Here is a 260,350-nt window from a genome sequence, read left to right on the forward strand (position 1 = left end):
ACTCATATCACTAGCACACAGTAAATATTCATTAAAAGTAAATGGGGCATGGCTAGGTGCAATTGTTCACACCTGTAATCCCAGCACTTTGAGAGACCGAGGTGGACAGATCACTTGGGGTCAGGAGTTTGAGACGAGCCTTGCAGACATGGTGAAACTCCATGTCTACCAAAAAATACAAAAATTAGCCATTTATGGTGGCATGCACCTGTTCTGTTGTCCCAGCTACTTGGGAGGCTGAAGGGAGATCACTTGAACTTGGGAGGTGGAGGTTGCAGTGAGCTGAGATTAAGCCAGTGCACTCCATCCTGGGTGACAGAGTGAGACCCTGTCTCTAAAAATAAAAAAAAGAAAAAGTAAATGAGGCAGAGTCTATTTTCCAAAGATGGTTAAAAACCTACCCTACCAATTTTTCTTACAATGTGTCTTTGACATAGCTCCAATTGAGAATAGGGGTGTCTGCTCTTGAAACCACCTTTGCAAAATTGTTAGTGAGAAAATTATGACAGTGAAAGAGATCTGATCTAGCCCACCCTCTTCTTGCCTTTAGCTTTCAAGTGGCCTTAATTATTCCTGGGCTTAGGCCAAGCTAACTTTGGAAGATAGCTTAAATAATGAGAGTCCTTCCTCAAAACTCAACAGCCTTTGTAAAGCTAATCAGGCTGGGAAAGGAGAGGAATCAGAATTTTGCTAAGGTATAGACACAAGTGACTGCCAGCTGTTCCTGCAAATAACATCAGTATTATAGATTGGACTTTTGAGACATCTTTTCAGAATTTTTTGCATATCTGACACCCACAGCTCTACCTGGACCCAACAATCCCATTCCTGTGGCCCCACCCAGAAGCAATTAAATTCGAGGGCACCTTTGACTCCTTATGATTTTATCTCCACCTCAATCAATCAGCAGTAATCCTAGCCACCCCCAGCCCTTCCCCCAAATGGCCTTTGAAAAACCCCTTACCTATGAGCTTTGGATGAAAATGATTTGAGTACTAACTCCATTTCCCACGTGGAGTGGCCTGCCTTGGTCTATTAAATTCTTTCTTTACTGCAATGCCATGGTCTTTCTTTGTGCAGCAGGCAGGAAGAACCCCTCAGGTAGTCACGTTCTCTTCCCGTGAATTCAGGCAAAATTGTGATAGCAAAAATGAAGCTATATGATTTTATTATTAAAAAGTGAGATAGCTTCCATCTGGTTATCTCCCTAACTTACTACCCTGGTCCACTATTTCAGCAGTCTGAGTGCAGAAAGGCTTCCATGGTGCAAGGAAGGACAGGCCACGTGGAAAGTCCATGATCAGTTGTTCTAGACATCAGTTCAGCTGAGATCCCAGAAGAGAGTCATGATCAACCACCAGACACATTAGTGAATAAAGCTTCAGATGATAACAGTTCCCAGCATTCAGATCTTCACAACTGAGGCCTCAATGATCATGGACTCACAGAGACTGTTAACATAATAAAAATGGCTGCTGGTTTTTAAAATTTATTTTATTTTATTTTTAAAGATCTCACTATGTTGAGGGGTCTCACTATGTTGCCCAGGCTGGTCTTGAACTCCTGGGCTCAAGCAATCCTCCCACCTTGGCCTCCTAAACTGCTGGGATTACAGATGTGAGCCACCATGTCAGGCAAATGGCTGTTGCTTTTATGCAGTAATACATAACTGGAACAATTTGCTACTAATAAGGTTTTAGTAAAAATACCTTTTTGTATACTAGAATTACATAGTACAATAAAATGCAAATACTAGAAAAGGAACACAAAACTGTACATTCACACCTACACCCACTTTAACACATAGATATGGCAGAAAGCAAAAAGCATAAAGCAAAAACACCAAAAAAGTGACTGAAATGCCAGAAAAACACTAGAAAAGCATCCAAGAGTACACGTCAAAATCAGTGCTTCTTTGAAAAAAGGCCAATAACTTTATGGACTACTTGCTACTTATTTCCCAGAAGAAACATCTTGGACACAAAAATTTTTAGAAATTAGGATTAAATTAGAAAATTACATAGGAAAGATTAAACTTCAGAATTATGAAACAAACTAGCGAATAAATATGATTTATTAGTAAATTAGGCTATAATTCATTATTTAAAAATCTTTAACCTAAAAATGTATCTTAATCTAATTAAATGTTCATGAATGTGTTTTGCAAGAAAAAATAGTATATAAAAAGTGGACTTCAAGTTTCTGTCTCATGTAAGAAGAGAGAGAAAAAAAAAGACAGACTGAGAAAAACTCAGCTTAGTCCGGACACGATAGCTCATATCTGTAATCTCAACACTCTGAGAGGCTGAGGCAGTGATCTCTTGAGGCCAAGAGTTCCAGACCAGCCTAGGCAACATAGTGAGACCCTGTCTCAAAAAAAAAAAAAAAAAAAAAAAGAAAGAAAAGGAAATTAGCCAGGCATGGTGGCATGCAACTGTAATCCTAGCTATTCAGTAGGCTGAGGTGGAAGGATCACTTGAGCCCAGGGGTTAGAGGTTATATATATACTATGGTGGCCCTGTGAGAGGCACTGGAACTAGAGTAACTCCACCTTGAATAGGGGTTGGGTAAAATAAGGCTGAGACCTACTGGACTGCATTCCCAGAATGAGATAGGAGGTTGGCAAAAGATCTCTTTATAGATCATAAAGGCCTCATTGATAAAACAGGATGCTGTAAAGAAGCTGGCCAAAAACCACCAAATCCAAGATAGCAACTAAAGTGACCTCTGGTTGTCCTCACTGCTCATTATATACTAATTATTATAATGCATTAGCATGTTAAGAGATGCTCCCACCAGCACCATGACAGTTTACAAATGCCATGGCAATATGACGAAGTTACCTTATATGGTCTAAAAGGGAAGGGAATCCTCAGTTCTGGGAATTGCCCACCCCCTTCCCAGAAAACTCATGAATAATCTACCCCTTGTTTAGCATATAATTAAAAATTAACTATACATTTACTCAGCTGAGTGGCCCTGCTACTGCTCTGTCTATGGAATAACCATCCATTCTTTATTCCTTTACTTTCCTAATAAACTTGCTTTCGCTTTACTCTATGGACCCATCCCAAATTCCTTCTTGTGGTGAGGTCCAAGAACCTCCTCTTGGGGTCTGAATTGGGACCTCTTTCCAATAACAGTACCATTGCATTCCAGCCTGGGTGACACAGCAAAATCCCACGTCTAAACAAATGAACAAACAAAGAGAACAAAACAAAAAGATCTCATCGCAGTAACTAAGGCCCACTATTAAACTGAGAGTTAATCATAAGATTATGTTTTCCTTTTCCACACCTTACCACCACCATAATAGTGCTTCAGTATAATAACAGGGGGTTACAATTTAGAGCTACAAGACATAAACTCTATTTAGATTTCCTAGAGAAACTTTAATTTGAACTACAAAAAAAAAACAAAACCTAAAACAACATCATATTTTAAAAAAGACATTTCCACTGGTGTTCAGAAAAAACATAGTAAATAAAAGAAAAAATTGTTTTTAAAAAGATATGTCCCCCTAAGATCGGGAAGAAGGCAATGATGTCCCCTTTCCCCAATCCAATTCAACATCATACTGGAAGTTCCAGCTAATGCAATACAACAAGAAAAGGAAATAAAAGGTATACAAATTGGAAAAGAAGAAACAAAACTATCTTTGTTCATAGATGACATGACTTCTCTATGAAGAAAATCTCCCAAAATAAGAATTTTAAAAAACTTCTGGAACTAAGAAACAATTACAGTAAGTGAGAGCTTAATTTTACGCATCAACTTGACTGAGCCACAGAGTGTCAAGACATTTGGCCAAAAATTATTCTGAGTGTTTTTGTGAGGCTGTTTTTGGATGAGATTAACATTTAAATCAGTAAACCGAGTAAAGCAGATTCCCCTCCCCAATGTGGGAGGGCCTCATTCAATCAGTTGAAGACTTGAATAAAACAAAATGACTAACCTCCAAGTAAGAGAGAATTCTTTCACCTTGATGGCCTCTGAACTGGAACATCAGCTTTTTTCTTGCCTTCAGACTCAAACTAAACCATTGACTCTTCTTGGGACTCACCCCTGCCACCCTTTGGACTGGAACACCACTATCAGATCTCCTAGGTCTCTAGTTTGGCAGTTCACCCTGCAGATAATGGGACTTGCCCGCCTCCACAATTGTGCGAATCAATTCCTTACAATAAATCTCTCTCTCTCTCTCTCTCTCTCTATATATATATATATACATACACACACACACACACACACACGCACACACCCCTTGTTGGTTCTATTTCTCTGGAAGGCCCTAACAAGGTTGAAAGATACAAGCTTAATATACAAAAGTCAACCGATTTCCTATATCAACAACAGCATGAATAACTGAAATTTGAAACTAAAAACACACTACCATTTATATTTGCACCAAAAAAAAAACCTTAGGTATGAATTTAACAAAAATTAGAGAGTATGTATGCATAAAACAACAAAACTCTAATTTAAGAAATTAAAGGAGATAAAAATAAGTGGAGAGCTATTCCACGTTGATGGATTAGAAGATTTAAGATAGTTAAGATGTACATTCTTCTCAAATTCATCTATAGATTCAGTTCAACCTTAATATAAACTGTGGACTTTAGTTAATATATCAGTAATAGTTCATTATCAAATATGCCACACTAATGTAAGGTGTTAATAATAAAGGAAACTGTATGTGGGGTGGGAGGAGAGATATATGAGAACTTTCTGTGCTATTTGCTCAATTGTTACGAAAATCTAAAACTTATAAAATATAAAATCTATTTTTTAAAAAAGGCTGTTCTATGGCTTCCAGAAAAAATGAAGTAGACATACTTTTCCCTATTCCCTCCACTAAGTACAGCTAAGAATTCTGCACAGTATATGTAAAACATGAAAAGACTCTGAGAAGTGGAAAGAAGACAGAAGAACCAGGAACCTTGGGATCTGAGGAATGACAGGACAGTGAGTTCCACAGATTTTCTGTTTTGCCTCATTTATCCTAAACTTGGCACTATAGAAGCAGGTTTCAAATTTCTAGGTACTAGACAGAGCAACAGGCTCACCTTTTTAAAAAAGTTCCAAAACAGCCTGCTCTTTCTAGCCATAGGATCAGGAAAGTGGCAGAACTGCTCAACTCCAGTCAAACAGCATAGAGAAAAAATACAGCTCTATCCCCATTCCCATCAGACAATGTGAAGTCTAGACTTCCACCTTAACCAGGTGTAACAAAACACTCCTCTTACCCTCCAGAGTGACGTTGGGGAAGGTTGAACTGGGATTCATGATTCATGATTTTCAGCCTAGCAGAAAGAGTGCCCTCCTCTTCCTTCATTGTCAAGGGTGTGAGGGGCGAGGGTGGAGATCAGGTGGAGAAACTTAACTTCCATCCATTACCAGGAAGTAGTGAGACACCTCTCCCCCTTTATGCTGTGGTGACTTTAGTGAAGGCCAAATGGACAGAAAGGACTTTTATCATCCCACAACGATGGTGGAAGCCACATGGAGAATACTAACAAGGCACCCCTGTGCCTCCGGGTAGTTAGTAGTGGAGGCCTAATTGGGAGCCTGAATTATCAAACGCATCTAGCAATAATAAGGCAGCCCTCTTACACCTAAAGTGTAAATGGAGGCTCAGTAGGGAGCCTGGGTATCCACTCCCATCTTGTAGCACGAAGAAAGCAACCTCTTTCCCTGACTGCACAATGTCAGGTATGTAAGAAGAGGTGTCAGAGGACTGCCAAACAGATTGAAATAAAATCCAAATGTAATAACAAAATATCCAAAATGTTCAGGATTCACATGAAAATCACTCCTCATACCAAGAAACAGAAAAGTCTAAAATTGAATAAGAAAAGATAATCAACAGACACAAATGTCTGGATGATAAAGATTACAGAATCTAACAAATATTTTAAAGTAATCATCATAAAAATGTTCCAAGGAATAATTAAAATTGCATTGAAACAAAAAACAGAAAGTTTCAGCAAGTGAAAAATACAATGTCCCACCAAAAGATGCCAATGTCAGGATGATACAGACTATAGAATGTAACAAATATTTTAAAGTAACCATCATAAAAATGTTATGAGGAACAATTACAAAATGAGTTGAAACAAAAATTAGAAAGTTTCAGCAATTGAAAAATACAATGTCCTAATCAATTAATGAACTCAAAAGTAGAATGGAAGAAACAGAGGAAGAAAATAGCGAACCTGAATACAGAATAACAGACATTACTCAATATGCTGGGTGCAGTGGCTCACGCCTATAATCCCAGCACTTTGGGAGGCCGAGGCAGGCAGATCACAACGTCAAGAGATCGAGACCATCCTGCCAACAAGGTGAAACCCCGTCTCTACTAAAAATACAAAAATGGGCTGGGTGTGGTGGCGCGTGCCTGTAGTCCCAGCTATTCCCAGCTACTCGGGAGGCTGAGGCAGAGAATCGGCTGAACCTGGGAGGTAGAGGTTGAAGTGAGCCGAGATCCTGTGGAGGCGGAGGCTGAGGTGAGCCGAGATCCTGCCACTGCGCTCCAGCCTGGCGACAGAGCAAGACTCCATCTCAAAAAAAAAAAAAAATTAGTATGAACAACAGAAGGAAAAAAGACAAAAAAAATACAGAGCCTCAGTAATCTGTGGGAATTTAACAACAAAAAAAATCTAACATTTGTGTCATCAGATCCTAGAGGGAGAAAAGAAAGAGGGTGGCCTTGAAAAGTATTTGATGAAAGAATGGCTAATATATTCCCAAACTTAGCAAGATACATAAACCTACAAACTCAAGAAGCTGAACAAACACCAAACAGGATAAACCCAAAAAGTTCACATCAAGACAATTACAAAAAAAAAAACTTCTGAAAACCAAAGATAAATCTTGAGAGGCACAAGAGAGAAATGTCTCAAGTCCAGGGGAAAATTTCAAATGGCAGGGGAAAATTTCAAATGGCAGTGCATTTCTCATCAGGAAAGATGGAGGCCAGAACCAAGTTTCCCAGCATTTTTAAATAACTGATAGAAAACAACGTTAACTTAGAATTCTATGTCTAGTGCAATATCTTTCAAAAATGAAGTGAAATAAAGACATTCTCAGATGAAAAAAAAAAAAACAAAACAATTCGTCACCAGCAGACCTATCAATAAAAGAATGGCTAATAAAATTCTGAAATAAAAAAGAAAAAAGAAATCTTGAAATATCAGGAACAAAAAAGAACTACAAAGAGAGTAAGTATATGGGTAAATACAATAGATTTTCTTTTTCCATTTGCCTTTTATAAACTATGTTTTAGAGTAAAAATTCTAACACTGGTATGGTTCTCAATTGATATAGAAGAAATATTTAAAAATCAGTTACATATAAAGGCAGGCAAAGGGATGTAGATGATGCTAAGATTTCTATACGCAAATATGTAAAGTGGTAACTCATGTATGTGTGTATAATAAATACTTTATTCTGGGTATTAAAATACTATATAAGCAGATAAACTAAAAATGCTATAGATGAATTAATTCTACAAAATGTTAAGCAAGCCACTAGAAGGGAGAAAAAAAGACAGAAACAAAAAACAGGGAAGAAACTGAAAAAGTAAAATAGCAGACAATAGCCCTTCCATATGAATAAATGCATTAGAAGTAAGCAGTCTAAATGTCCCAATTAAATGACAAAGATTTGGCGAGGTGTATTAAAATAAAACAAAAACAACCAACTGGGCACAGTGTCTCATGCTTATAATTTCTGGACTTTGGAAGGTTGAGGTAAGCAGATCACTTGAGGCCAGGAGTTTGAAACAAGCCTGGGTAACAAAGCAAGACCTTCTCTCTATTATAATTAAAAACAATTTATTTTAAAAAACCACCATGATCCAACAATATACTGTCTATAAGAAATTACCTTCAAATATACCAATGTGGGTAAATTGAAAGACAAAGAATAGGAAAAGATATCATTCATACATTAATTAAAAGAAAGAAAGGGTTGTTATATTAGTATGAGATAAAGCAGACTTCAAAGAAAATTACCAGCAACAAAGATGGACATTATATAATGTAAACATTACATGATAGAAACTTAAAAAAAATTATCTCAATCCTGCTCCTTCTGCAAGAAACTCTTGATACACTAGTAATAGTCGGAAACTTCCTCACTTTGATAAAGAACATAATAAAAAAGGAGCCAAGAACACAGAGCAATCCCAAGTGTGTATGTACCAAACAAATGAACTTTAAAATATGCGAAGCAAGCAATGATAGAACTGAAAAGAGAAACAGACAAATTCACAATTGCTGGAGACTTCACGTTCCTCAATCTCAATTGATAGAACTAGGAAAAAAATCACCAAGTATATACACGAACTCAACACCACCATTAACAAACAGGATCTACTTGACATTTTTAGCAAATTCCACACAATAAAAGCAGAATACACATTTTCTTCAAGTGCCAACAAAACATAAAAAAAATAGGCAATATCTTGGGTCATAAAACAAACCTCAGCACATTTAAAATCATTACCAGCATAAACTGTATTCTCTGAATACAGTAGGCTCAAACTAGAAAACAGTAATAAAACATAACAGAATTTTTTTTTTTTTAAATCTTAGAAACTAAACAATGCACTACTATAGAATCCTTGGTTGAAGAAATCTCAAGGGAATTAAAAGATATACACATTGAGCTGAATGAAAATTTGAGGCCGGGCGCGGTGGCTCAGGCTTGTAATCCCAGCACTCTGGGAGGCGGAGGCGGGCGGATCACGAGGTCAGAAGATCGAGACCACGGTGAAACCCCGTCTCTACTTAAAAAAAATAAAAAAAAAAACGTAGCCAGGCGCGGTGGCGGGCGCCTGTAGCCCCAGCTACTCAGAGAGGCTGAGGAAGGAGAATGGCGTGAACCCGGGAGGCGGAGCTTTCAGTGAGCCGAGATCGCGCCACTGCACTCCAGCCTGGGCAACAGTGTGAGACTCCGTCTCAAAAAAAAACAAAAAAACAAAAAAAACCTTGAGACACATATAAAGCAGTGCTGAGAGGGAAATTTATAGTACGAAATGCATACATTAAAAAAGAGTAAGAGTCTCAAGTTGATAGTCTAAGCTTAGAAGTTAGTCTTAACCTAGAAAAAGATCAAAATAAACTCAAAAATAGCAGAAAATGGAAAAAATAAGAGCAGAAATCAATGAAATTGAAAACAAGACAGGAGAAAAATCACTGAACAATAATAAGCTGGGTCTTTAAAAAGATCAATAATATTGACAAATCTCTAGCAAAACTGGCAAAGATGAGAGAAGGCACCAATTACCAATACCAAGAACAAAACAGAGAATATCACTATAGACTCTGTAGAAAACGAAAAGAAAAAGAAAAAAAAAAAGAAAAAGAAAATATTACAAACATATCTATACACATAAGAAAAAGCACATGATCATATCCACAGATGCAAAAAGGCATTTAACAAGATTCAACACTCACTTGTTACTTAAAAAATTAGTCCCCAACTTGACAAAGAACATCAAAAAAAAAAAAAAAAAAAAACCTATGGCTAACATCAAACTTAATGGTGAAGACTAGATGTTTTCCCCCTATAATTAGGAAAAAGGGTAAGGATGTCTATTTTCACTACTGTTGTTCAACATAAAACTGGAAGTTCCAATAGTGAAAACCATTCAGATAGGATAGAAAGAAAATTGGCTCTATTTGCAGATGACATGGTGGTCTAAGTAGAAAATCTTTAAAAACAAATCTTTGAAAAACAAAAGCTTCCTAGAACTTGTAGTGACTCTAGCAAGTTTTCAGGATGCAAAAATTGACATATAAAACTCAGTTGAGAGCCTGATGAGGTGGCATACATATGTAGTTCTAGCTACTCAGGACACCAGAAGTTCAAGGCTATTGGGCACTATAATCATACCTGTGAATAGCCACTGTACTCTAGCCTGGGCAATATAGCAAGACCCCATCTCAAAAAATTGTATTTATATAACTCTAGCAAATAACCTGTGTAAGCTAAAAATTGTATTAAAAATACAATATCAAAGAAATCAAACAAAAGAGGCTATATAATCCAATGCTATGACATTCTAAAAAAGGCAAAACCTTGGAGATAAAAAAGATCAGAGGTGAGGGAGATGGGAAGTATAAATAAGAGGAACATAGAGAATTTTAAGGCAGTGAAACTTTTCTCTACGACACTATAATAATGGATACATGTCATTATATATTTATCAAAACCCACAGAATACCCAAAACCAACTGAAAACCCTAATGTAAACTATAAACTGTGGGTAATAATGATGTGTCAATGTAGGTTCATCAACTGTAACAGATGTGCCACTGTGATTCAGGGTGTTGACAGTAGGAAAGGTGCATGTGCAGGGGCAAGCAGTGTACAGGAGCTCTCAGTACTCTCTGCTCCATTTTGCTGTGAACATAAAACCGCTCTAATAAATAAAGCCTATTTTTAAAATATGCAAGACACTGTGTGTTCCACAAAGCCTAAGATATTTATTTACCTTCTAGCCCTTTACAGGAAAATGTTGCCCACCTTGACCTTGTTATAAAGTTTCTGATTTCCTTTAATAAAGCTGTTTCCAGACTACTACTTTTATTCCTTCTCTGAAGCTTCAATTTACAATCTCAGAACTTCCTGAAGCTATTTTAATTTAATCTAGTGAATATCATGAAAGTTACATGTAAAAATCAGTAGAATACATTCTGATATCAGAGAGATAAGATACTTTTTAATGTAAAATCTTAAAAGACTAGGAAGGGCAAAAATGCTGAAGAAATAAATCACAGAACACATACTATAGAAAAATTACCATTTACGATTCCTTAAAAAATATATCTAAATCTAACAAAACATGTACATGACTTTTATACTGAAAACACACAATACTAATGAAAGAAATCAAAGATCTAAATAGATGGAGAAACATATCCTATCAAGTTAATGGATTAGAAAACTTCAAGAGGGCCGGGCGCGGTGGCTCAAGCCTGTAATCCCAGCACTTTGGGAGGCCGAGGCGGGTGGATCACGAGGTCAGGAGATCGAGACTATCCTGGCTAACACGGTGAAACACGTCTCTACTAAAAATACAAAAAAAATTAGCGGGGCGTGGTAGCAGGCGCCTGTAGTCCCAGCTACTTGGGAGGCTGAGGCGGGAGAATGGCGTGAACCAAGGGGGCGGAGCTTGCAGTGAGCCGAGATCGCGCCACTGCACTCCAGCCTGGGAGACACAGCGAGACTCCGTCTCAAAAAAAAAAAAAAAAAAAAAAAAAAAAAAAAAAGAAAACTTCAAGAGAGCAAAAATGTTAATTTTTCCCCAAAATGATATATAAGTTTAACAAAACTCATCAAAATCACAGAAGGATTCTTTGTGCATAATGATAAAAATTATTCAAATTTACATGAAAAGGCAAAGGAATCAGAATACCTAAAATAATTCTGAGAAAAAACAAAATGGGAGGACCACTATACCCAATTTCAAGTCATACATAATCAAGACAGTGTTGTATTGACAGAGAGGTAGACATGTGGATCAACAGAGAATCTGAGCACAGACTGCCTGGAATCTAGCCAGCTGCTGCTAATGAAACACTGCAGCTGTGATACCCACCTTGCCAAGTGCATAGGAGCTGGGTGGGTTTACTGTCCCCTGCTACTCCCCACTCCTTATGTGAACTCTTATGTGCAACAGAGGCAGCTGTACTCCTACCTGCAACATCACCGCGGTGGCCAGAGAAGTGTCCGCTGACTGCTACTGGGACCACTGCTTGCCCTACACACAGAAAGTCAGAGTGCAGACTTACCTGACCCAGCCTCCACTTGGCTTTGCCCCACTACCTGCCCTGGTAGCTTAATACAAACAATAGAAACTTTTGGGAGCATTATGGCACTGCCCATTGCCTGAGACACCAGGGTACCTTCCCTGGGTAACATAAAGCAAGCACAAACATCACCAGTACCACTGCGGCTGGCACTCTTTGGCAAGCACCACCTCCGAGCTGGAGGCCAACACACACAGTCCATTACAGCATCTCTAGGTAGAATAACACAGTGCCAAGGAAGGAAAAAATGTGTGTGTGACTTCAGCTATCACCATTGCCTGTACCACCCTGGCTAACTAAGAGGTCCTGAGTCTGTCCATGTGACCAGTTCATAACTACCGCAACTGGCATCTGAGAAAGCAAACACACTAAGGTTATTTAAAACCAAGGAGTCTCAGAATCTATGTCACTCCCCTGCCACCTCCACCACAGCTGGCCCTGGTAGCCACTACTGGAAATTCTGAGGACAGCTCACATCACTGGATTCCTTGCAGACATTCCCCTGCACCAGCCTAGAGTGTGGCAGCCCCACTGGGTGGCTAACCCCAGCAGAGCATTAACAGTAGTCTGGCTCTCAGGGACTCCCACTACTGCAGGAAGGGGGACTATACCATATCAAGGGAGCATCTCGTATGACAAAAGAACCCAGACGGCAGGCCTTGAGTTCCAGAACCTTTGTTTGTGGAAAGTTTCTTTCAGCAGAGGAACAGGTGCAGTGCTGGGCTTAGCGTGGAAAGTCTGTAACTCTACTTTGTCAGGCAGCTCTCATGCTCATGAAGGGTCTTAAAGAAAGAGCAGGCTAGCTAGCCGGGCATGCTGGCTCACGCCTGTAATCCCAGCACTTTGGAAGGCTGAGTCGGGCGGATCATGAGGTCAGGAGTTCGAGACCAGCCTGGCTAACATGGTGAAACCCTGTCTCTACTAAAAATATAAAAATTAGCCGGGCATGGTGGTGGGCACCTGTAATCTCAGCTATTTGAGAGGCTGAGGGAGGAGAATTGCTTGAACCCAGGAGGCAGAGAATGCAGTGAGCCAAGATCACACCACGGCACTCTAGCCTGGGCAACAGAGCAAGGTTCCATCTTAAAAAAAAAAAAAGAGACTTATTTTCCCCCTTAATCTACCACTGCAGACAGAGCTAGGGCTTCTCCCACGGGAGCTTCACGTGGGTACACCTATAGACAGCCTTTCTGGAACACGTCAGGTTTATCCTGCATCCCCACAGGAAGAGTGCCCTCCAGTTTCAGGCTTGTATGTGGGGTAGAGTCATACTCCCTCTCTACCTGGAACACTAACGTTCCTGCAGATGAAAAGAGGTACCTGTCTGATCTGAACAGCCGGAACACTGGGTCAGGAATATCACTAGGTGGATCGCATTCCTGATGGCCTGGCAGTGAAACTGAGAAGTCAGAGGGCAGAATATCTATTTAATTCTTTTCCTTGGGATAGATATGGGGAAGCGGGGAGGGGAGCAAGGGTTGAAAAACTGACTATTGGGTGCTCACTATCTGTGCTCACTACTTGGATGTGCTCGCTACTTAACTGTGCTCACTACCTGGATGTAATGTACTCAAGTAACAAACCTGCACATGTACCCCCTGGATCTAAAATAAAATTTAATTAAAATAATGTATTTTGCAGCAACGTGAATACAGCTGGAGGCCATTATTCCAAGTGAGGTAACTCAGGAATGGAAAACCAAATACCCTATGTTCTCAGTCATGAGCTAAGTGAGAGGGAGCTAAGCTATGAATATGCAAAGGCATACAGAGTGGTATAATGGACTTTGGAGACTCAGAAGGGGGAGGATGAAAAGGGAGAGATAAAAAACTACATATTGGGTACAATGTACACAACTTGAGTGACAGGTACACTAAAATCTCAGACTTCACCACTATGTAATTCATCCATGTAACCAAAAACCATTTGTACCCAAAAGCCACTGAAATAAAATTTAAAAAAAATTTAAGCCACATATCAAGGATAGCAGAACCATCCTATTTCGGCTTTTGACTATACACCTCTGAACTGTTTCAATGGAGTAATAAACTTCTACCATATTAAAAAAAAATAGATACAGAACTCAGAATAGATCCACACAAATATGCTCAACTGATTTTTGACAAAGGTGCAAAAGCAATTCAATGGAAGAAAGATAGCCCTTTCAACAACTGCTGCGGGTACAATCAGACATCCACAGCCAAAAAATGAATTTTGACCTAACCCTCTCACCTTATGAGAAAACATTTAATTCAAAATGGATTACAAAACTGAAATATAAAATGCAAAACTATAAACTTATAGAAGGAAATAGGAAAAAAATATTTTGGATCTAGAGATTGATGAGTTTGCAAGATGCAATATGACCCATAAAAGAATAAAAATCAATGTTAGACTTCATCAAAATTAAAAGCTTTGCTCTTCAAAAGGCCTTGTTATAAAGATGAGACAAGCCACAGAAGAAAATATTTGCAAACCATATGTCCAACAAATGACTTATATCGAAAATATATTTTTAAACTTCCAAAATTCAACATTTAAAAATCCACATAAAAAATGATCAAAAGACATGATAAGGCATTTCACTGAAGAGGATATATGGATAGCAAATAAACACATGAAAAGATGCTTAACATCACCAGTCATTAGAGAAATGCAAATTAAGTTCAAGAGACAATATCCTTACTCACTTATTAGAACAGCTAAAAAAATTAACAATACCAAATGTTTGGTGAGGGGGCAAAGAAACTAGATACAGCAGTCCACCTTGGGGATTAGGTTCCCAAGACCCCCAGTGGATGCCTGAAACTACAGACAGTACTGAACCTTATATATATCTATAGATAGATACCTTTAGATTTTTTGTATGCATGTTTTAATTTATAAATTAGACAAAGTATGAGTTAACAATGAAACAGAAAAATTATAATGTGTTGTAGTAAAAGTTTCGTAAATATGGTCTTTCTCTCAAAATACTTTCTTGTACTGCACTTACCCGTCTTTTTGTGATGACGTGATAAAAGGCCTATGCTGACGGGATGAAGTGAGGTGAATGACACAGGCATTGGGACGTAGCGTTAGGCTACTACTGTCAGGAGGATCAACTGCTTCAGGTGATCCTGGATCATAGAACCATGGTGGTATCAATGGTTAAAAGTCAACAGCAGAAAATAATAATGACTAATAGGCAGGTAGTCTATAGTATACATATGTTGGACAAAAGGAGGATTCAGGTCCCAGGTGGGAGGGCATGGAATTTCATTATGCTATTCGGAACAGCACACAATTTGAAACTTAGAGATTATTTCTGGAATTTTCCATTTAACATTTTTGGACCACTGTTAACTGTGGGTTAATTGCATTCAAGGAAAGTGAAACCATAGATAAGGGGTTTATGAGACCACAGTATCTCATAAATTGATTATAGGAATCTGAAATGGTATAGCCAATCTGGAAAACAGTTAAGCAGTTTCCTAAAAAATCAAAGGTATGCTTCCCATATGGGCATTACTACAAAGAAACAAAAACTTAAATTTACAGAAAAACCTGTAGGAAGTGTTCACTTCATCTTTATTTGTGGTACAGTTATCCATACTAGAGAATATCACTTAGCAATAAAAAGAAATGAGCTATTGATAGGTACAACTGCTTGGATGATCTTAAGGGCTTCATGCTGAGTGAGAAAAACCAAAGGTCATACACTATATTATTCCATTGCTACAACAATATGTAAGTGACAATATTACAGAAATGAAGAACAAATTAGTGATGAAACAGTTCTATGTTGATTGCAGTAGTTACACAAATTCACACATAATGAAACAGAACTATACACATGCATTGTATCCTTGCCAATTTCTTTTTCAGAATTGTAGTTACATAGATGTAAGCAACCACTGGAAGAAATTAAAGACACATGCATCCATGTGGTAAGTAAATGGACAACAAACTGTGGAATCCTACCCAACAATAAAAATTAGAAAAATCATTAAAAAAAAACCTCTCTCGTGGGTGATGCCCACGATGGATTAATGGGGGTCGAATTTGTCCTCCTCCAACAAACTTTAAAATAGAAAAAGATAAAAGGTAATTCTATGCAGACATTGGACAGAAATTCTTTCTTTTCTTTTTTTTGAATCAGTGTCTTGCTCAGCTGCCCAGCCTGGAGTGCAGATGCGTGATTTTGGCTCACTGCAACCATCTCCCAGGTTTAAGCAATTCTCCCATCTCAGCTTCCGAGTAGCTCGGATTACAGGCACCTGCCATCATGCCCGGCTAACGTTTGTATTTTAGTAGACATAGGGTTTCATTGTGTTGGCCAGGCTGGTCTTGAACTCCTGACCTCAGGTGATCCACCCGCCTCGGTCTCCCAAAGTGCTAGGATTACAGGTGTGAGCCACCACACCCCACCAGGACTGTGATTCTTTCAAGACAAGAGATTAACTCCATAGTCACCCAATTTTATGCCTGGGGGCACTCTGCAAAACTGGACACAGAGAGTTGAGTTCAAAAAGAACAGTGGTCTTAATGAGCAGAGAAAGATCACAATTTAGGACTGTTGAGAAGACTGAATTGTGATGCAGGGTACAGAAGTAGAAACTGAAAAAGAGCTCCAGAAATCTGCATGAGGTGCCCAAGAACAACAGAACTTTCTGCAACTTATATCTGTGGGTTAATTGCATAATAATTATATCTGTGACATCTAATGTGGTAGTCACCACTACCATGTGCTACTAAGCACTTGAAATGTGGCAAATGAGTAAGAAACAACATTTTAAATTTAAATAGCTACAACTTGTGACTACTGTATCAACCATTATAGCCCTAGAAGTTGGCTGAACAGTAGGCTGCAAATGTGCAGAGCAAAATTCTGAGACATGACAGAAGTCTATGAGCTGAACAGAGTACAGAGGTGGCAAAATTCAGATGTGGCTCTGACCAAGCAGACTGGAGAGCTTTTGCTGAACCATATGGGCTTTCAGTTTAGACACAGAAAGGATATACTTAAGCTGGGCACAGTGGCTCACAGCTGTAATCCCAACACTTTGGGAGGCCGAGGTGGGTGGATCACCCAGAGGTCAGGAATTTGAGACCAGCCTGGCTAACATGGTGAAAATTCGTCTCTACTAAAAATCCAAAAATTAGCCGGGCATGGTGGCGAGCACCTGTAATCCCAGTTACTCAGGAGACTGATGCAGGAGGATTGCTTGAACCCAGGAGGCGGAGGCTGCAGTGAGCCGAGATCATGCCATTGCACTCCAGCCTGGGCAACAAGAGTGAAACTCTGCCTCCAGAAAAAAAATAAAGAAAGAAGGAAAAAAACAAGACAAGAAAGAAAAAAAAAAATTGCTAAAGCTTTGGAAAAGAACTGTTGGAATCTGTGGCCTTCTTGAGTGAGGTCTCACCCACCCCTAGGTTGATCAGTAAAAACTAGTTTTGTCTGGCTGTAGTTAACTGAAAACTAGCAACTTTGCTGTAAGAGGAGTCTTGATTTACAGCAGAGGTATAAACCTACAACTCTGTAAGTCAAAAGTAAAAAAATCACTTAGGAATGGACAAGGAATATTTTTAGTTATTACCAAAGGTTACAGTCCTAGTCCTTGAAGAGCAACAGATCAGCCAGAAATTTAACAAGGTCCTGGAAACAGAAGGGTAGAGAAGAGTAACATGAGCTCTCCAAACATCTTTGGCAAACTGAAATGATGCATGCACAGAGGAGACTCAAGAGAGCATGGCAAATGTAAAAACCAAGGGGGGATTTGGGAACTGCCTGCTACACTGAATGCAGCCCCCATCCCACACAGAACAACCAACAGTGGATGGAAGGCTTATAGACTCAAGTGTTTGATCTTAACCTTTGTCCAAATGATTGGCTGACTGCTAAGCTATGCAGACACAGGAACTACCCCTAGCAAGCAAGAATAAATATTGAAATAAAGAATTTAAAAACAGAGCACAGACAGCCAGAACTTCACATCATATATAAGATAGATTCCACAGTTTGAGTCCAGTCAAAATGCTAAATTTAAAATACAAATCCCTTAGATATAAGACAAAATTGAGTTGCTACAATATGCTACCTAAAATGTCCAGCTGTCAACCAAAAATTATTAGACATGTAAAAACATAGGAAAGTGAAATATACTAAAGGAAAAAAAGCATTCAGTGAAAACTAAATCTGTATGAGCCCAGATACTTGATTAGTCAAGCCTTCAATAAGACTTCATAACAAATATATTCAAAGAAATAAAGGTAAAAAAAAAAAAAAAAAAGATTCAATAAAAATCACAATAGAAAATTATAAAGTATAAAAAAAAGCCATCACACTTCATTCTTCCTAAGTCCTACACCAGAGTTGCTTTGAATGTGTGTATTTAATATGTAAGACCTGAAAAGGGAGTTGACCTAAAAATAATTTACTGTGAAACATCAATTTCTTCAGAGTTAATGATAATTATATGCTAACCATACCAAAAACCACACCAAAAACCAAAAAAAACTTTTTTTTATGATTTTTCTAATTTTCTAATTAACCAGAGTTAATGATAATTACATGCTAACCATACCAAAAATATTGAATAAAATTTTTAGCTTAGATTTATTTATTGAGGGAAAGTTGAGGCCACATACAGAAAGCAATGGCAAAAGACACTGCCTCCAACGAAAATATGAACCAAAAAGCATGATGGAAAAACATTTACATGTAATATACTAAAGAGATGTCATGCGAACACAGACACAGAAGGTGAGAATACCATGTGATAATGCAAGTAGACTGAAATGCTACCTACCAGTGCAAGTCAAGGAATGCCAGAAATTGCCAGTAAACCACCAGAAGTTAGGAATAAGGAAGGATTCTCCCTTACAGGTTTTCGAACACATCACAGCCCTGACAACAGCTTGATTTCAGGCTTCTAGCCTCTAGAACTGAGATAATAAATTTCTGTTGCTTTAAGTCACTCATTTTGTGGTATTTTGTTATAGCAGTTTTAGGAAATTAACACAAATATGCCATTTACCACAGTTTTCTCCCATTGGATTATTTAATAATTAATGATTTAAAATTCATATTTGGAAAAGGTGTTTTTTAATGAATAGATATATTAATCGGTCTCTTTTGACACAGAAATGTTCTATATTTCATTTTTGTATTCTTGTCAAATTATAAAAATAATATCATAAATATGGGCATCGCTACAAGCTATTATGTATAGTCACTGAAAAATCGGAAAAAACATGGGAGTTAGAAATGTTTATCAAATACAAGTCTACACAAAAATGAATAAAATTTTTATTTTAAAACATCACAAGTAATTACAAAGACAAATGTCCCAACTATACAAACTGTTTTTCACATATACATATATACACACATATTTAAGCTTGGTTGATCTTTCATCTTTTTATCTGAGTAAAAAGAAGAACACTTTCCTCATTCAGGAGATTTTTGATGTTATAATAGTTACCTAAAAGTGATAAGAAAAAAAAAATTATTTCCATAGGAATCATTCCTTTTGATTAAGTATATAGCCATCACCTGACAGTTACAGTAAGACACAAAATAAAAACAATTCACCTAACCTAAGTAACTTACTTAATTCCATGAACTACAACATCAAGAGCTAACCATGATACGTGACCCAGATGAGGCTTCAGAGAACAGAAATACAAATTTCATATCGTTATGGTAATAAATGCAGGGATGAGTCAGTCAAGAGGGTAAGAAAAGAAAATCTCTTTCTGCAACCAATCTTTATTAGGTCTACAGAACTTCTGTGGATTCCTCTAAACCAGACATACTCATATATATATGAGTATAAAAGGTACAATGTTAAGTAGAATGAAATCTCAAAATTTTAAAAAGGCAAATGCTACTCTTAAATGAGGTAATAAATAACAGGAAAAGTGAAATACAGATGGACCACAATTATCACATGTGACAGGCTTATTAGAATTGAGTACTATCACTGTGACTTTCTATATACTAGAAATTGAGAAAGTATTCACAACAGTGCTGACATACTAAGGACTATGCAAGTATGACTATTATTATTGTCTCCTAACAGAATGTAAGCTCTATAAGAGCAGGGATTTTTGCCTGTTTTGTTCATTTATATATCCCAAATCTTCCAGCAATACATGGACATAGTAGACACTTTGTTTTGCTTTTGTTTTTGAGACAGAGTCTTGCTCTGTCACCCAGGCTGGAGTGCAGTAGTACAATCATAGCTCACTGCAACCTTGAACTCCTGGGCTCGTGCAATCCTCCTGTCCCAGGCTCCCAAGAGCTAGGACTGTAGGTGTGCATCACCATGCCTGGTTAACTTTTGCATTTTTTGTAGAGACAGGGTCTCCCTACGTTGCCCAGGCTGGTCCCGAACTCCTCACCTCAAGCCCTCCTCAGCCTCTCAAAATGTTGGGATTACAGGTGTGAGCCACTGCACCTGGCCCATAGCAGTCTCTTAATCACACTTGTTGAATGAGTGAATGAATGACAAGTGGATTAAAATGGCTATTTACAATAACTTTTGCTGTTCAATAGCTGATGAAGCATACCATTCCATTCTTTAAACAGTTTAAAATAATGTTCTAAAAACATAATTTCTTAGAGATAACATGGGGCAATTTTCGTTCTACTCTGGAATACAACATATCTGCTGACTAAAAATATATACATATTTATGTATATATACATATGTATATATATAAATATATACATACATATTATTTTGAGACCAAGTCTCGCTCTGTTCCCCAGGCTGGAGTGCAGTGGTGCAACTTCTGCTCACTGCAAGTTCCACCTCCCAGGTTCATGCCATTCTCCTGCCTCAGCCTCCAGAGTAGCTGGGACTACAGCTACCCACACCACGCCTGGCTAATTTTTTTGTATTTTTAGTAGAGATGGGTTTCACCATGTTAGCCAGGATGGTCTCAATCTCCTGACCTTGTGATCCACCCACCTTGGCTTCTCAAAGTGCTGGGATTATAGGCTTGAGCCACCGTGCCCGGCCAATATTTTTATAGTCAGTAGTAAACAACTCTTGTTCTCATGTATCAAAACATTAATTGGTTGGGCACAGTGGCTCACACCTGTAATCATGGCACTTTGGGAGGCCGAGGTGGGCAGATCACTTGAGGTCAGGAGTTCTAGACCAGCCTGGCCAACGCAGCAAACTCTCGTCTCTACTAAAAATACAAAAAGTAGCCAGACGTGGTAGTTCGTGCCTGTTGTCCCAGCTACTTGGGAGTCTGAAGCACAAGAATCGCATGAAACAAGGAGGTGGAGACTGCACTGAGCTGAGATCATGCCACTGCACTCCAGCCTGGGTGACAGAGCGAGACTCTGTCTCAAAAACAAAAAAACCACCACAAAATGCTAATACACTTACCTGATAATCAAATGAAAGGAAAATATGTACCAAACTATTTCCACATCCATCAGTCATATCACACTTCATTTTGACCACTGTGGCTTCCATTTCCATGGTGCCCAAAAACAACCATATACATGTTGTCTAAGTGAAATAAATTGTCTTTAATTATACTTACCTGAAGGAACATAGAACGAATCCCCAGTACTTATTATATAAGGTGTTTCGTGTAAAGTACACAAAAGGTCACCAAAGTTAACATAAAAAACCTGTAAAAATAAAAATAAAAATCTCATTCAAAATTGAATCATGACAATACTCCAAAGGAACCTTAAAATGTAGTGGGAAGAAAAACAATTCCCTACAAATGTGCCTGCTTTAATCTCCAGAACTTGTAAATACATTAAATTTCATGGCAAAAGAGACCTTGAGATGGGGAGATTATCTTTGATAATGTAGGTAGGCCCAATCTAATCACATTAAGCCCTTAAAAATAGAGTACTTTCTCCTGCTGGAAGCAGAGGAGAAATGAAGCAGAAGGAACAGTCACAGAAATCTGAAGCATGAAAAGGACTTGCACTGTTGCTGGTACTAAAGATGTGGGGCCATACACCAAGAAACATGAGTTATTTCTAGAAACTAAGAATGACACCCTGGTGAACAGCCAATGAGGAAATGGGAACCTCAGTCCTACAACCACTTGAAACTGAATTCTGCCAACAATCTGAATAAGATTGGAAACAGACTGGAAGTAGATTCGTCCCTACAGCCTCCAGAAAGAAATACAAACCTGTCAACATCTTGATTCCAGTCTTGTAATACTCTAAACAGAATACCTGGTCAAGCTCATGGTTCTCTCTACATAACGGTGCAATAGATAATAGAAGAGTATTGTTTTAAGCCATTAAATTTGTGAAACAGTCATGCACTGCCTAACAACGTTTCAGTCAACAACAAACTGTAAACATGATAGTGGTCCTATAAGGTTACCACGGCACTAAAAAATTGTATTGCCTAGTGACCTCACAGCCATCATGTCCTAGTGAAAAGCATTACTCATATGTTTGTGGTGATGCTGATGTAAATAAACTGCACTGCCAGTCACATTAAAGGATAGTACACACAGGAAAAAGTGGAGGACAGAAGGTAGGACTAACTTGCAGCTCCCACTCAGATGGACAGAACAGCATGTGGAAACTTCACATCATGAACTTCTTTGCTCCAAGAACTATCACAGGAACATACCAAGAAAACTGAAAGAATTCACAGACTCTTTGAAAGAAATGGCTTGCCGCTGCAAACTCCATGAGACAGCTGAAAAACTATGAGTGCCCAAAGTGTGAAAGGGGGGAAAGTCTGCCTCCAAACACATCCTTACTGGGGAACCTGAAAATCCAGGTCATGAGAGAAGGATTTAACCTTACCTAGAGCTGAAAGGAATTGAGAGACCCAAGGGAAATATAATAGTAGAAGCAAAGGTGGGAAGAGCCCTGTAAGTACTCCTGGTTTCCAAGGAAACCATTTCTGACTTTCTCTCACAGGGTTCCTTGGGGAGGGCTGCCAGTGGAACTGGGGAAGGACCACAGGAAGAAGGAAATTTCTAGTTGAACTTTAAATAATTTTGACCACGCATGAATTTTCCTGGGCAGAATTGGGGGAAGGGCGAATAGGAAGTTCAAATACAAGCCAGGGTAGGGGGCAAGGGGCAGGGCCTGAAGGCCCAGCTTCCTTTCTCAGCAGGGAGGCTTGTAGCCTGGCACAAAATGTCAGTCCTGCTCACTGGTTGCCTGGATACAAACTTGGTTTGGTGGGGCACAGTGGCAGTGAAACTGGCCTCGCCTAGCTGCATGGGAGCTGGGTGAGGCCAGTCTGTCGGCTTCCCCCACTTCCTTGGTGACCAGTATGATGCAGTGGAGACAGCCATAATCCCCTTGGGAACATAAGTCCAGTGGCCTGGGAACCATACTCTCATCCCCTACAGTGGTCACAAGAAGCTCAGCCCAAGGAGAGTCTGAGCTCGGACACACCTAATCAATCCTACCTCCACCTGATGGTCTTTCTCTAACTGCCCTGTAGCCTAAGACAGGAGCTCTAAGGCCCCACACATCACCTGAGAAACCTGAATACTTATCCAGGCAACCTTGTATCAGCAGATGCTCTCTTGAAAGTACCACCTCCTGGCTGGTGGCCAGCCACCTGCTAGCACAACCAATATTAAAGAAAACCAGCACATTAAACAAAACTACAACCAAAGACCCTCACAGAGTCTGCTTCACTCCCCTGCTACCTCCACCAGAGGAGGTGCTGAGATCCATGGTTGAGAGACCTGAAGACAGATCATATCACAAGACTCTTTGCAGGCACTTCCCAGTACCAGCCTGGAGCCCCATAGCTCTGTTGGGTGGCTAGACACAGAAAAGCAATAGCAATCACTTCAGGCTGCCTCTCTGGAAATATAATCCCTAGGGGAAGGAGGAGAACACCACATCAAGGGATCACTCCATTAGACAAATGAATCTGAATTGCAGCGCTTGACCTCCAGATGTTTCCTCTGACATAGTCTACCCAAATGAGAAGAAACCAGGAAAACAATTCTGGTACTATGACAAAGCAAGGTTCTTTAACAACCCCAAAAGATCATACTAGCTCCCCAGCAATGGATCCAAACAAATAAATCTCTGATTGCCAGAAAAATAATGCAGAAGGTTGATTATTACATTACTCAAGGAGGCACCAGAGAAAGGTGAAAACCAACTTAAAGAATTTTTTTAAAAAATACAAGACTTGGATGACAAAATCTCCAGAGAAATAGATAGCATAAATAAAAAACAATCACAACTTCTGGAAAAGAAAGGCACACTTAGAGAAATGCAAAATACATTAGAAAGTTTTAACAACAGAATCAAACAAGTAGAAGAACTTCTGAGCTCAAAAACAAGGCTTTTGAATTAACCCAATCAAAGACAAAGAAAAAATAAATTTTAAAAAAATGAACAAAGCCTTGAAGAAGTTTGGGATTTTGCTAAACGACCAAACATAAGAATAATTGGTGTTCCTGAGGAAGAAGAGAAATCTAAAAGTTTGGAAAAATTGAGGAAATAATCAAGGATAACTTCCCTGGCCTTGCTAGCAATCTAGACATCCAAATACAAGAAGTTCAAAGAGCACCTGGAAAATTCATTGCAAAAAGATCATCACCTGGCCACACAGTCATTAGGTTATCTAAAGTCAAGACAAAGCAAAGAATCTTAAGAGCTGTGAGGCAAAAGCATCAGGTAACCTATTTTAAAAAAACAACCTATCAGATTAACAGCAGATTTCTCAGCAGAAACCCTACAAATCAGATGGGACTGAGGTCCTATTTTTATCTTCCTTAAATAAAACAATTATCAGCCAAGAATTTTAGTATCCAGCAAAACTAAGCTTCATAAATGAAGGAAAGATAAAGTCTTTTTCAGACAAACAAATGGTGACAGAAATCCCCACTAACAAGCCAGCACTACAACTGCTAAAAGAAGTTCTAAATCTTGAAACAAAAACTCAAAATACACCAAAATAGAACCTCCTTAAAGGATAAATCTCCCAGGGTCTGTAAAACACACACACACACACACACAAAATTCAGGCAACTAGTACAATGAATAGAACAGTACCTCACATCTCAATACTAACATTGAATATAAATGGCTTAAATGCTCCACTTAAAAGACACAGAATGGCAGAATGGATAAGCATGCACCAACCAAGTACCTGCTGTCCTCAAAGACTCACTTAACACATAAGGATTCACATAAGCTTAAGGTAAAGAAGTAGTAAAAGATATTCCATGCAAATGGATACCAAAAGACAGCAGGAGTAGCTATTCTTATATCAGACAAAACAGACTTTAAGGCAACAACAGTTAAAAAGACAAAAAAGGCCATTATATAAGAAATGGACTAGTCCAACAGGAAAATATCACAATCCTAAATATATATGCACCTAACACCAGAGCTCCGAAATTTATAAGACAATTTCTACTAGGCCTAAGAAATGAGACAGACGGCAACACACTTACAGTGAGGGTCTTCAATACCCCCACGGACAGCAGTAAACAGGTCATCAAGACAGAAAGTCAACATAGAAACAACGGACTTAAAGTATACACTGGAACAAATGGACTTAATAGATATTTACAGAACATTCTACCCAACAACTGCAGAATATACATTCTATTCATCAGCACATGGAACATTCTCCAAGATAGACTGCATGAGAGAGACCACAAATCAAGTCTCAATAGATTTAAGAAAACCAAAATTATATCAAGTACTCTCTCAGACCACAGTCGAATAAAATTGGAAGTCAGTTTCCAAAATGAACGCTCAAAACCAAGCAAATAGATGGAAATAAAATAATCTGCTCCTGAACAACTGTTGGATCAACAATGAAATAAAGATGAAAATTGAAAAATTATTTGAACTGAACAATAACAGTGACACAACCTATCAAAACTTCTAAGATACAGCAAAAACAGTGCTAACGGGAAAGTTCATAGCATTAAATGCCTACATCAAAAAGTCTGAAAGAACACAAATACACAATCTAAAGTCACACCTCAAGGAACTAGAACTAGAGAAAGAAGAATAAACAAAACCTAAACCCAGCAGATGAAAAGAAATAACAAAGATCAAGCCATTTGGTAGAACTAAATGAAAATATAATCAAAATTGATAGACCATTAGTGAGGTTAACAAAGAAGACAGAAGATCCAAATAAACTCAATTAGAAACAAAATAGGAGATATTACAACTGATACCACAGAAAGACAAAAGATCATTTAAGGCTCGTATGAATACCTTTATGTATACAAACCAGACCTAGATGAGACAGATAAATTCCTGGAAATATACAACCCTTCTAGATTAAACCAGGAAGAAAAAGAAACTCTGAAAATACCAATAACAAGCAATGAGATTGAAATGGTAATAAAAGAATTGTCAACAACAACAAAAAGTCCAGGCCGGGTACAGTGGCTGACGCCTGTAATCCCAACACTTTGGGAGGCAGAGGCAGGTGGATTGCCTGAGGTCAGGAGTTCAAAACCAGCCTGGCCAACATGGCAAAACCCCGTCTCTACTAAAAACACGAAATTAGCCGGGTGTGGTGGTGCATACCTGTAATCCCAGCTACTTGGGAGGCTGAGGCAGGATAATCATTTGAATCTGGGAGGTGGAGGTTACAGTGAGCTGAAATCGCACCATTGCACTCTAGCCTGGGCAACAAGAGCAAAACCCCGTCTCAAAAAAAGAAAAAGAAAAAAATTCCAGGACCAGATGGATTCACAGCTGAATTCTATCAGACATTCAATTTATCTATCAGAAGAGAGAGATAAATTCCTGGAAATATACAACCCTCTTAGATTAAACCAGGAAGAAATAGAAACTCTAAATAGACCAATAATAAGCAGCAAGAGTGAAAGGGTAATAAAAGAATTGTCAACAACAAAAAAAGTCCAGGACCAGATGGATTCACAGCTGAATTCTATCAGACATTCAAAGAAGAATTGTTACCAATCCAATGAAATGATTCCAAAAGACATAGAGAAGTCAATATGCAAGTCAATAGATGTGATACACCACATAAAAAGAATTAAAACCAAAAATCACATGATCAGCTCAATAGGGGCAGAAAAAGCATTTGCCAACATCCGGCACCACTTTATGACTAAAACCCTCAGCAAAATCGGCATAGAAGGAACATAACTCAAGGTAATAAAAGCCGTTTATGATAAACCTACAGCCAGCATCATACTGAACAAGGAAAAGTTGAAAGTATTTCTCCTGAGAACAGAAACAAGACAAGGTTGCCCACTTTCACCACTTGTATTCAACATAGTACTAGAAGTCCTGGCCAGAGCAATCGGACAAAAGAAGGAAATAAAGGGTATCCAAATTAGAAAAGAGGTAGTCAAACTGTTGCTGTTTGCCAATTATATGATCATATACCTAGAAAACCCTAGACTCATCCAAAAAGCTCCTAGATCTGGCAAATGAATTCAGTAAACTTTCAAGATACAAAATCAATGTACACAAATCAATAGCTCTGCTATACACCAGCAGCAACCAAGCTGAGAAACAAATCAAGAACTCAACTCCTTTTACAATAGCTGCAAATAATAATAATAATAATAATAATAATTTGGAATACACCTAACCAAAGAGGTGAGAAATCATAGACAACATAAACAAATGAAAACACATCCTATGCTCAAGGATGGGTAGAACCAATATTGTGAAAATGACATACTGCCAAAAGCAATCTTCAAATTTTCAAATTCAATGCAATTCCCATCAAAATACCATCATCATTCTTCACAGAACTAGAAAAAGCAATCCTAAAATTCATATGGAACCAAAAAAGAGCCTGCATAGCCAAAGGGAAGACTAAGCAAAAAGAACAAATCTGGAGGCATCACATTACCTGGCTTCAAACGATACTATATAGTTACCAAAACAGCACAGTACTGAAATGAAAATAGGCACATAGACCATGGAAGTGAATAGAGAGCCCAGAAGTAAAGCCAAATACTTACAGCTAACTGATCTTCAACAAAGCAAACAAAAACATTAAGTAGGGAAGGGACACCCTATTCAACAAATGGTGCTGGGATAATCAGTAAGGCACAGGTAGAAAAATGAAACTGAATCCTCATCTGCCACCTTATACCAAAATCAACTCAAGATGGATCAAAGACTTGAATCTAAGACCTGAAGCCATAAAAATTCTTGAAGATAACATCAGAAAAACCCTTCTAGGCATTGGCTTAGGCAAAGACTTCATGACCAAAAATCCAAAAGCAAACACAACAAAAACAAAATAGATGGGACCTAATTAAACTAAAAAGCTTCTGCAAAGCCAAAGAAATAATCGGTAAACTGGCAACGGCAGAGTAAACAGACAACCCACAGAGTGAAAGAAAATATTCACAAACTGTCCATCCAACAATGGAATAATATCCAGAATCTACATGGAACTCAAACAAATCAGCAAGAAAAAAACAAACAATCTCATCAAAAGGTGGGCTAAGGACATGAATAGACAATTCTCAAAAGAAGATACAGAAATGGCCAAGAAGCATACAAAAACATGCTCAACAATAACTAATGATCAGGAAAATGCAAATCGAAACCACAATGAGATACCACCTCATTCCTGCAAGAATGGCCATAATCAAAATATAGCAGATGTTGGCCTGGATGCAGTGAAAAGGGAACAATTTTACACTGCTGGTGGGAATGTAAACTAGTACAACCGCTATGGAAAACCTTAGTAGAGCTAAAAGTAGATCTACCATTTGATCCAGCAATCCCACTACTGGGTACCTACTCAGAAGAAAAGTGACTCACTATATGAAAAAGACACTTGCACACGTACGTTTACAGCAGCATAATTTGCGACTGCAAAAATATGGAACCAACCCAAATGCCCATTAATCAATGAGCAGATAATGTGGTATACATGTACCATGGAATGCTACTCAACCATAAAAAGGAATGAAATAATGGATAGCATTTGTAGCAATCTGCATGGAGTTGGAGACCATCATTCCAATAAAGTAACCCAGAAATGGAAAACCAAACATCGCATGTACTCACTTGTAAGTGGGAGCTAAGCTATGAGGATTCAAAAGCATAAGAATGATACAATGGACTCTGAGGACTCAGGGGGAAGGGTGGGAGGAGGAGAGGGATACAAGACTACACGGTGGATAGAGTGTACACTGTTCAGGTGATAGGTGCACCAAAATCTCAGAAATCACCACTAAATAAATTATCCCCTGTAACATGGTTTAGCTTTGTCTCCCCACCCAAATTTCACCTTGAACTATAGTTGCCATAATCCCCACATGTCATGGGAAGGACCCAGTGGGAGGCAGTTGAATCATGGGGGCGGTTACCCTCATGCTGTTCTCATAAGAGTGAGTTCTCACAAGATCTGATGCTTTTCCCCCTTGTGTGCCAATTCTCCTTGCTGCCACCATGTGAAGAAGGACATGTTTGCTTCCCCTTCTGCCATAATTTTAAGTTTCCTGAGGCACCCCCAGCCCCACAGAACTGTGAGTCAATTAAACATCTTTCCTTTAAAAACTACCCAGTCTTGGGCAGTTCTTTATAGCAGTGTGAGAAAGGACTAATACATCCTATAATCCCAGCTACTTGAGAGGCTGAGGCATGAGAATTGCTTGAACCCAAGAGGCAGAGGCTGCAGTGGGCCGATATTGTGCCACTCCAGCCTGGGTGACAGAGGGAGACTATCTCAAGGAAAGAAAAAAAAAAAAAAAGAAATTATCTATGTAACCAAACACTACTTGTTCCCCAAACCCTATTGAAATAAAAAAGTATAACACAATTTTGTGCAGTACAAAACAGTTGGTAACGATAATAAACAACTATGCCACTGGTTTATGTATTTACTATACTTTTATCCACTTAGAGTGTACTCCAACTACTTATATAAAAAGAAGTTAAGTGTGAAACAGTCTCAGGCAGGTCCCTCAGGAGGTATTCCAGAAGAAAGCAATGTTATTATAGGAGATGACAGCTCCATGTGTGTTATTGTTCCCAAAGACTTTACAGTGGGACAAGATGTGGTAGTGGAAGATACTGATAATGATCCTAATCTCGTGTAGCACAAGGGTGATTTGTTGTTTGTGTCTTAGTTTTTAACAAAAAAGTTTTAAAAGTTAAAAAAAATAGAAAAAAACTTATAGAATAAGGAAATAAAATATTTTTGTACAGCTGAACAGTATGGTTAAGTTTTAAATATTACAAAAGAGTCCAAAAGTTAACAACAATAAAAAAAAAAAGGATATAAAGTAAAAATGTTAGATGAGGTTTATTACTGAAGAAAGAAAAATTTTGTTTATGAATTTAGTGTGGCCTAAGTCTACAGTATTTATAAAGTCTACGGGAGTGTAGAGTAATGTCCCAGGCCTTCACATTTACTCAGCACTCACTCACTGACTCATCCAGGGCCACTTCCAGTCCTGCAAGCTCCATTTATGGTAAGTGACCTATAAGTGTACCATTTATCTTTTATGCCATATTTTTATTATACTTTTTCTACATTTAAATACACAAATACAACTGTCTACAGTATTCAGCACAGAAACACGCTGTACAGGTATGAAGTACGGAAGCAACAGGGTATCCTATATAGCCTAGGCTCATAGTAGGCTATATTATCTTATGATGTTCATAAGACAAAATAGCTTAATGACCCATTTCTCAGTGACCCATAGTGGTAATCTGTTAGAGCAGCAACTGAAAACTAATACAGCAGGTGCCCCCAAAACCCGGGACAGGGACCGCTACTGGCAGTGGCCTGTTAGGAATGGGTTCACACAGCAGGAAGTAAGCAGCAGGCCAGTGAGCGTTACTGCCTGAGCTCCGACTCCTGTTGGATCAGCAGCAGCATTAAATTCTCTCAGGAACATGAGCCCTATTGTGAGCTGTGCATGTGAGAAATCTAGGTTGTGTGCTCCTTATGAATATCTAATGCCAACTCCCACTGCCACCATCAATTTCTGTGGAAGAAAAATCGTCTTTCTGAACCAGTCCTTGGTGCCAAAAAGGTTGGGGACCCTTGTAATGCAGGAAGAGATTTCTTTTGCTTTCCCTTATTATTTACTGGCTTATGAAAATTCCAGAGCCACTGTAAAGATTATCACCTACAGGCTGGGCACGGTGGCTCACGCCTGTAATCCCAGCACTTCGGGAGGCTGAGGTGGGTGGATCACGATGTCAGGAGATCAAGACCACTCTGGCTAACACGGTGAAACCTCATCTCTACAAAAAATACAAAAAATTAGCCGGGTGTGGTTGCGGGCGCCTGTAGTCCCAGCTACTCGGGAGACTGAGGCAGGAGAATGGCACGAACCCGGGAGGCGGAGCTTGCAGTGAGTTGAGATTGCGCCACTGCACTCCAGCCTGGGTGACAGAGCAAGACTCCGTCTCAAAAAGATTATCACCTACACTAAAAAAATACCTAGGCTATATGTATGCCTCTGTAAAGGTCACATGTTTAGGACAACAAACTACTCAATCTGAAGAATCAAAGAAAACAAAAAGCTAAATCCCTATTCCCCTCAAAATCATATGTTAAACAAGCATCAAGATTAAGAAAGTAAAAGAGAATAAATCTCTCAATCATGCTGGCTTCCATATTCAAACGTGGCAAATTTCATACTTTATACAGAGGTAGCATCCTGGCAGTGACCTAGTTTTTTGAGCAACTAAAATAAACAGTAAAAGGCCTTCAAACTTTGAGATTCAGCCATTGTTAGAAATTAGTGTGTCCCCTGAAAATTCATATTCTGGAATCTTAACCCCCAATGTGATGGGATCAGGAGGTGGTGAATTTGGGACGTAATTACGTCCTGAGTGCAGAGCCTTCAGGAATGGGACCAGTGCTCTTAAAAGAGACACAGATCAAAGTCTATGATATTCTGATTATAGCAGCCCAATCTGACTAAGACATCCATCAAGAATGTTTTGCCTCAGATAATTATTCGCCTCCTTATTTTTTTATTACTACTTTGTACAATGATCATAATATACCAACCAGAATAACAATAACAGCTAGCACTTATATAGCACTTACTCTGTACCAAGTAGTATTATGAGCACTTTATTCTTATTTATTTAATGTATATGCCCACTAATGAGACAGTTACTACTTTGGTAGCTTTTCATAGATGAAGAAACTGAGGCACAGAGAGGTTAAGTAATTTTCCAAGGTCACAATGTAAATGGCAGAGCTGGGGTTTGAACTCAGGCATTTAGATTACAGAATTCATTCCCCAACCACTGTGATATACTACCTCCCTAAATGGGGAAAAAAGCCCCCTGAAATGTTCCAAAGGTATTTTTATAACTTAGTAAGACATAAAAAAAAGTTCTTATTACATCCAAAAATAATTTCCCTCAATCAAAAAGACAAAAGTAATACTAAAAAGTCAAGTATATATTTCTAGTGTTTTTTCTCATCTATTCAATTTGGTTCTCTAAGCACACCTCTCCTCATTTCTGTACACATTTAATTAAGAAAGCTTTTGAAACATACAAAAATAGAATGATGAACTCTCATGAATACTTAATACCAACCACCTGCCCAAGCCAGAGTCTACTATCCTCACTCCATCTTATTTTGAAATAAATGCCAAGTAACATAATTCATCTGCAAATATTTCAGCATGTACTGAAAGATCAAGCCCTTCTAAAAAACATAACCACAATACTGTTATCACACCTAAAAAATGAATATTTAATACCAAAGACCTAGTTAATAGTCAAATTTCCAATCATCAGTGAAAATATATCTTCAAGGGTTTCTTTGAATCAGGATCCAGGTTAGCACCACACACAGTGATTGGTTGATCTGTTTCTTAAATTTCTCAATCAATATTAGTGGTTCTCAATCAAGGTGATTTTGCCTCTAAGGGACAATGGACAATTTCTGAAGATGTATTTGATTCTGTCACAACTAGAGCGGTGCTACTGGAATCTAATAAGTAGAGGCCAGGTAAGCTTCTAAATATCCTACAACAAACAGGAGAGCCCCCACTACAACAAAGAAGTATCTAATCAAAAATGTTACTAGTGCCATGGTTGAGAAACCCTGATTCCCTAGGTTCTACCTTGTTCTTTTTTTTTATTTCTTACATTTAATTTATTGAAAACATTAAGCAGTTTGTCATAAAAATCTTCATACAGGTGGATTTTGCTGACTATATCCCCAGGTATCATTTGAAAGGTTTCACCACCCTTTATTTCTTGTAACCTGGAAGTTAAATCTAGAGACTTGACCAGATTCAGGTTTTGTATTTGCTTTTGGGTTTTTTTTTTTCTTTTTTAAGGCATGGGGTTGGCAAGATTACTTCTTGGATAGTGTTGTATTTTTCTATCAGGAGGCACATAATGCCTGGTTGTACTCTTTTTAGATATCTGTCAGCCACTTAGCTGGGCCTTGATGCCTAGATCCCAATAGCTTATCAGGGATTGCAAAATCATAATATTTTAACTCAAACATTCCTTCTTCACTCATTAGCTGGAATATTATTCTAGTAAGAACAAACATCTCATCTATTATTTGATTATCTAATAGCAGAGTTTATATAGAAAAGGCAGAATCAGTTGTTAAAGTGAGTTGGCTTCCTAGAATCCTCCAACAGTAACAAATTTTTGTTGCTGTTGCAGTAGTAGTAGTCTTACAGATTCATGGATTGATATAATTGATACATATCAATCTACTGAAGCTATTCTTGTTAACACTCAAGTTTCATATCCTTAGTCAGCCAGTGGTAGCATCTTCAAGTTGGAAGCTGAAACATGACCCAATCTTAATGGTTTCTGATTAGTAGTTTGCTATCAACTCCAAGCTCAGTTTCAGGCCTAGAATCAGGCATTCCTCCAAGGAACTGGTTCTTTTAAGTAGGTTGCTGTCACTTTTTTGTTTTTTTAGCTCTAGAACATTCATTGTCTAATTTTAAGAATATTTTCATTGGGTTTTTTTCTCTCGCCTGAAATTCTTATTATTTGAATTTAGGCATGTTTTTCTCTCTTCTCTACATTATTTAACTTTAATATTTTCTACTTTTTAATTTCCTTCTTGTCTCCTGGGAAATTCTACAACCAGCTCTCATAATTAATTTGTAAATTCTTCTGTAGTTTGATTTTAATAAACCTACTACTCTTTTAAATATTCTCTAGTAGTGTTTGAAAGAGAGTTAATGGCCTGTGCTGGTTCTCCATCTTGTTCTCTTCATTATTTTTTTCAAAAGCATATATTTGTAAGTGTGCTTCATGTTTTAAAATGTAAAAATATTAGTTTTATTTAAAAAAACTTCAACTTTAATTTTCATTGTAAAAAGTTAAAGGTAATATATAGAAGAAATAAAATCAACTAAAATAACTACATAATCACACAGTAAAACATGTATTCTCTTCAAGATTTTATTTACATTTTTAAAATTCTAGTTAGACAAATAGATAGTATATACAAAGAACTTTTATCTTGTATATTTGCTTAAATGTTTATCCCAAGGGTCTTCATATACAGCTATTCTTCAAAATAAAATGTCAAACTAATTTTCATGTGCTTAGTGCAGTGCCTGCAACACCTAAGTTCTGTATAACTGTTTATTATATCATAGAATGCTTTATCATTACTAAGTCAAAATTAAAATGCAACCATTTTCTTCCTGTAGCACACTGTAGTGGTTTCTAATTCTGCAATTACCATCAATGATTCCATAAATAACTACGTATGTTCAGCACCCCTCACTCTGAACTTTCAAATTACTTCCCTAGGAAAAATTTCTAGAAATGAGATTCACAGGTCACAGGGTATGAATATTTTTCTAACAATTTCCATTAACTCAGTAACTATAAAGTGTCATTTGGATTTAAATGTGTATTCCTTTGAATATTAGCCAGATTACACACTTTTAAACATCTACTACTCAAATTTCCTTTTGTATAATAAAGGCATTACAGTTTAATAGGTAACTGCTATTAGTTCAGTGATGATATTTCATATTTATCTTCATTATTAGTTATTTTGTTATTATACAGGGACCATTCTATGCTTTTAAAATGTGTTATTTTCACTCATAATAATAACTGGAGGCCTATAACATTTTCAGTTTGAATTAATGAATATTGTTAAATTATTTTAAATCATGATTCTAGCTATACTGATGTAGTAACAATCTTTGACTTTCATATGTATCTTTTCCTTGCCTTGCCTAAATTTGCCCTTCTTTGTTAATATAAATTCAAGGGTGTTCACAATTTTTCCCTCCTTTCTGAATTTACTTTACGTCTGTCAGTAAAGAGAATCATTCTGAATGTGATACTTTAGTAGCACAATTTCAGACTCCTGAAATGTCAGATACTGAAAAATGTTCCTTAGTTATATTTTTTTAACTGCTGGTATAATGTTAAATATTCTTAAAATTTGGTGCTTTTCAAATTTTATATTCTACAATTTTTGAACTCAGAATACAAATATTTTATATATATATAAAATATTCCTGCTATACACACACACACACACACACACACATATAAAACAGACCAATGCTGCAGAGGTGTATGTCTCTAAATGGGGATGGGAGTGGAAGGAGATAAAGAGAAAGAAGAAGACAGAGCCTGAGTGACCTTGAATCTCATTACAACTTCAGCCAGTAATATTGTTACATATAATAGTATATTATTTAGTACTTATTGAAGCAACTAGCTCTTAGTCCTGAGTCTATTGCTAAATAGTTAAGTAGTTTTTTTATAATCTCACTCATTTTTACTTACTTTTTTCTCAGGTTACTGTTTTATTGATATATAATAATTTTACATAATTTTGTGGTACATGTCACATTTTAATATCTGTATGCAATGTGTAACGATCAAATCAGGGTAATTGGGATATAAGTGATTTTTAAAGAAGTCTTTAAACCTATTTCTCCATTGCATTATCATAGAAATGTGGAATTAGATTTAATCTCTATAATCCCCCCCAGCACTAAAATTCTAATGATTTGTTTGCAAACCTATATTTAAGATGTTTTTAAGTAAAGAACATTGCTTACATTTCTGAATCTCAAAAGAATACAGTGCTATGCAGGGAACAGATACTGTGAAATAACTGTTGGTTAGTTGACTCTAAACAGATTTAACAAATAAAAATCTTTCTCTGTGTGGTGTAGTAATAGAATTTCATTTCTGAGGAAACAGCATTTTAATGTCTCATCAAATCCAATAAATCAGAGTTCTACCAATAGTGAAACATAAATATATAAAAAAAAGTACTCACCAATATATCTTGGCCAACATGCTGCTTTCCCTTTTCCTCTTGTGGTCCTAATATCAATTTCCCAGTAGAAAAAAAGGGTGTGTCCAATGTCTTATATACCTTCAACTCACCATGTTTAACAAAAAATTGATATGTATCTTGTGGCCTTACAAGATCTAGGAGCAAAACAGTAATACAAATATAAAACAACAGCAATGATATTGGTTAATAACATATAAACATACATGTAATAAAGAGTTATTTCTGGATATAAGTCTGCCTTAGAGAGACAGAGCCGTTTCAGATCATTAACTCTAGAGATAGAATGCCAGAGGTCAAATCCTGTCTCTGTCTTAAAAGCTGCATGACGTTAGGCAAGTTAACTTAAGCTCTCTCTCACTGTGCCTCAATTTCCTTTTTGGTAAAATGAAATAATAATAAGTTCATCTATTCGATGTTAATGAGCTGCTGTGAATATCAATGAGTTAATGTGTGTAAATTATTTAAAATATTTTCTGGCAAAAAGTAAGCATTGTTAGTACCAGCTGAAGAATACGAATGGCAGCATTATAGGAACTGAGACAGAAAATAAAATTAGCTGAAATACAAAAAAGAATTCTTTATTTTTAAAGTTTGACATAAACCACAATGTATCATCACCATGCCAATAGATTTTTTTTCCTGCTTGACTAATAATTTTTATTAGGTAAACTTTGTGAGAAAGCAGAGCTCTAATGGTCGCTCATAAATTACTACCTCACTTACAAAAATTTCCATCACTTAACAAACCTTTCCAGATATATAATTAATAAACTATTCTGTTATCAACGTCTGATTCTGTTTCCCAGGATATTTGGGAATGTTAGTGATCCTACAGACTACATGATATAGAAACAAATATATATAGAGAGAGAGTAGATTCAAGAAACAAATAAGAAATGAACTTTTGACAACACTCACAATAACCTGATAGAGTACAGCAATGCTTTCAGTTAAGACACTAAACAAAACTCCATATCTCTAAGCTCTGTTGCCAAATAAATAATCTACATAGAGATACCTTTGCTAAGATGTTAAGATATTAAATGAAATCTATTTTCATAGTCAAAATTTTAAGTAGGAGTACCATTATTACCACTTTTCTTTTTTTTTGAAATAATTTTATTTTTTTTTGAGATAGGGTCTGGCTCTGCACGCCCAGGCTGAAGTGCAGTGGCATGATCTCGGGCTCACTGCAATCTCCGCCTCCCAGATTCTAGCAATTCTCCTGTCTCAGCCTCCCAAGTAGCTGGGACTACAAGCACCCACCACCATGCCCGGCTTCCATTACCGCCTTTCTGATTTGACCTACTTCTCCTCTGATGTAGGAAAACAGCCCTTAGTATTCAATGGTACAGTCATAACAGTTGTTAAAATATTTAAATATTTTTATATATATATATATATATATATATATAGAGTCTGGTTGTTAAACAGTTGAGTAATACATAAACTCCTATCCCACTATAACCCATCCCTTGGGCATCTTACATGACCTGCTAGAGACTAAATATTTAATACCTATTCAATACAGCAGGAGGCTTCCATGACTTTGCAGCACCAGCTTTAAGGTTAAACCTGGCATTTGTACAACTGATTGATGCCCTTGTTAGTCATCCTCACAAAGGATTCATATTCCAGGTAACATTACTGCCACCTGTAGGCCCAAAAGTTTGTCTGTGCCCTACCCATGATCCCTGCCTGGCCTCATGGTAAGAGTATCCTTGAGTCTGCCAACTATCTACCTATAATTCCCCATAAACAGCCTCTGTTCCCATGTGTCCTCCTGGTCAAAGAAGGCCTAGACGCTGTTGGGGGTGGACAACATTCCTGATTGTAGCACTTGTGCCCCAGAGAACAAGTCCAGGGTGTTACGTGTACCCTGGAGTTGTCTGACATCAATATTCCCCTACAGTTGTCTTCATATAGGCTGCTTATTGGAATTAGACTCTCTTCTGGACTTTAGCACTGATAGAATTGGGGAGAGAAAGGGAAAGTAGAGAGGCCAACCATCAAGCAAGCAATGTTTTCTTACCAGTTGTTTAATTAAGTATTTTCAATATCATCCCTGATCTTACCCATGAGAATAATCTCTCTTGTTTCTGGGTCCTTTACCCTCGTTGGCTGCAAAGGATCTCCAAGAGGTATACCTAGATTTACCATTAAGCTAGTCTCTGCAAAAGAAATACCATTGAAATATGAACTACTTACTTAAAATTATTCTCAATCCTAAAAAAGTTCAGTACAAAATATAGCTATAGAGAAGTTATAAAAGAAAAATGTTAAAAGCATAAAAGTATCTTCCTATTTATAAATCACTCTGATAAACAAAAATTCAAACTTAAAAACCCATAATGATTTAATATAAAAGCAAATACCCTAAACTTCCTATTTTCTGTAAGCCTTAACATGTAAACTCTTGCATCGTCAATGAATTAAGTGATGTTCTGCATAATCTCTAAGTGAGATAGAGGTATATAATATACTTTAGAAATGTCTTTTTTAACCATAGTTTGGGCATAGGAATGGTAGGTTTCATTTGACTGGGCAATTTACTCATGAAGAAATTTACAATATGCTATTAATAATTTGTAAGAATAAAATTAGCTTACTTTCCATTTGGAAGAAAGTAGACATTAAAAAATGAATTTTACCTATGGTATTATTTCTGAAGTTTTTGGAAGTAAATTTCATATTTTGCAAACAGCTTCTTCTCAAAGTACTCCTATTTAAAATAAAATCTAAAAGTTACTTTCAGAAATAAGTTCATACTTCTTTCATCATTATCAAGACAGATCCTTTTCTTATTAGACTTTTTGTCGACTTTTCCAATATTTTCTTTTGCCTTCCTTTTAGACGACATTGTGTCTGGAGACAGTATCCCACCAATCACGAATCCTCCTAAAATTTAACAAAAAAAGTAAAATGTACATGGGAAAGAGAAAATCTTGCAACAAAACTCCTTAAATTTAATACGGCATATTTCCTTTCAAAGCACCAAAGAATATAGATGTCTGCAGCTAATAGTTAAAATAACACAAATACCAACCAATTTCATTATATCTCTACCACCTTAAATCAGAGGCTGATAAAACAGGATTAGATGATGGAACATGATTAGATGGTCCTATTGCTCGCCTGAAATCAACAGTCATCAGCAGAGGCTTTAAAAAAAAAAAAGCAGGAGGGCTAGCAATGAACTATTTATAGAAATCCACCTGAGTTTAGTCCTTTGACTTAGATATATCCGCCAAAGAAACAAATATGGCCAGGCACAATGGCTCATACCTGCAATCTCAGCACTTTGAGATGCCAAAGCGGGAGGATTGCTTGAGCCCATGAGATTGAGACCAGCCTGGACAACATAGCAAGGCCTCATCTCTACAAAAATAAGAAAGAAAATAACTCTAAGATGAACACTATACTCTCTTGCCCACCCTACACTACTCTGTAGAAAACTATGAGAAAATGGAAAATGGTTAATAGGAAAAATAATGAAAACTACTTTACCTTTACCACTTACAATTTTTTCATGTTCTAATCTAATGTTTTATATTATGCAACTGGAAATCTTGTCAGATAATACAGGAATAACATTCAGCTACCAAAGAGAGAGTATCAGCATCTCTACATTAATCAGACAAAAATGAATTTAAATCCTATTATCAAAATTTGGGGGGTGATGATTAAGTAAGGTAACGTATATAAACATGTAGTGTAGCATTTGGCACATAGTAAACAAATTTCTTATTGACAGACATTATAACATAAATAAGTTTTACCTGATGGCCTTCCTTGATAATCTATTCGCTCTCCTCGCCAGTACTCCAAAGGTTTCAAACGTGTTCTCTTGGTCCTGCGAACATTTGGTGTGTTGGAGGGCAATACTATAAAAAGATGTCAGACAAAAGTGTATACATGTTTTTTAGTTGATGGTACTTAGCAGTGGAAAGACTATCTTTCAGAACATGAATGCTTTATTTTTAAAAATATGAATGTTTTTCTAGACAAAAGACTAGAAAAAACATATATTTATGCTAATAATTAAAGAAATGCCAATGGAAACACAGGCTATCAAATTGGCAAATAGTTAAAAATTTAATAATACTCAGTGCTGACAATGTTAAATGTCCACTCATCTTATCTGAACAATGCAAAGTTCTGTATACTAAATTGAGTTTGTTGGCTATATCTTCAAATTCCCATGTTCTTACCTACTTTTGTTTGCTAAAGCTATCCTGAAGCTAATGAGAAGTTGCCTACTGCTCTTAGGCATAATGCTCAATGTTCCCCTCTGTATATACTGAAGCCCTGCTCAGGAACATTTTTATTTCCCCCCTACTCCTGATTCATCATTTCACTTCAAGACAAGCATTAAGTATTGAGAGGTATAGCAGTCTCTCATCACATAGGCCCACAAAATACTGACAAGATCTAAGTTCTTGAGTAAGGCAATGAGAGAAAGCTTCACTTCTTCTGGTAATCTCTCAGTATGAATGCAAGAGCACTCACAGCCTCAAATAAAGGGAGAAACATGGAAAGCCACTCAACATCACAGAAAGGTGGGATACAAACAAGATATCATGTATCTTGACTGGCAAATATCTCTTTGGGAACCATGGATTGTTAATCTTTACATGGGCCTCTCCATGGGTTCCACAGTTCTCAGCTTTGTCTACTTACTACCTTAGCTACTGCTTTGTTCAGGAGTTAAGTGGATTAAAGTGGAAGGAGATGCTGTCAAGGAAGCCATCTACCTGGTAGTTATAGTTTCTTTTTTTTTTTTGGTAGTTATAGTTTCTTTGATAAAATTATCCACCCTAGCTTCATAGATAAGGGAGGATCATGCCCCCTACTATGGGGCAAAAAGTGAGAGAGCAATAGGATTTATAAATAGACAATAGACTAATTCAGTGGCTTGTGGTGACTTACTACGAAATTCATAAAAACTAAGTGCATAATTTTAATTTATCTGCCAATTAATCCAAGTAATCGTATTTTTCCTGCTTAAGAAAAGTAACTTATATTTAGAAACAGAAACTTAACGAAAGTATTTTTCTCAATGAAAATATTAAAAAAGAAAAATATTCTTACCTAGTTTGTGATGGATTCTGTTCTTTGGTATCACTTTAGATCGTTTTGAGTCATCTACAAAATGCAAGATAGTATCACAAGAAATGACTGCTAATTCTATGTTAAATTAAAATGTGTTTCTGGTCAATTTCAGTATGAGGATTTTAAATAAAGTTTGACCTGATAATATATTTTATTACTCCTTCTGCTCAACTATAAAAACTAAGGAAAAGAACTATTTCTCTAGATTTTGCTAGAATGAATATCATCGCAAGCTTGTCCAATCCGCCTTATTTTGTTGTTGTTGTTCTGTTTTGTTTTGTTTTAGGCCTTTAGCAGCCTGAAACCATGCTTTTTAGTTTCTGTCTCTGGAGACAAGTGGAAAAGAGGGATGAGGAAGGGGTTTTACTGGATCAACCAGAAACAGAAACTTAAAAACTCATGACTATATTCGCTCCCTTGGACAACCTTGGTTTTTATTCTAAAGAGTGTAACAGTTTAAAAAACAAACAAAAAAAACCACACAGATTTTCTATTGCTCATGGAAATAAGCCACTGGTGGATAAAATATAGGGCCTGATAATGCATAATTAATATGTTATTTATGAACTACCTGTAACTTCTCCTTAAAGTTCTAAAATAGTGTAAGTGTACTGAATTTAGCAGTGTGCCAATGAGCTTAGGGGTTCTCAACTTTGGTAACTAGCACCTAAAGATGGTGTCATCCCTTCTTTCCCTTTCTATGCACAAATGTTCTGTATCAAGAAGTAGAATATTGTTCCCTTCTCTTTCAATCTCTGCTGGAGTTAGTGACTTGCTTAACTAATAGTATGCAACAGAAATGATGTTCTGGGGCTTAAAAGGCTAAGTCCTAATACAATCTACAGGTTCCATCTAGAAGTCCACTAGAACAAGCAGAGGTCTCATCTCTGTTGGAAATTCTCCTGTGACACTGGGCCTCGGAGGCAGCGTCAGAGTCATATAAGGAATCACAGAAACAAGTAAATATACTGAGGATAATGGGAGTCAGGTTTGTCACTATTTGAGAAGAGGTTTATAAAAATGGAAAAGGGGAAGTCTATGTTGGACTGGAAGAGCGGGTAGAAATGTGGACTTATAATAAATACAGGCGGCCAGGCGTAGTGGCTCACGCCTGTAATCCCAGCACTTTGGGAGGCCGAGGTGGGTGGATCAGGAGGTCAGTTCGAGACCAGCCTTACCAAAATGGTGAAACCCCATCTCTACTAAAAATACAAAAATTAGCCGGGCGTGGTGGTACACGCCTGTAACCTCAGCTACTCAGGAGGCTGAGGCAGGAGAACAGCTTGAACCCGAGAGGCGGAGGTAGCAGTGAGCCGAGATCGCACCACTGCACTCCAGTCTGGGCGACAGAGGGAGACTCCATCTTAAAATAAATAAATACATACACACATACATACATACATACAAATACAGGCATACCTCAGAGATATTGCCAGTTCAGTTCCAGACTACTGCAATAAAACAGATGCTGCAATAAAGCAAGTCAAACAGCTTTTTAGTTTTTTGAGACAAAGTCAAGTAGCCAGAACCACAAATGCACACCACCATGCTCAGCTAATTTTTGTATTTTTTTAGAAACAGGTTTTTGGCATGTTGGCCAGGCTGGTCGCCAACTCCTGGGCTCAAGTGATCTGCCTGCCTCACCTCTCAAAGTCTTGGGATTACAGGCGTGAGCCACCATGCCCAGCCAAAAGTTATGTCTATACTATACTATAGTCTATTAAATGTGCAAGAGCATTATATCCAAAAAAATCAGTGTACACACACCTTAATTTAAAAATATTTTATTGCTAAAAATGTTAAAGATCAGCAAGGCATAGTAGCTCATGCCTGTAATCCCAAGACTTTGGGAGGCCCAGGAGGGTGGATCACTTGAGGCCAGGAGTTTGAGACAAGCCTGGCCAACATGGCGAAAACCCGTCTCTACTAAAAATAAAAAAAAATTAGCTGGGTGTGGTGGTGCACACCTTGCAATCCCAGCTACTCTTTGTGGCTATGGCACAAGAATCGCTTGAACCCAGGAGGAAAAAGGTTTCAGTGAGTTGAGATCATGCCACTGCACCCCAGCCTGGGAATTAGAGCAAGCCTCTGTCTCATTCTCAAAAAATAAAAATAAAAAATAAAAATAAAAATGCTTATCATCTGAGCTTTCAGTGAGTTTTAATCTTTTTGTTGGTAGGGTATTTTGCCTCATTGCTGATGACTGCTGACTGATCAGGCTGGGATGCTTGTGGCAGTTTCTTAAAATAAGTCAATAATGAAGTTTCTCTGGAGAATATAAAACGCTGTTTTATAGCATTTTACCCACAGCAGAACTTCTTTCAAAACTGCAATCAATCCTCTCAAACTCTGCTGCTGCTTTATCAACTAAGTTCATGGTATATCCTAAATCCTTTTTGTCATTTCAAGGGTTCACAGCATATTCACCAGGAGTAGATTCCACCTCAAGAAATCAGTTTCTTTGTTCTTCCATAAGAAGCAACTCCTCATCTGTTCAAATTTTGTCATGAAATTGCAGCAATTCAGTTTCATCTCCAGACTCCACTTCTAATTCTAGTTCCCTTGCTATTTCTACCACATCTAGTTACTTCCTCCACTGAAGTCTTGAATCCTTCAAATTCACCCATAAGGGTTAGAATCAACTTCTTCCAAGCTCCTGTTAATATTGATATTTTGACCTTCTCCCACGAAACACAAATATTTTTAAGGGCATCTAGAATGGTGAATCCTTACCAGAAGGTTTATTTATTTTGTCCAGATCCAACAGAGGAATCACTACTCATGACGGCTACTGCCTTACAAAATCTATTTCTTAAATAAGACTTAAAAGTCCAAATTATTCCTTGATCCATGCATGGGCTGCAGAACGAATGCTCTCTTAGTAGGCATGAAAGCAACATTAATCTCCTCATCCTAGTCCATTAGAGCTGCTGGGTGGCCTGGTGCATTGCCATGGATGTGCTGTCACTCAGGCTTTGTTGTTCTACTAATAGAGCAAAGTAGATTTAGCATAATTCCTAAGGATTCTAGGATTTCTGAAATGGTAAATGAGCACTAGTTTCAACTTAAAGTCACCAGCTGTATTAGCCCTTACCAAGAGAGTCACAGTCTGACCTTGGAAGCTCTGAAGTCATGCACTGACTTCTCATTAGCTATGAACATCCTAGATGACATCTTCTTTCAATAGAAGGCTGTTTTGTCTACAGGGAAAATCTGTTGTTTAGTAAAGACACCTTCAATTATCTCAGCTACATTTTCTAGATAACTTGCTACAACTTCTACATCAGACCTTGTTGCTTCACCTTGCTCTTTTATGTTATGGAAACAGCTTCTTTCCTTAAACCTCATGAACCAGCCTCTGCTAGCTTCAAACTTTTCTTCTGCTGCTTCCTTAACTCTCTCAGCCTCCACAGAATTAAAGAGAGTTAGAGCCTTGCTCTGGATTAGGCTTTGGCTTAAAGGAATGCTGTGGCTTGTTTAATTCTCTGTCCCGACCACTGAAACTTTCTCTGTATCAGCAGTAAGGCAGTTTCTCTTTCTTATCATTCATGTGTTCATTGTAGTAGCACTTTTCTTTTCCTTCAAGAACTTTTCCTTTGCATTCACAAATTGGCTGTTTGGTGCCAGAGGCCTAGCTTCTGGACTAGCTCGGTTTCTGACATGCCTTCCTCACTAAGCTTAATCATTTCTAGCTTTTGATTTAAAGTGAAAAACGTGTGACTCTTTCTTTTACTTGAACACTTAGAAGCCATTGTAGGGTTATTAATGGCCTAATTTCAATATTGTGTCTCAGGAAATAGGGAAGCCTGAAGACAGGGAGAAAGATAGGGAACTGGCCAGTCAGCAGAGCAGTAAGAACACATGAATTTTCACTTTCTTATGTAGGTGTGGTTTGCAGTGCCCCAAAACAATTACAATAGTAATGTCAAAGATCACCTGTTCACAAATCACCATAAAAGACATAGTAATGAAAAAGTTTGATATACTGTGAAAATTACCAAAATGTGACACACAGACACAAGGTGAGCAGACGCTATTGAAAAAAAAAAAAAAATGGTGCCAATAAGGCTTACTCAACAAAGGGTTGCCACAACTTTCAATTTGTGAAAAATGTAGTATCTCCAAAATGCAATGACACAAAACACAATAAAACAAGGTATGCCTGTATAAATATAAATATAGAAATAGATACAGATGCCTGTATTATATATGGTATGTACCTATGTGTACGTGTGTATGTATATTTCCTATCTCTGTACACTGAGAAAGACCAGAAGCAATGGTATCCCAAACAAGGATCACATCGAGTGTCCAAATCTTGGTTTCTAAATGCCATCCTCCACTAAAAAGAACTAAGTTTCCTGGAGCAGTAACTGATCCCTGAGCTGGGGCAGGAAAAAGACTGGAACATCTTATGCCAAAAAACAAAAACAGTATTCAGAGAATTATGACAAAAGCACACAGAGACCAGCTGAAAGAAAATCCAATGACCAAATCTATCACAATTTGAGTACCATAATAAATGATCAAGATTTTACAACCCCATGGGATAAAATATAAACCCAGTAGTCCATACTGATACAAATAAAATGAATCATGAATAAAATAATTGGCATGGGGGAGAAAAACTGGCAACTAATTAATGGGAAAGGAATTAAAGAAACAGAAAATAGAAAATAATGTGGTACCACCATTAATGGCTGATAATTCAAGTGGGAGTCTTGAATGTATGTTAAGGTTGGTGAATGGAGGTTCAACAAAAAACAGGCTATTAAAATAGTACTGGAATATCACTCCACAATAATATTTATCAATTGTAAGAGAAAAGCAGTGTCTTTACAGTAGAGAAACCTGGCAGACAATAACATGAACAGGTGATCAGGATTAACATCATGTCGGCAGGGCATGGTGGCTCACACCTGTAAACCCAGCACTTTGGGAGACTGAGTTGGGCAGATCACCTGAGGTCCGGAGTTCGAGACCAGCCTGGCCAACAAGGTGAAAGCCTGTCTCTACTAAAAATACAAACACTAGCCAGGCATGGTGGCATGTGGCTGTAATCCCAGCTACTCAGGAGGCTGAGGCATGAGAATTGCTTGAACCTGGGAGGTGGAGGTTACAGTGAACTGAAATCACACAACTTCACTCCAGCCTGGGTGACAGAGCAAGACTCCGTCTCAAACAAACAAACAAAAAACAAAAGCATAATGCAGTTAGATGGGTGAACGTTGTGTGCCTCCTGTGTGATGCACAAATTACAACCCCTAACTCCTAACCCTATAGCATCATTTCTGTAGTATTACTGTCAATACAAATGGCACACATTTGATCATGAGTTAAGTTAGGAAAAAAAACTAAGAAACTGTTCCATGTTGAAGGAAACTAAGGGACATGACAGCTAAATGCAGTCGATGATCCAGGACTGGATCTTGAACCAGGAGGAAGAAGAAACACTGAGATCCAGGACTGGATCCGGAGCTGCAAGGGAAAAGGAACTGCTAGTGAAATCTGAATGGAGTCTGTGAATGAATCTGTGTTGTATTAATGCTGATTTCCTTATTTGGATGGTTCGAGGGTAGTTATATCCTTCTCTTGCTGAAATACATTATGGGGTATTTAAGGGAAATAATATATCATGTCTACAATTCCCTCTCAAATAGTTCAGAAAAAAAGATGAATGATAATAAACATGTGTATTTATTAGAGGAGGCAGGGAGACAGATGGAAAAATGTTGTAAAATGAGGACAATTGTGAAATCTCGATGAAGGGGATATGGGATTTCTGTATAAGACTGAAATCATTTCAAATAAATTATTTTTTAAGTGACTAACGCAAGGGACAACTCCTAAATTTCAAAGATTAAAGGATCCTAGTAAGTATGGAGATGGAAGAAAACAGATTATCTACAAAGGAAAGAAGAAATAAGGCTGCCTTCAAATTTCTATTCATAAGCATTAACTCTCATGAAGCAAATAGCAATAGTTTAAAGAAAAAAAGATCATGACTCAAGATTATGTTCTCTATTTAGCTGGTGGTTCATCATGTTTAAAAAGAAAAAAAATCCTGAGTCCTTGCTAGAATATGTGAGAATGTCTACCAACTTTACAAAGAAGTATAAATATATCTGTTGACAATAAGTGTATACATATTAAATATTTTATTAAAGGAAAAAGTATTGACACAGCAAGTCAAAAACAACAATTCAATCATGTGTTGTTTCTTAGCCACTTTTTAAATTCTCTAATAAGTTAAATAAAAAGATAAGAAACAAAGAAATAACAACCAACCAAAAGAAAGCGGAAGTCACAATAGTAATATTAGACAAAACAAACTACAAAGTAAAAAGCATTTAACACAACGAAGCAGATAAATTTGACCAAAGCAGGTACACTCCATATGAAGGCTTATGTGATCAGCAACAGCACTGAAATGTACATAACAAAGACTACAGAAAATACAAGGAGAAAGTCAGTTGTAGTGGGAACACTTTACTTCAATTCTAGTAGTCCTTAATAGATCTCAAATCAAAAGAATACAAAGGTTCAGAATAATATCAAGCTTAGTATGTCCAAATCTAACACATGTTCTTTTCCCCCAAATCTGCTTCTTCCCCAATAGTCCCCAGATCAGGTAGTAGTATTGCCATTCTTCCAGGTGCTCAGGCCAAAAACCTTCAAGTTCTCTCTAACACCTCTCTTTCTCTTATACACCACATCTCGTCCATCAGAAAATCCTGTTGACTTTACCTTCAAAAATACCTAAAAATCCTCTTCCACCTTCTACTGCTACCACACTGGTCTAAGCCAACATCTCTCACTAAGATTATTTCAACATCTCTCTAGCTAGTCTCCTTGCTTCAAACCTTCCTGTCCCTTCAACTCCAATGGTCAACTCCTAACACAGTACCTGCAGTGATTCTGTTAATACAGGTCAAGTCATGTCTCTCTTCTGCTCAAAACCCTCTAATGGCTTCCCATCTCTCTTAGTAAAATTTTGCGTTTAACATCCTATGTGATCTTTCACTCTGTTGCCTCTGTGACATCATTTTTCCTACTATTCGTTCGCACTCTTCCTCTGCTCTAACCCCCTGGCCTTCTTGGTGTTCCTCAATCAAGATGGACTCTTTACCACATTGGAACCTTTGCCTTTCATCTTTCCCCTACCTGGTACACTATTTACCCAGACAGCTGCATGGTTTGCTGTCTCATCTCTTTACATCTTTGCTCAAATGATCACTTCCTTAGTGAAGACTTTTCTGCCCACCTACCTAAAAATGTAAACTTAATTTCCCACCCTAAAAACCCTGCTCTATTTCTCTACTCTCAACACCCAACAAATCATAAACTTTATCTTTTTATATTGTCTGCCACCCTGCTCTTCCAGAAATTAAGCTGCAGGAGGGCAGAAAATTTTGTCAGTTTTGTTCACTGACATATCCCTACCCTTAAAATAATATATAGTAAATATTCCATAATTTTTCATATTTAAGAATTCCATAAATATTTAAAGTATATTCAAAAAAATATATCCACTTACGCTACCAATGAAATAACTGGACATATATCTTTGAATCTCCATCTGTATACAAATTATTCTTTTTTCAAGCACCAATGGAAAAATTATAAAAACTAAGCATCCACTAGAACACACAGAAAAACACTTAATGAATTCAAACAATAAATAATATGGGCCAAGTTTTCCAGAACAATAAAATGAAACTAGAAAATAATAAAAGAACAAAATAAAACACAACTTCTTAGAATAACAGCAAAAATTGGCTATTTAACATACACCTGATATTAAACTAAGCAAAGAACACGTATTCATCTTTGTATCAGCTTATGGTATTGGAGCTGATATCATTTTACAGATAAGGAAACTGAAGTTTAAGAACACTGAAATTTCTTACTCAAGATAATATAGTGATGCTTCCTGATCAGTGGTGAATGGGGAAAAAAAAAGAAAAAGATAACGTAGCAATTAAGTAGTAGAGCTACAACCAATCCCAGATCCATGACCTTGGAGACCAAGCTCTTAACTAACATATTCTTAAATAATTCCTGGGTCAAAGAAAAATCGCTACAATTCAGAGTACACTACAATAACATTACACAGAAAAACCTATAAAATTAAGCCAAAACTATACTGAGGGAAATTCAATGCTGCTTCTTTATCAAAGAAAAAGCAGAAAAACACAGAAAGCATTCAAGTTAAAAGAGAAAATACGATAAATCTAATGATGGGAGAAAAATTAAAAAGTTAAAAGAATAGTGATTATTAGAAAAAAAGTATAACAGATTACAATCAAGCATGCATTTTTAGGAGCATGAAAAAATTATAAAATTCTCTATCAAGAGGCATTTTTAAACTTCAGCATGAAATTTTTCAAGTACTGAAGGCTGGGCATGGTGGCTCATGCCTGTAATCCCAGAACTTTGGGAGGCTGAGGCAGGTAAATCACAAGGTCAGGAGTTCAAGACTAGCCTGGCCAAGATGGTGAAACCCCATCTCTACCAAAAATACAAAAAAATTAGCCAGGCACGGTGGCATGTGCCTGTAATCCCAGCTACTCGGGAGGCTAAGGCAGGAGAATTGCTTGAACCCAGGAGGTAGAGGATGTAGTGAGCTGAGATTGCACCACTGCACTCCAGCCTGGGCGACAGAGCAATACTCTCTCTCAAACAAAACAAAACAAAAACAAAAACAAAAACAAAGAAAACTTTCAAGCATTAAAAATAGAGAAAATAGTATAATGGACCCAATATATCCATCACCCAGCTTCAGTAATCATCAACAGATGACTAATCTGCTTCATGTATACGCTTATCAGTTTAACAATTTTAAATACTGGAGTAGACACCTTAAGTGCCAATATTTCATTATGTTCTACTTAAAAAACTGTCACTCATTTTCTTTGTCTCTCACTTAGGTACAGCGTCTTATTAATCTCTAACTAAGGGTCTTAAAAGGTAGGTACTCAATATACATTCGCCAACAGTGACAATGGAAACAAAACATAGCACTCCTTATTCCATATTCATAATGCCATAAAAATCAAGACAGAAAAAAAACCCAAAAAACAATAGTTTACCTGAACTTCCATGAACTTCCTCCTCATCCACATCGTTATTATTCTTTCCAGACGTTAAATAATTATTATTGAGCCTGGAAGGTCCACTTAAGAAAAAAAGTAAACCACAAAATTAATGCTTTTATAATGCATATATCTAATGTATTTGCCTTAACGATCATTTTTCTCCTAAAACTGCCATAAGTCTTTCTTATAAAACCAATAGTGATGTTATAAGTCACCAAGAATATATAGTCATCCCTCAGTATTTGTGGGGGACTGGTTCCAGCGTCCACCGTGGAAACCAAAATCTAAGGATGCTCAAGTCCCTTATATACAATGGTGCAGTATTTGCATATTACTTTCACATATCCTACTGTATATTTCAAATCATATCTAGGTTACTTATAATACCTAATACAATGTAAATGCTATGTAAATAGTTGTTATACTGTATTTTTATTTGCATTATTTTTAATGTCATATTGTCACTTTTTATTGTTTTATATTTTATTTTCTGAATATTTTCAATCCATGAGGGTTGAATCAGTGGATGCAGAACCCATAGTTATGGAAGGCTGACTGTACTTGCAGCATTAAACAAAGACTACAATTTCATCCCATAACTGATGGCTGAGCATCATAAGTACTAAATTTATGACTTATAGATCAGAGTTATGGACTTAGTAAATTCAAATGATAACATACTGTGGTGAAAATCAAATTATTAAAAAAAATCATATCTTAATTAAACAAAAAAACAAACAAAAAATAACTACAGCCAAAAACCAATGGAATTTAAAATATGGTCCAGAAATTGTCACAGACGATTCAGCCTCTCCCAGTCCTAGGTCTCTTTCTACCTATTATGAACCCAGGATAAGCCTAGTCATAACCTCACAAATAGTAAAGAAATCTTAGCCATCCCTTAAAAGTCTGAGAATTTGCTAAAATTTACCTTTTATTAATTTTTTAAAAGGTTATATGACATCAGATATAATTAAGAGTAGGTAATTCAATTTGATCACTAAATGTGTCATTTTAGCATTGTATGTCCAAATTCTTTAATACACCACCTTTCAAGAGGTGGAGCCTAATTCCACCTCTCCCTGAATGTAGTGTGGCCTTAATCAGTTGTTTCTAATGAACAGAATAAAGTAGAAGTGACAGTGTACAAGTCATTAAAAGACACTGTGATATCCATCATAGTCACATCTTCTCTTGGAGCATGTGCTTTGTGGGAAGCCAGTTGCCATACTCAGGAGCTGAGAGGGCCACACGGTAAGAAACTAAGATCTACTGAAAACAGCCAGAACAGAACTGGGGCCTCCAGCCAACAGCGATGTGAGACATTTTATAGGTGGATTCTCCAGTTCCAGACAAGACTTTAAAGCGCTAAAACCAGAAAGATATCTTGACTGCTACCTCCTGAGAACATCCGAGCCAGAACTAGCTAGTTAAGCCTCCCAGATAGCTGACCCATAGAAACTATGAAACAGTAAGTGTTTTTAAGCCTTTAACAAAATTAAAATAAAGTTTTTGGGTAATCTGTTATACAGCAATGGGTAACTAATATATGTAACTATTATCCTTACAATACATGCATACCTTTCCTCTAAAACTAAAGTCTTACGCTCTCCAGAATCCAAGCTTGATTCTGTTGGTGTGTTATATGTATATCCACTGGTCTGAGGCTTTAGGGGAACACGCTGTGCAGTCATAACATTATCTTCCTTTTTTGAGCTTCTTGTAGATCTATAAAAACGATAAATGTATGAGTGTTTATAGTTCTTCAAAATAAAATTTTCTTCCAGAAACAATATACGGGTGGGTACAAAGACAATACAATATTGGCTATAATGAATATCAGATCACCCTGTTCAGGCTCTGACATCTGCAACTAGCTAAGGAAGGAAATTGGTTTCTAGGACCTACCAAGAGTCCTAATTTGAAAAATTCTGATGAGAGGAATGGAGAAGACACCTGCCCAGGAAGGTGGTGAAAGGCACATGAGGAGATCCTATGTATAAGTGGCTTATGATATATATTACAGTTAATCTATGATGTTTTACTGGAGAATCCATAAACAACTAAAACTGTCTTCTTTGATATCCCTAGTCAGCCTACTGAGGGGCAATAGGGTCCTCACAGGGACTCAGCTCATCTCTTTGGTAGTTAGTTTATTCCAAATATATGCAAACAAGATACACTATTCCTAGTGACTGTATATTTCTTCAGGTTCTAGTATCCTCCTGGGTCCTACCATTCGAGTCAAAAGAAATAAAAGTGATTACAAGAGAATACTATGAACAACTGTATGCCAACAAATTAGATAACCTAGATGAAATGGACAAACTCCTAGAAACACACAAATTATCAAAATTGATTCAAGAGGAAATAATCTCAAAATACCATGAATCAGTAATCAAAAACAAACTACCCATATAGAAAAGCTCAGGCACAGGTGGCTTCACTGCTGAATTTTACCAAACATCCAAAGAAGAATTAAGACAAATTATTTACAAACTGTTTCAAAAAATAGAGAGATAATACTTCCCAATTCATTGTATAAAGCCAGTATTACCATGATACTAAAACTAAACAAAGACAACAGAAGGAAAGCAAGCTACAGATTGGAATCACTCAACAAAATACTAGCAAATTCCAGCAACATAATAAAAAAAAGAGAGACAAAAGCAGAGAATGGCCCGAAAAAGTGAAACAGAAGGTGTATGGGATTTCTGTATGCACTATAATGACATACACTAATATATTTTAGGACACACTGCCATTTATTTCAGTATATCCTCAGCGCCTTACTGCTTCTAACACAAAGTATGTATTACCTCAGTAGGTTTTTGGAACTAATAAGAATTCATTAAAAGCATCTAGCAAATATTTGGCACATAGTATGAACTCAAAAAAATGTTAACTATTATCATCCTAAGAAGAAAAGTATTAAGCTATATTCCTAACTATTGAAATCACATTAATCTCACTTAAAAGGAAACAATTTGAACTATACACTTAAAAAAGATAAAGATAGTAAATTTTATGTTATGTGTTTTTTGTTTGTTTGTTTTGTGAATCTCTACTTTGGGAGCCCAAGGCAGGAGATTCACTTCACACCAGGAGTTCGAGACAAACCTAGGCAACAAAGCAAGACCTCATTTCTATAACAAATTAAAAAATTAGCCAGGTGTGGTGGTCTACACCTGTAGTCCTAGCTACAAAGGAAGCTAAGGCTAGAGGATTACCTGACCCAGGAGTTTGAGATTACAGTGGGCTGTGATCATGCCACTGTACTCCAGCCTAGGCAACAGAGGAAGACTCTGTCTCTTTAAAAAAAAAAAAAAAAGTTTAACTCTTCGACGACAATATCTTATTAAATTTAACAGTCATAATCCCAGGTGCTATGTACTACTCCCTATTTTAATATCAGGAAACAAGTGCAGAGTACTACTTTGCCTGTGTGTCACCCAGCTAATGGTAGAGACTGGATTTAATACTGGGTATGTCAGAGTGTAGAGCTCTTCATGCTAATTACTGCCTGTCTATAAATGATTAAATAGCACAAATTATTAAATGCTGAACAACAAAAGTAACTATATTATACACATAACAGATATTACCTAGAACAATCAAGATTTTTCTTCTTAGCCAAGTCTTCCTCATCACTTTCCAATGGCTCACTCAGCAAACAACTGGAAATTTCATCATGACCAACGGTACCTCCAGAACCTTTAGCATTTAAAAACTTCTGTACTCTTTGGTTGCCTTTAGTTGCTATCTTCTGCCTTTTAAGTGGAATCGTTTTTTCTCCAATATTCTTAGATGACTGATTTGTTTTCTTAGCAGATTTTTGTCTACTGTTGCGATGCACTGGTAATTCATTTCTTATTGAAGAATTGCTATAAACAGGACCTGAAGGATTCAATGATAACCTAAAGTTAGTATGTTTGTCCAGATGATTTGTCTCACTGAAATACCAACAGTATTTATATTTGCATATAAACATATACACATACACACACACACACATCTCACAGGCTAATTTCCAAATTAAATTCTTTAAACAATGTAGCTCTTCAGTTTACAGATACATGAAACAGGTCCTTCAAATCTGTCACAGGCTTCAAGAAACACTCTCTGGCTCTGCCCACCGCCCTTTTGGCCATCCTTAATATTGGATATTCCCCAAGGTGACAGCTTCAGCTTTTCACTCCATATACCTTCTTCATTACCCAAGTGGGAACAGAGGTAGTAGGCTTGACATTGACATGTTTTTTCTATTAATAATTTTAATTGGCTGAGGTCAATTCTATCATTATAAGCATTTTATATTTAATTATGTTTATTTAAGCTTCCTAGTTACTCCTACCTTCAGTCTTCCTTGCAAGAAAAAAAAAAAAAAAGTTGTCTAGTCTAGTATTAAATAAGTTGGCCTAAAAAAACTGTTGAAAATTTCCGTAATTAGCATAGGGAAAATACTAAGTAAACAGAAAACTCTGCTACTGAGCAGAGTGGCAGAGGTGTTTTCAAATTCATGCTGGATAATTTGAAAGGCCCAGTCCAATGTTAAACTATGTCACTCACAATCCTTGAAATTCTTGTATAAGGCCTGTCCTGAGAAAAACCTTAAGGGAGACGTAATTTCCCTATTCATTAGATGGTATGCTCTCACTAAGCTTTTTATGAACCATAAGAATAGCTCTATACCATACTCAAATGTGTTCAAATTGGTCAACACCTGTTACAGGAGTTATGTAACCAGGCATAGTCATTAGTGGCAGACAAAAGAAAGGAACCACAGCAAGAAACTTTTAGAAGGGTCAAGACTAGGAGAGTAGAACAAGAGGGTCAAAAACTGATTCCATCTGGGAATAATATTTAGTTGGATCAAGAAAAACAACATAGAAACCATTAAGAAACTGTTGAGACTAAACCCCCAAACATATGAGAATCATCAACTTGTAGCCCTCCAAGTTACCAGATTTGTGCTGAAAACATTTAAAAATTAATAATGAAGAATAAATTTGGTTTACTTGTTGTAATATTTCTATAAGTGTGGTCAAAAGGGATGTGAGAATGTGGACATAAGTTAGAGCTGACAGTAATAAATAGCTGTGGTATTAGTTGGTTTTCTAGGAGAAAAGCCATGAGAAGAATTAACAAATTTAAACCAAAGGGTTTCAGGACATTGAATCAGATGAAAGATGAACATTAGCTTATTTTTGAGACTCACCTATTTAGGCTGTATGATGACTGGAAGGACTTGAAGGACTTATCTACCCAGAGCTTTAATTACTATCTATATGCTGATACCTATAATATCCACCTACCGCTCTCCTCTAAAACTGCCTCTCTTGCTTTATTTCCTATCTTAATGAAAAATACAACTACCTATTCTATCCAGATATCTAAATCAGAAACTTGAATTATGCAAGACTACTACTCCTATCCACAATCATGCCCTAAATCCTATCAATTCTACTTTATTAATGCCTTTCAAATCTTTCAAGCTCTCCCTCCTGTCATCAGCAGAAGCCCTCATCATTTCATATCTGGATTATATCAGTCTCTTTACTAATCTCCCCCATTCTAGTCTTGTTATTTTTCAATCCATTCTTTACACTGCTGCAAGAATCACCTTTGGAAAACAAAAACTGGATCATTACAACCCTGCTTAATTATTTTAGTTATTATGTATAGCTTCAGGATAAAGTCCAAATACTTTCAACATCAATTCATATCTACATCTAGATTTGCTTATTTCATAAACTGCATCTCCCAAAACCCCCCTCCAAACAAACAAACCAAAAAAAGCCATCAGTACTGAACTACCTATAGTTTCTCTAAAGCACTGGTTGTCAAAAGGCAGTCTCTAGACCAGCAAGATCAGCATTATCTGGGAATTTGAAATGCAAATTATCATGACTCACCTCAGACCCAGGGAATCAAAGATTTTTCAGAGCAGGGCCCAGTAACCCGTATCTTAATAAGCCCCCAGACAATTCTAAAGCACGCTAAATTTAAAAAAGAAAAGATCAAGCTCTCTGCTCCAGATCTCTGCACAAGCTACTTCTACTTAAAATATTCCATAACTTCCTCCTTACTCCACTCAATCACTTAGCTAACTCCTAATTCATCCTTCAGGAAGCTTTCCCTAATTTCCAAGTCTTAGGTAGCTTGCTATCAACATACGACTGTTTACTTACCTCTACCCCGCTCCTCCAGCAGACTAATTCCTTGACCCCAAGTAATTGACTGGTATTTTATCTATGTATATTCCCAATGCCTAATGACAGAGGCAGGACTATGGTGAAACAAGAGTAGCCTCAGCTGGAAAATTCAAGAAGGTGCTCATTTTTAGGTCTGTGCAAGTACAGAACCCGAACTAATACAATCCTGTGACTGAGTGCCTTAAATTTTTCACCCTAGTGTCTCACTGTCTTACCCTAGTCCTGGTCCTACTTTACCTCATTCCTGTCCCATGGCAAGTACTCCATATACATACATTTCTTCGTATATATGAAAGGGCAACAGTGTCACATGTACTACACGCAGGCTGGGGGCAAGTCAAGTTGTTCTTCTTAACTTCAGACTTCAATTTCTTCTCCCATCAGATGACAGTTTAGACTATATGATATATAAGGATTCCTCCACTTTTTCAACTCCCAGTTTGATCAAAAATCCAACATCTATTTCAGGACTGTTAAATAAGTGTTTTTTGATAGTTTCAGAGATCTAGCACATTTATCCAAGTTCTGTAAGAACTTATTTACCCATCTATTTATGTGCTCATCTGACACAGTTGTGATGCACTGGTAATTTCTTTAGCATTTCAGGCATCCTGGGGCAGAAAAGTGAGCTCCTCAAAGCAGTAACAGTATTATTTAACACTTCAGTACTAACATATGCCAAACCTACTATGCTAATAGCATTTAAACCTTATAAAAACTCAATGAGGTAATCATGTTACAGAATGAGAAACTAAACAAAGTAATCTACTCAAAGTGGAAGAGTGATACTTTGAACTCAGATCTGACTCCAAAATCCAAAGGCTGTAACAAAATAAATACTTGCTGCTATCAATCAAGAAACTCAATGATTTAATAATTCATAGCAGGGAGTGGATGGATAGCATTAGGAGATATACCTAATGTAAATGACGAGTTAATGGGTGCAGCGCACCAACATGGCACATGTATACATATGTAACAAACCTGCACATTATGCACATGTACCCTAGAACTTAAAGTATAATAAAAAAAATTAAAAAATAATAATTCATAGCAATAAGGCCTCACAGATACAATGCCATAGTTGTACTAATCTTTCACTTATTAATCTAAATGCCCAACAGTCAATAGTATTTGTGTATGAGAATGCCACCTTATGATCCACCAATCTTTTCAGGATCATTTCCTTTAAAAAAGTGACAATTCTTCCAAAACAATAAATGTTTCATATTGTAAAGAAAAAAGTTAGCAAAGCAGCTCTGAGTATACTACCTTTAAAAGGGCCTGCTTTCAAAGTGAGCCCTGTAAACTTAAATTTCAGGAGTGTTCCTGTCATTTCCTATTTGGCAAATGTGGTGTTGTGGGCTTAAACCGCTTATACAAAAAATATGGTTTAGGCAAATACTGCCTTCCTTCAGGGAGTCTGGAATTGTAGTACTTGCTAGGTAGAGAGTACCTATATGACCACCCCCCATAAAGATCTTGGGCACTAAGTCTCTAGTGAGCTTCCCTGATAGACATTTTGCCTATTTGTCACAACTCATTGCTAGAGGAATTAAGCAACTCCTGTGGGAATCCACTGGGAAAGGACTCTTCAAGCTTCTGCTGATTTCCTCCAGACTTGGCCCATGTACTTTTTTTCCACTGAATTTGCACGGTATCCTTTCACTGTAATGAATCACAGCCACGAATACAAATATATGCCCAATTATCCTAGCAAATTACCAAATCTGAGGGTTGTCTTGGGAACCACCAACACAAGTAATTTACTTTTTTATGTGTAATGAACTATAATCTTGTAGATTATAAACTCCTTGGTGGCAGAACCTCATATGATCAATCTTTGTATCCCTCACAGCCAAGACATTAAAATAGCTGGATTATTTATATTGCCTTTCCCAACTAGAACATAAGCTCCATGAGAGCAGGGATTTTTGGTTTGGGGTTTTGTTTTCCCATAGCTATTATCCCTCTACCTAAAATACTGTATGTATTAAAGCTTTAAGGAATATCTTTACAACGGATTTAATATTCCTTTTGATGACCCAATTTAACTTGGTCCTCATGATATTCTCTCTATAGAAATATAAAATCAAACATAATGTCCCTTACAGAATGATTTTATCTATGAACAAACATAATTTAAATAAAAATACTTACTCTCCTCTGATTTTACCACCCACCAATCAGATGGACGTCTGGAAATTCTTCGACTTCTCGTGACAGCTGAAATCACTTCTTCAGGCACAAGTTTGTTCTTGGACTCATTGGAAAAGTGCTTCTTTTTAGCTTCTCCCTTATCTTTTCTAGCGCTACTTTTCTTGCTTCCTAAAATAAAGAAAACCATAAAACCAATTCACAATCTACTAAAAAAGTTTTCAGAAAACCACAAGATTATTTAAAAAAAAAAAAAACCCTCAATTATAGGAACTTCTTAAATTTATCCTGTGGCCTTCTTTTCATGTCTATTTTTTAAAGTCACGTGTTCTCTTTCTGTCAATTATACGTGCTGCTGAAGTAAGCACTAACTTCCTATTAAAAACTGAAAAAAACATACAGTTCCTTCCTACAACTTCCCAAGTAAAATTAGGCAATTACTGCTTTCCTGTTTAGAAATGACTTTTTTCAACCTAAGAAGAGGAGATTTAAAGTGTGATTAAATTATAAACTCTGAAATAGAGGCATTATTTTGCATCATCCAGGCTGACACAATCTAAGTATGTGTCCTTTAAAAGCTGTGGTCAGAGAGATGAAATGATGGAAGAAGAGGCAAGATAAATTCAAAACATGAGAAGGCTGGTATTGCTAGTTTTGTAGATGGTGGAGGAGGACCATGAGTCAAGGAATATAGGTAGTTTCCAGAGGCTAGAAAAGGCAAAGAAACAGATTTTCTCCCAAAATCACTAGAAAGAAAGAAAACCCCACCAATACCTTGATTTTATCCCAGTGGGACATCTGACCCACAGAACTGTAAGATAATCAATGTTTGTTGTTTTAAGCCAATAAGTGTATAGTAACTTGTCATATGACAGCAATAGAAAATTAATACAACTGGCATGGTAATTTTTTTTTTTTTGAGACGGAGTCTCGCTCTGTCGCCCAGGCTGAAATGCAGTGGCCGGATCTCAGCTTACTGCAAGCTCCGCCTCCCGGGTTCATGCCATTCTCCTGCCTCAGCCTCCCGAGTAGCTGGGACTACAGGCATCCGCTACCTCGCCCGGCTAGTTTTTTGTTTTTTTTTAGTAGAGACGGGGTTTCACCGGGTTAGCCAGGATGGTCTCGATCTCCTGACCTCGTGGATCCACCCGTCTCGGCCTCCCAAAGTGCTGGGATTACAAGCTTGAGCCACCGCGCCCGGCCTGGCATGGTAATTAATGACAGCATTATATTCACTAACCAATCTAGATACAGAATATATGTAAAAATTAGTGTGTAGAATATAGCAGATACTCAGTAAATATTTAATATTGACAATTATAGAGAGCATCCTTCAAGTGTACTTCCTTCATATGTCTTTTCCTAAGAAATTATGGATAAATCAAAATTTTGTACCCTCCCTTTTAATCCTATGCATGTATGTATATTATCTATTGTTCTACGGAACCCACCAGAATGATCTTGTTAACAGTAGAAATAATGGGTTAGTAATTTTTGTGATTACAGTGCCTAATGCAGTGTATGGCATTCAACAACTGTTAGATAAATGAGTGAATGATGGAAGAGAATGGATTTTTATCTCTATAAAAAACAGTCCCACGGTACCCTAGGATTTTTTTTAACATTTTTATTTTCTAAAGAATTTATCATTTGTCTTATTCATGTTCTGATACTAACTTGTTTACTAGCCTTTCCTTTTCATTTTGCCCTCTATGTATACTGCCATCTCACAAGGTAAACAAAAACTATGTAAGTTAGAATTAAATTATATATAAAATAAAAAGATTCTAGAAAAAAACTTATAGGCTTTTCGGGCTCTTTGTTCATTTAGGTTTACTTTGCCTACTTGCCAAAGTTAAGTTGGGATATTAAAAAACATAAAATGCGTAGAATAATGATCACAGTTATATTTAATATAAACACTTACCCACAGGTGACATCTGTTTTTTGGAAACACAATCATTTCCTATCTCTTCACGCTCTTCTATATTTCTGTCTGAATTTCTTTGAAATTTGTCTTGGGTAGTATGTGACATACGTATGTTTTCATCTTTAGACTGTCCCACATCAAGCTGTTCTTCAGCTGGTTTAGCCTTAAATTTTCTTCTCTGTTTTTGTTTTATAGTCCTTTTGCTTCCAGATGATTTTTCTGCATCCTTGGAACACATTTCATATTTTGCAGATTTACAATCATTTTCCGTTTCACCTGTCAAAGCATAACTTGTATCCAGTACTGTTTTATCAGAGGACTGAGATGGTTCTACTGGGTGAGGTTCATGAGAATGTTTGCCATTTGCCAAAGTCTTAGGTAATATATTATGATGCTTTTCTCTTGACTTTCTATTTTGAAGCAGTGCAGTGCTCTCAGCCGGAGATATTGGGCGTTGTTTCAGAGGCCCTGCCTTTCTTGGTATTGTAATCCAAGATCTACTGGCAAAACTTTGATCTGACTCATCAATTATAAATTCATCCTCTATCACCTTCTTATCATCGGGAGGACACGAATGAGGTGGAGCAGTTGCTGCATGCCTAACAACGGGACTGAAACAGGGTGATACTTTTAACAGTTCAAAAAAATAAAGCTTTTAGATTTGTTTAGTAAAGAAAATCATCTAAGAAATAAAATCTAAATATCTTTTAAACAGTTTATGCATCTCCTCAATTTACACTTAATCGTACAAATATTTCCCTCCTTTTACATTTCTATGCCTGTTCACCCTTATTTATAATAGTAATGACATCATAAAAATTTAGAACTAGAAATCTAGACATCAACTAATTTGATCCCACCCACCCACCCATTATATATACTAAAACTGAAGCCCAAAGAGATATAATTATAACCCAGATACATTGACTCACAGTCCAAAATGAATGCCACTATTATATATAATCTTATATTAAATTACATATTTGTATATATATCTTTTGGGGTCTGAATTTCTTCACATTCAAATGAGCCAACAAGATTATTTCTGACAACACTCCAAGTCTAATATTTGACTTGGACTACTACTAAATTATAAGAGATTGGGGAGGCCAGGTATGGTGGCTCACGTCTGTAATACCAGCACTTTGGGAGGCCAAGGCGGGTGGATCACCTGAGGTCAGGAGTTCAACACCAGCGTGGCCAACATGGTGAAACCCCATCTCTACTAAAAACACAAAAATTAGCCAGGCATGATGGCGGGTCCCTGTAATCCCAGCTACTTGGGAGGCTGAGGCGGAAGAATCGCTTGAACCCAGGAGGCAGATGTTGCAGTGAGCCGAGATCGTGCCACTGCACTCCAGCCTGGGTGACTGAGCAAAACTCCATCTCAGACAAAAAAAAAGGGAGAGAGATTGGGGAAAATTTCTTCCTATCTTTTTTTACATTCCACAGTTCTTCACATATGGCAACACCAAATACACAGATGGTTGAATGAATGTAAAAATTACTAATATTACTATAGGACTATAAATTGTAGACCCACAGAACTATAAAATAATAAATGTTGTTTTAAGCCGCTAAGTGTGTAGTGACTTGTTATATGACAGCATATGTGTAAAAATGCATTTCGTTTGGATATTTCATATGTATTTCCATATTATAATCATGGTATAGAAATAAATGGAGTGCATCTAGAGAGGTAGCATAAGCACAAAAGAAATCTAGTGCCACAGAAACAGGAAAAAATAAAAGGCAAGTCTTATCACAAAGCATACAATGCTATAGAATGTCATAAATAATGTAGTCAATGTTTCCCAACTCTAGACCTTTCTCCATAGTCCTAGCCCAAACTACGTATTTTACTAAAAGGCAGAAAGCCTATATGATGAATATTATTGTTGTTTCCCACGCCAAATGTTGTAAAAGGATAAAGAGTAAGACAGACAATTTCAGCTAGTATCTTACGGCTTATAATCGAACATCAACATTAATTCTTAAATTTTCATAAAAGCATGTACATGTTAAGTACATACAAAGAGAGTCATGCATTTAATGAGGTGTTGAATAAATTAAGACTAGTGCATTGAAATTACAGAGTACCTCCTCCAATTAGTCGGAAAAATTTCCCAGAGAAGGAAGGAATTATTCCAAGGATGGTAATCTGATAGACTAATTTTACATTTCCCTGATTGTTTTAATAGCTTTGAGCACACCACATATTGCAGTGAGATACACAAAATAAAAAACAAGGTAAACATCCAAACTCCAAAGCTGGCATACGCACTCGTTTCCACTTTTTCACTTGGATAAGGCTCAGTTAGCTGTGTTTAGCCATAACAGAAACAAAGACAGAATGCAAAAATTAGATTATGTTTTTCTCTTTTAATTAGAACACACAAAAGGAATCAGAAATGAAAACGCCTTTATTCCTCTAATCGTAAACTCCTGACAAATCTTATAATGTAAAATAGTAAATACTCTAAGAAATATACTCTCTAACAGTAGCATTTCACAAATTTATATAATTAGAAAACTCTATAAAAACTAATAAAGAACAAAGTCAATACAAATACTATAATGAATGTATGTTTAACAGAGATGATATCCTTAGGAAACAACCTTGACACTATGAAAGTTTAGAATAGGGAAAGATGGCTTCTAATTTGCTAGAAAAACCATGAAAGGCTTTGTAGCATTTAGGCTGGCTGTTGAACGATTTATAAGATTTGGTCACAAGGAAATGCAAGAAAGACAATCAAAAGGAAGAGCATAAGTGGAAGTAATGAGGCTAGAAAGCACTGGGAATAATGAATAGTTATATTTGACAACAATTAAACATAAAATTAACTTTACTCACTAGAACATCAAAAAGAACATTAAAAATAATCTCTCAGACGTAATATAATTAGCCCACAAGTATAACACCTTTGTTTCAGACGGTGGTGACAATATCCATATGAGGTTTAAAATATATACATAAAAATTATTAATCAACTACAGGAAGCAGAAGCAGAGACTGAACAAAAAGGGAATTTCATTCATTCATTTTAACATGTTTTTATAAAAACTTCCTTTTTATTTTTGAGACAGAGTCTCACTCTGTCACCCAGGCTAGAGTGCAGTGGCGCAGTCTCAACTCACTGCAACCTCCACCTCGCAGGTTCAAGTGACTCTCTTACTTCAGCCTCCCGAACAGCTGGGATTATAGGCATGTGCCACCAAGCCCGACTAATTTTTGTATTTTTAGTAGAGATAGGGTTTCACCATGTTGGTCAGGCTGGTCCTGAACCCCTGATCTCAAGTGATGTGCCCGCCTCGGCCTATCAAAGTGTTAGGATCACAGGCGTGAGCCACCGCATACAGCAATAAAAACTTCCTAGTATGTTCACTAGCACTCTGATACCTATGATAGTGACATAAGGGCAGCCTAACATAACAATGTCTAAATACAGCATTGCTAGTCAGGTGTGGTGGCTCACGCCTGTAATCCCAGCACTTTGGGAGGCCGAGGTGGGTGGATCACCTGAGGTCAGGAGTTTGAGACCAGCCTTATCAACATGGGGGATATTCCATCTCTACTAAAAATACAAAAATTAGACAGGTGTGGTGGCAGGTGCCTGTGATCCCAGCTACTCGGGAGGCTGAGCAAGAGAATCACTTGAACCCGGGAGGCGGAAGTTGCAATGAGCCGAGATTGTGTCAATGCACTTCAGCCTGGATGACAGAGAAAGACCTTGTCTCAAAACAAATACATACATACATACATAAATACTGCATTGACTTCATTCTTTGATATTACACAGACAAACTAGAAGGCAATGAAAACTGAATGAACCTGTTTTCTTTCAAGTCTAATTTAGTATCTATTAAAAAATGGCTTTGGGAGTGACTCACTGACTGGTAAAAAACAATCTCTCCTTACAAGTCAGACAAAAATTTCAACTAAAATATTTGTTAATTAAATTACTTATTTCTAAGTTAAATAGCATTAGGAATCCTCATATATGGTTCATAGAATTAAAAAAAAATGCCTCAAAGGCAAGTTTCCTAATAACTCACCTGGATTTACTTTTTCGTTTTACTGTTTCTAAAAACAATGTTGAAAAACTTTTTTTAGCTTTTCGTTGAATTTCATATTCTGAATCTCGTGTTATATTCTGAGATGATCCTGATGGTTTTCTTTCTTGTCCTTCTGATGTTTTATACTCTTCATCTGATACTTTATTATCTATTTCTATTTTTTTTAACATAACTTTATCTTCAAAGTTTAACCTAAAAGGTTAAAAGGAGGGTAAGTTGAATGCTCCCATAACGTTTCTTGAGTTACGAGTCTTCCTGAACTCCTTTACAGAGACAATACAGACCAATTTAAAATTCTGTACTAGGCATTTATTTAACACATAAATGCTGATTTGTGCATTCCAAATACACAAGATAAACTGCTCAGGAAGATTAACTTTTGTATTTATCAACAGAAAAACAGGAAAGAGAAAATAATGGTTAAAGTATACATCAATGAAATGTATAGCTAGGCAATGGTTCTCAGGGCAATCTTAGAGCACTGTGACAGACCAAACTTTGAATATCAAAGTCTTAGAATATACTTAACTCCTTGGCTCCAGTAATCACACAATACTCTACATAGAAATTACACTCATTACAGAGATCTCCAAATGCAAAAGACCTTGAATAATCTACTTTGCTTCCTAAAGGCCAAAGGTAAGGCCAAGAAAGAGAAACCAGCTGTCCACAAAGCATAGCATCCTCAATAATACTTATGCACTGCTACCCTAGAAGTGACCTGATACATATTTACACTTGCAATTACAAAAAATATTGAGAAAATACAAATTGTTTCTCTTAGGAAGCTATCAAATACTATCAGAGAAAAAACACATTTTTCCAGACTATAGAAAAGTTAACCTCCAAACTTCTCTGAAGTACACTTTAAGGCCTTCCTTAATTATTATAAACTGAATATATGCTAAATGTATACTTTCTCATAACGTGTTAATATTCCTCCTTCCTTACTGTAAAATAATATAACAAGATTGAATTATCATTTTTTAATACAAAAAGTAAAATTTTAAAAGTGCAATTAACATTATTTAAATAAAATGTTACCTTTTTTTGGTTTTAAGTGAAACCTCTGTACTTGAAGGCAGCGTATTTACTGAATTTTCAAAAGTGTAAGTCTCTCTCTTTTGGGCACTAGATGGAATAACATTTTGCGATACAGATGTTTTTGCATCCAAAAGAACAGAAGGTGAGCCAACAGATAAGTAAAATTCTTCACCAGCATCACTGTGATAATCATTTATGTTTCTACTTGACATCTTTTTCGAGTCAGATGTATTTTTGGAACTAACATCAGTTGCCAGAATTTTCTGACGAACTTCATGGGCCTGAACTAGAAGAAAATTACATAAAGATACTTGTCAATTAAAAGAATAATAAGAGAATCAAGCAGGCTTTTTAAAATTCTGCAATAATTTAATCAGAAATAGTTTTCAGAAAACTCAAAGTCATTAAGATTAGAATCAAAGGTCTATGATTTAAAAAAGTACTTAAGATTTTTCTATCTTTGGGCTAACGGTGACCTAGGGCAGTAAGATGATCACATATTTACACATACACACATGGAATATAGATATAACAGATATATAGAGATATGACATAACCATGTGTGTATATATGCATAAACAGTATATATGTATATGAATATTTATGTATAATGAGAAAATATAAGAGAATATATACATATTCTCTTAAACCTCACCCTTCAGAATGAGATGGCATTTCCCTGCTTCTCCCTGTAAATACAACTAAATTCCCTGGAAATTATCCATCAATCAACAACAGGACTCTGAAAGCTGGAAGAAAAAAAGGTAGACTAGCTAGGAAACTCAAGACCAGGAAAAGATAAGCCTTGGGTTTTCTGTCTATCTCCCATATACCCCTGGACTGGTTACTGGAGAAGCCTATAACCTGGAACCACCAATAGGTGAAAGACAGGGTGGAGGCTGGGTGGAATTGCATTCTCTGAACAAGGTAAACCCAATGAAGACGTAATGAGGAAACTCAAGCCCCATTCAGCATTGTGGGCCATGGAGCACTCCTTACTACCTGCATTGGCAGAGCAACAAAGCCCTGGGCTGTGCTATGGGACTGTAGCAGCAAAGGAGCTCATACCAAGCCAGTCCTGCTTCCATAATCATAGATGGCAGGCGGTATGACCCACATGATGCTGTAGAGTAGTGAAACTTCTGATCTTCACAGCCCAAGACAACATTTTGATCCACTGATAGTATTGACACCCAGGCCATCCTAGTCCCTACTTTACAACCAGGGCACCAGCAGACAGTCTAATCTGAGGCAAGAACAGCGTAAGAGAGGGCAGCATCCCCCTGTCCTCCACCCAATGATATAAGGAAACCAGGCCCAGCAGCTTCTAACCAGAACCCCACACAGGTGAACAAGGACATCAAAAGGTATCTTCCAACCACCCCAGACAGCACCAACAGGAACTGAGCTAGAATCCTAACAGCATCAGAAAATGAAATAGAACAAAACACCACTGCTATTACTCTGAACACTTAACTATCACTGAAAATAAAACTCATCAAACTAAGAAAGAGGGGCTGGGCGCAGTGGTCCATGCTTGTAATCCCAGCACTTTGGGAGGCCAAAGCAAGTGGATCACTTGAGGCCAGGGGTTCAAGACCAGCCTGGCCAACATGGCGAAACACCATTTCTACTAAAAATAGAAAAATCAGCCAGGCGTAGTGGCACATGCCTGTAATCCCAGCTACTCGGGAGGCTAAGGCATGAGAATCACTTGAACCCAGGAGGCGGTGGTTGCAGTGAGCTAAGATCATACCACTGCACTCCAGCCTGAGTGACAGAGCAAGACTCTGTCTCAATAAATAAATAAATATACAAATAAATAACGCAAGAACCTACACATTAAACCAAAACAGGGCAACTATGTGCTGTAACAAAAGATTTAAGTAGTCTAAGAATCCCCTAACATAAGTAACCAAATCTCAGGAATACAATCAAAACAACTCATCATACCAAAACCAAAACAAACCAAAAAAAAAAAAAAAAAAGAAATAATGATCAATAGACATAAATAAATGAGATGAATCAGATTTTAAAATTATTTAACAAGAAATTTTAAAGCAAACATCATAAAATGCTTTAATAATTACAAATCCTCTTGTAACAAATGAAAAAGAAACTCTCAAAGTAGCATTTAAAAAAAAAAAAAGACAGTTTTTTGGGTATTAGCCATTATCAGTAAGTAGTGGTTTTTAAATGTTATTTTTAATTTTCCTAATAACAGTGATGTAAAACAAATCAAAACCACAATGAGATACTACATCACACCCATTAGGATGGCTATTATTTATAAAAACAAAAGATAACGACTGTTGAATTAGAAAAAATGGAACCTTTGTGCATGCACTGCTGGTGTGCATGTAGAATGACAGTCACTATGAGAAGTGTACACTGAATCCTTAAACTTAAAATTGAAAGCAGGAACTCAAACAGACACTTTCACACCAATATTCATAGCAGCATTACTCACAATAGCCAAAAACTGAAAACAACCCAAGTGCCCATCAACAGATTAATAGATAAAAAGCGGTATACACATACAATGAAATATTACCCAGTCTTAGAATGAAATTCTGACACATGCTACAAAATGGATGAACCTTGAAGACATATGCTAAGTGAAATAAGCCAATCACAGACAAATTTTCTGTCTGAAATTCATAGACAGATAAAGTAGAATGGTGGTTGCCAGGGCTGATGGAAAAAGAGATACTGTTTAATGGGTACAGTGTTTCAGTTTTGAAAAATGAAAGAAGTTCTATGGATTCATGGAGGTGATAGCCTCACAACAATGTGAAAGTACTTAATGCTACTGAACTGTATACTCAGAAATAAAGTGGAAAATTTTATGTTTATATTATATAATATTTGAAAATACATTTCTTTAAAAAAGAGCAAAGGAAGTGATGTGTATATATAAACAAACTATTTAAAACAAAAAGTCTTGTAAAGTTAAAAAATATTAAAATACACGATAACAGAAATAAGTAACAGTAGTATTTAAGTTGGGAATTCATTGTTTCAGTTACTATTTCTGCATAATACAACTTCTTAACTTGGTTGCATAAAACAACCATTTGTTATGTTCATGGATTCAGTAAGTCAGGAATTCAGCAGAGCACAGAAGGGATGGCTTCTTCCATGAAGTCTGAGCCCTGGAATCATCTGACAGCTTGTTTACACATATTTGACACCTGGTCTGGGCTGCAGGGTGGGAGTCTTTCTCTCCATAATGGCTAGTTTGGGCTTCTTCATAGCATATTGTCTGGGTTCCAAGGGCAACTGGAGAGAATGAGAAAGAGAGGAAGAGAGACAGATCCAGCATGCCAGGCAGAGCCACATAACCTTTTATGACCTAATCATGGAAATCACACGTATTATATATGCCACATTTGATGTATGATATGTAGAACCAACTTCACTGAAGTGGATGGGGGGAAAAGGTGATGACCTAAGAAAGATCAGAAGTGAATCGAAGGCTAAGTGTGGTGGCTCATGCCTGTAATCCCAGCACTTTGGGAGGCCGAGGTGGGTGGATCACTTGGGGTCAGGTTCAAGAAGAGCCTGGCCAACATGGTGAAACCCCATCTCTACTAAATATACAAAAAGTATCTGGGCACAGTGGTGCGTGCCTGTGATCCCAGCTACTTGGGAGGCTGAGACAGGAGAATCACTTAAACTCAGGAGGCGGAGGTTTCAGTGCAACCAAGATTGTGCCATTGCACTCCAGCCTGGGTGATAATGGCAAAATTCCATCTCAAAAAAAAAAGGAATGAATCTGCTAGGCATGGTGGCTCACACTTATAATCCCAGCCCTTTGGAATGCTGAGGCAGGCGGATAACTTGAGGTCAGGACTTTAGGACCAGCATGGCTAACATGATGAAACCCCATCTCTACTAAAAATACAAAAAATTAGATGAGCGTGGCGGCTGCTGCCAGTAATCCCAGCTACTCAGGAGACTGAGGCAGAAGAATCGCTTGAACCCTGGAGTCAGAAGTTGCAGTGAGCTGAAATCATGCCACTGCATTTCAACCAGGGTGGCAGAGGGAGACTCTCTCTCAAAACAAACAAACAAACAAAAATGAATGGAGTCTGTAAGACTGAAGGCAAAAGAAACTGTACATAAGCACTATTTTCTAGTTGATAAAACTGTTTTCCACAGGATATGAGTCAACAATTCTGACACTCTTTTACATGTATACAGAAATGTAAAAGATAAGTAAATGGATGTTGAACGGTGAATGCCCAGTTTCTCATTCATGTAATGGGAGTTTACAGATAAGCAAGAGGAGGAGGCTAGAATAATCCACATGGTAATGGATTAGAGTCAGAGACATCAATATGAACTTATGATTAGTTCAACATAGATACAGATAGTTACATTTAAAGATATTTATAGATATGTGCTGATACACAAGTTAGCATACACACACATACATTTACCCAGCTTTATCAGTTGAGAGGGTCTAGAAGCAACAACTCTACAGGAGTGACAGCACACCTAGCACTCAGATCTTGGTTTCTAATACCATTACCCAGTAAAAGAAATCATGATTTCATGAAGAAACGGTTGATTCTGGGATGGGGCAGGAGAGCATCTTGTGGCTCCAAAAGGTATGAAAGTGCTCAGAAACAACAACAAAAATGGGCTACGTCAAAGGGACACTGGAACCAAAGTAAGAGCTTCTATTAGCCAAATCTGGAACAATTTGAATAACAAAATAAACAGTAATGAATTATAAAGCAGAAAATAAAATTTCTCCATCAAGAAAAGAGCAAAATAAACCCAATCAAGCAGAAGGACAGGAAAAAATAAAGAGCAGAAATCAATAAAACTGAAAATAGAAAAATACAGAAAATTATTGGGGGAAAAAAACCTACAAAATGATAACAAAAGTGACAACCATAAGAAGACACCAACCACCAATATGTGGAATAAAATAGGCGATGATATCACAATAGATTTTGCAGCCATCAAAAATAGGGTAATGCTTCACTTTGAAAACTGGCACAGACAAGGATGCCCTCTCTCACCACTCCTATTCAACACAGTACTGGAAGTTCTGGTCAGGACAATCAGGCAAGAGAAAGAAAGAAAGGTTATTCAAACAGGAAGAGAGGAAGTCAAACTGTCTCTGTTTGCAGATGACGTGACTGTATACTTAGAAAACCCCATTGTTTCAGTCCCAAAATTCCTTAAGCTGGTAAGAAACTTCAGCAGTTGGGAGGGTCTCAGGATACAAAATCAATGCGCAAAAATCACAAGCAGCAGCACACCAACACGGCACAAGTATAATATGTAACACACCTGCACGTTGTGCACATGTACCCTAGAACTTAAAGTATAATTAAACAAACAAGCAAACAAACAAACAAAAAAAACACAAGCATTCCTATACACCAATAATAGACAAGCGGAGAGCCAAATCATGAGTGAACTCCCATTCACAATTGCTACGGAGAAAATAAAATACCCAGGAATACAACTTACAAGGGACGTGAGGGACCTCTTCAAGGAGAACTACAAACCACTGCTCAAGGAAATGAGAGGACACAAAGAGAAAAAAATTCCATGCTCATGGATACAAAGAATCAATATAGTGAAAATGGCCATACTGCTCAAAGTAATTTATAAATTCAATATTACTGCCATCATGCTACTACTGACTTTCTTCACAGAACTAGAAAACACTACTTTAAATTTCATATAGAACCAAAGAGCCCATATAGCCAAGACAATCATAAGCAAAAAGAACAAAGTGGAAGGCATTATGCTACCTGGCTTCAAACTATACTACAAGGCTACAGTAACCAAAATAGCTTGGTACTGGTACTAAAACAGATATACAGACCAATGGAACAAAAGAGAGGCCTCAGAAATAACACCACACGGCCGGACGCGGTGGCCCACACCTATAACCCCAGCACTTTGGGAGGACAAGACGGGCAGATCACGAGGTCAGGAGATCCAGACCATGGGGAAACCCCATCTCTACTAAAAAATACAAAAAATTAGCTGAACTCGTTGGCGGGCGCCTGTAGTCCCAGCAACTGGGGAGGCCGAGGCAGGAGAATGGCGTGAACCCGGGAGGCGGAGCTTGCAGTGAGCCGAGATCGCAACACTGCACTCCAGACTGGGCGACAGAGCGAGACTCCGTCTCAAAAAATAATAATAATAATAATGACATCACATATCTACAACCATTTGATCTTCGACAAATCGGACAAAAACAAGCAATGGGGAAAGAATTCCCTATTTAACAAATGGTGCTGGGAAAACTGGCTAGCCATATTCAGAAAACTGAAACTGGACCCCTTTCTTACACCTTATACAAAAATTAACTCAAGATGGATTAAAGACTTACATGCAAGGCCTAACATCATAAAAACCCTAGAAGAAAACGTAGGCAATACCATTCAGGACATAGGCACAGGCAAAGACTTCATTACTAAAACACCAAAAGCAATTGCAACAAAAGCCAAAATTGACAAACGGGATCTAATCACACTAAAGAGCTTCTGCTCAGCAAGACTGAACAGGCATCCTACAGAATGGGAGAATATTTTTGCAACCTCTCCATCTGACAAAGGTCTAATATCCAGAATCTACAATAAACTTAAACAAATTTACGAGAAAAACAAAAACAAACAATCCTGTCAAAAACTGGGCAAAGGATATGAACAGACACTTCTCAGAAGAAGATGTTTACGTGGTCAACAAACATAATAAAAAAAAGATCATCATCACTGGTCATTAGAGAAATGCAAATCAAAACCACAATGTGATACCATCTCACACCAGTTTGAATAGTGATCATTAAAAAGAGAAGAAACAGATGCTGGCAAGGATGTGGAGAAATAGGAACACTTTTACACTGTTGGTGGGAGTGTAAATTAGTTCAACCATTGTGGAAGACAGTGTGGCAATTCCTCAAGGATCTAGAACCAGAAATACCATTTGACCCAGCAATCCCATCACTGGGTATATACCCAAAGGATTATAAATCATTCTACTATAAAGAGACATGCACATGTATGTTTACTGCAGCACTATTTACAATAGCAAAGACTTGGAACCAACCCAAATGCCCATCAATGATAGACTGGATAAAGGAAATGTGACACATACACACCATGGAATACTAAGCAGCCATAAAAAAGAATGTTCATGTCCTTTGCAAGGATATGGATGAAGCTGGAAACCATCATCCTCAGCAAACTAACACAGAAACAGAAAACCAAACACCGCATGTTCTCACTCATAAGCAGGAGTAGAACAATGAGAACATACGGACACAGGGAGGGGAACATCACACACCGGGGCCTGTCGGGGGAGGGGGAAAAGGGAAGGGAAGCATTAGGACAAATACCTAGGCTTAAAACCTAGATGACGGGTTGATAGGTGCAGCAAACCACCATGGCACATGTATACCTATGTAACAAACCTGCATGTTTAGCACATGTATCCCAGAACTTAAATTAAAAAAATACGTATAAAAAAAAACTCAAAAAAAAAAAAAAAAGGATAATGCTATGAACAACTTCATGCTTACAAACTTGACAGATGATTAGAAAAAATGGACCGATACCTCAGAAAACACAAACTACCAAAATTCGGTCACAACAAAAATGATAATCTAAATAGTCTTATAACTATTCAAGAATGAATTTTGTTATTTAAAGTTCTTGAAAAAAAAAATCTCCTGGACCAGAGAATTTCACCGGAGACTGTTACACCAAACAGTTAAAGAATTAACACCAATTTTACACAGTCCCTTCCAGAAATTAGAAAAGGGAATAATTTCCAACTCATTTAATAAGGCAAATATTACCTTGATACCAAAACCATACAAACACAGCATTAAAAAAATATAAACCAATCTCTCCTTACTTAAATACAAAAATCCTTGAAATTTTAGCAAGTCACATTCAACAATGTATAAAAAATAGTAATAATGCACAATAACTGACATTTATAGATAACTACATTCAACAACAGAAAACATTTTCTTTAAATGCCCATGAATCATTCATAAAGACAGGCAATATCTTGGGTCACAAAACAAATCTTCATAAATGTAAAAGAACTGAAATTACACAGTGCATACTTTTCATAAAGGAATCAAGATCAGAAATTAATATGTAAAAGATAAGAAATTAGCAAACACTGAAAAATTAACACACTTCTAAATAACCAATAGGCGAAAGTCTGAAAAGATATTTAAAAATACACCAAAATAAGTGAAATGAACAGAAAATACAAGACACAAAACATGTGGAATGCAGCTACAACAGTGCTGAGGGGGAAATTTATGCCAAATGAATACATTTGAAAAGGGAAAAAGAGCTCAAATCAATAATACATCATGACCACATGGAAATTTTATGCAAGGCTGGTTAAACATTCAAAAAATCAATCTGTATAAGCCACCATATTAACAGATTAAAGAAGAAAAATCATATGATCATATGGATTTATGCAAAAGATGCATTTGACAAAATCTACATTACCCATGATTAAAATTCTCAGCATATTGGCAGGAAAAAATTTCCCAACCCTATGAAAAACATCTACTAAAAACTTACAGCTAACATCATATACTTAATGTGAAAGATCAAATGCTTTCTAAGAGCAGGAACAAGGCTAGAATTTTCACCCCGTCGTTTTTTTGTGTTTGTTTGTTTTTTGTTGTTGTTTTTTGAGACAGGGTCTGACTCTGAACCCAGGCTGGAGTGTGGTGGCACTAGCACAGCTCACTGCAGTCTCAACCTTTTGGGCTCAAGTGATTCTCCCACCTCAGTCTCCCAAGTAGGCAGGGTTACAGGTACCTGCCACTGCACAGGCTATATTTTTGTGTTTTTTTGTAGAGACAAGTTCTCACTACGTTGCCTAAGCTGGTATCAAACATCTGGCCTCAAGCGATTCTCCCACTTCAGACTCCCAAAGTGCTGGAACTATAGGTCTACGCCACGGTGCTTGGACCCATCACTGATACTTAATACAACACTGAAGTGTTAGCTAATAACGGTAAGAAAAAGAAATTAAAGACATACACTAAATTTACCCCAAACTACCCACAATTATTATTTTAAGTGGCACCATACTAATTTCAGTTAAAATCATAGAATAGACATGGGTATCTAATATCATCATTATTAAACAACATTGACTCAGAGATTCTATCAAAGGCAAGCAGACTGAAATAATCAGATTAAATATAATAAATAAAACCTCTCTTTAGCTGATGACATGGTTATATAGCTTAAAGAAAACTAGAAGATTCAAATTTTTAAAGGTCTAGAATTAATTTTTTAAAAAACCTTGGTAAGTGCTGAATTAAAATTTTCTTGATATAAAAATTAGCCTCATAATTTAACAAAATGTTCAGAATAGTACAAAAATTATAGTATAGTTAGGATTAACCTTAACAAGAAAGTCAATGACCCAATACTATGAGGGAGGGGAGAATGGGAAGCCAGAAGACAGACTTTATTAAAACATTTTTTATGATAAAACATGAAATTTACCATATCAACCATTTATGAGTATACAATTTAATGGCATTAAGTACATTCATAAGACTGTGCAACCAAGACCATTTCTAGAACTTTTTCATCATCTCAAATTCTGTACACATCAAACATCAAAATACCATTACCCACTACCCTAATCCCTGCAACCTCTATTCTGCTTCCTATCTCTAAATTTACCTATTATAAATACCTCATGTAAGTGGAACTACAAAATTTTTGCCCTTTTTTGTCTAGTTTATTTCAGTTTGCATGTTTTAATGTGTTCAAGATTTTTCTACGCTATGTTACATAGCAGAACTTTGTTTTTAATGACTAATATTCTATTCTATGTATACATCACATGCTGTTTATCCATTCATCTGTTGACGGACACTTGGCTTGCTTACACCTTTTGAGTATTGTGAATAATGCTGCTAGGAATATTAGTATACAAATGTCTGTTTCCGTCCCTGCTTTCAATTCTTTGGGGTATATATCTAGGAGGGAAGTACTGGGTCATATGGTGGCTCTATGTTTAACTTTTGAGAAACTATCAAACTGTTTTCCACGGTGGCTGCACCATTTTACATTCCCACCAGTGATGCATGAGGGTTTTGATTTATCCGTATCTTCAACACTTATTTTCCTTTTTTTGTTTTAAATAATAGCTAACCTAGTGAGTGTAAAGTGGTATCTTCCTAGGGTCTTGATTTGCATTCTCTAATGACTAAAGATTTCAAGGATCCTTTCATATATTCATTGGCCAATTGCATAACTTCTCTGGAGAAATGTCTATTCAAGTCCTTTGCTCATCTTTTATTTGGGTTGTTTGGTTTTTCTGTTGTTGAGCTGTAGAAGTTCTTTATATTTTCTGATTATAAATTTCTATCATCCTTATCAGGTAAATTATCTGCAAATATCTTCTCCTAGTCTGGTTGCCCTTTCACACTCTTGACAGTGTCCTTCAGATTATTATTATTATTATTATTATTTTTGGAGACAGGGTCTCACTCTGTCGCAGGCTGGAGTGCAGTGGCGCAATCTTGGACTCACTGCAACCTCCACCTCCTAGGCTCAAGTGATTCTCCTGACTCAGTCTACCGAGTAGCTGAGATAACAGGCACCTGCCACCACGCCTGGCAAATTTTGGTAATTTTAGCAGAGATGGAGTTTTACCACATTGGCCACGGTGGTCTCAAACTTTTGACCTCAATTGATCCTCCTGTCTCAGTCTCCCAAAGTGCTGGGATTACAGGCATGAGCAACCACTCCTGGCCCCAAATTAACATTTTTTATAAGAAAGAAACAAAATTTATTTTGTAAAAAACCTAAATAACATAAAAAATATGAATTCTCACAAAATTACTACATATATTAAATGCAATTCTAGTTAGAATTCCAAAAGTTTATTAGGAATTGGATAAAACTAAAAGCTCATAGAAAGAAAAAAGGCTGCAGAATGGCAGTGGAATAGTGAAGGTATTTCTCTTTATATCAGGACATACTATAAAGCTACTATTAGTAACAAGAGTATGTGTTGGCAGAGGAAAAAAATACATCAAAATTCAAAAGTACGTTGAATGTTAAGTGAGATTTAATATAGAATAAAAGTAGTACATTTAGAAGAGAACAGATTTTTTTTTAATTTAATAAATAGATCTGACACAACTGACCACCCAGAAGAAAACAAACTTAGAAGATTGTCATGTTATATACCGAAACACATTCCAAATGGTTAAAGACTTAATTTTTTTTTTTTTTTTTAAAAAAAAAAAAAAAAGGTTTTCAGATGAAAAATCTAAGTTGGGATAAGACAGAACTTTTAACTACAACAAACTTAAAGCTATAAAAGTCACACATTTAATAATTAAAATCCAACGGCCAATAAACATAAGGTGCTCAAACTCTGGCAATCATGGAAACGGACACTAAAGTCAAAATGAGATTGCTTAATATCAATGAATGGGCAAAAACATGGAACAGTAAATAGACTATCAGGTAAAAGGTACTTTACACTATTAGTGTAAAAGGAAATTATAATAGCCTTTTCTGAAAGCAGGTACAGGCACAGACACATACAAACACATATGCTTTTTTTTTTTCATTTATGGGCACCAATTAAGGTATAGAATGATTCAAAAGCTACCTCAGCAGAATGATAGGAGTAATGACTAAATTCTTATTTTAAACCTTTATTAACTCAATGGAGTAATATAACACTCTTTTAATCTGAAAAATGAATATAAATAAAACTTTAAAAAGTAGTAGCACATATCACTGACTAAAGGAAATGGAGAAGAGAGAAAAAGAGCACTGACCATGGAGTTTGTAAGGAAATCAAAAACGAATTCATCCATTTCACAATTCACAATTCTGTCTAGGCTGACCCTGACCTTCATACTCAAAGGAACACATGCACCATTAGCATTTCTCACTTTTTAAATATATCCAAGCAAATAATGCCCATGGAATGCCACCAACCTGATCTGTTGGTGGCTTCACTTGGTTCTACAACAAACTGCAGAGAGGCTTCTTTCTTCCTTGAAGAAACTGGAACTGACTTTGGATGTGATTTCTGGCACTGAGCACAGAAGAAATACAACATTAGAACTATTTTATTAACTTACCAATTCTGATGAAATATATTTGTTTTTTAAATGGGGGGAAAAACAAGTATTCTAAAACAACAAACCAGCTGTTAAGAGTTTTATGCTACTTTTTATTTTATTTCTAAAGTAATAGCTACTTTGGAAAACAATTTGGCATTATTCAGTAAAGCTGAAATTTCATACAACCTATCACAGAAACAGTATAGCTCTAAACAGCAAACAACTATGTGTATAGAAGACTGAATAAACTTATTGAATAAATATAGTATAGATATATCATATTACATATGTAACAGTGGACCAAATAAACTACAATAATATAAATTATTATTTTAACCAGAAAAAAAAGCAAGCTGCAGAAGTACATAACAATCCTATCTATGTAAAGTTCAAAACAGCCACATAAAACACTACAGTATTTAGAGATTCATTCTGCAGGAAAGAGTTAACGTAGCAGTCCTGATATATTTAAAGGGCCAGCTTACAGGGCTACCCCTTGGTTGGCATCCGGAAACTTGACTTTTAGAATGTTCCCTCCATTACCAGCAGAGAAGGTTGCACCTGCTATGCCAGCCTGCCTAGACTGTTTGCATAAACACTGTGATTTGTGGTGAACAGCTGCTTTCTTTCCTTCTGGGAGTGTGTAAAATTTTGGTAGGCATAGGGTGCTTAGATCAATCCCCAGCGAAAACAGGCTGAGTTTCAAAAGGCTTCTCTGAGGAGAAAGAATATATACACGTTACTGCATTTCACTGCTGGAAGGAATGAGTACACTCTATATGGCCCGCTGGGGAGCACAGGAAGCCTATACATGGATTCCTCCAGACTCTGCTAATGTATTTTTCCCTTACTGACCCAGCTGTGTATCCTGGCTGAATGACTATAATAGGTATCGGTCATGAGTTCAACTATATGTCAAGTCTGCCGAGTCCTTTTAGTGAAGCACCCAAATGTGGATGGTAGTGGGACCTCTGTCACAAGTGGTAGCAGAAGTGTGGACACAGTATTGGCACAGTACAGAAATGAATAAATGACAGGCTGATATGGTTTGGCTGTGTCCCCACCCAAATCTCAACTTGAATTGTATCTCCCAGAATTTCCCTGTGTTGTGGAAGGGGCCCAGTGGTAGATAACTGAATCATCAGGGCCAGTCTTTCCCGTACTATTCTCATGATAGTGAATAAGTCTCACGAGATCTCATGGATTTATCAGGGGTTTCCACTTTTGCTTCTTCCTCATTTTTCTCTTGCCACCACCACGTAAGAAGTACCTTTTGCCCTCTGCCATGATTATGAGGCCTCCGAGCCATGTGTAAGGCAAATTAAATCTCCTTTTCTTCCCAGTCTTAGGAATCTCTTCATCGGAAGTGTGAAAATGGACTAATACACAGATCCACTACACTGTTGCTGAGTGACCACAGTATGGAATTCAATTCCATAAAAAGACAGAGGCAGGCTTTCATTTCATCTCTGCTCCCTCTTAATATCTCATTAAAGTTTTTTAAAAACAAACTCAGAAGGATGAAGAGAAAGACAAAGGAGTAGATGAGACATGTCAGCAAACATTTTTAGGTTGAAAAGCAAATTACTGGTAATTAAGCAACCCAGAGAGAATGGAAACATGCTAGCAATGGAGAAAAACCAGAAGCAGACAGATTACTGTTTATGGATAAACCTATAAAGATTAGTAAAATTGCAAGACACCACTAAAAAAAGGGGGCAGGTCAGATGCAGTGGCTCACACCTGTAATCCTAGCACTTTGGGAGGCCAAGGCAGGAGGATCACTAGAGGTCAAGAATTCAAGATCAGCGTGGGAAACTAAGCAAGACCACATCTCTATGTAAAAATAAAAAATTAGCCAAGAGTGGTGGTGCATGCTTGTGGTCCTACGTACTCAGGAGGCTGAGGCAGGAGGATCACTTGAGCCCAGAGGTTTGAGGTTACAGTGGGCTATGTGCACGCAACTGCACTCCAGCAACAGTGCAAGACCCTGTCTCAAAAAACAGAAGGGGCACGTAAACAGAGGGTGTTAAAAGTGCGTATAGTTGAATGTGTCTTTTGTCAGAGAAAAAAAAAGTGTGTATAGAAAGTAGTAAAACTGGCTGGGCGCAGTGGCTCACACCTGTAATCCCCATACTTTGGGAGGACGAGGCGGGTGGATCACCTGAGGTCAGGAGTTCGAGACCAGCCTGACCAATATGGTGAAACCCTGTCTCTACTAAAAATACAAAAATTAGCCAGGCATGGTGGCAGACACCTGTAGTCCCAGCTACTCGAGAGGCTGAGACAGGAGAATTGCTTGAACCCGGAGGCGGAGGTTGCAGTGAACTGAAATCGTGCCACTGCACTCCAGCCCAGGAGACACAGCGAGACTCCGTCTCAAAAAAAGAAGGTAGTAAAACCGAGAAGCCCCTCCCAAACCTATCAGAAGATTAGATATTTACTCTCTTGAGTTTCTAAATCAGAGAGACTGTGACATTAGTGGCATAAGATACAGCTGAAGTTAAGGGCAATACATGAAAACCAGAGATATTAAGTAGGAGCATTCAAACTGCACTTTCCCCTCTGCCACATCTGACTGAAATGGAAAACAATCACAGTTAGACTCCAACAGCCAAGTGGGAGAGATTTCTTTGTCAGAAATACTTACCAGGCCAAGAGAAAAGAAAACTACAGATATTAACACCTGGACATCAACAATGAAATGGACCAAACTACACCACGGTGACATCCACCAGTTTACAAATTTTACTAGGCATATAGAGCTTGCAATGCATTTTAGTTTCCCACTTTCAAACAAGAAGAGATAGCTAAGGATCACCGGACATATGAAAAAAGGCCAGGTAAAGAGCAAAGTCAGTAAAAAAGGTACTTGCAGAAAACAGAAACTGAAGAAATATGTATGAAAATGGTTAGAAGAACCTAAAGTCAAGGAATATAATAAAAATTTAGATCACTAAAGACAGAGGACATGATCCTAAAAGCCTGCAAAGAGGAAAAAAATAGTCACAAAGGATCATGAAATCAAAACAGTATTCTCAACAGAGAAGCTAAAATAAAAGAAAGCAACATTTTTAAAAGTCTAAGGGAAAATATACCTGACTAAAAGGCAGGCTTGACATGAAAAAAATATACTATTTTTTAATTAAAGGAAAATAATTTCTAATCTAGAATTCTGTACTCACCCAAATTACACATCATGAAGGTAAAACCATGGTATTTTTAAACAATTAAGGTCTTAAATTCTCAGAAAGCTGCTAAAGGGTAAGTCCCACCAAAAAAGGAGAGGCCAAGAAAAAAGGAAGATTTAAGATCCAAGAAATAAGAGTTGCAATTCAGGAGAAAAGCAAAGGGACTCCCTGTGATACAAGAAGAGTACATGACAAAACCTATGTAACAGGTCTAAGGGTAGATTGCAGAAAAAAAAAAAAAAAAAAGAAAAGAGCAGAGATAGAAAAGCTGAAAATGATAAATTAATGTGTCTACATATACTAAGACATTTATACTTAGACTTTTGTCATAGAAAACTGGTGACGAATTAGTCATAGGTGCACAGAAAGTCAAAAATGGAAAAACCAAAATTAAATCAAGAGAAAACTAAGAGCTGTACATAAAGAAAATTTAACCATTAGTACTCTACATAGCTGTGACTACTGAAACAGTCGTAATAATACCGCAAACACTAAATACTAATCCTACTAAAAATTATGTCGTACTAAAGAATGGAAGTTTATGTGTTGTGGTGGGAAGTAGAAACTATATGACAAATAGTCTAAATTTCCATAGTAGAAAGCCAATAAATAATAGCAAAGACTGAAAAAAAAAATCAAGAAACAGCAATATAAACATTATTTAGAAATATGGAGTCAAAATACCTGGAAGAAATAGCTAAGACTCAGAAGTTGGACTTGGAGGAGGAAAAGAGGGCTCTACTGTTTTTTTGTGGAATTTATGGAACTATTTTAACTACCATGTACATAATGCCTTTGAGTTTTAAAATCATTCTTCCAACAAATTAAGAAGAAAATTATGTAAAAAGATAGGGAACAGAATAAAATAGTGAACCAGAATAGACTGCTGATTCTTCAAAAATGCTAATGACAGAAAAATACCTCTAACAACACAGATTATTTAAAAAGGTGAAAATCAGCAATAAAAAGAGAGTACTAACTATGAGAAAGATCATAAAGTTAACTATACACAAACTGAGAACAGAGGAAATATTTCAAGAAAATTATAAAATGTCAAAACTGGCAAAAGAAATACAAAAAATGTAACAGATCATTAAATAAAGTGGTAATCACAAACACCCCACCAAAACAGCCCCAACCATGTTTTACAAATGATCTAAATTTGAAGAAACAAATCATTTTTGCTTAATCAAGTTATCCCAGAAAACAGAAGAGAAAAACTAATTTCTTTTATGAAGTTCGGCTGTGTTTCAGATAAAACCTAAGGAGTCGTATCTTATTTTACTTAAAGACAAACAAGTATGAAGTAATAACTAGACCTAGGAATCTCAAGTTCTCAAACAGAAAAGCCTGTAAGATAGGTAAGTCTTAAGTCTGATTTTATTTTCAAATCAAGTAAACAAATTCCATTTCTTACGTGGAAGGCCTGGGCCAAGCTTGCTGCATGGAAAGGATCTACCTGAAAAAAAACCCGAACACCTACAAAGTCTCTGTTGTTTGGAAGCATCCATCTCAAGGATTAGAAAAAAATTAATAATATAAAAATAAAAATAAAGAATATATGAAAAATAAAATTAAGAAAAAAATAATGAAACTAAAAACAATCAAATGAGAGGACCAACAAAGCCAAACTTGGTTTTCTGAAAGACCAAAATTGATAAACCCTGACAAAACTAATCAATGAAAAAGACAAGGCATAGCAGGTACAGTGGCATGTGCCTCATGAGCAGTAGTCCCAGCTACTCCGTAGGTTAGGGAGGATCACTTAAGCCCAGGAGTTCTAATCCAGCTTGGGCAACATACCAAAATCCCTACATCTAATCAAAAAAAAAAAAAAAAAAGATAAGGCATAAATAACCAAAGTCAGGAATAAAAAAGGGGATATAACTGTAGATTCCACAGACATTAACAAGACTGTAAAAAGACAAGACAAAGAGAGACATAAGACATATAAGACACATTCTAAGTCATTTAGAAGTCACTGTAGTGGACCTTGGCTTTAGAGCACAGAGTCTTGCTCTCTGTCTTACATGACTTAAATGTATAAATTTTCAAAATGTCTTAAAAGGGACCAGATTTACCCTTCTGCCTGAATCAATTTTAAACAAAGAAAAAGTATACAAGATTCTCAAGAAATATGAAACTGAAAAACCAAAAAGAATGATTACTGAGATGGTAAACAAATGAGGTGAACCCTCTCATCACCCATTTCCAGGATGTGACACAGGAGAAATCCTCAGTTGAGGAGCCAAAGCTGAGGATTCAGGAAGACGAAAGTGGTTAGAATTTGCAGGGTAAAGTACTGGACAGGAGACAGTTACATAGAGAAAACTGCAGAATGTGCAGATCTCTCTCAAGCATTCAATCAAACATTGATCAGAGAAAGTGTCGTAGGAAAACCAGAGAAAGAACCACCTGAAGCCTTCAGGGGGAATATCCTCCCAGTTACAAAGGACCTAGAATAATGCCTGTACCTACCAGCCAGAGTGGAAAACCTCCATAAATAACGGGACACAGTAAAGAAGAATTTTGCCTCAGAAGGAGAGAAAATTAGCTACAGACTATATTTTGCTAAGATATGGCTTCTCATATCTCTAAAATTTGTTTCCATTTTTTTTAAATAGCTGCCTTAGCAGGAGTATTAGCCTTCTGTGACTTATTGCATTCTACCTAGAAGAGGAACCTCTAGCATAACCTTGATACCAAAGCCCTGTAAGAACATTAAAAAAAAAAAAAAAGACAGTATTATTCATAAACATAGATGCAAACATCTTCAGTATTAGGCAAACATAATCAAAAAAAGTTAATACTTTATGACCAAGTCAAGTTTATCCCAGAAAACCTCAAGTTGCTTTAACTTTCAAAAACCATTGTAATTTATGTTTCAGAAGGTCTCTCAATTCTGAAAGAAATGGTTTTGTCTTCATTCCTTGGAACCAAAAGGCTACATATGTTTAATATGTTGATTGTCTTTTACAGTTTGTATATGATTTTTCTAATTAGTACTGTGCTTTTGAATAATTTGCCTTAGATTAGCTTCAAATACTTTATTTGAAAGTCTGCTATTTAGTATAGTTAAGTCAACCAATACTTTATTTCTGATCAAACTAACAGCAGGCAATTAAAACATATAATATAATCAATAGAAAACTGATTTCCCCATATAGCAATGAAGTGCCTTCATTTATTAGAATATAACCAACCCTGTCAACCTGATTAGCAACTTTGATTGCTGCCCATTTTCCTAAAAATCTAATTTGACTATTATTTTAGGGAAGTGAAAAATGTTTGTTATAATTTGATAATTCTAATTCCCATAACCCCAATTCCAACACAGAAAATATCAAATAAAACTTTTCACAAAATACCTCCTAATTTTACAGAAAGTCAACGGGAATATAGAATTCCCTTTCAAGAATAAGACTTACAAACAACTAAAATATACTTAAGTATATTGTGTATATACCTTCATTCATTAAAATATTAAACCTATAACAGCTCTTCTTCATCACTTACCTCTTTGCTTCGTGACTGAATACAAGTGTCTTTTATTTTGTGTGTGGAATAAAGCACTGATTTTGTAGAATTTGTACTAAAATCATTGGCAAGACCTAAAACAAAAGTATGAAATTTTCAAAAACAAGATATAGTGTAATATCTATTAGTTACAATTAAAAGTAGCTGTATATGACATGTGACTCACTGACCACAATTAGCTTCAATCAAGTAGAGACCTCAGTTCAAGATTCAAATGTTCCTGAGAAGCATCAGGAAATGAGAAAAGCAAACAAAACACCTGAAGTATCAATATATGCCGGTTCTTCTTTCAGAGCTTGTACAGAAAGCATTCTTTTCTGTCAAGTGCCCCTATTTCTTTGGGTGGCTTATTCTCTTATTCCAATACCTGCTGATGTTAATCAGCAACTGGAAAAGTTTTTGCAGTAATTTATGACTTCCTTAAACAGATATGTAAATCATCAAAGATTATCTCAAATTCTCCAATGATCCCAACAATTCTACACATCTGTTTTCATTATCTATTTTTTCTGGCTGGATGCAGTGGATCATGCCTGTAATCCCAACACTTTGGGAGGCTGAAGAGGGCAGATCACTGAAGGGCAGAGGTCCAAGACCAGCCTGGCCAACATGGTAAAATGTGGTCTCTACTAAAAAATACAAAACTTAGCCAGGCGTGGTGGCACACACCTGTAATCCCAGCTACTCGGACGGCTGAGGAACAAGAATCACTTGAACCTGGGAGACAAAGGTTGCAGTGAGTTGAGATAGCGCCACTGTACTACAGCTTGGGTGACAGAGTGAGACTATGTCTCAATAAATAAATAAATAATAAAATATTTTTTCTTATGTATAATTATGTATGGACTTCTAGATTACAGTAATCTAACGTGAACTAAAGGGGATGACAAATTATTGTCAAATTATTATTTTTGTCAGTATTATCCTAAGTATACCAGAAGGTACACAAAGGATTGCATATGAACTCAAAATACCAGGGAAAACATTTTACATATACTTAAACCCTATAGGGTTTAAATTTTTTATTTTTTATTTGCTGCATTTGGCATTAATTACCATGACAAATTCATATTTTCATCCATCTAACCCTCAAATTCCATCTTGAAATGAAGACTTACTTTGTTCTTCAAAACAGTCTTGTAAGATTTCCAGAACATTCTGGCCTTGCTGTGTGTTAATGTCACGTGCCCTAATAAAGAAAGGAAAAATACAGCCTATCATTTTCAGAAGATATTTCTTTATATTACCATCTATTTGAAAATTCCACATCTCATTGTAAAATATTAATTTACTTAATATGTAAAATATCTTTACTATCTGAAGACAAAACAAGTACTTGAGGGTCTATACATTCCCTGAACTGAACTCTTTCCGTCCTAATAAGAATTAGTATATCATAATCTACATTAATAATTAATATTTCTTAGTTGAACAGCCATGTCTAAAGCTGTTTTAGATTACTGCTGTATCTCAAAAACACAAATTTTTTTGAATGAATCCAATCAGTACTGAAATGCTTCTTTAACAGACTTTACAGTCACATCTCCAAATAACAGATTCCTCCCTATAAATTCTCAAATGCATTTTTGATTCAGTATCATTGATTAATCTTAAGTTTATGAATCAGTATAAATTTTAATTAAAAATTATATTGAGCTTGTAGATTCACACACAGCTATACAACATAATAGAGATCCCTTGTTCACTTTACCTAGTTCTCCTCAGTGCTAATATTTTGCAAAACTATAGCATATCATCACAATCAGGATACTGATACTGATAAAATCTACCAATGCTATTCTGATTTCTTCAGTTCTACATGTACTCATTTCTGAATATACTCATGTTTGTATTTATTTCTACACAATGTATCACATCTGTAAGTTCAGATAAAACAACCAGAGTCAAGATACTGAATAGTTCCATCATCACAAAGATCCTCTATTGTCCTTTTGTAACCATAACCACCTTCCTCTCATCTCCTTCCTGCCTCCTCTCATTCCCACCTCTGGCAACTACTAATCTGTCCTCCATTTCTAAAATTCTGTCATTTGGAAAAAATTATATGTAACTAGAATCATACAGTACGTATCCTTTGGCCTTGGCTTTTTTCACTCAACACAATTCTATGGAAATCAATCCAAGTTGAATGTATCAATATTTCATTGCTATTTAGAGTCAAGTAGTGTTCCATGCTATATGTGTACCACAGTGTTTAACCATTTACCTGTTGAAGAACATCTGGATTTCAATCAGTAAAAAACTGACATGCATCTCTAACAGGGTGGACAAACTTTTGCTTAAAGGGCCAGATGGTAAATATTTTAGGCTTGTAAACAATAGTTTCTGTCACAACCAGTCGACTCTCCCATTCTAGCCCGAAAGCAATCACAGACAGTATGTAAAGAGGCATGGCTGTGTTCCAATAAAAAAATTGAAACAAAACCTGTGACAAAACATTTGGCTGGCCTATCAGCCAGAATTTACTGATCCCTGATCTACAACATTCCTATTATTCTTGAGAGCTCGAAAAGTACTATATATGCAGTAAAGATTGTGAGCCACAGTGCATTATCAGGTCATCCGTCATAAAGTTTCATAACTGAAAGATCTCAGATATCATCCAGTCCAATAATTATCCAAATAGATGCATAAGTTACTTTTGGAACTTTGCAGAAATACACATAATTGGTCACTTCCTAGAGACCAATTTAATCAGATTTCGTAGGGTGACGGAGATAATTCTGAGGTGCAAATCTAGTTAAAAACCACTAGGCTGAATCCTATGCCCTCATTTTGCAGACAGGCTAACTGCAATCCAAAATGGTCAAATGGCCTACCTCAGTTTGTAAACCTAATTAGTATTAGTGGCCGGTTTTCTACCAGAATATATATATAGCTGACTGTTACAAATTCTGGCCTTGACACCACCCCAAAATACCACCTACAGCTATAAATACACTCCTACTATTACCTATTTCAAGGAGGAGATCCAGAAACATCAGATTTTCCAAGGTGATAATGCAGAGTCACTATTAGAACAGTCACATTAGTCTAGGCAACAGCTTTTTCAAAATTTATCAAATTCATCTTTTCTTCCCCCTTGTCATTATTACCTTAGCATAAAAGCACCTCCATCAAGTCTAGATTACTATAACCCCTTCCTTAAGCTACTCTGTAAACATCAAACATCTTTGCTTTTTTAAATGTGTGTGTGTGTTTACATCAGATAGCCCTTATTCCACAGAAGATTTAGGACAGCTTATTCAAACCTATAATAGATACCTAAGCCTAACATATCCATTTTATGGCTCAATCCAACTCATATGGTCTTGTTTTCCACTTCTACCCAACATATTCAACCTTCTTAAATCAGGTTTCTGCTACCGACAAATGTATGTGTTCCTACTTTGGTTCCTTTGCTAAGTTACTTTCTATGTCTGGAATGAACTTTATCTTAGTCTTTAAATACCTAACCTATTCAAGGTCCACCAAAGTTACACTACAACTTTAAAGCTTTTCTTAATATCAACAACACAGAATTCCCTAATTTCTCACATGGCTGTCTATACTGCAAGTTAATGCCTAATTATATATAGGCGTACTCTCTCTGACACACAAGTCATTACTTCAGTATTATAAGTACTAATTTTTGTCCATTAAAGTATTTCACAAATGTACATATACATCTTCCCAATAGAAATGAAAGCTTCTTGGAAGCAAAATAACATACTTCTGTGCCCTATCGGACCTACTAAAATCACAGCTCAATAAACAAGATGTTATTCAAATAACATCTTCACTTTTAAGAACATGCTTTTCATCCTATTACTAGTAAATATTTAACTAGAAAATTTACTTTTTACAGGTTTTACAACTAAAAGAAGGACCAAAACAACCCAAATAAGCATCCAACAAATAAATGCATGATAGCATGTATTATTTTTGTTTTTGCCCCACTGAATAAGCTACATCCTTCTAATTTTACCATTTGATTCATTCTACAAAATGCTTTTCCCATGGCAGTCACTTAGTCAGAACTGAGATTCCCTCTTCCTGTTTCCACTATTTTATCAGGTGAATTTCTTTTTTCACAGCCACAAAGTCATTGCACTGCTTGCATTAACATTCCGTTAGTATAAGATGACTACCCTTAATCAGTGGGCATAGAAATCATTATTTTAGTCAGAGGTGATAGTTTTTCCTTTCTTCATTTAAAAATCTATTAACGATGAGAATAAAAATAATCTTAAAAGCTTAAGTATATAAATCACCTGGAAGGTCGACAAAATCTTCTTCTGTAGCCATTTTTGAGATGATCCTGAAAGAAAAGTAAATCATCCATTTGGTTTAAGATATAGCAGAATAAAATTTATTTTCAAAGTAACTTCATCCAGCATGGGCATGCTATACACCAAATATCTCCTAAGGGCTCAAAACAATTCTAAGGTTATGATAGGCATTTAAAAATTGAACGGCCGGCATCTGGTAAGCTTTATTCCGCTTCTCTCCCCACAGTGAGAATGGCTTTATTGCTTTTTTCTGATTATATATAATGTAAACAATATATGTGCTCATAGTAAAAAGTATAGATTATATTATTCTTTCATACAACTCTTTATGTTTATATGTATAACGTCACACAATGGGAGATCATCGAAGCTGAAGAAGAGGAGATAAATTAGAAAAGAAATGATACGGGTTTGATATAGCAACCATAACCAAAGTATGAAATATAGAATAGTGAACACCAAAGAAGTCCAGAAATATGTAAACAAAATATGAGTTGCCGCCCCCATTAGTCATTTACAGCTTGTACCTTTTAACTAATAGCTGTCTTTAAGAACACTGTCGATAACTGATGCTCCATAAATCAGCCTCAAGAACTGCATATAAGGCCACCATTTTGACAGAAGAACTGAAAACGTCAAACTATTTCGGGACATACTTGTTACATAATCTGTTTCTCCCAACTAGCAAGTGTGACGCAAAGGCACATTTTTAAGGCGTTTCAATACTTCTACCATGGGGAGAAAAGTATTTGGAGGACTAGGAACTGGAGCTAGACTAAAAAGCAGACGCCAAGATCGCGCCACTGCACTCCAGCCTGGGGGATAGAGCAAGACTCCGTCTCGAAAAAAAACCCCAACAGAAATCACAAGCACCTCTCAAGAGTAAGACGCAGGCACAGACGAAGACACGAAAACTTAAGAAATAATAAAAGTACAGTAAATTAACTCCGATTATCGATACACGATCACACTTGATTTCAAAAATTCCTGCGGCTTTCCCACTGAAATCCCTCATGGACCACAGCCCCAGCCTAGCCTTTCCTTCTCCCCCTCCTCGGGCGCCCGTGTCCCCAGCCAGCCGCTCAACCGCTTGCCTGGAGCGCGAGGGCCCGCACTTACCAGACCCGACGCAGCCATGTTCCGGCCCCGCTGAGCCAGCGCAGGGGTCTGAGGTGGAAGCCCACACGGAGCACAACTCCAGGAGGCCGAGCAAGAAATGAACCGCCAGACTACCAGGCGGCGGCCAAGCAACACCCCTAAGTCGAAGAGGACCGCCGGGAGCGCTGGGATCCGGAAGGCGCGCGCTAACAACACTTGCCCGCCATCAGCTCCGCCCTCAAAAAACAAGAACGCTCGGCGCCTGCATGGGTTTGAACCCAGCCGCACATGCGCAAAACGGGCTGCGCCGTCCAATAGGAAGCAAGCGGTTAGTGAGCTCGCCCCTTCTTGCTCTAAGCCAATGGCCCTCCCGCCCGCAGCTCCGCCCGCCCTATCTCTAGCTGCTCTGCTCTTCCCACCTCCCTTCCACAGCGCCGCGTCGGGGACAGGCGAGAGAGTGGGCCTTTATTTGGAAGGCGCGGTCCTGGGAACCGCTCCTTGTGCCCAATGTAAAACTTCTCAACAGTTCTATTAAAGAATAATAAGTAATACTTGGAAGGATGAGAGGTAGAAATTGAAGACTTTTTTTTTTAACAGAATCTTTTTGAAGAGATTTTTCTAATGCAAATTCGTCAGCCACGCCCAACCCATCTAACCATCATCTCTGAAAATAATTGAATAATTATGTGTAATAATGGTGATGATGGCTTGTATTCTTTTTCAAGTATGTGGGTGATGTTTTTATGATGCATTGCCAACAAATGACCCACTTAAATAGCTATCATTTAAGTATGATGCACTGAAAAGAATTCTATACAGAATCCTGAAACCTGCCAGCCAATGACTAGCTGTGTTATGGGGAGAAAAATTTCGGCACCATTCTGGGTGTTTCCATAGTGATAGAATGGAAGTCTAACTTAGACGCTCTGAAGACTTCTCACCTGACCAGTGTATGATTCTATGAAGCTGTGACTTATTTTATTATTTAATTTAAAATTACAAGAAAATTCTAATCAGAAAGTAGTTTACTCATTGAATAAATACATTAATCAGGAGTTGAGCTAATAGATTTTTAAAACATGTAGTGCTTTAATAAATGCTGTCACCTATGAAAGCCAATTTTTTATTTTATTTATTTTTTTGATAGGAAAGAAAGAGGAACTATGAACTCTGACAGAAATTAGGCCTAGATTGCACTCCATTCCATTACTTCTGCCATTATGGGCAACTAAGTTATCTGTTCCTTAATTCTCTTGTCTGCAAAATGAGAATAATATTAAGTGGTTGAGATGTTGTAATTGAATAATTCCTGTTAAGATCTACACACAATGTTTGGAACAGAGTAAGAATTCAATAATAAAGCTATTGGAATCATTATGGAGACACTTTTACTATGTTTGGCAGTTTTGCCAATCAGTCCACATGATATATAATTTGGTACTATCACATTTGGAATAGATAGTAATAAACACTAACATTTATTGAGTGCATACTCTATGCCCAGTTCTGTAAATGCTTCGCATGCATTGAAGAGAACAATTAATATTCCTGTTTTATAAACAAGGGCACTGAAACACAGAGAGGTAAGTGTCTTGCCCAAGATCACATCACCACTAAATGGTAGGATGGGATATTATCCCAAGAATTCTGACTCCACAACTGAGCTCTTAATCACTACACTCTTTGCCTCTGGGTAAGAAATTTTAGCAAGCACACTTATAGATGTAAAGTCCCATATGTAAAATTATATCCTCCTGCTTCCACTGGAAACTAAGTCCCACAGAGGGTTTTGAGAAATTTGAAATGCAATGGCTTGTGCTGCTGTAGAATGCAGGCCACACAGGGTGCTGAGGATGAACTGTTCTAAAGAAAATGGAGCAGCACTCCTATAAAAACAGTTATGGAGACGCCACAGTTTCCAGACAAACGTTTTACTTCCATATTGTTGTAGTGCTTAGTAGCCCCACCATGGTTTTAGTATCCTAAAATAGGATTGCTAATTAATGGGGGGAGTAATATTTATTTAAAAACCCAGGTTTGTCTTTATAAATCTCCCCCCAAAATACATCAAGATTACTTCTTATGAGCTGCTAATGCAATCTTGAAGTTTCTTTCACAACTACTTACCTAGTTAAGGGGGTGTGTGTGTGTGTGTGTGTACTTACATATCAGTATATGGAAGTATTAACATATACATAATTAGATGTGTATATGGGAACATAAAGTCTCCAGAAATTTGTCTTGAGAAGCAAAAAAACTTTTCATTATTTATGGTTTTAGGTAGATAATTTAAAATTTGTAAATATTAAAATTATTTCAAAGAATATTTTGTTTTAGATCTTTGATTTCCATCAAACAATTATGGTATGAGTATTTACTATCAATGTGTCTTCCGTTAAGTGTTAGCACAAAAATATTCACAACTGAACTAACCACTTAAAAATTAGTCTGTATTCATTCCCATCCCACAAATATACCTCAATGCAGTGCAATACTCTTCAGCAATAAAAGCAAACTACTGATGTACAATATGGATGAATCTTGAAAGCATTGTACTAAGTGAAAGAAGCTGGATATCAATGACTGTATGAAAAGAAGTCAAATCAATGGTTACCAGGGGTTGAGGAGGGTGGGGGAAAAAGGCTATAAAGGAATACGAGGGAACTTTTTGTAGTGCTGAAAATATTCTATGTCTTGATTATGATGGTAGTTACATGGCTATATCTATTTGTCAAAATTCCTAGTTAGAACTGTGCCCCTGAAAAAAGGTGACTTTTTTTTTTTTTTTTTTTAACAAGAAAGATCTTGCTCAGTCGCCCAGGCTGGAGTGCAGTGGCACAATCAAGGCCCACTGCAGCCTCGACCTCCTGGGCTAAAATGATTCTCCTGCCTCAGCCTCCTGAATACCTGGGACCACAGGCATGCACCACCACACCCTGCTAATTTTTTTTTTTTTAATTTTTTGTAGAGATGGGATCTTCCTATGTTGCTCAAGCTGGTCTTGAACTCTTGGGCTCAAGTGATCCTCTGGCTTCTGCCTCCCAATTGCTGGGATTACAGGAATGAGCCACCACACCTGGCCAAAATAGTGACTTTTGCAATAAATTATACCTCAGTAAATCTGTGAGAGAGATAACGAAAGAGAGAAAGAGAAAATGAGAGAGACTCAAAGGCACTGTATGAAAACCAAATGCAATGTGTAAACTTTGATTAGAGTCTAGTTCAAAACAAAGTAACTGTAAAGAGCATTAAGCAATAAGTGAAAATGAAAAATTTAATTTTCAGATGATATTAGAGAATTGTAAAGTTTTCTTAGGTATTATAATGTGATTATATTTATGTAATTTGTCATTACTCTTAGGATATGCATATCAAAGTATTTAGGGGTAAAATGTCTTGTGATATTTGTAAGCACTTTGAAATTGTTAATCATAAAGAGATTTAGTTAAATAAATATGGAAAAATGTTAATTATTGAACTTAGTTCATTGGTATGTTTATTAACATTACTCTTTCAGTTTCTCTGTATATTTGAAATATTTCATAGAAAAATGATGAGGAAACTTGACCTTAATGAAATTGCTTAAGTTCTAAAAACTTTTGCAAAAACATTTATTATTTATTCTGCAAAAGTCAAAAGTGAAAATATTAGCAAATGATTATCATACAATTTTGTCAGAAAAATTATACATGAAAAATGAATTTTTTCTAAAAAGTATAGCATAGTTGCAATTATAACAATATTTGCTAAGATAAAAGAGACTTATTTTTATGATTTTGGTTTTTTTATAATGTAATTTTTTTTTCTTTTACTCCTTACTGCCAAATGTTGGTCCCTCTGTTAAGGAGATTCATTTAAGTATCCTTTTCTGATAAAAAATTATCCTCCAATAGAAATGCTATCTATGCTATGTAGATCATAATGGAAAAGTTAATAAAGTGTGCTTGCAATGTACAGGTAGGTGGCAGCAATGTTTACAAAAACAGTTTTACAATGCTATGAGTTGTTAAGGTCTGCAATGAGTCCTTAATTGTAAAGTGCTGTATAAATTAACTGATCTTTACATTTCCTAAATTATCTTTGTGTCAACCATTGCTTATTAGTTATAGTTATATTCTATTATGTACACATTGTTTCTCAATTCAAGATCACAACAAATAACACTATTCTGTAGATCTCCATTCTGCGTCCTAGGATAGTTTACTTCTAGTCAACTTATTTTCTACTCACACAAAGGAAATTTTGTCATTGAAAACATATTAAGATTTTCGAAAGCTTAATAAAATGGTTCTGCATTATAATTTTACTCTTGAGAAGACTTAAATTACCTTGAGTGAAAATTGGCAAGTAATGTAGGATACAGTTTTTAAATTTCAGACAGTCATTGCTTTGCAAAGTAGTGCAGGACCCTAAAAAAGACCATGTAAGCTGAAACCATGCAAACCAATCTTTGCTTGGGAAAAATTCTGATTGTTTCATGATCTTTAAAAAAAATGTATTAGTTGGACGCGGTGGCTAATGCCTGTAATCCCAGCACTTTGGGAGACTGAGGCGGGCGGATCACCTGAGGTCAGGAGTTCAAGATCAGCCTGGCCAACGTGGCGAAACCCCGTCTCTACTAAAAATACAAAAATTAGCTGGGCGTAGTAATCGCAGCAATAAGCTGGGCACGCCTGTAATCTCAGCACTTTGGGAGGCCGATGCAGGTGGATCACAAGGTCAGGAGATCAAGACCATCGTGGTTAACACGGTGAAACCCTGTCTCTACTGAAAAACACAAAAAAATTAGCCGGACATGGTGGCGGGCGCCTGTAGTCCCAGCTACTCAGGCGGCTGAGGCAGGAGAATGATGAGAACCCAAGAGGCGGAGCTTGCAGTGAGCCGAGATTGTGCCACTGCACTCCAGCCTGGGCGACAGAGCGAGACTCCATCTCAAAAAAAAAAAATTATCAAAATATTGACATGTCTCTTACTGTCAGTTATAAATTTATGGGGAAATGAAAAAATAGTAAAACTAATACTTATTTAGCACATTGTAACTCAAAGCATTAGAAACATTGATCATTAAAGTGCTTTAGTTCTCAGTTTTCTTTTCTCTTTTTTTATTTTTGGCTCCTGACAGGAAACATGCTTAAGTTCTTTGTAAAAAAAAGAAAGCTATCAAGACTAGTTTGAATAGTGCCTGCCTTCTTCTCAGCTGTAACTTATGATACAGAGTGAGCATCTTTTGGTGAATTGTTATACTACTTTCTAAGCTTGGGTCATTTTAAATTAAGTATATGTGGCATAGGATATATAACATATTTGTAAATTCAAGTGTCTATAGAAACTCATAAACATAAAATACCAAAATGGTAACTTGCAGACAGTACCTAAAGTAAGAGTTGTTTGGTTTTGTTTTTCCGAAGGCTCCATCATTCACCTAAAAGTAAGAGACAAGAGGAAGATAAACTAGAAGCAAAGACACAGGGCAGAAATGATGTGCTGTTGACACAGAGAAACCTGACTAATACTGAAAAGTGTGGCCAGGCACAGTGGCTCATGTCTGTAATCCCAACATTTTGGGAAGCCAAGGCAGCAGGATCACTTGAGGCCAGGAGTTCACAACCAGCCTGGGCAACACAGTGAGACCCAGTCTCAACAAAAAATCAAAAATTTAAAAATTTAGCTAGGTGTGATTGCACGTGACTAGTTTCAGCTACTCAGGAGGCTGAGGTGGGAGGATTGCTTGGGCCCAGGAGTTTGCACCATGGCACTCTGCCTAGGCAATAGAGCAAGACTCCTTCTCTTAAACTAACAATAAAAATTTTAAAAGTGTTCATGTTGACACAATGGAACTAGATTATGTGGCAACTTCAATGTCAGGGTAACTTTTCACTTATCCTATAGACTATGGGGAACTGTGGTCATCAGGGTTCAATTACATAGAAGAAAATTTGTAGCCAGGCGCGGTGGCTCACGCCTGTAATTCCAGCACTTTGGGAGGCCGAGACGGGCAGATCACCTGAGGTCGGGAGTTTGAGACCAGCCTGACCAACGTGGAGAAACCCCGTCTCTACTAAAAACACAAAAACAATTAGCCAGGCGTAGTGGCATATGCCTGTAATTCCAGTTATTCGGGAGGCTGAGGCGGAAGAATCACCTGAACCTGGGAGACGGAGGCTGCAGTGAACCGAGATTGCACCACTGCACTCTAGACAAGGCAACAGAGTGAGATTCCATCTCAAAAAAAAAAAAAAAAAAAGACAATTTGTGATGGCTAGTTTTGGCAAAAAGGGATCTGCTACCTGCATTTAACAGCTCATAAAATTCTTGAGAGGATGAAGAAACCATGTATTTTGGATTTTCAGGAATAATTCCCAAATGCACATTAAAGAACTAAGCCATTAAGAGGCAGCTGATGTTTCTACAGTCATAAAACAAATAGAAAAATTGAGAAGCTGACATTCATGCTTATGTCTCCAAGATCATACTGACATCATGCAATCAGGAAGCCACCACAATTACAAAGCTGCCATGTCATGGAAATCACTGTAAGAATTAAAGAAAGAGGAAAGAAACACAAAAAGTGACTTGACAGTCAAAGACAGGTTTATTTTAGAGAAAACCCAAGAGGGCTTCTGGCCAAGTTAGGTCAGAGGCACACTCTCTTACAGACTAAGGGTTTTGAAGGATTCAGGGTGGGAGAGTTTATCAGAGGCTTGTACTGCTTCTGTCTCTTTGCTGTGATTATCTGGGAGGAAGATGTGTGTGTCTTCCCATACATCTTACTGTACTGCAGGTATACTCCCCGGAGTCTGCTTTTAGCTTCCCTATCTTAGTGCACCTGAAGGGAAAGGAATGTGCTTATTAAGGCCCACTGTTTTACTGGGCCTATTGTATGAGGGTGAAGTCTGGCAGTTACCCAAGAGACTTTGCCCCCACCTCCCTCTGTGCCCAAGCTGTCTTATCTGCTTTACTGTCTGCTCTTCCTGGCTGCTTGTAGTTAGAAGAGAAGTGATTTCCTTGAAATGCATGAGGCTAGAAAGGGAGCTGGAACTTAAAGTGGCAGTGTTTGAGATGATGGTATTCCTGCTCTATCAGTCACCACAAATAAGAATTATCCAATGAGTCCGGGTATGGCGACTCATGTTTAATTCCAGCACTTTGGGAGGCTGAGATAGGCAAATTTCTTGAGTCCAGGAGTTGGAGACCAGCCTGGCCAATATGGTGAAACCTCATCTCTACTAAAAATACAAAAATTAGCAAGGCAATCATTGTTACAGAAGTGATATTAGTAGCTCTGTCAGAACAGTTTAATTTGCTAACCCTTATAATTTTCAATACAAAGAGTTGTATCTGGGATGATAAGAGCCTTTCCTAGTTATGTATCTTCAAACTATTTCTGTAGTGGAAAATATCACTTCTGTTACTGAGAAGTAGTTTTTGGATGCCAGGTAAATACAGGACACTGGTTTTCATACTAGGTAACTCACAGAATAATGGTAGCTTGTTCTATACTTATACAGTAGTGGTGGCACACTATAATCCCAGCCACTCAGGTGGCTGAGGCATGAGACTCGAACTCAGGAGGCGGAGGTTACAGTGAGCCAAGATGGTGCCACTGCACTCCAGCCTGCAGGACACAGCTAGACTTTGTCTCAAAAAAAAAAAAAAAGAATCCTCTCATGAGCAGAAAGCCTCCTTACTGCTTCTGGCTCCAGAGTCACACCTTACCTAAAATGATATGATGATATGCACCAGCCAACTGATGTCTGTGACTTGACTATCAATGACTTGACCCATGAAGTTAGTGATCAGACATTGGGACTTCTGATAACATTGCCACAGGAAAGTTAGATGCCTACAGGCCACATATGCCTTTTTATTGGTTAGAAAACCAAAGGTTGCCTGGTGCAGTAGCTCACATCTGTTAATTCCAGCTACTCAGAAGGTTGAGGTGGGACAATCACTTAAGCCCAGGAGTTTGAGACCAGCCTGGGCAACATAGCCAGACTCCCTCTCAATGGAGTTTAAAAAACAAACAAACAAACAAAAACAAAGGCAGCATAACAATGAACACTGCCTCCTTTCTGCCTTGTCAATCATGTTGAATGCTTTTCAATCTTAGCTGCAAAGAAGTCTGAGAAATGTAGATTTTATCTTTTTAGCCTCTGCAATAAAGAAAAGCACACTAGAAGGGTTTGGAATGATGGTAAGCACCAATCCACCTTATTCCCTAAGGAAGCCATGAAGGATGAGAAATAAAAGAGAAAACATAGACTTAACCTTTGTATACATTGAGTTTGAAATGGTTAAAACTGAATTCATTATCCCTCTACCCCCCAAACTATCTCCCCACTCTGAATTTCTAGTTTCCATTAAAGTTACCATTATTCTGTGAGTTACCTAGTATGAAAACCAGTGTCCTGTATTTACCTGGCATCCAAAAACTACTTCTCAGTAATATAAGTGATATTTTCCACTACAAAAGTAGTTTGAAAATACATAACTAGGAAAGGCTCTTATCATCCCAGTTGCAACTCTTTGCACTGAAAATTATAAGGGTTAGCAAATTAAACTGTTCTGACAGAGCTACTAATATCACTTCTGTAACAATGATTGCCCACCTTTTTTTTCTGTTTCAAAAGATTTAAGGGAAACATTTTCTGAGTAACAATGGCTCACTATATCTCAGGCAAAGGAGTAGGAAACTCCATATTGTATGTCTGATAATCTCTGGAGTTGTGGTAGTACAATGTGCATTTTCTCCACTGAAAATGCTGCTTGTCTGGGTGTGGTGGCTAATGCCTATAAATCCCAGCGCTTTGGGAGGCCAAGGCAGATGGATCATTTAAGGTTAGGAGTTCGAGACTAGCCTGCCTGACCAACATGGTGAAACCTCGTATCTACTAAAAATACAAAAAATTAGCCAGGTGTGGTGGTGAGCACCTGTAGTCCCAGCTACTCAGGAGCTGAGGCAGGAGAATGGTGTGAATCCGGGGGGCAGAGGTGGCAATGAGCTGAGATCGTGCCACTGCACTCCAGCCTGGGCGACAGAGCAAGACTCAGTCTCAAAAAAAGAAAAGAAAAGAAAAAGAAAATGTGGCTTAATTCTATCAATAGTAATAAAAAATTTACTCATAATAAAGATGGTATTGGATTCACACCAGCCATTGATAAGCTATAAGCATTTCATGCAGTGGTTAAAATTAAAGCTGTATTCTTCAGGTATGAGTTATAAAAATAAATGCATGCAATTAAAATATCTTCGAAATATACTAACACAAATTATAATGCATATGGCAATAAATCATCAATAAATATTAAGTAAAACAAAGGTCAGAAATGTGGAAATACTAGAGCAGAGTTGGAGCCTCCTATTCAGACTTGATTGATTCAGTACTAATAAATGGATAGAAAAGTATTTTAGAGATCCTCAATTATTGTAAAAAATGTGGATTTTTACTCAAATGACATTATAACATAGAGGACTCAATAGATCACTGACATTTTGGTTTATATGAGTTAACTGTTATACTTTACCCAAAGTCGTTAAGTTATATTTGCCACAAAACCTGATTTATAACAATGTTCTATGACACAGATGCTACCGATGGCTGTAATATTGGGCTCCAATAGTTTAATAGTAACATGATTATTCTACAAGGCAACACAAGAATCATATGTCAACCAATAGTCACATATATCAGAAAAAAGGAAACTCCTGTCACAATGGAAGCTAATAATTCTCCAAACTAGAATCATATTTTTTATCTGGAAGCTATTCAGTAAATAAATGATATTGCAATCTACCTATAACCAACCCCTACTTCAACACAATCTTTCTCTTGGAAAAACTGTTTCTTGTTGATCTGAATGTATACAAATAGCTACAACAGGACAAATGTTATAAAAAAGAAATCATACAAACTGCGTTGGGAAAGCAGAAATGAGAGTAATAACCTTTTTTTGTGTGTGGGGGGAGGGTGAAGAAAGATTCAGGAAATTAGGAAATCTTCAGAATTAAGGATAGATTCAGCCTGGGTCTTGAAGGATGAGTAGGACATTACCATATAAACAAAGGGAAGGAGGGGCATCTAAGCAGAGTACAGTGACTGAAAAGGTATGAGGTGATAGGGAAGATCATAGGGTATTCAGGCAACTGAGAATAAATGAAATTACCAGAGCAAAGGGTATTTTGAGGAGTTATTATTTAAAAGGGCCCTGCTATGAAGGACCAGTGTGCCATGCTTGAGCCCATTGTTGGTATTCAATAAATATTCAATGTTCAATGAAAAAATTTTAAAAAGAAATCTCAAAAGCAATGAAAATCCATTAAAGTCTTTTCAGTAGGGGAGTATCTTGATTAGGCTGAATTTTAAATGAATTGGAGAAGAAAAAGAGTGGAAACTAGGAGACCACTTAAAAGCCTTTTGCAGCTCTTCAGACAATAAGTCATGTAGTCCATCGCCTCATTGTATGGGTGAGGAAGCTATGATACCAGAGAAGTCAAGTGGTTTGTTCAAGGTCTCAAGAGTCAATTAGTAGCAAAATTAGCTTCAGCCCTATGTCCAAACATATTTTCTACTGTATTTCCTTACCTACAAATTTATTATTCACTGCCTAAGACTTGAGATATCTGTAAGAGGATTTCCATTGTAATGGTGCAGTGGTACAATGATACTAGTAATTGCAGACAAGACTAACTGGTTAATATTGTTTAAGAAAGATTTTTGCATTTTGTAGTCTTTTTTAGGGAGATTCTTGGTATATTAAAAATGAATTTGATGTATAAATCAGTAGACCAAAGTAACTTACTGCGTCTGATTAGCTGTTTTTAAATTGTTGCTTATTTTTTTAAAGGCAAAAAAACATAACCAAGTGTTTATTTGACAACAACAAAAAAAACTCCTCTTTACATTTTTCTAGAGGTATTATTTTCTCTTGCCTATGAAACTTTCTGGCCATAAAGTCAGTATCTAATCACTGATGATCCCCAGCATTCTATCTTTCTCTATCCTTGCTGCTTCTTTTCATTTTTCAATTCTTAATCCTTCCTTTCACTTCCCCCCTGTATTACAACAACTAACAGCTGCCAAGAAAGTGGATTAGGTCATATATTCAATCAGGAGGTTTTCCCGTTACTCAAGTCACTTTCTTAGTATACTGAAACTAAAAAATAGTTATGGTTTTTGTCTCAAAAAATTAAGTTGGACTTATATTTTATTATTTGAAGGTTGGGTAGCAAGAAGCAGGTCTAAACTTATAAAAGCAAAGCAGTAATTTTGGATCTTCAACTCTCTATGTCTGTCTCTAGCTGTTTTCATTTTGATAATACATCTGAACACTCTCCTCTAACTTACTGATAATCAGTCTGTATTGTTCTACCTTACTTTGTAGACAATTTGGCATCTCATATCCCACTGCAGGATCAGTGGGACCCACACTGGTGGAGAAAATCATGCAGTCTCTCCATTAGGAAAGGAGAATCAGACTGAAGACTCCTGGCTTGCTCTGATTTCTAATAATAGGCTGGTCTCACTGGGCCCAGGCTGTTCTAAATCTAGAGTAGTTCTGAAATACTGAGTGTGAAATAGGCAATGGTAGAAATTCTTAGGACCCCTGTAAGACAAATCAAAATTCCTTCTAATATTCTTTTCTCCCATCATTTCCTGCACTGTGCTAGGGCAAATCCAATCTCTTAAGGGCCATTTCCTACATGCAACCATTGAGTGCACTTTGGCCCCAGTATAGCTTTATAAATCTCACTAGATAACTGTGGGAACTCCATCCATGAATCATAGTATCAATAGTATTCATGAACTCCATCCATGAATCAATGGTCTGCAGCTCAGAAAGCACAAAGAACAAAATAAAAGTTTGAAAACTTACAGCTTTCTCTGCCAGATATTTTTTGCCAAATATCTTAGACTCCTTTGTGTTGCTGTAACAGAATACCCACAGACTGGTAAATTATAATGAACAGAAATGTATTTGGCTCATGGTTCCGGAAGCTGGAAGCCAACATCTGATGAGGACCTTCACGCGGCATCATTCCATGGCAGAAGATAGAAGAGCAAGAGAGGGTGATAGCATGCCAGAAAGTGCCAAACTTGATTTTATAAAAAACCCACTTCCAGGCCAGATGCAATGGCTCACACCTGTAATCCCAGCACTTTGGGAGGCCACAGCAGGAGAATCGCTTGAGCCCAAGAGTTCGAGACCAACCTGGGCAACATAGGGAGATACTGTCTATACAAAAAATGAAAAAGTTAGCTAGGAGTGGTGGCACTTGCCCTGTAGTCCCAGCTACTTGGGAGGCTGATATGTGAGGATTGTTTGAGCCTGAGAGGTCAAGGCTGCAGTGAGCTGTGATTGCATCAGTGTATTCCAGCCTGGGCAACACAGCAAGACCCTGCCTCTGAAAAAAGAGAAAGAAACCCACTCCCACAGCATTAATTCATTAATTCATTCATGAGGGCAGATGCCTCATGACTTAATCCCCTTCTAAAGGTCCTATTTCTAAACACTGTTGCATTGGGGATTAAGTTTCTAACACACAAACTTTGGAGGATACATTTAAAACATAGTACTAAATATTCATTGTGAACTCATGTACTTGGAATACCTACTGGCAAAAATAAATAAAGAAAAAAGAAAAAAATTCCATATTCCATGTTCCCATAACTGTGGTTTATATTTAGTGAAGCATCAAATGGGCATGAGATAGAACTATTTTTTTTATTTACACAAAACTTGGCCCTGAAATATTTAACCAACAGAAATAGTACTAATAAAATTATTCTATGAAGCAATTTTTAATGAAGCAGAGTTTATTCAAGTCATGTCTTCTGCAAATAAAAATGGACAGCAATGAACAAAAACAAAGGTAGAAAGAATAACTATGTTCTTGATGTCTCCCCTAAAGTTCACAATCTCTACACCTGTTTCTTTCATCTTCGGTGATGTTAATCTTCTGTTTATTTTGCTGCTTTAAATCTAAGCATATGTAGATTACCCAGAGATTGCTCTCTAAAAGTCAGATTACACCTGTTCTTTCTTACCTCACAAAAAGTAATGGAAAAAAAAGTGTGTGTGTGTGTGTGTGTGTGTGTGTGTGTGTGTGTGTGTCCTGTTGGTGGTTAAAAAGCAATTTGGGACTTCCTCTTTGAACAGTTGCCTTTTCCTCTCACACAAGGAGGATTTCATTTTGTTTGAGACGAGAAACCAAACCACACACCAAAGAGAGGGGTATGATGGCTAAGAAGCCCCCAAAACCAGCCCCTCGCAGGATCTTCCAGGAAAGGTTAAAGATTACTGCTCTACCTTTGTACTTTGAAGGTTTTTTGTTAGTCAAGCGGTCAGGATACCAGGTGAGTGTATACATGATAATGTTAAACCTAAGACTTCTCTTTTAATTTAATATTTATTTCATGGTGATGTGATGTGTTGAGACCCCCTTGTTTCTGTTGAAATTAAATCATCTTCTCTTCTTTGAGCTCAGAAATGATTCCAATTTTTCATAATTTAAATACAATGTCTGGCTTAAACTTGTATGTCTATGAATATATAATATGTATAATAACACAGGTTGTAATATTAAGGCACTAATATAAAAAATTCAATAAGCTAAATTTCCAAAGAATTCCAAAGAATTTAAATATCACAGAAGACTTTGGCTTGGGAGATAAAATGTTTCCTGTATTTTCTCCACAATTTATTGCTATGCTTCAATGATGAGATGTACCATTAAGATAAAATATCATTATTGAAATTAAACCTGCTCCTGTTCTCAGTCATTTGAAGTTTATAATGATCAAATTATTAAAAATGGCTTTTGTAAAAATTGTTAAAATGACAAAGTTCGTACTGTTTAACATTATATAGTGTTATGTGTTCTAAAATACTATTCAAGATAGTGGCTTTTAATTTTGGGGGTACTACTGTGGATATTAAGTACACTAAGCTACACAAATACCTTTGCTCTAAGAAAATCCATGAAGCATTCTGTATTTTTTAATGTAATAATTAAAACTTATAGTTAGTTAAAATCATTACTTTTAAAATAGTAATTATGGATGACTTGAAATTAATTAGAGAAATGAGCCCAAAATTGCCTGTTATTAAAGAAAAAATTATTAACTTACGTCAAATTTTATGAAATTGTATATTGACTAAAACTAGAAAAACTTTAAGGTTTTCAGAAATTCCATCAGAAATGTTTAATGATGATAAAATATATTTTCTGAGGATTTATGAATACTTATGGAAAAATTATATATATGAAAAATCTGTAATAGCATATTCATATTTCTTACATATATAATCAGATCATTTACTATTTGAGAGTAAAGACATGGTAATTTGTATTCTGTTATGGATGTTAAACATGCATAAATAATTATCTTTCAGTTATACTAGAATATTTTCAGGTTGTTCCTACATGCTTTTAATGTAAATTTAATCTTGTCACCACAGGTAAGCCACATAGTCACACTTTGCCAGGAAAGGGAAGTTGAGAAAAAAAAAAAAAAAAAATCTAATTTGTAATTTAAATTTGGTTGTTCACTGAATGTTTTCCAAGGTGTTTGTAATAACTGTTTATGATAGCAGTTTTTTTTTAAATGCTTAAAGAAGGTACGTCATTGGTATGGTTAGCAGAAAGAATAAGAATTTTAGAGTGTCTTTATCTGATGGTTTTGCCACTTACTGCTCGTTATCTTGTGCAAGTTACTCAATCTCCTTGAGACTGTTTCTTCAACTATAAGATAGAGAGTACACTACTTGCTACTTGCCTCCTAAGGCACATTCTGGGACACAGTAGGTGTTCAAGCAATTTATTCACTCAGCATTTATTGTGTGCCTTCTATGCACCAAGCATCACTTTTATTTCTGGAGAATATGAAAAAAACACAAAGATTTTATTTTCAAGAGGCTTAATATAGTAGGAATGATGTCTTCCTTACTGAATTTCTACTCTTTACCTTCTCTTAGAAAGCATTATTTGAAGCAGAATGAATAACCATAGGCATAAATATTTCCAATGAAATTAACTTGTTTCTATTTGAATTTATAATAAAGTACCTCTGTGTGTGTGTGTGTGTGTGTGTGTGTGTGTGTGTGTGGCAGTGTCTCCTCTGTTGCCCAAGCTGGAGTGCTGTGGTGCAATCACTAGTCATGCAGCCTCAACATCCCCAGCTCTGGTGATTCTCCTGCCTCAGCCTCCTGAGTAGCTGGGACTACAAGTGCGTACCATACCCAGCTAATGTTGGTATTGTTTATAGAGACAGGGTTTCATCATGTTGTTCAGGTTGGTCTCAAACTCCTGGGCTCCAGCAATCTGCCCACCTTGGCCTCCCAACGTGCTAGAATTACAGGTGTGGGCCACTGAGTTAGGCTACAAAGTACCTTTTACTTGTATGTCAGGGAGAAGAGAGCAAGAGGATGACAATAATGCCTACTTATGTTGTGGTTTCAGGGATAGCATATGTAAAACACCTGGCTCACACTAAAGGTTAGATTCATTCTCTTACCCTTTCATCACTTACCATATTCTTATTCATGTGCTAAAATTAGTTTGAGGTCTACAAGTAATATGGCTCAAAGGAGAGTGAGCATGGTGATAATTAGAGTACTTGAAAATAGTAGCTATGAGAAAAATCTAAGGAAAATAAGTGGAATTTCCAAGCAATTGGCAGCAAAGTGCCAGGGAATCTTTGAACAGAAGGTGAGCCACAGGTATATAGCCAAGTAATCTTCGGAGCTGATTGGCTGGAGGAAGTTGAGAGGCTCTGCAGAATGTAAAGTTGGGTCTCTGCCAAAGTCATTTAGAACATTTAAACTAGAAAAAATATAACTGAAGAGTAACCTGGTCTATAAAGGCATTGAATGTTGAGAGGTGTTTCTTAGCCATTTTTTTTGTGGGGCACTTTTAAGTATTTAAAGAGCTTTTCCCCAGGAAAATGTACCAACGTATACCATTTTGCATGCAATTCTAGAAGGTTTCTAAATCTGAGGTCAAGAACCCATGAAAAACACATAATCTTTATGGAAAAGATAATGTGGGAAGATTTATTTAAACCACATCACTATGATTCTGGATTAACCAGGAAGATGTATTTGATAATAAAAACTATTAAATGCCACAGTGGAATTCCAATGGCCTCGCAGTTCTTACAAATGGGAAAATTGCTCATTTTTTCTGGGACCGTTTGAAAATAAGACAGAGTTTGGGTGGGCCAGGCGCCATGGCTCATGCCTGTAATCCCAGCACTCTGGGAGGCCCAGGTGGGCAGATCACGAGGTCAGGAGATCGAGACCAACCTGGTCAACATGGTGAAACCCCGTCTCTACTAAAAATACAAAAATTAGCTGGGTGTGGTGGCTCATGCCTGTGGTTCCAGCTACTAGGGAGGCTGAGGAAGGAGAATCACTTGAACCCGGGAGGCAGAGGTTGCAGTGAGCTGAGATGGCACCACTGCACTACAGTCTGGCAACAGAGCAAGACTCTGTCTTAAAAAAAAAAAAAAAAAAAAAAGAAAGAAAAGAAAGGAAGAAAAAAGAAAAAGAAAATAAGAGAGAGTTTGGGCAATGTCTCGTAATTCCTTCAATCTGTGATGTGCTAAAATTAAAAAAAAAAAAAAAAAAAAACTGTGTGTGTTGACCGGGCGCGGTGGCTCACGCCTGTAATTCCAGCACTTTGGGAGGCTGAGGCGGGCGGATCACGAGGTCAAGAGACCGAGATCATCCTGGCTAACACGGTGAAACCCCATCTCTACTAAAAATACAAAAAAATTAGCTGGGCAAGGCAGCGGGAGCCTGTAGTCCCAGCTGCTGGGGAGGCTGAGGCAGGAGAATGGCGTGAACCTGGGAGGCGGAGCTTGCAGTGAGCCGAGATCGCGCCACTGCACTCCAGCCTGGACTACAGAGCGAGACTCGTCTCAAAACAACAACAAAAACAGTGTGTTTAATATGTCTTATTAACCTGAACATAAGCATGGGATCATCATAACTATATCAAAATCGTATTCCTCTAATCTACTCACCTCTAATTCATTTAGTGAAACTCCGTCTCTACTAAAAACACAAAAATTAACTGGGCGTGGTGGTACACGCCTGTAATCCCAGCTATTGGGAAGGCTGAGGCAGGAGAATCGCTTGAACCCGGGAGGCAGAGGTTGCAGTGAGCCAAGATCGTGCCACTGCACTCCAGCCTGGGTGACAGAGCGAAACTCCGTCTCGAAAAAAAAAAAAAGTAAATTTTTTAGGGCTGTCTAAGTTGTGCTCACAAACAGTTCTCTACGGCAGTAATCTCCGAATTTTAAAATAACACACTCCTTTCAGGGAAACATTTTGAGCACAGATCCTTAAAATAAGAATATTGATTCATTTAGAAATTATAAACATATATAGTCCCATACTATTACTCCATGTAAATTAAGATATATAAAAAATGAATTAAGAAACATAAAATATAATTAAATATTCTAAAATTTTCTCTCCCAATGGATCATCTTGCACACCTTTGGAATTTATGCATCCCATTTTGGAGACCACTATACAACGTTCTTCCTTAGGTAAATGTACTTTATTTGCTCACAAAAAAAGAAAGAATGAGAGCTTTTTATTGGGGAGGGGGAAGAGAAACTTAACTGGAGCTTGCATTGTAATTCATTTTTGCTAGTTAATTCATTTTTGCTAGTTATATTAATGAGAAAAGAGCACTGGGGAGGCAAGAGATAAAAGTATCAGTCCAATTCTAGAATTTGGGCTATTCCTTCACATTTTTAAATCTATTCCCTCCTTTCTGAAAAGAATAATTACTCTCTTGCATAGCTGAATAGGTTGCTCCAATGACTAAGTGGACTATATAATAATGAGTACAACCTTTTGAGGTATAACATACAATGGATACCATTCTAGGCTCTTAGTGTTCTGTCACTCTGATCCTTACAGTAACTCTTCTGGGTAGAAATTATTTTATTCACTTCACAAATGAGTGAGTAGGTGGGGCATGCTGGCTCATGCTTGTAATCTCAGCACTTATGAAGGCCAAGGCAGGAGGATTGCTTGAGGCCAGGAGTTGGAGATCAGCCTAGGCAACATAGCAAAACCCCATTTCTACAAAATCAAAAAATTAGTCAGGTGTGGTGGCACACCCTGTATTCCCAAATACTGTGGAGGCTGAAGTGGTAGGATCACTTGAGCCCTGGAGTTCGAGGCTGCAGTGAGCTATGATTGCACCACTGCACCCCAGCCTGAGCAACAGAGCGAGACCCTGTCTCTCTAAAACAATCCCAAATAAACAAATGAGTGAGTTCTGGCCACCGAGTTTATTCAAGGTTCCTCTTCCATTAAGGAGGCTAGCTTGGATTTGATTGTGATGCACTTGACTATGCTGCTTCTGAAGCTCAAGTTCTAATTCCATTTGATTGTAGGTTTCCTAGTTAAGCTAGTGATAAATTCAGAAGTCTTATTTTAGTCTCTTCTCTTATGTCAGTAATTTAACACAAAATGATTGTTAAAAAAAAAAGAAGTTTGTGCTTCATTCCAAAGACATGTCCTTCCAAGTTAATTTTTTAAATTTTTAAGTATTTCTCTAGATATGAATAGGTACCTAGATGTTTTTTATTGAGATTGATATAAATGACTCAGCTTATACGTGTATTTATTACACTTATCAGAAATGAAATCAAGACTGTGACCTGTAAGTCTCTGCATACTGAATACCAGTTTGGTCTGTCCTTAGGTTTGCAGCTGTGTTTGCAGTCACAGAATCTAATGCTATTTGTAACCTTACTTTTCCTAAAGGGCTGCCTTTGCTTTCAACTCAGTGCTTTTATACTTGTTTTTCCTCCCATTTAATAAATCGTTAATCCTTTCCACAACTATGTATGTTTGCTTACCCATAAAACTCCCATTTTTCCCTATTTAACTCTACCCAATTCATATCGTTCTTTTGAGATTGAACACCTCTATAATTTTTTTCAGTAGTACAATGGAGGTCTGCATGTACATACAGAGGGAATTCAATAAACCTTTACTGGTTATCAGTAATGCTAGTTTTTATACCTTATGGCAGGGTAATACTGTACTTATGAGGCTGATTAGGAAGATGAACAGAGTGGTACGCTTTGACTTCAGGGTTTTCTCTTATATTTTTTTCCTCCAAGAATCATACAGTCCTGGAGGTGGACTAGACCTTAGAAGCCATACTTTAGTAAAATTACACAAATGACACTTTGGGAGGCTGAGGCGGGCGGATCATGTGAGGTCAGGAGTTCGAGACCAGCCTGGCTAACATGGTGAAATTGTCTCTATTAAAAACACAAAAATTAGCCAGGGATGGTGGTATGTGCCTGTAATCCCAGCTACTTGGGAGGCTGAGGTGGGAGAATGGCTTCAACCTGGGAGGCGGAGGTTTCAGTGAGCAGAGATCGAAATCACACCACTGCATTCTACCCTGGGCGACAGAAGACAGAAGGAGACTCCATCTCAAAACAAACAAACTACACAGATGATCAAGTTCTCAGAACAATATGCATTCTCTACATTCCCATCTCCTCCTGCACTCTTCCTCACCTGCTTCCTAGCTCCAAAAAACAGGATAGCCTTGATTTACTCCTTTCATTGCAGAGGTTTACCATTAATGCAGGGTGGGGAAGCCTTAAAAAGAGTTGGTCTGATAAGCAAAGAAACAAACCAACTTGCAAGACAAATTTTAATTGTTTTGTTATGTAATTATAAGTCAGATCTGAGAAAGTTCAAGTATTTTTTAATAGAGTGAAACAAACTAGTCACTCCCGTATGGTTTTTACAGAACAGCTGTCTGATCATAGTGCTCAAGCCAGATTTCTCAATGGATTCTTAAATCTCTTTATTTGAGAAAACACGAAAGGGTGATTTTACATAGGAATGACAACAGGTTTCATTATTCTGGTTTACAAAATATTTCCTCCTTCTCATACATATTGTCATTGAAAGAGACCTGTGTTAGAAATTTTTAGATACTGCTATCACACCCACACATACAAAGCACCACATGGAAGAAGTATTATGTGACTAATAAAAAATGCAAAGTTCTTACCAATAATGTGAGTGTTGAGGCAATGCTCTTCTTTTACTTTTCTTTTCTTTTTTTAAAGTGTCTAACATTTATTAAATACTTGCTATGTCCCAGGTCTTAGGTGCTTTACATACATACATTATTAGTCCATTCAATTATTTAACAACCCTATGGAGCAATAGCAGGAGGTGGGGTTGTGTTTATGGGGTACTCCTATTTTTGGTCCCTTAAAGTGAACTCTCATATAGGAGACACAATAATAATTATTATTATTCAATGTCTTTTGATATATTCACAAACTTATACAACCATCACCAGTATCTAATTTCACAACATTTTCATAATTTCAAAAAGAAGCTCCATAGGCAGTCACACCCACTTCTCTTCCCCCAAACCCAACTGCTTTTTTATTCTTTTTTTTTTTTTTCGAGACAGAGTCTTGCTCTGTTGTCCAGGCTAGAGTGCAGTGGCACGATCTCTGCTCACTGCAACCTCCACCTCCTGGGTTCAAGAGAGCCTCCTGTCTCAGCCTCCCGAGTAGCTAGGATTACAGGTATCTACCACTACTCCGGCTAATTTTCATATTTTTATAGATACAGGGTTTCACCACGTTGGCAAGGCTGGCCTCAAACTCCTGACCTCAGGTGATCTGCCCACCTCAACCTCCCAAAGTGCTGGGATGATAGGCATGAGCCACTGCGCCTGGCTCTCTTCCCTCTCTTTCCATTTTTTATATACTCTTTTATTAGAATTTTTCTTCTCCCAAGTTTGAAGCCAGCCAGTCACAGAAATCACACAAATGAAGATCAGTTAGTTACTTTTATTATTGACAAATTATCAACGTGTAGTTTAGATTTAAGGCCAAAGCTGTGCTAATATGTTACTCTAGATTTGGATATCCTTGAGCTACATCAATTCACTGACTCAGATTAAGAACCACAAGCCTGAACCTCTTGGTGGCCCTTTACCACATGGCAGGGAACACAGCAGTATGCTCCCTCTCTCCTGGTAGACTGAGTTGAGAGAGAACAGGAAGGGGCTGAGTTGAGCTTGCTGCCTCCCAAACACACCTATTACATACTCAGTCCTACTCTCTGCAAAGGAGATAATTCACCCTGGCCGCACTGAGCAGAATAGATAAGAAAGTAGGCTGGACATGGTGGCTCATGCCTGTAAGCCCAGCCCTTTGGGAGTTTGAAGTGGGCAGATCACTTGAGGTCAGGTGTTAGAGACCAGCCTGCCCAACATGGTGAAACTCCATCTCTACTAAAAATATAAAAATTAGCCGGGCATGATGGCACATGCCTGTAGTCCTAGCTACTGGGGAGGCTGAGGTAGGAGAATCGCTTGAACCCAGAGGGGAGCAGGTTGCAGTGAGCCAAGATCATGTCACTGCACTCTAGCCTGGGCAACAGAGTAAGTGAGACTTCCATCAAAAAATAAAATGAAATAAAAATAGAGTAGATTAATAGATTAGAAAGTATAAGAAGGTGGTAGAAAGACAGGTAAAGGGATACTGTTATAGCAATAACACTTTACATCCTATATAAAAAGAAGGAAAGAAAAGACTTTGGATGGGGTTGATATTAAGATGTGTTTTCTTGTCCTATTCAACTTCTTGACTCTGAGATGTATCAGGTATATATTGGGCATCTCAATTTCAGACAAGAGAGAGAATCCCTTTGCCTAGTTTTATAACTGCTTCTTTGAGGACCATTTATTGGCTGATCCTCCAATCATATGCCCTTTTGAACTGTTCTTTTCAATGGTAATTTGTTCTTGGTTCAAGAGGCATCAGCAGGTTCATTACATGTTATAAGCAGTTCTCAACCTGGGGGAGGACAGAGTGAAAACACAGCAGGGCTTGAACAAAGATATATTGTCCCAAATTCCAATGTGCCCCTGAGGTTGACTGCTGCAGTCACACTACCAATTTGTTCAAGTCTTAACCGTATGTACCTCTCTTTGAAATATGACTTTTCTGCTCATCCTACAAAGAGGCTGAATCTATTTCTCTAATCTTTATTCTATTTTTTAAAAATTGAACTTATAGCAAACAATAAATTTCTACCCTTTGAATCTGGATTGGGTTATGTGACATGTGTTGGTAAATGTGACACAAGCAGAGGCTTAGAATAAGCTTGCCCATTGGGTTTTGCTCTCTCTTTTTCCTGGGAATCCTTTTGCCAGCTTGTGTCAAGTCTAGGCTAGCTGACTGGATAAGAGAGCAGATAGAGTGAGACTCCAGTGGTCCGTCTCTTCCCCGTCATTCCTGCCTTCCCAGCTAAGACCCTAGACAAGTAAGTGAGGCCACCTTAGACCATTCAGCCATAGCCAAGCAAGCCCAGAGCAGAAAGGTCATCAGCCAACCATAGAATGGTGAGAAAGAGAAATAATTTGCTTTATTTTAGTCCACTAAATTACAGGGTGACTTGTTACATGGGAGAAGCTAACTGATATACTATCTTATTAGCCATGAAGACAAAGAAAGAAAAGAATTCTACCAAAAACATAAGAAAAAAAAGGTGATTGTAGTTCAAAATGAATTTAATCTTGAGCTTCCTGGTAGCCAGGGAATTAAAAGCAAGATTGACTTATAGAGTTGTCACTATTTGAGAAAATAAGCATATAAATTCTGAGGAGCTGACAAACATACTGGTTAAAAAACATAAAGGATATGTCAATATTGAAGAGACACAAAATACCATAAAACAAAGTTTCTTCACATGCACAATAAAAGAGAACCCTTTATATAACTTTCTTATATTAATCACCAATATATGTCATGATGGTTCAATAAGTTGTAAAACATCAGCTTATCAAACCATAAAGGAAGGAATGATTAACATGTTTATTAAAATAATTGGAATTTTTAAAAACACACTTTTGGAAAAAGTTGCATATGAAGGTAAATCTTTAGATGTGAAAGGATTTTATTTTTAAAACTTACTTGTCATTCTTTTGTAATATAGTCACTCTTTGTATTTATTTAAATAAATTCACTTGAATGAAATGGGAGTTTGACTAGGTTATTTACGTACTTTAAACTTCAAAAGTCATATTTCTGTAGAATCCAGAGTAATATGAATGTATTAATAATTAAATATTCACCACATGAATAAGATTTGGATTTTAAAGTTCAGCTTTGATGGTGTTAAATTATCAATTTCTCACATTTTCTTGATCTGTCAATAATATGTACTATTTATTGAATCCCAACTATGAGCCATGTACTCTGCTAAGTGCTTTACATGTATTAATTCATTAAATTCTTTCATCTGTCCTAGAAGGTAGATACTATATGCTTTTCTTATCCTGGGCCCTTCATTGGTCCATCTGACATGTGTAAGCTTCCACTGAAATTGCATAAAAAGTCCTAAATCAATGAGGAAAGTTTTAGAAAATGAACTATTTAAACACAAATCAAATTACAGTCATGAGTCACTTAACAATGGGGACACATTCTCAGAAATGCATTGTTAGGTGATTTCATCATTGTGTGAACATCACAGAGTATACTTATGCAACCATAGATGGTATAGCCTATTACACACCTAGGCTATATGATATAGCCTATTGCTTCTTGGCTACAAACCTGTATAGCATGTTATTGTATTAAATACTGTAGGCAGTTGTAAAATAAAGGTAAGTATTTGTTTATCTAAACATAGCAAAAGAGAGTAAAAATGTGGTATAAAAGAAAAAATGGTATACCTGTATAGGACACTTACAACAAATGGAGCTTGCAGGACTGGTAGTCTCTCTGGGTAAGTCAGTGAGTGAGTGGTGAGTAAATGGGAAGGCCTAGAATATCACCAGGTACAACTGCAGACTTTATGAACACTATACACTCAAGCTACACTAAGTTTATAAAAAAGTTTTTCTTTCTTCATTAACAAATTCATCTTAGCTTACGGTAACTATTTTACTTTATAAACTTTTGTCACTTTTTGACTCTTTTGTAGTAACATTACCTTAAAACAAAAACACATTGTACAGCTCTACAAAAATATTTTCTTTCTTTATATCCGTATTCTATTAGCTTTTTATATTTTTAAAATTCTTTATTTTATTTTTTTACTTTTTAAGCTTTTTGTTTAAAACTAAGACACAAACACATACATTAGCCTAGGCCTACACAGGGTCAAGATTATCAATATCATTGTCTTCCACCTTCATATCTTATTCCTTTTTTTTTTTTTTTTGTGATAGAGTCTCGCTCTGTCATCCAGGCTGGAGTGCAGTTGCATGATCTCGGCTCATTGCAACCTCTGCCTCCTGGGTTCAAGTGATTCTCCTGCCCCAGTCTCCTGAGTAGTTGGGATTACAGGTGCACATCACAATGCCTGGCTAATTTTTGTATCTTTAGATACAGACGGGGTTTTGCCATGTTGTTCAGGCTGGTCTGGAACTCCTGGCGTCAAGGGAGTCACCCACCTCAGCCTCCCAAAGTGTTGGGATTATGGCGTGAGCCACCATGCCCAGCCCCAGTGGATGGCCTTTGGGGTAATAACGCACATGGAGCTGTCATCTCTATAATAGCAATGTCCTCTTTAGAATACCTCCTGAAGAATGCGCTTGAGGCTGCTTCATAGTTATGTTTTTTCAAAGTAAAAGTAGTACACTCTAAAACAATGATTAAAAGTATAGTGTAGTAAGTACCTAAACCAGTAATATAGTCATTTATTAATCATTAACAAGTATTATTTACTGTACATAATTATATGTCATATATTTTTGTTTGACTGGAAATGCAGTAGGTTTGTTTGCCATCATCACCACAAACACCTGAGTCATGCATTGCGCTACAACATCATGACAGTTGATAGGAATTTTTCAGTGCCATTGTATCTTATGGGACCACTGTCATATAGGCAATTTGTCATTGACTAAAAGATCTTTTTGTGGCACATGATTGTATATCCTTATCTGAAACTTTATACTAAAATAAATTTGAGAATGATTTAATCAAGTGGTGGCATGGGCCTGTAGTCCTGGCTACTCTGGAGGTTGTAGTGGGAGAATTGCTTGAGCCCAGGAGTTCAAGGCTGCAGTGAGCCATGATTGTACCACTACACTCCAGCCTGGGTGACAGAGCCAGACTCAGAAAAAAGAAAGAAAAGAAAAGAAAAAGAGTGGAAAGAAAGAAAGAAAGAAAGAAAGAAAGAAAGAAAGGGGAAAGAGGAAAAGAGAAAAAGGAAAGAAAGAAAGAAAGGAAAGGAAAGAAAATAAAAGAAAAAAGAAAAGAAAAGAAAAGGAAGGAGGGAGGGAGGAAGGAAGGAAATTAAATGTTAAGCCTAAGCCAGGCATGGTGGCATATGCCTGTAGTCCCAGCTACTTGGAGGGGAAGCTGAGGCAGAAGAATTCCTTGAGCCCAGGAGTTGGAGAGTCCACCCTGGGTGACATATTGAGACCACAGAACCTATCTCAAAAAACAAGAAGAATTAAATGTAAAATTAAGCTATAAAATTAGAATCATCCAGGATAAAGAAGTCTTCTTATATCACACAAGCAATTAAGAAAGTTACAAAGAGTAATATTATTAGAAAAATAGTTGAATATACACTAATGAAATAAGGCTTATGATTTCTTTCCCACAGGAGTATGAGCATTACTGGACGGAGTTGAGAGGAACTACACTTTTCTTTTATACCGACAAAAAGAGTACAATAGTAAGTAAACACGTTCAGCTGATTCCATTGTTTCCCAATACAACCTTGTCACATAGCATATTATTCATTTTGCATTTTCTGTCATCCAAGAATAAAGATGCTCTGCTAAAATTAATTCAAAAAAGAAAGTTTAAATCTGTGAAGGCCATCAATGATGACAGGAACAATGGCAAATTTTCCTGGGCAATTCAGAAGAAGATATTGACTCATGTTTTTTACTTTTCATTCTTTTCTTTCTGATTCTGATAACTTAGTTACAAAGTAAAAATTTTTAACAAGACATATGCACATATATTGCTTAATACCAAGTGATAGCTTCAATTTCTCCCATTTTTTATCTTGCTATAGCATGCATTTATAATTGGAAAGGAAGAAAACGATCTCCAGAGAATGCAAAGCCACTATTTAAGTTTTCTGAAAAGACAAAAACATATTTCACAAAGCAGGACTTCTAAGGGCTTAAACATGAGAATAACAATAAAGGGATTCTGAGATTTATTTATTCATATTAATTTCAAATTCCGATTGTATGTTTCAGTTCTTCCAGGAATAAGATATAGCATTTTAGTGGCAAATGCTTACCTACCTTGGAACACTATATTTATAAGAGATTTTCTGAGCCAGTAACTTGATTAAATATAAACATTCTGGATCTGGATATAGTAGCCCATACTTCTTAGAACATCATTATTAGAAGCCAACATCTAATGAAAGAGACAGAAAAATAACCCGTGTAATGTAGAATGTTTTCAAATGCCATAATAAATTTTACAAAATTAATTCCTCTTTTGTGCATTCCAATTTCCCACTGATGTCCATAAATATAAAAAAAGCTTTCATTCTAACCTTTTCTAATGCACAGTAAGTGAGAGAGCTAACAATTGTTGCTCACTTACTACATGGCAAGAGGCAGTAAAGCTTAGTAATCAAGAGCCTGGTCTCTTCCGACAGCCTGCCTGGGTGTTTGTCCTAGCCCTGCCACTGTTAACTGCAGAATCTTGGGCCAGTTACCGACCTCTCTGTGTCTCAGTGTTATCAGACAGGAAACTGGTAGAAAACAGAAGACATCTCAAATTGGGCAATTTGAAGAGAATTTAATGAAGTTTTAATAAATATGCAAAGCAGTGAGCAGGGTGTAGGAAAATTACAAAGATAGTACAAAACCCTGAGGCTAGCAAAAGTGTCCATTACCACATCTAGGATTGAGAGAAAAGAGTGGGAAAGTAGTGAGAATTGTATGGAGATGACTGCCTTGAGGAGAGTATGATCTTTGATTGAGGGAGCAACTGCGCAGGGTAATAAATATCCACCCTCACTCTTCTGATCTCCTGCCACTGTTCTCCAGTGGTCCAACCCAATAGGAACTCAAAGGGTACGGAGCTCCTTGATGTTGTCCATACAGGTCTCTCTCCAGATGCAGAGTGTTGGGTGGTGAAGGAATAAAAGTGAATCTAAAAGGGCAAACAAAAGATCTCCAACACAGTCTTCAAATCTCTAAAATTAGAATAAAAATAGTAGTCTATTTTATAAGGTTCTCAAAATAACTAAATGAGATAGCACATGTAAGGACCTAAGACAGTAGCTGGCACATAGTAAGCATTCAGGCATTTTACATGCATTGTCTAATTTAATTCTCACAACTCTGCAGAATGGGTGCTATTTTAATTCTGGCTTTATAGATGAGATTAGTGAAGTTTAAAGATTAAGAAATTGTACAAGGTCAGACAGGAAATATGAAAGGTACAGTCCAGGTCTTCTCCTAAGCCAGCCTTCTTCATCACCATGCCATAAAGAGATTGTTATAATGAAATGACTCAGAATTCCCCATCTACCAATTTTTGTTAAGAGTATACAGACCTTTTGGGAACTTCTTAAAGTGATAGTCTCAGAAGAAAGCACTGGGATAGACAAGGTGAGAAGTGTAGATTTTTATCTTACAAAAGGGAAGAATTTAAAGCTGCCTTTAAATATTTGAAAGGCTGTCAGGAAGTCGTGTGAAAGGGTCACTGAATTTGTTTCATGTTACTCCAGAAAGAAGAGATTAGGAGCAATGGATGAAAATTGGAGGAAAGCTGTGGCTTAATACAAGAAAAAATTGGCTAGTAGGCAGAGGTGCTCAGGAGGCATGAGTTCCATGTTAGAGATGTTTGAACATAGACTGGATGACTAATAAAAGGATACCCTGGCATAGATGCCATCAGATGTCAGTGAGGTTAGACAGATGACGTTTAAGCCTCTTCACAAGATACAAATAACAACACAAAGATATGACTTCCTTTCTTCTAATCAATGGATCAGGCAACCGCACTCCATCTAACTGCTTCCTCTTCCTCTGTTGCTTCCTCCTTCGTTGCAGCAAAACTCACTGAGCTTGATCTAGACAATCCCTCAGAAAAAATATTTGTTTAATTTTAGATTCTTTCTTCCCTTGTGCCTCTCCTTCCATATTTTAAAAATAAATAAATTTTTATTTTTTTAAATATAAAATTGTTTATTATGTACAACATGATGTTTTAAAGTATATATACATTGTGGAATGGTTAAATTGAAAATAACTAGGCCAACTGAAACTTACTCTCAACTTCATCAATATAGAAATAGCTTTGGAAAAAAATTACATATCTATTTTTATGTCCTACTTTACTCAGAAAAATAAGACTTACAAATATACAGTAAAATAAGTTATATTGGGCACAGTTGAAAGAAATGTAAAAAGATAAAAAGAACTCAAGAATGAGGCTAATTTAGTAAAAATATATATATCATAAAAACCCTACTATACTTACTACAGGTGGTTCTTTCTACCACTAGAAGGCAAGCCTGTTGCATATAGAGAATGGAAATTGACCAGTTTCTCAGAACAAATATTTTTATTATCTTGGATAGGATAGGAATTTCTTAATAGGAATGCCATAATCAGTGGTGTGTAGTAAATGTTGAATAGTTTTCTGGAAAACAGTATGAATATATATGTACATAACCTTGTTATAAATATTACTGATATGAACAATGTATAGTACACAATTAGAAAAATACACAATAGTCTTTATTGTAATGTCCATACAGACAATTCATTCTCACAGAATGCTTTCCTTGATTTTTGCCTAACTTTTGCATTGGTAAGCAACTGTCAATGTAATTCAATCATAATTTGACATATGGAGATTTAAATGGTATTTAAAATCTATTTCCATAATAAATGCATTATGATATTTGACATGAATATTGTCTAATATTTTCATTTACATTAAAGAGTAAAAACAAAGTAAAACAATAATGTATGTTAAAACATCATGTATTTATTAAAATCAATAAATGTGAGCAATTTCTTTGCTGAATTGGAAGAATATTTTGTCAATTTTTGTTCTATTTACAGTGAAACAGATTCAGACACAACAAACCTATCTCATCTGCATATTAACATTTTTTCCTTTACTTTTTAAAGTCTACCCCAGGGGCCAATAATCTGGATGATGGGCCAAATCTGGCCTATGGCCTGATTTTGTTCAGTCTTTGAGCTAAGAATGTCTTTATATGTTTAAAGTGCTTCTGAAGAAAAAAACAAAAACAAAGAATGTGCAACAGGCTGTATGTATGCCTGAAGTAGGTACTGTTTGGCCTTTTGCAGAAAAAAAGTGCCGCCCCTGGACATCAACAAAATAATAAATCAAGCTTGATTTGTAAGGTTTACCAATTTCCATGGTGTAAAATACTCCTACCATGGCTGATTTCAACCTATCACTATGACCTCACTGAACATGTAGTTGGGAAGAAAAGCACAGTAGCACAGTATTATATGGTATTTTCACCATACAGAAATGAAGATGTAAATAACCTTAAGAACATACAGAACAGTAAAATATAGAAATACAATTAGAATGTAACAAATTTTGTTTTAATTACTTTTGCTTTGAATGTAATTTATTTACTGGTATGTTTATATAATTCAATTTTTTAAAATAATGGCTGTGTTTAACAACCTGCTTACAAAATTCCTGAAAATTTAACAATTGGCTTTTGCAAACCTATGTGAGCCAGGTTCAGCACACCACCACATAATACATTTCCACATGTCCTCTGGGATTAGGAAAACCAGGGTATCATACAAAGTACTAATCAGTTGAAAGGAAGCTATTACTTATTTTGCTTCCTGCTAGAACTAATATGTATTACCCATGAAATAATGTAATGTGATCTTCCTTTATCTTTGCAGTATATTGACAAATTAGACATAATAGACCTCACATGCCTTGCTGAGCAGAATTCAACTGAAAAGAATTGTGCGAAATTCACCCTTGTTTTGCCGAAAGAGGAAGTACAACTGAAGGTGAGTAAGGAGAAACAGTAGTCTGTAAAGGGTTGTGGTTATAAATAACATTCTTCACATCCAGTGGCTAAAGTAAAGAGAAATTGTAAGACAGGCTAAGTCTTATACTTTGTTAATATTTTTTGCTTGCGTCTGGCCAAGAGCTAGTTTTCTGAATTGGAATATAAAAAGACATGGTCACTTGTTTAGCATACAAGCACCACGAAACCCGATACTCCTGCGCTCTGACAAAGTCAGGGATCCCACCTGGTGTGTGTTAAGGTTGTTCTTGAATCAGCATTCAAAATGAGCCAATAAAAGTCAACCAGTAACTACAGTAATAACATAAAGAGAACAACATGTATTAAATAAGATATACTCAGAGACTTTTCCTGGGAGATTACTGACTGACCTTGAAAAGCACTGGTCTAAGCTTTAGTGTAATAGGAATCACCTGTACTAAGGAAATAGGACCCCCATTCCCCAACCCAAAACCTATATTTTAAGCAAGCTTCCAGATGATTTGCAGATATGATGGTGAAGAGCACAGGATTGGTGTCGGATACTTGGGTCTGAATTTGGGCTGTTTTATTCATTCATTGTGATTATAGGCAAGTTACTTACCCTTTTTGTGTCTTTGTTTCTTCACTCAGAAGTAAGTCTTTGCTCAGATGAAACCCCCTCATCAAGGTCTACCTGGACCACTTTATTACAGTGGCAACCTTTTCCCCCTCTCCTACCCTCTAGTTGCACTCCTAATCTCTCTTACCCTTCTGTACCTTTAATTTTTCTCATTTCTTTCTTTTTAACACTATAAAATTTACTATTATGTTTATTATTTATTGTTCCTTGCTAGACCCTAAACTCCATGAGTACAAGGATTTTTGTTTCGTTTCCTGATACAAACCAGTGCGTAGAATAGTGCTTAGCACTTAAAGGTACTTAGTAAATATATGTTAAATGAATAAATCTGTAAAACCATCAAACAAGCAAAAATAATAGGACCTTTCGCCAAGTTGTCTTGAAGGTTAAATCAAGTAATACCTGTGAAGTGCTTAGAATGGTAGCTACCACTAAAAGTGTTCAAAACATGTTGGCTGCAGACTTGACCTTCCAGGTTCAAGCAACTTTCCCACCTTAGCCTCTCAAGTACCTGACACCACCACACCAGGCTAATTTTTTGTATTTTTTGTAGAAACGGGGTTTCACCATGTTGCCCAGGCTGGTCTCAAACCCCTGAGCTCAAGTGATCCTCCCACCTCAGCCTCCCAAATCGCTGAGACTACACACATGAGCTACCAACCCTGGCCTGGTATTGTTACTGGTAATAACAAGTAATAGTACTTACAGCTAAGAATTGGAAGTTTCTACTTCCAAATTTGGTTGTCCTGAATTTAAAGCCAGTCCATTTTAACTGCTAATGGAGAGAGTCACTGTGAATTGACATACTGCAAAAGTAAGTTTTCTAACATTTAATTTTTTTGAGTAAATTCGTACATGTTCATTTGTTTTAAGTAAGCAAACAGATTACAGCTATACATATTCTGACAAAAGAAAATAGTATTGAAATATTTCACAAAAAATACACATTAGTAATTCTAAGCCAAAAAAAGAAAATGAATTATTTATTTTAGGCTCAGCCATAATTATTTATTTTATGCTCAGTCACTCATGTGTTTCCTTCTTTGGCTTTATCTGTTTTTGTCTTCAACTTTAGACAGAGAACACAGAAAGTGGGGAAGAATGGAGAGGCTTCATTCTTACAGTAACAGAGGTAGGAAGCTCACTGCTTTTGATTGATTCTTTTTTTTTTTTTTCCAACAAATATCTGCCGAACACCCTATGAACCATGCAGAGTGAAAGTGGCTGAAGATATAGCAATTGAAAAAGATAGACCTAAACTCTTGCACTTACTTATGAATGTTATATTTTCATCAGGTGGTGGAGAAGGAGAAAGTAAACAAGTAAACAGATGATCATTTCACATTGTGATAATTGTTATGAAGAAAATAAGGCAATTCGCTAGGGAGTAACAGGTGGTAAAGGAGATCTATTTTTTGGTCTTATCCATTTGACTCATTGGTCCTTTGTATATTCTGATATTTGTAGCTAATACAGCATGTTTGAAAATATTTTCCAACTTCTTTGTTTGTTTTTTTTGAGATGGGGTCTCACTATGTCCCCAGGCTAGAGTGCAGTGGTATAATTTGGCTCACTGCAACCTCCACCTCCAGAGTTCAAGTGATTCTCCTGCTTCAGCCTCTCAAGTAGCTGGGATTACAGGCATGCACCATCATGCCCAGCCAATTTCTGTATTTTTAGTAGAGACGGGGTTTCATCATGTTGGCTGGGTTGGTTTGGAACTCCTGGCCTCAAGTGATCTGCCCGCCTCGGCCTCCCAAAGTACTGGGATTACAGGTGTGAGCCACTGCGCCCGGCCTCCGATTTCTTTTTTATTTATTTAATACATATTTATAGAATAGTAGACAAGATGAATTTTATAAATAACATAGACAATGTAACAGGGAGAGACGAGAAAAATGAAAACTCACCTTTAAACGTTTCTTTAGTGAGTCTTAAAGCAACAGGATACTTACCTGTTCAATTCTGTGGTGTTTTATCAGAGGCAAATAGTAAGATCTACTGCTTAGAGTTAACTCTTGCAGTCAGATAATGTCCGTTATTTTAAATAAAGCCACTGTAGCAATTGCCTTGGAAATATGAGGTTCTTTGATAACCAGCCTCCCAAGGAGCACCACGTTCTCTAGTAATTTAAAAGGATATAAAAACTGTGTTTGTTAGAGTCAGTTAAACACAGATTCTATCCAAAGCTAGTTTCTAAGTAAGCCATCGCAGTCATCTGAAATAAGCAGTGCACTTTACCAAGTTGATGAATGGAACTTCTTTACTTCAGCCAGTAAAAGGTAAAAGTTAGAGGTTCAACTACTGTGTAGGGAAGCTATGTGAGGCTAGAAAAGTGGACCAGTTAAAGATGTGAAGAACATGTTGACTTCTGAGAGGGAGAGGAAGAAATCCTGGAGAATTGCACTCTTTCCCTCTGTTGTTGAAAGTATCACTGTGTGGTATGGTGCTTCCAATATGGGGTATAACTATCCCAAGGGTATATGTGACTAAGTGTCAAGGAGTACACTAAAAACACTGGCAAAAACTTGTTGCATCTTCCTGGTACACTAAGTACGTATAAAGTTTTGGCTAAACATTTTGTTTTTAGTTTCTTTCCTGGAGTAAGAATAAAAAGCATTATTTTTATATTAAAACACACACATAAATAAGTAACTGAATATAAGATAAAATTTATGATAATTTTTTTTTTTTTTTTTGAGATAGAGTCTCATGCTATCATCCAGGCTGGAGTGCAGTGGTGAAAGCTTGGCTCACCGTAACCTCCACCTCCTGAGTTCAAACAATTCTCCTGCCTTAGCCTCCCGGGTAGCTGGGATTACAGGTACCTACCACCATGCCCGGCTAAGTTTTTTAAAAAATGTTTTTAGTAAGAGATGGGGTTTCACCATGTTGGCCATGCTGGTCTCAAACTCCTGACCTCAAGTGATGCTCCTGCCTCGGCCTCTCAAAGTGCTGGGATTACAGGTGTGAGCCACCATGCCCAGCCTATGTGAATTTTTAAGAGAAGACAAGTTGCCTCAATTTTGTACTCTGTAAATGTTGTTTTGTGTTATGATTCCAGATCACGGCATATGAACAATTTACAGTATGTTGTTATTAGGATAACTTTAGTAGAGAAGTGAGAGCAGCTCAGACTGTATGTAGTTGAAAGCATGGAGACATTACTTTTGAATCAAATAAACCCCATTTTGGGTCCTGGTTCCATAACTTACTAGCTATGTGACTCTGGATTAGTTATTTAATCTTTCTGAGCTTGATTTTTTTTTCTATTTGTATTAGGCCATTCTTGCATTGTCATAAAGAAATACCTAAGACTGGGTAATTTATAAAGAAAAGAGGTTTAATTGGCTCATGGTTCTGCAGGCTGTACAGGAAGTATGGTGCCAGCATCTGCTCAGCTTCTGGGAAGGGCCTCAAGGAGCTTTTACTCATGGCACAAGGTGAAGGGGGAGCAGACATGTCACATGGAGAGAGTAGGAAAGACAGAGAGTGGGGAGGAGGTACCACACACTTTTAAATGACTAGATCTCACAAGAATTCACCCACTAACATAAGAAAAGCACCAAGCCATGAGAGACTCATCCCCATGACCTAAACACCTCCCACCAGGCCCCACCTCCAACACTGGGGCTAATTCAACATGAGCTTTGGTGGGAACACATATCCAAACTATATCACCATTTGTAAATTGGGGATAACAATACCATTTTTTTTTTGAGATGGAGTCTTGCTCTGTCGCCCAGGCTGGAGTGCTGTGACTTGATCTCGGCTCACTGCAACCTCCGCCTCCCAGGTTCAAGCAGTCCTCCTGCCTCAGCCTCCCAAGTACCTGGGATTACAGGCACATGTCACCCCAAATTTTTGTATTTTTAGTAGAGACGGGTTTCACAATGTTGGCCAGCTGATCTTGAACTCTTGACTTCAAGTGATCCACCTGCCTTGCCCTCCCAAAGTGTTGGGATTACAGGCATGAGCCACTGCGCCTTCCCGTGTAACAGTACTTTCAGCATTTCTGTGAGGAGTTGCAATACAACATGTACAATGCTTGAGCTATATTAGCCAATTAATAAAGATATGTGCTTCATTAGGTATTTTTCCCCATTATTTTATTTTTTCTGGTATATATGGAAATTGTTTTACTGGTTATTAGCTTAGTTATCTAAAAATGTCTCTAAGCCCTTTTTATTGTATATCCCTATTAGTAAATGTTTATGTAAATTTTATATGTACTTGTACACATATTCAAACATATATAATAATACAAATTAGTGAAATAGTAACTTAATAGAAAGTGAAGTTATAATGTTTTCTTCCCATACTCTAATGAACTTTCTTGTATACCTCCTGGAAAGCATGCACCCTTCTCTGAAGATAAAGGTGATAATCACATAAGGCTGCCTCCAAATACAGACTTGCTAGTGTTACGTACAAAAAATATCCTACCATTCAAACTACACCTTTCAAGAACACAGAACTGGTCATAATAAGGTCAAAATTGGAGGTATGAATATAAATCAGAAGGACATATATAGGTGAGTCAATATGAAATACATCTCTAGGAAAGGTAACAACCACCACAAAACCAACGAATAAGTAGAAATATCATAATTCTAACACGTGAATGAATGTTTGAAACACACCACAGACACAAAATAGAGACCTCTGACTGCCGCTCTTCAGTCATCTAATGAACAGTTCCATTTGAATCCCATGTTGCCAGATAGCTGGGGGAAATCATTTCAGATTACTTATGAGAGAGTAAGGTACCTTGAAGGTGTTCTGGAACTTCCCTGGCATTGATGAACTAGTGAGCTCAGAATGAAAAATATGAGGTTTGTTGTTACTTGAATTAGCTTTTAGTGCAAGGTGGGGTATTCTTTGCTTTGGGGCCAAACCAAAAGATTCCTTGGAAGAAGGGTAGGCACTCTGTGCAGATTGTAGTTGGTGCAGAGGCAGTTCTGAGACACCCACCCTAGACTAAAATCCTGTTTCTTATTACCTTATTCCCTACTCACTCACCTCTGTCAGGTAACTGCAGTCCTGTAGGATCAGAACAGGTTCATCTTTACTAAAGTTGTAAGTTATTAAGCTGTTTTCTTGCCTGCCTACTCTTTTAATTGGTTTCAGCTGTCAGTTCCCCAAAATGTGTCACTCCTACCTGGGCAAGTAATTAAACTACATGAAGTCCTAGAGAGAGAAAAGAAAAGGAGGATTGAGACAGAGCAGAGTACATCTGTGGAAAAAGAGAAGGAACCAACTGAAGATTATGTGGATGTACTGAACCCTATGCCAGCGTAAGTGCACAATGAACTGCAGTTTGTTCATTCAATTGTTAAAACTAATTTCTAATTATCAAGGAGAGTTAGCCACTTGCTCTTGCTAAGCCAGGGACAATATGCAGTCTTGGGGATAAACTGTATATCTCTGAGTACATGCCACATTTCCTCTTCTATGTCATGATGAACAAAATGCAGATTTGAACTAACCATCTTACCACACAGGAAATCCCCTCCACCCACATCTTTAGAACAAATAGATACTCTTTCCAGAGCTGACACCTAAATAAAAACTCTATGAAGAAGGCAGGAAAAGATACTTTTTCACTATGCAAACTCTATGATTGACTGATTTTCTATGATAAAATTATACCAATAAATTTTCAATATCTAGAATGTTCAATCCAACCGACCAATTAGTGAGTAGTCATCGAGCTTGTACTTTGTCAAAGACCTTGTATAAAATGTTTAAGGTACTGGAAAAATAAAGAGGTGCAGAAAATGCTAAATTCACCAACGTCCTACATTTATTTTTTATATTATTGAAAAGATTCTGAGCTCTTTCCTCCAGGAATCTTGGTGTTGTTGTTAGTAAAATTTGTCCTGGTACCCTGTTTGACATCAGGTTCTGTTGCATACTCTATCTGTGCTACAATCACTGAAACCTGACAACCATCATTTTTACCTGAAACCACTGGCAACTGATAGATTGACTAAAAGTCACACGGACTGCTAATTTTTCTTTTTTCTCAATAAAACAAGTAATATATGTTTATTACAAAAAAAAGATTAAAATCATTCCTTGTTCCACCACTCAGAGATATTTGCTATTAACATTTTCGGGTTTTTTTTTTTTTTTTTTTTTGAGACAGCGTCTCATTCTGTTATCCAGGCTGGAGTGCAGCAGCGCGATCTCAGCTCACTGCAATCTCCACCTCTGGGTCTCAAACAATTCCCATGCCTTGGCCTCCTGAGTAGCTGGGACCACAGGCGCCTGCCATTGCACCTGGCTAATTTTTGTATTTTTGCAGAGATAGGGTTTTGCCATGTTGCCCAGGCTGGTCTTGAACTCTTGAGCTCACGTGATCCACCCGCCTTGGCCTACCAAAGTCCTGGGATTACAGGTGTGAACCACCATGCCCAGCCTTCTACCAGATCTTTTCTATGAGTTTTTTTTTTTCTATGAATATAACTATATATTTTCTTGACTACGATGTACAGGTGGTTTGTATAAGTTGAACAATGGTTAAATGACTTTTTAACTTTAAGATGATGCAAATGCAATACGCATTCAGTATAAACTCTACTTTTTGAGTACCCATACACCATTCTGTTTTTCACTTTCAGTACAGTATTCAATAAACTGCAGGAGACATTCAACATTTTATTATAAATAAGCTATGCATTAGATGATTTTGCTCATCGATAGGCTAATGTAAGTGTTCTAAGGATTTTTAAGGTAGGCTAGGCTAAGCTATGATGTTCAGCAGGTTATGTGTATTAAATGCACTTTCAGCTTATGATATTTTCAACTTGGAGTGGGTTTACCGGGATATAATCCTATCATAATTCAAGGAGCATGTGTATATTATAAAAATGAGAAGTGCTTTTTTTATTTTGCACATAAAAATAACAATGCCATAGAAAGACATATTACACCAAAAGAAATGAGTGCAAACATATGTAAATATCAGTTGTTTAAAACTTAGACCATACAAGAGAAACATTTACAGATGTTTTGTATCCCTGAAAGGAAACTCCCAATAAATATTTATCCAAGAACCTACTTATCAACTGAGACTGGGGATACATTGTTAATTCTTGTTGGTAATGATGATCATATACTGATCAGTAGATAACTTTTCAGGTTCTCTTTGTATAAAAAGGCTTTGGAAGAATTAAGGAAGGAAGACCTTAACGTTAGCATACACAGAGTGACACAGGCTTGTAATAATAGGTCATTGTAATTACATAATTGGAATAATCAAACCAGAAGTTTTAAGAAAAGTTAACAACTGCAGCTCTCAAAGTTATTTTGGTAGTATTTTTTCAAGTAATTATCTTTGTCAGTTAAAAAAAAAATTCTGTTTTTTATCTTACCTCTGTAGATGTTTTTATACAGTGTCCCGGAAAGAGGCAACTGAGATGCTCCAGAAGAACCCTTCTTTGGGAAATATGATCCTGAGGCCTGGTAGTGACAGTAGAAACTACTCCATCACTATCCGGCAGGAGATAGAGTATGTTTAATTTTTTTTTTTTTTAATGTATGGAATTTTTAAAAGCATGGTATCACTTAATACAAGTCCAGATCAGCACCTGCTATGTGTTTCATTGGGGCTAAAAATATGAACATAAGTGGCCAGGCATAGTGGCTCACGCCTGTAATCCCAGCACTTTGGGAGGCTGAGGCAGATGGATCACGAGGTCAGGAGATCGAGACCATCCTGGGTAACACAGTGAAACCCCGTCTCTACTAAAAATACAAAAAAGTAGCCAGACGTGGTGGCACGTGCCTATAGTCCCAGCTACCCGGGAGGCTGAGGCAGAAGAATTGCTTGAACCCAGGAGGCGGAGGTTGGTGAACTGAGATCACGCCACTGCACTCCAGCCTGGGCGACAGAGCAAGACTCCGTCTCAAAAAAACAAACAAACAAACAAAAAAAACACAAGAATAGGAGGGAATGTCATAAAAGCAATGCTAAAGACTGAGCCAATGCTAACATTGGCAGGGAAGAAGAAAGAATAACACATTATTTTGGTCCTGGGTATAGTTGTATTGTTCATTCATTCAAGTCAACAAACATTTATTAAGCACCTGCTATATGCCAAGCAATATTCTAGGCACTGAGAATACGGCAGTGAAAAAAACAAACATCTCTGTTTCGGTTTGAGTTGCCTAGCAATAAAAATATAAAAAGGAAAACATCCCTGGCTTCAATCTTCCATGAGTTACAATTTTGTAGGGAGACAAAGACTTAAACACATAACTAAAAATATGTAGCAATAAGGTCTATAGAGTAAAATAAAGCAGGATGAGAGAGACGGGAACCCTCAGGGGTGATAAAGGGAGCACATTTTTATGGTTGCGGTTGTTTTAATACAGAGTGGTCAAGGAAGACCTACTTTATTAACTGATTTAAGCAGAGAGCTGAAGGAAGTGAGAGAATAAACCCTACCTATATCTGGGGCAAAAGTGCTCCAGGCAGCAAGTGCATATGCTTTGAGACAGAAGGATGTTTGACTTGTTCAAGAAAAGAAGAAGGCTGCTGTGACTGCAATGCAATGACCACAGAGAAAAGTCTTAGGAGAGGAGATTCCAGAGGTGGGGGTAGGGACACATCACTCAGAGCCCTACAGATCATCGTAGGGACAAGGGTTTTACTTTGAATGACATGAGAGGCCACTGAACTGTTGTCATAATCTGACTTATTTATTAAAAAAGGGCCACTTAGGAGCCTCTTTGTCAAGGTTACTATTTTCTTTCTGGTAAAATGGTCTAACTTTGATAAAGTCAGTAACACTTAAATCCAACTTATTTTTCTGTGTAGTTAGGGTACTTAGATCTTTTAATAGACTCCAGCTTTCAAAGTCTATGAGAACTTGCACTTCATTGGGGACTCTGGCTTAGTTAATACTTCCACAACTGATAATATAATTTAAATATCGAGGTTTTGTCCTACATAAAAATATTCAATAAGCTGGGCGCGGTGGCTCACGCCTGTAATCCCAGCACTTTGGGAGGCCGAGGTGGGCGGCCCACGAGGTCAGGAGATCAAGCTCACCCTGGCTAACACGGTGAAACCCTGTCTCTACTAAAAATACAAAAAATTAGCTGGGCGTGGTGGTGGGCGCCTGTAGTCCCAGCTACTTGGGAGGCTGAGGCAGGAGAATGGCGTGAACCCGGGAGGCGGAGCTTGCAGTGAGTCGAAATTGCGTCATTGCACTCCAATCTGGATAACAGAGCAAGAGTCCATCTCAAAAAAAAAAAAAAAAAAAAAGAAAATATTCCATAAATGACTTTCTTTAATAAACATGCATAAACAGAAATTTGACTTTTGAATTTGCTATTCCTTATGGGGATAATATTATTTTATTAAATTTTATGCTATAACATATCTATCAAGGAATCTTTCTACTAATCTGCCCCATAAATATCTATAATTCTAAATATGAAGACACGTATGGCGAATAATGGTAGTTAAAAAGAAACAAGTTCCAGAGACAAATTTAAAACATGGCATTATGGCTACATTGCTAGTGTGAGCCACAGCCCAATAAGATTTATTCATTTGCCAGTAAACAGATCCTTGTCTTACACACTAGTCATGGGCACTTTAACAGATGGCAAGAATGTTAGATGGTAAATCAGATCATGGTTCTTTGTGTAAGGAAATGTGTGTGTGTATATCTCTGTGTGTATATTTCTACAATGAATGTCTGTCAACTTAAACTTGTGGTTTCATTATTTTTTGTTTATTATAAACTAACATTTTAAGTTAATGGATTTTCAACTCTATTGAAATATGGTAAAAAATAATAGATTTTTCAGTTACAACCTGATTTGATTTATAATTTACTTGACTATCTTGATACAAATCCAAAAGAAATCATTTTTCTTATTGTCATGATTGCCATTAAATATCAGTGAACTGAGAATAATTTGTAGGAAAAAAGTGGATTTTTCTCTTTAGTGTATCCTGGTCAAGAAGTTTGTCCTGGCCGGGCACGGTGGCTCAAGCCTGTAATCCCAGCACTTTGGGAGGCCGAGACGGGTGAATCACGAGTTCAGGAGATCGAGACCATCCTGGCTAACACGGTGAAACCCCGTCTCTACTAAAATACAAAAAAAAATTAGCCGGGCGAGGTGGCGGGCGCCTGTACTCCCAGCTACTCGGGAGGCTGAGGCAGGAGAATGGCGTGAACCCAGGAGGCGGGGCTTGCAGTGAGCTGAGATCCGGCCACTGCACTCCAGCCTGGGCAACAGAGCCAGACTCCGTCTCAAAAAAAAAAAAAAGAAGAAAAAAAAAAAAAAGAAGTTTGTCCTTTTTCAGGATTTAGGAAATTGTGTATCACATAAACTACAGCATATCCTTAACTGTTTACTTCCACTTTTAAAAATGAGAGGATATAACACTGAATTAAAAATTAAGAGATAGCAGATTTTTAATAGAAACATAATCTAACTGCTTAAAAGTAAAATTAGATCACCAAAGAGAGTGATTTTTTTCTTTTCCTTAATGTCATTCCTTTCTTGGTCAGATTAAGTGGTTGATCCATTAACACGTGACCTCTGTCTTACTATTCTGCATGAAATGAACAAAATCTCAAGACTTGATAGCTCCTTAAAGACTGCATATTTCGGCCAGGCATGGTGGCTCACGCCTGTAATCCCGGCACTTTGGGAGGCCGAGGCAGGCGGATCAAGAGGTCAGGAGTTTGAGACCAGCCTGACCAACATGGTGAAACCCTGTCTCTACTAAAAATACAGAAATTAGCTGGGCGTGGTGGCACGTGCCTGTAATCCCAGCTACTCAGGAGGCTGAGGCAGGAGAATCGCTTGAACCTGGGAGGTGGAGGTTGCAGTGAGCTGAGATCTTGCCACTGCACTCCAGCCTGGGCAAGAGAGCAAGACTGTCTCAAAAACAAACAAAAAAACTGCATATTTCTTGCACAATAGCAGCCTGATCCCTTTTAAGGTGGTCTAGATTAGTACAACACTTTCATTACATTTTCTATACAATTAACTGAGAAATAACTGTTTTCTGCTACAGACGTGGTGTGTGACTAAACACAGTGATTATCTGTACTTAGGATTTGAATATAGTGTCACAGTTTTTACTCACAATTGCATTGTATTTAAGTTATATGTTAAGCTCATAAGAGAGTACAGAAAAGGAGTTCATATCAAAGTTGCATAATTCTAAATGTAATAAGCTCACTTTCAGTTTGAATTCATACAGAAATTCATGCTTTTGTTAGCTGATGGTCATCAAAACTTACAACATTTTATAAAACTAATCACTCTCCCCCTACAAAAGTTCATATTTGGAAAGCAAGAAGTATGGTTAAATTAAAGCATTCTAACACTAGAGTCAGTATGCACTTATTTAGGCTTTGAGAAATAGTTTATACCTGGAAGTGGATAAGAAAAAATCAACTGTATTGCACAAATTTTCTTTACATGCCAAATCCATCTATGATGTCAAAGTTTGTTAAATGTATTCTCTAATGCCTCAAAACAGGTGTTTCAGAGTACCTGAATTTAATATCTTCCATGTAACAGGTCACTTAATTTTAAAGGGTAACAGTTGTAGAGAGTATTAGAATTTTAGCTTGTTATATGGTACAACTTAATGTAAAGAATTTGGTAGAAACCTCGGCTACTGGGAAACACTTGTATTACTCACAAAACCAATTCATTCTCTTACAGGTTATGGGAGAAAGTTCAGTCATGCAAGTTAGATGACTGTGTCTGGTAAAACATTCGCTGAAAAGTACAAGTTGGTTTACAAAGCAGTACATGAAAATAAAATTATCTCCATCTGTTAACAGAGCAGCTGTGGGAGGGAAGACTTGTTCTCAGGAATAAACAAAAGCCATTCAATGCCAAATTACCAGATGACTCTTGTCTCAGTGTAGACTATCATCCACCTTTACCCAGCCCAGTGGTGCGTGAATTCATAAGACATAAACTGTTCTTATAACAGAACTTCATGGCTTGGTTTGGTTTTCTTGAAAATGTTATGACTAGGTACAAGCTAGTAGTATGGAAACTTTGGAAAGCCATTAGCTAACGAAGCAGTAGGAAACATTTACCCAAAATGTATTTATTTGCAAAAATTGAGGTCAGAAGCTAAGAATATTTAAGGGAACACCTTTTGTTAAAAAAAAAAAAAAAAAAAAAAAGACTTGCTACTTCTGTTTTGAGGTCAGCATAAGGAAACCTTAATATAGCAAATTCTATCAATCTTGTTTTTTTCATCTCTTTTTATTTCTTTGGAAAAGCAGAACAAAACAGAAGAAAGGAAAGCGCAATGTCTAAAAAGAGAGTCAAAACCTAAGCAACTTCAATGGAGTTTTTTTCCCACCTCTTTCTGTTCCAGAATTTCAATGTATTAGTCAAAAGTTCCAAGATGCCTTGTTGACCTTTGCCACTTTTCCTCCCACGGCTTTGCCATGGATGATGATGATGATGATGATGATAAGACGGCGGTTTTTTTTTTTTTTTTTTTTTTTTTTTTTTTGAGACGGGGCCTCAGTCTGTCTCATAGGCTGGAAGTGCAGTGGCGCCATCTCGGCTCACTGCAAGCTCAGCCTCCCGGGTTCACTCCATTCTCCTGCCTCCGCCTCCCGACTAGCTGGGACTACAGGTGCCTGCCATCACGCCCTGCTAATTTTTTGTATTTTTAGTAGAGACAGGGTTTCACCGTGTTAGCCAGTATGGTCGCGATCTCCTGACCTCGTGATCCACCCGCCTTGGTCTCCCAAAGTGCTGGAATTGCAGGCGTGAACCACTGCGCCCGGCTGATATGATGGCTTTTAATAACAGCAATTGTTGTTCTCCTTATAGGTTGCCATTTGTGGGTCCTATGCTGAGTACTGGCGAACATTTCCTTCAGGCAAAATAAAAACTTTGAGACAGACAGTATTTTCCATGTTTTACAAATGAAGAGGATGAGACTCACAGAAACTACAACATTAAAACAATACATTTAAGAAGTAGTAAAGATGATTATAATTTACCAAGCGGTTAAATGTGCCAGACACTGTACTAAGGGCTTTGCAAACATTAACTTACAGCAGCCCCGTGAGGCAAGGCACCATCTCCATTTTACAGACGAAGAAAATGGAGGATCAGAGAATCCACATGACAGAATCGGAATTTGAACCAAGTTTTCTATCAGTCTTCCAACGAACAGCAATCCCTTATTTAATGGGAATACAGGAATTCTAATGGAAATTGTAGAGTTTTCAAAAGTAACTGTCTGATTACGAAGATCTTATTATGATGTGATAAAGATAAAGCCAGATACAACCACTCTGAAAGGGTACTATATAATAACCTTCTGTGTCCAAAAATGCTTCCTTTACCAACTTGCAACTGATTCCTGAAATTTCAGCATTAAGGAATGCTGAATGCCTTTTAGGAAGGGAAAGGGTTGGTTGGGTTTTATCCCATGTTTTGAAAGTAGGTTATTGGAATTTATGAGCTGTTTTCCATTGTGATATCCAATTGAGAGGTGATTTGGATACAATGGTGGATGAGAAGAGTTCCCTTAATAGAAGACTTCAGTTTCAGTCCTAACTGAAAATGAAAGGAGAAGCGATTTTAAAAAAGGTAGAAAGACCCTGTGCCTAGCTTAACCTGATGAACACTTTTGTTTTAGACAGCTTCTATTGTACATAGGACAAATGCTTAATTAGCGTGTCATTCAATCAAATGACAAAGTAATAAATGCTGTTAACCTGTCAACACTAGAAAAAGTTTTCATTCTAACATGCTTGTCATACAAATCAAGGGAATTCAAGACAAATATACGCTAGTTCAAAACTAACTGACAAGGATACTGACTTCTGATCTCAGTATAAATTTGCTTAGTTCTAGCAGATAACATTACCAGATGGGGGATCCTATTTTTTTTTTTTTTTTTTTTTTTTTTTTTTGAGACAGGGTCTTACTCTGTTGCCCAGGCTACAGTGCAGTGGTGCAATCATAGCTCACTGCAGCCTCAACCTCCTGGGCGCAAGGGTTTTGCTCACCTAACACCTGAGTAGCTGGGACCACATATACATGCCACCATGCCTGGCTAATTTTTTTATTTTATTTTTATTTTTAGAGATGGGGTCTCACTATGTTGCCCAGTCTTTTTCTAACTCCTGGGCTCAAGTGATCCTCCTGCCTTGGCCTTTCAAAAGTGCTGGGATTACGGGCATGAGCCATCCCACTCATCCAGCTCCTAATATTTTAAAAACTCAATTTTATAAATACCTATTCTGTGCCTAATGCTAGAATACAGAGATGCATAGGATATGCCTCTTGTTCATAAACATTTCATAATCAATAAAATACTCTGTATTTGAGTGGTAATAATTTTGAGTGCTATGTGACTATAGAAGAGGAAGACATTACAATTCATGTAATGTACTTACGTTATCATCTATATGTTCATATAGTGCCTAAGACCCAGTGTTTTCCATATCTCTAAGTCAGCCCCAAAGTTAGTGGATATCCAGGGTGGTATATGAGCTAACATGAATAACAGCTATTGAGGGCTTTCTGGTTGGACTGGTGATAATGTAGAGTAGAAAGCAATGTACTTTTAATAATTCTTTCTACTTCTCTCTTAATGTGGAGAATATATATTTGATTTTATATATCTACATAGAATTTTATTATGTTTTTCACTTTCTAGGTTACTGACATTAAAAAAAATATTTCTGCCTGAAAGATTTTTAATTCTTGATTTCTTTTTTCCCTGTTTATTCTAATTTACTCACTCAGTGACTCAGATTACCTATATCCCTAGTGAGTAGCCCCCATAAAAAGACACTCTGCAAACCAGGTAAACAGAAAAACAAAAACCACCAAGGCTTTTTTTTTTTTTTTTTTTTTTTTTTTTTTTTGCCAAACTCTAGTCATGACAACATAGGTTGATTATACAGGTGATATTTTATATTTACTTTAGTTTGCATTTACCCAATGGTATAATAAAATGGAGACTAACCATTTGTTTCATTGTAGCATGCCAAGAATCAAGCACTACAAAGTGATGAGTGTAGGACAAAACTACACTATTGAACTGGAAAAACCTGTAAGTAGCTAATTTTGTTGCTGATGAACTTCCTCCCGATTCCTTATAGCCTCCTAGTGCTGGCAAAAAGCAGGCAAGTTAAGGGCCCCTGAATGTGGCAGATATACAAGGTGAAAGTGAGATTCAGGAACAGGTGGGTGAGGCAGAGTAAAAGGTAATTTGCTTCTAAAAATTCTTTCCACTTTTCTTTCTCTGCAAGTCTCTCAAGGTTTGCAGGGAAAGAAAAGTGGAAAGAATTCAGGGAAAGAAAGATATTTTTTGTTAAACATTCACCAATTATACATCTTCAAATATGTTTATTTCTAATGGGAAGAAATCTATAAATGCCTAATCCTTTTAATACCTCTAATGCTGAAGTTCAGAAATCCTCTCTTAATAGCAACATAGTAGTGAAGAAAGGATTTCTATTTGTCTTCAACTTTTCTCCCACCCTAGCTGACGTATCATGGGGCTAATGATATAGCTAAGCACTTGACATATATCATCCAATGTAACTGTTATCATTACCCTGAGGTAGATATTGTTACGCCTTTTATGCAGGTGAGATAATTGGTATTTACACTGTTCTGAAACAATGAGAATGTGGTGATGTGGCCTACATTCCAGGATGCTGAAAAAGAGAATATAGCTCTGTGATTTTAGGCTGCAGTAGTGGGAAGATTGAGTCAGGAAAGATGTCTCCAGATATCACTTAAATAGAACTGGTGGGTCTTGAAGATATTTATATTTACCTAGTTCCTCTGCTTCTCCAGGCCCATTGTGTTGATCAAATAGAAAAAGGAACAGTGTGGTTGAATTTCTTATATTTGGTCATAATTCTTAGAGAGTAAGGTAGCTGCTGATTCATAGAGCACACTTCCATCGTTGCCATAAGTGCCTCCCAAAGCTTCTCAGTTATCAGATCCATTCCCAACTAGACTTTTAAAATGAAATTCAATAAAGAAGGCAGATAACTAGATTGCTAAAGGATAATCCAAATAACTAAGTGACTACAAGCAATGGACAAGGAAGAATAATGTGACATCTTTGTAACTGGGTGAACTGGGGCTCATTTCTGTCATTAGCTCATACAGTCTACAGTGTAAGGAAAACTAATAGCCTGGATTATTCTTTCATTTTTCACCATCCCCAACCCCTCAACCCCTCAATAAGGTTGTATTTTTGTGAATTTTTTTTTTTTTTTTTTTTTTTTTTTTTTTTTTTTTTTTTTTTAGAGACAGGAGTCTTGTTATGTTGCCCAGGGTTGAACAGAGTGGCTGTTCACAGGCGCAATCATAGTGCCAGCCTGAAACTCCTGGGCTCAAGTGATCCTCCTACTTCAGCCTCCCGAGTAGCGGGAACTACAGGTGCATGCTACTGCGCCTGGCTCAGGAATTCTTTTTCCTCTTCAAGGTTATCTGGCATATTCTGGTATATTTATTCTGACTTCACTTGTATAAAAACATTAGTTTAGGGGTAGAGACATATTTTATCTACTCCTAGACCAGCAAATTATCCTGTTACAATAAAATACTAAAATGCTTAAATTCTCTGGTTTTAAAGGTTATTTGCTTTAAAGCAGAAGAAACCAACTACAGCTAACTTAAGAAAAAACAAATTTATTATAAGAACATAGAATGACTGGAAGGGTAGCAAACCTTCAGAGACTAGGAAGCAGTTACTTGTGCTAAGAACTATCTGATAAGGAAACTGGGTATCCTTCTTTGTTCTTCAAGTTCGAATTTCAGAAAGAAAGCATTTTCTGGCCTAACTTCAGTCACATTCTTTTGCTCCCCCCATTTCTTAAGGGACAGGGTCTTACGCTGTCACTCAGGCTGGGGTACAGTAGGACTATCATAACTCATGCAGCCTCGAACTTCTGGACTCAAGGAATCCTCCTGCCTCAGCCTCCTGAGCAGCTGGCGCTACAGGTGTGAGCTATCACACCTAGCTAATTTTTTCAATTTTTGTAGAGACAGGATCTCACTACGTTGCTCAGGCTGGTCTGAAACTCCTGGTCTCAAGTGATCCTCCCACCTGGACTTCCCAAAGTGCTGGGATTACAGGTGTAAGCCACCACACTTGGCTTACATTCTTATGCTTTAATTGAGGGAGAGCAAGCCACCTAACTATTGTCTACCAGATTGTGTCCAATGGGAAAGGTGGTAATTCCTCAACAGGGAATGGACACATGGTCAATTAAAAAGGAGAAATAAGACACAGGGATAGGTAAAACTATGGTCATACAGTATGCCATTGAAGTGAAGTAATGACAGTAATCTCCATTAGATTCCAATTGAGCCTTCTCTTACTCTACCTTTATCCATGTGACGCTGAGTTTTCTCTCACTCTCTATTAATATAGGTAACGCTCCCAAACCTTTTCAGCGTCATTGATTATTTTGTGAAGGAGACTCGAGGAAATTTAAGACCATTTATATGTTCAACTGATGAAAACACTGGTATGTTTTTCACTTCATTGCTCTGTTAAGGGAAACAAAACAAAACAAAACTCCCAAAACTCTGCATATGATTTATAGTACCAGCCAGGCAGGAACTGTAGTTCAGTCTTTAAATTTATCCATTTGGAAATCATTTTGTCACTCAGTCTGTGAAAATAGGAAAGTACCAATATGTATTATGAACAGAGTATGGGTGCATTCTAGGGAATGGAAAACCCTGAGGAAAGTATTATTACTATTAATTTCATTCTACCATTCTACTCGGCTTTATCTAACAAATTCAGAGGTAAGAGAAAACCATAATCATACAAGTTAATGGAAACAAAATGGTATTTAAAGGGATAGTCTGTCAACAATGTTAGATGCGTAATACGGGATAAAATGAATGAAGATTAAGAAGAGACGATGGGAACTGGTGATTAGCCAATACATGACTTGAGAGAGAGAAGTTTTATTCCAGTGTGAAGACAGAAGTCAGATTGCAAAATAACAAGGAATGAGTGGGTGGTGAGGGATTACAGATAAAGATTGTAGCTAGGACCAGCTACATAATTTGCTAGCCCCTTGTTCATAAATTAAGAATTTCAAAAACAGTTATAGCAAACAGTTTACACACCCCTGAAACTGGCTCTCTTTGCAGTCCAATTTCTGGCAGAGCAAGCCAGGCTGAATGTAATAGTAGTCTCTCTCTATCTTATGGAACAGTTCCTGGTACACATGGTCACTGGCAAACTGTATGCAGGAGAGAGAAAGTATCTCCAGCTTGTTTGGATTTTAGTTATCAAAACAAGTCTCTTTTTTGACAGATTATGGGGGAAAGCAACCTTACTTGGCTACCGGCATCAAGGGCATATCTGGATAGTCTTATTAATTAAAAGGATAGCAAGTTTAAGAGTCCAAGTTCTTAAAACATGATTATGAATCTCGTGATGCCAAATAATAACAGTAACCAAAACCACAGAATCTCAGGATTTGAAGGAACTTTAGAAAATTATAGTATCTTATATGTTTAGAACTCACCTGCACATTCAGTACAGGAAATATCTCTAAGATATGATCCCTTCAGCTTGTCTGTAAATTGTGAATGTAAGGGGGCTTAAATTTGATTTTTGAAGCAGCACAGTTCATTTCTGGACAGTTCTCATATTAGAGAATTCTTCCTTGATATTGAATCTGAAGCATTCCCTCAACTTCTACATATTAATCCAATGTCTGCCTTTGAAACATTACGACTTAAAAGCCCGTCAAATTTTTAAAAATGTCTACAATGTTTCCCCTCAGTTTTTTACTCTGTCATCTAAATTATTGGTTCCTGAATTTCTCTCTCATCTTTGATGTTCTTTTTACATTGTCTAATTTTTAAACTTGTCACTTAAAATATGACCCTACTGAATAATAATGTTGAGCATCCTTTTATGTGTTATTTGCCATTATATATTTGGGAAAGTGTTTGAATCTTTTGCCCATATTTTTATTGGGTTGTTTTTCTTTCATACTTGTTTTGAGAGCTCTTAACCGATACAAGCTTTTTTTTTTTTTTTTTTTTTGTATGATTGGGAAGTATTTTCTCAGTCTGTGATTTGTCTTTTCATTCTTTTAACAGTGTCTTTGGGAGAGCAGAAGTTTTAAATTTTGCTTCTATAGATTATACTTTGGTGTTATACCTGAGAACTCTGCCTAACCTAAAATCACAAAGACTATTTTCCTGTTTTCTTTTAGAAGTGTTGTAAATTTATGTTTCACATTTAGATCTATGATACATTTTGGATTTTTAAACTGGGAGGGATGGGTCAAGATTCATTTAGTTGCATTTAGATGTGTAATTGTTCCAGCTCCATTTGTTTAAAAAGATTATCCCACTGAACAGGGCAGCCCACACCTATAATCCCAGCACTTTGAGAGGACAAGGCAGGAAGATCACTTTGAGAGCATTGTGGGCAACAGAGGGAGACTTCATCTCTACAAAAAAAAAAAAAAAAAAATGCTGGGTATGATAGCCCATGCCTGTAGTCCTAGCTACTTTGGAGGGTGAGGCAGCCAGAAGTTCAAGGTTGCAGTGCACTGACTGTGCCAATGCACAATTTGAAAGGGCAAGAGTGAGACCCTTTCTCTAAAAAGTAAAAATAAAAATAAATACTTCTCCATTGAATTGTCTTTGCAACATCTGTAAAAATCTATTGACCATTTTTGCATGGATTAATTTCCAATGATATATGTTCCTTCCATTTTGCCACATTTACTATAACTTCATAGTAATTCTTGAAACCAGAAGGAATATTTTGTTCTTTGCTCTTTTCTTTTTCAAAATTGTTTAGACTAGTCTAGTTTCTTTGCCTTTCATTATAAATTTTAGAATCAGCTTGTTGCTATCCAGAGAACAATTCTCCTGAGACTTTGACTGGATTGTGTCGAATCTGTTGATCAGTTCAGGAAGAACTGACATCATAATACTGAGTCTTCCAGTCGAGGAATGCAATATATTGGTACATTTTGGCTGTCCTTGATTTCTTTCATAGAGCTTTGTTTCAGCATACAGCATTGGCACATATTTTGTTTGATTTATAGGTATTTAAATTTTTGTTGCTGGTAAATGATATTCTGTAAAATTTGAATTCCATTGTTCATTGGTAGTGATATGGTTTGGCTATTTTCCCACCTGAATCTCATCTCAAATTATAATCCCCAAATGTTGAGGTAGGGACCTGGTATGAGGTGATTGGATCATGGAGTTGGTTTGCCCCCATGCTGTTCTCCTGATAGTGAAGGAGTTCTCACGAGATCTGATGGTTTGAAAGTGGCCATTTCCCCTGTGCTCTCTCTTTCCTGCCACCTTGTGAAGACATGTCTTGCTTCCCCTTTGCCTTCTGTCATGATTGTAAGCTTCCTGAGGCTTCTGTAGCCATGCACAACTGTGATTCAGTTAAACCTCTTTCTTTGATAAATTACCTAGTCTCAGGTAGTATCTTTATAGCAGTGTGAAAATAGACTAAAACGAGAATTGGTATTGGCGGAGTCGGGTCCTACTATAAAGTGACTTTGGAACTGGGTAACAGGCAGAGGATGGAACAGGTTGTAGGGCTCAGAAGAAGACAGAAAGATGTGAGTATAAGTTTGGAAGTTTCTAGAGACTTACTGAATAGTTTTGACCAAAATGCTGATAGTGATAAGGACAGTGAAGTCCAGGCTGAGGTGGTCTCAGACAGAGATGAGGAACTTGTTGAGAACTGCAGTAAGAGTCATTCATGCTATGCTTTAGCAAAGAGACTTGTGGCATTTTGCCCCTACCCTAGAGATCTATGGAACTTTGAACTTGAGAGAGATAATTTAGGGTATCTGGCAGAAGAAATTTCTAAGCAGCAAAGTGTTCAAGATGTGTCCTGGCTTTTTCTAAAAGCATACAGTCATATGCATTCACAATGAGATGGTCTGAAATTGGAACTTATGTGTAAAAAGGAAGCAGACCATAGAGGTTTGGAAAATTTGCAGCCTGACCATGTGGTAGAAAAGAAAACCCATTTTCTGGGACAAATTCAAGCTGGCTGCAGAAATTTGCATAAGAGACGAGAAGCCAAATGTTAGTCACCAAGACAATGGGGAAAATGTCTCCAGGGCATGTCAGAGATTTTCAAGGCAGCCCCTCTTATCACAGGTCTGGAGGTCTAGAAGCAAAAAATGGTTTCACAGGCTGGACCCAGGGCCCCACTGCTCTGTGCAGCCTCAAGACATGGCGCATGTCGCAGCTGTGCCAGCTCCGGCGGTGGCTAAAAGGGGTTGAGGTACAGTTCAGGTTGGTGCTTCAGAAGGTGCAAGCCCCAAGCCTTGGTGGCTTCCATGAGGTGTTGGGCCTGCAGGTGTGCAGAAGACAAGAATTGAGGTTTGCTCTGCCTAGATTTTGGAGGATGTATGAAAATGCCTGGATGTCCAGCCAGAAGTCTGCTGTAGGGGTGGAGCCCTAATGGAGAACCTCAACTAGGGCAGTGCAGAGGGGAAATGTAGGGTTAGAGTCCCCACACAGAGTTCCCACTGGCACTGCCTAGTGAAGCTGTGAGAAGAGAACCACTGTCCTCCAGAACCCAGAATGGTAGATCCACCCACAGCTTGCACCATGTGTCTGGAAATGCCATAGGCACTTAATGCCAGCCCATGAAAGCAGCCGCGGGGGCTGTACCCTGCAGAGCCACAAGGATGGGGCTGTCCATGGCCCTGGGAGCCCACCCCTTGCATCTGAGTGCCCTGGATGTGAGACATGGAGTCAAAAAAGAATATTTTGGAGCTTTAAGATTTAATAACTGCCCTGTTGGCTTTCAAACTTGCATGGATCCTGTAGCCCCTTCGTTTTGGCCAATTTCTCCCATTTTGAATGGCTGTATGTACCCAATGCCTGTACCCCCATTGTATCTTGGAAGTAACTAACTTGTCTTTGATTTTACAGGCTCACAGGCAGAAGGGACTTGCCTTGTCTCATATGAGACTTTGCACTTGGAGTTTTGGGTTAATGCTGAAATGAGTTAAGACTTTGAGGGACTGTTGGCAAGATGTGATAGGTTTTGAAATGTGTAACGGACGTGAGATTTGGGAGGGACCAGGAATGGAATGATACGGTTTTGCTCTGTGTCCCCACCCAAATCTCAGCTCAAACTGTAATTCCCAGGTGTTGAGGGAGGGATCTGGTGAGAGGTGACTGGATCATGCAGACAGTTTCTCCCATGCTGTTCTCATGATAATGAGTTCTCACAAGATCTGATGGTTTTAAAGCGGCAGTTTCCCTTGCACTCTTTTTCTCTTGGCTATTGTGAATAGTGTTGTTATGAACACAGGCGTGCAAACATCTCTTCAGTACACCGATTTCCTTTCTTTGGGGTATATACCTAGCAATGGGATTGCTGGGTCATATGGTAGTTCTATTTTTTTTTCTTTGAGGAGCCTTCATACTGTTCTCTGTAGTTGCTCTACTAATTTACATTCCCACTAACAGTGTATGAAGCTTCCCTTTTCTCTACATCCTTGCCAGCTTGGTTATTGCCTGTCTTTTGAATATAAGCCATTTTAAATGGGGTGAGATATCACATTGTCATTTTGATTTGCATTTCTCTGATGATCAGTGATGTTGAGGACATTTTCATATACCTGTTTGCCATTTGTATGTCTTCTTTTGAGCAATGTCTATTTGTATGTCTTCTTTTGAGCATTGCTTTTTGAGCAATGTCAGATATTTTGCCCATTTTTAGTTGTTTTATTAGATATACTTCCTATTGAGTTATTGAACTCCTTATATATTCTGTCTATGAATTCCTTGTCAGATGTGTAGTTTGCAAATATTTTCTCCCATTCTGTGGGTTGTCTCTTCACTTTAATGATTGTTTCCTTTGTTGTGAAGAAGCTTTTTAACTTAATGTGATCCCATTTGTTTATTTTTGCTTTAGTTGCCTGTGCTTGTCGTGTCTTATACTCAAAACATTTCTGTCTAGACCAACATCCTGGAGAGTTTTCCCAATGTTTTCTTGGAGTAGTTCCATAGTTTCATAGTTTCAGGTAATAAAGGGATGTTGAATTTTATCAAATGCTTTTTCAGAATCAATTGAAATGATCATATACTTTTTGTTCTTCATTCTGTTGATACAATGTATTACACTGATTGATTTACATATGTTGAGTCATCCTTGTATCCCAGGGATGATAAATTCCACCTGATCATGTTGGATAATCTTTTTAATGTGTTGTTGAATTTAGTTTACTAGTATTTTGTTAAGGAGTTTTACATCAATGTTCATCAGAGATATTGGCCTGTAGTTTTTTAAAATGTGTCTTTGTCTAGTTTTATCATCAAGGTAATACTAGCACTGCAGAATGACTTTGGAAGTATTCCCTCCTCCTCTATTTTTTGAATCATCTTAGTAGGACTAGTATTAGTCCTTCTTTAAACATTTGATGGAATTCAGCAGTGAAGCCATTGGGTCCCAGGCTCTTCTTTGCTGGGAGACTTTATTATGGCTTTAAACTCATTATTTATTATTGGCCTATTCAGGTTTTGGATTTTTTCATTGTTTCATCTTGGTAGATTGTATGTGTCTAGAAATTTATCTATTTCTTCTCAATTTTCAAATTTATTGGCATATAGTTGCTCATAGTAGTCTCTAATTATCCTAATTTAATTTTAATTTCTGTGGTATCAGTTGTAATGTCTCCTTTTTCATCTCTGATAGTATATATTTGGATCTTCTTTTTTTCTTAGTCTGAGTAATGGTTTGTTGATTTTCTTTTTTTTTTCTTTTTTTTTTTTTTTTTGAGACAGAGTCTCACTTTGTCACCCAGACTGGAGTGCAGTGGCACAATCTCAGCTCACTGCAACCTCCACCCCCTGGGTTCAAGTGATTCTGCCTCAGCCTCCCAAGTACCTAGGATTACAGGTGTGTGCCACCACAGCTGGCTCATTTTTGTATTTTTAGTAGAGATGGGGTTTCGCCATGTTGGCCAGGTTGGTCTCGAACTCCTGACCTCAAGTGATCCACTTGCCTTGGCCTCCCAAAATATTGGGATTACAGGTGTGAGCCACCATGCCCAGCTTATTTTTTCAAAAAACGTTTTGTTTCAATAATCTTTTGTATTTTTTTTAATTTAAATTTCATTTATTTCTGCTGTGACTTTTATTGTTTCTTTTTTCTACTAATTTTGGGTTTGGTTTGTTCTTGCTTTTGTAGTTCTTTATGATGCATCATTAGGTTGTTTATTTAAAACTTTTCTACTTTTCTGATGTAGATGCTTATTGGTATAAACTTTCCTGTTAGTACTGCTTTTGCTGTATCTCATAGATTTTGGTCTGTTGAATTGCCATTTTGATTTGTTTCAAGAAAATTTTAAATTTCCTTTTAAATTTATTCATTGACCCACTGGTCATTCGGGAGCATTTTGTTTAATTTCCATGTGTTCATATAGTTTCTAAAGTTCCTCTTGTTACTGATTTCTAGTTTTATTCCATTGTGGTTGGAGACAATGCTTGGTATTACTTCAATTTTTCTTTGAATGTTTAAAAGAGTTGTTTTGTGGCCTTACATATGGTCTATCCTTGAAAATAATCCATGTTCTGAAGACAAAAATGTGTATTCTGTAGATGCTGAATGAAATTTTCTGTAAATTTCTATTAGGTTCATTAGGTCTATAGTGCAGATTATGTCTGATGTTTGTTGATTTTTCTGTCTGGCTGAAAATGGGGTGTTGATGTTTCTAGCTATTATGGTACTGGGGTCTATTTCTCTCTTTAGCTGTAATAATATTTGCTTTACATATATGGGTGCCCCAGCATTGGGTGCATATATATGATACATATTTACAATTATATCTTCTTGCTGAATTGACCCTTTCATTATATAATGACGTTTCTTTTTATAATATTTGACTTGAAATCTATTTTGTCTGATATAACTGCTCCTGATTTTAGATTTCTATTTGCGGAATATCTGTTTCCATCTCTTTAGTTTCAGTCTATGTGTGTCTTTATACGTGAAGTATGTTTCTTGTAGGCAACAGATCGGTGAGTCTTGTTTTTTATCTTTTCAGCCACTCTGTATGTTTTGATTGATGAGTTTAGTCCATTTATATTCAATGTATTATTCATAAGGACTTACTACTGCCATTTTGTTACTTGTTTTCTCATTGTTTTGTGGTCTTCTCTTCCTTCCTATCTTATTTCTTGTCTTTTTTGTGAAGGTGATTTTCTCTGGTGGTATCTTTAATTTCCTGCTTTTTATTTTTTGTGTATGTTGTAGGTTTTTAAAATTTGAAATGAAGTTTTCAAATAACATCTTATAATCCATTATCTTAAACTGATGACAACTTAACATTGACTGCAAAAACAAGCAAACAGAAACTAGTAATAGTGCTATACTTTAACTTTGTACCCACACTTTTAAATTTGTTATTTCTATCTTCTTATACTGTCTACGTCCTGAAAAGTTGTAGCTATTTTTGATTGGTTCATCTTTTAGTCTATTTAAGATATAAGTAGTTTACACACCACAATTATGGTATTATAATATTTTGTTTTGTCTGTGTATTATTACCAGTGAGTTTTGTCCCAAAGAAATAAGATGATTTCTTATAGCTCATTAATGTCCTTTTCTATCAGATTGAAGAACTCTCTTTAGCATTTCTTGTAGGACAGGTCTGGTATTGATGAAATCCCCCAGCTTTTGTTTGTCTAGGAAAAGAATGTCTCCTTCATGTTTGAAGGATATTTTCACAGGATATACTATTCTAGGAGGCAAGTTTTTTGCCTTCTGCACATGAAATATGTCATGCTCTCCTGGCCTATAAGGTTTCCACTGAGAAGTCTGCTGGCAAATGTATTGGAGCTCCTTTGTATTTTATTTGTCACTTTTCTCTTGCTGCTTTTAGGATGATTTCTTTATCCCATCCTTGGGAGTTAGAATATTAAGTGCCTTGAAGTAGTCTTCTTTGAGTTAAATCTGCGTGGTGTTCTATAACCTTTTGTACTTGAATATTTATATCTTTCTCCAGATTTGGAAAGTTCTCTGTTGTTCCTTTGAATAAACTTTCTACCTTGATATGTCTCTCTACCTTCTCTTTAAGATCAGTCACTCTTAGGTTTGCTCTTTGGAGGCTTCTTCTCAATATATTGAGATGTGCTTCATTCCTTTTTATTCCTTTTTTTTGTCTCCTCTGACTGTGTATCTTCAAATAGCCTGTCTTCAAGCTCACCAATCCTTTCTTCTGCTTGATCAATTCTGCTATTGAGAGATTCTGATATATCCTTCAGAATGTCAATTTTTCAGGTCCAGAATTTCTGCTTGACTTTAAAAAAATGATTTCAATCTTTGTTAAATTATGTGATAGGATTCTGAATTCCTTCTCTGTGTTTTCTTGATTTTCATTGAGCTTCCTAGAAATGGCTATTTGGAATTCACTGTCTGAAAGTTTACACACTTTTGTCACTCCAGAATTGGTCACTGGTGCTTTATTTAGTTCATTTGGTAAGGTCACATTTGCCTGTATGGTCCTGATGCTTGTGTTTGTTGATGTCTGGGCATTAAAGAGTTAGGTACTTAATCTAGTCTTCACAGTATGTGCTTGTTTGTACCCATCCTTCTTGGAAAGGTTTTCCCAGTCTTCAAAAAGAATTGACTATTCTGATCTAAGTCTTTGGTCACTGCAGCCATATGTACATTGCGGGCATGTGGGCCCAGGAACATTGTGACTCTTGCAGACTTGTAGAGTAGTGCCCTCATGGTCTTGGGTAAGATCTAAAAGAATGTCTTGGATTACCAGGTGGATACTCTTGTTCTCTTCCCTTACTTTCCCCCCAACAAATGGAGTCTCTCTCTCTCTCTCTCTCTCTGTGCTGAGCTTCCTGGAGCTGGGGGAGGGGTGGACATAAGCACTCCTGTGCCACCACCACTATGACTGTGCTGGGTCATACCTGGAGCCAGCACAGCACTGAGTCTTGGCCAATGCCAGTGGTGACCATTGTCTGGGTACCGCTGATGTTCACTCAAGGCTCAAGGGCTCATGATTTGGCAAGTGGCTAATCCAGCCAAGCTTGTATCCTTCCCTTCAGATTGGAGAGCTCCAAGCCAGACCAGAGGGACTCAAGAAATGCAATCCAGGAGCCAGGGCCTGGAGTTAGGAACCTTAGCAATCTATTTGGTGCTCTATCCTACTGCAGCTGAGCCAGCGCCCAAGGTGTAAGACAAAGTCTTTCCCATTCATTCCTCAAGCAGGAGTCTCTCCCCGTGACTACCACCACTCTAGGCCTGTGGCGAGTACTGCCTGACTACCACTGATGTTCACTCAAGGCCCAAGGGCTCGTCAATCAGTTTGTAGTGAATACTGCCAGGCCTGGGTCTCTCCATTTAGGGTAAGGGGCTCCCCTCTGACCCAAGGTGGGTCCAGAAATGCCATCCAGGAACCAAGGTCTAGAATTGGGAACCACAAGGCCCTGCTTGGTGTTCTACCCCACTGTGGCCTAACTGGTTCCCAAGCTGGAAGGCAAAGTCTCCTTTACTCTTCCCTTTCCTTTCCTTAAGCAAAAGTCTCTCCCTATGGCCACCACAACTAGGAATGTGCTGGGTCATACCTGAAGCCAGCATAGCTCTGGGTCTCACCCAAGGCCCACAGCAAGTACTGCTTGGCTACTGTTGATGTTTATTCAAGGCTCAAGGGTGCTTTAGGCAGTAGGCGATGAATACTGCCAGGACCGAGTCCTTCCCTTCAAAGCAGTAGATTCCCTTCTGGCCCAGGGCGTGTCTAGAAATGCCCAGAAGCTAAGGCCTGAAATGGAGTTCTCACGACTCTGCCTGATGCCCTGTTTACTGTGGGTGAGCTGTTTTCCAATTGAGTTGCTTTCCAAGTTTACGTTCCCCTCTTCTCTACTCAAGCAGAAAGGAAGAGTCTCTCCTGGAGCTATGCTGCCTGAGATTGGGGGAGGGGTGACACAAGCACTCCCCTGGTCACCCTAGCTGGTGTCTCACTAGGTCATATGCACTCCATGTCCACTGGCTCCAAGCCCAGCACAGAACAGGACTTGCCCAGGACCCTGTGTCTGTGGCCTAAACTGCCTTTCAAATTTATTTAGAGCCCCAGATCACTTTAGCCTGTGATGTTGAGACTAGTCAGAGCTCAGATTCTGACCACTGGAATGGATGATTCCTCTCTGGCAAGAGCTGGTCTAAATGCTCCCCTCTGTGGTCCTGGCTGAATTCTGCCCTGTGATGCTTTCTACTGTGACAAGTAGCACTGAGTTCCAATGCAAAGTGCCACAGTCACTGTCTGCTTTTTTTCCTAAGCACACAGATTCTCTCTCTGCACCAGCAGCCACTGCTGGGAGATGGGGGAAGAGACCAGGTTGGCAATTCAAGACTATTTTTCCTACCCTCTTCAGTGTCTCTTTCCTTGCTATGATGTTAAAACCAAGTACTGTAATTGCTCACATGATTTTTGGTTCTTATTAAGGTGCTTTCTAGTGTAGACAGTTGTTTAATTTGGTGTTTCTGTGGGGGGCGGGGTGATAGCTGGAGGGTTCTATTTGGCCATCTTGCTCCACCTCCTCTCTCCATTGGTTTTTATAGCTTTTCTTTGTTGAGAACATCTATCTTTATATTCATTTCAAGAGTGTTTATGACCACCTCATGAAGCATAGCTGCTTTAAAGTCTTCATCTGATAATTTCAACATCTTGGTTATCTTAGTGTTGGCATCAATTGTCTTTTCCCTTGAAAACTGGGGAATTGGTCACATTCCTCTTTTTGTATATTAAGTAATTCCTGGGTTTTCATATATCAAGTAATTCTGTATTGTGTCTTGGACATTTTGAATATTATGTTATGAGCCTCTGGGTCCTGTTAAAATTCTCTGGAGCATTTTTTAAAAGCAGGCAACCATCTTGATTAGATTGAACCAGTTCTCTCTCATTTTCTGTGGGAAGCCATTCCAATATTGGTTCAGTTTTCAAAGCTTCTGTTATGCTGTTTTGGGTCTGTATCTCAGGAATCAACAGCCTGGGACTTGGTCATGGTTTATACCTTAGTTTAGTAGTCAAAGACTTTGCCATCTGTTTTGTATCTGGATCTGTGCATGCACAATTCAGAGGTGAGCCTGGAATTTGTGTCACTTCATACACAGAACTAGGAGATAACTCTTTTCCAGCTGTCACCTCTCTGGGATTTCTCCATACTCTTGAGCCGCCAAGGGTCCTTTTTTTTTTTTTTTTTTTTTTTTTTTTTTAAATTTTTGTGAGACGGAGTCTCGCTCTGTCGCCCAGGCTGGAGTGCAGTGGTGCGATCTCAGCTCACTGCAAGCTCCACCCCCCGGGTTTACGCCATTCTCCTGCCTCAGCCTCCCGAGTAGCTGGGACTACAGGCGCCCGCCACTTCGCCCCGCTAGTTTTTTGTATTTTTTAGTAGAGACGGGGTTTCACCGTGTTAGCCAGGATGGTCTCGATCTCCTGACCTTGTGATCCGCCTGTCTTGGCCTCCCAAAGTGCTGGGATTACAGGCTTGAGCCACTGCACCCGGCCCCAAGGGTCCTTTTTTTTTTGGTGTTCTAACTAGAATGATGGAGCTTATTAATGACACCTGTGCTGTAATTGCAGTTCTGTGAGACTGCAGTTGACCAATCTCTCCGAGACAGAGACAAGAAAGAGAAAAATGTAATTCCAATTCTCCTCTCTGCCCATTTTTCCTGATTTCTCTGGCTGGAAGGATAAATTTTCTCTTGGGGTTTTAGGTGCCCACGCTGTAACTGCCAAAATGCTGCTGCACCTTGACTAGGGGCCCCACCCTCAGGGCAGGGCCAGGGAAGCAAAAATAGACAACAGAAATACTGAAACAAAAACAACAACAACAACAACAAATAAAAATTAAAAAAAAAAAAAAGCACTATTGATGTAAAATGTTAGACAACCAGATTGCTTTTGGTAACTTGTTCAGTTTGCCTGAACTTGTTCAGTTTGCTTTGTGATCAGGAACAAACTACTCAGCCTCCTCCGGCATTTCAGATGCCTTTGTTATAGGGACTGGGGAATGACATAAGAATAGATGGAATTAGAGGGGCCTGTGAAGAAAGACTTTAAATAATTAGAATATTATCTGTAGAGTAACGTATTTTCTTTCAAAAGCAGAAAAATGATGGAAAAATACATGACAATGAAAATAGGACTTCCTAAGAAAAGCTACACAAAGATCAAAACTTATCTTGACAAATAATGCTGATGTTTTAAGAAAACTTTGTGGAACCCTAACATTGCTTCAGGAATTTGAACTCATAGCTGGCTGTGGCACAGTGAGACTGCTAGTACATCAAACTTCAATTTACCTTGAGTTGGGAAATGGGAGTTGTAGAGCAGGTAAGGGTTCCAATCTGGAGATTTGGAAAAAGTTAATATGCAATAAAATATTATCTAAAAGAAAATAAGATTTTCTTTGATCCCTGTTAACCCAGTCAGCATTTGGCTCTCTCTTACACCAGAAGGCAAGAGCAATAATGGAACAAGAATGGTCAAAGATATTTCCCAACTCTAGAAATTAGCAGTTTAAACTAAAAGCTGCTTCAAAATATAAGGCAGGTAACTCATATTAAGCTAAAGAGGAAGAAAAAAATTATTAGGAATGAAATTACAGGTCCAGGATAAAATAAAATTTAAAAAAGCATCTGAATATTCAGTATTTATTTTCCTAACATTTACTAAACACACCAGCAATGTTCCACACAAGAGCAGGAAAATCAAGTCACTGAAAATAAAGAACCATCGTTTTCTACAATATTGGTTCGCTAATTAAGTTTTTTCTACCCACAATTTCTAGGTCAAGAACCCAATATGGAAGGGAGAAGTGAAAAGTTGAAGAAAAATCCACACATTGCATGAAATACAATGTGAAAGCTCCTTTGTGTATCTTGGTAATTTATATTTTCAAAATGAAGTTCTTACTTTTAAAGAGAATTATCTATATTCTACTGATCCTGTTTACCAAGTCATTCACCTGAACACCAGAATTAGAATTAAACATTGTACCATACAATTTCATTATCTTATCAGAATGGAACCAATTCACAGGGAAACTAGAGACTATGGCTGTGGTGGTAACCTGCAGATATACACATTCCCATGCACTGACATAAGCCGAAAACACATACTACTTTCTAGATGGAATTTTTTTCTTTAGGCCTCAATGAAATACATTTCCCCTATATAATTCCCACAGCAGTTTCTCTAGTTCTAAATCCTACCAATTCCCAGAAAACCTAAGTTTTGTTGAAATCTGATTTGACCAATTTATCAAATATGTCATTTTAATGACCTAGCTGGAAGTCAGAGACATGAAATGTACTAGAGAAGCCCTTTTCCAATGGAAGTATTATATACCACATTTTTTGTTAATGGAAATAAATGTATCCATTCCCATGTTTCTTGTTGGTGTCATCTTTTTGCCACTCAAAATCAGCCCATTATTTCCTTACAAAGATGGTGAAAGGCTGTATCATCATCTTGTGTCATAAGTACGATGAGCCTGATTATAAGTACCCAGAGTTCTTAAAAATATGGAACCATCAGCCCCAGACTACATCTACTGAATCAAAATAACACGGATATTTTTTCATAATTTTTTTCTTCAAAAGCAAATTTCTAAATTGATTTTGATGATTAAGTCAATTTGGGAATTACACAATCAACTAACAATGAAAAGATATGGTCTATATTCTACAGAGGAAAGACTATGTGAGACAGAGGGAGAAAACAGCCATTGACAACTCAAGGAGAGAGGCCTCAGGGGGGAAAAAAATCAACCTGGCCAAAACCTTGAACATCTAGCTTCTTGAATGGTGAGAAAATAAATTTATGTTCTTTAATCCACATGGTCTGTGGTATTTGTTACAACAATCCTAGCAAACTAATTCAGTGAGCTCCCTGGGATGCCTGAAAATATGCAGAGTTCTCTCAGACTTACTGAATTATAATTTCGGGGGTCGGGGGGGCGGCGCTGAGGCAGGTCCAGAAATCTGCCTTTTAAGCACACACCACAGGTAATTGCTATACATGACAAATTTGAGAACCAATTCTTTAAGATATAACAAATTTGAGAACCAGTTCTTTAAGATCTATTATAATATGAAGATAAATAATCTGTGTAGCAATATATGCAAAATCAAGTAAGGCTTTCTTTTAAATGGAGAGGCAGTGACAATAAGGAATCATAAATATAAGAGTTGGGACATAAAGCCTGAGCATTAATATAAGTATTTATTGAAATGTATTATTTATATAAATCACTGTTAATTGATGTAAAAATTACAAAAGAAGCACATATGTATTATTCTCAAGGGTTTTACAATTGAGTTGGTCAAAATATAGGTAGATGAGACTAAAGAGCTCTAATTTCTTATCATTTCAAAATGTTGAGTGAATTCTTGCATTCTAGAAGAAATTAGGGTGCTTAATATGAAAAACTTTTAAAAAGTAGATTCCTAAAGTTGGTGACACATTGTAGTTGAACGCAATAAATGGAAAAGTAACTGACAAGGGAAACAGAAATCAAAGGCCAGGGGCTGACCAATGTGGAGAGTCTCACAGGAGACCAGCAATGCATTTAGCTAGAAGAAACAACAGAAACAGGGTCACAGACATTTCAGAAACTGAAACCAGCAGACAAAGACCATACAACAGCCCTCATAGTTTAAAGAACAGACATATTAGAAAATATCTGTAGAGAATAAAAAACTATAGAAGTGATCTAGCAGGTTTAAAAAAGAGAACCAAACAGAACTTTTAGGACTGAAAAATAAAACCACCACCACCACAACAAAATAGATGGCTGTAAGTAGATAAGAAACACATGAAGAGGTAAGTAAACTGGAATATGGGTTAAAAGAAATTATACAGAATAAAGCATGACAAGAAAGAACAATTGGAAAATACAGAAGAGAGGGTGTTAAAAAGTGAAGACAGAACACTGAAGGTCTATCATGTTTAATGAGAATCTCCACAGAACAAAAAGAGAATGAGGAAGAGGTTATATGTGAAGGAGTAGTATCTGAGAACTTCTCCAGAACTAATAATCAAAGACACAAATCCAGATTTAAAGATCTCAACAAATCTTAAGCAGGATTAGTAAAAATAAATCCATACTCAGAAACATATTAATTAAATTTCATAAAACCAAAGCAGATAAAAAAAGAGATTTTCTTTTTTTTTTAAGACGGAGTTTCGCTCTTGTTGCCCAGGCTGAAGTGCAATGGCAAGATCTCGGCTCACTGTAACTCTGCCCCCTGGGTTCAAGCGATTCTCCTGCCTTAGCCTTCCAAATAGCTGGGATTACAGGCGCCCACCAAAATGCCCAGCTAATTTTGTATTTTTAGCAGATACGGGGTTTCTCATGTTGGTCAGGCTGGTCACGAACTCCCGACCTCAAGTGATCCGCCCACCTCGGCTTCCCAAGTGTTGGGATTACAGGCTTGAGCCACTGCTCCTGGCCAAAAATTAAATTTCTTTAAAGGTGTAAGTATTAGCCTGACAGCTGACTCAAGAGCAACAGAGGAAGTCATGAGAAAATGAAAAAATATATCCAATGCCAATGTGCTGAACGACAATAGAGGCCAAATTAGGCATCTATATTCAGCAAAAATATCTTTGCAGAATGAGGAAAAAATACAGATATATTCAGAAAACAAATCATGAGCAAGTATGCCATCAGCAGACTCTCACAAAATGAAATTTTAAAGCAAGTATTTCAGATAAAAATTTATCCCAGATGGTGTTTTAGTCCATTCAAGCTACAGTAACAAAACATGATAAACTGGCTTATAGGTGACAAAAATTTATTTCTAGGGATTGGGAAGTCTAAGATCAAGGCACTGGTTCATGCAGAGTCTCGTGAGGGTCCACATGCTGGCTCAAAGATGGCACCTTCTTGCTGTGTCCTCATATGGTAGGGGTGAGAGATCTCAGGCCTCTTTTATAAGGGCTCTGCCCCCATGACCTAATCACCCCTCAAAGGCCCCATCTCCAAATTACATCACCTTGAAGATTAGAATTTCAACATACAAATTTGGGGAAGACATAAACGTTCAGCCCATAGCAGTAAGCCTTAGAAACAAAAAATACTGAAGAGCAAAGAAAGTTTTATATATGTGTGTATGTATAAACACAAACACTGACTATGTAAGTCTTAGAATTAAAGAACATTAAAGTACATGACAACAGAATTAAAACACACAATACAGATAAAATATATGACAATAGTACATAAATTGGAAATTAAAGAGTTGTTCTAGTTATTATATCTGCACAATAAATAACTCTAAAACTTAGTTGCATAAACAATCCATGTTCATAGATTCGGTGGGTTTAGGGGTTTGGTATGGCACAGCACAGCACAGTAGGAATGGCTTGTTTCTGCTGTGTGAAGTCTAGGATCTAGAATCATTTGAAAGTCTGCCTACTCACATGTCTGACCACCTGATGCTGCCTGCAGGTTGGTAGCATGAGATTTTCTCCATGTGTGATAGTTTGAGCTTCCTCACAACATGGTGTCTAGGTTCCAAAGATTAGCTTTCCAAGAGAGAGCAAGTAAAAGAATGACAGAGAGTCAAGAGGAAGCCAGCTATATATCCTTTTATGACTTGACCTCAGAGGTCTTAATGGGGACTAGAGTATAGTAAGCTTCTAGAAGAGTATGTGGGATTGAAAATATTGCTGTAGCTATTTTTTAAAAAATATAATCTGCCAAAGGTAAAGGTAATGATTAACTTTAGTTTTATTTAATCTGAATATATATGATGAAATATAGAGTAATTATTAAAAGACAAACTAGTAAAGAGAAAAAAATATGTGTTGCTCAAGGAGAACAAACAACATCATTTATTTTAAGAAAGAATTTAACAAGGAATTGGTAAACAGGTTTTGAGAAAACTGAAAATGTCTACTAGGGACACAATTATTAAAGGCAAAAAGATGGGATTAATAGAACCTAGAAGTCTTTAAGAGATACCCTCCAGAATGCCGGAGAAAAGTTGGAGTATAGAAACCAACCACAGTTGCTAAAACAAGAACCATTGCTGAGGTGATGCTGACAATACTGGGAGGCTAATGGGAAGGGGAGAAGTCTCTTCTCCGTATCTTCAGCATTCTAGTCTCTTAGTACTCTTTCTTTGTGGGACCTAAAAACAAGCCAGATGGCAAAGGAGAAGCACAGTTTGCAAAAATTTCTAGGTACAAAGTCCCAGAATACAGATAAGTGAGTCTGCAGTTGAGAGATAATCAATTAATAACTGGAAAAAACAGAATAACATAGTAAGTCAATACTAATTTTAAAAGGCAAGAAAACAGAAAAAGAATCACAAAATAGATTAGACCAAAAAACCCAAAAACAAAAACCCTAAACTCTCCCAGAACAAACTAAAATGGCAGAAACAAATCTAAATATATTGGTAATTATATGTAAATGGCATATGTGGTCCAGTTTAAGACAAAGATTGTTCTATTAGATTAAAAAATAATAATAATAAAAGCCAGGTGTGGTGGTGCACGTCTGCAGTCTCAGCTACTTAGGGAGCTGATGCAGGAGGACCACTTGAGCCACCGCACTTTGACCTGGGCAACGTGAGAGGAACTCTGGATCTAAAAATAAACAAAACAAAAAACTTCACTAAAATCCTAAATCTATTTTGTTTACTAGATACACATTTAAAACATAAGGATACAGAGATATTAAAATTAAATAGATGAAAAAAGTTACTCTGTGAAAATACTGACTAAAGGAAAGCTAGTATAGCTACAGAGAAAACAGGCTTTAAGGCAAAACATATTACAGATACACTGCATAGTGATAAGTATAATTCATCAGAAAAATATAACATGTTAAACTTCATGCAGTTAATAATTATCCTCAAAATATATAAACCAGAAACATATACAAGGAGAAAGAGACAAATCAAGATCATAGTGGGCGATTTTTAAACATATTTCTTTCAGTAATTGACATAACAGGTATATTAAAAATCAGTAAAGATACAGTATGTGATTTAAATAACATAATTAACAACCCTAAAAGACACATTAGATGGCTTGTTTTTAGGCGCCACAAATAACGAGTACTAGGAGACTAGAATGCTGAAGATACGGAGAAGAGACTTCTCCCCTTCCCACTGTCCCTAACTACTACAGAATATACTGTTTTCAAATGCATAAAAATGATTAAAAATTTAACATATTCTCGGCCATAAAAGCAAGTCTCAAGTAATTTCAAATAATTAAAATCAGAAAGATTATTTTTTATGACAAAAATTCAATTAAACTGCAAATCAAAAAACATAATTAGAAAAGCCCATGTTTGGAAAAAAAAGAAACTCTCCTAAAAAAGGGTTGAAGAGAAAATTCGAATGAAAATTAGGAAAATATTTTAACTAAATATGAGCATTATGTATCAAAATTTGTGGAATATGACAATAGTTGAGTATGATGTAACTATATTACAATAGTATAGAGATAACTTTTAAATGTATATGTTGAAAAGGAAGACACGTTAAAAATGAAAGAAGTAACCCATCTCAACAAGTTAGAAACAGAATAGTAAAAAAATCCCTAATAAAATAGAAATAATATTGATAAAGGCAGAAATTAATGGAATAGGAAACAAACATACTATAGAAAGGATCAACAAAACCAAAATTTGGATCTTAGAAAACATTAAACTATTTTTGTTTGGAGCTAAGGTTATGTAGAAAATTTTTAAAAATGGGCCGGGTGTGGTGGCTCATGCCTGTAATCCCAGTACTTTGGGAGGCTGAGGTGGGCGGATCATGAGGTCAGGAGTTCAAAACCAGCCTGGCCAACATAGTGAAACCCCATCTCTACTAAAACTACAAAAATTAGCTGAGTGTTGTGGTGGGCGCCTGTAGTGCCAGCTACTTGGAAGGCTGAGGCAGGAGAATTGCTTGAACCCAGGAGGTGGAGGTTGCAGTGAGCCGAGATCATGCCACTGCACCAGTCTGGGCGACACAGTGAGACTCTGTCTCAAAAAAAAAAAAAAAAAAAAAAAAAAAAAAGAAAATTAAAAAAAATGTGCAAATAATTTAGAGAATCACTAAAGAGTTTATTGTTTCCAGGTACAAAAATAATACAAATAAACCAACTGTATTTTACACATAATCAACAGGAAATAATGTGGGCTAAGTAATCTGGATTAACATTCTCAATTGAAAACTTTCAGAAAAGCTGGATAAAATATACTTTTCAAACATGTGGGAAGGCAGCAGAGAGCTGATAAGTTGGTGAGTAATTACCATGCCAATAATATCTGGAAAAAGACAGAAATTCAGAAAAACGAACCCTTCATTTGGGACTTATGTTAGGAGCATTTATAGATTGCAAAAGGCCACTGGGAAGTTGAGTAGATAGAGCTAAGGGGATAAAGATTCAAAAATAGAGTCCAGGGTCAGTGAAGAGGTGAGGGCCTGGTAACTCCAAACCACACTTCAAAACCCTGAATGGTTGAACCCTAGAAATAAGGATGAACAGAAGAGCACTACCAAAGTCTGTAGCTCAGCTTTCAGTCACCTAGGTGACCTGGAAAATCTCAGTCTCTGAAATTGGATCAAAATAATCCTAAATTACTAATGCCCAAGTACCTGTCAGAAGCAAATGAAAAAACTCTGTGGAGGATAAAAATATCATTCTGAGCATCAAGTTATTTCTAGTTTTTTCAAATACAATATTGGTAAATAATTAAAGATAACCAGGCACACAAGGAGACAAGATAGTAAGAATGAAGACTAAAAGAAACAAAATAAAAACAGACCCACAGGCGGGTTTTGATTCTGGAATTATTAGACAGACTAGAAAATAATTATGCTTTTCATTTTGAAGCAGTAAGAGACTGAAAATTTCAGCAAGACAATTAGAAACTGCAGGAGTGACAAATTTACATGCTTTCAATTAGAAATTTGAGAACTGAAAATATAAGCGGCTAAAAATAACCAAGACACTCTAAACCAAGACACTCTAAAAGAACAGTAAGTTGGGAGGATTTGTTTGGCCAGATATCAAGACTATATCAGCTACAATGATGAGGATGGTATACTAGCACAGGGATAGAAAAAAGGGAAAAAAAAGTTTGAGATGTAAGGACTAAGTTCTGATATTATTTTATCTTGCCCAAATTCCTGTCTAAGAGGTCTGGGGAGTCATGCTCTACAAACTATAAATTTTCATCAGATGAGTTTTATTTAACCCTGTATATCGTGACTAAACTTTCCAATCTGACTCCGGCATAACAAGAAAGAAAATCAAAATATTTTACCCCAAAACATGTTTCTCTGCCATATCTTGAAATGGTCCTGCAAAGTCATCCCTTGTGGGAAAAATCTACCATCTATAAAGAATCCCCTTTCCCCACCACCTTTTTTTTTTTTTTTTTTTTTTGGCCCTTCCTTCCTTTCCAAATCCAGGAGATAATCAACTAAGAGCCAGGCATCCTTTTAGATCCAATAAGAAACATTTTACAACTTGTTCTCTTTGAAGTCTGCTGAGAGCTCCCTCTGCACAATAAAACTTGTTCTCCACAGTCTCTTATTTAACCTGAATATTTCCTTTCTATTGATCTCAGGTCTTCAGATAAACTCAACCAATGGTGAACCAGAAAATGTTTTAAATTTACCTATACTCTGGAAGCCCCCGCTTTGAGTTGTCCTACCTTTCTGAACCAAACCAATGTATTTCTTAAATGTATTTGACTGATGTCTCATGCCTTCCTAAAATATATAAAACCAAGATGTACTCTGATCACCTGGGGCACATGTTCTCAGGACCTCCTGAGGGCTGGGTCACAGGCCATGGTCACTCATCTTTGGCTCAGAATAATCTCTGAAAATATTTACAGAGTTTGACTCTTTTCATCAACAGATGTATTCACATACAGATATAATACATGACTTTGGTGGCACTATAGAAAGGAGGAATAAAACCCAGACTTTTCAATAAATGGTGGTGAGGCATCTCCTAGCATACACCAAATTAATTCCTCTTGAAAAAAATTTAAATCTGAAAGGCAAAACTAAAGGTTTTAGAAGACAATATAGAAGACATGACTCCAGGGTAGGGAATAGTTTTTTAAAACAATTCACACTCTAATTTTAAAACACTCATACTTCCTAGTACTTAACCATTAATAAATTGTTTTTATCAAAGAACATCATAAGGCAAGGAAAGGCAAGCCACAAAATGGGAGAAGATATTTACAACAATATAGCCAACAAAGATCCTTAATCAATGAGAAAAAATATTAGCAACACAACAAAAACATTTGTGACAGTCCTAACAAGATACTTTACAAAAACAGAAAGTCAAATTGGCCAATAAACTTATGGAAAAATACTCAATTTCACAGGTAATTAGCGAAATACAGAGTGAAACTTCAATGAGATACAACTGCATATCCACCAGATTGGCAAAATTAAAAACAAAAACTGTTAATACCAGCACTGACCAAGATATGGAGAAATATGGTTTGGATATTCGTCCCCTTCAAATACCATGTTGAAATGTGATCCCCAATGTTGGAGGTGAGGACTGCTGTGAGGTGTTTGGGTTATGGAGATGGATCCGTGGATCCCTCATAAATGGCTTGGTGTCCTCGTTGAGATAACGAGTTCTTGTTCCATGAGTTAATGTGAGATCTGATTCTTAAAAATAATCTGGGACTTCCCTTACTTCTCTCTTGCTCCTCTTGCCATGTGATATGCCAGTTCCTCCTTTGCCTTCTGCCATGATTGCAAGGATGCTGGTGCAATGTTTGTACAACCTGCTGAACCATGAGCTACATAAACCCTTTTTCTTTATGAATTACCGAGTCTCGGGTATTCCTTTATAGCAACACAAACCCAACCAACATACTAATGCTTAGGAAAACATTTGTAATCATCTAATAAAATGTAAGATATGAATACCCTATGACCAAAAAATTCTACTCCTAGATATATACTCTTTGTACTAGGAGTTGCGTAAATTAATGTTCATTGTGAAACTGTAGTTGCCTGAAACTAAAAACATCCCAATTGTCTACAGTAAATAAATTGTGGCATATTAATACAAAAGTAAATTACACAGACATAATGAAGAATAAAGTACAGCTACAACCAACATGAATAAATCCCATCCTGAACAAAAGAAGTGTCAGGCCTCTGAGCCCAAGCCAAGCCATCACATCCCCTGTGACTTGCACGTATACGCCCAAATGGCCTGAAGTAACTGAAGAATCACAAAAGAAGTGCAAATGCCCTGCCTTGCCTTAACTGATGACATCCTACCACAAGAAGTGAAAATGGCCGGTCCTTACCTTAAGCGATGATATTATCTTGTGAAATTCCTCTTCCTGGCTCATCCTGGCTCAAAAAGCTCCCCCACTGAGCACCTTGTGAACCCCACTCCTGCCTGCCAGAGAACCCTCCTTTGCCTGTAATTTTCCTTTACCTACCCAACTCCTATAAAACAGCCCCACCCTTATTTCCCTTCGCTGACTCTCTTCTTGGACTCAGCCCGCCTGCACCCAGGTGATTAAAAAGCTTTATTGCTCACACAAAGCCTGTTTGGTGATCTCTTCACATGGACGCGCATGACAAGCAGCAGCTACAAAAGAATGTATGATTTTAAATAAAACTCAAAAACAAGCAAACTGTATTAAGTTTACACACATAGGTGATAACACTATAAAAAGAAAGAGACAACTATCATAAAAGGTAGGATAGTGGTAATTACCAAAGCGTATGTGGCAGGGAGCTAGCTGGTTGTGACTGGGAAGGAACTACATGGGTAGTTTCTGAACTGCTGTCAATATATTCTATTAAGCTGACTGCTAGTTATAGAGTTACTTTAAAATTATTCCTTGAACTGCATATTTATATTTTATGTACTTTTGAATATGTATGTATTTTTGAATATATATTTCTCAATAAAAAACAAAGCTATGACATAGAAAGAGCAAAATGAACACATATTATCAATGGATAATTACTCTGATCCTCAAGAGCTCAACTCTCTGATTTTTTTTTCAGAGAAAGCATTCAGATTATATGTCTTTGAATCTATGAAAAGTAAAATCACTAAATTCATACACAGTGATTATATAAAATTAGATATGTGCAATCACAATAAATTTGATTATATTCATTATAGTGGAAAGATTTAGGTCACAAGATTTTTTTTCCCCCCAAAATTCCAAAAGAACAATTTTCTGTCTTCATTATACTAATTATAAAATAATTATAAACATAACTGCTTTTTTAATATTCCATGAATTCACCAGAGTGTGACAAAGAAGATTAAAATATAAAGATATACATTTATTTCCATATCCTACCTTTGGGACAATTTATGAAGAACTTACAAGTAATAGAACTGCTTTGAACTCTAAAAAGAAATGGACTTTACAAATCCCTAACCAGTAGTATGAGATTTACCACATCTTCTAGGTTTTAGATGGTCACGACTGTCTCTCTCCAACTGTTTTAAAAGAATTTCCTGGAGCCATTTGAGGACATTTGAGGAGGACAATGTCCCTCCATACCTAATAACTGCTGTATCTCCATGATTGCAAACTTGAAAATTAGGAAACACCAAAGCAACATTACTCACAAAATAAATAGCAAAATCAGAATCTCTGGAGTCAACTTACGAAACATGATTTACAAAGATATGCTTACATTTCTTAATTTATTTTTAATAAGTAAAAAATTACTCAGTGAAACTGTACAAAAATCAAATCATTAATTTTTGCACCTGTTATTTCAGTCATCAACAGTGATTTCATGGTACAGAAATAAAATAATGGGAATTATCATTAACTTCATCCTGCCTTTCTAGCTTAGTAGAACCAAATAGAAGAAATTATAGCAATAACCATTAACTATAGAAAAAAAGTAATAGAAAAATGGTTGCAGGTTTAATCACAAAATGAATTTAATTTTTGTTGATTTTGTTTTATATGCTAAAAGACTAATATCTATAAATATGCACTGACAGCATCGTTCTAAATTTACTTCTGAAGAGATGTTGAGACTTCAATAAAATATAAGCAAGTTACTGGATCATATTCATGGATTGCTGAATGACTACCCGGAAAATATCAGTTACTTTCAAAGAACACAAAACGAAGTGAACATGGAAAAAAGTCTTCTTTGCAAAAGTCCTTTTATTAGTCCTATCCTCTAAAATTCCAAGCCACAGAGCCTTGATATTCCTGGATTCTGTTTTAAGTAACCTTAATTTTAAATATGACACTTGGGATATGCACAATGGGAAAGGGTAGGCTATGTGAACAAAATTTAATTTATTTTTTCCAAAAGTAAGTCATTTTCTTTAAATTCATCCTATCCACTTTTGCCCACTTCCCTATGTACAGATAATCCTTTAGTCATGCAAATTCACTCTCCACTTCCACATACATTTTCCCCACTTTGGTACTTTTCAAAAGAGGGAAACAATACAGCTGGTTGATAAAGTAATTTAAAGTATTTGTAAATGAAATAAAAAGAAAGTATAATACATAGTGTAAAAAGATACCAAATTGGAGTAACACTGATGTTAATCTAGTTTTTTATTTAACAAAGTACCTACTAATGTTCTGAGAAGGAGAGTAGAAGGAAAGGAGCTAGAGGGAAATGACTTTCTATGGTTAAAAAAAAGCCAATTGCTTCAGAATGCATGATAGTCTTAGTTATAAAAGAATCATTTACTATTTTCACTGAGTTTACAGTGTTGGGTACTACTGTTTACATCATTTTAATGAAAGTACTTATAAAAACATCTGCAATAGTTCATATCAGAAAACAGAAAGTTTCTCTCAATAAAGACCTTAAAAAATAAATTTTTATCTTCATTAACTCCCTTTCTCGGAATGGGAATGAAATAACATGCTTCTCTTTTAAAAAAAAAAAAAAAAAAAAAAAAAAAAAAAAAAAAAAAAAAAAAAAAAAATTAATACCCTAATTAGGTTTCTGGAAAAAAAAAAAAAAAAAAAAGAAAAAAGACTACCCTAGCAATAATGTTTAACATTCTACTTTTCATCTATTTCTAAAGACACTCCCTTTATAAAATCTTTTAGTTTTATATATTAGAACAATCAGGTTTAGAGTCTCACATAAATAAAATACCCACATTAGAAGGCATACTGAAGAATCAAATGGTTAGCCACATTTGTCTGTTCATATTCACGGATTCTCTAAGAGCGTTGTGTGAGTCCATATAATACTGTTCACATTTAGTCTAAGTTAGTATGTCTCATCTGACCTACTGCTCCTACAACACTGATGCTATCAACAAAATCCTGATTTGGGGGACACAGTGATATAACAAACTCTGGTTAAACCAGCAGAGGTAACAGGACGATAAACTGTAACTGCACAATTTAAAATGTCCACCCTTCATCCACCACTACCATACCTCTTCTTCCCAGTGGCATTAAATTCTCAAAGCCTAATCATATGAGAGGTGCAGGGTGCCAAACACTATTTGTACAGAAAATCAGTCTTCAAGACTAAACAAAAAAGAAATTCATAAAATAAAATAAAACTTTTTGGATAGTTGCATTTGTTGCTTTCAATTTCTTCATCCATATCTGTTCTGGTCATACATATTTTTTCCTTCTTTTTATCCAGAGAGATTAATACACAGATTAATACACAAAACTTTCATAAACGGCATTCCAGTTCAAAGTTGCTTGTGATCATAGCCATGTGTGAACCGTTAGACAAGTGTATACTATGCCCCAAAATGTTTTATAATTCTTCAGTGCAGTTTCTTACTGATGTTTCCCTTAAAATTAAGGCTTAATGAAAGAGAAATCCATAGTATCATGAGCTGATTTTTTTTAGCTTCTGAATTAAATGCACTCTTTCCAAAATTAAGTGGTCCTGGAGTAACATTAAGACAACCTGTATTAATCAGTGTCATGACTGAAGTAGTATCTTACTGGAGGTCCAGGCAAATCTTCATCTCCATCAATGTCTGGAGCAAATGACACAGTAAGATCCACATATTTCTTTTCAGTAGAAGGTTTTACAAGTTTATGCATTCTAAGAAAAATAAGCAAGAATGAACACTTCGGTAAATTCTATAAAATGAAAAAATGATTTGCTGACTAATGCCATCCAGAGAACCTGGACTTGTATCTAGACTTTAACATCTAATAATAATCTGCTTTCATATATTAATTTTCCTTTACTAAAAGGTCTGAACTCAAGACACTCATTTACCTAACAGTGAATAAATTTGGACACATTGGTCATGATAAAGAATACAAACCATTTATTAAAAGACAAAAAGGCTCAGCGTGGTGGCTCATGCCTGTAATCCCAGCACTTCGGGAGGCGGAGGCAGGCAGATCACCTCAGGTAAGGAGTTTGAGACCAGCCTGGCCCACATGGCGAAACCCTATCTCTACTAAAAATATAAAAACGAGATGGGAGCAGTGGCACATGCCTGCAATCCCAGCTACTCAGGAGGCTGAGGCAAGATAACTGCTTGAACCTGGGAGACGGAGGTTGCAACGATTTTAAAAAATTGATTCTCCTCCTAAACTTCCTCTTAAGTGTGGAGGCATCATAAATTCAAACATTTCTCTGTAAACAGTAAAAAAGCAAGCTAGAATTTAAACCTTAAAATGCAAGCTAGAAATATGAAATAAAAGACATTCTCAGCTTTTTCCCTTATATCCAATCTTTATCCTATTTACTGAAAAAATCACTCTTTGCTATAGTCACTACTGCCTTAAATGAAGTCAACATCTATATAGCCCTTAGATAATTATATTATCTTCTAGCTAGCTTTCTCTAGTCTCTTTTCTACCTCCAATCTACACTGCTCCTAGAATTCTCTTAAAATATAAATTTGATGTATTCTCCTGCCTAATAATGTTATTTATTATACACTGTGTACCTACTTCATGCCAGGCTCTGAACTACGTAATCGATTTAATCCTCAGTAGCTCTTTCCATTTCACGAAGATATTTTGTCTGGTACATAAACTTTTCATTCTTTCCACTATTCATGATTACCACCTCATGCTTGAGTCATTCCAAAAAAAAAAAAAATGTGAATTCTAAATTCCCAAATTTAGAATTTAGTAGGAGTTCTAAATACTACTCTTAATTTATCCAAAAGATACTTAGGCATCCTAATGAAGATCAATATAAGGCAAATTAATGCCTTAGCTAATATAACAGTAGTTTTACTTTTGTATGTATGCTCTTTTTAGCTGCAAAGACTGTTGTTTTTGCCTGGAATAATCCTTCTTCAAAGGTAGCTCAAATGAAATCTACCCTGAACTAGAGGTCTGAGTTAGCACAATACTCTGTAAAAATTTTCATTATCACAGTTATTCAATTATACTTTAATGATTAACATGACCAGAGGTGAGACCTAGCCAGGCCACTGTCTCAAGAGTTACAAGCAGAGGGAACAACTAAAGCAAAGGTCCCACAATGGAGCATCATTAGAGTGAGTATTCAAGGACAAATAAGGAGGCCAGTGTAGCTGGAATATTGTGAGGGCAAAGTAGGGAAGGAACTTAGCAGGATAACTAGGAATCGATTTCCTTTAATAGACTGCTTGAGGGCAGGGCTTGATGAACATGTATGATAATAAAATATTAACAGGACTAACATTTGTGGAATACTTCTTACGTGCCATTACACTATTAGCCCTTACTATTATTTTAGTGTTCAACTATGAGCACAATCATCCCTATTTGTGGACTTGCAGCTTTTTGAAACTAAGTTTCAAAAGCTACTCCAGGTAACAAAACTAAGTAGCTGAGCAAGAATGTGAACCCAGGTCTTTCTAAGTCAACTGCTATTAATCACAATCCCACTGACTGACTGAACGTGTTCAGTACTTAACAGGTACTCAATAAATACTTGCTAAAAGGACAATCTATTAAAATGAAAAATATTATCATGCTGGAAGTTTCAAATATTGGCCAAATCTTAAAAGCATTTTAAAATAATTTGCCGCAAATTTTAAACTCCACTAGTCAATACACTTTATGACCACATACAGTCCACTGCAGCATAAAATAAAGGAATTCTAAACACTACTCTTGCTTTCTCCAAAAGATACTGAGCGATCCTAATGGAAAACAATATAAGGCAAATTAATGCCTTAGCTAATAAAATAGTAGTTTTACTTTTTAAGGTATAAATAATTCAGACTGGATTATAATTTAAGAATGATTAACCTCAACTGATTATCATAGCCAATAGATACGTTAAACACAGCCATCACGCAGAGATTCAATTACTCGTCTGACAAATATTTGTTGATAACCTTTTATGTGCCAGGTATTTATTATCTAAGTGCTTGAGATACAACAGTGATGAGATCAAATAAAGATTCCCACTCCTGTGAAATACATGTTTTAGTAGCAGGTAAATAGCTAATATACAGTACATGGGCCGGGTGCGGTGGCTCATGCCCGTAATCCTAGCATTTTGGGAGGCTGAGGCGGGAGAAATCACCTTAGGTCAGGAGTTCAAGACCAGCCTGGCCAACATGGTAAAACCCGTCTTTACTAAAATTACAAAAATTAGCCAGGTGTGGTATTGGGTGCCTGTCATCCCAGCTATACTCAGGAGGCTGAGGCAGGAGAGTCGCTTGAACTCAGGAGGCGGAGGTTGCAGTGAGCTGAGATCGCACCACTGCAATCCAGCCTAGGCGACACAGTGAGACTTTGCCTCAAAAACAAAAACAAAAACAAACAATAAATATAAGCAAAATACACAGCAGCACAGCAGTCATACGACAGTAATAAGTGCTCTGAAAAGAAAAAGTAGAGAAAAGTAAAGGGGACTAGGCATACTAGACTGGGGCCAGGGACAGGTTGCAATATTAAATGAGGCCTCTTTAGGAAGTGCAAAGACCAGGGGTGAGACTTGGCCACGTCACTGTCTCAGAGTTACAAGCAGAGAGAACTAAAGCAAAGGTCCCATGCTGGAGAATGATTAGAGTGAGTATTCAAGGACAAATAAGGCCAGTGTAGCTGGAATATTGTGAGGGGAAAGTAAGGAAGGAACTTAGAAGGATAACTAGGAATCATTTAGAGCCTTGCAGACCGCTACAAAGACTTTAGTTTTCTTTGGTTCTTTCTTCCTTTCAGTCTCTGCTCAAATGCCACCTTAACAGGTGAGACTACGACAGGCAGAGGGAAACTACTCAGTATAATATAGCAACTCAACACCCCCAACTCCCCGTATTTCCCATATTTCCTTTTCCCTTTATTCTTCTTTAATTTCTCCATAATACTTACTACCACTTAACATACTTGCCTTATTGTTATGCAAACTCCTTAAGTAGGAAAGAACTGTGGTTTGCTAACTGCTATCTCCCTAATGACTAGAACAGTACCTGGCACACAGCTGGCACCTTAAACAATAATTTGTTGAATAAATGTGATTTGGCAATTTGATTCCTCATAAGCCTGGTCATTAAGTGTTTCAACATAAGAGACGGATCCACTTTTACTTAAGTGTACTGACAAAATCAGGTTTCTAAACCTATTAACTGAAGAGCTGAATCTCGAGAAGTAGTCTGTTGGCCTTCACCTGGCAGATTTACTGTCTTTATTAAAACGTCATTAGACAAGACTAATGCTTTTATCTGAATTATAGTAACCACTATATTTAATTTTTTAGTGTGCAACAACTTATTTTTAAATTCTTGTTATTTGCTGCATATAACGTTGAATACTTACGTTAACTTCAATCTTTTTGCATGACCAGGCATTACAGGAACATAAAGCATTTTGACTCCCTGTACCACCATTGTTGGCTCAATTCCATACTTCTCCTAAAAGTGAATATCCAAAAAAGAAACGATGAAAGCCTCGCTCAAACATAAAATGCTTATTTAACACTGTTCCTAAACAATGTTTTATGACCAGTAAAAAAAGCAAATTCATGCTAAATATAACTTCCAATAAAATTATAAATAAAAACAAAACAGAAAACAGACATAAAGCTACTAATGAACCAAATGAATAAAAGTATCTCACTTTGACTGCATTTATGAAATCCAAGAGGGTGAAATCTTCTTTTCCATGTACAGTCCATCGATCCCAAATTGTAAATGATATTTCATTTCTGTTACAGAAAAATATTCAGAACAGAAACATTGTAATTTTCTTCCCTTTAGTGATGATACAAGAAAAAAAAAAAAAAAACAAAACAAAACAAAACAAAAAAACACTTCCAGAAGTCCATTATTTGTGATTGGGCTAGAAATTAATGTGGGGAAATAAAGGATAATATACCTTCTAAAATATTCCAATCTTATTTCCCTATCACATCATATAGATAACCACTTTTAATCAGTACCTTGCTGATCCTTCCAGTGTCTCATTATAAATCCGTAAGTTTTAGCAAGAGAGAGTTGTCTCTCTCTTTTTAAAATGGCTGCATGGGTTTCACTGTGTGGATGTTCCAGTCCCCTGTTACTGGACAATTTTGTACTCTCATTAGTAATGTATGAGAGTGCCTCCTTTCTCACACCCTTGCTAAGATAGGTTTTTTTCAAGTTTTTGGTTGTTGCCAGTCTGAAAACTAAAAAGTACAGGCCCAGGAATTGTTCTGCTTTGTCACAATCTTATGGAATTCTTCTAAATCTCATGACCTACACAGTCAGACACCAGGGTACCTTCTAATTCATCTAGCAGACACAGATGAAACCGTAACGCCAAATAATGTGGCAGATAAAGTATTGTAAGGGTTCTTTGGCTTCTTTAGTCAGAAATATTTAATGAAGATGAAGTTTGAGCTGATCTTGAAGTGATGGCAAGAATTTACACATACACAATAGAGGAAAAAAAGAGGTGAAGCTAGTATTTTTTCCTTTTAAAAGGTATTTTATTTCATTCTCATTATACAAGAGAAATAGACCTTCATACATACCTGATTTTAGTTTTCCTTACTTCAGATGTCTCTGTAAATACTATAATTGGAATGGCTAAGTTAAGAAAACAATTTTTGTAAGCTTCAAATGGATAGCCACCAGTTACTTTGATCATCTCCAAGGCAACCTAGATAAAAGAAGGTGATCTGATAATATAAATAGCCTAAAACTATCTGTGATTTTTAATTGGATCTATTCAATTTTCACAAGTTTTCAAGCATTTCTCTGTAGATAGTAAAAGCAGCTATAAGACTAATGTAAATTTCTTATAGCTCTCTATACTTTTAGTATATTTTATACTTTCAAATCTTCAACCTGCTCTATACATGGTAACAGTTATTTAAAAAAATATTAATTCAACCATATATTCTCCCTACTTTGAAAGCACATGCTAGAACTCAAAAAACACAATGGTCTAAAATCACTTAATACAGGGATAAATAACTACATAGCTTCATAGATAATTATATAGAGTAATGATGTAATATGGTATAATAACTAGGGCTGCACTTAAAGATTCTGAATCATTATGAATACAGATTAGGGAAGTTCATTTTATTCAAGAAAAACAGAGTACCTGCTTTGTATGAAAGACGTAAAGATCAGTGAAAAGATTATTGCCTATAAGAAAAATTATAATCTATCTTGAGCTTATTTTTTATTTTAAAAATGTATATTTAGGGCCGGGCGTGGTGGCTCACGCTTGTAATCCCAGCACTTTGGGAGGCCGAGACGGGTGGATCACGAGGTCAGGAGATCGAGACCATCCTGGCTAATACGGTGAAACCCCATCTCTACTAAAAATACAAAAAAAATTAGCCGGGCATGGTGGCGGGCGCCTGTAGTCCCAGCTACTAGGGAGGCTGAGGCAGGAGAATGGCGTGAACCCAGGAGGCAGAGCTTGCAGTGAGCCGAGATCGCGCCACTGTACTCCAGCCTGGGCGATAGAGCTAGACTCCATCTCAAAAACAAAACAAAACAAAACAATGCATATTTAGGTAAAACTTCAAAATACAGATGACTGCATTTTCAGAAAGTATTTTGAAATTTTAAATTATGTGATCTAATATCTATCCTTCCCTCTCTAATATCTCTGAGTGACTCGGTTGGTATGATGGGGAAGTCAGGGAAAAAGCAATGAAAAAGGAGCATTTTTATTCAAGGAATAATAAACTTACCAAGCCAGAAACTGTAGCAGTGGTTGTTGCAATAGCAGGTATAATTTTACCAGCTACGCGTTTTGTTTTAAAACGGTCAGCTGGTTCAATGCTGTACATTTTGGCACGAAGATTTGATGCAGCTGTGATGAAATCTATGTGTCCATTATGATCGTCATCTTTTTCAAATGAAAGCACTGCCATCTGAAGGTCACCTGATTATACCAACCAGAAAAACAAAGTTCCATAGCAAGCAGTAAAGATTTTAATAGGTAAAAAGCAATGTGGGTTTACTAACTTTTAAAGATTCCTTTCTATATTTTTACATGACTGAGAAACATAAGAATAATCCAGGCAACTAATATTGAAGGCCATGAAAACAGCTTTTCCCATGATTAAAGAGAGCCAATTTTTAAAATTAAAAAATAAAAAGAAAGAAAATGATAGTTTTAATGCCACTAGAGACGTTTCTGTATTTAAAAAAAATTTTTAATAAATAGCAAAATAAGAAAGTTGTATACTGCACATCTGCTATCAAGTGGTTTACAAAAAAAAGCCAACATTAGGTATAGTTCAAAAATTTATTCCACAAATCCTACTCCGAAACATTTTCCCTCTGGTAACTAAGAATAGGGTCAGTTGGTCAAATTAAAATAAGTAATTTCTGAAATCTTTGTAGATCAGTGGTTCCCAAGATCCTTCTAATTATTGTTATTCTGGGTTATTTTTCCTGAAATTCTACTGGTCCATGCTTAAAATCCCAAAAGTTTGGGAACCACTAATTTATAAAACTAAAAGACGGTGAGCAGGTCAAAACAGATGAGTGTATGGCTGTTTGTAAGGAATTAAAAATTCAGTTTTCCTGTATTTTTATATTTAAGTCCATCTAGCAAGGAAGTGTATATAGGTCATTCTGTATTCCCTATCAGTAATTATGAAGACTAAGAACCTAAGAAGAGTTCTGGTTATAGTTCTTTATCCTAAAGTGATTTAAATGGGTCTGTCCAAAGATTAGTTTCCACAAGGACCCCATTAAACTGAATTTTTAATTCCTTAAAAACAGAGCTATTCATTCATGGTTTTAGACCTGCTCACCATCTAAAGAACTAAAACAATCAGAAAAACAATAACAAAGCAGTTAATGTGATTTGGAGAATTAGACTTCAATCTTTGAGGGCAACAGTGGGGAAAATGATGAATTTAGTCACAGTTAAAGATGAATACTGACTTTAATATGATCATGAAATCAATCAATACTATCATCATTATTGTTGCTGTGATTAAATTCTATAAATTCTTAGGTGTAGAGCTTGGTGGAAATGAAAACTCACCCAGTTTAAAACATTTTTATAAAGATTTTCCCTTACTTTTGGTGGCTTCATTAGATAAAATAGCCTTTTCTAGTTGGAAAATTGCATTCCTCTCATCTTCACTGCTAATAGGAACGTGGTCCGGTTTCCTTGCAGTTTCATCAGTTTGAACAACCTTTGAATATATGAATATAATTTTATTAATGTTATTTCCTGCATCTAAGTTTGGTTAGCATTTAACTGTTTTATCAAATTACAAACAGAAAATATTTTCTCTCTATATTTTCATATTATTAATCAGTGGTCCAATTTATTTTATATGTTCCTTTAGAAAGTATTATGATATTATTCATGTATGTATTTTATTATCTATCTTCTCACACAGGTATGTAAGCTCTATAACAACAGGGATCTTTATGTATCTTGTTCACTGACAGAACTCCAATATATCTAACTTTTAATACCCACGATGATATAGTGGGCATAAAAAATATTTACTGAGTAACTCATACAATCTAACTCCATACTGATCTTTTTAAAAATTCCACACTAAAATAAAATAAGTATTAATCAACAGTTTGTGATTCTGACAAATCTACTTTAAACTCAAGTTGCACTGACAAGAGCAAGAGCAAGAACCATTCGTTGTGATATTCTCCAGGTTTAGAATGGGACTTGATACAAGTCCAAATTCCCAAACTATTTGCTGAATGAATGAATTTTTAAACATACCTTATTGGAAGGTTTGAATTCCTGAATCTTTACTTCTGAAAGAATATTCAAGAGGGCATCTGCTGATAAGTCCTGTTTTTAAAAAAGTAATTTTACCAACAAACATTTTCTTCTATTTCTAAATTCTAAAGCTAAAAATATCCTACAAAAGGTCCTTAATCATATTACAATATGTGAACACTTCATTATCTGAATATGTAGACATCCATTTGAGACATTTACCTTTATTTCTATAAAAATATCCCCCCATAAAGGTTATGGGGGAGGAGAAGGTAAGGGGTAAAAAAGTACTTATTAGTCAACAAACTTGAAATTTTAGTCCTTCTGCAAATTTTTTAAAAGGCAGTTTTAGGACTGGTTGTAAATATAAAACTGAGTGACATGATCAGTCAGTTTTAATTCCCTTAGCTTTATGTTTTATGTTTTTAATGTTTTACAAAGTTTCCTGAAGTAAGTTATACTCAGTAAGTAAAATAAGTAAATGGAATTCATACCTTAAGAAGGAGGGAAATATTTAAATGATTAAAGATGAACTTAGATGAATTTAAAGCTATGGGTTGCATTTACATTTATCATTGAGAAGCTGTTTGGCAAAAGCTGAGACATAGTGCTTTTGAGGTCAATTACCACACTTACCACGAAATTACCACTGATTTTCCCAAAAAGAATATCAGACTAAATGCCACTATTTTTACCAAATATTTACAGTTTATTTGTATGAATTCCAAAAAGGATTAATCTAAAACAGACATTGTTATCTGAATCCAAAATAGCCAATATTAATTATGGGATCTGATTCATATTTCTCTGTTCAGTGCACCTGAAAGTACAGCAATTTACTTAGCTAGAACATGCATTTGTGAAGAAAAGAGACAGATGCCTCTCACATAAAACCGTATTAGGCTCTTTAGATGTTAGTCAATGAACATGATGTTTAAGAGAATGAGTATGATGCTAAAGTAAGAAATGTCAATATAAGGGAGCATTTTCAGATTGCCTGAAAAGCACGTAAATTATTACAAAATAAATCAAACAAATGTTAACAAAGAATATATCTTTGAAATATTTCAAAATTGCGATGAAATGGTTTGCTGTGGCTTTTTAGAATAACTAGGATAACTGAAGCTGATAAGCAAGTTATAAATATTTTTAAAACAAAGTTTAACTGCTTTTAACAAATAATGCTGTTTTTCACTGCTTCAACTCAGAAAGAAAAATCCGACTTCTACTTAGCAATACTGCAATGAGCTTTCAGCTTCCATTATGTTAGTATGGGTAAAAATACAATAAAAATTCTACATCAAAAGAATGATTCTTACAACAAATAAACATGTTTTGATGCAATTAGTACATCAGTCATCTAATTCTAATTTGGTTTTGCATCACTTGCTAAGGCTTAAAGAATATCTTACCTCTTCTGTAAATGGAATACAATATACTGTAGCATATAGTTTTGCAGCATTCTGAAGGAAACTGAGGTGCCTTTTGAAATTAAAAAATAAAGCAAAATTTGAATGCACAGTTTTAAAGATGATACCTCATTACGAACTATAGCCTTTAAATGTAGTTTGAAGAAATATAACCACAGAATTATTATTTCAGGATTTTTTTTTTTAAGTTAGACAAAAATATTCTGGTCTACACCAAAATACTACAGAAGTTATAAAACACAAAACATCGAACAGTTATTCTCGAAAACACTTAACATTCAGGTAGTGATCATGACTACCTTGGGAAGAAGAGTGAGCGGACAGAAGCAGAAAACTCAGACCAGTGAACAATAATTCATTTTAAGTCATAAGAAATATTATATATTTGTTCTTAATGAGTATATATCAAGTTCACACTAAGTAAATGTGTTTATTTAAAAACAAAAAAAGAAAGTCTTATAGAAGAAGCAGTCCAACATAAGGTGACTGGAAGCCTAAAACCACCACCAGATAAGAAAATTAAGCATGGACTTATCTGCTGAAAGTAAGGTTAGTGAAGGCAAGCTAAGTGTTTAAAAATATATATACATAAGTTTGGGTGCGGTTGGTGGGATGCACATGTAATCCCAGCTACTTGGGAAGCTGAGGTGGGAGGGTTGCTTGAGCCTAGGAATTCAAGACCAGGTTGGGCCACATAGTGAGACCTTGTCTCTTTCAAAAAAACAACAAAAAAGAAAGAAATAGAAAAAATATACATACACACACACACAAGTGTGAATCTAACGTGTATCTAATATAGTGCTTCAAGGTATTCACACAAAGACCAACTCCTTTGAAAATAATTTGAGATTTAGGGAGTTATGCAGTAGTAATTATTTCTTCCTCCATATAACTGAAGATTCTTATATTTGATTTCATTAAATGTAAAAACAAATTGTCATTTTACTAATTTATGGATAAAGTAAAAAAGGTGATTTTGGTTTCACTTTAGATATTTATTATAAATAATGAGGTTATTTACCATGTAAATGAATGGATTCACATTTGTGTGGGAAGGGTTGTGGCTGGCTTTCCTGGTCAGAATGACTTGTTAACTCTTAAATGAACAGGGATGAAATAATTTAACATTAAAGAGCCTAAGGGTTTCATTCTGCAATGTACAGTTAAGGAATTTACAGTGAAGAAATACATAATAAAGGATACATATCAAACTAAATATAAATACTTACAAAGGTTCGTTTAAATCAAATTTTATTGGAGAGGGTGGCCTCTTTGGTGATTGCCAAAACAAACCTGGCAAAAAGATATAAATGTTATTTTCAATGTATGTAGCCAGTAATAAATGTCATTAAAATTTATTCTCAACATTTATACTTACTACCATCTTTTAATCGTATGTCCAGAGGGAAACAGTGAAGAAGCTGAAGAGCCTAAAGAAAAAAAAATGAATTAAAGACACCCACTACTTAATATTATCTGAGAAAAAATATTAAAAAAAATTTTAAAATGTTGTGTGTAGTAAATATACTCACATGCTTCAAAAATCAAAACACATTAAAAGATACACAGTGAAGTCTCCCTACCACCCTTGTATTCCATCTGTCCATTCTCCTGTCACTGCCCCTCATAAATGAAAAATCTAAAATATCATTTTCTATCACTATTTGTAGGTTTATTGGGAGGTGGTATCTATAGCAAACAAATGTAGATTACTTCACTCCTTTTTATATAAATGGTGGCATATTTTACATGTCATTCTGTTCTTTTAAAAGAGCTAATACTTAAATAACAAAACCAGAAAAAACACACAGTACTTTGTATTTTTGAAATGATAACATGTTTGAGATTTGCTTCAAAATCACCTAGGGGAAGGTAAGAATGAACGGGGACGATGATGAAACAAGATTTATCTATGAACTGATAACTGCTAAACCTGGGTGATAGGTAAATGACAATTACATTAGGGTTCATTATACTATTTCCTCTACATTTCTATGGCTGAATATTTTTCATTATAAAAAAAGTTTAAAAAAAAATCACAGAAGATAAGAACTAAAGAGTCCCTTAGATTTTTGAAAAAGGGGTCACTGATAACCATGTTAAGAACAATTTGCAGAGTAATGAGCAAAGAAGTCAAATTTACTGGGTGAGGAAGTGGTAACATTGAGTAGTACAGACCACTTTTCCAAGAAGTAGAGCTCTGACGAAAGTAAAAAGACAGAAGTAGTATAAATGAAATATTTTTAAGTGGGGTGTGGTGGCGTGTACATGCAGTCTCAGCTACTTAAGGGTTGAGGCAGGGATCACTTGAGCCCTGGAGTTCCAGGCCAGCCTGGAAAACATAGGGAAACCCCGTTTTTGTTTTTTTGTTTGTTTTTTTTCCAAGTTGTTTTTAAGGAAGATGAACTAAAGAGCCTAAAGAGAGGGAAAGACTAAAGAGAATGCAACACACATTTCAGCAACTATATTTAACTGGAGGTAAGAATAACAGCTAATATTTAGTAATTTTTTATGTGCCAGGCTCTGTTCTAAATGCTTTATAAGTCTTACCTCCTTTTATCCTCACCACTACCTTACGTATTAGATACAAATTTATTATTTCTATTTTACAGATGGGGAAACAGACATAAAGAGTGATTATCGGATATGGGTGGAAATAGCAAAATCCCAGCAAAATTTCTGACTGAATACGCCTATTTTCTCAGTTTCTTGCTTCTTCTATTCTTAATAAACTTCTTTTAGATTAGCATGTGTTCTCATTTAACTTACTACTAACTTCTGAAAAGCTTGCCAAAAGAAAGAATATACATTTCAGGTCAATGAAATTAATTTGTTAATAACTAAATAAGCCAAGGTCAGACCTTTTCTTAATGTCTCACAATGCATACTTACCTTATGGTTAAAATATTTTTCAAACTTTAATCTTGCTAATTCTACACACTGGGACCAATTTCTAGGTCTTCTGCTAAGTAACTTTATAACTTGAAAACAGCCTTCTAAACTGTGTCCACTCTGTATCTTCTAGAATGGGAGAGAAAAAAAAAAAAAAATCAACATATTTCCAATTACAAACATATATACATCCCCCAACAAAAGTTTGCCTAAGTTTGAAGTGTCAACTCATGTGTTTTATGCTTTTCTTTTTTCACCTCAAGCTCCTTTTCCTTCCTTCTTTAAGCTCTTTCTTTTCTGTTTGAGAAGGGGAAAGGTAAGAAATAGCACACAAAATTTTAACTCTGATTTCTTATCTTACAAATTATCCTCATATTTTCCTAGCTCTAAGTTATTAGTACTATAATATATGTACTTACTAAAAGTGCTATGAATATTTGATACTAAAAAGTGGGCCTTGTTATTATATTAAGATTAAAAGAAAGTGAGAAAACATCTTTAAAGCTGCCTTCACTATAAGAGTAATAAGTCTTGGAGATAATTGTTCCCTCATGAAATTTTAACTAGAACTTACCTCAATTTTTTCTTTCCAAAGGGCTTAATAAAAGCCCTTCTATTATTTGTAGCCTTTCTATCATAATTATCATATCTTTATTAGCTTGAACCATATGAATTGCTGTTTTGTGAGTTAAACATGGTCAAATATTGACAATTCTGTATAGTTTAACCAAACCAAAAGGATAATTTGTGACCTAATTTCAAGATTCCTTATGTATCATTTCACTTTTTATATACAATCACTCTTTATGGAGGTAAAATAAATCACTTGTAGATGACTTGAAAATAAGATTACACTGACACAAAGTGTTAAGCTTGTATTAAAATGTAGTGATTTTTACCTGTAAGACTTCTTCTGCAGATGAATAGGTTTGCCAAAATTTGTTAAACAATGAAGGTTTGTGGGAAAAGGAACTTTCAAACTGTAACAGAGAAAAGGAAAAAAAATTACAAATAGAAGGCTGTTTAAAGTCAGAAATATCTTCTTTCTCATTTCAAAGAAAATAAATTTAAAAAGGAATTTTTACCTTATCTCTTGCCCACTGTATGGTATGTTCAATAGCAGCTGGAAAGGATTTTAGAGTACAAAATGGTATTTCCTCTTCTGGGGGATCCCGCTAATTTATAAAATATGACCACAGATACTTAAGGAGCAGCAATGACCAATTTTTATTGGTTTAATTTACTTTTGAGCTTTAAGGCTATTAAAAATCCAATGATAAATAAAATCCAACCAGACATTTTTATATCTTCGCTCTCTTAGGCAATAAGAGAAGTTAATTCTTTTGACATTTAACCTATTTGTTAACAGCTATGTAATGCCAAACATGAATCTTATTTATTATTTGTGTACTCATTTAAAGCACCATGTAGTACTCATGACACACCATCATCTATAAATCATTTTTTTCTTCATGAATCAAGGTGAAATGTAAAGTTTTATAACACTCCCTGCTTTGAAAAGTAATTCAGGAATACCCAGTATAATGCTCGGAAAAGCATGAGTTTTTCCATAGAGAAAAACATCTGGGAGCAGAAATACGTCCTCAATGCTTGATACAGGTTTCCTAATCTTCTTTCTCAATACTTATAATACTTACATTCTACAAATTTTTATTTCTTAAAGTTTTATTTTCTTCCCCTCTTTGACCCAAGATTACATACTTTTCATATTTTTCAACTGATAAATTAAATAAATGGCAAATACCTAAGTCGTTTTTTTGTGGATAAAGTACCACTGAAGAAATCCACATTCTATTATAGAGTACATTTTGCCTAGGTTTATTGGTTTACCTAATCTAAAATGGCTCACTTCGTCTCAGCAAGCGAATAAAATTTTATGTCTTTGTTGACAGTTCTAGTCTCAATGTAATAGTTTGTTCTTATCAAACAATCTTAAACTCAAAGGGTATTAGAAAACTAAGCAGCTCTGAGAAATAAATAGTAAACAGTAGAATAATGCTCCAGAAACAACAGACACAAAATTCTGATAATTAAAAAAAAGTTCAATTATATTTAAAAAATGTACATGCACATATGTATGAACATCATTGGCACAGCAAACTCAGAAGGATTAGGAAAGCTAAATCAAATTGTTGATCAAGACAAAAATTATAAGACATAAAGAAGACATTTATTTCAAAATACTGATTCACTTACATGACTATTGTAAGATTCAGTCAAATGTGGTACAATAACTTCAGTGTGCCCCTTAGTGCCCATTGTTCCAGAATCTAAGAGAGGCCTTAGATTTGCTAAGCAACGACTATTTGAAAAGATAACAAGTAAAAAACAAAAAAGTGAGCAATAACTTGAAAAGATAACAAGTAAAAAACAAAAAAGTGAGCAATAACAATGTAACGAAAGGACATCCTACTACTTTCTTTTTTTTTTTTTTTTTTTTTTTTTTTTTGAGACGGAGTCTCGCTCTGTCGCCCAGGCTGGAGTGCAGTGGCCGGATCTCAGCTCACTGCAAGCTCCGCCTCCCGGGTTCGGGCCATTCTCCTGTCTCAGCCTCCTGAGTAGCTGGGACTACAGGCGCCCGCCACCTCGCCCGGCTAGTTTTTTGTATTTTTTAGTAGAGACGGGGTTTCACCGTGTTAGCCAGGATGGTCTCAATCTCCTGACCTAGTGATCCGCCCGTCTCGGCCTCCCAAAGTGCTGGGATTACAGGCTTGAGCCACCGCGCCCGGCCCCTACTACTTTCTATTGACCATTTCATATACTGATCACTTCTTGAATGCAGTATTTTAGGAAAACAGATACAGTACTATCAAACAGTGGATCAATCCTGTTCCCCTATTCTGCACTATATATACAAATTTTGTTGTTCAATCTAGTAATTTCTCTCTTTCCTACTACTCTTACCCTAAATCTGGGACTTTCTTAACCTCTATCTCTCGGTTAATTCCTAACAGTATTACTCCTTTTCCCTTGCTTTATATTTCTTCTTTGGTTATTTTCTAACTACAAGTTATATCACACTATCTCTTCTCAATATTTTCTTTATCCCAAATATTATTAATCTTCTTTCTCAATACTTATAATACTCATATTCTACAAATTTTTATTTCTTAAAGTTTTATTTTCTTCCCCTCTTTGACCCAAGATTACATACTTTTCATATTTTTCAACTGATAAATTATCCTCTGATAATATATCTGCTCTACACCCTAACATTGAGGAGTCATATAAACACGTAAGGTGAACACATTTAAAGTCATTCATTCATCTACTTATTTAAGGAATACTTAATAAATGACATCATGTGTTGGGCACTGAGGATACAATGATGGAAAGTAAATGGTCCCTGGATGAATGATTTAGTGAGGACACAAACATTAAATAAATATGTATACCAGTAAAAGTAAGTGCCATGAAGGAAAAAGTACATGGTGCTATGAAAATCACCATAGGAGGATCTAATTTAGAATTTGGGGGAAAAGAAAGTCTGTTTGGATAAAGAAATTTAGGCTGAAACTGAAAGGATGAAGAAAAAAAGCTAAACTAGATGAAGAGTAGATAGGGAGATTACAGATCAGGAATGTTAAAGCAAGAAAAACAGAACTTTCTGAGGCTGAAGAATATTATGTGTAAGTCCCTGAGGTAAAAAAGTGCTGAAGGCCTGGTAAGAACTTAAAGGCACAGACAGAAGGAGCGGGGGCAGGTCAGAGCTGCTGCAGGTAACCAGCATGAGCTCGCCTGGTAGAAGAATATGAAAAAACAGAAGAATACGCAAACAGTTAAGGGAAAGTGCCAAGACGATGGATTTTCTCCTGCTGCCCACAAGGAGAGGGACTTGGAGATCATGGAGGTGAAGCAGAAAAGGGAAAACGAGAAGGAGGAGGAACCTAAGTAGCTGTATGGTTTGGTGTCCACCCCTGTGCCCTTCGCCCATGGGCCTGAAGCCAGTCCCACCACAATCATGTTTCCTCCTCTAGTGCTCAGAGGACCCAGTACTGATGGCATTCCCTTTGCCCTGAGTTTGCAATGGGTACATTTTGTGCTTCCTTGTCAGGTAGCCTCTCTCCCTTGGGCCATTTCTTGGGGTGAAGAAGTTACCCCTTCTGTGTTTTCTATTGCAGTGGGACTTCACCCAAAGTATTAAAAATAGCTTTATAATTCAGAAAAAACAAAAGACAGCCAAAAAACTGAAAAGCACATACAGCTAGAATAAGGGAGCCAAAGAAGACTGGTAAATGTTACACTGGCGTGGTGAACAGGGAAAAGTACTCCATGAAAAACATTTAGGTTATGATACAGATTTTGAATTTCATTCTAAGTATAATGGGAAATCATCAAAGGGTTTGTGTTTGAGGAGTACTACATTAGAAACATAAAGAATAAGCAGGTAATTCCATAACTTTTCAATAAGTAATGTGGGAAACAGAAGTGAAAACTAAAGATAATACTGTAGAAACATGAATTTCAAGAACATACCTGTCTACATATCTCCTGGCTTCCACATTATCTAATGCTGTAATAATTATATCTTGTTTAGTACAGAACTCATCATTGTAAATGGTCTCAGTGGCTGGACATACTTTGTTCAGGTGTGCATCTATCTTTATCTGAGAATTTATTTTCAGAGTAGCATCAGCAGCAGTATAGCTTTTAGGTTTCTAAACAAATAATATAAGCAGAAGGAATATGTTAAACAACAACAACAAAAAAAGGACTATGATTTTTCTATATACTCCAGAGTGATAAGAATGTGTTAAGTTCAATCATAGTCTATACATATATATATATATATATATATATATATAGAGAGAGAGAGAGAGAGAGAGAGAGAGAGAGTAATGAGACCAGTTTTCATTTTTGGCTTGTAGAAATTACATTCATTGTAATCACACTACATTAATAATGCACATTAGTCTAAATAATTTACAAATTATTAATAAAAATCTAAACACCTTCTATCTCATAGTTAAGTACTTTACAGTTCTTAAAAAAAGTTAAAAGTCCAATCACAACTTTTCCCTAGTAATAATGTTTGACTTGGTAAGTGCTTAGAAAAAAATGATAACACACTCAGTAAAACATTGGAAATCAACTCTGCAGAAGATAAGTTCTTAGAGATATGAGAGTTTAACAGTTTGGTACTAACATTTTAAAACTATCATTAGTTCTGGATGGATATATTTTCAGAAATTATTTGTGTTTCAGTTTTATAAAAAAGAGTACAGTAGTTCCTCATCTGCCTTCCACAACCCCCAAAAATGCCTAAAACTACAGACAGTAACAAACCCTATATATACTATGTATTTTCATATACACACATATCTATGATAAAGTTTAATTTATAAATTAGGCATAGTAAGAGATTAATAACAATAAAACAAAACAATCAGAACAATATACATTAATAAAAGTCATATGAGTATGGTCTCTCCCTCTCAAAATACAGAATTTTATTGTACTACACTGTACTCATCTATTTTCAGATCCTGGTTGACCACGGCTAACTGAAACTGTGGCAAGCAAAACTGTGGATACCACTGCTAAGGGGTACTACTGCACTCTAAATATAATTTATTCTTTATTTTCTTAAAATGATTTAGTGACTATTTTTAAATCGTGATTGTTATTTCAGGTGCTGTCACTGTTCATTTGCATTTGCTTTGGCACTAAACATCTTTAGGCCATTTTTTAAATTCACACATCTAGTTTTAACGGTATTTCTGTTTCTTCTCACATTGTTAGGTTGACACATTTCACTTATCAGTGTTCTAAATGTACAAACAAATGAAAACTTTGTTAGAACTCAGTAAAATAAGAATGAACAGGCCTTTATAGTTCCTAAATAAAATGCACCAAGTTAAGAAAAGACACTTTGCAACATATTTTAGTTCACAATGGACCCTGTTACTTTCTCTATTATATTTGGATAAGGGAGGCAATTAGATTAACTATGACATCTGTTTTAGTTACTTTCTGTTCATGACATTACTAAGCTTAGTTTACTAAGACTTGCAATGAGTTGTTGAACAATAAAGAAAAATCTGTTTTGTTTTAATTTTTCAAAAACTTTTTTTAGGGTAGAACTGGTTTTTCCCTAGGTTGCCCAGGCTGGTCTTGAACTCCAAACCTCAAGCAATCCTGTGTTGGCCTCCCAAAGTGCTGGGATTATAGGCGTGAGCTACTGCGCCTGGCTGAAACATTTCTAAAGTAAAAGCAAATTTGCTTGACTAATGCAACAGCAAAATTGACAAATGGGATCTAATTAAACTAAAGAGCTTCTGCACAGCAAAAGAAACTATCATCAGAGTGAACAGGCAACCTACAGAATGGGAGAAAATTTTTGCAATCTACTCCTCTGACAAAGGGCTAATATCCAGAACCTACAAAGAACTCAAACAAATTTACAAGAAAAAAACAAACAACCCCATCAAAAAGTGGGCGAAGGATATGAACAGACACTTCTCAAAAGAAGACATTTATGCAGCCAACAGACACATGAAAAAATGCTCATCATCACTGGCTATCAGAGAAATGCAAATCAAAACCACAATGAGACACCATCTCACACCAGTTAGAATGGCAATCATTAAAAAGTCAGGAAACAACAGGTGCTGGAGAGGATGTGGAGAAATAGGAACACTTTTACACTGTTGGTGAGACTGTAAACTAGTTCAACCATTGTGGAAGACAGTGTGGCGATTCCTCAGGGATCTAGAACTAGAAATATCATTTGACCCCGCCATCCCATTACTGGGTATATACCCAAAGGATTATAAATCATGCTGCTATAAAGACACATGCACATGTATGTTTATTGTGGCACTATTCACAATAGCAAAGACTTGGAACCAACCCGAATGTCCATCAGTGATAGACTGGATTAAGAAAATGTGGCACATATACACCATGGAATATTATGCAGCCATAAAAAAGGATGAGTTTATGTCCTTTGTAGGGACATGGATGCAGATGGAAACCATCATTCTCAGCAAACTATCGCAAAGACAAAAAAACAAATACCGCACGTTCTCACTCATAGGTAGGAACTGAACAATGAGAACACTTGGACACAGGAAGGCGAACATCACACACCGGGGCCTGTTGTGGGGTGGGGGAAGGGGGGAGGGACAGCATTAGGAGATATACCTAATGTAAATGACATTAATGGGTGCAGCACACCAACATGGCATATATATACATATGTAACAAACCTGCCCATTGTGCACATGTACCCTAGAACTTAAAGTATAATAATAAACAAACAAAAAAATAAGTGCTGACAAGGATGTGGAGTCACTGGAATTCTCATATATTGCTGGTAGAAAGGTATATAATAAAATGGTAACAGTTAAAAAAAATGCTTTTTTTCCTGACTTAAATATTTTGATCTCTATAAAACAGGAGAAAATCGAGAACAAGCTTTATTTTACCATAAAAAGGGATGTTGGTCAAATGATCAAAAGAGCACAAAAATTCTAAGTGCTAAACTTTTATCTGATTTATGACAAAGATAAAAAAAGACAGTGCTAAATTTGCTAACTACCAAAACCTCAAATTAGAAACATATTTCTATATACTTACTTTCTAAAATTAAATGTCAACATACCCTGGTGATTACAAAATGAAAAAAATACTGCCTGTTTCACAACTCAGGTTTCAATTCCAAAATCAATGCAAAGATCAATATTATGCATTAGATAATTTAATATTTTCCCCTTTGTCATACCCATTAATTGATAATTTGAAAGATTCTAATAAAATAACACATGATTATTCAATCACTGTTTTCTATTTATTAAAAGGAAACTCTACTCTTTTTTGTATAATACACGATTTAAATTTGAAACAGAATAGCAACATACCTGTATATGATGAGGACGAAATAGGAACTGTCTATTTAAGTTGGATTTCTCTATCAAGTCAGGATCTGTAACTGTAATCTAATATCAAGAAAATATGGCTTAAATTACATAATGGATAAATTTTAATCTATTTTTCTTTTTCAGTATGACTAAAAAAGTCCTGACAAATTATTCTAAATTAGTCTGGTTGGTAAAGGTTATAATGATACAAACACTCCTAAATAGTTACCAATACTACTCTTTTATATTTTATTTAATTGTAATTAATGTTTTACATAGCACATCAAACAAAATAGCTGAGACCAATTGCAATTCCTGTTCAAAACTTTTTTCTATTATTCATAACAAAACAAAACTTTTTAGAACTATGAAATGGATTACCTGCAGAGGAGCTAGTTCTTCTTTCTCAACTGATATTTATTCTTAATCTCAACTAATTTGGGAAGAATGCTTATATATATCAATTTGAAAGGAACTCTGGCTAAAGCAGAGGTCTACAAACTCTGGTCTTGAACTGCTAACCTCCTAATTAGGCAGGCTGCCTATTTTTGTAAATAAAGTTTTATTGAAACACTGTCATACCATTTAAGAATTGTCTACTGCTGTTTTCATGATCCTAGGGGCAGAACTGGTAAGTGGTGACAGAGATCTTTGGTCTGCAAACCTGAAATATTTGCAATTTTGTCCTTTAAGAAAAAGTCTGCAGACTGTCATTCTAAAGGATGCAAGAAGAAAGCAAACTCAAGATAATCTGAAGAGTATTCAAAATGCATTTGCCACTTTAGCATTTTAAACAAAATTTGCCTAGATGTAGAATGTCTCAGACTATATTCCACATTCATTTTCTTTTAGTTGTTATTTCCCTGATATTTTTAATATTTCTGTGTAATTATGCTAGGAAGTGTCTCTTTTAATGGAAAAAAAGTCAAACAGAAAATATCTTTTAACAAAAAAGCTTAATCAATTCACTGTTCACTGATATTTAGGCTTTTTCTTTCCACTTCCTCCAATTCTGCTTTTCATTCCCCTCTATTTTTGCCTTGTGCTAGACTGACCAAGTTTTCTTGATTCCTACTGCCCCCAGCTCCCCAAACTGGAAGCTAAGTGCCTCATGTTATGTGGTTATGCTCAAAATTTTAACATGCTTATGTGACTTAAGATATAAAATTAATTAAAATTTCTATCCTCCTGAAAACCGAGACTATCTAAATCATTTAATTTGGAACTCTCCAGTCTGCTTTCCATGAGATTAGTTACACTTAAACTTTTAACTATCTCACTCTAAGGTTTTAAAAATCAATACTTACGTAAATCAAAGAATGCCGACAAATGCCTCTACATACCTTTTACACACTGTCCACACAACCTAACATCTTTCAGTAAGAACCAGTAAGTGTTTGTAATCTTTCATCATTTTATTTGTCGGCTATCTTTACTTTGCTCTCCCTCTCGAACTGAGTATGGAAATCCAGGTTAATAGTAATTTTCCCTCACACTAAGATATGCTTCCATTATCTTCTATCTATTGCTGATGAAAAGTCTATTATGCAATCTCTTTTTTTAATCTTTGCTTTTGATCTGTTTGGTACTAGTTTATCTTTCCAATTTGAAAACACTTGTCTTTCTTTAACTCTGGGAACTTTTGTCATTATCTTTGGAATATATTGCTTCTTCTCCCTTATTTGTGTCTCTGGAAATTCTACTAGACCTATGTTGGACCTTGCAAACGCATTCTCTTTCATTAAAAAAAGGATATCTTTCTGCACTACATTCTGGGTATTTATATTTATCTTTGATTTGTCCATTCTCACCTCAGTTATATTTAAATTTTAATATTAGTGATTATACAGAAATTTTTATTTGGCTTTCTGTAAAAATCTCAGCACCCTTTTTCCCATTTCTAGTCCTCTTAATCTCTGATCATTTTTAAAATTAAAGTTTGTTATATTTTCTGTAAAATATTCTATTATTGGTAGCACTTCTATTATCTATAATTCTTAGGAGACTAATTCTTTTATTTGCCATGGCTGATTCTTGCAGTGGTTCCCTTTCTAGTGAACAGTCATTTTTTAATCTGAATCATCTTTAATGAAGGCTGACTTTTTTGCATAGTCCTGAGTGTGTTATTATCATCATGATGCAGTTTTACATTTGTTTTAAAGGCTGTAAGTTTTAGTGGTCTTAAATTTGTTATATTCCTTTCTCTGCTTAAAGTTTTTACATGATATAATTTTGGACCCCTTACTCCGGTGTGGTACATGCTCTGAGTCTCAATTTCTCATTAGTGACTTCTGTTTTTACTTAAAGTTTTGGACAGACATTCGAGATAGAAACACTTGTAAGTTCCCATGGCTTTCAACTTAGGACTTTTTCTTCTCTCTTGGTTCCTGGGACCTGGGAATTTCTCTTTTCAGCTTGGTTACATTACACTTTAAAAAAACGTATACAGTAAGTCTGTGCGTTTCCAGTAGTATAGAAGCATGGCCACATTAACTTACCTTGTTTTGTCATCTGAAATCAGTAGGTTTCTTCATTACAGTTATTTTCCTGACCTTTATATACTCATGTGCATCATGAATTTCCAAGGAGTTAAAGTAGTTAGGTGATTCCTAAACTGATGTAACCAAAGACTTTTTTTCTTTTTAAAATCACCACAAGTAATAGTGGTTTGTGGAGCAGTATTTAGGAAATGTTAATATAAACATAGAATATCTGCCTGTAACTATGATAGTAATGTATGCTCTTTTGAATTAGAATAAGCTAAGTTTAATAAACTTTTACAAAAGGTGAACTATCATACAAATTTTAGCCATTTAATTAGTCTTCTGTTAGTCACCTTGATATATCTATGAAATCACCAAAGGAAGATAGTTTATCTTAAAGGGCAAACAGCACCAGTGAAATAAACTTCTGTTTAAATATATGACATGGCTTGCAATTAACTCACATTTAGAGTCTTAAGAATTTAAATTGTACACTGAGATTTATATTTTTCCCACTACTTTTAATACTCACTAATTGAAACTACATCTGAGTACTCTGCAACTTTGTAATGTTAGCTTCAGTTATCTTAAACATTTAACAATAAACACTATCTGACAGAAATAACAACATATTTTATAGTTTGCAAAGCCCTTTCACATTTGATCATCACAATAACGTTATGAGATAGGTAGTACAAATGTCAGTTTCACAGTAGTAGAGAAGGAAACTGAGAAAAGAATTAATTTGCTACAAGGGAAAGAGAAGTAATTTGCTACAAGGTAACATCAGTTTCGAAAAGTGGTCAGAAGGGCATCAGAATCTTCCAATTTTTAGTTTAATGCTCTATTTTCAAAAAATTGATACTTCAGATTTATTCAGTCAAATACAGCTGAAAAAAGGGCAACAACAGAAATATAAACTTTTAACTCTCAAGGATTGATATCTTACCATTCCTTTCTCTTTGCTTGTGCCAACACCAAGTAAAGCAAAATTTTTTAACATTTCACAGCCTATGGCTCCACACCCTACCTATGGAGGAGAAAAACGGTACATATCAGATTAAAATAATCTGACCATTTGTAAATTATTTTACTTTGAAATATTTACCAGGTTTATTTTACCACTGTGTTTCAAAGAAAAAAAAAAAGTATAAATCAAATAAGCAAAAGCATAATTTTATAATTTCTTTAAACAGAAGACATTTAAAAATTCCAAATAAAATTTAAACATTGAACTGCTTATGTAAGATAGAAATAAATGCAATATAATATTAGTACAACATTAAAAAAAAGATTCCTCCCTTTTGGACATTTCTCAAAACTCCTTTTCTGAATAAAACTATTCTAAGACTTCTATTATTATCTAAAATTGATAATACTAGATTCCATATGCATGTAAAAAGCTCAATAACAGTTGATTTTCAAAACATTATTTTAAAGATGATTAATGAGAATATGCAGTAATTTTCAGGGCTAATTATAATAATTAAAACAATAAATGGCAGGGAGTTGTTTTATGTTATTGGAGAAAATTTCCCTGCCAACGCACTAAGACAATTAAGAAATACAGAATAGGCTGGGTGAGGTGCCTCACGCCTGTAATCCCAGCACTTTGGGAAGGTGAGGAGGGCGGATCATGAGGTCAGGATTTCAAGACCAGCCTAGCCAATATGGTGAAACTCCGTCTCTATGGAAAATACAGAAAGTACCTGGGCGTGGTGGCACGCCCCTGTAGTCCCAGCTACTCGGGAGGCTGAGGCAAGAGAATCACTTGAACCAGAGGCAGAGGTTGCATTGAGCTGAGATCATGTCACTGCATTCCAGTCTGAGTGACAGAGCAAGATTTTGTCTCAAAAAAAAAAAAAAAAAGATACAGAATACACTTACATATTCTTTCATTTAGTGAGAAAAAAATAAAAAACCCACCAATTTTCAAACATATTTCTAGAAAATAATTTAATTTTTTAAATTATCATATTCATATTTTTACTTTAAATATATTAATTAGACCAGAGGATGGAAAACTTTTTCTGTAAAGGGCCAGGCAGTAAACAATTTCAGCTTTACAGGCCACATGGTCTTGGATGCAACTACTCACTTGTACTCTACACACTTATACTCAAATTTGTTTTAATGAATTAAGTTGATACACGATAGCAGTTTGAACATACTATTCCCATGATTATTCATACTTACTAAGAAGATGTTTAAATTTTGCAGTTTCTGGCACAAAGTGTCTCCAATGCAGGCTCTTAAAGCATCATATCTATCTCCCCTGAAAAAAATAACACATACCAAAAAGCAGAAATAAAAACCATTAAAATTAGTTTCACTGTCATTAATACCAATTTAATGTTGTACTTTAAAAGGAAATATTCTTTAAAAGTTTCCCCTAACCAATCTTAATTGAAAAAGAAAAGCCCCCATAAAGAAATCCATTTTTCCTTTTTCCACTTGGCTTAATAGTCTAAATACAAATGACTTAAGTGAAGGTAACTTTGGTTTATCTAGAAAAAAAATTTTCCTAAGCCAGAGATTTTTAAGAGAAGTTCTTAGAGGAATCTACGGATGGGCTTTGGAGCTGATAACCCACTTAAATCAAAGGCAGAAATTTGGGTTATGTGCATTTTAGGGAGAATAATTCTAAACTTTTCATTCTCAAAAAGATTTATGACCCAAAAAGGTGAAGAATGACTTATATAAATAAAGACTGCAGATAGCAGTTTTTTCTGTCTAACATCATTACGGTATTTTAAATGCTAACCCTTCTCATGGCATAAAATTTAAAACTTTGCATTCACTATTTATCAAGTAGTAAAGCGATATGACATTATTATGACACTTAAAATGATTACTAAGTAGAGAAAAAACAACTACAAAAGTGATTTAGGAGAAAAGACATATAAAACGAAGGTATGTTTAGACAAAACTTTTAAAATTTATTTCCCTGTTAGTAAAAGCAAGAGAAATTTCATTATTACCGTGGCAGAAATTCTTCACATTCAGGTTTGCCTAGTGATTCAACAATATCTGCTGCTTCAAGATATAACTTAAAGTAGAAGATTAAAAATACAATTATTATGTATAAAACTTAAATTACTATAAAAAGAAGCTCCTTTATAGTTATTTAATAGTCATGAAGGAAAAAATGATAAAAAAAGGCAACTCAGAGTAAAATATTTAAAAATATAATTAAAAACATGTAATATATATATCGATATTCTCTCATTAAAATAACGGTAAAAACTGAAGGAACTGTTAACAGATATAATTGGATTCATGTCACTTAGCCATCCTAAACATGATGTATCCTAATTTTAAACCAAAGGAAATTTCACCTCCAAATCTATTTTTCATAGCTACACAAAAGTTTTAGAAGCCCCCATTCAATTTTAGCTACATTTGAATGAGTAATTTGATTACTTTTTGTTTTTTGTTTTTGATTTTTTGAGACAGAGTCTTTCTGTTGCCCAGGTTGGAGTGCAGTGGCGTGATCTCTGCCTCCTGAGTTCAAGTGATTCTCCTGCCTCAGTCTACCGAGTAGCCAGGACTATAGGTGCGCGCCACCACGCCCGGCTAATTTTTTTGTATTTTTAGTAGAGATGGGGTTTCACCATGTTGGCCAGGCTGGTCTTGAACTCCTGACCTCAGGCGATCTGCCCATCTCAGCCTCCCAAAGTGCTGGGATTACAGGCATGAGCCACTGTGCCCAGCCATAATTTGATTACTTTTTGAGAAGAAAGTACCTACTCTGTATTTATTTTTCAGCTTGGATATATAATCTATAATTATACATACTATGTGTATGTGTATGTCATCTATAATTATACACACTATAGGAAAATAATCTAGGAAACCAAAATTTCAGCTTTTTAAAAATATCAAAGATAATTAAAGTTAATGAAGAACTGAGTCTTACTCTCATTTTCATTTAAGTAACTTGTGTGGCTAAATTTGAACGTGAACAACTGGTTACTTATTGTATTATAACACAGAATCTATATTAACAATTAACCCAGGCTGGAGTGCAGTAGAACAATCGCGGCTCACTACAACCTCTGGCTCCCAGGTTCAAGCGATTCTCCTGCCTCAGCCTCCCGAGTAGCTGGAACTTCAGGGGTGTGTCACCATGCCCAGCTAATTTTTTGTATTTTTATTACAGGTGGGGTTTCACAATGTTAGCCAGGATGGTCTCGATCTCCTGACCTCATGAGCTGCCCGCCTCGGTCTCTCAAAGTGCTGTGATTACAGGCATGAGCCACCGCGCCTGCCCTAATGGTTATCTTTAAACCAGATTTTTACTAACGTACTTGTATTCTATGTTAAAATAAAGAATTCAGCAGCAAAATAGCACTGTGAGTACCTATTAAAATATAAAAAAATGAGCCGGGTGCAGTGGCTCACGCCTGTAATCCCAGCACTTTGGGAGGCCGAGGCGGGCAGATCACGAGGTCAGGCGTTTGAGACCAGTCTGACAACATAGTGAAATCCCATCTCTACTAAAAACACAAAAAATTAGCCACGTGTGGTGCTGCGTGTCTGTAACCCCATTTACTTGGGAGGCTGAGGCAGGAGAATCGCGTGAACCCGGGAGGCAGAGGTTGCAGTGAGCTGAGATCGTGCGATTGCACTCCAGCCTGGGTGACGGTGCGAGACTCTGTCCCAAAAAAATAAAAATAAAAAATAAAATGATAAATGTTATATTCAAAATGTTTATGGTGTTTCAACAGAGAGAGGGCCTGGAGGCAGCATCCTTTCATACCTTGTGCCAATTATTCCTGCTGGTAAAAGACATGGGGATTTTTATTCCATCTTGTGATGTTCATACCCCATGCAACTCTAAAACCTGTACCACTCCCATGTTCTCCACTTTTGTAAGTTTACACCTAGAAAGGGAACCTGAAGGTTCATGATAGTAAAAGATTCCATGGAACAAATTCAAGAGTCCTGAGAGTCCAAGAATGCTAAGCTTATGGTACTGGAGAACAATTACCTATAAGGATAGAACATTCATTCCCTTACTGTCACAACTAAGGGAAATACATTTGAGAAGGCAACTTTGAGTTATATCTCAATAGCCCTAAAATATCATCTTGTTAATTTTCACAGAATCAAGTGTTGGAGGCATACTGCTTGCATCTCTTTCATGCATCAAAATGTATTTTAAGGTTGCTTTTCTAATATATTAATACTAAATTATAATATGTAACACATTTCATTTCATGAGTAAAGAATTCAACCTTAAAAACTCAGAACTAACCCACTGGCACAAAGGAGAAAATTTTCCTGTTACAGCTTTCAATACTTCTTGGCTGGCAACACCTCCTACTGCTGCAGCAAGTGGAGATAAAAAGCCTTGAGCAGTCCAAGAGAGCCAATGCACAATGTCAGCATTTACATCAGGCTAAAACAAAAGCCATAAAAGACAATAATATTAACAGCATTTAAACGGTATACTTAAAATTTCAATGACTAAATGTGAGAATTAGAACTTAACTTCTTAAAAAGCTATTCAATTCCCCTACTAAATAACTCTAAAAATGTCCCGATTTCATGATAACAGACCCATTTGCGTGTTACCTTAAGTAGTGTCTCCCTTTACTAGTACCTGCCCATTTTTGTTTTTGGACTCTATATCTAGGGCATCATTTATAATTAACTCGAATATCCACCATTTATAGTTTTTGTCAAAGAACAGTTCTGTGATGCCAGTCAGACATATTTACAAATAAATAGATTTTTTTAAAAGTTTGTTAATGAAAACTACTATGAAAAAACCCTGAACTATGATAAATGAAAATAAAATCTTAAAAATGATAAGCTATCAGTTTGTGTTGAAAGTTGTAAATAAAAACTGCAATGAATAATGACACAATACATTGTTAGAGATAATGTTTTCAATTACGCTTAAAAGTTACGTATCTCAAAATAGAATATTTTAAAGGAAATATTGGAAAACTGAATTTTAGATCTATTATTTTAGCACAATGTCTTACATGTGACAAAGATCTTTTCATGAGCTTATTTTCTTTCTCTTCCTATTTAAACATCAGTAATCTTAATTTTATCACTAAACTTCAAGTTTGCCTAATTAATCTTCTGAAATCCTATGTAAAAGAAGAGTTCTTGTACATTTAGGAGCGGAAAGAGAAGAGTTTTTATTACACTCTCAAAAATATTTGTGACACAAAATGGTTACTACTTACTATTCCACCCCTCCATTTCAACTTTCCATATCTCATTATTTACAACTATTGAGCACTAGCCTCAACCAAGATCAATTACAATTTAAATTCTGCAATTTTTGAATGCAGATATTGTTGGTGGTGACAATATTAAAAACAATGATGAGAATGATAACAACAGTATAAGTGGGCACTTACCATGCCAGGTTTTATATTAAGTCCTTACATAACATTCAAAATAATCCTTATAGATATAATTTCTATTATACAAGAAAACCGAAACATTGAAAAATTAAGTAACTTATTCAAGATTTTATAGCTAGTAAATGGTAAAGCCAGGATCTGGACCCAAAAAGTCCAACTTCATAGGTTTATTCTCAGCATTAGGTTATGCAACCTCCAGGATTCTTTATTTTTTAGTAAACAAACATCTAAATTTTGGGAATTTTTGGTTACCATAGGATAAAGACAGCGGCCTATACCTAAGTTTCCCTACATAATCTCCAAAACATATGCATAATCACAAGAAGAGAAATAAAATAGTGACAGGGCTTCAGTATTACTAGAAAACAGAATATTATAAATTTTTGCAAACTCCATCAGCATTCTCGCTAGATTTCACATTGCTACAATCTTGGACAGAGAGCAGAATATATGAAGAGATCACAGAAGAAGGTGAATGGCCTAACGGTAACAAAACACGTCCTAAGAAAAAGAAATTCCCACACTAAGTGCAGAAAATATTGATGAGAGGTATAAAACTGGTGGCAGATCTCAGCCGTCAAAGAAAGTCAACCTGGGAGAGAAAGATGTTAACAAAAGAGGGGAGACATTCTTTGAGAGAGAAAGCTAAAGAGAGAGATGTTAAGAATTTGGTAAAAATCAAAGAGACCTACAAAACACACCAGTACCTCTCCACCACAAAAAGGTCATCCATTAAAAGCTCCTTTTCAGTATCCTAAGAGAGTAGTACAAAAGCAGGAACCTAAAAAGCACCTAAAACCCTTACCCTGTCCAAAAAGTAAGCACAAAAATCACTCTACAATACAAAGCTAATGTAAGAAGAAAACAGAAAATCAGAATCAAAACATTTCAGCTACTGAAAATCCACACCCCTACAACTAATCAAAAGTCAGAAGATATTTAAGTGAATTATATATTCTTAACAAGCACTTGGCAACATGGGGGGAAAAAACATCACAAAAAACCTTGAATCAGGAATTTAAAAACTAAGAACAGAAATGATCCATTCTACCCTTCCAGAAAAGAAAAGAATTAAACAACATTTGACTCTGCATATCAAAATGGGCTTATGGTGTACGTGGGAAACTTTACTGAATAATCAACTCTGAGATATAACCTGGTAAAACTATTAGATGAAGATAGAGATTAAACACATAGGGCCTTAAAGCAAAAAGAACAGATTACTTCTAAGAGTATGAAAATTGGGCTGGCATCTTATTTTTCAACAGCAAAAAATAAAGCAACATACCAGTGAACAAAGTAACAGCCCAGAATTTTACATCTAGCCAAGCTTAAAACTATGAAAGCTACAGAAAAAAATATGAAACATAAAAACTCAGGGAATACCATAATTCTGAGCTCTTTTTGAGAAATAGACTAAACCTGATTTCAAGACTTAATATAAAAGCCATAATAAGCAAGACAAGATGGAGCTGGCAAAAGAACAGAAACAATGTGAAGACAGTAGAGTACAGAAATAGACCTATACATATATGGTAAAAAAAAAAACTGTTGACAAAGATGCCAAGACATTTCAATAAAGAATAGTCTTTTCCACAAATGGGCTAGAATAACTGGACATTCATATACAAAAAAATTAACTTTCATCTATACTTTGTGCAGTATATAAAGGCACACTCATAAAACTACAAAAGAGTGCACAAAATTAGTGTAAAGTCATGCACACTGATCTCTACTTTGTATGATCACATCTTTATCAATACTTTGCACCATATGCAAAAATGAACTTATAAAATTACAAAAATATAAACTGTCTAGAAGAAAACAGCGTTTTGACCCTGTGTTAAAAAAGCTCTTAAGACAAAAAAGCACGAACCACAAAAAAAGTATTCTTTTTGTGGTTTGAAAAATTGAATTTCAGAGACTATAACTCATATCCAAATATATAAAGACATAAAAACTCTCTCAACCAATAATTAAAAACTATTTTAAAAACAGGCAGAGATTTTTAAAAGACAGTTTATTAAAGAAGATATATGAATGGCAAATAATCATATTAAAAGACACTCAAATTCATGGCCAGTGACATGAAAATGAAAACCAAAATGATATATTACCACACACACATAAAAATGTTTAAAATCATATAAACAGACAACACAGAGTATAAGGAAGCTGCAGCACAACTGAAATTTTCATACACTTCTGGTGAGAATGCAAAATGGTACAGCTACTTTGCAAAAACAGTTTGGCTGTTTCTTATGAAATTCAACATGGTCTTGGTCCTCCAAGATGGCCGAATAGGAACAGCTCCAGTTTGCAGCTCCCAGCGAGATTGATGTGGAAGACGGGTGATTTCAGCATTCCAACATGAGGTACCTGGGTCATCCCACTGGAACTGGTTGGAGTAGTGGGTGCAGCCCATGAAGGGCAAGCTGAAGCACTGTGGTACATCACCTCACCTGGGAAGCACAAGCGATCAGGGGATTTCCCTTTCCTAGCCAAGGGAAGCCATCACAGACTGTACCTGGAAAAATGGTACACTTCCGCCCAAATACTCTGCTTTTCCCACCATCTTAGCAACCACCAGACCAGGAGATTCTTCCCTGTGCCTGGCTTGGCGGATCCTATTCCCACCTAGCCTTGCTCACTGCTAGCGCAGCTGTCTGAGATCCACCTGCGAGGCTGCTGCCTGGCGAGGGAACAGGTGTCCGCCATTGCTGAGGCTTGAGTAGGTAAACAAAGCAGCCGGGAAGTTTGAACTGGGTGGAGCCCACCCCAACTCAGCAAGGCCTACTGCCTCTATAGACTCAACCTCTGTGGGCAGGGCTTAGCTAAACAAAAGGCAGCAGACAACTTCTGCACTTAAATGTCCCTGTCTGATGGCACTGAACACAGCACTGGTTCTCCCAGCATGGCGTTCAAGCTCTGAGAACGGACAGACTGCCTCCTCCAGTGCGTCCCTGACCCCTATGTAGCCTGACTGGGAGACACCTCCCAGTAGGGGCGGACAAGACACCTCATACAGGTTGGTGCCCCTCTGGGACGAAGCTTCCAGAGGAAGGATCAGGAAGCAATATTTACTGTTCCTTTGTAATCCTTAGAGACCTACAAAGAGACTTAGTCTCCCACACAATAATAATGGGAGACTTTAACATCCCACTATCAATATTAGACAGATCAACGAGACAGAAGGTTAAACAAGGATATCCAGGACTTGAACTCAGCTCTGCACCAAGAGGACCTAATAGACATCTACAGAACTCTCCACCCCAAATCAACAGAGTATACATTATTCTCAGCACTACATTGCACTTATTCTAAAACTGACCACATAATTGGAAGTAAAACACTCCTCAGCAAATGTAAAAGAACAGAAATCACAACAAACTGTCTGTCAGACCACAGTGCAATCAAATTAGAACTCAGGATGAATAAACTCAAAACCACACAACTATGTGGAAACTGAACAACCTGCTCCTCAATGACTACTGCGTAAATAATGAAATGAAGGCAGAAATAAAGATTTTCTTTGAAACCAATGAGAACAAAGACACAACATACCAGAATCTCTGGGAAGCATTCAAAGCAGTGCATAGAGGAAATTTATAGCAGTAAATGCCGACAAGAGAAAGCAGGAAAGATCTAAAATTGACACCCTAACATCACAATTAAAAGAACTAGAGAAGCAACAGCAAACACATTCAAAAGCTAGCAGAAGGCAATACATAACTAAGATCAGAGGAGAACTGAGGGAGCTAGAGACACAAAAAACCCTTCAAAAAATTCATGAGTCTAGAAGCTGGTTTTTTGAAAAGATTAACAAAATTGATAGACCACTAGCAAGACTAATAAAGAAGGAAAGAGAGAAGAATGAAATAGATGCAATAAAAAAATGATAAAGGGGATATCACCACCGATCCCACAGAAATACAAACTACCACCAGAGAATACTATAAGCCCCGCTATGCAAATAAACTAGAAAATCTAGAAGAAACGGATAAATTCCTGGACACATACACCCTCCCAAGACTAAACCAGCAAAAAGTTGAATCTCTGAATAGAACAATAACAGGTTCTGAAATAGGGGCAATAATTAATAGCCTACCAACCAAAAAGAGTCCACGACCAGACGGATTCACAGCCAAATTCTACCCGAGTTACAAAGGGGAGCTGGTACCTTTCCTTCTGAAACTATTTCAATCAACAGAAAAAAAGGGACTCTTCCCTAACTCATGTTATGAAGCCAGCATCATCCTGATACCAAAGTCTGGCAGAAACACAACAACAACAAAAAAGAGAATTTTAGACCAATATCCCTGATGAACATCGATGCAAAAATCCTCAATAAAATACTGGCAAACCGAATCCAGCAGCACATCAAAAAGCTTATCGAACATGATCAAGTCGGCTTCATCCCTGGGATGCAAGGCTGATTCAATATACACAAATCAATAAACGTAATCCATCACATAAACAGAACCAATGACAAAAACCACATGATTATCTCAATAGGTACAGAAAAGGCCTTCAACAAAATTCAACAGCCTTTCATGCTAAAAACTCCCAATGACTTAGGTATTGATAGAACGTTATCTCAAAATAATAAGAGCTATTTATGACAAACCCACAGCCAGTATCATACTCAATGGGCAAAAACTGGATGCATTCCCTTGGAAAACTGGTACAAGACAAGGATGCCCTCTCTCACCACTTCTACTCAACATAGTGTTGGAAGTTCTGGCCAGAGCAATCAGGCAAGAGAAACAAATAAAGGGTATTCAATTAGGAAAAGAGGAAGTCAAATGGTCTCTGTTTGCAGATGACCTGATTGTATATTTAGAAAACCCCATTTTCTCAGCCCCAAATCTCCTTAAGCTGATAAGCAACTTCAGCAAAGTCTCAGGATACATGCAAATCAACATGCAAAATCACAAGCATTCCTACACACCAATTATAGACAAAGAGATAGCCAAATTGTGAGTGAACTTTCATTCACAATTGCTACAAAGAGAATAAAATATCTAGGAATTCAACTTACAAGGAATGTGAAGGACCTCTTCAAGAAGAAGTACAAACCACTACTCAAGGAAATGAAAGAGGACACAAACAAATGGAAGAACATTCCATGCTCATGGAAAGGAAGAATCAATGTCATTAAAATGCCCATTCTGCCCAAGCAGGTAATTTATAGATTCAATGCCATCCCCATCAAGCTACCAAGGACTTTCTTCACAGAACTGGAAAAAACTACTTTAAAGTTCATGTGGAACCAAAAAAGACCCCACATTGCCAAGACAATCCTAAGTCAAAAGAACAAAGCTGGAAGCATCACGCTACCTCACCTCAAATTATACTTCAAGGCTACAGTAACCAAAACAGCATGGTACTGGTACCAAAACATAGACCAATGGAACAGAACAGAGGCCTCAGAAAAAACACCACACATCTCCATCGATCTGATCTTTGACAAACCTGACAAAAACAAGCAATGGGGAAAGGATTCCCTGTTTAATAAATGGTGCTGGGAAAACTGGATAGCCATATGTAGAAAGCTGAAACTGGATCCCTTCCTTACACCTTATACAAAAATTAACTCAAGATGAATTAAAAAATTAAATGTAAGATCTAAAACCATAAAAACCCTAGAAGAAAACCTAGGCAATAACCATTCAGAACATAGGCATGGGCAAAGACTTCATGACTAAAATACCAAAAGCAATGGCAACAAAAGCCAAAACAGACAAATGGGACCTAATTAAACTAAAGAGCTTCTGCACAGCAAAAGAAACTATCATCAGAGTGAACAGCAACCTACAGAATGGGAGAAAATATTTGCAATCTATCCATCTGACAAAGGGCTAATATCCAGAATCTACAAAGAACTTAAAACAAATTTACAAAAAAAAAAAACAAAAAACAAACAACCCCATCAGAAAGTGGGCAAAGGATATGAATAAACACTTCTCAAAAGAAGACATTTATTCAGCCCCCAGACACATGCAAAAATGCTCATCATCACTGGTCATCAGAGAAATGCAAATCAAAACCACAATGAGATACCATCTCATCCCAGTTAGAATGGCGATCATTAAAAGGGAAACTACAGATGCTGGAGAGGATGTGTAGAAAGAGGAACGCTTTTACACTGTTGGTGGGAGTGTAAATCAGTTAAACCATTGTGGAAGAGAGTGTGGCAATTCCTCAAGGATCTAGAACTAGAAATACCATTTGACCCAGCAATGCCATTACTGGGTATATACCCAAAGGTTTATAAATCATGGTACTATAAAGACACATGCACATGTATGTTTATTGTGGCACTATTCACAATAGCAAAGACTTGGAACCAACCCAAATGTCCAACAATTATAGATTGGATTAAGAAAATGTAGCACATATACACCATGGAATACTATGCAGCTGTAAAAAAAGATGAGTTCATGTCCTTTGCAGGGACATGGATGAAGCTGGAAACCATCATTCTTAGCAAACTATCACAAGGACAGAAAACCAAACACCGCATGTTCTCACTCATAGGTGGGAATTGAACAATGAAAACACATGGACACAGGGCAGGAAACATCACAGGGGAGGGCGGCTGGGGGAGGTAAAGCATTAGGAGAAATACCTAATGTAAATGACAAGTTGATGGGTGCAGCATACCTATGTAAGAAACCTGCACGTTGTGCACATATACCCTAGAACTTAAAGTATAAAAGAAAATAAATAAAAAATAAACATACATCTATCATAAGACTCTGTAACACACTTTAGGGTAGTTATATAAGAGAAGCAAAGACATATGTCCACATCAAAATCTATATGCAAGTAGTTGTAATAACTATTCATAATTGCTCAGTACGGAAACAGCCCATATTTTCCATCAAGTGATGTAAAAACAAACTGTAGTACACAATGAAACAAAAAAACAAATACCATGTGTTCTCACTTACAAGTGGGAGCTAAATGATAAGAACACATGGATACACAGAGGGGAACACCACACACTGGGGCCTACTGGAGGGTGGGAAGAGCGGGGAAAATAACTAACAGGTACTAGGCTTAATACCTGGGTGATGAAATAATATGTATGACAAACCCCCATGATACAAATTTACCTATATAACAAACTTGCACGTGTACCCCTAAACTTAAAAGAAAAAACAAAAATGAAATGAACATGCAACAAAATGGAAAAAACTCAAGTTAATTATAATTAGTGATAGAAACCAGATTCAAAAGGCTACATATACTATATGACTCCATTTATATGACATTCTGGAAAAGAAAAAATCTATAGTGGATGCTAAGGTTTGGTTATGGGCTGGAGAGGTAATTATAAAGAGGCATGAGGGAACTTTTTTGCATTACGGAATGTTTTATATTTTAATTGTGGTGGTAGACCCATTACTGTACACTTTGAATTAATTGCATACATCTGAATTGATAGTGTACAAAATTTTTTATAACTACACACCCAAAAAGTGAAAAATTTACTTTATGTAAATTTCACATCAATAAACTTGATAAATTCCTAATCACATCCTTCTGTTTAATCACAGACTTCTACAATCTATTTCTAGCTTTTCATACATTTTATTTTCTCAAAGCACTATATATGCAACACAAGGTCTTTCACTATGGCTAGTGAGTCACTGTTTTCAGTACATTTATTATTTCTTTCTTTGTGTAATTATAGAACATATGATATTAAAGCTTTTACCACTGATGTTAAGATTCTCACTTCCTGAGATGGTTTGGCTGTGCCCCCACCCAAAATCTCATCTTGAATTGTAATCCCCATAATCACCACATGTCAACGTGGGACCAGGCAGTGGTTACTGGATAGTGGGGGTGGTTCTCCCATGCTATTCTGATGATAGTGAGTTTCACGAGATCTGACAGTTTTATAAGCGTCTGGCAGTTCCTCTGCTTGCACTCACTCTGTCCTCCCACCCTGTGAAGAAGCTGCCTGCTTCTCCTGTGCCTTCTGCCATGATGGTAAAGTTTCCTGAGGCTTCCCCAGTCATGTGGAACTGTGAGTCAATTACCTCTTTCCTATATAAATTACCCAGTTTTGGGTATTTCCTCATAGCAGTGTGAGAACAGACTAATATAGTAAATTGGTACGGCAGAGAGTGGGGTGCTGCGATAAAGATACCCAAAAGTGTGGAAGTGACTTTGGAACTGGAAAAGGCAGAGGTTGAAATAGTTTGGAGGGCTCAGTAGACGATAGGAAGATGTGGGAAAGTCTGGAACTTATCAGTTTTGACCAAAATGCTGATAGTGATATGGACAATGAAGTCAAGGCTGAGGTGGTCTCAGATGGAGACAAGGATCCTGCTGGGAACTAGAATAAAGGTGACTCTTATTATGCTTTAGTAAAGAGACTAGCGGCATTTTGCCCCTGCCCTAGAGATCTGTAGAACGTTGAACTTGAGAGAGATGATTTAGGGTATCTGGCAGAGAAATGTCTAAGTAGTAAAGCGTTCAAGGTGTGACTGAGGTGCTCTTAAAAGCATTAAGTTTTATGCATTCACAAAAAGATGGTTTGGAATTGGAACTTACGCTTAAAAGAGAAGCAGAGCATTAAAGTTTGGAAAAAATGCAGCCTGATGATACAATAGAAAAGAAAAATCCATTTTCTGAGGAGAAATTCAAGTCAGCTGCAGAAATTTCCATAAATAACAAGCAGGTAAATGTTAATTGCCAAGACAATGGGAAAATGTCTCCAGGCATGTCAGAGGTCTTCAAGACAGCTCCATCACAGGCCTGGAGGCCTAATAGGAAAAAATGGTTTTATGGGGTGGCCCCAGGGCCTTGCTGCTTTGTGCAGTCTCAGGACATGGTGCTCTGTGTCCCATTCATGGCTAAAAGGGGCCAATGTACAGGTCAGGCTGTTGCTTCAGAGGGTACAAGCCCTAAGCCTTGGTGGCTTACACATGGTGTTGGGCCTGCAGGTGCACAGAAGTCAAGAATCGAGGTTTGGGAACCTCTGCCTAGATTTCAGAGGATGTATGAAAACACCTGGATGTCCAGGCAGAAGTTTACTGCAGGGGTGGAGCCCTCATGGAGAACCTCTTGCTAAGGCAGTGCAGAAGGAAAATATGGGGTTGGAGCCCCCAAAGAGAGTCCCCATTGGCACTGCCTAGTAGAGCTGTGAGAAGAGCGCCACAGTCCTCCAGATCCCGGAATAGTAGATACAACGAAAGCATGGACCATGAATCTGGAAAAACTGCAACACTCAATGCCAACTCATGAAAGCAGCTGGAAGTGGGGGCTGTACCTTGTATTGCCACAGGGTGAAGATGCCCAAGACCATGGGAACCCACCTCTTGCATCAGTGTGACCTGGATGTGAGACATGGAGTCAAAGAAGATCATTTTGGAACCTTAAGGATTAATGACTGCCCTACTGGATTTTACAGTGCATGGGGCCTGTAGCCCCTTTGTTTTGCCCAATTTCTCCCATTTGGAATGGGAGCCTTTATCTAATATCTGTACCCTCACTGCATCTAGGAAGTAACTAACTTGCTTCTGATTTTACAGGCTCATAGGTGGAAGGGACTTGCCTTGCTCAGATAAGACTTTGGACTTGGACTTCTGGATTAATGCTGGAATGGGCTAACACTTTTGGGGACTGTTGGAAAGGCGTGATTGTGTTTTGAAATGTGAGTACATGAGACTCAGGAGGGACCAGGGATGAAATGATACATTTTGGCTGTGTCTCCATCCAAAATCTCATCTTGAATTGTTATCCCCATAATCCCCACATGTCAAGGGCAGGACCACGTGGAGGTTATCAGTGAGTGATAGTGAATGAGTCTCATGAGATCTGATGGTTTTATAAGAACCTGGCAGTTCCCCTGCTTGTACTCACTCTGTCCTACCACCCTGTGAAGAGGTGCCTGCTTCTCCTTTGTCTCCTGCCAGGATTGTAAGTTTCCAGAGGCCTCCCCAGCCATGAGGAACTGTGAGTCAATTAAACTTCTTTCCTTTATAAATAACCCATCTCAGGATTTCTTCATAGCAGTATGAGAATGGACTAACACACTTCCCTCTCATTTTTATAAAATAAGAACAAAAATAATAAGAATCTTCAAATAATTGCACAAACACTACCATGTTTATAGCTGCTTAAATAAACCTGTTGACAAGCAGGCACTGGCATCATAACACACACAAAAAAACCATTTTCTAGGTGACATGTTTAAATCTAAATCTGATGTGCAAAATGTGATAAAGAGATGTGAATGTATAATGTATAAAACAGATGACTTAGAAGAAAGTTAACATATATCACTTTAAGTGGGTTAACAAATCAAGTAAATCATAACAGAATAATAAAGAATAATAGTAACACTTAAAAAAATAGCAGCAGCAAATAGTAATTACTATATGTCACATGACATTTCTAAGTACTTTACAAAATTAAATCATTTAATGTTCACAATAACCCTATGAAGGTAGGTTAACTCTATTTTATAGATTTATAAATTAAAACATAACAAAGTGAAATAAAGTTGTCTAATGCCACAGAGTAGCAAAGCTGGATGTGAAGGATAAGAGAATACTAATATATAGAACACTTATGTATTAACAAACAGATATTCGGACAGCCATAAATTTCAATAGTCACCTTCTCTTCCAAGGTTTCACTTATAGATGTTGCTAGTTTCAACAGTTCTTCTGAATCTTGTTGGCATCTACAACTCAAAACAGAAAACCCTAACTTTAGTTTTCTCAACTGCCATAAACAGTAGGACATACTCAAAATTAAAATTTAGGAAATATATAAAAGAATGTGGGATTTTGCCAACAGGTAGCACAAAATGTTTTACTGATTTAAAGATGATTGACTTATAAATACATTACTTCAAAATCACACTTATATCAGTATATAAATAAGCTTAGTCTTTTTTTTTTTTTTGAGACAGAGTCTCATTCTGTCACCCAGGCTGGAGTGCAGTGGTGCAATCTTGGCTCACTGCACCCTCTGCCTCCTGGTTCAAGTAATTCTCGTGCCTCAGCCTCCCAAGGAGCTGGGATTAACGGCATGCACCACCATGCCTGGTAATTTCTGTATTTTTAGCAGAGACAGGGTTTCGCCATGTTGGCCAGGCTGGTCTCAAACTCCTGGCCTCAAGTGATCCACCCACCTCGGCCTCCCAAAGTCCTGGGATCACAGGTGTGGGCCACCACACCCAACCCCAAGATTTAATCCAAAATACAAAAAGTAAAAACCTTCTGCAACAGTAGTCTGACTTAACAGGGTATAAAGTTAAAAAAAAAGTTACTATGGATTAATAATTCAATAATTCTCAGAATTTTTTTTGTTGTTTTAAAAAGCTTTAATTTTTAAAGGCTTCAAAGTGGGAAAATTCACATTTAGTATGATTCCACTTTTAAAACCAATTTCTCCACTCCCACCAGGAAAAGGACTAGAAAGTCATAATAAATCTTTACACAGCTTGGCATATCTATTGGTATTGTAATTACAAAGGGCATAGTTTTTAAATTATAATTTCTGAACTACTACTTTTATAGAAAGGAAAATATTTATTTTTAAACTTAAAACATTACCCAACATTTGGCTTGCGACTGTATTTCTCCTGAAACTGGTCCAAGGCAAGCATAGCTGTGTGAATCTCTAAAGGTGCCTATTAAGAACATTAAAAATTGGCCAACATTTACTGAGTGCTTGTATGTCCCAGGCACTGGGCTAAATGCTTTTAAAACATTATTTAACCATCACAATAAACACATTAGCTTAATACTATTATTAACTCTATTTAACAAATAAGAAACCTGAAGGTTAGAAGTTAAATGACTTAACCTCAAGGCCATGAAGGTAAATGATTTAATCCCCTTTCCTTATTAAAATTTACAAATTTGGAAACTGTTAGTTCCTTCCTTATCACATTTCCTGCTATAAAATTACATCCATTTAAAAAAAAATAGAATACATACTCAAAGCTTTTTTGGTAAGAAATATGCATTATATAAAAATGGTACGATTCAGAAAATCTTTTAATAAGATCATTTATACAAGTTATTGAAATCGTCTTTTAATTATCAAAGTTGGCAAATCATTATAAAAGTGAAACTTTTTCCTATTACTTTAACATTTTTTCTATGATGCACATTCCCATTTTTAATCCTCGGAAGTCAACTTTTGATATGTGAGTATAACCTTTAATATACTCACATTATAAGGCCTAACAGTAAGATATCTACATGGTTATTCCATTTTAACTTTATAATCACTCACTAATTCTCATCTCTGATTCTGCTGCCTCTCTCAAACCTGTAAGTGTTTATTTACCTCAGGTTTGCTAAAATCCACAATAAGGCACTTTGGATGTTTTATCTGCCTCTCCAGTGGCTCCTGATACGGAAAAAAAAAAAAATCATTACTTCAGAATAAGTGAGTGATTATTGGACAAAATATACTGCTATATGTCAGTGCACTAAAAACCAGGGAACTCTCCCAAGGGTCTGAAATAAGTAGGGTTGGGCTGATATGTTTTAACTAAAATAGAAACTAGCTACCACTCTTATGACAATACTTAAAAAAAAAAGTTAAATGCAATAAAACAACCTGCTCCACACAGTAAATTTGGGAACAATTAGTAAAAACATTTGCATACCTAAAAAAATTTATTATTTTAATCTAAAAGCTACCATATCTTTCTAATACCAGGCTATCAAGACTTATTAAATTCTGTATGAAGAACACAAAGGCAAAACAAACAAACAAACAAAAACCAAAATATCCACCCAATCTAAAATTGAGACATATCCAATTAAAACTTGGAGACAAAGGACAAGGAGATATGCAGGAGCACATCTGACTAGATATATTATTTTAATTTTTTTTTAATTCTAACTTTGAGTTGAACAAAGCCTTGTAAATGACTAGAGTTGTTAATAGTTCTGGAAAAGAAAAGGCAATTACGTTAAACCCTTGAGAACTTGTAAGAAAAAACAGAGATGTGTTAGCTTATCCTGAGAAGGAGCCCAAGGATTTTAGTTGCACAAGATCCCTTAGTTTCCTGACACTACATTCTCTATATTCAGCTATTTACATTTTCTTTTCAATGCCAGTCGTTTTTAGAAATTATTTTACATTTCCAACATATATACTGTTTTCTGAAATTTATAAAATTAAATTAAATTTTAAAAACCAGGATTAACAAGTATAATTTGAATATCTTCATTTTAGAAAATTAAATAATAATAAAGTAAAACAACCTCTTGCTAAATCTTGAAAATACATTAGTTTTATTTCTTGTCTTAGAAAGTAAATTGTAATAAGTATGATAAACTCTTTGATAATTCACAAAGGTATAGTTCCTTTCGGGTATACCCATTTAGCTCAACTATATGTATATGGTATTCTGGCTATAAAAGATGTGTAAATTTTTTGTTAATATCCATTTTATTCATTTATTTCATTAGATTAATTCCATTTCCCTCAAAGCAGGTACAAACGAAAAAAAAAAAAATCCGTTTCACATTTAACCTGTTTGGTTAACTGAGTAATTTCATTGTCTCTTCTGCCTTTCTTTTTCTGTGAAGAAATATTTTTTAAGCAGAAAAAAAAATACTTACAAAGAAAACTGTTTTAGGAGTCTTAACTTGGACAGCTATGCCTCCATGTAAATATGGTTCCAGTTCTGTAGTGTCACCAATACTAAAAGAAAATGGCGATATCACTAGAAGAAAAAAAATTTAAAAATTACACGGGGAAACAGATATTTAAATTTCAACTCTTACTGTCATAAAATGTTAATTATTCCCAATTTACAAAATTAAAAAATTCCAGCATAGTGGTTTTTTGTTCGTTTGTTTGTTTTTTAATGAAGAGCTGGGAGGAGTATGGGGACCTAGACAGAGTGTTTTTTCCAATGTGAAACTCCAGGACTTAAAAATAACGAAGGAAACTTATAGAAAAAGAGTAATGAGGGCTACTCATTATTAGATATTAAAATATATCATAAAGCCTCGATAACATAATAACAACTACCTATCATAATAATATAATATGGTACTGGTTAATAAACAGACAACTGGAAAAGATTAGAGAATTCAGAAACAGTCTCAAGTACACAAAGGACAAAATCAAGGTGGCACCTCAATCAGTAAGGAAAAGATAAGATCAATTATTCAATAAATCTGATACAGAAAAAAGACATCTGGGAAAACACCTATTGCAAATGGACAAAAGTTTTAAGTGTCAAAAAAGACGCTAACAATTTCTTAGATAAAAGCATGAGAGAAAAATTTCTTTAAAACCATGTAGTAAGGAAGGCTTTTCTAAGTAATACTCTAAATAAAAACCATAAAAGAAAATAATTAAAATTTGATTATGAAAACATAAAAAAGAAAACCTCATGACAAAAACCCATCATAAGCAACATCAAAAGATAAATGGCAAACCAGGAAAATATTATGCTCTGTCTGGGCATGGTGGCATGTGCCTGTAGTCCCATCTAATCAGGAGGCCAAGGAAGCAGCATCACTTGAACCCAGGAGACTGTAGTGTGCTAAACTGTACCTTTGAATAGCCACTGTACTCCAGCCTGGATAACAAAGTGAGACCCTCATTTCTTAAAAAGAAAAAACATGGTCCGATAACATTTTCATCTATATTATGACATATTAGGTAGCTATAAAAGAAAATTTAAAGGAAAAAAAAAAGGACGTTCTCCAATTACTAATGAGAAAAGATCACAAATATATTTTGTTTAATAAAAAGATAAAGGACAGCACTATGTATAATGTGCTTCCTTCTGTGTTAAAAACAAACAAACAAACAAATACACAATAAACTAAGACTAACAGTTACCTGTGGTAGTGGATGAGAACTGTGAGGGTGAAATCAAGTTTGGGCAGAACACTTTTCATTGTAAACATTTACCGTTTCTCATTTCTGAACCATTTGGTTATTCAAAAAATTAAGTTAAAAAAACCAAGTAAGCCCTCCCCTTTACTTAATATATTATATAATACAGGCATCTATACTATATAATATGTAATATATACTATATATGTGTATATATAATAAATATATAAAGTAGACAGAATGGTCAGCAGAGTGAACACCAAACTTAGCTGCTGTTACCTCTGGAGAGGAAAGGAAGTCTGAAGTAGGATTCATTTTTAGCCCTATTTAAACATATACACATACATATATATCTAGAATAAGTTTGTATTATTTTAGCTATTTAACAGTGTTTTTTGGCTGGTCATGAGGTTTTTTTGATCTTCATGCCTGTAATTACAACACTTTGGGCAGCCAAGGGGAAAGGTTGACTTGAGCCCTGGGGTTTGAGACCAGCCTGAGCAACATAGAGATCTTGTCTCTACAAAAATAAAAAAAGTTAGCCAGGTGTGGTGGCACATGCCTGTGGTTCCCAGCTACTTGGGAGGCTGAGGTGGGGGGATCACTTGGGCCCAGGAGGCTGAGGCTACAGTGAGACATGATCATGTCACTGCACTTCAGCCTGAGCAACAGAGCAAGATGCTATCTCAAAAAAAAAAAAAAACCAGACAAAAAAAAAAAACATCTTTTCATGCTAGCAGAATATTACTTTAGATCAGTAGGTAGCAATTTATAAATGTTAAGGGAAAAAAAACCTTCCTAACAGCCACTCTAAACTTACTCATCTCTCCCTCCAAAGAATTATTGGCACAAAATGTGGGTTTTCTTTCTCTTTGTTTCTTGACATGCAGTGGCTCCTCTTTATATAAGCAGCCTCATAATCTGAACCTTCACCACAACATGGACCCCAAAATTACAAATAATAAACCTAAATGATTAATTTTAATAAAAATAGACATGAATATATATGATCTGAATCTGTATTTAAAATAATTAGATGTAATCAGAAAACAAAATCAAATAGTTTTGTTATACAACATGCACGCTAAAATTACAAATAATAATCCTAAATGATTAATTTTAATAAAAACAGACATATTCTTTAATATCTATGATCTGAACCTGTATTTAAAATAATTAGATGTAGCTGGAAAAAAAAATCAAATAGTTTTGTTATCAAAAATACTTAAATATATATTCAAAGTTGTTTATCTATAAACAGTTTGTAATAAGAATTGATTTTTCCCTCTCCTGAGGATATATTTTGCTGTCATTAAAAAAAAGTAATTCCATTTACTGTCTATAAATTAAATACATAGTTATATTTTCAAATGCCCTAAAGATAAAACTACATCAATTTTCCCTAAATATGTGTAAGCATGCCATATAGTTATGGCTTGTCCAGTACTGTCTTTGACTCTTTTCAACGTGGCTGAAGGAAAAACACAAACTACGCAGATTAACTCTGCTATAAATTCATTATATTAAACTTCAAATGGGCCCTATATGATGCCTGACATCTTTCCATTTTCAAGAATGTCTACTTTCCTCCTGGTTTTGGCACCTTTCATTGCCTTTTGGCAATGCCTTCACATTAGTCCAATGAAAAAACAGACTCCTTCAACTGCTTGCCAACAAACCTACAAACTTGCCTGCAGACATGACATTCACCCCTTTTATTCAAGCCACTGAACAAGAACATATATTCCAACCAACATCTAGACATCTTCCTTTAAATACTTCATTGCTACCTCATTTTACAAAGCTAAACTATACTCTTTATCTACAAAACCTACTCCTTTTCTTGCATTCCTTAAGTGAATATGTTGACTGACCAGGTAGAAATCTTCACTCACCTATAGTATGTGATCAAGTTTCTTTCTAAATATCTTAAGATTAAGACTCGTGAGTTCAATTCTCCCTGCCAGCCCTGCTGTATTAATTTCTTGTAGTTCCTTTAGATCTGTCTTGTACCTGAGCCTTTTCTGTTTGTCTCTGCATAAATAATCTTTTTTCAATACCTTCCTAAGCCAATGCAACTTTCACATTTTAATGAAGACATCCTGGCCCATTGCTGCTGTCCCAAAACTGGGTAGGTTTCCTTGCTAAGTTTGGTGTCGCCAAAATGGGTATATTCTCTTAATATCATCAGTGTTTAACAAAGTCTTCACTTGGATTGAATATTTTGAGGCCAAGGGCTTTACATCATGTCTCTTTGAGTTGACGTTCTGTTCCCAATACTAAGTGTAGTGTCTGAACTATAAATTTGCTGAATAAGTATAAATGAATTAAGAAAACACATTGACTTACCCGTTATTTGTTGTATAGATCCATTTAAACCTGTCATTCCATTAATTTCTCGAAATGTTAGGAATTGTCCTGTCTCCAGTTTGTGAGGATGATTTTCAAGGCAAGTAACAATGCCAGGATTTGCCTAAAAATAAGAGTACTCTATTAAAAAAGAAGTTCACATATTCTTGGTGTACAAATTGAAATCTTAAGCAAAAATGACAAAGTTATCATAAAATTCTCAAAACCAAAATTCTACGCTATTCTTCTGTTAGTAAAAGCAAGCCTTTAAAAAGCGATCACAAAATAATGATCAAATTATTACTATTTTTTAAATGAATGCTGAAAATATAATTTCTATGTTTGGTAGGAGATGTGCAAAGATTCCATAGAAAAGATCAAATATTTAATAGATTCAAAAACTCCTGTAACTTGTAAAAAACATTCCAAGTTATCTAATAGTTTTAAATGTGAGAAAAAACCCATGGGCATAAATGATAAAAGCCTGACACTGAAGATCAAAGAATAGTAAAGAAGGAGGATAGAAATTTTAAAGATGGGAATCTGGTAGTTTACAACTTGCTCAACGCTTTGAAGAAATATTGTGTAGCTTATCAGCTACATTTCCTATAGTATTCAATAAAAGATAACACCAATGCAATAAGAATGCACACCACATTTTGGAATTTATTCTCTGTGTTTTTCTCAGGGACAAACTAAAATCAACTAGAGAAGGTAAAAGGTTAAATAGTAATATGCCTGAAAGAGTAACTCAGGTAGAATAATAAATCACTCTGTAAGCAGAAAGATATACAGATTGACTTTTCAATAAATTTTTCTTAAAAAGGCATGAGAGAGGCCGGGCGCGGTGGCTCAAGCCTGTAATCCCAGCACTTTGGGAGGCCGAGGCGGGCGGATCACGAGGTCAGGAGATCGAGACCATCCTGGCTAACACCGTGAAACCCCGTCTCTACTAAAAATACAAAAAACTAGCCGGGCGAGGTGGCGGGCGCCTGTAGTCCCAGCTACTCCGGAGGCTGAGGCAGGAGAATGGCGTAAACCCGGGAGGCGGAGCTTGCAGTGAGCTGAGATCCGGCCACTGCACTCCAGCCCGGGCTACAGAGCAAGACTCCGTCTCAGAAAAAAAAAAAAAAAAAAAAAAAAAAAAGGCATGAGAGAGAGTGAGTACTGGGTCTCTATCACCATGAGATTACACTGGGTTTAAAAATAAAGTATAAAAACAAGAAATACGAATTACAAATACTAGTATGTTAAAGTATATTATCATTCCCTTATTTTGTCTTCTTTTGGACTTCAACGTAAGTTGATTATAAAGAATACAAACAAAGTAAATTATTTGTGTAAAAGAATAGTAAAAGGGGATCATAATGATTTCTCCGGTTCTTTTATGGAATAAAAAATTGAGCTTATGCATGATCAAGAGTGTGGTTAGAAAATTCAGACTTTTGAATTTGAAGGTTAATCAAAATTTTCTACACCTTCTAAATAATGCTTTAGAAATATAACAAATTAGAAATGCTTTTCTCTAATATGATTTAAGTGTGCCTTTTTATAGTATTAGACTAGGTGACTTACAACATACTTAGTGCATCCACTATCTAACACAATAAACAATTCAGTAAACACTGAATCACAATTCATGACCCACAGGAGGTAACATAGAATAAAATTAAAATTAAAATTTATGACAAGCAAATGTTGCTCTATCAAGTATTATTATTATTTTTTTTCTTTCTTTATTTTTGAGATGTGGTCTCACTCTGTCACCCAGGCTGCAGTGCAGTAGCGTGATCTTGGCTCACTGCAACTTCCGCCTCCCAGGTTCAAGTCATCCTCCCATCTCAGCCTCCTGAGTAGCTGGGACCACACACCACCATGCCCGGTTAATTTTTTGTATTTTTGGTAGACATGGAGTTTCACCATGTTGCCCAGGTTGGTCTCAAACTCCTGAGCCAAAGTGATCCACCCCTGTCAGCCTCTAAAAGTGCTGGGACTGTAGGCATGAGCCTCCGTGTTTGGCCCTATCAAGTATTATTTGTTAGAGGAAATCCAGAGTATTTTTAACAATTAATATTCCAGTTTTAATATAATGAAGTCAAGAAATTAGCTACATATTCCCTCATTATCTTAAAACACTATAAAAGAAATTTTACATACTGTAATACTTTGCTGACACCGCCTTTTTGAAAATAGCATCACATCAACTTTAACAAAATTTATTTTAAAAGTTCATTAATATAATCATACTTGCGTTATGTTTGAAATGAAAATTTCTTTTGGTTCTTCTCCTGTTGCATCTAAAACTTCAAATTCATCACCAAAATCACAAAATAACCTTGACCAAATTCCATGTACATCTGCACTGATAAACTGTAAAATGGCAAAAACAAGTTCAAGCTTATTTATATAAAGAAAAAAAAAAACACTCTACTCTCCTAGCCCATTTCATGACAATTTCATTTATAATTAAGTATACCCTGTAGAACCTATAGAATACAAAGTAAATAATAAACAGGATAAACTGATGTAGACTGGTTTAGGAATCAAAGATTTTCAGTACTTTTAGTAAATGAATGTCCAGTACAACAAAATAAGAATATCAGCATATCATATTTAAAAATTCTACGACTTTTAAATAACAAAAATTCTGTGATTTTAAAATTTTGTGCTTGTCACAAAATTCAGGCACAACATAAAAGAAACAGATACTTTGGCTTAATAGTCCAGCACTGAATTCTTACTTGTTATTTTAGGAAAGAGGAATGAAGTGCTCATTTACCCAAAGCAGCAGAGTTAATGGAAAATAGAATAGAGCTAAAAGCTGAGAGCAGAGTCTACAGAAAAAAAGGCTGAAAAACTGACACCACAAATCAAAGCCATGAAAGGTAAAATATTAAGTTCTTAAATCACAAATGTTTTATTAAAAGCAATTTTTCTAACACATGCATTGTCTCCATTCTGAGAATTTGTAAATAAATTATTTTTGGGCTTAAAGCTATTTTTAGAGCTACTGCTAATAAAGAGAGATCCTTATTCTGTAATGCACCCAATCTTGCATAAAATAATGTTTTTCTAACATAATTAAGTATATTGATATTATGATATAAGAACATATTAAAATAATTTATAATCCCAATTACATGAAGTAGTGATACAGATAACAGAAGACCACCTCCCAGTTGATCATATATTGACTTTAGTGATCAAAATGGGTACATATAGCATTTTTTTTAACAAGACATAAAACCGGACAGAAACTTAGAAGCTTTTTTTTAAAGTTTAACTCTAAAGAATATATAAATTACGTAAACAAATATTTTAATTTATAACCTTGTGTAGTTATTTTGTAACACTTCTGTGCCCTATTGTAAGTTCACTGGCTTTCTGTCTTAATCACATGCTTAAATTGTAAACCACAGCACAAATGCTCTACAGAGCATAAATATGCTATGTAAATACCACAATCCAAAAATTTTCAACACACCTACATCATAAATTACGATTTTTGACTTAGCGCCTAACTCAAAGAAACAATTAGCTTTTTCCTTTTTCCAGTGAAACAATCCCCAAAACAAAAGAGATGAGGTTAATAATGAATTCAATTACAAGCGAAGAACTGTGATTTTTTCCATCTAAACCTCTTCCCAATGTCACTGTGCACCTAATTATGCTGGAGATTTAAAAATCTATGAGTCATTCTTGCTCACTCACTCTTTCCTTCACAACTCATTCATCTATCTACAAGTTCTGTTAGGCCCCCACCCCACCCTGCCCTTTTTCTTAAACAAAAGACACCTCAAATTCAATGGCTTCTGTCTCTCTCTATTCCCAAGTCTTCTATCTAAGATACCAGCATCTCTCAGCTGAACTACTGCAGTAACTACTAACTAGTCTAGCTGCCTCTACTTTACTCTTATAATCCAACAGTTCTATTTCTTTTGGTTATCTTTCATGACCCCTTCATACTCTTAAAAATTATTGAGGACCCAAAGAGCTTTTGTTTATGTGAGTTACACCTATCAATATTTACTGTGTTAGAAATTAAAACTGAGAGAAATTTAAATCAAAAGAATATATACATTCCATTGTCAGAGCAAGGATATCACCACACATCATATAGACTCTGGAAAACTCCACTCTGCCTCCTAAGATAATCAGAATGAAAAAGGCAAATAACATCTTAGTAATATGAAAACAAGAAGTTTGACTGTGTAGAACCACTGTAAGGGTCTGAGGGATTCTTAGTGTCCCTGGATCACCCTTTGAAAAATACAATTATAGTCTTATCTCCATACAGCAAGCCATAGTGATCCTTTAAAAATATAAAACAGATTAAAACTCACAGGCCTAAAAACTCAAATGTCTTCAAAGATCTTATAACGTATGGCCCCAACCTACTTCTCCCAAACTAATCTTCTGGTATATTTTACTCCTACTATCTTCTCCTCTTTACCACTCTGTTTTGGTCCTGCTTGCCTCTTACTGTTCCTCAAAACCACCAACCTAATTTTTACACTTGCAAATGTTTACATTTGCTGATTCCCCTGCTTTGAATGCTTTCCCCCAGATCTTTATATAGCCTGTTCTTTCTCATTATTCAGGGCTCTATTCAAACGTCATCTCCTTAGTGAAGACTTCTCTAATCTTCTAATCTAAGAGAACCAGAACTGGCCCTTCTCCCTACATCATGCAGTTATCATTCTCTATTTTTCTTTATTCAGATTTTTTTTCTTCACAGGACTTGAAACTATTTAAAAACACATGATGTATTTATTTTCTTGTTTATTGTACATCTTCCCAGGCAGAAGGTAATTTTCATGAGTAAGAAAATTTGTCTCTATTCACTAATGTATTTCTAATGGCTATAACTATCTCCAGTACATAGATAATCAATGAATATTCATTGAATGAACCACTGGACTTCTAGAAAATCAGCACCATAATAACATTTAAAAATAAAGGCTGGGCGCAGTGGCTCACCTGAGGTCAGGAGTTCGAGACCAGCCTGGCCAACATGGTGAAATCCTGTCTCTACTAAAAATACAAAAAATTAGCCACGCATGGTGGTGGGCACGTGGAATCCCAGCTACTCGGGGGGCTGAGACAGGAGAACAGCTTGAACCTGGGAGGCGGAGGTTGGGGTGAGCCAAGATCGTGTCACTGCACCCCAGCCTGGGCGACAGAATGAGACTCTGTCTCGAAAAAAAAAAAAAAATTAGATGATGATTTCAATGTTTATCATCCTTTCCATTCCTAACATTAATTCTTCCTTAGTTTTGGCAATCTGTCTATAAACCAAACTTAGATCCTAGTTTTAAAAACAGGAAATGAATATATCAAAATTAATGAAAAAAATCTTATTGTGATTATTATGTAAAAAGTTTCTTATACAACCCATCAATAAGTTAAAAATTCTAGTAGAGAAAGTGGTTAACTACATGTCATTACTAAATGATACAATTACCTTAATTGGAGGGCACTGAGAACGGCAAAAGTCATTGATCTTCTTCTGCAATGGAAGTTTCATCTCAGTCAATACTACACACTGTTGAGAAAACAACAAATTAAAAACTAGAAAATACGTAATTATTTTTGTAATATACAATAATCAGAAGCATGTCAGTTTGCACTGTGCTAAAGACACATCACTAATCTCACTGAAAAGTTACAATCCTATGGAATTCCATTCCAAGGTTAATACCTTCACAAAGTACAGATAACAAAAGTAAAAATAACATATACAGGGGAAAACCTGCCCACATAAAACTTGATAACCATCGCAGGCTTTACGATTAGAAGCAAACCTTAATATTCTATGTGGTATTTATGGACTCTAAGTGATTAGATTTGTTTCATCTATTACTATCACACAAATACTAACCTAGCTACTAGAGTATTACTTTCATGCTAGCTTAAAAACCTGACAACATTTTTAAGAGACACATTAGTTGGCTACTAGAACAAGTCCATCTGTGGATTTAGTTTTTTTAAATCTAGCTTGCAATATGGTTTGCTTCCTGTAGGGAGACATTCCTCCATTGATCTCTCGTCTATACAGTCTCACAACGTATGCCATGAATGCAAGGTCCTTACCACTCTTTACTTGAGGTCATTTCTCAGAATTGTATTTGCTGTGTAAAAACTTGAGGGATGAGGTAAGATCTTCCTCAGGGATAAAGGGACGTCTTAGCTTGCTTTAAAACAGCCAGTTCCCCAAGCTCAGCATTCTTCTCTAAAAAAACCTACTACATGTGCAGGCATTCACTGAGCCCTCTGCCTTGAACTAGAGGGACTTGGGGGACAGGGGGCGAGGAAGAAAATGCAATATAATGCTCATGTTTTTTATTATGCACTGAGTAATAAACTTCTTAGTGTCTGACCCAGGAATCTCATATTTCCTGCATCTGTGAAACAGTAACAGGCTAGGTTGCAAATAATAAAAAAATCAAAGACTAGACCCAACACATACTGAAACTGATTTGAGTTTTATCAATGTTAGAAAATTCTCAGCCGTACTTTCTTTGAATATTGCCCTTTTCTATTGCTATCTATTGCTATCTAGAAATCCAATCTCATAAATTGGACCTTTTCATTCAAGCTCTCATTTATTTTAATTTGTCCATAGTATTTTCTCTTATTTCTTTTTGGGTTTTTTTTGGTTTTTTTTGTTTGTTTGTTTGTTTGTTTTTTTGAGACACAGTCTCACTCTGTCGCCCAGGCTGGATTGCAGTGGTGTGATCTGGGCTCACTGCAAAACCACCTCTGTCTCCTAGGTTCAAGCGATTCTCCTGCCTCAGCCTCCCCAGTAGTTGGGATTACAGGCACACGCCACCATGCTCAGCTAATTTTTGTATTTTCAGTAGAGACAGGGTTTCGCCATGCTGGCCAGGCTGGTCTGAAACTCCTGACCTCAGGTTTTCTGCCCGCCTCGGCCTCCAAAGTGCTAGGATATTTTCTTTATTTCTATGTGCTATAGTTTTGGTAATTTCCTCAGGTCTATCTTTCAATTCACTAATGTTTATTCCAGCTATTATCTATTTACTGTTTAATCTATCCAATGAAGTCAAAAATTAAGACTTAAAAAGTCTTAATTTTTAAGACTTCATGTTCATTTCCATAAGTTGTACCTCATTCTTTATCACATCTGCCTGGTCTTTTTCAATATTATGTATTTAATAACTTCTTTTGAGATTTAGTAGTTTTGAACATCTGTATTTTATAATTTCTCAAACAAATCTATTCTTCTAAATCTTGGAGGTTTAGGCTGGGCATGGTGACTCACACCTGTAATCCCAGCACTTTGGGAGGCCAAGGCGGGAGGATCACCTGAGGTCAGGAGATCAAGACCAGCCTGGCCAACATGGTGAAACCCCATCTCTACTAAAAATACAAAAATTAGCGGGGCATGGTGGCATGTGCCTGTGATCCCAGCTACTCGGGAGGCTGAAGTAGGAGAATCGCTTGAACCCAGGAGGCAGAGGTTGCAGTGAGCCCAGACTGTGCCACTGCACTCCAGCCTGGGAGACAGAGCAAGACTCCAGAAGAAAAGAGGGGAGGGGAGGGGAGGGGAGGGGAGGGGGGGGGGGGGGAGGGGAAGGGACGGGAGGGGAGGGGACGGGAGGGGAGGGGACGGGAGGGGAGGGGACGAAAGAAAAAGAAAGGAAAAGAAAAGAAAAAGAAAGAAAGGAAAAGAAAAGAAAAGAGAAAAGAAAAGAAAAGAGAAAAGAAAAGAAAAAGAAAAATAAATAAATAAAAATTCTTTGAGGTTTAATAGTTTGTTGACTCTTGGTCATAATGAGCTGCTTTTTTTCCCATCTTGTTATTTTGTACTGTGAACTCAAAGGGACTTTATATACTGGAATACTCTGTAAGTTAGTTGAGGGTATACTTCTCAAGATTTGTTTAGTTTTGTTTTTGTCCGGCACTTTAGGGCATGGCCATTATAGTACTACCTTTTATCGTAATTTTTTTTTTTTTTTTTTGAGATGGAGTTTTGTTCTTGTTGCCCAGGCTGGACTGCAGTGGCGCAATCTTGGCGCAATGCAACCTCTGCCTCCCGGGTTCAAGCGATTCTCCTGCCTCGGCCTCCCAAGTAGCCGGGATTACAGGCATTTACTACCACACCTGGCTAAATTTTGTATTATTAGTAGAGACAGGGTTTCTCCTTATTGGTCCAGCTGGTCTCAAACTCCTGACCTCAGGTGATCCGCCCACCTTGGCCTCCCAAAGTGCTGGGATTATAGGTGTGAGCCACTGCGCCCAGCCTGTAGTACTACTTTTTACATTAAGTTCTCAGTTTAGGAATTTCCAGATCACAAAAGATTATAAAGTTTAATCTCTAAACCTATGTGACAGCAAGCCTGTGGTTATGAATTCCCCAGGAAAACCTTTACTTTTCATCCAGAGCTCAAGAGAAAACAGACAAGCTTCTTGTTCTGATTGTTAAAGACTGTTCTTGTCCACCCTTTCACTTAGGGCATAGCTCTCTGAGGCTCCAGCTTTATGAAGAAGGGGAGGTCTCAATTCCATTTCTCTAGTTTATGTAGTTCTAGGTCTGAATCTTCTGTTTCTATGTGAACATCAATTACCAAGAACTTTGGTTACTGTGACAGACAACTCCTGTTGCTAAGAGTAACTACAGATAATAGTTCACTAGTCTTTTAGCTAACTGTTCATTTGTGGCCTCTGAGCATTTTCCTAACATTATTTTGAGCTTGGATAGTCATTTAAAAGAAAGTCTGTTTAGAAATTCTAGAAAGTCTGTTCAGAAAGTCTGTTTAGAAACACATAAACAGATTTTCCTAACATTATTTTGAGCTTGGATAGTCATTTAAAAGAAAGTCTGTTTAGAAAACTAGGTGCTTTGTACCAGGATGAATTTTAAGTTATCCAGTCCAGAATAGAAATCTATAATCATTTTAAAATGGGTAACAGCATAATTTATTCACAGAAAAAAAAAAAATTCAGGGTCAACCTAGTCACTTTTGCAATATACAATGTCCTGGGAATTTTGTTGTTGTTATTTAAGGAATTGTTACCTATAATAGACTGAACTACTGATCCATGTATTTTTACTCCCCTGTAATTGTACTGCTTGCCCATGGCTTTAGGAAGAGTACTTTTCTGCTTCTTGACTTCAGGCTTGATAACGTTGACTTGCTTTGGCTGACAGGATGTTAATGGACATAACAAAAACAGAGGCTTGAAATGTGCATGTGTGTCTGGACTTGACCTTCTGTTTCTGCTACTACCATGAGAACATGACCTAGGTAGCCTCCTGGTCCCAGAAGAGAGACACAAGGAGGAGAACCAAACTCTGGAGTTTAATCCAGGCTGAGTTCAGCCTAGAAACCCCAACTGACATTCAGGTACATAGGAGAGAAATAAATGCATGTTGGTATAGACCAAAGTTTTGAGTAGTTTTCAATGGATATTACTGAGAAAAAAGTCAACTGATAAAACTACTTTGTCAGTAGTTCTTAGGTCCCTTCCTTAAAATGGAGAATTTGAAAGGTTTTATTCTGATATGTCTTCTACCTTGAAATTTTTTTGTTCTGTTTCTCAATACACTAGGTTAAATTAGTTAAACATATTAATACTTAACAATTTCGCCCTGGAATCTGTCAATAACATTTAATACAAAATGGAGTACTAACCTGGTATTTGTCTAAAAAGGAGAGATCTGTGGTCTCATTGAAAGGAACAGAAGATGATGTGACATGAACATATGGATTTAGTTCTGCAATATGTTTAAGCACAGCTTCAGCCCTAAAAAAATAAAATAAACTTTTACTGTCCTTTCATTCAATATACTCAAATCTCTTCAAGCTGGACACTATAATGACATCAGAGGAACCTGACAAGTTACAAAATTTCAATGGAAACTTACCTTGTAGAAGAAAGAAACCAAGACTTACTTGTCTTTACAGATAACTATACAATCTTGAAATAATATACTATCATATTCCGCAGTAAACCACACAATCTCAAAGTGTACCCTAATAGTTCTAAGCTCCAGGCTCCTTAACTTTCTTAATATTTTAGCAACACTAAAGTCTTTCTTTAATAAATTCAAGGAAATACATTTCTAGGTAGCAGTGTAATATATATAAAATATATATTTATATGTAATATATATTATATAATATATACTACATAAATATATAAAAAATTTGACAAATACAAAAAATTAAGTATATACCAGTATTTCTTTAGCCATAGTAGTATGAATTTATGGTGATCAATTAAACAACTATGACTGACTGGTGTTCTAGATAAAGGAAATATTCTAAGTAAACGAGTAAAAAAAAACCTCATAATACACAAAAATATCTTTAGCTGTATAAATATAAGGTAGAGACTTTATATTTAAACAACTATGACTGACTGGTGTTCTAGATAAAGGAAATATTCTAAGTAAATAAATTTTAAAAAACTCATGATAATACATCAAAATATCTTTACCTGTTTCTCTTATTAACAACATCATCTTCACTGAGAAAGAAGTTGGTTCCTAGATCCCATGCTTGGCATTTTTCTGTATCATGAATTGTAAGTGCCTTCAAAGAAGAAAAAAGTATTGGTTGAAGTCAGGAGTTCAAGGATATTCAGTCTCTCTAGTACTATCAACAATGTACTAGAATTATTATTTTGTGTAATTAGATAATGAAAAGTACGCAAAGGCATAAAAATTAGAAAGGATATAAAATTAGATATATATACATCTGGAGACCCCAATAAATTGATAGAAAAATTTCCTTAAACATGAAGATAATTTAAATTTATAAAAGTATCATGTTATAAAAATCAACACAAAAATCCAAAAAATTCATGTAAACAAACACTTCAAAATATTCCATGTTTCAAGTAAGAAAGATAATTAACAAAGTGGAAAAAAATACTTGTAAATTATATCACAGGCTACAAACCTCGTAGAAAGAGGAACATAAACAAGGACCATACTGAAAAAAGGACCATACTGAAAAAAGACATGGTCCTTGAAAATATGTAAAGATGTTCAACCTTGCCAAGAAATGAAATAACTTTTCTCACTTGTTAGATTGGCATAAATCCACAGTTTGACAACACAGTCTATTGGTGAGGGTGAGGTGAATCAGTGACTCTCATATATTACTGATAACAATGTAAAGTGGCTCAACCTCAAAGGAAAGGAATTTGGCAATCTCTAGCAAAAAGATATCTGCATTTATTCTGTGATGCAGCAATCCCACTTTTAGGACTCTATCTCAAAGACACACTGGGAAAAATACAAAAAGATGAATATGCAAGAGTATTAAATGTAGCACACTATTAGTAAGAGCAAAAGACTGGAAATAATCAAAAAGCCCACCAATGGGGAACTGGCTATAAGATGATACATCCATACAATGCATAATCATGCAACTATTTAAAAAAAAATGAAAGATGTATTTATAAATATGGAGTAATCTCTAGGATATGCTGTAAAGAGATAGCAAGGTAAAGAAGAGCACTTTATATGAGAAAAGTGCGAGAAGATAAATATATATACCCACACATAAACAGATATACATGTTTGTGTGTATGCATTTACCTATCTACAAAAACAAATGAAGAATAAACCAAATATAAAAAGTAACCTAGTAAGTGAAGGAGGAAATAAGGTAGCAAGAAGCTAGACTTATCTGAAAATACTTTGTTTAAAAAATCTGACTTTGAATCATAAATCTCACATAATAGTAAAACTAAACTTTTAAAAAAGCAGTCTCTAAAAATCCAAAGCAAAATGAATACATGGACTAAACTGTTTATGGAGTCTGCTATACACAGAGATTTATTTAAAGTGACTTTTAAAAGCAGTTAATTTGCCTGCCAAATCCAGGTAGGATCAAAAAACTAAATTTTTTTCAATAATACATTATTATTAACAATATTGGAATTGGTATTCTGAAATTATGCCATACAGGTAAAATATAATAGGATAAAGAATATATAGGATATATAGGATAAAGCATCTAATGGATCATTAGAAACCAAAATCCTAATAAGACACAAATATAAAATCACAGAAATAAATATCCTATAATCCAAAGTAAAAATTAGAAAGTTTAGTAATACTTTACAAGCCTAAACCTGAAAATCAGAAATTTCAGTGTGTACTCATTATGAACGTTTCAGCTCTGCCCACTGAAAAGACTTTGTAACAGTGACAGAGACTACTAGGGGCTGTGTCCAAAAGCCTCAAAAAACATGAAGAGAACCAAAATAACCAAAGATGGAACAATCTGAGCATCAATGAAAATAACTACGATAGATGAAAACACATCAAATTATGTTTAAATTCATGAGTTTATCATAATGACCAGAGTCATGCCCGAATCCCAACTCTCAGAAACTATGAGACAATAAAATGTTGTTTAAGCTACAAATTTTGGGGTAAACTGTTTTACAGCAACAGGTAAACTAATACAATGGTATTAAGAGCTTGTTACATTTTAGGTGTGAAAATAGTATTGCTGCTTCAAAAGATATTCTTACCTTTTAAAGATACTAAAATATTTAAGGATGATATAATACAATGTCTGAAATTTACATCAAAATAATTTGGCAGTTGGGGGCAATAAGGAATGAGAAGGAGATATATGAAACAAATGTCCCCAAGAGTTGGTAACTGAAGCCTTCTGATGGGTATGTGGGGTTTTGTTAAACAATTCTTTCTACTTTTGTATATTTTTGAAATTTCTGTGATTTTTTTAAAAGTAGAGCATTAAAGACAAAAATTAAAACAAAGTATAAAACAATATTACCACAACAAATGAGCCAAAAAAAGGCTCATAACAATTTTTCTCACAGAGGACATTTACTTACCTTAATCCCTGCAAGAACAAGATTCTTTGCTAGAAAGGCAAAAGAAAAAGGAATAGCTCAATATTGGGAATACATACTGGATATGTCTTCACAGAGCTTAGTCACATAACTGATTGGATACTTTTGACTTCTTTTTTTACTACTTAAGTTCCTTGTCTTAAAAAAGTTACAAAATATAGGTTAAAAGTGAAAAAATTAAAATGTGCATAATCACAACACCCAGGAATAATCACTCCTAAAATTTCAATGTATTCTTCCAGATATGTTTTTATGAATACAGTATATGTATGTGTGCTACTTATAATGAATTAATGGATATAGAGAATGATAATTAATGGTTATTAAAATCACAAAAAGAAGCAATGAGTCATTACTGGTTATTTGTGGAAGAATATAACAACATCATGAAATAGTCTTGACAAAGATTAAAAACTTTTGGATCTAATTTCTGTTATAGCAAATATAAGGGGATGAAGTTAAGTTATTTAAACTATCTCACATTGCTCAAAAGTGTCATACAAAATTAGGAATATAAATATTGCTTACCAATTTCTAAACCAAGACCACCCATTCCACTTAAGAAAACATAGGACTTGGCCATCTTCTGCATTGCTGTGTCTCCAAGAACGTACCTCTGTCGACTACATGGAAAACACAATAAAAGACAAAAAATTATTTCACTAAAATTATAATATCTCTTAAAGTTGTTTGCAAATGAAAAGCCTAGGAACTCAATCCTGCCCACAGACTTGTTCTGAATGATTTGCAGTGTTTAAACATTTCTGAATTTAATGCCAAATATATGACATATTTTTAAAAATCAGATAATTTGGCACCACAATCCATATTCCCTCAAGGCAATAGACAGATGGAGTTGAGTAGGAGTTGCCCTGTTTAGGCAGGAGGATTATGTGCTCCAGATTTGCCACAATCAATTCCTTCCTGTTCCTCTCATTTATTACCTCAGTGGCCACTATAAGCATTTGAGTTTGCCATCTCCACCTTAAAACTTTCACTATCAACAGGATTTCTGAGACCCCCATCTCTACATAAAAATGTGAAAATTAGCAAGGTGTGGTAGCACACACCTGTGGTCCTACCTACTCAGGAGGCTGAGGTGGGAGGATTGCTTGAGCTTAATGGTTTGAGGTTACAATGAGCTATGATAATGCCACTGCACCCAAGCTTGGGCAACAGCAAGATCCTGTCTATATCCAGATATAAAGGATGATCTTATCGTAGCAGCTTCATGTCAGAATTCAGAAGTCAGGGAATGTTGTACCTGGCCAGTAACACTGGTTTTTGCCTAAGGATGGAATTTATAAGTGCCTTCTTAGTATCATCACTTCTTCTATTGTTAGTACCATCTGCAGCTTTTTCAGACTTTTTTGTCACATCCTTAGTTTTGGTTCCTGCCCAGCCACTGAACTGCCACTACCTAGGCAACATACCTAGTCTTAGGTTCTGGACTACAAGCCAATCTGAACCCACTGTCTTCCCTAGTCATTCAATAATCATTTAATGAGTATCTTCTAAGACTTAGACACTGTGTCATAGTCTATGACTTAGAAAAGCTCATGGTCTGACAGAGTTGACATACATGTGAACAAATACTATGTGATAATGTGTTTATTTAATAGCAATAAAAATAAGATGCTTTAGGGCTGAGCAGAAAGGATGAGAAGTAACTCAGGCAAGATATCACAGAGCAGACACAGGAGTGAGTTCTTAAAGGATCACTGGAAGGTATTTTTGAAGCACAAAAGAGCATTACAGGAAAAGACAGTTGAGGTAAAAAGGTATAAACTGCAATTACCTATCTTATCTTTGATAAAAGAAGTAGTCTAGTGATGGCCAGTGTATTCAGAGGAAAAGGTGGTTGGGGCCTTCAATAAATGGTGCTGGGAAAACTAGATTTCCAAATGCAAAAGAATGAAAATGGACCCTTATACCATACAAAATAATCAAATCAAAATGAATCAAAGACTTAAATGTAAGATCTGCAATTACAAAACTCCTAGAAGAAAACAGAAAAGAGGCCTCATAACACTGGTGTTGGCACAGATTTTCTGGATGACACCAAAGGCACACACAACAAAAGCAAAAACTGACAAGTGGGACTACATGAAACTAAAAACCAGTAAAGGAAACAATCAACAAAATGAAAAGGCAACCTACAGAATGAGAGACAGTATTTGTAAACCATATATGTGATAAGGGGTTAATAATATCCAAAGGAATGCCTATAACTCAATACCAAAAAACCCCTGAACTGACCCAATTTTTAAAAATAGACAAAGAGTTTGAATAGATGTTTCTCCAAAAACATGCACATAGCCAACAAGTATATGAAAAGGTGCTCAACACTCGCTAATCATCAAGGAAATACAAGGGAAAACCACAATGAGCGATCACCTCACACCTGTATGGATGACCATTATAAAAGAAAAGAAAACAAAACAAAACATAACAAGTATTGGCAACAATGTGGAGAAACTGGAACTTCTGTGCACTGTTGGAAATGTAGAATGGTGCAGCTGTTATGGAAAACAGTATGAAGCTTCCTCAAAAATTAAAAAATAGAATTACCATATAATCCAGCAATTCCATTTTGGATATTTATCCAAAAGAATTAGAAACAAGATCTTGAAGAAATATTTGCTACATAAATCTGCTATACGACAATGTACACAGAGTAAACAATATAGTTGACCCTTGAACAACATGGGTTTCAAGCGCACAGGTCCATTTATATGCAGATTTTTTTCAATAAATATACTGAAAAATTTTTTGGACATTTGTGACAACTTGAAAAAACTCACAGATGAACTTTGTAGCCTAGAGATATCCAAAAATTAAGAAAAAGTATGTCATGAATGCATGAAATCTATGTACATATTAATCTATTTTATCATTAACTACCATAAAACACACACAAATTATAAAAAGTTAAAATTTATCAAAACTTACACTTACAGACCACAGACGTCGCCATTTGCAGTTAAGAGGAATGTAAACAGATGTAAAGATGCAGTATTCAGTCATAAGTGCATAAAAGTCACTGTAGTACATACTGCACTACTGTAATAATTTTGTAGCTACTTCCAGTTGTTATTGTGATGAGCTTAAGTGATGTATCTGGTTAAAGCGCATGTGACTCTATTCATAATCTTTGCCTGAGCAGTTCCTCTCTCCAGTAAATTGAATATTGCAGGAAAAAGTGATGTCTTGAGGTTCTTGCATATTTTTCCATCATGTTTAATGTGCAATACTGTAAATCTTGAATGACATATATGGGACCCATACAAAGTGCCACCAGTAATGTTGCAAGTGCTCCCAAGAAGCTGAGAAAAGTCATGACATTACAACAAAAAGTTGAATTGCTTGATATGTACTGTAGACTGAGGCCTGCAGCTGTGGTTGCCTGCCATTTCAAGATAAAATGAATCCAGTGGAAGGACCATTGTAAAAAAAAAAAGGAAAGCCATCATTGTAATTACACCAGCAAGTATGAAAACCTTGCACTTTTCGTGAAAGATCTTTTTATCTTGTATTGAAAATGCAGCACTGATATGGGTGCAGAATTGCTGAAACAAAGTCATACTTATAGACTCTAACATGATTTGAGAAGAAGCGAAGTCATTATAAGACCACTTAAAGCAAAAAGAAGGTAAAGGATATAAAGCTGTAGAATTCTTTTTTTCCCATAGGTTACTGGGGTATAGGTGGTATTTGGTTACATAAGTTCTTTAGTGGTGATTTGTGTGATTTTGGTGCACCCATCACCCAAGCAGTAAAGCTGTAGAATTTAATGCTAGCAAAGGATAGTTTGATAATTTTAGAAAGAGGTTTGGCTTAAAAAAAAGTCAGACACAACATGAGAAGCAGTTTCTGCCAACCAAGAGGCAGCAATGAGTTTCTAGACACCATGAAGAAAATCGCTGAAGATAAAGGATATCTACCTGAACAGGTTTTTAATGTAGAAGAAAGTGCTCTATTCCAAAAAAAATTGCCACAAAGGACATTTATTAGTAAGGAAGAGAAGCAAGCACCAGGATTTAACGCAGAAATGAATAGTTAACTCTACTGTTTTGTGCAAATTCATTCAGGTTTATGATCAGGACTGCCCTTACATATAAAGCTCCTAACTCCTTAGCATTGGAGGGAAAAGATAAACACCAGCTGCCAGTCCTCCGGCTACATAACAAGCGGGCCTGGACGAGAACCCCTTTTCTGGATTGGTTCCGTTGATGCTTTGATTCTGAGATCAGGAAGTGTCTTGCCAGTAAGAACTTTTAAAGTTCTTTTGCTATTGGACAATACACCTGGCCACCCAGAACCCCATAAGTTCAACAAGGAAGGTGCTGAAGTGGTCTACTTGCTTCAAAACACAGCATCTCAAATTCAGCTTCTAGATCAGGGCATCATAAAGGACCTTTAAGGCTCATTACACACAGCACTCTATGGAAAGGATTGTCAATGCTATGGAAGAGAACCCCGAGAGAGAGAACATTATTAAAGTCTGGAAGATTATACCATTGAAGATGCTATCATTGTTACTGACATCAGACAATCAGGCAGAAGGTTCTGATGATTCAAGATTGCGTTGATTTCTTTAAAGATATGGACCCTTCTACAACAGGGGCACCAAAAAGAAACTAAAGAAAGTGACAGGAGGATCAGTACTGTATAGAAACATTTTTCCAGAAATAAGAAAGCAAAAAAGTCACACAGTAGTTACATATTTCCATAAAGTTACAGTGTGTGCCTGCCTCTCCTTCCCTACCCTTCTGCCTCCACCTCTTTTGATTCTGCCACCCCAAGACAAAACCAACTCCCTCCCTTCCTCCTCCTCAGCCTACTCAACATGAAGACAACAAAGATGAAGACCTTTACGATAATCCAGTTCCACCTAATGAACAATAAATGTATTTTCTCTTCCTTATGATTTTAACATTTTATTTTCTCTAGCTTACTTTATTGTAAGAATGCCGTATATATATACAGTATATAATACATATAATATTTAAAATGTGTGTTATTTACATTATCAGTAAAATTTCCAGTCAATAGTAGGCTATTAGTACTTAAGCTTTGGGGGAGTCAAAAGTCATATGTGAATTTTCGACTGCACAAGAGGTAGGGTGCTGGGGAGTTGGCATTCCTAACTTCTTCATCGTTCAAGTGTCAACTATACTATACTACACACTTAAAAACTTGTTAGTAGGGTAGAGTTCATGTTATGTGTTTTTACTACAATACTAACTTTTTAAAAGGTAAGTTGGAGTTATGTTCAAAATGACTTGGTAAGCTATAGTATTTGGACTTGTACTATGAAACAAAATGGTCAGAACTGTGGCTGTGTGAAAGAGAATGGAGAGAAAAGAGAACTTCTGGAATTTATCTTTATCTTACCCTACCTTCATCAAGTTCACTACTGACATCTATCTCCCCGAGATGTTAAGAGGCTAAGGATCCTCATTTCATGCCTTGTCCCTAAAATATATTAATCATTGTCCAAAGTCCTAGGTCTATACTAGTCCCCATAAGCAACAGATACAGATTTTAAAAACAAAAAAATACAGCTGGGCACGGTGGCTCATCACAACTGTAGTCCCAGCACACTGGGAAGCCGAGGCGGGCAGATCACGAGGTCAAGAGATTGAGATCATGCTGGCCAACATGGTGAAACCCTGTCTCTACTAAAAAAAAAAAAAAAAAAACCTACAAAAATTAGCTGGGTGTGGTGGTGCATGCCTGTAGTCCCAGCTACTCATGAGGCTGAGGTAGGAGAATCGCTTGAACTCAGGAGGCGGAGGATGCAGTGAACTGAGATCGTGCCACTGCACTCCAGCCTGGATGACAAAGCAAGACTCCATCTCAAAAAAGCAAAAATACAAAACTCCCAAATCTTCAGATTCAGCCACTACAACAACAACAACAACAAAAAAAACAACACCAAACTCTCGAACATGTAAGTTAATTTTTAAAATCTAAGAAAATAAGACCTAGTTTTTGTGTGAAAATCTCATGTTTTGGCCTTTGTAATATACACATCTTTGTATTTCTTTTTTTTTTTTTTTGACACGGAGTCTCGCTCTGCTCCACAGGCTGGAGCGCAGTGGTGCCATCTCAGCTCACTGCAAGCTCCGCCTCCCGGGTTCATGCCATTCTCCTGCCTCAGCCTTCCGAGTAGCAGGGATTATAGGCGCCTGCCACCACGCCTGGCTAATTTTTTGTATTTTTAGTAAAGACGGGGTTTCACCGTGTTAGCCAGGATGGTCTCGATCTCCTGACCTCATGATCCACCTGCCTTGGCCTCCCAAAGAGCTGGTATTACAGGCATGAGCCACCGCACCAGGCCACATCTTTGTATTTCTACTAAGAAAACCTTTTAGTATTCCCTAATAATTTAGTATTCCCTAATAATTCACTCTTTTAGTACCCACATAAATTTCCGGCTTTATCATTTATTAATGATTCCTGCCCTATGACAAATTCTTAAGGAAGATATTAAAACTCAAATATGCACATTGGTAAACAACTAGATGTTTGCAATACGACATGCACACAAAGTGCACACAACTACACCAAAAGATACTCTCCGTCAAACAAAAGAAAATGGCTTACCTCTAATAATAACAGCTAAATTGCTATATTCTATAACTCTCAGTAAAGCAAACTGCAGCCTACTCACATAGCATTGTAAATGGAAAGTTTAGTCACTGAGCTACTGAAAATTATGTTTATTTATCAGCATTACAGGGTTGGAGGGACATAAAAAAAGTTTCACAAGGATTAAACTAAAAAAATGAATAAAATTAGTCAATACTATCTCAAAGAGGTGCCATTTGTTATATCAAGAAAAACATGACCAAAAGGACATTAAGAATATAATTATAGATTAAGAATCCCAATTTAAGAGTCCACTCTCCCTTTGTGCTTACTATCTTCAGGCCACACTGACCTGCTTGCTGTTTTGCAAGAAGGCAAACTTGCTTTCATTTCAGAGTTTTTACACTATTTCTCCTGCTTAGAATGTTCTTTCTTAAAAATCTTGGAATAGCTGACTTCTTATCACTTAAGCCTCTATTAAAATATTGTATTACAAATATCACACACATCATTCCTGATCACCCTATCAATAAAATGGCTACTCTTATCCTTAGGTCACTGCCTAACTCATTAACCTATCACAGTTTCTTCAAATCACTTACCATTAACTGTTGTCTGCCACTCCTACCAAAAAATGTATGGTCTGTTAAAAACTCACTACTGTAATCCAAATACCTAAAACAGTACCAGGCATTTAATAATAATAATAGATAACCCTGTGCTAAACACTGTTTTAAGTGCTTTAGACGTACTAATTCAGTTAACCCTTATACAACAACTTAAGGTGACTTCTAAACCATACTTTATAATCAGGAAACCATCTGTAAAATAATTTTCACATGAGCAAGATTGTTAGTCTTTTATCTCTTTTCCCAAGCATATAGTACAAAACAGGATTTGGACTCAACATGCCAGATGGTATGTATTAGCTCCTAATAAAGTGCCCATTATTGACTCTGCATCTTTTTAATTACTTTAAAAAGTATTCAAATTTCATGAAAAAGTATAGTTTAAAAAGTCTCATCAAATTCCATTCAAAACACAACTATTCAATCATACAATACTTTCTTTAATTACTAAAAAAGCATTCCAATTTACTGAAAAAGCAGAGTTTTAAAAGTCCCATCAAATTCTATTCAAATTACAACTCTTCAATCACACAGTATTTCTCCACTGTCTATAAATTACAGAACAGGAAATATTTTAATGAGATTATAATGAAGTAATCATATTCTCTAGATGCTATTGTATGACTAAAGTGAAATATTATTCTTCATGAATTCCTGCACTATCAAGAACTTAAATATGAATTATTGTCCAAAAATGAAAGATTTATTTTGCAGAGGGTGGCAAAATCCTTCTTAGTCCTATCACCTAAACCTAAAACAACTGAGATTTAAATATTATCCGAATGTAGTTAAAAAAAATCACAGAAACCCTAATTTTAACTTGAGAGGAACTCTTTATACATATATATATAGTGTATGTGTATATATGTATAACATATATATATTTTATATATATATATAATTCCGCATAGGCGGAATGGTATCTTCAAAGAGACTACTTGATTATTTGAGAACAATTAATGAGAAAAATAAGTTTCAGTTTCCATGAGATTCTTACCTGTATAATGCATCATCGATCTCCACAGATGCTGTTGACATAATGGGCAAATTTTTATTTGTGCTGGAAAAAAAAACATGGTTATTAAATATTCACATTTTATAATATAATATTTGATTATTCGTGTGCTCAGATTCAACAGTTATTAAAGGTTTTCACAAACCAAACATACATTTTATTATCTACCACTTTACTTATATTTTTTAAATGGCCTAAAATTATCAGATTGCTTGTTCTCTCCTGTGTAGATTTTAAGATTACAGAGCTCATCATCTTTTATTCTCAGATCTCAGGTGTTGTTTTATCACTGATATAAAAATATATACATATATATTTTTTTTTCCCCTTTTTTGAGATGGAGTCTCACTCTGTCACCCAGACTGGAGTGCAGTGGCATGATCTCAGCTTACTGCAACGTCCACCTCCTAGGTTCAAACAATTCTCGTGCCTCAGTCTCCCAAGTGGCTGGGACTACAAGTGCATACCACCACATCCAATTAATTTTGTAATTTTAGTAGAGATGCGGTTTCACAATGTTGGCCAGGCTGGTCTTGAACTCCTGACCTCAAGAGATCCACCCGCCTTGGCCTGCCAAAGTGCTGGGATTACAGGCATGAGCCACTGTGCCCCGCTGTTTGGTACATATATTCTAATGGATCTGTATTTCAGCAATTGTGTACCATCAACTTTCTCTATATATATACTCTTCCTAGATAAACTCATTCAATCCAATGGATGAATATATATTGATTATATTGAAACTTATTTCTCCATGTGTGATCTTTCCTCTGACCTCCAGATTGTATACAACTGCCAAAACAATAACTATTCTGATGTCTTAACTGGTATCACAAACATAACAAACTCCAAAGAGAATTCAATTACCCCTGCTTAATGTATTCTTCCTGTCTTTCCTAACTCATTTTCTGCTACCATCATTTACTGGGTAGTCCTGAAATCTAGGGATCTTCCTGCTTAAATCATTCCCCAACTTTCTCCATTTGAGACCTGTTAGTTCTACCTTCATAGAAGATCTCAAATCTGATCACTTTTTACTATTTCAATCAGTACAATTTCAAGCCAAACCATCATCATATTTCACCTGAGCTATTTCAAAGACTACCTAGCTAGTCTTCTTACTTCCACCATTGTCCTTCCCGTTTATTCTCCATAAAACAGTCTAAATATCTTAAAATGCAGTCAGAAATTATCCCCCGAATTTGGACTACCCTTCAGTGGATTTCCTTTACTCTTAAAATTCAAACACCTCACCATACTTGAAAGGGCCAATGTGTTCTGTCTCCCAATTACCTCTCCAGTTTCAACTCCCACCACTCTCCTTTTTTGCTTACTATCTTCAAGCCACACCGACCTGCTTGCTGTTTCACAAGAAGACAAGCTTGCTCTTATTTCAGAGTTTTTACACTATTTCTTCTGCTTAGAATGTTCTTTCTTAAAATCTCGGAATAGTTGACTTCTTATCAGTTAAGCCTCAATTAAAATATTGTGTCACAAATACCACACACATCATTCCGGATCACCCTATCAATAAAATGACTACTCTTATCCTTAGGTTGCTGCCTAACTCATTAACCTGTCAGTTTTTTCAAATCACTTACCATTAACTGTTTGTCTGCCACCACCAAAAAATGTATGGTCTGTTATAAAAACTCACTACTGTATTCCAAATAACTAAAACAGTATCAGGCATTTAATAAATAAAACACTGTTTTAAGTGCTTTAGATGTACTAATTCAGTTAACCCTTACAACAACCTTGCCCAAACAGTGGGCAGGCACTATTGCTATCTCCAATGAACAGATGGAAAAAAGAGGCTGAGGAAGGTTAACTTAAAATTTGCCCAAAGTCACAGAGCAGGCAAAGGCACTGCCAGGATCTGAATCCAGGCAGTCTAGCTCTTGACTACCACACATATTGCCTACTGTCTCTAATAGTAGACCTAAAGGAAGCACTTTAAAAATCTGTTAAATGGGCCAGGCACGGTGGCTCATGCCTGTAATCCCAGCACTTTGGGAGGCCAAGGCGGGCAGATCACCTGAAGTCAGGAGTTCGAGACCAGCCTGACCAACATGGTGAAACCCTGTCTTTACCAAAAATACAAAAATTAGCCAGGCGTGGTGGCAGGTGCCTGTAACCCCAGCTACTTGGGAGGCTGAGGTGGGACAATGGCTTGAACCCGGGAGGAGGAGGTTGCAGTTAGCCAAGATCCCACCGCTGTACTCCAGCCTGGGTGACAAGAGCAAGACTCTGACTGAAAAAAAAAAAGAAAAAACCTGTTAAATGAATAAATTTTAAAAGAAGAAAAACAAATCTAAATATACAAATCTGACAAAGTATACTTATTATAGCAGCATATTATTTATAGCAGTGCTTGTCTCAATTTTTTCACAGCATGGCCTTCAAAAAACATATCTGTAGGAAACACTGGGAAGCAGAGATAATTTCCAGGTACAGGGAACCAGTCTGGAGCATTTGGAGCTGAACCACTGTGAGAGCTGAGATCAATATACTAGCAGAAGTGCAGGCCATTCCTAGTTCTGAGAAGCTCAGATCGTCAAAGGATTCTAAAAACAGTGCGATGGCATCAAATTCAGGTTTGGAATCCAACTTTCTAGTCCTAGCATTGATAAATAAGCTAAAGAATTTGTAAACAAAGATAATTAAAATGTTATCATTTATCACACCAAACACTGACACATATCAAATGATACCAGCTTCTAGTTAATTAAATGGATAGCTATTAAAAAAACTGATTCCAATTACCAAGGCAAATCAGAAGATAGCTGTGTTCTAAGAGATCACCTATCTAATAAAAAACACACACACATACACAATATACTCTGTTTGGGCATTGTAACAAAATATTAAAATAAACAAAATTTGTTTCTTTTCTTTCTTTTGAGACAAGGTCTCTCTCTCTGTCACCCAGACTGGAGTGCAGTGGCACGATCTTGGCTTACTGCAGCCTCGACCTCTCCAGACTCAAGTGATCTTCCCATTTTAGCCTCCCGAGTAGCTGGGACTACAGGCGTGCACCACCACACCCAGCTAATTTTTTTGTATTTCGTAGACACACAGTTTCGCCATGTTGCCCAGGCTAATCTAGGAACTCCTGAGCTCAAGCGACCCACCCGCTTTGACCTCCCCAAGTGCTGGGATTGCAAGCGTTTGAGCCACTGCACCCAGACAACAAAATTTTTTATTATCTACTTTCCTATCACCTTATCCCTAGTACACTTTCACTTGCTGCTCTCCTTGCATGGCGGGGGCAATAGCCCTAGTGGGTAAATCTGAATAAAAACGAGAAGAGCTACATTCTAACTAGCTCTGCCGCTTAATGGCATTACTGGCACTATTAAGAAAGTTGTACCTCACTGGAATGTTTCAAGAATATGCAAAAATAATATAATCTATAAGACAATCAAAAACGCTTCGAATAAGGCGCGGGTTATATTACATAATATCCCTCAAGTCTGGCAGTGTCTGCAATGGCAGACAATACCATGAAACTGAAAGCATCCCTTCAGTCTGAAACTGGCGAAAAGGCTACAGGTTTACAAAGTGTCACATCAGCTGAAAATAATACATCCATCACTTCTATCTTTGGCATGGTGTATTCTGACAGTGGTGGACAGAATATAACTACCTGCTTTATTAATTATGAGATGATCGAAAGAGGAACTACTAACCAAGAAACTGGTAAAGGCCTGGCACAAATATTTCCCCCCTAATTTTAAAGGGGCGGGAAAGCCCTAAAGAATTTCAAAACCAAGTGGGAAATAAGAATGGGTAACTTGTGTATTTTTTTTCCTGGCTTTTTTTTTTTTCTTCTTCCATAGTCAACAGAGGCCTCAGGGTGTCCAGATTGCTACTGATTCATTCTTACCAAGTTCCTTCTGGTAACAGTTTTCAAAAGAGGATCTCAGTGGAGGTGCACAGTGGCGCTCTTCGCTTTCTTTTTACGGAAAGAAGGAAAGGTGCTTGGCACCAGTCGAGGAAGCTCACGCCAAGTGACCGGGACCAGAACTCGCTCTCGGCCGGAGCCCCTCAAGTCTGGTGACTCCGAGGAAGGAAGATCCCGAATCCCAGCCAGAACTGAGAAAGCGCTCAAAGGTGCGGAAAGGGGACTTTTCCTCAGGAAAGCCGGGAACAGCAGAGGCCCTAGCCCACGTCGCCACACCCACTCCGCGCGCCCCTCTCCTCCCAGGGCCGGCTTCGCTCGGCCCCACGGCCTCTCTGGCGCCCCCAGCCCGCCGGAAAGAAAGAAGCAGAAACCTGGAGCCTGGGTCCCACCCGCGACCCCCTCATTTTCACCCGCCTCGTCCTCTCACCTGCCAGTCCCCCAGGAAGAACAGGATGCCTCTTCCCCCTGAGGGGCGGCCACAGGCTTGGATCCTTCCATTGCCGCCTGAGACACCGCCGCCGGCTACTGGGAGGTAGGAAGGAGGCGGGACCGCGGGGGTCAAGGGGCGGGCGGCGACGTCATCAGAGGGGCGGGCCTGGGGAAGCTAGGAGCCCGGCAGCGCCTTCCCGTCAACCCTAGGGGCGTCCTGGTTTCCGGTTTGGGTGTGGCCACATGGAGTGCTGTGGTGCAGGTGGCCGAAGGGGGCGTTACTGTTGCGACTGGCATCCGCATTCGGCAGATGTAGATGGAACCAAAGTCCAGAAGTTACGCGTCACCCTTGCTCTACAGCCAAACATGCAGGACTCTAGTAACCCGCGAAATGATGGGATTGCGTTGCAGATCCTTAAAAGAGTTTTATAGTAAGAAGAGGAAACAGCTTTATTTTATAAATAAACTGAAGGCTGCTAATAGCTCCAGATTGTCAGTGAGGGGATTCCACTTAAAGATGTTATACATTTAATAAATAATTTTGGGAGTCCACTACATGTGAGGAACTGCCTCAGATTTAATAGAATCATGTGATTTTTAGTGCCATAGATGACGTTAGATCATCCAGTTTGGTCCCTCAAATTTGTGGGTAAGGGAAAGGAACTTCCGGTCAGTGCTAGTGACTTGGTCAAGGTCATAGAGCTGATAACTGTTAGATTACCAGAACACATGTCTAAGGAGTTCTCATATAATTCTTTTCATTTACTTCGTGTCACCTTTCTTAGAAAGCAACAATGAGTTGGACACAATAACATTAGGATTTGTCTTTCACTCTAACACTGTATATTTGAATGAACATCTGCAGGATTTTTAAAATTAGCATATACTTTGAGTATTATGTAATTTTCAGTGATGTATCATATTTTTAATTAGAAATTTTTCCTCCCTCATGTGGAGATGAGGGTCCAGGCAAAACTGTATTATCCTTTGTGCCCCTCTACTCTCTTCAAAATTGCACATCTTAAAATACTTGGAAGCTTTATGTTGCTCACCTATAGCATTATCTGTGTTCCTCAATCCGGTTGTGAACATTTTCCACATTAGAATTTACTTGATCTGTGTTGTGTTCTTTCAAGGCTCTGCTCTAGCACTAAGTTTATTCCCTGGCTTTTCTCTTTATTCTAAAGTTAATAAGTAAAATATATTTGGCTAGCCCATCCTACAGATACTGTCAGTTTCTTTGTTTCCCTCCCTCTGCTTTCCCTTCCATACAAATTTTCTTCCTATTTGTTGAATGCCTATTAAACATTAAGAACCTAATGACTAAACAATAAGCAGACAATAGAGATAACATTGCTCACCAGTTTTATCAGGTTCATCGTGGGAAGCCAAAAATAGAAAGTAAATGAAAAATTAATTTAAGAAAGTAACTTTTCTATGAAATAGAATGAGTGTTCCAATGAGCTGAACAGAGAACATTGGCTTTATGGGCAGAAAAGGACTGAAGAAAGCAGAAACAGAACAAAAATCAGATTATTTCAACATTTCTTTCTTTGTAAATGTTAAAACAGAGCATACTTCCTTATTATTCCCACTAGGTTCACTAGAATCTCCTGGGTTTTTTTGTTTTTTGTTTTTTTTGTTTTGTTTTGCTTTCGTTTTTTGTTTTTGTTTTTTAAAACTGGCTCAGTTTTTCAAAATCCACTTTAATTACATGGTGCTTAGCACAAGCAACTCCATTCTGGTTTGACCTGATGGAGCCTCGTGTAGAAGGCTAGTCCAAAACAATGGCCTGCCATTACCCACACTTCTTCATATTTTAACATCCGTGAATAGAGGACGAATTTTTTAAAAATAAATACAGAGAATAATGGTGCATCTTAAAATTGAGGGCATGTTAGATTTGATAAAATACGGTGTTAATTATTTCAGGCATGTAACAAGCAACCAGATTTAACAGATTTTAATGTTTTGTCACATATGTAAAATGGGAAAGAAAACTAGGCTATCACAACTTTTAGACAGTGAGGCTTTATGTCATGAGAAAGTAGAATGACATATTGAGGAAACTTAGGGGGAAAATGTATAGGCCAAGGGTTTTTACATTCAGCAAAACTAACTCATATACAAAAGGTACAAACTGTTTTCAACAATTGATATACCAACATTTGATGAGACTAGTGTTTTCATGAGCCCCTCCTGAATAATTAATTGGAGAAAGAGTGTCTGACAATCAGAAGTATTACAGAAACATTGATCTAAGTATTGACTCAGGTTCTTTACAGCAAATCATAATCTGTTATATTTATTAGCTTTTGTGTTTCTTCTAGTTTATTCGTTATTACTAATTCTCCTGAGTTCTGTCACCTCATTTCTGAAGTTTTTCTAATTCAGAATCAAGTTGTTCTTCCATATTTTGCATCATTTCTCTAATGTCATTTAGCTAGTTTCAAAATAATAAACTGTTTTGTAGTGCATCTTTCAGGTATGTTTTTGTTATCTGTGATGATGATGTTATATTCCTTATTCTCTCTTTTCACATAATAACTTTGCATGGGATTTGAACTTTATGCTTTTCTTGTTGCTCATTTTTTTTTCTTTTAGATGGAGTCTCACTGTGTCACCCAGATTGGAGTGCAGTGGCACGATCTCAGCTCACTGCAAGCTCTGCCTCCCGGATTCATGCTGTTCTCCTGCCTCAGCCTCCCGAGTAGCTGGGACTACAGGTGCCCGCCACCAGGCCTGGCTAATTTTTGTATTTTTAGTAGAGACAGGGTTTCACCGTGTTAGCCAGGATGGTCTTGATCTCCTGACCTCGTGATCTACCCGCCTCGGCCTCCCAAAGTGCTGGGATTACAGGCATGAGTTGTTGCTCATTTTTAGGTGAAATTGATGTTCCTGAACTAATATGAGACAGGCTTCTTAGCCCAATAAGTTTATCAGGAACAAAACTGTATTCTAGAAAGTCAGGTGTATTAGTCTCTTTTCACAGTGTTATAAAGAAATACCCGAGACTGGGTAATTTATAAAGGAAAGAGATTTAGTTGACTGACAGTTCCGCATGGCTGGGGAGTCCTCAGGAAACTTAATCATGGCAGAAGGTGAAGGAGAAGCAAGACATATCTTACATGGTGGCAGGAGAGAAATGAGAGTGCAGGAAAAACTGCCACTTTTAAAACCATCAGATCTCAGGAGAACTCCCTCATTATCACAAAAACAGCATGGGGGGACCGCCCCCATGATCTAATCACCTCCCACCAGGTCTCTCCCAGGACACATGGGAATTACAATTTGAGATGAGATTTGGGTGGGGACACAAAGCAAACCATATCATCAGGTTTACTGGCTCATTGCAAGGAGGGAGCCCACATTCCAGAAGAACCATGGGGTGCCTCACCAACAGAGGAAGAGATAGATTTATTGTAGGAATTTGGGGAAGTATGGAGTTTAGAAGGAATTAAAATGAAGTAGTACTTTGATAGACTCAAAAGAAAGCAAGGCTGTTTGTAAAGAAGTCTACGCTACACCTAAACTATTAGTAATGGCAAAAACCGCAATTACTCTTGCACCAACCTAATACCAGATGGACCCAGGGTTCTGTTTTTTGGAAAGTGCAAAGTTCTGCCTCTCAGAAGTAGAAGCTATTTCTCTGTGTCAATATGACTTTAGATATTCTAGCCAAGAGTGAGATATTTCAACCTTAATAATAGGATTTACACAGTAGAGTTTTTGACAATCTTTTGATATTGTCATAAATTCTCTATGATTTTAGAGAAAAGGGCATTGTGGGAGTAAAAAATCAGTAGTTCCTCTAAGGGTATGTATGTATGTGTATGTGTGACATTTTGAAACATCTTCCAGAGAGAAATATTATTTTCTGTTAATTTCACAGCTGGCTTTATTTATGCCTGTTATCCCATACCTGATGAATGGCAAAGCAGATTTTTACTTTCTTATTCTATGCTTATTTGATTTCTCTCAGGTTTGGGGAAAACTTTTCTAATTTCAGGGAATTCCCTTTTCTGTTGCTTTTATGTAATGTTCAACAATATTATGGTTTTATTTCTTTTTAAAATTAATACATACATAATAAGCATATGTTTATAGGGTATTTTGATATTTGCGTACAATGTATAATGATAAAATCAGGGTAATGGGGATATCCATCACCTCAAACATTGTTCATTTCTTTGTGTCAGGAACATTTCACATCTTTCCTTCTAGCTATTTTGAAATACACGATAAATTATTGTTAACTATAGTCACCCTCTAGTGCTATCGAACACTACAAATTGTTACCTCTATCTAATTGTGTTTTTGTGCCCATTACCCAACCGTTTTCATCCTCCTTACCCTCAACCTTCCCAGCCTGTAGTAACCATCATTCTACTCTCTACTGCCATGAGATCCACTTTTTTAGTTCTCACTTATAAGTGAGAATATGTGCTATTTGTCTTTCTATGCCTGGCATTTCACTTAACAATGACCTCCAGTTCCATCTATGTTGCTTCACACTACATGATTTCGTGTTTTTGTATAGATGACACATTTTTAAAATCCATTCATCTGTTGATGGATACTTATATTCATTCCATATCTTGGCTATTGTGAACAGTACTATAATAAACATGGCCATGCAGATACCTTTTAAATTTATTGAATTCCATTTTTGTATGTATACTCAGGAATGGGATTGTTGGATCATGTGGTAGATCTATTTTTAGATTTTTGAGAAACTTCCATATTGGTTTTCATAGTTTCTGTACTAATTTACGTTCCCACCAGCAATGCACTAGTGTTCTCCTTTTGCCACATCCTCACCAGCATCTGTTATTTTCTGTCCTTTTGGTAATAGTAATCTTAACTGAGGTGAGATGATATCTTATTGTGGTTTTGATTTGCATTTCCCTGGTGATTGGTGATGTTGAGCATTTTTTCATATGTCTGTTGGCCATGTATATGCCTTCTTTTGATAAATGCCTATTTAGATCGTTTGCCCATTTTAAAATTGGATTATTTGAGGCTTCTTGCTATTGAGTTGTTTGAGTTACTTATATAAGCTGATTATTAATCTCTTGTATGAGTAGTTTTCAAATATTTTCTTCCATTCAATGCATTGTCTCTTCACTGTATTGATTGTTTACTTTACTATGCAGAAGAATTTTAGCTTGATGTAATTCCATTTGTCAATTTTTGTTTTGGTTGCTTGCACTTTTGAGGTCTTACCCCAAAATTTTTTGCCCAGACCAATGTCCTAAAGTATGTCCTTAATGTTTTCTACTAGGCGTGTCATAGGTTCAGGTCTTATATGTAAGACTTTAATGCATTTTGATTTGATTTTTGCCTATGATGAGATATAGCAATCTAATTTCATTTTTTGGCATATGGATATTCAGTCTTTCCCAGCACCATTTATTGAAAAGACTGTCCTTTCCCCATTGAATGTTCTTAACACCTTTGTTGAAAATAAGTTGAACTTTACTGAATTTGTTTATCAGCTTTAAGAGTATTTTGATGAAGCTTTTAGGACTTTTTAAAAAGTGTAATATCATGTTGTCTGCAAATAGGTACAATTTCACTTTCTCCTTTACAATTTGAACGCCTTTTGTTTCTCTCTTCTGTTTCATTGCTCTATGTGTATGTTTTTACACCAGTACCATGATCCTCTGTAGTATATTTTGAAGTATACTGTGATGCCTCCAGCTTTGTTCTTTTTGCTCAGGATTGCTATGGCTATTCAGGGTCTTTTGTGGTTCCATATGAACGCTAGGAGTTTTTTTTCCATTTCTGTGAAGAATGTCATTGGAAGTTTGATAGTAATTGCACTGAATCTGTGGATGACTTTTGGCATTGTGATCATTTAAAAAATATTAATTCTTCCAGTCTGTAAGCATGTGATATCTTTTCATTTTTTGTATGTGACCTCTTCAATTTTCTTAATTAGTGTTTCATAATTTTCCTTATAACAATTTTTCACCTCCTTGGTTAAATTTATTTCTAGGATGTATTACTCCATTTTCACACTGCTGATAAAGATGTACCTGAGACTGGGCAATTTACAAAAGAAAGGTTTATTGGACTTGCAGTTCCACATGGCTGGGGAAGCCTCACAATCATGGTGGAAGGTGAAAGGCACATCTTACATGGTAACAAGAGAAGAGAACTTGTGCAGGGAAACTCCCCATTTTAAAACCATCAGATCTCATGAGACTCATTCACTATCATGGGAACAGTATAGGAAAGACCTGCTCCCATAATTCAATCACCTACCACCGGCTTCCTCCCATGACAAGTGGGAATTGTGGGAGTTACAATTCATGATGAGATTTGGGTGAGGATACAGCCAAAACATATCATAGGGTTTCTTTTTTTTGTAAGTATTGTAAATCAGATTGCTTTCTTGATTTCTGTTTTCACTAGTTTCTTGTTGATATATAAAAACACTACTCATTTTTGTATGTTAATTTTGTATCCTGCAACTTTACTGAGTTTTTTTTTTTTTTAATCAGTTCTAAGAGTATTTTGATAAATCTTTAAAAGCTTTCTTTATATAAGATTATGTTGTCTGCAAACAGGGACAATTTGACTTTCCTCTTTACAATCTGAATGCCTTTTATTCTTTCTCTTGCCTAATTGCTCTTGTTAGGACTTGCAGTACTACACTGAATAAGAGTGATAAAAATGAATAGCCACGTCTTATTTTAGTTCTTAGAGGAAAAGCTTTCAGCTTTTCCCCATTTAGCATAATCTTAGCCTTAGGTTTATCATATATGGCCTTTATTGTATTGAGTTATATTCTTTTAAACCTAGTCTATACCTGGAAGATTTTTATTATGAAGGGTGTTGCATTTTATTAATACTCTTCCAACAACTATTGAAATGATTAAGTGGTGTGTTTTTTTTATTTTTTGGGAGGAGGGGATAGGTTGGGATGGAGTCTCTCTCTGTTGCCCAGGCTGGAGTACAATGGCGCGATCTCAGCTCACTGCAACCTCCTCCTCCCGGGTTCCAGCAATTTTCCTGCCTCAGCCTCCCAAGTAGCTGGGACTACAGGCATGCATCACCATGCCCGGCTAATTTTTGTACTTTTAGTAGAGATGGGGTTTCACCATGTTGGCCAGGCTGGTCTTGAACTCCTGACCTCACGTGATCTGCCTGCCTTGGCCTCCCAAAGTGCTGGGATTCCAGGCAGGAGCCACTGCACCCAGTTGATTAAGTGGTTTTTGTCCTTCATTTTGTTGATGTGATGTATCATGTTTATTGATTTTCATATGTTAATCTATCCTTGCATCCCTAGGGTAAATTCCACTTGATCATGGTGAATGATCTTTTTAATGTGCCACTGGATTCAGTTTGCTGGTATTTTGTTGATGATTTTTGCATCTATGTTCATCTTAGATATTGTCCTATAGTTTTCTTTTTCTGTTGTGTCCTTGTCTGGTTTTGGTATCAGGGTATGCTGGTCTCAGAATAAGTTGAAAGAATTCTCTCCTCTTTAATTTGAAGAGTTTGAGAAGAATTGATATTAGTTCCTTAAATGTTTGATAGTATTCAACAGTGAAGCCACCAGGTCCTGGGCTTTTCTTTGATGGGACACTTTTTATTACTAATTCAATTTAATTACTTGTAGTTGGTCTGTTTGGGTTTCCTATTTGTTCTTAGTTCAATCTTGGTAGGTGTAAATACCAGGAATTTATTCATTTTCATTAGGCTTGCCAATTTGTTGGTGTATAGTTATTCATAATAGTCTCTAATGATCCTTTGTAGTTCTGTGGTATCAGTGGTAATGCCTCCTTTTTCATTTCTGATTTTTAAAATTTGGGTCTTTTTTTTTTTTTCTTTCTTGGTTAGTCTACCTAATGGTGTTTTAATCTCAATTTTGTTTATTTCTGCCCTGGTTTTATTATTTATTTTCTATTAGTTTTGAGGTTGTTTTGTTCTTGCTTTTCTAGTTCCTTGAAATGCACTCTTAGATTTAACTGAAGTCTCTATTTTTTTGATGTAGGTGTTTATTGCTATAAATAGCAATATAATGCTTTTTTTCAATATTCTTTTGCTGTATTCCATTGGTTTTGGTATCATATGTTTTTATTTTCATTTGATTCAAGAAAATTTTTAGATTTCCTTTCTAATATCTACATTGATCCATTGATCATTCAGGAATATGTTGTTTAACTTCCATGCATTTGTATAGTTTTGAAAGATTTTCTTGTTATTGATTTGTAGTTTTCATTGTGGACAGAAAAGATACTTGATATGATTTCAATTTTTTAATATTCTTTGAGACTTGTTTTGTGGCCTAATATGTGGTCTATTCTGGAAAATTTTCCATGTGTGATGAAAAGAATGTGCATTCTCTGACTGTTGGATGAAATATGCTATAAATGTCTATTAGGTCCATTTGATCTGAAGTGCAGTTTAAATTAAATATTTCTTTGTTAATTTTTTGTGTAGATGATCTGTCAAATGCCTGAGCAAGGTGTTGATATCCCCAACTATTATTGTATTGGAGCCTATCTATTCCTTTATATGTAATATTTGTTTTAAATATCAGGGTGCTCTGATGTTTTGCATATATATTTACAATCATTATGTCTTCTTTCTAAATTGATCCCTTTATCATTATATAACAACCTTGTCTCTTTTTGTTGCTTTTGACTTAAAGACTGCTGTATTATATAAAAGTACAGCTATTCCTGCTCACACTTGGTTTGCATTTGCATGTGGATTAGTCAATTTTCTTACTGCTATGAAGAAATACCCAAGACTGGGTAATTTATAAAGAAATAGAGGTTTAATGGACTCACAATTCCACATGGTTGGGGAGGCCTCACAATCATGGCAGAAGTTGAAGGAGGAGCAAGGGCACATCTTACATGGCAGCAGGCAAGAGCATGTATGCTGGGGAACTGCCCTTTATATAACCATCAGATCTCATGAGAGGTATTCACTGCCATGAGAACAGCATGGGAAAAATCCACCCCAATGATTCTGTTTTCTCCCACCAGTTCCCTCCCATGATATATGGGGATTACAGAAGCTACCATTCAAGAGGAGATTTGGGTGGGGACATAGCCAAACCATATCATTCCAACTCTGGCCCCTCCCAAACTTTCATGTCCTCACATTCCAAAACCAATCAGGCCTTCCCAACAGTACCCCAAAGTCTTAACTTATTTTGGCATTAACTCAAAAGTCCACAGTCCAAAGTCTCATCTGAGACAAGGTAAATCCCTTCTGCCTATGAGCCTGTAAAATCGAAAGCCAGTTAGTTACTTCCTAGACACAATGGAGGTACAGGCATTGGATAAATACTCCCATTTCAAATGGAAGAAATTGGCCGAAATGACAGGGCTATAGGCCCCATGCAAGTCCAAAATCCAGTGGGGCCATATGGGTCTGCAGCAACCTCAATTCTTGCCTCTTCAGAAAAAAGAATTTGACTGAGGGGCATAAGGCAGAAAAAGAGACCAAGGTAAGTTTCAGAGCAGGAATAAAAGTTTATTAAAAAGCTTTAGAGTAGGAAAGAAAGGAAAGTGTGCTTGGAAGAGACCCAAGTGGGCACTGAGAACGTCAAATGCAGTGTTTAACCTTGATTCCAAGACCTCATAGGCTGGCCCTCCTTCCCGTGTCTTGCACCCCTTTCCCATAATTCTTCCCTTAAGGTGAAATTCCTGCATGTAGAGTGCCCTCGTTACACTTGGGAGGTGAGCACAAGCAGTGTGTTTAGGAAGTTGTATGTATGCCCATTTGAGGCTTTCTTCCCTTTTCCGGTGTTGTGCCCCTGGAAGCTCATGTTCTGCCATTTTGTCTCTTAATGCACATGCCCAGGAAGTTGCTTCTCACTGGCATCTGCATTCAATGAACACTTTAGTGCAATAGGCATGGACCATCAGGAAATGGCCTCTCCCTGGTGTCGGATGCCAATGTTTTATTGTTACAGAGCTTTTTAAAATGTATTGTTTTTACCCCATACTCCTGAATTATTGAGTATTAGCACAGAAAGAATGCTTTACCATCATCTAAATGTTCAAGCCCTTTGTTTCACAGAGGGTGACCCAAAGACATTAAATGGCTTGAATAAATTCACATAATTGTAGATGCAGAGTCAGTACTAGAACCTAGTTTTCTTCCTAATCTAGTGTTTTTCTAGTATATTATGCCCAGACATAAAAAAATTGGAACATCTGTTTTGTGACTATCAAAAAGACTAGGAAATACTGAATCCTGAGGTCAGGCCTTCATGAGCACAGTTGGAGAGCAGCTGACCTTTCGCATTTGAAAAATAGCTTCTTTGCCCAAAGGTGTTGTAGTAACATTTGAACTATTTGGAGGCTAATTAGAACCCGGAGGGAATTCCATGGTAAAGAAAATAACCCTTTCAATAAATGTGAATAATTATCTACTTAAATTATCTATAAATTAGAATATGTGTGCTATACACAATGTTATATCCCCACCAAATTCATATATTCAAACCTAATTCCCAGTGTCATATGAGGTCTTTGTGATATGAGCGCTTAGAGAACTCCCTTGTCTTTTTAGCCATGGGCAGGTGAGAAGACAGCTGTCTATAAATTAGGATGTGCAGCCTCATTAGACACCGAATCTGCCAGTATCTTAACCTTCAACTTCCCAAACTCCAAAACTGTGAGAAATAAGTTTCTGTCATTTAGAAGCCACCCAATCTATGGTAGTATTTTTTCTTTTTTAAGTAAAATAGCTCTTTTTTTATTCACTTTGATTTGGATCATTGGAAATATTCAACAATAAATAAATCAGAGCAGGGGATGAGGAAAACAGGATCTTGCTAACATCATTCAAATGCATCCCAACCAGTGCTCAGCTGCACAACAACACAGAGAGAGGTGAGGGAGAATAGAGAGCAAATTTTAAAACACTAACAGCCAAACACACAAGACTGCACAGAGGAAAAAGTGCTCAAGAAACTTTGCCTTTGAAGGGAATTCGGTGAAGGGAAATGACTGTGTAGGAGGAAGGGAATAAACCCATGATCACTCTAAGGGGCAAGGGCTTGGAGGGGGAGGCCCTGACACAAGCTGTGGCTAAATCTGACATCCCACAGCTCAGAATGTGCAACTGATGGCAGTTTTGTACTAGGAAGAAGCTGAGTGATGAGGCTAGGTGATGGTATCACCTGATAGGCTGGGAGGGAGAACAGGAGATGCAAAGGCGCCTCACTGCCAGTAGGAAATTCAGTGCTCTTTTGATAAGAAAAAAAGTCGGTAATGTCCTGATCCTGACAAGCTGAGATGCTGCTTTGCCTGTCTCTGCCTTTTCTTCTTAGTCTTCCTCCTTTTCTTTGCACGGGTGTCAGGTAGCACCCCAGGGGTGCAGGAGCTGGTTTTTTCATGACAAACAAGAAGAGGGAGGTTGACTCTATATCAAAACTGGCTAGCCCAGTCCACGGGGCAGGATGATCTTGGTGGCATGTAGTCACATTTGCTGCAAACGAGATGCTCATGATGGATATAATGATACCCCCAGGGCTTTTCATAGGGGTGAGGACAGGTGCTGATTCCTGATGAGACATGCCTGGCATCCAGTGATCTTTAGCTGGACAGTGGCCCCTCAGGGCGTGGGCTTCCCTGCATAAAGTAGTTCTGATCCTAACCAGGTGAGGGAGAGTGAGTTCTTTTGGTTTCTCTGTTACTTGTTTTCAGATTACCTCAAAGCAAACATCCCAGTTCTAAATGTTCTCTTTGGTTTTATTCCACCTTTGCCAAGAAGCCAGAGTCACATCCAGGTGGGACTGGCCTCTAGCATTGCCTTCTTTTGGTAGAAGTCTTGTTGACTTAGTAACTAGAGTCAACAATCAATGTCTTCCCATGCCTGTCACTCTCCACTCCCCACCCGACTGCAATGTGGCCTTGCTTTTCTTATCAGTAAAATGGGAGAGCTGAATTTGGGGGCTGGAAGCTCTCTCACAGCTTGAACATCCTGGTGGGACGGAGGGAGACCAGACAGAGAGCAGATGACCGACCCAAGCAGCATCCGGCTCAGACACAGACATATCTTCATTTCAAGGGACCTATTCTTACTCAGCAAACCCCAGAGAAGTCGATAGCTCAGCCTGGACCGGTCATCCCTGAATAGATTCACTTTTAGGAGAAGGGGAAGAGTTCAGGAGACAGCATCGCTCTTTCTATCAGTGTTTGACTAGCCATCAACAAACGTTTGCTTAATTCTTCATTTCATACCTGTCTGTGAGTTCTGCCCTTCGAGGATGTATGTGAATGATGATGACTCAGTGGTTTACCAACCTTTATCAGAAAAAAAAGTCTTAAAGTTTTGCAGGATTTTAAAGCTGAAACAGGTTTTTTGTTTGTTTAACACTTTCCACATTCTGAACCCTTAAGAATCTAATGAAAGCTATGGAACCTCTCTCCAGAAAAATGCTTATATGCAGAGATTCAAGGAAAAAACCAAATTTGGCATGCGATTTCCAGAGACTCTTGTGAATGGCCTGAAGCCACCTGTTACCCATGACTGGTGTTCCCAAGCTCCTCCCTCCGAGTGTGCAGAGGCGGGTTCCCCGAGTCTGGGAGCACGGGCCCCATGCCTCCTTCACTCTCCACCAGGATAAGGTCACGCCTCCTCAGAGCAGCAGTGTCCTTTTAAGAGATGTGTTTTTTTTTAACAAGAAAAGTGGGTTTTCTGCTTAAACATTAGTAACTGGAGTCAGCAATCACTGTCCCCACCATGCCTGTCACTTTTCACTCCCTACCCAGCAGCAATAAGGTTTCACAGAGTTTTGCAGACTCCTAGCCTGAGAATGAATCCAAGTCCACAGTGAGGAAGAAGGAAGGTTTGATTGGAACGGGAGGATACTGTGGACGTTCCACAAACCATCCAATCTCTAGATACCGCCAATATCCCAAGTCCAAGGACTCCTTAAGCCTTCCTTAAGCCCCCCTATTTCCCAGCAGCTGGGTGAGGCAAGTTTCATTAAAACAGGACCACCAACAGAGCCACAGTGCAAACAATGTCAATTGAATTAAAAATAAAAAATCAATAATCAGGAAGGCTAACGAGGAAAAGAGAGTAGCTGGGGAGTGAGAAGATAAAGTATGGGCCAGTCACCATTCCTGGGATGTCCCTGACCCAGCCTCCCAGTGGCAGCCCCAAGGTGGCCAGAAGGGACTTGACCCTGAGCTCGGGCCTTTGGGGAAAATGCTGCTGGAAGCCTCCTGTGTGGCCTTGGAGGTTAAGGGCACAATACTGAATAGTCTGAGAATGAGAATGACAATATACGGTCCCATTCTGACAGGCTGCTGGGGGGCATTGAGTATCCTCAGAGCTTTGTTCCAATTCAGGTCCTAGCTCAGGAAACCAGAAAAGATGTAAAAGATGTTTCCAGCTACAGAGCAAGTGGGGCCACCGGTGGGGGTCCCTTTTCCCAAATAGGGGCTTTTGCTTTATTTCAGCCAATACATGCTTTTCTTCGCCAAATACAAAGGCACATGGAAATGGTCTGATCTGCTCAAAGGAATATCTGCTTGGGAAGAGGCATCTTCAGGAGTCAGAAACACGGTGCCAAGTTTTGTTTTGTTTTGTTTTTTCCCTTTTCTCTTTCTTTTCTTTTCTTTTCTTTTCTCTCTCTCTCTCTCTCTCTCTCTCTTTCTTTCTTTTTTCTTTCTTTCTTTCTTTCTTTCAGACAGGGTCTCACTCTGGGCTGGAGTGCATTGGTATGATCACAGCTCATTGCAGCCTTGAACTCCTGGGTACAAGAGATTCTCCCACCTCAGCCTCCCTAGTAGTTGGGGCTACAAGTGTGTGCCACCATGCCTGGCTAATTTTTTTTAAATCTTTTATTTTTGCAGAGACAGGAGTGTCACTATGTTGTCCAGGCTGGTCTCAAACTCCTGGGCTCAAGTGATCCTCCTGCCGTGGCCTCCCAAATTGTTGGGATTACAGGTGTGAGCCACGGCACCTGGCCTCAAGTTTCTGTGAAAATCTTTGGGGTAGAAGCCTCTGGTGGCGCTTAAATGAGCTTTGGGAAGACGGGGATGACAGGGTTATCACGCCAAGGGAGAGGCCAAGCTTCATGCAAAGAAGGGCAGCATCTCGCCCCCAGTGCCGACACCACCTGGCGTGTCTCTGCGCTGGAGGTAATCACCACTCAAGTCTCTCTATCTTCCTTGGGAATCCATGATGTCTCTCAGAATATGGGCATCTTCCACATTTGTTCCCCAAGCCCACCCCAGAAGTCAAAATGATTTTAATGTGTGGAGGTTGAACCTTTTCCAGCATCTGCCCAGCCCTGGGGCAGCAGTGAGGGGGACGTTGTCCCCACCCGAGACAGGTTTTGAGATGTGCTCTGCCATGCCGGGTAGTGACTTTCCTGAGTAGATACTGCCAACGGCTGGGTGCAAGAGGCTGTGAGTGGCACCCAGGCACACACCTGAGGCTGACCCTCCAAGCTCCTGGATGAACTGGCTCTGGCAAGATGCTGGGGCTGGAAACACAGAGGCATGACAGTGCATCCATCCTCAACCCTTCACTGCATCATCTCCCCTTGAAGATCCGGATTTTATTGATGAAGCCAAGGTGGCCGTCATGTTAGACTCAAAGTCTGCATCGTGTACCCCAATCTTGCAAAAAGGCCTCACAGACGGGTTGTTCTCCCAGTAGTAGTGTAAGTTCCCTTTGCTGTCTGCTCAGAAGCTATACAAGTCCACCTAATCACAGATGTGCATTGAGAAGATGACTGAGAGGATACCTGTGGATGGGTACCACCTGTGGCTCTGCAGTCAGTTATTGAAGACATACTTCATGAAGGCTGGGTGGTAGATCAGGATCTTATCTTGTTTCACTCTGATCTTTGCAGGGAACGGGGTGTAGGTGTGGGAAATGGCACCCGTGGTGGTGGCTCTCACCCCCCACAACAAGTCAATGGTCTTGAAGGGCACCAGGACCATGCTTACATTGTCCCCGAACTCCCGGAAGCTCTCAGGGTACCCCAGAGGTGGGCTATTTTGCTCCCAGCATCAGCTTCGAACCCTGCCGTGGGTGCCTTGTTCATCTTGAGCACAAAATTGTGACTGTCTATCTCAGGCCCATACTATGATTGCCTCAGGTTGCCTGAGTTGCCCACAACAGCACAGCGCCAGCAGCCCACCGACCTCTTCTCCAGCATTGGGTCCACATTCCCAGGTACCGCTCTGAACTCCTTGATCGTGTTGTTCAAGATATTGGGCTTCTTCTCCTGCTGGAGCCTCAGCCACCATTGGTAGGTGTCTTTTAGCATGCTAATGCATGAGCAGTGAGGATGACCCGAGGTCATTTTTGTTGCCATTTTGGTTTTGGTGGGTTTTGGCTGGCTTCTTTACCACTCTTTTTATCAGCAAGGTCTTTGTGACCTGTACTTAGTGCCGACCTCCTATCTCATCCTGTGAGTAAGAATGCCTAATCTCTCAGGAATGCAGCCCAGTAGGTGTCAACCTTATTTTACCCAGCCCCTATTCAAGATGGAGTGACTCTGGTTCAAATGCCTCTGACACATGTGCTTCATGTTTGGGCATGAGACCGTACTGTGTAGGTACAGAGAATACCCTTCCTAAACATTGCCTACACAATGCTCCTTTTTCCTGCCTCAACTTCCTTAAAATGACAAGAGCAGAACCCTTTTGGGAGATAACATCAGGACTCCTTTTCTATACACTGCTCCCTTGTGCTGCTAGAGCCACAAGCCTATTAAAACTTGCCTGAAATAAATTCCTGTTTACACTGGTGTTAATTTTTACTTATGAGTGAGCCAAAGAACTCAGGCCAGTGTTGCAGTAACACCACCAGAAGAGGTCTCCACTTGTCAGACTTGAGGGATATCATCAATGAGCCTCTGAGCTAATGGTGTAAGCCAAAAATAAAATTCTAAATCCACCACCAGCCAGACTACCTGAATGGACTTCCTCCTCAGCCAGGGCGCTCTTAAAATTTAACCTGAGAGACTGGTTCAGGTCATGATGGGAAGTGGGGGTTAGACATGCCTCATTATAACTCTCCAGCATTAACATCAACATAAACCTTAAGTCTAAGAAACTTTTACAACCCATTCTTTCTGAAGCCCACTACCTTGGAGGCTTCATCTGTATGATAAAACTTTGCTCTCCATAACCTCTTATAGCAACCCAGATATTTCCTTTCCATTGATCCCAGGTCTTTAGATAAACTTAACCAATAGTCAACTAAAAATTTTTAAAATCTGCCTATAAGCTGGAAGTTCCGTGCTCCCCTCCCCTCCCCACACTTTGAGTTCTCCTACCTTTCTGGATGGAACCAATGTATTTCTTAAATGTACTTGAAGTCTCATGTTTCCCTAAAATATATAAAACCAATCTGCTCCCCGACCACCTCGGGTACATGTTCTCAGGGTCTCCTGAGGGCCGTGTCACGGGTCATGGTCACTCAAATTTGGCTTAGAATAAATATCTCTCCAAATATTTTACAAAGTTTGAGTCTTTTCTTCAACAATGGAAACATATGGTGCCCAGGTAGGGAACAAACGAAGGGTCTCCTAAGCCCACTGCCAGGTAGGACAGCTGCACAGTGCCCTGCACAGCACCTTGCACACTTCCCATGGCTGCCTGCTCTGTAGGGCCTCACTGGGGCCACATGGCATGCTGCAGGCCTAGGCCCAGCAGGTGTGCAGCTAGAGTGCTGCACTTTCTGCTGGTGATAAAGAAGAAATTACTTAGGCCAATAGTAAGGGTATGGGAGTCCTCGGTAATGCTTTTCTTTTTAAGGAAAAGCAGCCCCAAATCATTTTCTAACAAAGGGCAGCCTGTAAAGTTGAACTGCAGACATAGACAAGCAAGTTGGGAGCTTGCAGGGAGGAATGCCAGCAGGAACTAGGGACTAGATATGTTCAAGATGGCGGCTCCATCCTCCCTTCTCTGCAGCCAGTGTACAGTTAGGAGCAGACAAGATGGCGCCAGGATCAACTGGAAAATCTATTTGCATAATAAGATCAGGGTGGGGTGACCAGTCTTTCTCACTCGCTATGTAAAAGTCATACCTGACCGAACGAATCTGTGAGCCCTATGTAAATCAGACGCTGCCTCCTCAAACCTGACTAAAAAATCAGGTGCATTGGCCGAGCAGCCAGTCCTTTCAGCTCAGAGACCCCTCTCTCTATAAAGAGAGCTGTTTCTCTATCTCTTCTCTTCTGCCTATTAAACCTCCTCTCCAAAATTCTTGGTGTGTGTCCATGTCCTAAATTTTCCTGGCATGCAAGGACGAACTCCAGGGTATATACCCCAGACAACGTAACTGCTTCACTAGGTCAGCCAGGCAGAGCAGTTGGCTGGGCAACTGCAGGCATGCCTGGGGGCACTGGGTGGCGCTCTGGCCTCACTGCCTCTTCCAGCGAGTGACAGCAGCCCAGCTTGCTGATGGCCTCCAGCTGAGGCATCCAGCACTTGGGGTGCCACTCAGCTCTGCTGCCTCCGCCACTTGGGACCAGCCCAGGCCGCTGGTTCCTCTGCTGCTGCCAACACCACTATCTTCACACTTTATTGTTCGACTTAACTACTTAAGAAACAGTGACTGGAGACAAAATATAATAACTTCAAAATATAATAATAAAAGTGTATAACATAAAATGACTTTCTAGGCTTTATGGTCTAAATGCATCAGGATCTGCCTGCTAATGCAGCTAGACTGTAGTCAGTAAGAGGAAGAAAAATAAAACTAGAGAGGAGCATGAGCAGAGTTACTTGGGATTTGTAAATACAACAGGTATTTCAGGTTCGAGTTCAGGGATGATAACCTTTCCTTCCTAAGCCTTTTCTTTTCTCTTCTCTTCTCTTCTCTTCTCTTCTCTTCTTTTCTTTTCTTTTCTTTTTTTGATGCAATCTTGCTCTTTTGCCCAGGCTGGAGTGCAGTAGTGAGATCTTGGCTTGCTGCAACCTCTGCCTCCAAGGTTCAATTGATTCTCCTGCCTCAGCCTCCTGAGTAGCTGGGATTACAGGCACCCTCCAGGTGTCCTCCATGACTCTTAGATAATTTTTGTACTTTTAGTATAGGGGGGTCTCACCATATTCACCAGGCTGGTCTTGAACTCTTGATCTAGTGATCCACCTGCCTGGGCCTCCCAAAGTTCTGGGATTACAGGTGTGAGCCACCACACGCACCCTTAAACTTATTCTGTCATCTCTCTCCACACACCCTCATGCATACACACATCTATATGTCATTCTGTTTGTTAAAGCCTTTACTTTCATGGATGAAAATAGAAAAAAAATTTGTAGGTACACATGATTTATGTAGGAGTGATTACACTTGAAAGTAAAGACAATCTAACCAGACACTGATGATTTAAGTTAAAGATAAGCTGTGCTAAGATGTGGCAAGTTAAAGGGAATAGACAACTTATATTTCTCTCCTTTCCCCCATCCTCTGAAATCCACATTACCTTATAACCTTTCCCTAGGCCATCCATGTTTCTGAATACTCCCCTTCTTTCATCTCTTCACCCTTACACAGAGTAAACAAAGGCACTCTTGGCATGACCAACTTGTGGTCTAGGCAAGCCCAGGCTTCAGCTGTGACTGCAGTATTGCTCCATGAGCACACAACTGCATTTGTTTTGGCAGTCTTTACTAGAACTGCAGTGGGACACTGATAATTGATGCCAACCTTGAAGCCAGAGAGGCACAGATCTGCAAACTTGTCTTGATGGTGGCAATGCAACCTTCATATTTGTGGAAACCATATTATGCTGATATAGTAATAACACATTATCACCATAATACTGTACAATAGGTAGTGAGTCATACATTTATCATTTCAAGTGTCACATATCATCTGGTTGGCTAGCTCAGAGCAAGCACTAGTTATCTCTGCTACAGAAAATGTTTGTGGTAGGTTTTCCAAGCAGAGATAGGTGGGATATTTATATGGAGGGAAGTAAACATAAAGATAGAAAATAAGTATAAAATTTTGATATGTTGACATTCAAAGCACCATGAAATTTGAGAGAAACAGTGATGAAAATACACACTGGTTGCAAATGTGCTTAAGGTTGTCGTATATTGGCTATGCAATATTAAGGTTTCTACATAAATATTACAGATGGCCTCATTATCTAATATGAAGACACTATCAAAGTGCTAAAGAGTTGCTGGAGTTGAAGACCTCAGCTTAAGCTAAGGAAAGCTAAGGAGCTGGGTAAATGGAGAATTTTGGTCCTATAATCAACTGATAGAGATTCTATCAACAGAAAGGCAAAATAAAAACTGTATTTACTACCAACCAACAAAAATTCAAAAAAGCCTGAAGACCTGTATTTAGGTTAGCTAGCTTCTGAATCCTATCCAACACTTGGTCAATGCTTTCTTTTTCAATAGTGTGGTGACTAGAGGCAAAGCTATTTGATGCATCTTCTTTGCTAGTGATCGCATCCTAGGGCAAACTTCATCAGCAAATATTGGCTCTAGGTCCACAAACAATTTTGTGGAGTCATGCTTGACCACAATAGTCCCATTGAAGAAGGTGTTGAAAGAGTCATCTTCTCTCAGAATGCTCTTATTGTTTGGCATTGGATTTGGGCTAAATTTTATATTCCATGCATTAGAACTCCTACCAGTTATTTACAATCTGGATAATACCCTCACCGATGTAGTTAGGGATGCTTTAATGCATAGTGGCAGGGATAGGAAGTAAAGATGTGAGAGCAAATACTAAGTCCAGGTTATCATCTCCTACTAACTGAGAATCAAAGTATTTATTTTTATGAAGCAGTGAAATGACAGTTTTAGTATGCCAAGAGGTAAACACTACTCAAAAAGTTTTCCTACATGTTCTTTATTATCAAATAAAGATAATATAGTAATAATAATAATAATAAAATTACCTGCATAAATTCTTAGCCCTCTGCTGGTGAGATTCCATAGTTATTTCCATGTCTTGGGAAGTTGAAGATGAAGGAAACAGGTAAGAAATAGATTTTACACCTTAAAGTTTTGTGGATAAATCTGATGAATGCTTTAAGTGCCAGATGGTCCCATTACTTTTATTACTTCCACTGGACAGAAATGATGGACATTGATGACACCTAATTGCAAATTCTATTTAGTTGCTGAAAGTGTGACAGACACCATATACCTTATTTCTTAAGAGATCTCCTTTCTTCCTGCTAACAGGACCCCAATTTTGTTCAGATATAGTGCTGCGATGAGCTTCATGGCAGGCTGTTTTTCCCTAGTGCTTCACACTGAGCTATGACTGTGAAACTGTCCCTATCAACTGCATAAAATTAACCAGGGAAGAAGGGAAGGAGAGAAACAAAAATGAACCAAGCTTGGAGAACATTCAGCATTAATCGTTCAGTCAGCTTGCTGTCTGACCTGCTTCCTCATGGTTGTTTCCTGCCTGTTGCCCCAGAATCATATAGACCCTGTCACAAGATTATAGTTCCCCTAGATAACATCTTAAGCATTGTGAAGCTTTTTTCCATTTGAGATATTATTTGAAGTCCTGCATACCGGTGAAACTACTGATGTGAAACTACTGATGCCAGCAGGTCTGAAGGACCCCATGAGGTGTTGACTCACCAAAGAATGTAGTTTTCACATCCTGATGATTTCATCTCTCTTCTTCTGACCCATCAGCAACCTCAATTTTCCAACCCCTAGCTGTCCACAACCCCTTAAAAACCTCAGCCCAGAACTCGTCATGGATATGGATTTAAGGGTTTTTTCCATGTCCTTGCTCAGCTGCCCTGTAATCATTAAACTCTCTGCTGCTAACTCTGCTGTCTCAGTGTGTTGGTCTGTTATTCCACAGCAGGCATATGAACCTGGTGGTCCTGTAACAATTGGTCTAAAATAATCATAATCCCAGTCTACTCAAAAGTGAATTGACGTAGGCATTGGCATGTAAGACAATTCTGGATAAGTGTGGGATAGTCTTACAGATGGGTGACTAAAGAAGATTCTTCCTTTTGATAAGAATAGACACACTAAGCACTTTGGGAGGCCGAGACGGGCGGATCACGAGGTCAGGAGATCGAGAACATCCTGGTTAACACGGTGAAACCCTGTCTCTACTAAAAAATACAAAAAACTAGCCAGGCGAGGTGGCGGGCACCTGTAGTGCCAGCTACTTGGGAGGCTGAGGCAGGAGAATGGCATGAACCCGGGAGGCGGAGCTTGCAGTGAGCTGAGATCTGGCCACTGCACTCCAGCCTGGGCGACAGAGCTAGACTCCGTCTCAAAAAAAAAAAAAAAAAGAATAGACACGCTAAGAAGATATTCCTTTTTGTGTCTTTGGGCTTGTTCTATGAGGGAGTGACACTTGCAGCTGTTAGAGATTTCTCCTGACCATTATGGAGAAGCCTGAGATCAAAAGCTGACAGAGTGAATATGCTAAAGTCCCAAATTCACTGGAGTTCTGAATCAACTCACCCTGGGATTGATTGTTATGTGAAATAGTAAATGTCTTTTTGCTTAAGCCATTTTTAGTTGTGTTTTCAGTTACTTGTAGCTTAAAGCATTCTAACTGATAAAGGTAGTATTTTTCTCTAGTATCTAATAAAAACATTGAGATAGCAAACTTGTATCATTTCCACACAAAGGTATCACAAATAATTTTGCAGAGCTTTGCGTATGTTATTTCTCTTACTATGTATATATAAATATATTTATGAAATTACAAATATATATAATCTATATGCATTATAAATGATATATAAATTATATTTATAATTATATTACATATAAATTATATATTATACAGGCATATATAATATATATTTTGTATATGTATTACACATGTATATATGTGTATATATGTCTATATACATGTATATATTCATGTGTATATATGTGTATATACAGATACACATGCATCTATTAAATTAAATATAGATATATCTATAAAATACATATTATGTATACACATATATATTTCCCTGGAGTATAGGGTAGGCCTTGCTGTGTTATTCTTTAGGAACATGATGACATTTTATTAATTCTATCTTTTCCCAGGAGAAGGAAAAATGTTACATTGTCGAAGTCCCAAAGCCTTTCAGCCTGAAGCCAGGAACAATTGTTCAAAGTTTCTTTAGAACATCAAGGAAGGAAATCCAGATTTTACTTTAAGTGCAATGGGGAGTCATTAAGGATTTTATGTAAGTGAGTTACATTTTGATTATATTTTGAAAAGAGCATTCTAGTTGCATAGTGGAGAATCGGTTATAGGAGAGCAATAGGGAATCGGTGAGAAGAATGTGGCTCTAATCAGGTGATAGAAGTGATGACAGATAGGACTAGATCAGTAACAATGGAGATATAAATTTGTGAAATGGAGATTTGCAAAATGGAGATAGAAATTTGGGAAATATTTTTCAGACTGAATCAATTAGACTTGTTGACAGGCTGGATATGAGACACCAGTGAAAGATGAATAAAGGATGAATCCCAGGTTTTGGCTTGAAAAAAATGGGCAGTGTTGGTGCCTTCATTGAGATGGGAAGACTAGATGAGAAAGTGATTTAGGGGAGAGATGGAGAGTTCATTATAACATTACAGACTTATTTAGTTTAAGATGTCTAATGGCTGTGCATTTGGAGAAACCAAGTAGGAATTTGGATCTATGAATCCATAGCACACGAGAGACATCTGAGCTAAATATATAAATTTAATTATATATATTTAATATATATAAATTTGTATATTAATGTAGATTATATATAAATAAATAAATTTAATTATATACATATGCATGCACTTTTTTGTGTACAAACACACATACATATATAGAATTGAGTGATATTCCCAAGGGGGAGAGAATGAACAAACAAACCAAGAATCCCTAAATATGAGCCCACATAAATGTTAGGTAGAAGAGGAAAAGGAAAAACACTGAGGAAAAACTGCTAGTGAGGTAGGAGGAAGACTAGGAGGAAATGGTTTCACAGAGATAAGAGTGTCTCTATAGCTTTCACAGAGCTAAGAGTGAACTGGTATAGGAATTTGTCACTGTCCAGTTCCACTCAATTATTGATGCTGAGCTTCCTTTTCCACACCACCACCACTCCTCATTGAGTAGACTGATGAAAATAGGGGTTTCCACACAGGATATCATTCACATGGGGGCTCAACACTGTTTTAGGATGATGACTGTTTTCATGAATGGCAAATGGATGATATGCAGATGTCTGAAAATGGAAAGACGTCACTAGACAGTGAGAAGAAAAACAGCAATGGGGCATCTTAGTCAGGGATGTGATTTACTTACTTGAAGAGGGAGGGATGGCCTTCAGACACTGTATGGATGGAATGCTTGTGTCTCCCCAGATTAATCTGTTGAAGCCCTAACCTCTAATGTGATGGTATTATAGGAGGTGGGGCCTTTGGGAGGTAGTTTCAGATATGGTGGTGATGGCAGGCCCCTCATGATGGGATTAGCATCCTTATAAAAAGAGATGAGAGTGTGCTCTCACTTTCTCTCTCTCTCTCTCTCTCTCTTTCTCTCTCTCTCTCTCTCTCCCCTCCCTTCCCATGTGAAGATACAGTCAAAAGGCAAAAATCTTCAAGCCACAATGGCCCTCACCAGAACTCATCCACGTGATCAGCCTGATCTCAGACTTCGCAGCCAACAGAACTGTAAGAATTAAATCTTATGTTTAAATCACCTAGCCTATGGTATTTTAATTATTTATTTATTCATTTATTTATTTTTATTATACTTTAAGTTCTAGGGTACATGTGCACAACGTGCAGGTTTGTTACATATGTATACATGTGCTGTGTTGGTTTGCTGCACCTATTAACTCATCGTTTACATTAGGTATTTCTCCTAATGCTATCGCTCCACCATCCCTCCA

At 36.9% G+C, this 260,350-nt stretch overlaps 3 protein-coding genes and 1 pseudogene across 7 annotated transcripts; 1 reads left to right on the top strand and 3 right to left on the bottom strand.

Annotated features, from left to right (window-relative positions):
• Positions 1-19,091: 19,091 nt before the first annotated feature.
• On the bottom strand, positions 19,092-90,229 carry CENPC (centromere protein C). Of its 3 annotated transcripts, none has more exons than XM_050792503.1 (19): positions 89,967-90,229; positions 88,830-88,876; positions 85,674-85,744; positions 84,535-84,629; positions 77,700-77,799; positions 65,704-65,989; positions 64,639-64,851; positions 60,577-61,190; positions 58,653-58,820; positions 53,883-54,174; positions 51,859-52,005; positions 50,272-50,357; positions 41,159-41,212; positions 39,847-39,951; positions 38,837-38,965; positions 38,143-38,238; positions 36,047-36,201; positions 21,372-21,462; positions 19,092-19,288 (listed from the first exon to the last, which is right to left on the bottom strand). In XM_050792503.1, the coding sequence occupies exons 1-19, from the start codon at positions 89,982-89,984 to the stop codon at positions 19,218-19,220; spliced, it is 2,838 nt and encodes a 945-aa protein (XP_050648460.1). In that variant the 5' UTR covers positions 89,985-90,229; the 3' UTR covers positions 19,092-19,217. The 3 variants fall into 3 exon arrangements, with proteins under 3 accessions (XP_050648460.1, XP_050648461.1, XP_050648462.1); XM_050792504.1 differs by having other exon boundaries at positions 58,653-58,816; positions 60,573-61,190; positions 89,967-90,220; XM_050792505.1 differs by lacking the exons at positions 84,535-84,629; positions 85,674-85,744; positions 88,830-88,876; positions 89,967-90,229 and adding an exon at positions 78,313-82,600.
• Positions 90,230-103,067: 12,838 nt separating this feature from the next.
• Positions 103,068-152,058, top strand: STAP1 (signal transducing adaptor family member 1). Of its 2 annotated transcripts, XM_050792456.1 has the most exons (9): positions 103,068-103,300; positions 115,593-115,664; positions 119,878-119,991; positions 121,688-121,744; positions 125,743-125,909; positions 128,000-128,128; positions 135,634-135,703; positions 138,047-138,143; positions 151,456-152,058. In XM_050792456.1, the coding sequence occupies exons 1-9, from the start codon at positions 103,181-103,183 to the stop codon at positions 151,515-151,517; spliced, it is 888 nt and encodes a 295-aa protein (XP_050648413.1). In that variant the 5' UTR covers positions 103,068-103,180; the 3' UTR covers positions 151,518-152,058. The 2 variants fall into 2 exon arrangements, with proteins under 2 accessions (XP_050648413.1, XP_050648414.1); XM_050792457.1 differs by lacking the exon at positions 138,047-138,143 and having other exon boundaries at positions 103,117-103,300.
• On the bottom strand, positions 116,770-236,628 carry UBA6 (ubiquitin like modifier activating enzyme 6). Of its 2 annotated transcripts, none has more exons than XM_050792455.1 (33): positions 236,498-236,615; positions 232,146-232,208; positions 224,451-224,545; positions 223,905-223,933; positions 221,523-221,617; positions 220,715-220,826; positions 216,523-216,603; positions 213,306-213,428; positions 211,059-211,182; positions 207,476-207,579; positions 206,187-206,249; positions 205,445-205,521; positions 204,501-204,567; positions 192,731-192,874; positions 190,452-190,519; positions 189,667-189,745; positions 188,420-188,500; positions 184,988-185,065; positions 181,602-181,783; positions 179,322-179,427; positions 178,190-178,279; positions 178,004-178,084; positions 177,105-177,233; positions 175,591-175,642; positions 175,442-175,505; positions 174,195-174,264; positions 172,783-172,854; positions 172,108-172,225; positions 170,762-170,955; positions 169,583-169,710; positions 168,688-168,775; positions 168,388-168,482; positions 116,770-117,156 (listed from the first exon to the last, which is right to left on the bottom strand). In XM_050792455.1, the coding sequence occupies exons 1-33, from the start codon at positions 236,566-236,568 to the stop codon at positions 117,030-117,032; spliced, it is 3,150 nt and encodes a 1,049-aa protein (XP_050648412.1). In that variant the 5' UTR covers positions 236,569-236,615; the 3' UTR covers positions 116,770-117,029. The 2 variants fall into 2 exon arrangements, with proteins under 2 accessions (XP_050648412.1, XP_050648411.1); XM_050792454.1 differs by lacking the exon at positions 116,770-117,156 and adding an exon at positions 162,325-164,713 and having other exon boundaries at positions 236,498-236,628.
• Positions 236,629-251,028: 14,400 nt separating this feature from the next.
• LOC126954426 (CMP-N-acetylneuraminate-beta-galactosamide-alpha-2,3-sialyltransferase 1-like) lies at positions 251,029-251,770 on the bottom strand (annotated as a pseudogene).
• Positions 251,771-260,350: the final 8,580 nt, after the last annotated feature.

This window comes from Macaca thibetana, chromosome 5 (genome assembly GCF_024542745.1).
Source record: "Macaca thibetana thibetana isolate TM-01 chromosome 5, ASM2454274v1, whole genome shotgun sequence".
In the NCBI taxonomy this organism is placed as follows: domain Eukaryota; kingdom Metazoa; phylum Chordata; class Mammalia; order Primates; family Cercopithecidae; genus Macaca; species Macaca thibetana.

Coding starts and splice junctions, on each gene's coding strand:
- UBA6 (XM_050792454.1), bottom strand. CDS start 236,568: ATGGAAGGATCCAAGCCTGTGGCCGCCCCTCAGGGGGAAGAGGCATCC. Junction 223,934..224,450: donor TGGTCTTGGTTTAGAAATTG/GTAAGCAATATT, acceptor TTGCCTTTCTAG/CAAAGAATCTTGTTCTTGCA. Junction 185,066..188,419: donor CAAGCAAAGAGAAAGGAATG/GTAAGATATCAA, acceptor TCTTGATATTAG/ATTACAGTTACAGATCCTGA.
- CENPC (XM_050792503.1), bottom strand. Junction 61,191..64,638: donor AAACGAAAAAGTAAATCCAG/GTGAGTTATTAG, acceptor ACCCTGTTTCAG/TCCCGTTGTTAGGCATGCAG. Junction 21,463..36,046: donor ATGTTGGCCAAGATATATTG/GTGAGTACTTTT, acceptor TTATTTTTACAG/GTTTTTTATGTTAACTTTGG.
- STAP1 (XM_050792456.1), top strand. CDS start 103,181: ATGATGGCTAAGAAGCCCCCAAAACCAGCCCCTCGCAGGATCTTCCAG. Junction 128,129..135,633: donor ACTATCCGGCAGGAGATAGA/GTATGTTTAATT, acceptor GTTTCATTGTAG/CATGCCAAGAATCAAGCACT. Junction 138,144..151,455: donor TTCAACTGATGAAAACACTG/GTATGTTTTTCA, acceptor CACAATTTCTAG/GTCAAGAACCCAATATGGAA.